Here is a 284,657-nt window from a genome sequence, read left to right as displayed (position 1 = left end):
TTTACTTTAAAGAATAGAAAATAGTCTACAGAAGTATAGATACACTTCACTTTAGGAAATAGAAAAGAGCTTCCTAGTGCACAGTGACACTTCACTTTAGGGAATAGAAAATAGTCTGCAGGTGTACAGTGTCACTTCTATTTGAAATAAATAGTTTAGCAACAGTTGCATTGTGGAGGAAAAAGTAGTTCATTGCTCTTTCTATTCGGTCATTAAATTCTTAATGACATGTATTGGCTGAATGAAATTAAACAAATAATTGCATTCAAATTTCTTTCCATAAACCTGCAATATTTTAATGGAAGAAAATTGAGATGTGCTAGTAATCATTGCATTTGTTCCTTAGGTTTATGTAAAAAATTTAGCCGTGAAATTCTGTAGATGCACTTTGTATATGTAGATATGAAAAATAAATGAGAAAAGTTGAAATTGAAAATGCTAGGTAATAGATATGGTATTATATACGAATGAACTTATGTACTTGTATAGACTTTAAACAAAGCAGTTGATGTGGAATGGAAATGAAACCAGATAAGTTGGAATAAAGCAGAAAATTTTCATAAAATTGGCCAGAGATGTAGTTTGCAAGAATCAAGACATCTTTAACCATTTTTATGTCAAGTCATTGCATTCATTCAGTTGTTATGGCTGTTTAGCATTTATATTTCTATGGTAGCTTTATAATTTGTAGGTATATTAAATTTTAATGCTCATTTTTAATTTTTGCTTTGAAAGCATTGTTAGGATAAACTACATCACCAATAATTACCTGCAACTGATAAGCATAATTTCAATCATGAATTCATATCCAGAAATTAAGATAGTTGAGTTCTCAATGTTGTTATCGGTCAAAGCTGGAATTTCGATATTTTTGTATGAGAAGTTATATTTATCTGAGATTTGTTTGATTTCTAAAAAGGATCTTTCCTTATTCAATCTGTAATGATCATTATAACATTAATTATATAGAGAATTTCATTTTGGATCAGCTTCTGTTGCTCAGTCCCATCTTTACAGCATAATGGGGTCCTGGCCAAACCAGTGCACTGTGGCTGCTATGACAACCACTCACAGAAATGCAGTGTAAATGAAATATAAACAGATAAGCATGGGGCCCCTAAGTGAGTATCCAGCAGGCCCATGTATTAAGACGGCCCTGATCTTGCTGTGCTTGTGCTTTTTTTTTTAACAATACAATGAATGACAAAATTCATTTAACGAAACTTCATACTATCAGGTACCTTTTTACATGTAATATATAGTTTAATTAATTTTTCTAGTCTGTAATGATTTAAATAGCATGGTTTTTAAAGTAAGATATTTCTGACTGAATTTTTGCATCCTTTATAGCAGGGTTTCTCAATCGGTGGTGCGCAAGAGAAAAATAGGTGGCACACAAAGAAGCAAAGTATTTTTAACTATTAAATTCAAAAATTAAAAAGGAGTGGTGGTTGTAGTAGTATTTTATAGGGTTCCCAGACAAAAGCCCACTGGACGAAAGTGCATGTGACAAAACCCCACAAAAGAAAGCCCACTATGATAATTGCCAACACGACAAATACCCATGGCGGTGAAAGCGCACATTGATGAAAGCCCACACTGATAAAAGCCCACGTTGATAAAAGCTCACATAGATATAAGCCTACTCTGAGAAAAGCCCACACTGATAAAAGCGCACATAATCGAAAGGGACTTATGCTTTTTTAATTATTTTTATGTATTTATAATTTTAATTATAATAAATGGGTATTCAGATGTGAATTTTAATGTATTAAATATGTCTGTTTGTATATTCTATTACTACTTTATTTGTTTAATTTATTAGGTTGAAAGCAAACTTTCTACTCTCTGATTAAGTGATTAGCTGTAACTTTTCGATGATAAATCTGAAATTGCATTTTATTATTTATTTACTTATTTAACTTTGGTATGTGTATGTGAAAATGAAAAATATCATTGTGGAGTTTTTCACATGCTATTTTTAAGGTAATGTGGCTGAGATTAAATATAATTATGCTTCATTATTAAAACTATTAACTTTTTAATTAAAAACACTTGAATTTTATTTTAATTTTAAAGTTTTTCCTTTAGTTCCTTTTTAGTTTAGGAATATTAAAACAGTTAAGCACAATGAAAACTTGGCTAAGAGATATTTTATTCTTTACTTTAGACTGAGCTTATTATCAAAGTTTAAACATATTTCTCATTGAAAGCTGTTTTGAATGTAACAATTATTTAGTTCACGGTTTTAAAGGATTTTGGTTGTAGATATGGTGGTCTTAGAAATGTGATATTCGCTGGCAATTTTCGTTTATGTTCACAAAAAATGCAGGTCTCTTTCAAAAGGCGACCTCTTAGAAATGTCGTCAATAGATATAATTCTCTATAATTATTTTCTAATGGATAATGGAATTAATGTAATCTAATGTCAATTAGAAAACGGCTATTTACAATAGGGAGATTTAAAAGCACTATAACTGTAATTAAAAGCACTGTAATTTTTCTTTCACAATCAGCTGTTATATAAGATTAGCTGCTTTCTGTGTATTTTCCATGTTATATAACTGATATCCATGCGTCTTGAACAAATATAGTTTACTTACAATTTTGCCAGACAAAATTACAAATGCCAGACAAATTATTAAAAAATTTCAATTTGAAACATTAATTTATATAATATGTATACTTAGAATCTAAAAACTATGAACTTTGGATCTGATGACTATAAATATATATTTATGCAGTTACAAAATTTTATTAGATGTTATTATATGCATTGTTCTCTACCATCTTCACAATCTCTAATAAAATGCTACATATTTATTACTATAGTTTGAGGTGATTGTACTTAAATTTGTAGATATGTTGACTTCTAAGAGTTGTTCCATCCCCCCCCCCAAAAAAAATAAAATGAAAATTAAAAACACTATTCCAAATTGTTGTATTTGAAAGATTAAAAGGTCACATTTGGAATTCATTTTCTGACAGGGTGTCAGCTGCCAGTTTTAATTTATTCAGAAATCTAAAAGAAAATATCTCTAGAAAATCGCCAAATTATAATTGTTACATTCAAAACAGCTTTCAATGAGAAATATGTTTAAACTTTGATAATAAGCTCAGTGTAACGTAAAGAATAAAACATCTCTTAGCCAAGTTTTTGTTGTGCTTAACTGTTTTAATATTCCTAAACTAAAAAGGAACTAAAGGAAAAACTAAAAAGAATTAAAATAAAATTCAAGTGTTTTTAATTAAAAAGTTAATAGTTTTAATAATGAAGCATAATTATATTTAATCTCAGCCACATTACCTTAAAAATAGCATGTGAGAAACTCCACAATGATATTTTTCATTTTCACATACACATGCCAAAGTTAAATAAGTAAATAAATAATAAAATGCAATTTCAGATTTATCATCGAAACGTTAAAGTTTGCTTTCAACCTAATAAATTAAACAAACAAAGTAGTGATAAAATATACAAACAGACATATTTGAGACATTAGAATTCAGATCTGAATACTCCATTTATTATAATTAAAATTATAAATATATAAAAATAATTAAAAAAGCATAAGTCCCTTTTGATTATGTGCGCTTTTATCAGCATGGGCTTATATCTGTGTGGGTTTTTATGAACGTGGGCTTTTATCAGTGTGGGCTTTCATCAATGTGTGCTTTCATTGGTGTGAGTATTAGTTGCGTGGGCTTTTTTCTGGTCACCATTTTGTAGTGGTGGTACTAAATGTTTTCAATTTTTGTTTGGATGGTACGCATTAGTCAAAAGGTGGAGAATCGCTGCTTTACAGTATTCAAGTATATGACTGCTTTATAGTATTCGAGTATATGACTCGTATGTCATTTATATTGTTACGAAATGTCCAGCTATTGTAAGATAGCTTCCCCGCAAGGCGGGTTTAGAGTTGCTATATTTTGCGCGAAATCATCCATTTGGCGATATGCCGTAGGCGTATGGAAAACATTCTAGAACGAATTCTTACCTGTTTGGCCGAGAACATTCTCGAAGGCAGGCCAAAAGGTATACGAAGTCTGTCTGTACACGGAGTAACAGTCGACAGTCCAGTGTCGAGTTGATCATCTACTGTATTGCGAAAGAGTGTTTCGTCAGTGTATCGAGAGTGTGCATCGCAAGTTGTAGCGTGGAGAGTCCGAGGACGACCGAACCGAGTCGGGAGCTGTACTCTAGTGCTTTGCCGTGAAGCTATATTCACCGTTATAACTGAAACCTGTATAGCTGATTGGTTCAGCGTGTTTGTCGTAGTTCTTCGACGACTGTAAACATATTTTTGGAGCTGTCCTGAGTAATATTGGCTAATAAATTGTGTTTTCATTCTTCATCAAGTGCTGTCGTCAATTACTCCAAATCAACGAACCCGTAAGAACGCAACAACTAGTCGCAGAAGTGGGATCTGAGAGTGAATGCCAGTGACCCGCCTGCAAGAGAAAGCCAAGGCAGAGGAAATGGAGGCTTTGATAGACTTTTTTAGCCCGAGATAATAGCAGGACAAGAAAAGATGAAAGTGAGACAGGAAGAGATCAAAGTGGGACAAGACAGGTTAGCGAAATAAAATCGGTTCAAGAAGAAATAAAAGCTGGACAAGAAGAGCTGCAAGAGAAATTTGAACAAATGTAAGTGGAACAAAATAAGATTAAAAGCGATATAGTGGAGCTTATAGAGGAAACTGGAGCAAAAATAGCAGCTGTGGAAGAAAAATTGAGAAAGTTCCGGAAGAAGTATATGTTTTAAAAGAAAACCGGACTGAGCCCAAGAGCTAACCTGATGATTTCAAGGTTCCCCCCAGTTTCTTCTCATAAGGTAATCAAACCAAGCACATACGATAGAAAATCATCATGGAGTGTATATAAGACCCAGTTTTCGATCGTGGCGGAAACTAACAAGTGGGATTCTCACCTGAAGGCTTCGCAGTTAGCTGCATGACTCCAAGGAGATGCTGCAGACATCGTAGGAATCCTCTCCGAAAACCAGATTTCAAATTTCAACGATCTCTCGAATGCGCTGGAACTGAGATTTGGGGAAAAGTGCGCAAAGGAGTGTAGCAGTTGAAAACTCGCCAGCAGAAAATCACGGAAAGCCTTCAAGAACTGTCGACTGACATCGAGAGATTGGCGCGTCAAGCATATCCGGACTGTCCACCTGATGTCAGTGAAAATGCTAAATAGAATTTGTTACTTTTACTCGTGAGTGTGAAAATTTTTCATAGCAAACTACTAAACAATGATCCTTTATGCTACTGACTTTTCCATTAATGTTCGTATCCAGAAGTGGCTGAGTGGGTATATCTATAAACTTATTCTGCTACAGTATTAAGGTGAATGGGTTGGCTGTGTACAGTCAGACTTCTCCCGTCTGTAACTTGAATACGAGACAATTCTATTAGAATATCCTTCACTAAAGCAGATAGCCTCGCCTGCTTTACTATAAATACAGCGGTTTCTCGTGCACTTCCCAGGGGCTTCTCGGATTTCAGAGAAATAAAACCTGAGTAAAATTAGACTACGAAACGGAAAATAAAATCAAAATCGGAAATTTACAAATAACATTCTGAACGCAGATATTTGCAAAGTGAATTTTGTGTCTTCTTTAGCAGACGATGCTTGTTCATTCCTTGGAACTGCACACTTGATAATCTCGCCCATTCTCGATCCTTCGAAAATTCCGGGAGGCAGCTTGAAGCTTCTCGAAACTTAACCTAATGTAAATCACTAATCAATTTGGAGTTATTTCACAGTGAAAGTTATAGCCATAATATCATTGTTTTTTGGAAAAACTTTCTCGACTTTTCTGTGTGAGGTTTAATTTTGTAACAGAGGTTCGATTGCAGCTTCATCAATGTGATAATAGTCCTTCCTGTTGCTCATTGAAGTAAGACGGTTGTCTCGAGGAAGCATGTTGCCATATTTGATGAAATTGCATTTTTAATTCACCATAACCCTTTATTGGTGACTGTTTAAAATGGTGATGGCGGGGTGTATTAAATGGCGTATTGGCTGAGATTTTCAGAATCCTAACAGCAGTAGAGGCAGAAGCGGTCTCTCACGCAAAATGGCGCAAGTTCTCTATTTATAGAAGCGGTTACGTAATAGGCTCGAATGTTCTCGAAAGACATATATATATATATATGTGTGTGTGTCATAAAGTAGATTTTTAATTCGATGAAAAGAGGGGGAAAAAAAGATTTCTTTCTCAGAAAGATGATCGAAATGAATCTATCAGTGCTGGCAAAAAATACCATAGGTTTCGGTGCAAACACCAAATGCCTCCTTTTAAAAGGAAACTCAATGTATTGACTGAAAAAAATCCAACTTTAAAAAAAAAATCGAAATTCAATTAAAAAAGTACAAGAAAAATATTCAGCTGCATCTCGAAAGGTTCATTTGAATTTAGAATTTGATGGGCTTATGAATAAGTTACGTGTAAATAAAGAAGTTGTTATCCAGTTTAAACTCCTCGGAATACAAGATCTGACGCAGCGAACTCGTAAAAATCGAGTTTCAAAACCAGTTTTCTGGAGTTTGGGATGCATACTAAATGAATTCAAAAGTTTGAAAAAAAAGAGAAAGCAAAGTTAAGTGCTGCTGTCTTTCTCAACTACACATCTCACTAAAGCAAGAATCTCCGCTTATACAGGCACCAAAGAAAATAGAGATGCGTCAAGCCTACAACAAACTGATGTATTTTATAGAAAACATTAATATATATGTATATTTTATTTATTTCGTGTCTTTGTGAATTAGGTTTTAAATTTTTTCTTACTTATGTGTGTGTGTGTGTGTGTGTAAAACTATTTTGGCAGTCGGACACATGAATGAAGCTTGGCATGAAATGACAGAGAAGAATTTAAATTTATAGATCCATATCTTTACTCAAATCAAAAGGCATATTATCATTCTTTACTAAATAAGATTAAATTCACTGCGTCATAGTATTCTAACAAAGGGAGGCAGATGAGAGCGGCAGCATAGATCCTAACAGCAGTAGAGGCAGAAGCGGTCGCTCACGCAAAATGGCGCAAGTTCTCTATTTATAGAAGCGGTTACGTAATAGGCTCGAAAGATATATATATATATGTGTGTGTGTGTGTGTGTGTGTCATAAAGTAGATTTTTAATTCGCTGAAAAGAGGGGGGGGAAAGATTTCTTTCTCAGTATTTTGCAAAAGTTAAAAATTAAAACTAAGAAGTGCCGGAGCTCATGTTAGGTGAGTTTCACCTATTAGTATTCTTTGCCCGGCATTTCTTGCAAAATTAAGGTAGAGCAACTTTTAAATTAAGCTGCTCGTTGTAGTAAATACTGATTCTAGCCGGAAGTTTAGCAACAGCTATGAGAATGGCAAAAACAAGATGGCAAGTTATCGTAGTTGTTCTTTTTGTATTCAGAATATATATACGTATACTGTTATATTCACTTCTTTGTGGAATGGGCTGGAAATCAAAACTTTACACAATAAATATCATAAATATTTTACTCTTGCTCCAACGTACAAACTGGAAACACAACTCACTTATATCTTTAGAACACAATTTCCATAAAAATAATCTCGTGTTGCCACATCTCTGAAACACAATCACAGAAAACTTCATTCATTTAAAAGTAGAAATTAATTATTTTTAGCTTTATACGAATAGCAGAAGCGCGCTCTTTCGGCGAGCAATGGATTGCGTAACACACTAGGCCCCCATGACCCCGTCATCAGCTTAACTCGAAATATAAACTGAAATATAATGCAACACATAAAAATTAAACTGTAAATGTAATTATAAAACATGAAATAAATAAATAAATCAGTCATTTATAGGAAGTCTGACCAGTTTATGTATTGGTCTTTTCATTTCATCCGACACAGTTTTTAAGTTGACTGACCTTACTCTTTGGTCACTTCCCTTGTAAGTGCAAATTACGTTTGCCATCTTCCACTTAAGTGGCGGCAAGTTCTCATCCTTGATTAGCATTAAGTCATTCACTCGTAAATCGGCACTGGGAAGTTTCCACTTTTTGCGCACTTGCAACTGAGTCAAGTAGTCTTTTGACCACGATTTCCAAAACGATTGGGAAATTTGTGTCACTAATTTCCACCGTTCGCGGATGGGAATTTTCTCATTTGTAACATCAGGCTCAGGAACACCTTTTTAACTCGGAACCAATAATAAAGTGACGCGGTGTAATGACAGAAAAATCATTTGGGTCCTCAGAAGCAGCCACTAAAGGACGGGAGTTAAGTATGGCTTCAATCTCCACTAGGCGCGTTGAAAATTCTTCTTGTGAGAAGATCTGCAATCCTATTACACGTCTCATGTGAAACTTCGTGGATATAACGGCAGCCTCCCATAGGCCTCCAAAATGAGGGGCTGATGGAATATTCATTGTCCGTTTAACGCCTTCGTTGGTCAAGTAAGTACCAAGCGCCTCCATCGTACACGCTTTTAAGTAATTCTTTGCACCGATAAAGTTCGTTCCACAATCACTGAATATTTCAGCTGGCTTTCCTCGTCGTCCGATGAATCGTTTCAGATCTGCAATACATGCCTGAGCACTAAGGTCACTAACATGTTATAAATGGACAGCTTTCGTTGCAAAGCATACAAACACACACACGTACATTTTCAATACCACGTCTAGGGCTGATCAAGAATGGTCCTGAAAAGTCAGTTCCGCATTTAAGAAATGGTCTTCTGGCATTCAGTCTCGCAGAATGTAAATCAGCCATCATTTGTTTCGAAAACTCAGAGCAAAATCTGGCACAGATAACGCACTTTCTTATTTCTCTGCGTATTGCAGTTTTTGCTCCTATAATCCAATACTTTTGTTTCATCGCAGAGTTAACTAATTGTACTCCTCCGTGCATATAATTAAGGTTATAAAATGTCACTAACAATTTTGTAACAAGATGATTCTTAGGTAATATTATTTGATGTTTCACAGAGTCTGGTAAGCTCGCATTCTTTAAACGTCCTCCTACACGTAGTATGCCACTGTCGTCTAAGAACGGATTTAGAGAAATTAAAGAACTTTTCTTTAACACTCTCGCTTTCTCTAAAGTACCTATTTCCTTTGTATACTCAGTTCTTTGGACTAGTTTGATTATAATATCATGCACTTCTTTTAGTTCACTTGTTTCTATGAAAGAAGTCAAAATCCTATTTCCCCCCACATTTCTTATAAACCTTAAACTCCAAGCAGCAACTCTCTGCAACTTACTCCAAACTGAAAATTTGTTCCAAAGCTGCTCAACTAATTTCAACTGAACTACAAAACATTTGACAGAATTTTTTCTTTGCTCTCTTAGTATTTCCGCACTGTGTTACATTTGGTAATTCTCTAACCCACTGTTTAGGCCAACTCTCAAAACTTTTTCGAAGCCATATTGGACCTGACCACCGTTTTTCATTAAGTACCAACTTCTCAGCCGAGACTCCTCTAGTAAGTAAATCTGCGGGATTATCGTCAGACGAACAATAATACCAATCACTTGGACTCGATCTTTCCTGAATTTCCACAACCTGGTTGGCAATGAACTGTTTCCATCTCTTCGCACTTTCCTTCACCCAATGCAACGCAATACAAGAATCACTCCAAAACACTATTCTCCCAATTTTATCCTTGAAAACACTCTTCAAATAATTTCCCACTCTAGCACCTATTACCATGGCCATTAGCTCCAACTGTGGCAGCGTTAGTTTCTTTAACGGTGACACTCTACTCTTCGACATTATAAAAGATACTCTGTAATTCCCATTATTCTCATAATATCTAAAATAAACAACAGTTCCATAAGCACTTGGTGAATCATCGCAAATCACATGTACTTCCGATTGCTCATTCTCACAATCCAGAAAACAATATCTCGGAATAGTAACGTCTATTAATTTTTTAATTTCGTTACACCACGTTATCCACTTTTGCTGCAAATCCTTCGGCAACTCTTCGTCCCAATCACACGCTCTCTCCCAAATTTCCTGTAGCAATAACTTTATACGTATCACAAACGGCGCAATCAAACCAACAGGATCAAAGATTCTTGCAGCTGTCTGTAAAACACATCTTTTAGTGCGTCGCAACGTTTTCCACGAATCCACCAAACCTTTCACCTCCAACGACAACTCATCTCTATCAGGATTCCACTTCAACCCTAGGACTTTCAACTATTGAACTCCCAATATCTCACTGCCACTAAGTCCATTTTCTATCCACAATTTTTCTAATTCTCTACTGTTCGACCTCAGCTTCCTCAAATTAAATCCACCACTCTTTAATATTGATACAGCATCCGACGACAACTCAAATGATTCTCTCACACTGTCTCTACCATAATATAAATCGTCTACGTCAAGTGATGAATTTAACATTTCAAGTGACTTCGGTTTACTTTTCTCATATTTTTTTATATGATCCTTTATCGTAGCGCTCAAAATGAAAGGTGAACTTTTACATCCAAAGGGTAGTCTTTTCATTCTCATAATTTTATATTCTTCACTAGGGTTATCTGAATACCAAAGAAATTTTAGGAATTTTCTATCTCTTTCAGAAATTTTTGATCATTAAGAAAGCCTACTCTATATCACCATTAAACGCTATTTTGTAATTACGAAATTTTAGAATCGCATCAAAAATATTTGGATTTAAATTTGAGCCAATTTCCAAACAATCACTTAAAGAAATATTACCTTTAGATTTTGAACTACAGTTAAAGACTATACGAACTTTGGTTGTTTCTTTATCTTCCCTAACAACTGCTGTATGAGGCATAAAATACTCATGCTCATCTCTCTTACATTTTCTTTTGTCCATTTTGTTTTTGGTCATTTATTCTATCCCTATACTCATTAGCAACCCAATCATTTTTAGAAGTATTCTTTCCTAATTCATCAAACCTCTTTATAGCTAAAAAATAATTATTTCCTAATTAATCGTAACTACCATAATAAATCAGTTTCATATCTCTCATTCACGAATTTAAAATTTTTCTCATATTCATCTATCAGCGCATTATCAACTACATTTAACTCTTCTTTTTCTTTAATTCCTAAAGCATCAAGCTCCCACAATATCTGAACATCTGAAGCGGCTACACAAAAATTCGCTGAAACTGCAGTCTTAACATTTGGCTTGTAAACATCTTGACTTCCTTGTAAAGTAAAACCCGAAAATCGTTGGCACGTAAGTAATTTCTCGGTTTATTTTTTCGAAAGCTGAGGCTTCAATAATCTGCCAAAACACATCTGCCCCAATTAATATCTCAATGTTTATATCACTATCACAGCAGTCGGCTAAGACTAATCCCCGGGACTGCATAATAGTTTGTACTTCTTCATTTGGAATAGAAACAGATGCCGCTGTAATAGTATCGGCCACTGGCACTTCAATTTGAATACACTGATTAGGATTGTATCTGCTAGATAATTTTAATTCTACTACTTTGTATAATTTTTCACTAGGCTTTGCTCAGACAAAGGAAAAAACTGACAACCTTTCCTTTCTAATTGATTTTAATTTTAAGCAATTGGCAAGGGACTTCGTACACCAACTTCTTTCAGAGCCATTATCGCAAAATATGCGTGTTATTTTATTGAATTTTGTTTTATCAATAGAGCTAATATATACACTGCAAGTGAGTAATAGCACAGATGATTTTTGTATTGACCTTGACACTGAAGCATTGCATTGAGTTTGTTCGGCGCCATCGTTCTCTACTTTGGAAAGAGGTTTATTTTGTTTATAGAAATGAATCATAGAATGATGAGCTTTCCCACAGAAACAATTTTTGGCTCTACACTTTTTCGCATTACACTCCGAAGAAAAACATTTAAAACAAAGGCTATTTTGCTTAATAATTCCAACACGCTCATTTACTGAAAGCCTTTTAAAAATAGGACAATTTTGTAACGGTAGGTTTGGATTAGTTTTACACAAAATACACGATTGATCTTTTGCTCCAGATACATATACATCAGAAATATTTTTGTAATTATAATTACGAAGTTTACTAACATTATTTACGTCGCCTCTTTTATCATCGTCACCTGTAAATGATTTTGCAAAAAAGGGATTCTGGTTTTTGTTTACCTTTTGATGACAAATAAATATCACATTCACGACCTAAAGTTTGGGGTTCCAACCATGTCTCTCCCTGTTTAACTGCTATATGGGTCTTTAATTCACGATCAAGTTCACTGAATATTTTATCCGAAACCATAAGATCACATAAAGATTTGAAATCTTTTACATTTCTCAACTGACAATAATATTCAAAATTTGCACTTAACCTTGATGCAAATTGTACAAAATTCTCAGATGACAATTTTTGCGTAGAACGAAAATGATTTAAGCATTCTTGAGGGGTTGGTTGAAATTCCTTTAAAATCACGTTTATCTTAATAATTAATATTAATATCTTCTTCCTTCACATATACCATTAAATTAGTGACCTTCTCTCCCAAAATATTTAATAGGATTTCTGCTTTTAAATCTTCAGGTACTTGTTTGGTCCTAAATTCTCTTTCGATTGATTGGAAAAAGAGATTAAAGGATTCTGCTTTAGTAGGTACAGAAATTGTTTAATGTTTTTACACTTTTAATTAAAATTTTCCATATTTCGATTTGAGGTGTCAATCTCAACATTTGGATTTTTTTTTTTTTTTTTTTTTTTTTTTTTTTTTTTTTTTTCTTGAACAAATCTTTTCTTGTGTTAGCTAAAGCTACTTCCGCCTCTAACTGAGAAAGTTTTATTTTCTCTAACTCTAATCTAATTTCGTTTTCCGATTTTTGTTTTTCAATTTGTATTTTCTCTAACTCTAATCTAATTTCGTTTTCCGATTTTTGTTTCTCAATTTGCATTTTCTTTTCCTCTAGAATATTATTAATAACATTTTGTACAAATTCAGCATCATTTGCATAAACTTCTGAACTTTCTATTAAAGTTTTCAAAGTAACAATTTTCGCCCCGCTCGGAATTACTAATCCCAACTTCTCCGTCACGAGCGTCAACTCGCCTTTTTTAATGACTTAAGCGATAATTATAAGCGATATTTTTAATGACTTAAGCGATTAATTTTTTTAATGACTCAGACTCATCTTAATTCAAAGAAAAATACAACAACTCTGAATTGACAACTAGAACACAATGAGCACAAAAACGTACACAATCAAACTCAACACAGACACTATCAACTCAAACTACCAAGTAAAGAACACTTCAATGCACAACACTAATAAACAGAATTTAACACTAAACATTATTACAACAAATGAAATAACTACTCACCAAAATCAAGGGAACCATCATCTTAATTGTTGATTTCCCCGCAACACATATCCCCATATCAACACACTATTTTTTCTCTCAAAATTTGATGATGCACATTATTACTACTACATTTTCACTTAATCCCAATTCTGACACCAAAAATGTTATGTTCACCTCTTTGTGGAATGGGCTGGAAATCAAAACTTTACACAATAAATATCATAAATATTTTACTCTTGCTCCAACGTACAAACTGGAAACACAACTCACTTTTATCTTTACAACACAATTTGCATAAAAATAATCGTGTGTTGCCACATCTGTGAAACGTAGTCACAGAAAACTTCATTCATTTAAAAGTAGAAATAAATTATTTTTAACTTTATACGAATAGCAGGAGCGCGCTTTCTTTCGGCGAGCAATGGAGGGCGTAACATATACTTTTGTATCAAATATGGACGTGAGTGATACCATGAGCATTTTTAAAGACTCATTTGCTTGTTACATCGTTAAAATTGCGAAAGCACAGAAAAGATATACAATACTGCTAATTTAATACTAAATAAATAATAAGAAAAATAATGAAATAAATAATAAGAAAGCTTAAACTGTCTTCAACATTTAAGTAATTTTGTTACACAAAATTATGTATATATTAAGAAATAAAAGGATTTCGGAGAAAATTCTCTTTAGAAAAAAATTCAGATAATTTTGATATGTATTTATTTTTTTAATTTGCTATTCCACATGCATATCTGCTTCAAATTTTAATGTACACTGACTACCAATAAGTATTTGGACACCTATGCAAATGACGATATCTGCGGTCCTAAGGTACGTCACGGATTCCGCCGGTATATATCGTGTAGGAAACAGCATCGGCTTTAGTCGCATGCAAGATGCCTCGCAGTCTGGAGCTCTCTGATTTCGAGAAAGGTATAATTATCGGGTATCACAAATGTGGCCGATCCTTAAGGGACATATCTAGCGATCTGAAGTACCCAAAATCGACAGTGGCCAATGTGATTAAGAAGTGGAAGGTGAGCGGTGACTGTCGGAATGTGCCCCGAGTCGGCAGACCAACGAAACTGGGAGATAGAGACCGACGACTGCTGTCCAGAGAAATTCGGAAGAACCGCACCCAACCGATGGCCTTCATCCGCGAGGAGTTTCAACAGGCATCCGGGTGTATTGTTTCAATGAATACAATCCGTAAGGAAGCACATCTGCTTGGTTTTCATGGTCGTGGTGCTGCCCATAAGCCTTTGATCACAAAGTCCAACCGCGCTGCTCGGTTAATGTGGTGCAAAGCACATCGAAATTGGACCGTAGATCAGTGGAAACGGGTTCTTTGGAGTGACGTATCAAGGCTCACCCTTTACCGTTCGGATGGCAGGGTCTGGGTCTGGCTTCTACCTGGAGAACGTCTCCTACCAGAATGCATTGTGCCAACAGTCAAGCTCGGCGGAGGTGGAATTATGGTCTGGGGGTGTTTCTCCTGGTATGGGCTGGGACCCTTGGTCCCCATTCATGGTAAGCTCAACTCCGATGCCTACTGCACTATTTTGGATGACAATGTGCTTCCTACGTTGTGGCAGTTTTACGGGTTGGACCCCTGTTACTTTCAGGACGACAATGCCAGTTGTCATGTTTCGACGTTAACCAGGGCTTGGTATGGTTCCAATGGAGTTCATCGAATGGACTGGCCTGCCCAGAGTCCAGACCTGAACCCTATCGAGAACCTCTGGGACGAGTTGCATCGCTGAATTCAGGGGTGCACTACCCATGCAAAATCGGAGAAGGAACTTCTATGTCTTCTCCAAGCCGAGTGGAAGAAAATACCACTAGCTGTCATACAAAGACTTGTGGAAAGTATGCCCTGGAGGGTCCACGCTGTAATTACTTCTAGTGGTGGCTCTACCAACTATTGATTTTGAATAAAGTTAGTTTTTCTTTTCTATCACAGGTGTCCAAATACTTATTGGTAGTCAGTGTATTCAACTGATGTCTAAAATTATCTGTATGTGAATGAAATCTTGGATTTTTCAGATACTGTGAATTTATAATTTTATGGTTTTGTGTGGAATGATACATAGACATCATAACATATAAATACAAATGATATAAAACTGTTTCATGAAACAATAAAAATGTAAATATAATGTTACAAAGAGACTTGGGAGAAAAGGAATAACTCAGGAAACAAAATTAAGGCCTATGAATTTTATATAGAATGTGATTTCCTCTGACTGTACACATATCACAACGTGTCTTCTTGCTGGCGAAACGTTGTTAACCGCAGTTTAGGGAACTAAGTTACTTCCTCCAGCAATGCAGTCAAGCAACTGTTTTTCAAAGTAGTCCCATAAGTTTTCTATAGGGTTAAGATCAGGAGATTTTGCTGATCACGGTATTCGCTTGATGTCTTTACTTTCAAGGAATTCGCCAATGAATTCGCTAGATGCGGACGAGCGTTATCGTCCATAAATAAAATGTCAGATCCATGTGCTCCTGTGAAAACCTTTACATAAGGTTCTCATCTCAATTTCTCTGGGCGGTGACAGATCCGCTGTAGAAAACGTGTAGGCTTCTACGTCCATCGATCATTATTCCTCTCCTCACCATCATATCTGCATTGTCGAAATAGTCTCTTTCCTTTAATGTTCGAAGGAAGATTTCGCGTTCCTGACTCACTCCTGAAGTATACGCGTTTCAAATCAGATGTTAAGCTAATTCTCGATTCATGAGAAAAAGAACATGAAACCATATTTGTTCACTCCATCTCTGATGTTCTTTGCATCAATTAAAGCGATCCATCTTTTATTGTAAAGATAATGAAACACATACTCTTGGCTTTCTGGCATAAAGGCCTTTTTCCTTTCTGTATACAGAGATCCACCAGCGGCAGAACGGTAAAGTCGCTGAACGCTCCGAGGTTCGAATCATGCGACGGGTTGGCTGCATATGTGTTTTCTTGGTTTTCCCCATGTGTAACGTGTGTACTAGACAGTTTCCCTTAGCAAGTCCTCTAAGACATCTCTCCCTTTAGGCAGATAGCCCTCGAGTACTTCGCCATAACCAAATAAGCCCAACCAAACCAAAACCTTCTATGTAAAGTTTGCCGTGACAGAACAGTTCTAGTGGTGGCTGTGAGCTCTGAACCTAATTGCCAAGCAGTCGACTTCCTGTTACGATGAGCAGTTATTGCCATATATCAGTCTTCAAAAGCAGTTTATATTCGTTTTCGACCTTATCCAGCTTTTTTACAGCACTTTCAGAATTCTGAGATTACTTTCATAGCCTAGGGACTGCCTGTCTTGAAATACTCACACATTCTCACTGCTTCCATTGATTATCTGCCCTTCTTCTAAACGACCTCCTTATAGATTTTTCCAAATATTTCGAAGCTACAAGAAACCGTTTTGAGTCCTTACACACTGAAATCAAACGCTGTATTGCAGAAATTCATTAAGATATTCACTTTGTACAAACGTTTGATTCACTATTAGATGACGTAACACCTTGATTTGCATGTTAGAAACCATCTGATCACTTTTGATAAGTTTTTGTTAATTAGGCTCATGTTTTACACATCCTCTACAAAAATGGATTATATCGATTGGATATTTTATAGATCATTATTTTTGGGTATGTAAAGACGTTAAGTGTATTTGTACTCTTTAATATTAGAGGCGGAATGGAAGAAAATTGGGTAAAATATCACTAATAAAACCTCTGTTCACGTTAATTATTTATGAAAAGTAATTATGTTACCTTTTTTTAAACCGATCGGTGCAACCGTAAGTACCGCAAAATTTTCTCATGGGAGAAAGTATTGAAATTTTAAAATAACACCAAATTTCACCGTTTAATAGGCAAAATAATTAAATATAACAATGCTTGAATATAAATTATAAATCAAACACCTAGTTCTTATTGTCACTCTCACGGCTGATGCCAAATTTTTTTTTTTTTTTTTTTTTGTTTTTTTTTTGTTTTTCTGAATAAAAATTTATACTTAAGAAATTAAACTTGCCCCATCTATTAGTAATACTACATTTACAAAGTTAACGAAATTCTATCTGAATTTAAACGTTGGATACTGAAACTATCGAAATTATCTCAATTGGGGGTCTCAATATATCCGAGTAGAAGCTATGATTTCTTGTATTGTGGTTAAGACTTGCTTCATTATCAAGTTTCTTTTCAATTTTTTTTTCATCATAGATCGGTATCTGATACCTTCCAACTTATAAGGTGTATTAAACCCAAGATATTCTTTGATACAAATAGGTTGTGAATCAAGCATATTTGGAAATTGTCTCTGTTGTGCTGCCATCTGTTGTTAACACTAACAATTAAACCCTATTTGAATGGTGGTGCCATCTATTGCTTATTAGATAAAATAAAACAGTCTCTGTTTTCTCAAAAATATTTTTTAAAGTATTTCTTGACTATTTTATCCCATATGCTTTCATATGTTTATAAAATTAAATTAATAGCTTTTGTTACTAATTATAAATTCAATTTTTATGTGTATAAACTTTCAAGACTAATAACCAGCTATTGCCATAATAATTTATATGTTGTAAATGCTTTTGCTTCATTTTCAAAATAATTTTTTTACCTAAAATAAATTCTCCAGTAAAATATTATAAATATATACAGAAAAATCAGACTCTGTATACGGCAAATTTGGAAATTCATAAACATAAGCCAATGGAAGTAAGAGATATGAACTTTCATTTTCCAGTTAGCTTTGTATTGAAATTTATAGCTTACGAATTGAGCGATCTTAAAAAGCAATTTTCTTGGAAATTTTTTTAAAAATTATTTTAAGCATGAATTGGAACACTGAAGTTTTAAAGTGCTTAGTATTCAAGTTAATTACAATTATCATAAATAAAAATTTTGGGAGAATTGGTTCTTCTTTCACTTTACACAAAGCAAACACGTTAACGGTTTTCTGAGTGGTTGATAGATGGAAGATGGAAATTAAAACCTAAAATATTCCATTTGAAGCTTTTAAAGCAGAACTCCTGATATGATAGAGTGCTTTAATATCCACGTCAACATCAGTGTTGCCAGAAATTTTCAGCTAAAGTAGCAAGAGAAAATCGAAGAGTAGCAAGTGAGTCAGTAGTAATGAAGTTAGAGATCACATCACAGGTTCGTAAGCTCACATGGCCTCCGACGTCATCACAAAAACAATCTCCGAGTGTTCTGTACGTTACGGATTTGTAATTCGATTCTTAGTCCATTTTGACGAAAATCTTTAAACCAGATTACTAATTTACTAATTTTCCATTGTTTAAATCTGCATATTTTATTTTATTTTTTATTTATTTATTTATTTTTTGTTTGTTTGTTTGTTAATTGATTCATATCCATTGCAAGGTGCTTTCTCGTGTTTGGATTACTAACATTCGTGTACTAATTATTTTGACCGCTAATAAAATCTATCTTTTTTTACTGTTAAATTTGTTTGTGTTGTTATTTAAAAATATGGTGTTGCTTTGATTTTTTAAGTCATTTCAATTGCTCTCAATTCACATTTGCTTAATTTACAATAAGCTTTTGTATCGTTTTCTTTTATTCTTTCTCGTTAATTCTCAGACATGTGTTTATTAATCCAAGCCTTTTGAAAGATGGCGTTAATTTTTTTATGTCACTCATAATTCACATTTTAGTCAACACAGCTTATGATGTGACTTAAACTTTGGAATCTTACGTGTAGATTACCAAAATATTAAACAAAGTAATCAATAAAACATGCGAAAATACGAGATATTAAAGCTGGTATTACGTGCACATATGCTTATTCCCAACTTTAATTTAAGCCTTATTACTTATAAATTAATTTCAATAGGTACATTACATTAACATGTACGAATTTTATGATATATTAAAGCATTTTTGAGCGTAAAAATAATACGAGAAAATGATAGAGTAACAGAAGCAAAATCCGCATAGACATAAATTTTAGTAGCTCATTTTTATTAAAAATAGCAAATGAGAAAAATCGCACGATTTAGAAACACTGACCAAAAACATATCATCGTAATTTTCACATGAAATCCCTGTGATCATGCTCGACGTAAAACTTGACTTCGAAAAACTGAATAATGTAACCAGCAAGGCTCATAAAGCACATCTTGTTTATCTAAATTCAGCCAGAATATATCTGAAGCATTAACATGAAAAGAATTTCATATCTTCTTACAATCAACTTGATATTTATCCTATGAGCATCTAGACTCTGAGGCGAAATGCACGAAGAATTAGTAGTTCCAGCGCATGACTTTTAAAACACTATGGTTTTCCTATAAATACCTTTTATATAACACTTATATATCAACTATTTAGAAAAAGATATTTTTTCTTTAACTTTTCCAAGTTCTGTAAAAACTACAAGAATGATCACTGGGATTTAACCAAGAGCTTCGTCACTGCGATCCACTGATAAAACAAATGTTTAAATGCGACCATTTTTCACTGTTAACATGTGTGTTGGCCCACTAGTGGTGAGCTGAGATAGAATATTTCTTTCTAGAAGATGGCTAATAAACCAAATCTTACTTAATGCTTGTGCTGAAAAATTAATTCTTCAACTATTTTAGGAACGCTTGAAAAAAGCAGAAATATTCCGTTTGATGAGTGTTACTGAAATAAAAAGCTTTGTTCCCATTTTCTAATATTTTTTATGAGTGGCGCAACTTTCCGGTTCTCCTTCAGCGAATGATTTAGAACGCATAGCGATTTCTTACAGCTATGCATTCCTGTACTATCTAAACCAGAATTTCTTAAACTTTTTCCAGTCGCGACCCCTTTTTATCACTGAGATTTTTTTCGCGACCTCCAGGACCCCATAATACTTACAAAAATTTTGTGGGACCTCATTGCGCAAATCTGACACTCGCGTGAGTGAAACTGTCAATTTTTTCACGTGCACTGTAATATACTATTACAGTTTTAGGTCATTAACTTTAATTTCTAATTTTAAGACATAGAAAATGTTAAATAAGTAACAGACGAAATGACAGCGTCACGTGCAAAGCAAGGAAAATGAACGTTTATATTACAAAAAGATTGGGTCGAAACGTTTTCGTTTTTTTCTTTGCCTGTATTGTCTTATCTTTATCTATTTTCAGATACATTGTTTAAAAGTATTTGGTAATTGTAAAATTATTATAAGTTAAAGAAATTTCAAAACTGCTAAAATTTTTGGCGAGCCCCTGCTGCAGGTTCCGCGACCCACAGTTTAAGAAACCCTGGTCCAGACGAAACAGATAAAGGACTCTTCAGTGTTTCGCGATAGAAAGCGATGATGTCATCAAGAAAGGTGCTAAATACAGTAAACTCCTGTAAATGGACCTAATCGGCTTGAAAACGTAGTCTCCCGCAACCAAAGCAAGCATAAAGCAAAAGCGTCTATTGCAACTGGAATTTGGTAAAAGGACATAATCTACGGTCTTAAGATTGCTGATTTTTTTTGACGGGGAGCATTTTTTTATATGATAGCAATGTATGCAATCACAGAAAAATACAAGCAGTCTACCAGTTAAATAACGTACCGGTCAACCCGTAAAATTGTACTTCTTGTGATGCGTCAAGGTGCGACAATCTGTTTCGGTTGCCAAATAAATTTAAATATGTTTCTCTAACATAATCCTTTTATAGATATTACATTGCCGATAAAACATATGTGTCTTGCTACCAAATAGACTACACATAATAAGTAAAAAAAAAAAGGGGGTGCCCTTTTTGTTACTGAACCTGTTGAATAGTAAGCAGTAAAATGGGAAAAGTTTTATTTCATTTTCATACATTTACGACGGAAAAACTCAGGTTTGCATAACTTTAAACTTTAAACTGTATTTTTAAAAGCTCTTCGTATTACTATGAATTCTCATTTCAGACTAAGTAATTTCATATAGTATTAAACTGATCACGATATATAATAATGATTGCAAATTTCTGTTTTATTGATGCAATGTTGTGAAAGTACAAGTACACGGTGGTAGATCGTGTATGTATACTTCTAATTATAATATTACATACTTACTGTTCCGTTCCAAATGTACTAAATCATAACGAAACAGAAGTTTCTCCTGATGACTCTTTATTTCCTTCAATCACTCTCTCTCTCTCTCTTTCTCTTTGCCTGTGATGAAATTTACAATGGAAAGAATAATACGATTAATATGATTAGGAAATTATAATGAGTTGATAAGAAATAAATCTTTGTCAGATTATGAACTCAGAAAGCATTAGAACTTTCGGATTTCATCATTTTGTGAAACAACCAGCGAATCAGAAAGCATTAGAACTTTCGGATTACATCATTTTGTGAAATAACCAGCGAATCACATGTGCTGAGATTCCGATGTTAATCAGCGTATTCAAATTATTATTTTGGAGGAAACATTTTGTGGTAATGATTCATTGAGCATGTTGTTTGGATTTCTTACCTGAATAATGTATTACATTAATAATAGTTTAGGAGAAACTTCTGATATAAAATGAATGCAATTTTCTGTAACTCAGGAGGCCGCGGACAGCCTACGTGGCTCACATTTTGTTACAGAACGGAGATTTTTTTCGTCCGTGACTTTGATTTAATGTGGTTTAGAAAAATATGCAATCGTCATTTCATATTTTGATCTAATACAATTAAGAATTTTTTTTTTTCGAGTAAAGAAATTTTTTCAAGTACCAAAATTTGATTTAAAAAAATATATATGTTTTCAACTGTGAAAATTTCAAATTAAAAATTGTGTCACAGAATTTTTTTATACCATCCCCACCCAAAAAAATTCATTCCTTTATAAAGATCTTACTTTATAATCTGCTTACGAGCCCATTTATGAAGATAAATTGTAGTTGATGGGAAAATATAATAAAAAAGTTTAGGTGAGGTTGTAATTATTAAAGAGGAATAAAATACGATAGCTACTTTAAATTGAGCAATTGAGAAGGTTTATATTCATAGTCGATCGGGTAATATCGGTAATTCCAACTGTGAACGCGAAGACGTAAAATTTTTGTTATGAGAGCCTCTCTTTCCGCCACAAAGTCAAGAGGAGGGATAACTGCCAATTCTAGAAGAACTTGGGTTGATGTTGTTCTGTATCCTTTTCAAATTTGTAGAAGAAATGTCCTTTGCATGGTCAGCAAGAGACTTCGCTCATGATGTGTTAAAAAGTTGGCCCAAACACCAGAACAGCATAGTATAATTTTTTCTATAACTTAAGTACCAGGTTCTTAGAATTTTAGTCGATATCCCCTATGATTTTGCTGTCGTTCTTCTTATGTGCTGATTAAGAATGTCTACTTTAAATTTAATATGTCTTGAATGTGGAATCCATGAGAGCCTGTTATTTAAGATAACACCAAGATACTTTAAATTGGTAAAAAATTGAATTGAATTCCCTTGAATTTGTAGAGAAGGATTTCTTCGCAGAGTACCCCGCGCTGCAATTAGAAGCGCCTTTGATTTGGAAGCTGAAATTGTTATTTTATGTCTTCTTGCCCAGTCCACTACAATGTTTAAATTTAACTGTGCAGTTGAACCAATCTTAGATTTACCTTTGATCAGTGGCAAAAAATCATCAGCATATGCTATGGTTTTGCGATTTAATGAATTCTTTAGCTCTTTCAGCAAAGAGTCAGCTACAATAGTCCAAAGTTCCGGACAAAGTCTTGAGCCTTGCCGATAACCCTTATGTAATAGATGAGCTACGATCTTTAATTTAGGACAAAGTCCTTTCCGTCGAATCGGATTCCACAACCGCACTTTGTCTCCTCCGTTGAATCGATGCCCTCTAGCTCTCGTGTCGTATCGGGTCTTCATCTTCTCCTTCGCTAAGTTGACTCGCTCTCGTGCAAAACTGTGCATCATTTCAAACCGGGTCTGGAGATCTTGGATATATTCCTCCGCGATCAAGGCGCATCCGAAGGGCGACCAAACAAGAGATCACAAGGCAGGCGAAAGTCACGACCGAAGAACATCTGAGATGGGGAATTGCCGGTAATCTCGTGAACAGCACTGAGGTAAGCCAGTAAAAACAGTGGTAACTTCTCCCAGTGCTGTTGGTTTCTATAAACCACCAATGAGAGGTTATTAAGGATAGTTCGATTAAACCTCTCTACCAAGCCGTCTGACTGGGAATGTAAAGGCGTCGCTTGGGCTTTGTAAATGGCGAGTAGCTTGCAGAGTTCTTTAATTACAGCCAATGCAGAATTTCTTCCTTGATCGAAATGTAACTGAAGATGTACTCCGAACTTGAAAATCCAGTGCTGTATCATTACCTCTGCTACAGTGACAGCCTCTTGATCAGGAATATGATGCACTTCAGACTACTTGGTGAAGTAATCTATGAGAACCAGGGTGTATTTGTTGCCATCAGCAGTTCGTGGCAGAGGTTCCAGGATGTCAAAGGTGATTCGTTTAAAAGGCGCTCCTACATTGTAACGTTGCATCTTACTTCGGCTGCTCTTCATCGGTTCTTTCCTACCCGTACTCGCATGCAAGATCGGCACCACTTTTGGATGTCATTACTCCACTAGAAACTCTCTCGAACTCTCTGCAAAGTTTGCATTATTCCGAAGTGGCCACATGTAGTTTTTTAAGGACGTCCGGGATCCGTGATCTTGGAAGTATCAGCTGCCATCGGAAAGCCTTTCCATCATCCGATTCGAATTTCCGGTACAAGACGCCGTTTCGAGTATGTCCCAGAGTTCCCAATATTGTTTTGTAGTGTCCTGCCAAATAGGTTTTCTGTTTGAAGACTCCATTAAGTTAATTACGGGTTTAATGTCGCAGTCCTCCAGTTGGTATTTCTTGACTTCTTTGTCACTCCATAAGTCTCGATCAGCCGATGTTAATGTTGTAATTTGTCCGACACAGCAGCTCGTGTTTCTCTCGACCCTAGTATGATATTGACAGCTTTCGGAGCAGGATCTTCCACAGAAGGCATCGGCGTTTCCAGGTGAGGATACCTTCTGATGATGGATAGTTATGTCCTCAGAGGTTGAATGCTGTTAGTTAAAGTCCAAGGAAAAATTATATTTCCTTAGAAAGTCTAATCTGTGTATAAAAAGTTCTGTAATATCTGCCACATATGTCTGTGATAGTAAACGGCACTTTCAAACGTGATGTTTACGTTTAACTTCCCTTCTATGTCGATTTTATTACCAGACACAGTCTGGAGGGTAACACAGAATGGCGCCCAAATGAGTTCATCGTTAAACTGTTAATCTATTCAAAAGATGGTAACATTTGCTCCTGTATCGATCACCATATTGCAAGGAACTCCATTGATATGGCCCTTGATGAAAAGTTTGTTACTGCTGCCTCTCACTGCAAAAATTTGAAGCGCTTTAAAATGGGGCTTCTCATTATCCTTCAAATTCCTCTCCGCGATATCGTCAATAATTTGCTTTCAGTGTCATTGCTGGGGGAGGGTCTTATTTGCCGTGCCTTGGGGTGTTTTGAAGTTACAGCCTCCATACGTGGCCTTCAGGTTCGAATCCCGATGAAAGTATGAACACTTAGTACAGCACTTTATACAGTATTTTCATGGCTTGAGAGCAATTAAAATCTGTACCAAAAGCTAATTGTAATAGGTTGTTGTAAAAGGGAAAAGGTTAGAACATCCTTGGATTCAACACATTCGGGTATGCTTTTTCAAAAGTGGGATGCAGTTTGGAAAAGTCATTCTGGCACCACAAATCTTCAGTTCTTTTAAGAAAGTCAGGCGCGTTTTCATGCCAGTTATTATTATTCATTAAGCCAGTTCGGATCTACCCATTTTGTTGCAGAGATAACTAATCATAGCGCAGACAAGCTGAAGACCCGATTAAGCCAGTCTGAAATCCTAGGCACAGCCCTTCCGAGTCCTCAATAGCCAATACCATCGATTTAATAATCACTTAAAAACAGGATTATGGGAAGTCTAAAGTGATTTGGGAGGCCCATAAAACCTGTCTGGCCTTGTAGATCTGGATGGCAAACAAGCTCTGTATAAGCCATACTTTTTGTATAAATTTTGCAACATTTATAAGTTTATAATATTGAAAGGATTATATTTATTTATCTAACAGCTAAATTTTGAGTTAAACTTCCTTTCCTATCGCTTCTTAATTTCAACTTACCACTTCCGGCCAGAACGTAGTTTTCGAATCACGTTTGAATTCAATTTGAGGAAGAGCGGTATTTAACCGCGAAGTTCTACTGTCTTAGTCACAGAGAAACAGAGAGTCTGGTTAGCACGCGTCCGCCTTTTTAGTCTACTCTCTCTTAAGGTATTATCACGCTCGGCCGTACTTTAGGCTCTTAATAGCTTCGCAATCAATTAGCGTTAAAGGGCCAACTCCGTTAGAATCTTGATAGCTTCTGCTATATCTTTTTAGTTAAGATTAGTTAAGTTATAAGGTATTTCTCCCACTTTCCTGGTGTGCCTTCGTGGTGTAGTGGTTCTGCACGCTGGGCCGGTATTCCAGAGGTCCGTGGTTCGATTTCCGGCGAAGGCGGTTGCTATTTTTTCATCTCTCTTGCTTTAAAAATATCCTAATGTCTTTACAGTGGCGCCCGAACTAAAAGGGTGTTGGATGAGGTTTCTCCATAACCCAGGATTTGGCGATTGGGTCCCCTAAAAACCCCAGTCGCCATTTAAAAAAGGGAGTATATAAGGTATTTCTCCCACTCTCCTAGTGTGCCTTCGTGGTGTAGTGGTTCTGCACGCTGGGCGGGTATTCCAGAGGTGCGTGGTTCGATTCCCGGCGAAGGCAGTTGCTAATTCTTCAACTCTTCGGCTTCCAAAAAAATATCTAATGGCTATACAAAGTTTTAATTCTTAGTTTCTTAAGTTCAAGCCCGAGTGTCGGCTTTATTGTAAAACTCCAAGACGGAGTTCTGTTAAATCTTATTTGAATAATAAAGTGTCTTTTAACCCAAGTGTTAATTACCGTCTCACGCACTCAAGCGATTATTCGCTTACTAATTCTTAAGATTCTTCACATTCATCTGTAACTTAAAGTACACAGTAGAGAACCTTACAGTATGAAAAATTTATTCTAATGATTAAAACGTAAATGAAAATTCAATTTATAATATTGATAAGATTTGTTCAAAACAATTATAGTACTAAGTGTCTTAACCAATTTTCTGTATATTTTCATAAGTCGTACACATTTTATATGCATTTTTGCACAGCACTTCAGGAAACTACTTACATTATAAAAATAAAACTAAGTGCACTCTTTTTCATGACCTCTTATCGCTCTTTCGCTTTAAAACATGCAATAAAAACTGACAATAAATTATATTATAATATCTATTTTTGTAATTTTTTTATTTTAAATACTATGCAAGCTCGAGAATATCTCAGTTCCTGCGGAAGCAACGCGGGAAAGAATAGAAAAAATGTTTTAGCATTCACAAAGTAATGAAGAACGAATAGCATGTTAAGTTTCAAAAGAAATAATATAAACTTGTTTAAGGTTTGAACTGAACTAAAAAAGAAAAAAGAAAGAAAAAGAAACAATGGAAAGGAAAAGAATTATCATCTTCGCTACACTATTAGTCAGAACTAAAATATGCCCCTACCATTTTTTGCCTAATGTTTTGTCTAGAGTAAACCATTTTCAATAAAAATAGTGCATTTATTTAAAGAGTGTGAAACTTTATAAAGAATATGAGGTAATTATTTTTATTGTAATTTTTAATCTCTATCATTAAATAATGAAAAATCTGTATGTATGTATGTTCCTCGCCTTGTGGAAAAAACAGCGTCACCTAGAGCCACCAAATTTTGAACACATGTAGCCCTCCATCTGAAGCTCGAATTTTGAATTTCGAATTTTTAAAATGTATTTTATTTTGTGCGAATTTAATGAATTTTTTATCAGCAGACCAGAAATTAAAAAAAAATATATTGTCATTAGGCAAAGCATAAGATATTTATCTTCCAAATTTAATCAACAAACTCAAAGATTTGAAAAAAATGTGTTGCCATTGTCCGAAATAAAATTCTTTTTAACTTCTTTCACTCGAGAGTGTGCTGCCATTCGAGAAAGTGTAAGGTATTTCATTTTTATTTCAAATTTAATCTGTCTGTTATTGACTAATATACGAGTACTAAATGATTTAAAAGCAATAAATGCAATTCTTCATCTCTGTTATTATTAATTACTAGTTGGACCTATGAAATTATACTAAATGCGCTCATTAAAATCGTTATATATATATATATATGTTCCTTTTTTTTTTTTTTTTTTTTTCCTCTCTCTCTCTCTCTCTCTCTCTCTTTTAGTCCAAAGGGGCGATTTGCGCAGAAGGACTATTAATTTCGTTTTGGCATTCACTATAAACGGCGAATCACTTTTTAAATTGTTCCCGCCAAATATTACAGCCCTGTATTATATTTAAGGAAATTAAATAATGAAGGATCTGCGTAAATGTATGTACGTTTCTCGCATTGTGATAAAACAACGGTATCTAGAGCCATCCAATTTTGAATAACGTAATCCTCCAACGAATGTGGAAGCCCTAATTTGGAATTTGTTTTATTAGCGATTTCATATTTTGTAACGCTTTAACGAATTTTTGATTAACAAATTTAATGATTTCAGAGCGTGCAATGGCAACACTGTACCGGGGGAGGGATTATTTCCAGCGCGCGAGACTGTGTATCGGAAAATCTAAAGATACGCTCATTTTAAAATTATTTTGCGATATTGCTGTTAAAGTTAATTGTATGTGGTTTAAGTGCGAAGAACGTGATATTTAATAAATACAAGTAGCACACAACGTTTAAAAAAACGCTCCTTTGGAGGTAAAATAAAATCTTAAAACCTTCAGTAAAATAAAATCTTAAAGCCTTCAGAATTTTTTTTTTTTTTTTTTTTTTAAATAATCACTGTAAATAGCGAGGATAAAAAGTACATGCATAGTCTTGTGTCATACATGGACGAAAAAACATATAAAGGTCCTAAGCACTTAAAGATTTTTGTGCCCCGTACACATTTACGCCAATTTTTTTCCCATTTCTTCTCATTCGATTTTCGTTTAGGTGTCCATGCGTTCCATGATGAATCTGGCTACGAGAAATTTTTGTGGTGCCCCCTTTTCTAAGTCTCTAAGTACCTTTTAGTGGTGCTCCCTTTCCTTGATGCCGTAAGCACGTGCTTATTTTGCTTAATGGTTAATCCATGCGTTGTGTTATAATCACCCTTTTTCATAGTTTTTTTTTTTTTTTTTTTTTTTTTCCATTTCTGTTCAGTTTGTCCTTCAGTCTCTTATACGCATTTTAGCAACACCTAAACTACGCGCTACTTTATTGTTTCACCTTTCTTCAGTCTTTCAATGATATCTATTAAAGATAAAAGACAGAATGAAAATGTTGTTTTGAGCAGTACACATTATGAAAGAAATCTAGTTTAACAAAGTCAAGTCATTAAGGAAATAAATGATGAAATAGATAAATATATCAGACTTTGGGAAAATAAAATACAGTTTACTTTTTTCCTCTTCTATTTACCTGTATATTTTTTCTCAAATAATCTCAGAAACCATTAGGACATTTTAATTAATTTCGTGTTTACAGAGCAGAAAAGTGATCAGTGTATTTGCTAGGGAAATTATCTTTTGGCATAAAATTGATTAAATTCTCTAAGGTATGTCCGAGGCAAGGAAACATTATTCATTAGTTAAACTTATTATTCATTAGCCTTCAAGCTGATTTTTTAGATCCTACTCTATACTTAAAAGGAGTTTAAATACAAACTGCTTATCTTTAAATCTAAGACATTTTCCAGCCACAATAATTAGAAATAAAATAAAATAAACGACGGCACCAGGAATGAAAGCATCATTGCCAACCACACGACATTTTAAATATACTATGACACTAAATAGCAAGCATGGCCAAACCGCCTCTCATGAACTGCATGAAGCTTTTTGATCTCTTCAATACGGCGTAATAAACAATAATAGTTCGTTTTTAAAATTTAATTTTAATTTGAAAGGGAAATCGTGATTTTTAGCAACCAAGAATTTAAATTTTCAAATTGCATTATACGAGTAATGATTCTGAACAATTGCCTACAAGTTAGGTGATGTTCATTAGAAAATGAGCGTCGTGCACTCAACGTCTAATGAACAAAGGGAAATATTCCGTTTCTGCGACTTCTCCACGGTGGCGATGCTTGCTTAAAAATGGAGCATCTAAACATTCATTGGAAAAGCAAGATGTATATGGTATCCAGTTCTCATTAAACGAACTGCTCAGCTCAATTATATAAATTTGATAAATTTGATTGATTCTCACTTGCGAGGAAATTTGAACTAATGTATTCATACAAAACCCTGCTATAAGTTGCGCATAAATAAAGTTCAGCATAAATAAAAGAAATTATTTTTAAGTTTGTAAGGTATATCCTAATTTTATAACAGTTATTTTAAGTTTATATGACTTTCCTATCTCTTCTAGCTTCGGCTTACAATTCCTTACCATAATGAGTTTTTAGAATCGCGTGAAATGCAAATGAGAAGGAGTAGTACTTAAATCGAAGTTCCACTGACGTTCGACAGAGAGAATTAAGGATTCCTGAATAGCGCGCGTTGGTCTTTTGGCTACGTCTCTCTAAGCTGTTACTACACTCGGCCGTACTACGTGCCTTTGATAGCTTCGCTAGCCAATTTAATATTACGGGCCAACTAGTTTAGAAATTGTGTTAGCTTTGGCTAAATCTGTTTAGTTAGTCATTAGTTAAGTTCTTATTTCTTACATTTTTGAGTTTAAACCCAAATGGAGGATTTGTTGTACGTCCTGAGAAAGAAACCGTCTGTCAGCTTTGTTTTGAGCAATAAAGGGTAATTAACCCTTCTTAAATTTACTTTTCTATTTTAGGACTTAAGCCATTATTCGCTTAGTAGTTCACTAGGTTCCTCAACACGTAATTAATAGATAAAAGGGAGGATCCTTACAAGTTAAAGCGAGGCCCACCAGCGGCCGAACGGTAAAATCGCTGAACACTGGTAGTTCGGTCCGAGGTTCGAAGCCCGCGAACGGGCTGGCTGCATGGGTGTTTTCGTGGTTTTCCCCATCCGCAGTTTTTCTTCATCATGCTCTATTCTGTCTTTGTTCTTCTCAAAGGAGTGCATAAGAGTTAAAAATAATGAAAAATACTAGTTCTGTCTTTAAAGTTACTGCAGTATTCTTTACTCAATGAAAAGCTCTTCACTTCAGTGTAAAAATCATTACGTATTCTTTCGTTTTCAGCTTACTCCTACTAATATAAATTAGCAACTATAATGAGGAAAAAAAAAATCTGAAAAATACAATGACTAAAAAGGGTATGCTCAATATAGAATGTCAAAGTTTAAAGTTTTTTAGCATAGAAAGGTTTACAAATGTTCATAAAGTACATATAAAGTAAAATATAAGTACATTTTCCTGAATACATTTATATAAAGCTTACTTTCTTGAAAACAGTTTATTGAATTAGTGATTTATGTGATAAATCATTACGAAATGCAAAATCCTTGTTAATTTACTTCAGACATTTCTTACCATTCAAAAACTATTTTGTTACTATCAAAAAAATATAAATCTATAGTTGCGGCTCTTTATTATTCCTTAGATCTGTCATGATGTTTTCTAGTATCATGAAGTTTTGCCACCTCCACTGTATGTTTGTAAATGCCTCCGCGGCATGGGGGCACTCTAAAATATGAGCCGAAAGTTCCCTCGAGAGGATGCTGGTAGAGGAAAAGGGGTCGGAGACACTCGGACCCGTTCCCCCAGTGCTCTGTCTCAAAATTGGGGGCAGATCAAAAATGTTAAACATAATAGAACAACAGAGATAACCAGCATGCGTTTTCATAATATTTGATATATCTCGGAGGCAAAACAATAATAATAAATAAATAAATAAAATACATGCATTTGAATATTTGTTGTTATTATTGATACCAATTTCAGTTGTCTGACAACGGTCAGCACAAGCCCGCGACATTCATCGTGGCAATGAGTCAAATGCGCCTGTCGTTGGCAAGAGCCTTGAGCACCATATAGGTGACAGGCCAACTTTAGCTCAGTTCTGACCCCCCCTCCCAATTTTGAGACAGAGCACTGGGGCGGACGGGTCCGAGGGTTTCTCACCCCTTTTCCTCTACCACCATTCTCTCGAGAGAACGTTCGGCTCATATTTAGAGTGCCCCCATGCTGCGGAGGCATTTACAAACATCTATGCTTTTCCGGGATTCGAATCTGTTAGTACGGCAGTCAGAGTCGCTAACCGCTATCCTGATTGGGAGGATTCACTTGAATAATGACTTCTTAATTTCTTCCACATAACAGTTTCATTGTTAATATTTATTTATATTAGCAAAGTAATTATTTATAATGTTCAAATGCATTCGCATAAACAGTATAAATAAAACAAAAGGCGCCCTTAGTGTATTACATTACTATATTTCTAATTCATCAGAATGTGAGAAATAAAAATTTTAAAATCTAAAGTGTTTTAATTAATTTTCTGCTTCGGAACTGAGAATGATGAATTTTATTATTACGACGAATACATTTTTCATTTCCATTAAGGCTCATTGTCAAAGAGACTGAATTTGCCGTCATCGATCAAGGAACTGGCATTAGATAATAACTACTTGGCTAGGGTAGGACGAATGACGAAGAAGAAGAAAAGCAGATGATTTGTAATTTGATCCTTTAGACCTCATTTTAACAGACAAAAAAAATTTCGAGCTACAGTAAACCTTTGTCAAACGTGGGAGTTAAGTCATTAATAGATTGTACATACGTACGACAAAATCGCTCTCCGCAAAGTTAACTTTATACGGAAAAAATGTATTAGGTATATAATTCAGATTAAGAAAATATGCGTAATTTAAAACAAACCTAAATATTGTTGTAATTGAAAGAAAAAAAGCGGAACAAATGATAATTGAATTTTACTATCCCTTATTAAGTATGTTATAAATTATTATTTTTTTTTTTTTTTTTTTAAAGCTGGTGGGTTTTTTTTTTTTTTTTTCCTCCCCTTGGAACAATGACTGATGCAACTCTTTAAAAGTTTCACGGTAAGAAAAAGCGCAGATTTTTTTCAGTCTCTCATGACCTCTTCTTTCTTCAACTGGGTCAGCCATCGTTGCTAAATAAGACAGTTCCTGGACCTTCTTTAATGACTCGTTTAACTTCTTGTAAGTTAAAAGTGCTTTATTTTCTTCACTAGTATGAATGGTTTTACTGTTGGCTGGTGTTATAAGGTTATCCAAGTCTTCATTCGTCATTTTTTGATTAATTCTTTGACTTCTCTGTATCTGAAAATCCTTCCCTGCCAATTGCTTTTGCAATTTGTACGGCTTCTTTGGCTTCCTTTTTAGTCTATGAAACTATTGATAACTTACAGTCAAAGATGACACCAGCAAACATTCAGTGTGGATGAATGAATATTGAACCATGTATGAATAAAATTTTCAAAGTTCCATTATGTTAATCTAACCAGTTATTATAATTTAGATCTTTACTGTCACTTCTCCCTTCCGTTTCCCTACCAGAATGCAAATTTAATTTCAGCGTATTTAAGCTGAGGTTTTTGGATTGTAAGAGTGTGTTTGTGGCGTCTCGATGCCATGTTACAAGGTTTGGCTAGCTGTGATAAGAATATAGTTCTTCGGCTTGGCATTGTAATTGTCAACATTTAAATTGTTATGCCGTTGAGAAGTTTTTGTACCAACTTCACGTTAAGTAAATTGTGTAGTCTTTGACTACAAGACTCATTTTAATTTTGAAATTTACTGTTATTTTAAGTTACATCGCCACAAGTGGTTGGCCGCCACGAGCGATGGCGCAAGCACGAGACGCATTTACGTAGTTCTTTTCAGACATAATGATAATTCGCTCTACGTCTAGACGGAGTTCGGAATTAGTTTGTGCTACCAAAGAGCACTAAACTCAGCGTCAGTTTAATTACATCGTTGGACAAATTAAACTGAAACAATTAAGATAACGAATATGTGCGAAATTGCATTTCGCAAATTCTTGCTTGTTATAACAGCTAAGCCCAGATGACAACTAAGCTCAATTTTAAAGAGTTTGTTATGATAAAATTGTGAACGAAAAACGTGCTTTTTATTAACCATAAACCATTTTGAAACCTGTAAATACTAGCATAATTCGGTTATTACGTAGCCGAAAGAAACATCCTTATTCTGAAAACGCGAAAATATTTTTATCAGTTTCAAGTTATTTTATGTTTTATTCACTGATCTTCGTTCAGCTCTTAAAATGTTTACAAGTACAACACTGCACTGAGTAATTTGTTATCCGATGCCCTTCTTTAGTCACACCTCCTTGATTAAAATATATATTTTATCTTGAAATATTTTATTTATATTTTATCTTGGTTATCTTTAAATTATTAAGCTCTCCTTCACATCCTTTCATTCTATCATATTTTCAATGGGATTCATTTAAAATTCCATAACTGACTGAATTGCAATTCAGTTTTTCAAAAATGAAACGGAGTGATAGAAATGCAAATTCTATAAGAAATCACTCTCCTTGTCAATGGAGGGAGTTTCGTAAAATGTTTATAGAAGAAAATTTAATGATTGAATCCTGGATATTTCCAGAAGTGGAGAATAACACTAAAATCAAGGACTGTTCCGATCAAACCAGGACTTCCATGCAGCGTACTCGTTGCTGAAATATGCGCCTGCATATTAAACTTTTTTATTTTTTAAATAATAAAACTCAATTTGCACGATTTCTAAAAGATTTAAAATGCAGTATTATTCCTCGTTAAATACGCATCTCTTTACAACATCCGTGTTCATTCTTAATGGATTATTTTATGTACCGTTATTTTATATATTGCTTGTTTTGCACTGCTTCAATGACTTTGAACCATTTGTTCAAACCAATCCTTTTGTTTAATGTTTGAAGTTCTTGTACACTAAAGATGTCAGACTGATCGCAATCAAACTCGCAGTACTATGAAAGACAACGCAATCAAAGCCGTACTAATGACACGCATAAATTATAGACTTAAATGATTTAGAACCGCAGCTCTATTCGACTAGCTTGAATGGTCGGTAATAATTGTTGCTACTTGACTCAGTACAGAAGGAAAAAGACGTTACAGGTGCATTGGGGTATTTAAGTATATAGGATCTGATGTATTATCGAAGATCAGTCGTTGTAACCGCGGCTGGTTTATAGTGCGCTAGGCGTTTTGAGATCATGGATCAAACGTGTTCAACACCCATAAATGAGCGGACCAAGGGAAAATGGAACATAGTGGTGATCAAGAGTCTGTTGCTTATGTCGTGAAATACTTAATCGGGCCTTATCCTGATGATGATTGACTCCATGCAAGCTCTAAAGATAAGGAACAATAACAGACTTTAGCATCTCCAAATATTAAAGTTTGTTTCTTCAATGTGTCAAGAATTCTTATCCTGTGAGAGCTAGATTGGATTCGAATAGATCAATACCCCTAGCTCCAAGTGCCGGACTGATATGCTGCTGCACAACGGAATACTTAGTTCACCATCACTATGCCTGCAAATACGGATGAGACAGTTATGGGGCTGCAGGTGGAATCGGGAATTGTTTGAGAAGACGTTGTCATGTCATTAGCTCTTCCATTTGCTACAATTCAGCTACAATCGCTTCCGAACCACTGTCAAGGGAGTGGGGCAATGGCCATCTTGCAGAATTTCCGGGTACCACAGATTACGTCAAATTATACTTGTAGAAACTATATAATTCAACATTACTCTGTGTCATACCCTAATTATTATGCAGTCACCAGATCATTACGTATTTGAATGTCTTTTAACGGCTTCACACCATCTCCCGCTGCCTACAAATAATAAGGACGTCTATCACCGGTTCCTTATAACGCATAAAGGAGAGGTTAATTCAATCTCTAGAGTCAATCAGTTATCATTAATACCATCGCGGCATTGGGCTCAGACTATTGCCAACCGTGCTAAAATGACGCGGTCAGCAGATTTCGGCCTCTATGCTTTGGTGTATTGATGATAAGATCCATTAGTCCAATGGATTTTACAATATCTGCTTATTACAACAACTTTGTGTGTTTAAGCTCGCATGCCAACCAATTTAAAGTGTGCAATACCAACACCCTTTTAAACACAAGCCTCCCTATTGAAGGCTCGTAGTTTAGTGACGTCACAAACTGTTGACTATCTCGATGGGGTATTTATTTAAAAGAATGGATACGTTAATATTAAGGAATTTCATTTTTCAATATACCATATATATACATATATGCATAATATTGTGTAAAGTAGTCACGTATCATTTAGTATAATTATGTATCGAATTGTATGCTAAATAGTCATTTAATTTTTTAAATCTCCCATTTTTTAGTTTTTTTATTAATTTTATAACTTAGAACCTTTAAGTTCATACGTTTATAGCAGAAAATGAAAGTATTTAATTTAACATTTAATATTTTTTTGTACTATAAGTTTTTGTAAAGAGAATGTGAAGGCAATAAATATGCTTATTTTTTTTTTAATTGTAATATAAAGTGCATAGTTTTGCACAAAAAAAAAGAAATAAATTAAATTCCTAATGCAATAAAATTGAAATATTATTAAACCTTATGACACTAAGAATCCTTTTCTACACCCCCCCCCCTCCCGAGTGGGAAATAAAGACACATATGCTTGATATTACCTGTTTCGTAAAAAAATAAATTGCATTGCAAGAAATTTTTTTTATAAAAATTAATTTAATTAGATCTGTTTGTACATTTGCCGGATTTAGGCCTGTGAATTAAATTTCCATGAGAAAGAATTTCAGAACGTTTCTGAGAAATACGATGAAAAAATGGGAAAATAGAAGTTCCATTAAAACAAGTAACATTTAAAAGGAAATGCTGTTCCCTCAATTTTCAGTGCTTGCCCCAAATATTTGTCTTCAACAAAATTATTTCGTAAAGAGCCGCTGAAGAGAAAAGGGAATATGAGCAACTATTTTTATTTAATGTTAATTTGATATATAAAAAATCTACAATTTGAATGTAATAAAAATAAGCTTATTTTGAGAATGTTATTAAAATACTTGGTAAAATGACAGCAGAAGGGGGGGAATTGTGAATTTCTCATTACAGGAGGAGGGAAGGATGGAGTGTTAATGCAAGGGACGTCCGGTATCCTGTTATGTCATAGCACTTTTCCTGACTTAATTAGGCTCTACCACGTACACTCTGGTAACGAGGATTGGAAACCTCGGTTAACACCTTGCCATTTACTAAAAATAAGAAAGAACTGTAATACAATTTGTGTATATATGTTTATATAGAGTTAGTTTCTTTAATGGAAACTTTTGTGCTTATAAATCTGCCCTTCTAAAATTTAAAAGCTTCTAATATCCTTAAAAATATTTCTATACATCCTTCCAATATATTTTTTATGCAGTTAAGTGACTTGAATATTATTAGTATGGAGGGAAATTCTAACTTTTCATTATTGTTACTTATTAAAAGCCAACCATTACTTTAAAGTAGGGGTCTTCAACCCGTGGCCCGCTGAAGGCATTTTAGTGGCCCCACATTTGAATTTGAAGAAAAATTGAAGAATTTTAAGAAATTTTGATTTCAAGAAAACTTGCCTTGTCAGCTTTTTCTTGTAAAAAAAAACTTTTTTCTCCTATTATTGATATTTAAAACATTTTATTGACATGCCTGATAATATTTGAGACAAAATTTTCTGAAAATGACGAATTTTGGGCAGTTTGCCTTTTCTGCAACAACAGTGTAGCTGTGATGGAGAAATAAAACATTAAGAGATATTATGATACTAAGCTTAGTGAGAAATATTCTGCATTGGAAGGTCATTTTCGAAGTGATAAGGTGAGTGAATTAAAATCAAAACTAAATTTTCAGCAGTCTTTCATCACCACAGCGAATAAAGAATCTGAAAATAGTGTTCGTGTTAGTTACGTGATTGCAGAAAAAATTGCTAAACGTGGAAAACCATTTACTTATGGAGAATTTGCAAAAGAATGTTTTCAGACTGCAGTTGATGTGCTTTGCCTATCACAGGCTCAAGTCATATCGAATATTAGCTTGTCTGGTGTGACAGTAGCGAGGCGCATAGAGGATCTCGCAACAGATATATTCAGTAAATTAAAATCCAAATGCAAAAAATTTGAGTTTTATTCTGTAGCGATGGATGAATCAACAGATGCAACAGATACTGCAAAAGTAGCCATTTTTATTCGTGGCGTTGATAGAGACTTCACAATAGTAGAGGAATTAACCAGTGTCGTTGCACTTAAAGGTACAATACGAGAGACTGATTTGCATTCGAGTCTGACACAAACTTTGGATAAATGTAATGTTGACTTCAGTAATATATCTGCTATAACCACGGATGGCGTTAAATCTATGACTGGAGAGAAAATAAGAGTAAGAACATTACTTATATCTGATGTGAAGGCAAGTGGAAATAATACTATGATGACTTTCCACTGCATCATCCACAGAGAAAATTTGTGCAAGAAGTCATTCTCAAACTTTGAACATGTGATGAATGTTGTAAAACTGGCTAATTTCTTTCAGTCCCGTTAGCTGAGTCTCTAATCTGTGGTCATTGTAGTCACTGGTGTCCCAGTTACACGTCGGATTATTGATAAGGATTCAGCGAGGACTATCAGCTCCGATCGGACGATCACTCTATCCTCGCTTTAGGTCGCTTCTTAATAATTTGTACAGCACAGTTCATCCAATTCCTCCCAATATCGTCAAATGGCAGTATCGCTTCGACCCAAATGTCTAGCGATCCTGCAGTTTGACAACCCTATTTCATTTTGTCACGTTCTTTCTCAAACTGTGGTATCTGCTCATATAGTTCACGAATTCGTCTGTGAGGCAATGGTACAGAACCGCTAAAATAACCTTTTTATTTAAACAAACCCAGAAAAATAAACGGAGTCTTTTGTGGAACAATATCAGCCACAGCTCATAGCGACGCAACTAAACAGAACAGTCAAATTTAAATCAAACGTGGAACAGTAGTCAGAGACTACACAATTAAATATTACTCTAAGGTGCCTCAGTGACCGCACCGGAGCGTCAAAACCAAAGTGTAGGCAGCGATAGAACGCAAAGCTGAATAATTGAAACTACCAGAGCTGGCAGGAAGCTAACACGCAGCGTGCATGTGAAACCAGAAACACGCTCCATCTTTAAATCCAGAAATCTAAGTTTAAATACTGGCTACTTATTTGCATTTTGGTGAGGAATAGGAAAAGAAGAACTTAAAGTACAAACCGAAATCATCAAAGCTAGTTAGTTTAAATAATAACCTAACGCTCTTATGTTATTCATGATTATATTTGTGTTTCAAAACTAAATATATGATTAAAGTGGCTCTCCTTTCCATAGTACACGAATATCTCCATAATACTGAAAGTCACAGCTTTTAAACTAATTTTAAGGGAACTGGAATTCGGAGGTAACAACAGGGGTTGTTTTGGAAGCCAAATTCTTAGCACTGGTATTGAAATTTTAATGGCTCGCTGTGTGGATTTTTAAAGGAAATAAACTCTTAGTGTTAAAAATTGAAAGTTTTCTAGAAGAGATGAAGATAAATCAGTTGCTATCTCCAGTAGTGGTTGGGAATGAAATTCCTAACTTAATTTATATTTCATGTTTATTAAAAACTAATTCACAAGTTTATGTTATAGTTTGTTCACTAACTCTTTTCGATCCCACGATCTTTAAATTCGTGATCATCTTAATGTTCTAACAATTTATTATTTTTTCATCCGTAGAGAAAGAGTATTAGGAGTTCTCATCGCGTAGAGTACTTTTGATCAAACAAATCAATAATCAAATTTTGATCGATTATCAGCAGAAGTTAGAATTAAAGAATTAAATTCTTTTAATTCTAATTATGCCGATATATCCAGATTCTCTTACGTTTATCTGTTCAATGAATACAATGAATAATAATTAGGTTAGAATTATGATGCTCTGTTTTTAATCGTTGTAAAACCATGTTTAATTGAACTCAACTAAAATTTCGCTTAAACCAAGATAGGAATAAAAAGAGTAAAATTGAATCTGTGACTTATCTTTTCAATTTTTTTAATCAGCATTTTTTCAACCGTTTTATTGCTTTAGAAGCATGTATATGTTTTGCAACGAGAGCAAGAGATCTTGGTATATTGTTTGAAAAAAATAAAGAACTATGAAATAAATCTCTCATCAGCAGATGACTTCGAAGTATTTACATTGTTTGATAAGTTATAGAGATAAAAAGTTAGGCTTTACGGAAATATTTACTCAGAATTTCTGAGCTTTCAAAAAATGGGAACATCAGATTCCAATAAATTACGAACGAATTTTGCAGAACAAAGCAAATATATATTTTCTCTTTTGTACCGAAACTCATTAGTGGCCGATCATTGATGCCGACAATGTTCTAGAAAAGTATTTCTAAAACGCACGAAGCATGTTCAGATATTTTATGCTAAGTGAAAAATAATGTTGCTATAGATGGAAGAGTGAAAGTAATGACATTATTATTTCAGGTTGTTTTTGCCTTATATCTCACTGAAGGGAAAAAATAATGTAAAACACACACACACACAAAAAAAAAAAAAAAAAAAAATGTATGCAAGCTTTCATATTTTGTATTACGCCGAAAGGGGCGTTTTTTTCATTTAGACACACATACACGCTTCGAGAGCATTAGGCATATCTTTGGAATTTTCGGTAGAAAGTTTTCCGCGCTACGGATAAAAATTTTTTATTTCGTACAAAGTGCTTTGAAATCGTTGAGTTTTACAAAATATAAAACAAATTCGAAGTTAAAAATTCGGACTTGCCCATATTAGGGTGGATGACTACGTTATTCAAAATTTAATGGCTCTGGGTACTGTTGTTTTTTCACATTGCAAGAAATATACCTACATTCATGCAGATTCTTCGTTATTTAATTTCTTGAAATGTAATACAGGGCGATATTTGGTACCAAAAATTGGAAAAGTGATTCAACGCTTTTAGTGATTCGACGCATTTCGGTACTAATAGCCCTTACGGACTCATGCCCCTTAAGCTAAAATAAATAAATAAATAAATAAAATAAAATAAATAAATAAATTTTAAAAATGCGTTTCAAATAACAAATGCAAGATAAAATAAAATAGATGAAATTCTAATACAAAAATGCAAACAGAAATTAAATACACTACATAAAATCTGAAAAAAAAAAAAAAAATCTGAAAGTTTTCACATTTTAAATTACGTTCAAAGGGGCGTTTTTTTAACCTTTTGTGTGTTACGCTTATTTATTAAATATCATGTTCTTTGCACTTAAATTCAGTTCAATAACAATGTCGCAAAATAATTTGAAAATGAGCCTGTGTTTAGAATTTCCAATACACAGTTCCGCGCGCTGGAGATAAAATTTTTTTTTTTTCCCTCTTAGAGTGTTGCCATTGCTCGCTTTCAAATCGTTGAGTTTGTACCTCAGAAATTCGTTAAAGTTTTACAAAATATGAAATCGAGAATAAAACAAATTTCTTCCACACGCCCATATTAGTAGGAGAATTACGTCATTCAAAATTCGATGGCTCTATGTACCGCTGTTTTATCACAATGCGAGAAATATACATACATTTATGCAGATTTTTCATTACTTCTTCAAATATAATGCAGGAATCTAACATTTGGTGACAACAGTTTGAAAAGTGAAACGGACATTTATAGTAATTCAACGCAAAATCGCAATACGAAAACAATAGTCCTTCAGCGACAAAGCGCCTTTGGACTAATAAATAAAAGTTTAAAAGGTTTCAGATTTTAAACTACGTCTAAAGAAGCGTTTCTTTAACGTTTTTTGTGTTACCTTTATTTATTAATATCCTGTTCTTTGCACTTAAACCATAAAATTCAGTTCAACAGCAATGTCGCAAAATAATTTTAAAATGAGCTTATCTTTAGAATTTTCGATACACAGTTCCGCGCGCTGGAAATAAAAAGGTCCCCTCCCTTCCGTAGAGTGTTGCCATTGCTCGCTTTTAAATCGTTGAGTTTGTTAATGAAAATTTCATTAAAGTTTCACAAAATATGAAACCGATAAAAAAACAAATTCCAAATTTCAAATTTGATCTTCCACATGCCCATATTCGTAGAAGAATTACGTCATTCAAAATTCGATAACTATAGTCCTTCAGGGACAAAGCTCCTTTGGACTTAAAAAAAATAATAATAAATTCCACTTATTATTTGTCAAGTGATATAGCTAATGGAATGATGGAATGGTCGCTATAACGATCATCGAATGTATATGCACTTATCATTGTTTAATACTTATTTCTACCCTTAATTTGAAAAAAATATCACTGTGGGTTAGTTATTCAGGGTAGTAGCTTTGGTATAGTTAATTCCAAAAAACGCTGTTCTATTCTTTGTTAAAAATATTCAGCTATCTCTCATTAGTCATCCCATACCTTAGTTAACAACAACAATGGATTTGTTATCGTAATCTAGAATTAGACGTGTGTGTGTGTGTGTGTGTGTGATCATGGCAAAGTCTCGAGGGCTATCTGCCTAAGGGGAGGGATGCCTTCGTGGAGGACTTTCTAAGGGAAACTGGCTCGTATACACGTTACACATGGGGAAAACCACGAAAACGTCCATGCAGCCACCCCGTTCGTGGGATTCGAACAATCTAGAATTAGAAGAAAATTATATGTAAAAATATTGTCCTCATCTTTTGCGTATCTCATGTCAGCAGCTAGTATATCGTAAAACAACAAAAGGATGCGATTTATTCAAATTCGTAACTGATCCCCAGAGAGTATACCCCACAGTATACGCCACATAGTCTAGTAAACTCGATTCCTGATTACTCGACAATCAACTTTTATTTAAATGATTTCTGTTGATCAAACAGAATATTATCTTTGAAATAATGTGGTAATCTATAATAACTAGATTGTAGCAATTTCTAATATCTCTTATACCGTGACAATAGGCACATTTTAATTATAATATTATTGCAATTACAGTATATATTTACGTGTAGGAATGCCCACATATTTTTCTGATCTGTTCAAGGATTTTTTACATTATTCTATTTTTGCAACTTTTGCTTTTGTGAGACTGTTTATTGGAGCTGTCTAAAACGAAATTGCGACGAAGAACTATTGGCTGACTTGGACAATATTAATACATTCGAAGAAACTTTCCATAAACTAACTGAAAAGGAGAGTCTGTATGGAAATCAAATTTATAGCTATGATGAGTCTAGATTGAATTTTCGGTTATTGCCTTTGAAAACGCTCGCATCGAAAGAAGAAAAATTGGCCCCAGGCTATTAAAAAGTAAACAGGAAGAGTTGCAATCTTCGCATGCAGTAATGCAATAGGCAACTATAAGCTCAAACTAGAGCTCATAAGCTAATTAAAAAATTCGCAGGCTTTTAAAAACATAAAAGAATGCTCTAATGAGACTGACCACTTCTTTAAAACGCCTGCTTTGTACAGGAATCAATCAAGTGTATGAATGAATGGAGCCGAATCTCTGTAAGAGAGTTTAACATCACGGCAGTTTTTTCTACGCAAAGCTAGTACTTATTTTTTAGTTTTGCATGAAAGCAAGCGTTTTTCTAAATTTTAACAATTATTTAGGTATATTGTACATCTTGTGTTTTGTCTAGCATTAGAACTTTCGTTCGAATGGTAAGCAGAAAAATATTATGAGTTGTGATGTACAGACATTAGGTATTTTTTGGAAGCAGAAAAGATGAAAAATGAGCAATGCCTTCCCCGAGAATCGAAAACGGACCTCTGGAATACGCGCCCAGTATACAGAGCACTACACCACGAAGGCACGCTAAGAAGGCGGGAGAAATACCTTATAGTGAGTTAATCCAATCCTTATTCCTTAAAACTCGACAGTTTCAAGAAACTCGTCACCTCCCGGTGAACATTAGGTCGAGATTGCGACTTAATTGGTATCACCACTAAAGTTTCCGAGTCGAAAACCTATCGGTTAGTAATAAAATGAGAAAACTCTTAAGAAATAGTAAGAATTATAAATTTGTATAACTTTTATTGTTGATTGACTCTTCCATTCTAAAAAAAATGCATTTATTATCAGCTCTTGTAGCAAGGTCGGCTATTAACCTTTCGATGACGTATAGCCAAAGAGCCTTTCTTAGAAGGGGGGATAAAACATAGGTAGGTATTTAACAAATAAAACAATCAGCAACGCGTTCATCAGCATTATAAAAACATTTGCAGTACGTGCTAGCGAATTATTCTTTTCCACGTTGCACCATGAACTCTCATGAACTGTAGAGATTAAGTTCTTTGTCAGATCCAGAATGAGGTCAGTCTTCAGGTCTACGAAAGAATATAAACCAAAATAAACTCCGAGTAGTCAAGTTTTTTTATTTATTTATTTATTTTATGAAAGTATGAGAATAATTAAAAATTTCGTCCTGAATATTGTACAGAATGCATATAAAATCCACACAAAAATCCTCGTATGTGCCATAAAACAGCAATTTTTATATGCGCCTCATATGTGCCATAAAACAGCAGCGTTGAAAAAATTTGATGCTGAAGTGATTGAGGAAGAGAAACGTGTAACCATTAAAAAACAGGGAGGGGCTAAGAAGGATTTTCCAGAAAGTTCATTATATTTATTTTGCTGTTATTTCATGGTTTTACTTTAATTTCAGTGTGATGTAAATGATTCGTATTAAAATATAACTACAAATTTTGTCCTTAAAATTTTGTAGATTTTAATTGTACAACAAACCATAATATTTCGGTCACAAGTGAGTAGTACATTAAACTCAATGTATAATGTACCATCGTGTATTCTCTATTTTTCTATTGCATTAAATTCGCTAAGGCTCTAAACGAGGTTTAGAAATGATCCATATGAATTAGCGAGATTTAAAGCGAAAAAAAGAATATTCTTAACAGTTCTTCAGCTTTTCGGTTTACTTGAATTTTAGGTTATCTCAAAAAGCATTGATCCACAGTATATCAGGTAATTATGAGGAGACGGAGTTGACGATATAATTTTTATTTATTTATTTACCTTTTTTTTTTTAAGTACACGAAATCCACATGTTAACTTTTCGATTTCAGAAATTCTCGTCTAAAGTAGTATCAACGTCAGTAATTTTCTACCGGCAAATTTCCACGCAGAATGGGAAAAATCAAAATATTCTGCAAAATTCTTTTTCATAATTCTTGGAATCTTACGCGTTTCCGTTGCTGGTAGTTTAAAAACTCCCAAACAACTCTTGAGAGCCTGTCTCTTTGACAAGTTTGTTTTACAGTTAGCTAATTTTGCATACAAAGTCTACGTTCACCTGCTTTCACAGCAAAGAATGTATTATCTCTAAAATAGGAACAAGGAGTAGAAATAATTTAAAACTCTGGAATTAATCGGTTTTCATACTCCTTGATTCAATGTAACTTTTTCCCACCATTTCAGTTAAGCGAAGTTTAGTCGAACGGCAATTTATTTACACTAATTTATTTATTCTTATTTCTTGAAATTTAGTTTTAAATGTATTAATACTAAATGTTGAATGTTCAATGTTGAGTATGAACAATAAACCTATATTTCGCTTTCAGCAAGTCGTGATATATATTATTATGTGCAATTTTTTGGATAAGCTGTGACCTAATAGCGACTAGGAATTTTTAGCCCAAAGGAGCGTTAGTTCAGAAGGGATATATTAGTCTCGAAACGGAATTTTGCGTTGAATCCCCTGTAAAAGGCTGAATCACTTTTCAAATTGTTGCCACCAAATCCTTGTATTATTTTTAAAGAAATTAAGTAAAGGAGCATGTGCATGAATGAAGTTATGGTTCCCGCGTTGTGAAACTACGACGGTAACTAAAGCCGTCAAATTTTGAATAACGTAATCCTCTACCCGAACATGGGCGCCTAGAAGCTCGAATTTTAAATTTCGAATATGTTTCATTATCCATTTCATATTTTGTAACGAGTTTTGGATTAACAAACTGAACGACTTCGAAACAAGCAATCGCAATACTGTACTTAAAAGAAAAAACATTTTATTAAAGATATACCGTTTTTAAATATTTTGTGATATTGCTGTTCAATTGAATTTTATGCGGTTTAACTGCGAAGAACATAATATTTAATAAATAAAAGTAACACACAAAACGTTAAGAAAAAAAGGCCTTTTGGGCGTAATATAATATCTGAAAGCTTTCAAATTTATTTTAATTTGTTCATTTATTTATTTTTGTATCCTGTTCCACTTTTTTTCCTTTTTTTGTAGATTTGATTAAAATGAAAAAAAATACAGTTCTTAGATATGCATTCGTGCGTATGTTGCATTTGACAAGAAAAATCCTTTTCTTGAAATGATAGTTCTTGTTTAGCTATAATTTTTCTTAAGCCGTAACCCTAATCCTAACGAATTATTTTGAAAACTACTAACAATGTCAGACTAGTTGTTACTTCTTAAACAAGTATGCCTATCGTAAGTATTCGGTTTAAAACTATTTCAAGTGCCAGTCAAAAATATGAATAGGACGATCAGATTACAGATCTTACATAATACTTTGCGTTTTTCTAAATTTTCAAAATATTAAATAGATTTTTTAATATTTTACGGTAAACTCTTCCTTAGATTTGAGTCTGTAGATCGAGGTTTTCAGACTGCAATTGGAAAATAAAAGGGAGTGATTTTGATCCCATTTTTTAAAGTTAGTAAACTTAAGTTTGCTGGCTTTTGTTAGCTTAAGTACTGTGATGGAATCATGGAATCAGAAAAATTGTCCAAAAGCACCGCAGTTTCCATCCGTCAGACTTTTGCATGTTTACAGTCAATTCAGTTTTTAGATGCAAATCAAATACTCATGCAATATTTGTGCACAAAACATTCAAGAGTTCACAAATTAAAAAGCGTAGAAGAGAAATTTCACATTCCATTTTGAAAAACAATTTTTAGAATTTGTTTTTCTTTAGAAACATTCAAGCATATTTTAATACCTATTTTACATCACGCAAGGTATAATAGGTATAATGGCAATGGTATAATAATAGAAATAATAACAGAAAGGATTATTTTTGACATTAGATAAGTCTATAGTTTAGTCTTTACATTTTTTCTGTTACGTTATATTACATCACGAGATGACCTGTCCTACTTTGAACTGACTTAGCTTTTGATTTCTATAATTCATTAAATATTTCCTTTAACAAACTCTCCTGAGCAGAATAATGAATTTTAGGCATGTTCAAAAAGTGTACATCTGAATTTAGTTATGTTTTTGTTAAATAAATTTAAAAAATGGAACTATTTTTTAATTTCACGTACTTGTAAAGTAACGGAGCTACGGGTCAACTGCTTTGATAGAAAATAAAAATGTATCAAATATATAATTAAAATTAATATACTTGCTTTATTAAGAGAACAGTGAGCCCTCTTTAAACGCAAGCATCCAAGGTTTTAGATGATTTTACAGCTCTGTATAAGTGGTGATCTTAGGTGATGTTCATTATTAATGTTTTTTCATGTCCTCAAAAACACAAGTTTCTTTTAGAAGTCGATCTCTTAGAGATAACACCAATAAAGGAGTCACTGTAATTATTTTATAATAAATAACGGAATTAATTTAATCTAATGTTAATTTTAAAAACGGCTATTTATATAAAGAAAGACTTAAAAGCAATAAAACTGTAATTTTTCTTTCACAGTAAGATGTTATATAAGCTTAATTGTTTTCTGTATCTTATTCATTACCTTAATTAATATATGCCCCTGTATATTCAACAACTTTACAACAAATGCAAAATAAATTATTAAAAAATTAAAATTTGAAACATTAATAATAATTTTTCATTATTATACATAATAGTAGTAATGAATGACGAATTTGTATAACATTACATATGCGTAATCTGAAAACACGATTTTGAATTTTGCGGCTCATGTAATATATATTCATATAGTTAAAAAATTTTATTAGAAGTCTATTGTATAGTTATTTGCAATCTTTAAAATCCCACGATCCCACCGCAATCCCACGATTCATATATATGTATATATATATATATATATATATATATATATGTTGTATGATCTTAAATTCACTTAGTGCGAAATCGAGCTATTCTACTACTTGCGCAATTGCTGCAAAGTAAGTTAATAATAATTTATTTACTAAAGAATATTGATTATATTATCTCCCAAGATTAATTTTAGTAGAATTATCTTAAAAGAGTGAATCGAAAAATGTTAAAAATGTTTAACGGGGACTTGAATTAAATCATGAATAACAAAATTTCAATTGTAAAAAGAAATAAATTAAAAGCAAGTAATTAAATGAAATTAAATTGAATGCAAGTAATCATTGCCATTGATCGGAAATTAGTTGACTTTTCAAGGGGAACAAACCAATTCTCGTTCAATGAACAATAATTAAGAAATAAATACGAAGGTGTTTCGTTCTTAACTCGAGCAATAAGGCGATGCCAAACCGGCAATTCAAGCTAGGCCAAATATTTACGTGAATAGAAGGGATATACTACAAGTACACTTACAGATATATTGATGACCTTATTACAATTAATAATTTTATTAAAATTGAACACTCCGAGATTTATTCAAATTGTCTTACACTTAATAAAACTAATAATTCACAAAATAGACCATCTAGATCTTCAAATCATTAACTACAAAAAAAATTTTACTTTTTGACAAAAGAAACTTCAATTTCAATACTAACAAATTAATAAATTGGAATTCCAACATATCCAAAAAAGTAATTAACAATACAATAATAAATCAAATACAACGAATTAAAAATATCTGCACAGATACGATAGATCTACATCGGGAATTTTGCTCCTTATTAAAATTCTCAAAAATAATCTAATACCCAATCAATTTATTAACCATTGCCTTAAAAGAGCAGGCGTTAAATACTCACTCTAAATCATTTAACTGATAGGGATATGATAATTTGTTCCTAAACCTGAGAAGGCGAAGTTCGATGACTGTCAGTTGAAGGATTTGTACATAGTGTAATTACTAAGCTGTATCTAATGTAAAAAGCTAATTATCTTCAGACTTATACTGTTACTATGCTGTTACTAAAAAAAAAAAAAAAAAAATGGGCCTATTTCATAATCTTTAATCTGTCAAATAGCTCTTTATATTCCATCATGAGACTAAAAATGTATGTTTTACATTCTTACAAAAGTTAAACATACATTACAAACAAATATCATAAATTGATAAATGTTTTAATATTTCTTACTGCACATATTTAAGTTTCCCAAAGACAAGAATGCAGTTTAAGCAGATTCCGTCGCGTTAAAAGAAGTTGGCGTTTGTGCTTGGGATTACGGCAAAGCCTCGAAGACTATCTGCCTAAGAGGAGGGATGCTTTCGTGGAGGACTTTCTAAGGGAAACTGGCTATTAAGAGAGGATCATAGAAGGAGTTTCCTTTTACTGAACAGCTTTGTTTGACTTGGTCTAATAACTTAACCATCACATTAAAGTTACAATAGACGTGTTGTGACCTGTTTTTCTGCTAACATTTAGATGGACATAAATGGTTCTACGTTTTAATTAAAATGGAATGATTTTTTTTTTTTTTTTTTTTTTTTTTTTTTTTTGAGGAAATTCATGTAACCACCACTTTCGAACTGTTGTATTGAAAATGTAATAAAATGGCATCCCTTACGCAGATAGCCTTCGCTGCTTATGCCAGCTTATAATCTAATGCAAGAGGAAGACTGTACACTAGCAAAATTTTTTATTATTAGAAAATGTTCGCAACTGATAATCTCAGTGATTATTTGCGATACACTAAGTTCGTCCACAATGTCCTATATAGTAGTTCGTGTATCATACTTTCATTGCCATTCTTGTTAGATATATTCCTATCGATATTAGGGCAAGTATCAATATATGGGAAAGTATTTTTTTAATTATATTTTAAGGAATAAATTAAACTTGTTTTTGTCAGGGATTATATTTATGCTGTATGTATTTCCACGGGGCAAGGCGATTTCTCTAGAATTTTAGCTAGGTAAATGCTTATCAATATTTAAAAGAAAATATCCCATTTCCTCTCGCCTTTTCATTGATTAAATTTTTGGTGTATTTTAATAGGAGCCTGAAATCTCATCATAGAGACGTTAACATTTGCATGTTATATTATTACTTTTCGCTTACTTCATTCTTTCAAATCCTGTTAAAGGAAAAGTTTTTTTTTTTTTTTTTTTCCTTTTTTTGCTCCTAACTTGCTAATGACAGCTTAAGTAGATCATTTGCATCCAGGTTTTTGCTCCACAGAGTGGAAAGCATGGATCACTCCTTTCAAATGAAGTGAAGCATTCAGGCTAATATTTACACAGTTTTGACAGAGGAAAAAGAAAAGATTCATATGAAAAATGCCAGAAATTGATTGTTCATGTTTCAGGATTAATAATAAAAATGATGTTTCGTTATCAAAAACTATGTAAGAAGTAAGTGCATGACCTGTTTGGGACTGATGCTATGACAAAAAGCGCGCATCAAATAATAGAATTGAATATCTGGAAATTTCAAACGAAATCTCATTACCCTGTTTTTCCTAGCAAGCGTCATAGTTTTCTACCTTTTCGTGAAATGTATATCACCATTCACATCAGCTACACCTGCTCTTTCATTGCATTATTCTAACTAATGTTCCATTAAGTTTTCTCATAGGCACTCTTTTATTGAGTTATTTGTATGAATGAAAAACAATCTTCCAACCTCAACCTTTGCAGTAAAATTAGGTTTGCAATAAAAGTTTTAATGCAGCCTTTAATTTTGCAACCATTTGCCACAGACTAATACTTCTAATTACAAAAATACTTTAAATAATGAAAGTATTCAGGGTATAGCATTTTAAAGTTTAAAATCCCTAAAATTATATTTAGTAAACATTTATATTTATTGTAAAAATTAAAATACTGAATAGTTCATTTTAATTTGATTAAATTGTTTACAAAAGGTACTATGCAAGGGAAATTACAGGCTCCGTAATAAATGATTTAAGAGCATATGCTTTCTTTCAGAAGACGAAGTATTACATTCATATTCACTTTCCGTCATTTTGTTTTCCTTTTCAGTTTTATCCCAAATTATTCATTATTGCTCTTTTTAGTTATTTATTTATTGTATCTTAACTTTGAAAAACTGCTGGCATTCTGTACACTGCAAAGTAATATTTAATTTGCTCGCTAAGTATTACCAGCAGGAAATGAAATATCGTATTTGCCGGCGTATAAGCCGCATTTTTTTTTCTTTGAAAATAGGTCTGAAAAACGGGGTGCGTCTTATACGTCGATACTGCGTCTTATACGTCGATATTTCATTTGTAGAAATTTCCTCTATTCGGGGGGCCCACCAGCGGCCGAGCGGTAAAATCGCTGAACACTGGTAGTTCGGTCCGAGGTTCGAATCCCGCGAACGGGCTGGCTGCATGGGTGTTTTCGTGGTTTTCCCCATGTGTAACGTGTATACGAGCCAGTTTCCCTTAGAAAGTCCTCCACGAAGGCATCCCTCATCTTAGGCAGATAGACCTCGAGGCTTTGCCATAATCACACACACACACACCTCTATTCGGAGTTATGCGATTTCTTTTCTTTTTTTTTTTTTTTTTCCTTGTTTTCTTGCAGAGTGTAGAACTTATGTACAGTTACGTAGAGTTCAGTGAATGCGCATGCGCTGTCATCGACGATCGCAACTGGGTTCGTTTAAACTTTCCAATTTTTGTGAACGACTTTTAAGTGTGTGAAATTTCTACTGTTCAATTTTCTTAAATTTCCTGGCAAGTTATGGCCAGGAAATTTAAGAAAATTCAACGGACCACTGGTGGTCCGTGATAACTTCTTGATAATACACAGGAAAACTGGGACATTATTTATATTTTTATGAAGATTCAGTTTGAAAAATGATGAATAACAAAACCTATTATGGAATATGGATTATACTTTTTTTAAATTTTAGCTACTATTTTTAGCGAAGTTCCTTACGAATGTAGCGACTTTTTAGCTAATTTGCAAGTATATCTAGCGACATTTGAAAGTGAGAGTTAGCATCCATGGATATGCTGCTATAATCAATAGTAGCGCGAACTGGAATTCTCTTTCCTTTTGAATTACAAATATATACTATTGTAGTCGCTAATAATACAGTTTTTCTCCGAGTTAATAGGCAACTGGACTTTTATGAGAACCATTTGCATTCTTGTTTATAATTTCATCACTGGAAGTTTCCATTTTTGTTTTGTCTAATTGTTAATCGATGGCGCCATTGCTGCGTAAGCGATAATTATTATGTTTACAATAATTAAACATTGGCGGCATAACACTATCAGTTTAATGATATTGCTTTGCTTTTGCCTATTTGTCTTTGCTTTTCGTTTAATGATATTGCTTTGCTTTTGCCTATTTGTCTTTGCTTTTCGTTTAATGATATTGCTTTGCTTTTGCCTATTTGTCTTTGCTTTTCGTTTAATGATATTGCTTTGCTTTTGCCTATTTGTCTTTGCTTTTCGTTTAATGATATTGCTTTGCTTTTTCCTATTTGTCTTTGCTTTTCGTTTAATGATATTGCTTTGCTTTTGCCTATTTGTCTTTGCTTTTCGTGAAGTTCTTTTTCATTGATATGGAAATGTGAAGCTTTCTGTACAAGAAGGTAAGATTTTAATACTTTTCATGTAATTTTTCAATGTGAAAGAAATATGTGTAGTTTGCTGATTATTATTTTATAAATGTATTTATCTTTTTTTTAAATTAATATAAGTGGTCCACCAAATATAAAATTATATATGTAGTGGTCAATGAAATTCTAAAGGTTGACGACCGCTGGCACAGAGGATAATTTGTTGTACGAGGACTCAGATGCTGATTTAGAAGAGGTTTAAAGTGACTCTTCATTTAACTCTAGAGATGAGTGTCTGGGTTTTGACGAAGAAGATTGAAAAGATGTTCTTTTCCAGATATATTGGGTATTTGCAGAAAGTATTACTTTGTATTTGTATTATTTTATATTTAAAATACTGTAAATTCATTATAATGATCAGTTATAAAGTTTTATCCTTCAAAAATGTGTATAAAAAAGGGGATGCGTCTTATAGGCCGGCAAATACGGTAGTTGTTTTGCTTTCTTTGTATTTATTTGCGTCTTTCCCTTTAATTTTTCTTATTATGTATCTTTTATTTATCTCCATAATTCGATCATTAGGATATTGTTGCTCTAAATGTACAAAAGTTTCTAATTTTAAATACCTATCATTAAATTACTACTATGTCAGTATAGCGATTAGCGCTGATTGATGGGTTTCTTATCGTTGGACTCCGACTCGAATTCCGGAGAATCATTGGACGCTTGTAAGTGCATGGTGTCTGCCGCTAGGGAGTACAATATACTGCTGAGAGCCGAAAGGTCCTTCGCAAATGGCTTTGGTAAGGGAAGAAGGATGGGAGATCCTTGGACCGTCCCCTGGTGTGTTCGCCTTCATAATTAGGTTGTAACTTTCCCGTTCTCGAGATGAAGAATCCGGCGGTCCATGTGGAGCACTTTGAGTAACGTTATCGGTGATGTGATGAGACGGGTAAATGACCGATGAGTTTCAGCCTTTCTTCCCGGACGAATGCATTCACTTGCAAGTACCCATCCCTTTGAAACAACAACAATATTATTTTAGAAATCAGACAACAAAAATCAGCGTTATAATTGCAAATTTCTCAGTTTTTGTTGTTTGACTTCTAAAATAATCGTTGTTCGGCGTGTTATTTTAACCTAAAAAGCAATATTATCAAATTCTTTTACATATAGCATGTTTAGTGCTTTTCAGTTATTGAAAGGTATTATAAAAGTACATATTCATAGCTTATGGAGTAGGATTCAGGCGTTATTTCACCATGTTTTTAAATAATTAAAAAACTCTAATATCTAAAATTCTGAAATCTTAGTTCTGTTGCAAAAATGTCTACGCAGCTTGCAATGCATTTACTTATTTTACTTTCTTTTTTATGCGGAAGAAGGGAGGGGGAGAAAAACATGGTAGAATAGATGTAAGCGAAACGCAGCTGACTGGAATTCCGAAATTTCTTCGATCCAATGGCGTTGAAAGTGACGTCACAGAAAAGAATTTGGCTACAGCTACCAGAAAACGTAGCTTTGTCGTTTTGTAGGTCAGGGGCAGGCATTTTTTTCTCCACCCCAAATGCAAGTTTTTCTTTGCTGTGCTTTCTTTTTTTTTTTTTTCTTCGTCGGAGAACAATCGCCTTTTCCAAGATTGCATGAGAAATGGCTGTGCAGTATTTTATTATTCATCCCCCATTGCTTCCCACCCTTCCACCACTTGCTCGGAAGCGGTAGAAAAATAGGGCAGTATTACTAAGAGTGGGTTATTTTTTAATCTGTTCAAGGTCATTTTACGATCGCAGTCTTGGTTCAGCTGAGCTGGCTTGGATGATTATATATATTTTAGCAAGCTAAGTCTAAAAATATAGTTAAAGGTATATAATATATCATCATACGAGAATCCATTCATTTATTTATTTTCTGCGTACAAATATGAAAGTCATTTCGTTTAATGTTGCTTTTATTAGCCTTTTGGATACTTGCAAAAATATTGTTTAAAATTCCCTCGCAATTTCTTTCCTTTAGTTCGACAGGGAAAATTAATTCTATGGCGACGTTAGAATCAATATTAAAGTAATGATATATTTGTCATAAAGGGTGGGATTATAATATTATCATCAGGCTGGAATTGTTTTAACCCGATGAAAAAAATACTGGAAGGATTCACATTTTAACATCTTACCAGAGGGTTTGTCAAGGCTTTTTTTATACTGTTACTGAGCTCGCAGTTTACCAGTTTGCTCTTGAACTCACTACTATTAACACAACTTTTTTTTAATCCTTTATTATTAAACATCGTTTTCTTCGTACGTGCTCCACATAAAATTTAATAATTAAATCACAAAATGTAAGCAACATATCTTTAGAATCCCCGATGCAATGTTAAATACTGCCATACACTTTTTTTTCAGTCTTTTATCAGTTAATCACATTAATATTCAGCTTTCTTAACAAAATAACCTATGCAACTTCTTCCGTCTCCTTTTATTTTTTATTAAACATCACTTTCTTCGCACTTTTCTTCGCCATACAAAATTCAACGGCAAAAATCACAAAATTTTTAAAAGCAGTGTTAGAACCCAGCCTCAGTTGTTATTTTTTTTTTTTTTTTTTTTTGGCATAGTTTGTCACTGTAAGAATGGCAACCATCTAATCTTTGTTGTAGTTTGTTGTAGTTCGACGGATTTTGAAAATAAATATGACGCTGTAGAATTTTATATGTAAAGTTATTTTATTTTAAGTTTATTGGGAGAAAGAAGAACGGGTAGTTCTTGCAAATCTCGAACAATTTTGGTGACGACGGAAGTGATCGGTAAAACAAGTCAAGGTAATTTTATTGGTTTTATCGAATTTAATTCTATTTGACTTTAGTGAATTTATTTTTATTGAAATGGAATCACTAATTGAGAAACGAAAACCTGTCAGAGCGTCTTTTACGAGAACAATGAATGCAATTTTGCAGGAATTAGAAAAGGAAATTCCTGATGAAGAATTTATGAAAACGAAACTTGTTACTTTAGAACGTTTATCTGTTGAACTTAATGCATTTGATACTCAAATATTAAATTCAGAATTTTCTTCAAATGATCAGTTTGAAAATGAATGGGCGAAAATTGAAGAATACAAAGAAAAATTAGATTTAATACGAGTAAAAACGGAATTATTCTTCAATCGCCAAATGATACAATCTACTAGCAGTATTCCGCCGAATTCGAACAAACGGAAACTGAAATTACCTAAAATAGAGTTAAAACAATTCGGTGGCGAAATTAAAGATTGGTTACCGTTTGGGGGACAATTTCGGCGAATACATGAAGATAAAGAAATTCAAAACGAGGATAAGATGCATTATCTCGTTCAAGCGACCGTACCCGGTACGAGACCACGGAATATTGTAAACAGCTTCCCTGCAACTGCCGAAAATTATGAAAAAGTTATAGAAAGCTTAAAAAATAGGTTCGGCAGGGAAGAATTGTTGGTAGAATTCTATATTCGGGAATTATTAGGTTTGATTATTAAAAATGTCACTGATCAAAAGAGAAAATGCAGTATATCAGAATTGTATGACAAGTTAGAGTCGTATTTACGTTCGTTGGAGTCAATAGCAATGACAAGCGATAAATACGCTGCAATGCTGTTTCCGCTCGTGGAATCTTGCATTCCCGAAGAAATTTTACGAGTTTGGATTAGAAATTATGCATCAATAATTACAGCAGAAAATTCTCACTCTGAGAAATTGAAACAATTATTATTGTTTTTAAAGAATGAAGTGGAAGGAGAGCAGAGAATTTCTTTGGCAAAAGCTGGATTTAAATTAGTTGATTCGGGTGCCAAGAAAGAAAGTAGAAAAGATAAAAAGTACCAGAGTGAACATTTCGTGCCTACAGCAAATGATTTATTCTCAGGCCAAAATAAAGCAACCAACTATAGTGAGAAGAATTCTTGCATATTTTGTGAAAAATTTCATGAAAGTCGAGATTGCTTTGTTGCTCAGAAGATGCCTCTGAGTCAAAAGAATGATGAAATTAAGAAAAGGAAGGGTTGCTTCTTCTGCCTCAAAATTGGACACAGGGCCAAACAATGCAAGACAAATGTACGATGTTTGATATGCTCGAAAAGACACTGGGGTGTCATGTGTCCGGATTTGCCCACCAATCAAAAGAGCAGTGATGTTGAAAAGAATAAAGAAGAGGAAACACAAAACGTATCACTTGCAAGTGTTTCTTCAAACACTATTAATTAATATAGACGCAAACAAAAAGCAGAAGACAGTAAGGGCACTTATCGATACAGGATCGCAACGTTCATACATATTAAAGGAGACTGCTGTAGACATAGGGTGCCACGCAATTGGATCTGAATCTTTAATCCATGCACTTTTTGGAGGAGTAACAACAAAGAGAGAAATTCACAAACGCTATGAAGTGAACGTTAGAAGCCTAAGAGGTGATTTTTCTAGACGACTAATCTTGTTGGAGCAGTCGAAGATTTGTGGACCAGTAGTCAGTTTACAGCCTGGACCATGGATAGAAGAACTAAGACAGAAGAATATTCATGCATCTGATGTAGGAAAAAAGGATTTGAAAATAGAAGTTCTTATTGGAGCTGACGTCGCAGGTGTTCTGTTAACCGGAAGAATTCAGAAATTAGAAAATGGGCTAACTGCTGTGGAATCACTACTTGTATGGACAATCATCGGAAAGATAAAAGATAACGTTTCAGAAAGAAACTCCTTGTCCATGTCTTCAACCATAACGTCGATGTTGACTCACAGCAGTGACATAGAAAACTTGTGGAAGCTAGAAGCACTGGGAATTACAGATGCCAAAGAAAGTAAAACTGACTCAGAGTTAGAAGAAGCAGTGTGGGATCACTTTCACAAGACTCTGAAGAGGGTGGATGACCGCTATGAAGTCAGTTTACCTTGGATCAACGATAAAGAAGCTTTGCCAAGTAACAGAGAAGTTGCTGAAAAGCGATTGATTTCCACGACAAAGAAGCTCATGTTGAAAGATAAATTTGAAACATACAATGCAGTGTTCGAAGAATGGCTCGAATCTGGAGTAATAGAAGAAGAAACAGAAGAAGAGGAACGAGTTAACAATCATTATCTTCCCCACAGACCGGTCTTCAAAGATAACTGTACAACAGCAGTAAGGCCTGTATTTGCCGCTTCGTGCAAGCAAAAGGATTTCCTGTCACTTAATGACTGTTTAGCAAAAGGTCAAAATTTACTTGAATCAATACCTAGACTGCTTCTTGAATTTAGGCAAGGAAAAATAGGGATTATCTCAGATATTAAAAGAGCTTTTCTTCAAATATCTGTTCAAACATCTGATCGTGATTTCCTAAGATTCCTATGGTGGAAAAACTCGGAACAAAAGGAAATAGGAAAATTTCGCCATTGCAGAGTAGTCTTCGGACTAAAATGCAGTCCGTTTCTTTTAGGAGCAGTGATCAACTCTCATTTAGACCAATGTGAACCTTCTTTGAAGGAAGTGGCTACAAAATTGAAAAATTCCTTCTATGTTGACAACTGTGTCACTTCAGTGAATTCGAATGAAGAAGCAAAATACTTTACTGCAAAATCAACTCAGTTAATGGCAAGTGCTAACTTTGACTTAAGAGGGTGGGAGCAAACAGAACTGAACAGTGGAAAATCTACAATGAGAGAACCATTGAAAGTACTTGGCCTTCTGTGGGATAAATATGAAGATTCTTTTTTTTTTTTTGTATCATCCCTAATATCAACTTGATTGATCTCTCAGTGACAAGACGAAACGTACTATCAATTGTACAGAGAGTTTTTGACCCAATAGGTTTCACATGCCCTTTTACACTCCTTCCAAAGTTATATTTGCAAAAGAGCTGGGAAACTAAATTGAGCTGGGATGCAGAGCTACCTGAAGATATTAAAAGAAAATTCTTGAAGTGGGTCAAAGAATTGCCCTTGTTATCCTCTGTGAAGATTCCCAGACTACTTTCATTGATAGAAGGACAATCTTTTAGTTTGCATACGTTTGCCGATGCTTCACAGGGATCTTATGCAAGTGCAGTATATTTGAGAAATCAAAATAAAGAAGTCAAAGTGACCCTAGTGCAAGCCAAAGCACGAGTGGCTCCCTTGAAAAAAAAAAAAATAAGTATACCACGACTTGAATTGCTTGCTTGTCTTATTGGGGTGCGATTAGCATCATTTGTCAAGAAGAACCTTAAGGTCGAAATTTCAAAGGAATATTACTGGACCGATTCGTCAACAGCATTGTTCTGGATAAAGAACGTAGAAGCTTGGAGCACTTTTGTGAATAACAGAGTTTCATAAATTAGAATCCTATCGGATCGTGAAAATTAGCATCATGTACCAGGTGTGGAAAACCCAGCCGATATGCCATTAAGAGGATGTTCTGTGAAGAAACTCATTGAATCAAGATGATGGGAGGGCCCACCTTGGTTGGCACTGCCGGAAGAAGAATGGCCTCGTTCTATCCCAATCGATAATAAAGAAGAGGTTAATACTGAAATACGTAAAGCAGTTATAGTTTCGTTAAGCAATGTTAGCGATATGTCTTCACAATTCTTTGGCTATTTTTCAAAGTATAAGAAAATACTTAGAATGATTAGGTGGATACACAGATTCATAGGAAATACCCGAAAGAGGAAAGAAGAAAGAGAATCAGGAGAGTTAAAACTTTATGAATTGATAAGGGCTGAGAAATCTATCGTGAAGATTATTCAACATCGTGATGATTATTTTTCATCTGATGACATTAAGAAGCTGAAGCTGAAGTCAATAAGTGTGTTCAAAGATGACGAAGGCATTTTACGTGTCAGGTCTAGGTTGACTGAAAGGAAAGACTATGAAAATTTTATTTATCTGATGTTACTTCCGAAGAATCATAAGATTGTGGAGAAATTGATAATTGATAAACATCTCTCTATGTTTCATGCAGGAATTCACATACTGATGTCAACACTTAGAGAGACGTTTTGGATCCTGAAAAGTAGAGCTACGTTTCGAAAAGCTTTATATGCATGTGTCAGGTGCAGGAGACATGGAGGTAAACGACTACAGACTGTGCCTGCTACTCTACCAGAAAACAGAGTTAGAGAGGCTCGTGTTTTCGAGAGTGTCGGCGTTGATTTAGCTGGCCCATTAATTTTGAAGGATAAAAGAAAAGCTTGGATTTTACTTTTCACATGTGCTGTTTTCAGGGCCGTCCATTCGGAACTGATTTTGTCCCTTTCAACTCAAGGATTTTTACTTGGTCTTAGAAGATTTATTGCTCGTAGAGGGAGGCCATCGATAATTTATAGCGATAAGGGAAGCAATTTTGTCGGATCCAATAATCTCTTGAGATAGATTAATTGGAATACCATTGAGATAGAAGCCGCCACAAACAAGATCGACTGGAAGTTCAGTCCACCCGCAGCACCATGGTGGGGTGGCTTTTGGGAACGACTTGTTCAAATGATTAAGAAGCTTTTGCGTCGAGTCCTAGGCCAGTCATGTCTGAATTATGAAGAATTGATGAGTGTACTGTGCGACTGCGAAGCAACTGTGAATGCCAGACCACACACTTATGTATCAGAGGACTCAGATGATCTCATCCCTTTGACACCATCCTTGTTTTTAGGTGAAATTCCAGTCTTTGGAGCTCCTGACTTGGATCATCTTCATAAAGTTGATTTCAACAAGAGACTGAGATATTTTCAGAATTTACGAGAGCTCTTGAGAAAGAGATTTAGAAATGAATATCTCGCCCTGCTAGTGCAACGTCCATCTACAGTGCCGATTTCTCAACAGATAAAAATCGGTGATATAGTTCTTATCGAATGTGATGACAAACGCAAGGTGTTGTGGCCTCTAGCAAAAGTAATCTAACTATATCCCGGAAAAGACGGCAACATTCGAGTAGTTCGTGTCAAAACCATGCCTGGAGAATTAGTTCGACCAATCCAGAGAATATTCCCTCTCGAAATACCTTCATCTTTGGAGTCAGATGAGACAAATGTAACTGAGACGCAGGGTGAAGACAGTTTAGTCTCTAAATTACCAAATAATAATTCAGCTGCAGATTTATCAAAGGACGTTAAGACTGTCGTGACTGTGGACGACAAATTAAAATTCCATCTAGATTTCTAACCTGAACACTACTTGAGTTATTTTAGAGTAGAAATTCAAGAACTTAATTTTTTCTTTTGTTTACTATTTAGCCTTAATATTTGTGTGGACAGTATTTTTTATTATATTTTGTTTTGATTGATTAAGTATATGTCATCAATCAAAAGGTGGGAGTATTGTTAGAACCCAGCCTCAGTTGTTATTTTTCTTTTCATAGTTTGTCACTGTAAGAATGGCAACCATCTGTTAAGTTTATTAGGAGAAAAGAGAACGGGTAGTTCTTGCAAATCTCGAACAAGCAGCATAAGTTTAAAATTGACGATACGGCGTTATGCCATACATTTATTTTTTATATTCACTATATTATTTCTTTACAAATTATACATGGCGTTAGAATTTGGTGGCAACACCTTTTATATAAAAAATGTTATGTACGCAAATGTGATATGGCCAGTAAAAATGATTTGAAAAAAACTTCAGATTACAGCATAAGATCTCAAGGAAAAAGCTAGGTTTAAAGCTACTGTTAAGCTAAGTTAAAGTTAAGTTTAACCCTACCGCTAAAGTTTAAAAAAAAAAATCTGAATATGTTCAGATTTTTACCGTTTGCCTAAAAGGTTTTGTTAACGTTTTTTACGCTCTCGCTGAGCCAGCACTCTACCAATCTGCTGTTACATTCACTCCCACTAAGCCTTTTTTTTTAAGTTAATTTAATTTAATTTTTTCTTTGGAGCTTTATTATTAAGCATCATTTTCTTCGCGCTTACGTTATATACAGTTCAACAGTAAAATTTAAAAAAAATTTAAAAGCATATATTTAGAATTTCCGATGCAGCGTTAAGCGTTGGCATATATTTTCTGTTTTTTCAGTCTTTTTATCATATTAATGTTTAGTTTTTTTTTTACTAAAATGGCTTTACAAAACCTTTTTTGTCTTTTTATTATTAACGTTTTGTAAGTTTATTTATTAAATATATAAAAAAAATGTGACGTTTAAGCGACATAAAACTTGATTCAACAGCAAAATCAAAAAATGCGTGTTTTTAGAATTTCCAATAGACAGTCTCGCGCCCTGGAGATAAAAATGTTTTATTAAAGTTAGGCAATGCAGAGAAAGAAAGTATAAATTGTTTCGTCTAAAATATAGTACTTTAAAAATTTAAATATGATCGCATGAAGGTATTTTCAACTAAATAAAGTGAAAGTTAAAAAAAAAAAAATTGTTCAAAGTACTTAATATGCTGTTTTATTATACTGTTTAATGCTGGTCTGTACATCTTTATATTTCCAGACATGAAAACTCTATCTAAACATCTCTGTGTTATAGGAATAAATTTAGAAGTACTGATTACAGATGTAGGAATACTGAGACGCAGAAACACTGTTAGCGCAGCACGTAGATAGCATAGAACGTAGGTCCTGCAATGTCTGAACACTCGTTTTTAGTGAAAGGAAAGAACAGTTGTCTTTTAAATATTTATTTTAAAACTCTAAGAATTTCTTGATTCTAATAAATAAAATAATCAACTATTTCAGCTATAATACAAACGATGGCCGCTAGATGCAGCCACGACGCTGGATTGCGTCTTCTTCCGAGTCTTTCATTACATAAAAAATCTGATGTGTACACCACATGACTTCCTTGTACGGAATATTAAATTATACGCATTTTTTTCTTGAATTTCATTTAAATTGATTGGATTGAATTAAATCTACTTCGTCGACAGCGCATAAACCACGATAGAATAAATGCTCTCCTTAAAATTCACTGTATTTGTTTACTATAACAACACTCTGAATGCACAAAATTTATATCATTTGAAGAATTATCGTTGCCACATGTTCTATTCAAATACTATAATAAAGCTAAAACGATGTTTGGAAGAAATTAAGAAAACAAAACAGAAAAGAAACAGTTTTTCACAGACGATTTAGTATTTCTCATTCAATTAATTTAGCTCTCACTTCGCTAGAAGGCAAAAATACATAAAAACTCAAAATATCTGCATTAAAAATTACGAAAGGAATTCCAGAAAAAAATTCCAGAAAGGATTAAGCATGATTTAATTCGCAATAAGAAATGAAGGCGTTATTTTTGTGTTGCGAAGCTTAGTCTCTCTAGATTGGCAACAAATCTACAATTCTGCTGTTTCAAATGTAAACAAATATGTCCGTCATGTTATTTAAAACTTAACCGCACTTAAACAGCTTTTAAATTGTTGATAATTGTACAAATATTGCTTTCAGAATTACGAAAGGCATAAAAACCTTAACAGGAATATAAAAACAACATAATTCAATCATTTTTAAAGCAAAAAATGTACAATTTACAAACTTATAAGAGTAAAGATACTGAGATCACTGAGCCGGGTAACAGAGTGGATATATATATAAATATATTTATATACGTTTGGTGTGGCCGATTGCAACCAAAATACGAGGTGCACACCTACATGTTATAACAGTCCTATATACAAAATTTCAACGTTCTGAGGTTACTCGTTTTTGAGTTATGCGAGATACGTACGTACGCACGTACGTACATACGTTCGTACAGACGCCACGAAAAATTCTCTTCAGAATGAATTTTAAAGCAGTTTTATAATTTTTTTGGAGGAAAAGTGTCTTTTATTCTGTCCTTACGCACAGATATCACGCAGAAACATCATTAAATTGCATTCGATAGCGGTCAAAATGGATATTTTCGTTGAAATATGTTGCCTGAAACTTTTCGCGATTACAATACTTCTTTTTTACTTCGTACAAGGAAGTAAAAAGCTCACACAAAAAGCCCTCTCTTTCGTTTTGTTAAAAGTCTTATCGGAAATACCTGCAATGGAGTAATTATTAAATGCTTTATGTCCGGAAACAGCACCAGAGGATTTCCGCGACACATTTCCTCAAGTTCTAACTGAGTTGGTCTCTGAACAAAGCAGGAAGTGCTCATTAAGCACTTGTATGTCAGAGGTGTGCATATGCTACACTCCATATTGAACAAGAAGAATTCTGATAGCGTAGAAAGCTAAAATGTTGAATCCGTAATGTCTAGGAAACTTAACAGCCGAGTAAGACTAAACATTCATTTTTATTTCAATTGACATTTGTGGCCAGAATTCACTTGGCACTCTAATTGTGCCCATTCGAGAACATTTACATCTTTGATACTATTGCGATAGGAAACGAGCAGAGTAAAATCTCGTCGAAGCAGCAACAGAGGAAGAAGCAAAAGCGAGCAATTATCCAATATGGAATCTCACCAAGACAAGGTTTTGGTTTGAGTTAGAAAGGTTTCAGTTCTCAAAATTTCAAGTTCAAGTTCTGAATTAGCTACATCATCAGCGTTATGCAAGCCATGTGACATAGACTGATCTGGAAATGACGCAGTCCAGGAAAGTTATTGAAAGTTTTAGAATACAGAGAGGAAATACCCCAATTAAAAATGAGGAATTAAAAGACTATTGCTAATTTATTTATAAAGCTGACTAAATATTTTTTATCTTACATATCCCGCATTGAAAGAGAAAAAGTCTTCGCGACAGAAAAGCGCCTTTAGAAGAAAGCATTAAAGCATTAGCGAAGCAAGAGAAATACAAATTTTAAAGAAAAATCCTAAAATTGTTATCTAAATAATTTTTAAAAATATTTACAGTGCAATGGAACCTAAAAAACCTCCGTCCGTTAATAAAGGCAACTGGCTTCTAGTATTGTATAATTATCAAAGTTTATATTTATATCTTATGGTTATAAAAGTCTCCAATTTAGTTAGAAAAAAGAATAAATAAATAAATCTGAAAGGTTTCAGATTTTAAATTACGCCCAAAGGGACTTTTTTTAACATTTTGAGTGTTACCTTTACTTATTAAATATTATGTTCTTTGCACTTAAACCATAAAATCCAATTCAACAGCAGTAATTTTAAAATAAGCATATCTTTAGAATTTCCGATACACAGTCTCGAGCGATGGAGATAAAAAATTTTCCTCCCCCCCCCCCGTACAGTGTTGCCATTGCTCGCTTTGAAATTGTTGAGCTTCTTAATCAAAAACTTATAAATGATTTACAAAATAAGAAATAGATAAAAGAAAATTCCAAATTCCAAATTTGGGCTTCCAGATGCCTATATTCAGAACAGGATTACCTTTAGACTTAAAATAAAAAATAAATATAAATTTGAAATTTTCGTTTAGTGTTATTATAATTATTGTTAATGTACGCTTTGATATATATTCAATAAGTGAAATTTTAAATTTAGTTTAATTTTTGTGTTTGCTTTGTTGAAGGTGTTTTTAAATTTTGTTAAAAAAAATTATCTGAACCGGTAACTGCTTTCAGATCCAACATTCAACCCGCATGCAATTTGACTGTGAGACCAGCGCTGTAGATAAAACTTCAGGCTGAGAGACAACTTCTCTCCCAATTCAGTTCAGTTCAGCGCTAGTATCTGTGAGACCATTACGATTTTCGGGGAGATGAACGTAATATCAGCTGGGATTCAAATCTCGGATCTTCTACTTGCTAATTGGAATATTAACCACTTAACGCATGACAATAATCATGGAAAGTTAGGAAATTCTTTAAATTCTCGCATACTAAAAAAATCCCTAAAAGGATTTATGTTCTGTATCTTAAGCCCGACATAACTTAAAACTGTTTGAGGTCATAAACTGGGTTCTGAATTCATAGATTAGGAGGTTGTTATATATTTTTTTTAATTTTTGAAATTTTTAATGATGAATTTTTTTTTTTTTTTTTTTTTTTTTTTTTTTTTTGAGGTGTTAGACTACAAATCTAAGTTTCAGGTTTCTGATTTTCATTATTATTTTACATTACTTCATCAAACGCAGATTTTCGAGAAATTTCTAAGCGAAATGGAGAAAATGCAATATATATTTAAATAAAGTACTGGCCTTGTGTTCGTTTCAAAACGTATAATACATTATAAAATCTATAGAAATCGCGTGAAACAATGCTTGATACTGAGTAATTTACACAAAAGCAGTATTCGGGTAGCAGATTTAAATGCTCGAAAGTTTAATTGATAAATTAAGCAATTGTAGACGCAGCGAACATTGAGTAAATTAAAGTTTATTACATACTTAATTGTATACGTTTATAAAGCAGTACTTAACTATCTCTGAATTTTATACACAAAATAATTTACAGTTGTACAAATAAAAGTAAAGGATTCTGTTATTTTATTCTAATCCTCAACAGGAGAATGGGCAGTGAAAAAAATATTGTACTTCTCTTTCATGAAAAATTGTAAAAAAAGACTGAGCGCTGAAATTCATGTTTTTTCCGGATCATGACTGCTGTAGGAAAACAAGTTGTATTATTGTATGTACAAACTGTTCGACTCACCAATAAATAGTTTATTTTTTTCAGTTTTCGAGGAGAAAATTGTAGATCTGAGCTGCAGATTTAAGGATATAACTGTAACTGAATATCTAAAATGCACAATTAGTAATCGTTACTATTCAAAAATAAAACAGTTTAAGTTTAAAACTTATTCATATTCAGTTTTGTAGTACGTTTTGCTTCAAATATCATTTGGTATAAAAAACTGTATTTCCTTCGATGTACTCTTAACAAAGTACAAAATTATATGCACTATTTTTCTCAATGATTCTATTTTAATAACAAAAATTTATTACTAAAATTACTATTAATATTCTTTTCATGTGCCTCTCTTCCCATTATCAGTACTAAATACAGGTTGCTTGACAACGACTGTGGTCTCACACAAGTAGTCAAGCTTGAACTGAAATCAAGCTTCTTGCAAAAACATACATGCGAAAAAAAAACATCCATATTTTTTGTTAGACGTTATAACAAGAGAAAACACTTTGCATCCGAAATGAAAGTGAGTTGAAGCAGAACCGATGTATTTGAGTGAATCCGTTGAAAAATGTCAACTGTTTCAAGGTCTTTTTATCAAATATCAGGGCGGATTTATGCTTGGAGGGTAAACCACGTTCAGATAGACTCTTACCATCAATAATTTTTTTGTTAATACAGTTTGAAAGGGGCATTTTCTGTAATTGTATAACAGGAAAGAGGTTGCATGTGTACGCCAAAAAGCGAATAAATCAGGGAAATATAAACCCCTGATTTACTAATACTTCATCTTTTAAGCATTTTAAGCACACATTTTCAGATTGTGTATAACGTTGCGCGCCTCCAACTTGCACGCAACCAAGAGGTGACTGTGAAAGCTGTATAAAACACAGAGTCTTGTAAAGGGTTTAAGTCCCTTTTTATTCAACGTAATAAATTACAATTGCGTCCTCTTGACGCTTACAGATGGTGCCAACTCGGCAGTCAAATAAAAAGAATAACCTGAAAAGAAACTAAAGACAAGATTCTAACTACGAGGCTCTCTAAAATAACTAACTCACCGCGTTTTACAATACCGCTGCTAATTCAGCAGACTTGAAGCTCACTGGAACGATTAACACTACTTCCCGCCAAGCACATAGGCCGAAACGCGGGGTTATTCAATTTCTCGCTAACTACCTCCGCGCTCGTGAAGTAAGAATATCACACACCGAACTTGTTTCCTTCTATTTAAATCATAATACTTCCGCTGATAATTTGAATGCTTGCGCGTTCTACTCAAATTTACATATTCTGGCATTGGCAGTTCCAGGGGAAAGTAAGGCTTGACAGGAAAGATAGTTTAAACTTAAAATAAATGTTAGTTAAAATAAATATAAACCCTACATTTGCCGCTGCCAGAATTTGGAAAACTTGGAAGCAGGTCCTACAAACGACCTGTTGTAAGTTTCTCTAATTCTGAACTAATTGGCGAGAACCTCGTTTACACAAAAAAAAAAATATCTTATGTAACCATTTGTATACTAAAATTCTGTTGATCGTTACAAAGCTCTCTTCTTACAGCAACTTTTCCTGGACTTCATCAATCAATCTTGGTCTTTCCTTCCAGCATCTGGAAGGAATAAGTATCAGTATCTTTCTACATACATTATAATTTACACTTTCTTGACACAATAAATTTTTGTTTTTAAACGATTCGTTTTTCTTAGTTATTGCTTACTTCACATTCATTCAATTTTTCAAGCATTAATTTAACTTTACCCTGGCTCTCCACCGTGTGTGGTGTCAAACGGGAATATTCGTGTTTTAGTCTTACAACACTTCCCCTAACCACCATGATTTGTTAGAATTCAACGACCAAATGGACACACCTTACTCGACATTCTACAACTCAATGAGCTACTTTAATAGTCTTAAAAATTCAAATGTAGGTGGAGAACCCTACAAAACACATTCATTCTAACTTCCCCCTCATTCATCTTTAAACATGCAGGCTTTCGCTCTAAAGCATGACTTTATCTACAATTTACTACTTAAATTTTGACTTCATTGCTTTTAAGCATTCACTTTTAGCATCTACAATTTTATGCTTCTAGACTAAATTCTACTTTTACATAACATTCAAGTATTTACATACATTTACAAAATTTTAATACATACGCTTTTTACAATTTACCATAAAATGAATAAGAGAAAATAAATTTTTACTTTACTCATTCTTCGCCAAGCTGGCGGCACTGAAAGTAAAATTCTTATTAATACAAGAATACGAAGTTATTTTTATCTTCGGCCAAATTTTGGCTTTAACATAACAGAATTAGTCTTTCGACCAACAGAAAATGATTGTTTTTAGCTTTTACACTTAAAGAAAATAATGCTTTTGCCTTAGCTAAATAAAGTAAAACAAAACTTAAGTCTCAACCGAGACATATTGACTTTCGTCAAAACATAGAACTTCGTACTTATGCATAACATTTCGGAACAAAAGAGAAAAAAAGAAAAAATTATAGAAGGTTTTAACTTATCTTTGAGTTTTCGATGCTTGAAACCCCGTCATTCGTTTTTGGCAGAATTGGTCCCAAGTTAGAGGTTTCATTGATGTTAATCTTCTCCTTACTGCCCTCCGAGTGTCGTCCACCTGACTTTTTCTTTTGCGTCCTCTACATGCTGGCCTCTTGACGGAGTAATCGTCTGGTTGTTGGCCTTTCCGTTTCTCCCTGGGACGGCTGGTCTTGACGTCCTCCGGTCTGGAGTCCTTCTTGAATTTCTTCTGTTCCTCGTATTTTTGTGCCTCCTGTTGGCGTTTCAGTTTCCGGAACGGCGGCCTTGCTGGCACCTGACTCTGTGGCCGTGTGCGCGTTCTCCTTGATGTGTAATTTCTCCTGCTATCCTTTGTAGGTGGTGGTTTTCTCTTTACCACGGTTTCTTTACCCGGTGCATCTGTATTTTTGTTTTTCTTAAACGCTGGAGTTTGAAAATTATTTTTTCTTTTTGATACCGACGTCCGGGTTGTAGAAGTGCTAGGTCTCTCTTCAGTTCTCTGTTTCTTGGGTGGTGGAATAGTTGTCTCTGGCCCTTCTATTTCGTTTAGACTTGAGTCCTGCAAGAAACTTTTAAGGATTTCAAAATCATTTGGATTATAGTATTTTTTCACCTGGTCGGGACTTGCTTTACAGATTTCCCCTCTCTCGTTCTTAAGATATAAGACTACTCCTTTGATTTCCTGAATTACATAGGGGCCTTCAAACTTTGGAGCTAGCTTTGCCATAAAATTGTCTGGGGCACTTGATAAAGAAAATTTCCGCTTCAATACTTTATCCCCAACTTTAAAATCTGCTTCACGGCGTTTTCTATCGTAATATAGTTTCTGCCTATTTCTTGCCGTATCCGAGGTTTTAAGCGCCTGATCAATCAACTTTTGCACATCTTTTTGTTTAAACTCCTGCTCTCTTTGTTGCACAAAGAATAATTTATCTAAAGGCGTAATTAACTTTCTGCCTAAAAATAATTCTGCTGGAGTTTTTCCCGTAGTATCATGATGTGCCGTTCTTAAAGCATAAGCTAATTCATTTATGTAGCCATCCCAGCGCTTGTGATGTGTGCTCACGTAACTGCGAATTATTTTTACTATATTTTTATTAACTCTTTCTGCTATGTTAGCCTGTGGTCTATACGGAACCATTTTGATATGGCGTATGCCAAGTCCATTGCATATGTTTTCAAATATTTGACTAATGAATTGTTTTCCGTTATCGCTAATGACTTTTATCGGTGCACCGTATTTTAAAATGTATCTGTGTAAGAATGCATCTGCGACTGTTTTGGCTGACGCGCGTTTAAGTGGAAAAATTTCTATCCATTTTGAAAAATGATCTACTATTACTAAAAGAAAACGATTTTTATTTAATTCGCTCTGGGGGAAGGGACCAAGAAGATCTATGCCTAAAATTTCATTCGGAAATGTAGCGCGAATGCTATTTAAGTACCCGGCCGGGCTGTAATTAATATCATTTATTAACTGACATTGATTGCAGGACCTGACATACGCCGTTACTATTTTGTATAATTGCCGAAATATACCGCCTCGCGTACCCTTTCTATAGTCTTTCTGACCCCGAGGTGGCCCGCTGTTTTTTCTTCGTGCAACTCCTTCAAAATGTTTAATCGAAGCGAGGCTGGGATGACTGGCTTATACTCAAGATTTTCGTTTGTTGTTTTCGTATAGAATAATAAATTATCTATTATTTCATAGTTTTTTGCTCTATTTCTTATCGCATCGATATCTGTGTGCTCGAAGCTTTCGGGGTCTTTCAAATAAGCATAGATATTTCCAAATTCAGGATCAGCTTTCAGTTCAGTAATAACCGTATCTCTAGAATCTAAAATTTTTGAAGTCAACACAGCGCATTTAAGTTCATTTCCTTCATCGTCCAGTTTTATACGAGAAAGTGCGTCAGCTACATTGTTTTCCTTACCCGGTTTATATTTTATTGTGATATTATATTCTTGGAGTTTTAAAGCCCATCTTATTAACCTGGGCGTTAGGTTTTTTCCCGAGTAAAGTCTACCAACAGCCGCATGATCCGAAAAGACAGTTACTGGCGATTTGCCGAAATAAACTCGAAATTTGTGTACAGCCATTAATACGGCTAATGTTTCTCTTTCTGTAGCTGTATAATTCCTTTGTGTCTGATTCAATGTTTTACTAAAAAATGCCAGCGGATGGTTATTTTGCATAAGAACCGCACCCACCGCATAGTCTGACGCATCTGCTGCAATTTCCAGGTTTTCGTCCCCCTCAGGGAATTTTAAAACAGAGGCATTAATAAGCGCTTCTTTTAATCTTTCAAAAGCTGTGTTAGCTTCCGCTGTCCACGTAAATTTAGCCTTTTTTCTTTTGATTACTAAGAGTGGTTCAACAATATTAGCGAAATCTTTTATGAAAGATCGATAGTAAGAACATAATCCAAGGAAAGAAGAAAGTTTCTTGGCGGTGTTGGGCGGTGGGAAATTCTTAATAGCTTTTATTTTTGAATCTTGCGTTTCTATACCCTTTTGTGAAATTTTATAACCGAGATATTTAAGTTCTTTAGTTGCGAACTTGCATTTTGAGGCGTTAATTGTAAGACCGGCCTCTTTTAATAATTTAAAAACTTCTTCTAGATCATTAATATGTTGTTCCAACGTACTACTCGTTATAATTATATCATCTAGATAAATTAAAGTTGATTTTCCTAGGACAGGCTTTAGAACAATGTCCATAGCTCTCTGGAATGTTGATGGGGCCCCACACAACCCAAAGGGCATGCGTAAAAATGCATAAGTGCCCGATTTTGTTATAAACGCGGTTTTATGTATATCTTCGGGTCTCATAGCTATTTGATAGTAGCCGGACGTTAAGTCCAAAGTAGACATATATCTTGTCGATTTGATCTGTCTAATGATCTCGTCTATAACCGGCAAAGGGTAAACTGGAAATTTGGTAATACTATTTAGTTTTCTGTAATCAATAGCAAACCTCCAAGCCCTTTTATCCGAAGGAGGAAACTCGTTCTTTTTCCTACATAGTACGACTGGACTCGCGTACTCACTATTTATGGGCGTTATTAATTTATTCTTTAACATCTCCTGAATATGTTCTTCGATGATTAGGTCTTTTTGTTTGTCATAACGGTATGGCTTAGTCCTACAAGGTTTTTCGGCATTTAATTGAATCTTGTGCGTCACGATTTGGCAGTTTCCTGGTTTTTCTGAAAACAAATGAGAAAAATTACTCACCACTTGCTGTATTGCTTTACTTTCATGGTCATTCAGATGGCTAAGGTCCACTTCAGGTGTCTCCACAGGTTCCACTACCCTCTGGTCCATCTCCAACACCACGGAACTATCTTGAAAATTTAATTTGGCCCTCGCGGCCCTTAAAAAGTCCATACCTAAAATAAGAGAGTGTTGCACGTCTTTCACCACAAAAATTAATACTTTGAGATTTTCCTCTTTTACCTGTAAGTTTAATGATAACTTCCCGATGCAGTGACATGTTTTTCCTTGCGCCGCTATAATTTCCGTATTTCTGGTTTTAAATAATCGTATCCTATAAAAATTCTTTTTGAAGAAATTTTCACTCATAAAATTTCCTTCTGCTCCTGTATCGATGAAGGCTTCTACTGGTACATCGCCAACCAGGACTTGTATAATTGGTAGCTGTGAGTTTTTTACGATGACCGTGTTTAAATGTCTATTTGAGGGTTTTTTTAAAACTTCCGGGGTCTGGACCCTCCCTTTCACAGGCCCCTCTACTCGTTTAAAGCTTTCCTTTCAATCTGTGTCTTCTGGGTACGCGGATGTTTATTTTCAAATTTTCTTTTTGGGCCTTGACCTTCGAGTTTCGATGCGTTAGCTTGATAGTTCTTTCCCCCATAAGAGCGATTTCCATTTCTGGTTTCCTCCTTCCTTCGGGTACTTTGAGAATATGTTTCCCCTCTCGCTTTTTCCGCTATTCTGCGATTTTGAAACTTCACCGCCAATTCGAAAAGTTCCTGCAAAGTGCTTGGGTTTCTAATTTCAAAGTAGTCTTGGACAGCGGGTAACAATCTTGGTAATATTATTTCAATAATCTCCGCATCGGGTTTCTTTCCATACAGCATATCCGTTAGCTTGATTTTTCGTAGAATAAAGTCCGTCAATTCTGCTGTATCCCGTTGGTAGAAACTATATAGTTCGGCTTCCAGCCGTGAGCGATCTTTCACTATGGGGAAGGCCTTTACTAACGATTTTTTGAAATTTTCAAATGTATACGTCGGGCTTCCAAATTCACCTAGTAAAAATTTGCCTATGTTTTTCCACCATAGCGCGGCCTGTCCTCTTAGTGCTGCTGTGCCGATGGCAACTTTTTGTCTTTCAGGCACAGGGTAGAGCTGAAAGTGGTTTTCTAGACCTTCTAGAAATACCGCCACTGAATTTTTTCCGTCGAAATAGACGTTTGGCTTGATTGACGCTCTCAACGTCTGGACCAGGTATCCAAATCCTTCTAACTGGGTTGTCATTTCTTGGTGTTGTCCAGCGGCTTCCATCCAATTTTCGGCCATTTCAGTTCGATAATTGTTCGGGCGCCAATATAACGTTGCGCGCCTCCAACTTGCACGCAACCAAGAGGTGACTGTGAAAGCTGTATAAAACACAGAGTCTTGTAAAGGGTTTGAATCCCTTTTTATTCAACGTAATAAATTACAATTGCGTCCTCTTGACGCTTACAGACGGTGCCAACTCGGCAGTCAAATAAAAATAATAACCTGAAAAGAAACTAAAGACAAGATTCTAACTACGAGGCTCTCTAAAATAACTAACTCACCGCGTTTTACAATACCGCTGCTAATTCAGCAGACTTGAAGCTCACTGGAACGATTAACACTACTTCCCGCCAAGCACATAGGCCGAAACGCGGGGTCCTTCCAATTCTCGCTAACTACCTCCGCGCTCGCTATGTAAGAATATCACACACCGAACTTGTTTCCTTCTATTTAAATCATAATACTTCCGCTGATAATTTGAATGCTTGCGCGTTCTACTCAAATTTACATATTCTGGCATTGGCAGTTCCAGGGGAAAGTAAGGCTTGACAGGAAAGATAGTTTAAACTTAAAATAAATGTTAGTTAAAATAAATATAAACCCTACATGTGGATGTTTAACATTTGATGAGGTATAAAATTAGCTCATTTCAAATTTTTCTTAAACCTTGACAAATTATAAATGTAAATTACTTAATACTGCTTTTGAAAATTTATATTTTTCAATCTAAGTTGCAGTGCTTTTGTTTACATTTCTTTTTCTCTTTAATACTTTTTATGGTTTGGATTTTTTTCATTCGGTTTATTTATGTCACCGTAAAGTATTTTCCCCTTTCCTGAATTGAAAGCACGTTCGGCCAGTAGTCGAGAGATCCAAAGTTCGAAACATGCGAGACAACTGTTGATTTTTCTTGGTTTCTGCTCCGATAAATATCAAATCGCTCTGCACAATGGTTTAGATTTGTTTGCTGTTTGGATATTTTTGTTAACTTTACGTCACTGCATGTATTATACCAAGGTCAGTAAACAAACAAGGTTAGGTTTTTTCCAACGCTGACGTCACTTATTTACAGATGTGGTAGAAATGAAAACACAAAAAGAATAGGTAATAAGTGCTTTTGAGTAGACTAAGAATCACTGTCATCATACAAGAGTAAACTTAGTAGTGCAGTAACTTCGTAAGGTATTTCCTCCCTCCTTACCGCATGCCTTCATGGTACCCCTCAGGGGCTCACTCTTGTGAGTTGTGAGTACGGGTGTGGCAATCCCGAGGTACCCTAGCCCTTCAGGGGATCATCTTCTTGGTGTCACGATCCTGGAGGCCCAGTGATCTATCCTTTTTTCTGTCCCCTCTCCTCTGACCTGATACCTTCTTTCCTTCCATTCTCCCTTGTGGTTTTCCTCTTCGGAGGGTGGGGCTCGTCACGAGAAACTGGAACAGCCCTTGTCTCTAAATTTCGAGTGGCGAGAAAACTGTCCACGTGTTTGCCGTGCGTAGTGACCCGTGTCGCTGGAAAGGAGGGTCCTGGTAGGTGAGGGGCGAGGTACTGTCCCCAACATACTGCTTTGGCCTTTGCTTCGGATAAACGGGAGGCACCTTAGTCGTCCTCACGGGTGTTAATCGGCTGGTCACTAGTCCTTGTGTCAATGGCTGCTTGGGGGTAAGCTCTCGGGAGTACCTGCTTTCGGGAAAGCCGACTGTGGGACTTCAGTTTGCGTATAGACCCAGTTAACCCTGGCGCAGGATTCTGCGTCCCCTCGTTGGACTCCGTGGTGGGTGGGGTTGCCGGGTCCAATTTTTTTCCCTTTGATATAGATAAATCAGACAATACCCCTCTAAAAAAAGCAAGAACCAATGCAAACCTTAATATGATACAAGTTTCGAGTATCCTTATAAAAGACAAATTATCTACCCTCCTCTATAGTAAGGAAGGAATACGTCAGTAATGATCGAGCCTCTGGACGTCTAGCTATTTTATTCTCACTTAATTACCCATCTAACATAATCCTACTGACAACACCTCTCCAAGCTACTGCAATACAAATAAATATACGAACACTAATAACGATATGTTCTCTTTACTTGCCACCCAATGAACACATAGATCATTGTAGTAATGAGCAACTCTTCTGGTGAGTTGAAAAAAAAAAGTCTTCATTTCTAATACATAAATATATAACAGCTAGTGTTGGTGAGCCAAAAAATATGAAACGTTTACGATCTGGAGATATACGTATCGAAACCATATCATCTATACAATTTGGCCTCTCTTCTTGTGCTTACTAAAATAGGACAAATAGATATATCTGTGTCTGCCCACAAGACTTTGAATAATTGTGGCGGCGTTATCTCCGAATTCGATCTTTCATCTGTTTCAGAAGAGGAATTCGTGCAGGAACTTGCGTCACAAAATGTGTGTGGAGCTAGGCGGATCAAGATGCGTAAGGAGGGTCAGTTGATTAACACCAGACACGTTATCCTGACCTTCAACACGTCTATGATGTAATATAGTATGTATACGCTAAATTTGCCTACTAGCATTAAAGCTGGTTATTTAAATTGTCTTGTGAGACCTTATGTCCCTAACCCCATGCGATGCTTTCAATACCAGCGGTTTGTTCACACTAAAATGTCCTGTCGTAGTAAACCTACGTGTGCCCGATGCTCTGGGGAAAGCCATGACAGCGATAATTGTACAGCTGAGCCATTGTGCATTAACTGCAAGGGGGCACACCCAACATTCTCACGCATTTGCCCTAAGTGGAAAGACAAAAAAGAAGTTCAGACTGTCAAAGTTATGAAAAACATTTCATATGCAAAAGCCAGAAGAATAGTACAGAGTTCTCAGCTGCGATCAAATACTTCTTACGCTAGCATAACTAAATCAACAAGAACAATAGCTTGTCAAACAATATACAGTCTCCCAAAAAGTTCACAAGCAAAACAACAGGAACCTAGACAAGAAATTTCTGATAAAAGCGAACCTGCCCTGTCTCCACACCAAATAACATCTAAAAATAAAGAAACAAAATCCCAAAATAAAAAATCGGAAAAATTAAGGAGCCCTAGCAATAGCTTTCTGCAAAGTCTGAGCTTCGACTCACAAGACTCAGACGGGATGGAAGTGGAAGAGGGACTCAGTGTCCCAAAGCATCTGCTTCCCCGCAAGTCTAAGAAAGAGCACCGGAAAAATAAGCATTCTTGATGGTCACTTTCATTTCCTGGAACTGTCGTGGCTTCTACAACGGTCTTGATAACATAAAAGAGCTGATCAATATCCACCATCCAGCATGCCTGACAATACAGGAAACGCTCCTAAAACCTGAAAGTTCTGTAAAAGTCCGAGGATACTCTATAGTAAGGAAGGAATACGTCAGTAATGATCGAGCCTCTAGAGGTGTAGATATTTTATTCTCACTTAATTATCCATCTAACATAATCCCACTGACAACACCCTTCCAAGCTACTGCAATACAAATAAATATACGAACACTAATGACGATATATTCTCTTTACTTGCCACGAAATGAACACGTAGATCAGCAACAGATAGATGACCTCATAGAGCAGCTGCCTGCCCCTTTTCTAATTTTGGGAGATTTTAACGGTCATAGTCCTATGTGGGGAAGTAGTGACACCAACTCACGGGGACGACAGATAGAGCAAATGATAGATGATCATTCTCTTTGCCTCGTGAATAATGATGAGAAAACCTACTTCCACCAGCCAAAGAGAACATTCCATACGCTTGATCTTGCCATTTGTTCACCAGCCCTCTTGCCTCTTCTTACAATTAGTGTGGGAGATCATCCCTTTAATAGCGATCATTTCCCCATCTTCTTGTCTTTACCAAGAGAAACTAACTCTCCTATTGAACGACCAGAAAAATGTATATTTGATCGTGCAAACTGGGATACCACAGTAACGCAAGATTTGGTGAACAATGTGCTAATAGATGAAGCAATGCAGGCTGTTACTAACAGAATTCTTCAAGCAGCTGAAATCTCTATCCCAAAGTCATCAAATAAGCTGCCAAAATATTCAAAACCGTGGTGGAATAATGAATGCCGAGAAACACTAAAAGAACAGAGAAAGGCTTGGGGAATTTTCCGTAGATATCCCACCTTGTCAAACCTAATAGCCTTTAGGAAAGCCAAAGCAAATGCAAGAAATACTTCCAGCCAGAGAGCCAGAGAGCTTGGTTGATAGCCATGTGTCTGGAATAACATCTTCTACACCAAGAATGGTAAAGGGTTAAGAAAGCACGTGGATTATATAAAGACCGCACACTTTCCATCCTGGAAAAAGATGGGCGAGTGATTAGCAACACAGAAGAAATTGCGAATACTATTGGTGAGATTTTTGCTGCCACTTCCAGAATTCCAAAAATGATTCACAAAAATTTCTTTCTGTCAAGCGTCGCTCAGAAAAAACTCCCATTACGTTCACCTCTTCCAACTTGGAACCATATAATGCTGATTTTACTATGATCGAGCTAAAGTGAGCATTGTCAGACACACACAGACCTAGCCCGGACCCGGATGGTGTTAGTTAAGAAATGTTGAAACGTCTTTCTTGCAAGTCGTTGTCGAACCTTCTCGCTCTACACAATCGAGTATGGAAAGAGCATGCATTCCCAAACTCATGGAAGAAAGCTGTCATCATTCCTATAGCTAAGCCAGGAAAAGACCCCAAAAATCCGTCGAACTTTCGACCAATTACTTTAACAAGCTGTATCTGCAAACTGTTTGAAAAAATGGTAAATCACCGCTTGGTCTATTTTCTGGGAAAAAGCAATGTTACCTTATGTTATCAAAGTGATTTCCGTAAAGGAAGAACAACAGTGGATAATTTACTTCTTTTGGAAACCTCCATCCGTAAAGCCTTTGTCAAAAGGAACCACTTAGTTTCAGTATTTTTTGACATCCAGGCATGATAAGGCATGGAGGTATGGCATATTGTGTGACCTGTATGCCAGTGGCATCCGTGGCAATCTGGCAGTTTTTATACAGAACCTTTTGAAATCTGGGGCATTTCAAGTAAGAATTGGCCATGTACTTTCAGATACTTTCTATCAAGAAGAGGGAGTGCCTGAAATCTCTGTGCTTAGTGTCACCCTTTTTATCTTAAGAATTAATTCAAGTCGCTGTTAACAAAATTGAGAAATGGTCAAATAAGCAGGGCTTTGTATTTTCGAAACACAATACTGTTTGCATGCACTTTTGTAGAAAGGCAGAAAGAGACATCTTCATCCTGAGCCTGAGCTTCATCTTGAAGGATCATTAATTCCAGTTGTACGGGAAGTGAAGTTTCTGGGAGTGATGTTTGACTCAAAATTAACCTTCATGCCACATGTACCTGAGGAAGAAGTGTTTCAAAGTGCTTAATCTTTAAAAGTCCTGGGAAACACCTCCTGTGGGGGGGGCAGAGCGTAACTCCCTACTTTACATCTACAGAGCGTTGGTCCGCTCAAGGATAGAGTATGGCTCAGTGGTTTACGGATCACAGGTTCAAGGTCACGCTGAGCAACTGAATTAAAAAGAAAATATTTTCTACTTTATATTTATGTGTTTGATCATCCGGAAAGAGTACAGTCTTTGATGCTTTGGCTCAGGTGATAATGATCTCCCCCTTTACTCTACTTCTGCTACTTCGCTCGGAGGGAATTTTATTTCATGTAACTTATGTCATGAGCTCAATGACATCATTTCAGTTTAGCTTATGAAGGCCGAAATTCTCGTCCATATAAGCTTGATTATATGATTATCGGATTATCAGAAAGAAAGAAACAAACAAAAACAAAAACAAAAAAACTCCTAAGAAATTTCATTCTTCTAGAACTCGAGCAATGAAAAATCTGCTCACACCGCCACCGCTATTGATCCTTTCCATTTCCATCTCCCCACATATTACAGTCCATGTTGCAATATGCCTTTCGGAATATCGGTCTCCTGTCATAGTCTTATACCACCACACAAAACTAACGAAATTTATTTTGACAACAGCTGCCCCAAATAAGTTTACATTCTCTCGAAATGCGATTATTTACCCGAGCCGAGCCAAATGCCGCTGCTAAGACAGAGTAGAAATTTCTATTTGGAGATTTCATTCCTCAAGTAGCTAATTTCTTACTGTTAATTTAATCAGGTAATTTTTCCTATAGAATTTACTTTCCTATATGATTTAATAATAAAAACTTTACTCTTTGCAAACTGCAAACAACGACACTGGCTTTGAGAATCCCTTTAATCGGATCTTTGCGATAATTTAGAGTCTTATTACCTAAAATTTCATGAAATTGAATTTCTTGGAAATTTCAATTTCTTTGTTGCCCAAAGGCATATAAAGTCGTAAATCGGTTTTTAGTTTAAAATTAGAAAAAACTAGCTAGTAATGTGAAAGTAGTATAAAAATACGGGTTCACCTGCACGCGGTGTGCGGTGTGGGCGTGGTCAATGACGTCACAGAGGGCGGGGCCAAAGGCAACGTCATCACACTAGGAGGCGTGGTTTCGAGTGGAGTTGAGGTGTTGGTAGATAGCTGATTGAGTTGTAGACCTCCTGCTTTTCATTTAAAGTTAGTTTTTTTTTTTAAATTGGCAACGGGAAATATTTTCTGCATCTTAATTTTGATGATATAGCGATGCTGCCCTCTATTAATGAAAAAGTGAATTATATGTTTTAGAAATATATTTTTTAAGTCTGGTGTTAAAATTATTCAATGTGCGACTCTGAAAACAATGTAAAAGAAACAAATATAAAGAAAAGACTTTCCTTTAATGAAACTACAAGATAATTTTTTTTTATTACTCAATTTTATTCTGATACTTTTATTCTTTCTAGTTTTCCATGAAACTTTAACTTATTTCTCAGGTTTTCTGTTCATAATAACATATTTATTTACTGTCATATTTTTTTAATACTTAACGTTTCTAATTTGTAATATTTTATTTAATTTCCACATACTATTTTTTTTTCATACCTTTCATACTATTTCAGCATACCCTGATTTTTAACTTATATATTATATTTCACAAACGTTCCCGCACATGCTGTTTATTTGTTACACTACTTAATTTTAGATGCAATTTCACACTTTTTTTAACGTTATAATGTTCAATATATTCTGAATTTTAACTTCATTTACTTTTTTTAAACCATTCTAGTATTCTATACACACTTTAACTTAGTGGTTTGAAATTCTATTTAAAAAGAAACGTTTATTTTTCGTGATCTTAGTTCTTTTACTAAATTTTCTACAGAATTTCTAATTTCTTTTACATGTTTAACAATATCTTCCTTACATTACCGAATATTTTTTTAAAAAACTTAAGTCTATAACTGTTAATTGCGTTTCTTACGTTCATGATTTCCCTTCTGTGTTTATATTTCTTAATTCTAGTTTAACTTATTTATTATAATGTTTTTATTTCTGTCTCATCATTCGTAATTCCAACATTTTATCCCTTTTTATTCATTTTAACGATATGGATTGTTTTCATTTACTCCATATTCAAATATTTCTTTACAATTTTTAAAATACTTGTTTTATTCTCCGATCATAATAGATCATCTACAGGTTTTACTCAGAATACCATTTATATCTAAATGCATTTCTTTCGCATATAGTTTTACGATCTTCAAAGTTTCTAACATCATGTTTAGTTTTAAATCCCTATTACCTTTATGTGTGTTGATAATTTTCATTTCTAATTTTACAACCACGTTCAGTGTTTCATCCACACATACCAAAATATTTCTTACATCTTCTGGTATTTAGTCTATGTCATATTTCAGTACTTCAAATGAATTTACACTGCTCACACTATTATTTTTTCATGTTTTAGAGACACTGACTATATTAATTTTACTATTTTTCATACACTAATTGCATCTATGTCAGCACTCATGATAAAGTAGCAGTTGTTTTGCATCACATGCATAAAGAAATTCTTAAAACCAACTTTTTCAATATCGTATTCAAATTACTGTTTTCCAGATGGGAATTACCAGTATTCTTTGGTTTTACTCTGTTACATCTTTTTAAATTTTAACATCTTACTTTTAATTCTAACATACATCTTTCGAACAGTTTTTTCTTTTAATAATAGCCTTACCTTATTTGTTCAAATTAATTCTTTAATTCACCTTCTTTACTACCTTTCAATACCTTCATAATTCACTATGCAAACGCAATGTCTTTCACTGACATTCTGTTTAATAATACTACAAGTTTCCTTAATTGACAAAAAGCGAATCATTTCTCAGTTCAAAATAGAACTACTATATTTCGCACAAACATTACCTTCATCCATTCAAGACACCCCTTAACCTGTAACTGACGTAGCGATAGGAAAGGAGACTCTTATCATATGCTCTTTCGACATTTGAAGTTTCTAGAACTTCTTTGACAAGTATATCAATACCATCAGAAAATATACTTAACATTTTTACCCAGTTTAAAGGCAACATACTGTTATAAGAATGGTTTTAGTTAAATTTATAAGACAAATAAACACATTTTGTGCTAAATAGGCATAAACATTTAGATTCAGAATATTTCTTTTTAATCCGATGTAAAACTTGAATTTCATTCATGATACGGATTGTCTCTTGATTTTTTTGTTTACCTTACACTAATAGAAAATTTTTATTTTACAAGTTCAGCTTTTAACGAAATAGAAATAAAAACTACGATACACCTGGTGTTTTTAAGAAAAGGAACTTATTAATTCTGGAATGTAAATAATTATGGAAATGTAAATGCTTTTAGAGTTTTTTTCTTTCAATAACGTTGATTTTCATTACTTTACTAACTTCAATAATTCTCTTATTAGCTAATATGAATGAAAGAAGATTGTCAAAAATATGACACAGTATAATTCTTACGAACATACGTACCTTTACCAGCATACAGATATTACCGATTGAAATGAAGAAAGATACAGATATTTTACTCCAATCTACATTAAATTAAAAAAATATTTAAACTTTCATACATTCCAAAGAATAAACGAAAACTCAATAGATATTGTCATGTTTGTATATATGAGATAAAAGTTTTATGAATGGTATTTAAAGTAATGCTTAGAACTTCATAAAAGCGAACATTCACTGTTAATACACATATCATCAGTTATTTACATAATTCAATGTAATATTAATCATTACATGTACTATATGCATATATATTTAAAGTTTAATTGTCTTACAATTGAATAATTAACTATTGAGAGAAAGAGCTTCATATCTTACACTATTTAATTCACATGGAACAAATTTTTCCATCAACCACATTGAACCGCGTTTATTAAATTCGCCAAAGCTCTTTTATTTCTGCATTTTCACACTCACGACACATTTTAAATGTAACTATTGATTACCATTTCAAACACCGATATCATAACTCAGTGTAAAACTACATCATAACTCATTTTTTCCCTACTAACTACAATTTTATATATTCAAGAAGTACATCTAAGACATGATCATTTTCTATGTTCTAGCAAATCGATTCAATTGCGAACATACTATTAAGACTTGCGATTTTAGAAGACTTGCATGTATTAACGATGTCAACGTTTCTTCGTTTTTGTAAGATTCGTATCAAACTATGTCGCATTCGAATGTGGTGTAAGAGATCACTTTTTCTTTTAAACACTTGTAAACAATGGATGCAATTTATAAGAAGAGAAGTATCATGCTGTTTCAAAACATCATCATCAGCATATTTCTGTTTCTTTTGACACCAGCAAAATTTAAAAAAAAAAAAAAAAAAAAAAGGTTCGTGAGATTTTTTTTTCAAATTCTGTTTTACTTGAAAAAAATGTCCGAACATTCAATACGGTGTAAAGATTCATATTGTTTTAAATTCTTATGCTCACTAAATATTTTTTATCTCGATTTACTCTTAAAAGTAACTTTATAAGTTTTCATATCCTTTTTACATGAAAAGAACTTGTGATATTTTCAACACGAGTGAATCACTTGAAGCATATACTGCACTGTAAGCATACAATACTTAAAAAAATTGTTATAAAAAATAAAAATACATTCATTTCACCAAGAAGCTTTTCTATTTAAATACATTTATTTATTTCCAAAGAACAAGTTTCTGTATTATACATAAAATATACTTAGAATTTTCTTTCATTAGTTAATATCAAATTAACAACAATATCCATTTACTGATATTTGATATACATGTTTGCTTTAAAATTAAAACTAAAATTTCAATATATTTCTATTAAAAAAAACATAAGGAAAAAAAAAAATACTCATAACATCAACCAAAGACAGAAATTTAAATAGAATAGCTGTACTTATATTAGTGCATTTTTATAATCTTCATAACATTTCGATTCAAAAAACCTATTACAAAATAAATGAAACATTTTTTTCTGCCTTAAAGAATCTCTTATATTTTTAAAATTAATACATAAAAATATATCTTCCCCAATATATTTAATTCTATCCTCAACACTTATTATAATGCAATCATGTCTTGTTTGTGAAGGATGATTTACAATACAACCTTCGCATTTATATAGCTTTTTTATCACTGAATTTAATTCAGTTTTGATAGAGTTTATGAGTTCTTTAAAAAGTTCATCATCATCACTTACCATATCCGAACAATTGTTTTTACATTTGATTTGCAACGGTAAAATAATTTCAAAAATACTTTTATATAAAGTATTAGATACATCAGGAATAATTTCTTTCAATTTTTTAAAAATATCACAGTTTACTTTTAGGTATGTAGGTTTTAGTTTAAAAGAATTTTCATCTTGTTTAAAAACTTGTTGAAAAATACACTCACCTTCTTTGTTGAAAACTACCAACTCATTATTGCAAATGATGCTGGCAGTCGTATAGACCAGATTAAATTCATATATTTTTGAGGAAAATTCTTGCCATGTTGCAGGAGTTATAACAACACCGCGTGTAGTAGGGTATAATATTTTATTTTGTTCCACACATTCACGTAGATGAATGTTCATTCTGTTTTCAAACTGATTTATGGACACAAAATATCCCCAACCAAGAGTCCACTGTGCAATCAACTTCGAACTTTCTTTTTTCTGTTCTCGATTATTCGGCATGAAGATATTTTCAGGAACAGACTTCATATAGTGGGCAAACCAGTCATCCTCTGGAAGTTCATCCTCATTATCTTCCAAGCGTCGTTTTTTGATTTTCGAAATTTTTATGTTTCGGAATGTGATACTAATTCTAGGATCTTTAACGTCAGGTTGAGAGCGTATTCCATGCATCCAAAATTGGTTCGTTGGGGGTTTCATTACAAGGAGAGTTCCATGAGTTAAGTCCACGCTTCGAGATGTGAAATTTCGCCTGGTAAATACCATTTGACGTTTTGCACCTAAACTGATGATAGGTATATCACTTTCAGGTTCGAGACAAGTTTCATTGTCTTTATGCGTTGAAATTTTCGCCACTCCGTCAGGATAATAGTTCAATAAAGCAAAATTATATTTTTTGCCAGTTATCGTTTCAACATAATCTTTTACATTTAGAAGAGTTTGAGTCCATGGTTCTGCACAAATGCTCGTTCCAGAGAATTCGTAACTAAGTCCTTCATCACCAAAACCGAGTACTTTTCTTCGTGGAACATACTGAGTCCCATTAATTTCAAAACTAATATTTTTAAAATCATAATTTGATAGTTCATCTAGCAAAATATCAGCTTCATTTCGTGAATAAAATTCTTCGTATAATTCCACATTTAACTCTGTATCACATATATTCCTCATATTCGCTTCTGAATCTAACGACAATTCTGAATGATATAGAAATACGTAGCATTCTTAAATAGCAAAAATTATCTAAAACATACATTAACGAAATGATTTCATCAACACTTATCGTAATACATTCTTGTCATGTCTTGTTTGTGAAGCCAGTCTTTCCGGCGTCATATGTGTAAAAATAATCATGATAGGATAGTGGGAAAGAGTTATACTGTCCTAATGTTGTTATTCTGAACCTCGATATTACATATATGCATAAGGAGAATCTTAAAAGCATCATCCACTTATCATGATAGAGTAATGGAAAATTTCTAAAACTCTGATAATCATACGCGAAAGAATGTATTATCTTAAGGTTGTTGTTGCTATTCCAAGTTTGGCAATACATACAGAAGTGAAGGAAGATCCTTGATAAGCGCTGTAGACTTCACGTTATCATGATAACGTGCAGCACTTATCAAGGGTCTTCCTTCACTTCTGTATGTATTGCCAAACTTGGAATAGCAACAACAACCTTAAGATAATACATTCTTTCGCGTATGATTATCAGAGTTTTAGAAATTTTCCATTACTCTATCATGATAAGTGGATGATGCTTTTAAGATTCTCCTTATGCATATATGTAATATCGAGGTTCAGAATAACAACATTAGGACAGTATAACTCTTTCCCACTATCCTATCATGATTATTTTTACACATATGACGCCGGAAAGACTGGCTTCACAAACAAGACATGACAAGAATGTATTACGATAAGTGTTGATGAAATCATTTCGTTAATGTATGTTTTAGATAATTTTTGCTATTTAAGAATGCTACGTATTTCTATATCATTCAGAATTGTCGTTAGATTCAGAAGCGAATATGAGGAATATATGTGATACAGAGTTAAATGTGGAATTATACGAAGAATTTTATTCACGAAATGAAGCTGATATTTTGCTAGATGAACTATCAAATTATGATTTTAAAAATATTAGTTTTGAAATTAATGGGACTCAGTATGTTCCACGAAGAAAAGTACTCGGTTTTGGTGATGAAGGACTTAGTTACGAATTCTCTGGAACGAGCATTTGTGCAGAACCATGGACTCAAACTCTTCTAAATGTAAAAGATTATGTTGAAACGATAACTGGCAAAAAATATAATTTTGCTTTATTGAACTATTATCCTGACGGAGTGGCGAAAATTTCAACGCATAAAGACAATGAAACTTGTCTCGAACCTGAAAGTGATATACCTATCATCAGTTTAGGTGCAAAACGTCAAATGGTATTTACCAGGCGAAATTTCACATCTCGAAGCGTGGACTTAACTCATGGAACTCTCCTTGTAATGAAACCCCCAACGAACCAATTTTGGATGCATGGAATACGCTCTCAACCTGACGTTAAAGATCCTAGAATTAGTATCACATTCCGAAACATAAAAATTTCGAAAATCAAAAAACGACGCTTGGAAGATAATGAGGATGAACTTCCAGAGGATGACTGGTTTGCCCACTATATGAAGTCTGTTCCTGAAAATATCTTCATGCCGAATAATCGAGAACAGAAAAAAGAAAGTTCGAAGTTGATTGCACAGTGGACTCTTGGTTGGGGATATTTTGTGTCCATAAATCAGTTTGAAAACAGAATGAACATTCATCTACGTGAATGTGTGGAACAAAATAAAATATTATACCCTACTACACGCGGTGTTGTTATAACTCCTGCAACATGGCAAGAATTTTCCTCAAAAATATATGAATTTAATCTGGTCTATACGACTGCCAGCATCATTTGCAATAATGAGTTGGTAGTTTTCAACAAAGAAGGTGAGTGTATTTTTCAACAAGTTTTTAAACAAGATGAAAATTCTTTTAAACTAAAACCTACATACCTAAAAGTAAACTGTGATATTTTTAAAAAATTGAAAGAAATTATTCCTGATGTATCTAATACTTTATATAAAAGTATTTTTGAAATTATTTTACCGTTGCAAATCAAATGTAAAAACAATTGTTCGGATATGGTAAGTGATGATGATGAACTTTTTAAAGAACTCATAAACTCTATCAAAACTGAATTAAATTCAGTGATAAAAAAGCTATATAAATGCGAAGGTTGTATTGTAAATCATCCTTCACAAACAAGACATGATTGCATTATAATAAGTGTTGAGGATAGAATTAAATATATTGGGGAAGATATATTTTTATGTATTAATTTTAAAAATATAAGAGATTCTTTAAGGCAGAAAAAAATGTTTCATTTATTTTGTAATAGGTTTTTTGAATCGAAATGTTATGAAGATTATAAAAATGCACTAATATAAGTACAGCTATTCTATTTAAATTTCTGTCTTTGGTTGATGTTATGAGTATTTTTTTTTTTTCCTTATGTTTTTTTTAATAGAAATATATTGAAATTTTAGTTTTAATTTTAAAGCAAACATGTATATCAAATATCAGTAAATGGATATTGTTGTTAATTTGATATTAACTAATGAAAGAAAATTCTAAGTATATTTTATGTATAATACAGAAACTTGTTCTTTGGAAATAAATAAATGTATTTAAATAGAAAAGCTTCTTGGTGAAATGAATGTATTTTTATTTTTTATAACAATTTTTTTAAGTATTGTATGCTTACAGTGCAGTATATGCTTCAAGTGATTCACTCGTGTTGAAAATATCACAAGTTCTTTTCATGTAAAAAGGATATGAAAACTTATAAAGTTACTTTTAAGAGTAAATCGTGATAAAAAATATTTAGTGAGCATAAGAATTTAAAACAATATGAATCTTTACACCGTATTGAATGTTCGGACATTTTTTTCAAGTAAAACAGAATTTGAAAAAAAAATCTCACGAACCTTTTTTTTTTTTTTTTTTTAAATTTTGCTGGTGTCAAAAGAAACAGAAATATGCTGATGATGATGTTTTGAAACAGCATGATACTTCTCTTCTTATAAATTGCATCCATTGTTTACAAGTGTTTAAAAGAAAAAGTGATCTCTTACACCACATTCGAATGCGACATGGTTTGATACGAATCTTACAAAAACGAAGAAACGTTGACATCGTTAATACATGCAAGTCTTCTAAAATCGCAAGTCTTAATAGTATGTTCGCAATTGAATCGATTTGCTAGAACATAGAAAATGATCATGTCTTAGATGTACTTCTTGAATATATAAAATTGTAGTTAGTAGGGAAAAAATGAGTTATGATGTAGTTTTACACTGAGTTATGATATCGGTGTTTGAAATGGTAATCAATAGTTACATTTAAAATGTGTCGTGAGTGTGAAAATGCAGAAATAAAAGAGCTTTGGCGAATTTAATAAACGCGGTTCAATGTGGTTGATGGAAAAATTTGTTCCATGTGAATTAAATAGTGTAAGATATGAAGCTCTTTCTCTCAATAGTTAATTATTCAATTGTAAGACAATTAAACTTTAAATATATATGCATATAGTACATGTAATGATTAATATTACATTGAATTATGTAAATAACTGATGATATGTGTATTAACAGTGAATGTTCGCTTTTATGAAGTTCTAAGCATTACTTTAAATACCATTCATAAAACTTTTATCTCATATATACAAACATGACAATATCTATTGAGTTTTCGTTTATTCTTTGGAATGTATGAAAGTTTAAATATTTTTTTAATTTAATGTAGATTGGAGTAAAATATCTGTATCTTTCTTCATTTCAATCGGTAATATCTGTATGCTGGTAAAGGTACGTATGTTCGTAAGAATTATACTGTGTCATATTTTTGACAATCTTCTTTTATTCATATTAGCTAATAAGAGAATTATTGAAGTTAGTAAAGTAATGAAAATCAACGTTATTGAAAGAAAAAAACTCTAAAAGCATTTACATTTCCAGAATTATATCAAAGTTCCTTTTCTTAAAAACACCAGGTGTATCGTAGTTTTTATTTCTATTTCGTTAAAAGCTGAACTTGTAAAATAAAAATTTTCTATTAGTGTAAGGTAAACAAAAAAATCAAGAGACAATCCGTATCATGAATGAAATTCAAGTTTTACATCGGATTAAAAAGAAATATTCTGAATCTAAATGTTTATGCCTATTTAGCACAAAATGTGTTTATTTGTCTTATAAATTTAACTAAAACCATTCTTATAACAGTATGTTGCCTTTAAACTGGGTAAAAATGTTAAGTATATTTTCTGATGGTATTGATATACTTGTCAAAGAAGTTCTAGAAACTTCAAATGTCGAAAGAGCATATGATAAGAGTCTCCTTTCCTATCGCTACGTCAGTTACAGGTTAAGGGGTGTCTTGAATGGATGAAGGTAATGTTTGTGCGAAATATAGTAGTTCTATTTTGAACTGAGAAATGATTCGCTTTTTGTCAATTAAGGAAACTTGTAGTATTATTAAACAGAATGTCAGTGAAAGACATTGCGTTTGCATAGTGAATTATGAAGGTATTGAAAGGTAGTAAAGAAGGTGAATTAAAGAATTAATTTGAACAAATAAGGTAAGGCTATTATTAAAAGAAAAAACTGTTCGAAAGATGTATGTTAGAATTAAAAGTAAGATGTTAAAATTTAAAAAGATGTAACAGAGTAAAACCAAAGAATACTGGTAATTCCCATCTGGAAAACAGTAATTTGAATACGATATTGAAAAAGTTGGTTTTAAGAATTTCTTTATGCATGTGATGCAAAACAATTGCTACTTTATCATGAGTGCTGACATAGATGCAATTAGTGTATGAAAAATAGTAAAATTAATATAGTCAGTGTCTCTAAAACATGAAAAAATAATAGTGTGAGCAGTGTAAATTCATTTGAAGTACTGAAATATGACATAGACTAAATACCAGAAGATGTAAGAAATATTTTGGTATGTGTGGATGAAACACTGAACGTGGTTGTAAAATTAGAAATGAAAATTATCAACACACATAAAGGTAATAGGGATTTAAAACTAAACATGATGTTAGAAACTTTGAAGATCGTAAAACTATATGAGAAAGAAATGCATTTAGATATAAATGGTATTCTGAGTAAAACCTGTAGATGATCTATTATGATCGGAGAATAAAACAAGTATTTTAAAAATTGTAAAGAAATATTTGAATATGGAGTAAATGAAAACAATCCATATCGTTAAAATGAATAAAAAGGGATAAAATGTTGGAATTACGAATGATGAGACAGAAATAAAAACATTATAATAAATAAGTTAAACTAGAATTAAGAAATATAAACACAGAAGGGAAATCATGAACGTAAGAAACGCAATTAACAGTTATAGACTTAAGTTTTTAAAAAAAATATTCGGTAATGTAAGGAAGATATTGTTAAACATGTAAAAGAAATTAGAAATTCTGTAGAAAATTTAGTAAAAGAACTAAGATCACGAAAAATAAACGTTTCTTTTTAAATAGAATTTCAAACCACTAAGTTAAAGTGTGTATAGAATACTAGAATGGTTTAAAAAAAGTAAATGAAGTTAAAATTCAGAATATATTGAACATTATAACGTTAAAAAAAGTGTGAAATTGCATCTAAAATTAAGTAGTGTAACAAATAAACAGCATGTGCGGGAACGTTTGTGAAATATAATATATAAGTTAAAAATCAGGGTATGCTGAAATAGTATGAAAGGTATGAAAAAAAAATAGTATGTGGAAATTAAATAAAATATTACAAATTAGAAACGTTAAGTATTAAAAAAATATGACAGTAAATAAATATGTTATTATGAACAGAAAACCTGAGAAATAAGTTAAAGTTTCATGGAAAACTAGAAAGAATAAAAGTATCAGAATAAAATTGAGTAATAAAAAAAAATTATCTTGTAGTTTCATTAAAGGAAAGTCTTTTCTTTATATTTGTTTCTTTTACATTGTTTTCAGAGTCGCACATTGAATAATTTTAACACCAGACTTAAAAAATATATTTCTAAAACATATAATTCACTTTTTCATTAATAGAGGGCAGCATCGCTATATCATCAAAATTAAGATGCAGAAAATATTTCCCGTTGCCAATTTAAAAAAAAAAACTAACTTTAAATGAAAAGCAGGAGGTCTACAACTCAATCAGCTATCTACCAACACCTCAACTCCACTCGAAACCACGCCTCCTAGTGTGATGACGTTGCCTTTGGCCCCGCCCTCTGTGACGTCATTGACCACGCCCACACCGCACACCGCGTGCAGGTGAACCCGTATTTTTATACTACTTGTGAACAACTGCTGTTAGGAGAATGATCTAGTCTCATTTTAGTATGAAATCGGATATCACACTCCTTCTTCTGGAGCAATGCATTAAATTTCAGACAGAAAACAGGTGAGTTGATTTTATTTCAAAAAATTTATATATATATATATATAAAGCTGGATTCTATGCCTCTCAGCACAATGCTTGCTGCTCCTAAATTCTGTCATCCGTGCATTTTTAAAACCTAAAAACATTACCATCCCTAAATTACACTTTCCAGTGCAGAAGCATTGGCTCTGGTGCCGTCCCTGTTGTAAAACACATTATGTAACATTAATAACATATTAAAACTATTAAAGCTATTAAAATTTACGCCAATAACTATTAAAACTTACGCCAACAACACTTTGGTTCCATTTAAACATGCATATCGGTCTGTTGTAAAAGTAAGTGTTTCGTTCGTGCAACGTAGTTCAACTGCGAATGTTTACACAAAAAAAAATCTGAAATAGTTGCTTTATTTGCTATGTTTGGTAAAATACCGCATTCATGATGGACGACCATATGTATGTTAGAATCCAGTCAATCTCTTGAGAAATTAAACACTTCTTCATGGTTCATCATGCTCTGATTTTACATAGGCTTTCTTGGTTAAATAAAATAAGTAATAATATTACAGTATTATTACAGAAGGGGAAAGACAACAGCTTTCCGGATGCTAGACGCACGGCATTTCTCAGTCATAAAGTAATATTTTCTTTTCTTTTACCAGATTAGTAACGGATATACTGCCAAGCGGGGTGTCCTTAACAAGTCTTCCTTAATCATTTTCACCAGCCCACAGCGGATTCTGGGACTCGTTACCTAGAGAACAGGAAGTTCTCTAATGTCGCATGCTATATTGTTGCACCATTTCATAATTTCAAATGACCCACTTGAGTTTCAAAAATAGAGTATAATATATAAAAATACATTATAAAATATATAAGTATGAAACGAATATTTGAAGAACTCATTAAAAATAAAGTGAAAATAAATAATAACAATAACATTTCTTGTTTGATTTTATAGCTGCAGTAACGAACATGCATTTTTATTTTATTTATTTATTTATTTATTTTTGGTAATATAATTTCGAGGAGAAATCGGTAAGTTTGGCAACGCCGATCCATAATTCCTCTACAGACATCTGGCAACAGTGATGTCGTTCTACAAGTTCTCTTAGTTTACTGTCAGTTGTAGCACTTGTTCAATAGCGCAGGAATAAATTCAGTAGCGAAAAAGTTGGCTTTACCGTTTTGTCGGAATTCGGTTCAACTCATAGATGTGAAAACATATCTTTACAGATGAAATTTATTTTAAGTAAGGACAGGAGCAACTTAACTATCGAAATTTCATATACTTGTATTTATTTTCAGACAACTAATTATCAGCTATACTAACTTGAAGTTACAACTTAAGCAGGAGGAAAGCCATTGATATGGAAGAGAAAAATAAGACTCATTCAGTTAAATGTTTGTTTTTATAATAATTAGAATTATAATTTTAATCTTTATGTTTAAAGCGTATTGCAATTAATTTCTCAATAAAATTTATCTTATTATTCACCAAAAAGTCTGTTTTAAATTGAAAATGCCACTGGCCCGAATCTCCTTAATACACACATTTTGGTTGAATTTTGACCCGCAGCCAAAAACGGTTGCCGACGCCTGCGCTAGATGAATCTCATTCATCAATTTTATCTTAAAAGGAAGTCGGTTGGAGTATGATTGTCATAACAGAAAAAGTGTGTGGGGGGTTGCTGTAGGTATTGATGGTACAAGTTCAATTTATAATATATAGAGCATACAAATACAGATTTTATGACTGAAAGCTTTTAAAAAGAACTTTTCTATAATAAAAATAAATCACTGATTATTATTATAAATGAACATAATAATGAAATAAAGGAATAAATTTCTTCTGTTGCTCAATATTGTTTTTCGTCATTGTGTAAAATGTCGCTTTGCGTGAAAAACGAGTGTATGAAAAATATAATACTACACTACGTGTGGTAGAGCTTTAAATTCTCTGAAACGTGTGGCAGAGCTTTAAATTCTCTGAAACATTATACATAAAAAGATTTTAAAAAATAAGACATTTCGTGACAGGTGCCATTTTGCGGCAGTTGCAGGTATTTTGATGTTTCTTGAAAAAAGAAAAAGAAGTATATGAAAGAGCATTTCCACCTGCTCGCAGTGAATAGCGGAGGGTAATTTTCTCAGACAGTTAGAAGCCGTATTTCGACAAAGTTTACTATTGAAGCACGTACGACGGCGAATTTAGGAAATGACGTCATTCTGAAGTCTTCCTCAATTGGCGCATTATCGCCATTTGGTGCATATTTGGGTAAGAAATGGCGTTTGTGAATTTGGAGCATGTTTTCCAATATTTTTCGGATTGTTTACGTTACGTTAGGCTACCACGGACATATCGGCACGTTTTGTCAAATATTGCCACTGAACGAAATATAAGGTACTTAATATACTCTCCACGCACCCAAGCGTAATCATTTTTGATGCTGCTGCCACTTTCCAAAACGTAAAATTTTTGTTTCCGAATTTAATTAAGCTGTAAATGCTTAATAAATTCAGCAAATAAAAGTAGAAGCATTTCTTAACATTTTTTTTTTTAAATCTGGCATCTGGTGGAAAATACTATTTAAAAAATTTATTTGCTGAAGTGTAATACTGATGCGTGGCTATTTGATTAACTCTCCAAAAGGTTAACTATAGCATCTATTATTTTCTGTGTAAAATAATTGGAACTTGGTTGAACATAAACATTTAACATAAACATTTAGAAACATTTAGAAAGTATAAAGCTTTGTTCTTTTCGTCTGATGTTTGTAAGCATTAAGAAATAGTTATGCAGATTATTATATTTTGAAATAAAATAGATTTTTAAAAATGAATTAATTTACTTTAATTAAAACTTACAATTAAATAATTCTGAGGAATTTTAACTGAAATTTTCTCTACACTAAATTGTATACGTAATACATATGTGTGATAATTTCTTGTCATTTTGGAATACTAAATCAAAATTCTGGTTCTTTTTTTTTTATAATGCAGCCAATAGTCATGTAGCTTCATATTAGAGGAAAGGAGAAAACTGGCAATATTGAGGTTTTTAGCCCAAAAGGAGCTATTAGTCCCGAAATGGGATTTTACGTTGGTTCACTATAAACGGCATATCACTTTTTACACTGTTGCTACCAGCACTGTATTTTTTTAAAAGAAATTAAATAATGAAGAATCCTGGAAGCCTGAATATTGAATTACAAGCTTAGGAATTTTGAATTTGTACGTATGTACTTCGAAGTGTAAAAACGATGCTACCTACAACTATCAAATTTTAACTAACATAGTTTTTCACTCGAACATGTGCACTTGGAAGCCTGAATTTCGAATTTGTTTTATTATTTACTTCATATTTTGTAAAACTTTAATGAATTAACAAATTGATCGATTTGAAAGAGAGCCGTGGCAACATTGTTCGAAATAAATCATTCTTTCTATAGCCCGTGAGACTGTTGCCATTCGAAAAAACATGAGATATTTTTCTTTCAGTTTTAACTAACAAACTCGGCTCTACGAAAGGAATGTGTTGGCGCGGCCGAAAATAAAATACTTTTATCTTCCACCTTCCACCGTGTTGTCATTCAGTGAAGCCTAAGATACTTTCAGATTTAATTTGGAAGGTTATTAAGTAAACTAAACAATTTAAAAAGCACAGTTCTTAAGAATATTTCTGTTACTTTTTAATGTGATTGATTTAAATAAATAGTATTAAATTCATCAGATGTCTAATTATTAATGTTCAATATTTTTATGAAGTTACACCAGTTAGATTCATTAAAATCACTATCTATACTTTTTCTTTTTTATTATAACTATTTTAGGCGGCAGGCCGCGCAAGCGGATAGTTTTTTAAGGAATAATATGGCGAATATAAGAATACGTACGGCAACCTCTAACACTCTGAAGGGAATTCTAATGGTATGCTGTTTTTAAATATTTTGTGATATTGTTATTGAATTGAACTTTATGGGACATAAGTGAGAAGAATGTTATATTTAATAAGCAAAGTTAAAAACCTAGAAAGTTAGTAATAAAAAGAAGAAAAAAAAAATATATTTGTTAGCCATCTTACTAAGAAAACTAAAAGTACACTTCTGTTATCGGGACCGGATTAAAAAATGTATGTATGCACGTGTGTATGTTTGTATGTGCATATATGTGAGTGTACGTACACACACACATACTTACGTAGGTACATGTATATATGCATTCAACGATTGTAAACCTACCATTATATTGTAAACCTACCATATATGCATTCAACGATTGTCTACCTACCATTATATTGTAAACCTACCATTGTAAACCTACCATATATGCATTCAACGATTGTCTACCTCGGGAATTTTGCTCCTTATTAAAATTCTCAAAAATAATCTAATACCCAATCAATTTATTAACCATTGCCTTAAAAGAGCAGGCTTTAAATACTCACTCTAAATCATTTAACTGATAGGGATATGATAATTTGTTCCTAAACCTGAGAAGGCGAAGTTCGATGACTATCAGTTGAAGGATTTGTACATAGTGTAATTACTAAGCTGTATATAATGTAAAAAGCTATTTGTCTTCAGACTTATACTGTTACTATGCTGTTACTAAAAAAAAAATGGGCCTATTTCATAATCTTTAGTCTGTCAAATAGCTCTTTGACAGTGAAAATTTCTTTTTTCCTTTTCTTAATTTCTTAATCGTTACGACACGACAATTAGCCAGAAATTAATTAATTTCCATTCACTAGTATTTTCAAAAAAATTCTAACACACGGTTTCACTCAAATAAGAGCTCCACAACATGCGTTCCTCAAGAATTCCTAGTCCCCCCACTACCATAAATTACTACTTCACACAAGTCTTACCGACTGATATAATTCAAAGCCCCGCTGCCGATAAAGAATTTTTGAAACACAACCCTTCTGAGTCGGACGCGAAGAAAACACTTTGCCCACTCCCCACTAGAAAGAACGTAAGTTAATTAATGCTTTTTCTGGCCTTTATATCTTCATGTACATTCCCTTTTCTTATTATATATTTTTTTTAAAAAATTTTATTTTTTATTTTTTGATTTGTTTTGCAAATATTGCATTATTTTTCTAATATTTTGTAATTTTCAATTACTTTGAATTACTTTATTTCAATTACTTTGAATTCTATTTCATAATGACATTTCCAATGTTTAATTTTTACAAATAGTTTTGAACTAAAATGCATAAACACGAGGTTGTCGGGAGACAATTACTCGAGCAATATCAATTTTACTGCAGAAATTGCTTTTCACTTAAAATTGAATTAGCTAAAATCCTTAATCGGAAGGAATTCTTTGGTTCTCTGCATTAGTTCTTAATTCCTTCTATTCACAGAAATGTTTGGCCTAGCTTGAATTGCCGGTTTGGCCTTATTGCTCGAGTAAAGGACGAAACGCCTTCGTATTTATTTCTTAATTATTGTTCATCGAACGGGAGTTGGTTTGTTCCCCTTGAAAAGTCAACTAATTTCCGATCAATGGCAATGATTACTTGCATTTAATTTAATTACTGGCTTTTTATTTATTTCTTTTTACAATTGAAATTTTGTTATTCATGATTTAATTCAAGTCCCCTTTAAACATTTTTAACAATTTGCATTCAAGTTACTTTAAAACATTTTTCGAAATTGAACTTACTAAGTATGGATTCACACTTTTAAGATGATTCTACTAAAATTAATCTTAGGAGATAATATAATCAATATTCTTTAGTAAATAAATTATTATTAACTTACTTTGCAGCAATTGCGCAAGTAGTAGAATCATTCGATTCAGCACTAAGTGAATTTAAGATCATACAACATTATATAACTATATGCATATATTTCTTTCATTTCATTTAATTTCATTTTTTAGGGTTTCGTTCAGTTAGAATCTCATTTATAGCTGTTACCTTTCATTTTTGCTTAAATTTACTTTCTGTGATCTTTTAAATCCATGATACTTATTCCTCAGTTTAGATGAGGCCCACCAGTGGCCGAGCGGTTAAGTCGCTGAACACTGGTTGTTCGGTCCGAGGTTCGAATTCCGCGAATGGGCTGGCTGCATGGGTGTTTTCGTGGTTTTCCCCATGTGTAACGTGTATACGATCCAGTTTCCCTTAGAAAGTCCTCCACGAAAACATCCCTCCCCTTAGGCAGATAGCCCTAGTGTGCTTTGCCGTAATTAAATACACACATTTGTTCCTCAGTTTAGATGCTTATGACATAATAAAATTAATGAATATATTATATTATGTATGTCATGAGTTATATATTTATATTAGTAACAGTAAAATTATTAGCGGCTTTATTTTTGAATTGTTTGTACGTGCATGCATTCCTTACTAGAGTTTAAAAAAATTATTTCAAGCTCTGTTTGTTGTAGAAAGGAAATACTAACTTTCATTTCTACAGCTTAAGAGTGCTACGTAATTTTATCATACATTTTCTGCCAATTTCTGTTATTAATGAAGTTCAAACTTCTGTTTCTTACAGAAATGCGATTCTTAAGCTAATCAATGTAATTAATAAATGATAGAAATGTAAATTATTTCAAAGTGTCAAAGATGTGAAATTTACAACAATATGAGCTAAGGAATTATTCGAAAATCCATCATAACATGTCTATAGTTATCCAACATATGTACTCTTTTCCAAAATAAAATATAAAATATTCTTTTCCAAAAGTGTTATTATTCATTGTGTCCGAGAAAGAATTGCATAAATAATTTGTACTTGACAAATAATCAACAGAATTTATGAATGATTCAAAATGTCATTTCGTTATAACTGGAGGTTACAAAAAATTCGAAATCGATTATGGAAATAAGTTTCTATGCAACAAATATATTATGAATCATTATTGCAGAATGTAGATAGTATATTATTCAGTAACACCAGATTTTAGATTTAAAATTTCTTAATGGGATGTTTATTTCTTTGTGCGAACCTATGGCAGTACGAAACTAAGAGTACATTAATGACAAGAGAACTACAAATATCCGAATTATCTAAAGCTCCAGCTATGCAAATACCGTATATTCTGGCGTATAAAGCGCACTTTCAATGCAAAAACTAAGATCGAAATTTACTTGTGGGCGTTATACGTCGGATATAAAAATGATAGATTTAAAAATTAGGAATGAGCATTAAAAAAATTAGATTTCTATATGTATTTAAATGTTGTTTATTTAAAGGAAATGAGTTTAAAAATTTAATGGCTTAAAATTTTCATTCTGGGATAACATGAAAAGTTTGTCATCTTCGTCTTCCGTTATATCACCAGGCACAACATCGAATTTTCTTTCGTCTTCACAATCATTGTTACTCTGATCCACAAATAAATAAGCATCATCATCCGTTCTATCATTCACCAACGCCAAACAATCTTGCTGCAACACGATCTCCATTTTCTTTCGCAAAATGAATGGCTTTCGATTTGAATTCAGCACTGTATTTGTTTCTTTTCGCGGGAGCCATATTTACTGCTAAAAAGGAACACTAGATCAACTGTATTTCAACTAAAGCAAATGCGATTTACTAAAGTCTTCGATTTTCACTTCAAAATCACGGTTTCAAATGACTACAGAAAGAGAAAACATCAAACTCCACGAATTCCTTCAGGTTGGAAGTGCATTCTTACTCCAAATTCTATCCTCCTCTTCTCGAAACCCTGCAATAGCATTCTTTAGGACGTCTGTAATGAATACAATTCACCCTCTTTTGCAGGAATATTTACTCCCTCAAGCATTTAACCCACACATTGTTATTCTTCTCGCTTGTCAATTTGGTATACCATTATTCGAAAGGCTAGGACAAATCTTCGAATAAGTGACCTCAAAAGATAAGAGCATTTACACAGGTATCTTTGAGGTTTCTTTGTGAAGAATTGGGTGCGCATTATATGGCGAATATATCTAAAAATTTAAAAAAAATGTATTTTGAAATTATAAATGTGCGTTATACACCGGTGCGCGTTATACTCCGGAAAATACGATAACTACACTCATGTCCATAAATTAAGGATAATGCAAAAGCAGGCAAAGGAAGAGTCAGAAGCAAAACAAATTTGACTTATTTGTAAAGCTTATTTATTAAACAAAAGGTAAAGAGCAAAAAAGATGCTATATGTTTGATATTATTAAACAAATTAGCGATTTTTTTCTCCCTGGAGCAAATTACAAAAAAACCAATATTACATGGTTGGTATGATTGTTAATACATTGTATGTCTCCCAGACGATGCAATGCAGTCCATACAACGCCTAGGCATGCTGAGTATCAAATTATCGATCTGAATTACATCACTCAAAAAGCAATGCTCTCCGAAGTTCCGGTAGACATGTAGGAGGAGGTTGACGGGCTGCAACTCGTCGGCCAAGTATGTCCCACACGTGCTCTACTGGATTCAAGTCCGGTGAGAATGCTGGCCAGTCCATACGGGTGATATCTTTCGATTCAAGGCATTCGCTTACGATGTTTGCACGGTGAGGACGGGCGTTGTCATCCATAAACACAAATTGTGCGCCCACGGCGCCCCGAAACAAACGAACATGTTGTTCCAGAATGACGTCCCAGTAGGTATAATAGGCCGGTTTGGGAGCACAGGGAGCGGGGAGCCGATGGGCGGAACCTCCTGAGGCGCAGAGGGGGGAGGGAATTGAGCACGCGAGGTTGCTACGTCATCAACCACGTGGCTCAAGCACGGACACACTGCTTCTTGTTCGTGACGTCATCACGCATTATCACCTCGGATTATCTTGCTACGTCAGTTGCATGATTCGTCCTGTTTATGTTTTCATGTCCGCGCTTATCTGTTGACGCAAATCCGCAACGTGATTGCAACATGTTAGAATTTCTAGAACATTCTATTTAGTTCAGCAACGACCGCTAGAGGGCAGTAGTCTTACCCATAGCGCTTTCTGATTGGTTTTCGTGGATCCTGACCAAAGCCGATATAAAGACGTGCTGGACCCTTTCATATCATTTCTGTTCGTGCTGTATGCTTCGCTCATGCTTTCGCTCTTCCTGTTTGAACCAAGACGTGTTATTCGAGGTACGTATTTTATCATATATCTTTTTCGTGTTCGTATATTCGATTCGATATTTAATTTGAGTACGAAAATCTGCATTTGTTGCATTGCCTTTATAGTTTGAATTTATATTTTTCAGATGAATTTGGAACAACAGTTCGAGAACGTGGATGCACTGAAGATTTCAGATTCTGAACAATACCATGAAAAGCCCAAAGAAACACCCATCTAGCAGAACGCTAATGGCAAACGAAAAATAGACGAAGATAATACATCTAAGAAGAAAGTAAGTATTACGAAAAGAGTTTATTCTTGCGATAACGTACACTTATTATTCTTTTACCAAAGGACTCATCATTATTTTTTCTCTTTTAGCGCAATGGACGGTTTACTGAAGACACAATCCCAGAGGAGCTGACACACATTGACAACAATGTCTTTGTGGGGCCTACTCTTTTCAACGGAAAGATCACCGTGCACATCAGGCAATACAGCAAGTACGGGAGTGCATACTATCCAACTCGTAACGGTGTGAATTTAGAGCCTTCGTGTTTGGACACCTTCTCTCAACACAGCCCACAAAAGGTGTTCACAATGAATCTGCAACTACCCAAGAATTTTAGTGCGGAATATGATGGTTACCACATCACGTTAAAGCAACTAACAGTAAATGGAGTGGAGAAAAGCAATATTAGACTTACAATCGCCCAGTGGGAAGAATTATCAACAAATTACAGTCGTATCAGTACCATCGTTACTAACCTCGTATATCAATGTATGGACTTTTGTGAAGCCTACGAAAGTGTATCCGAGGAACCTATTAACGAGGAAAAGCTTCCAGAATCCTTCGACATTTCTTTGGGAACAACATGCCTTCAAACTATTCTGAAGACATCACTAGAACAGCTGATCCAAGAACATGGAGATATCCTAAACTCATAGACTGTGAAGAGCTCTCTATTCATAAAACAGAAACTATCAACTCCTTGGCTCTGAAATTAAACTCTGTTGACATAGCCAGACAATTTTATGGAAATGTATGAACTGAAGAGCCTTATTTACTTCTGCTTAAACCAGCACATTATATCACAAAAGACTTTTTAAAATCTGTTTGTCTCAAAGATGTACTTCTTGAAGTGAAAGAATCATTTTGTCCTACCAATTTGGAAAATTATGGTGCTTATGGTATTGAATATTATGAATGTTTAGAAAGTAAATAAAATTATTTGTTTATAATGGTCTCTTTACTGTCTCATAATTAAGTTAAAAATAAATATATATAAAATTAAGGGAACACTATAAATACTCATACACATTTGCTTTTCGTTCATAAGAAGGATTGTTGTAGAAATAAGAGGTTGCATATTTTAAAGAGAACTATAAATTATAAATAAACTATAAATTTAGAGAAAACTATAAATGAGCGTTCACATTTCTATTAGTAAAAATCACTGCTGTACATACCATGAATCTTACTCAGATGTATCGCGATCCAGCCCTTCCCGCCAGTTTTGGTGTAGTGAGTGCTTTGCATCGTGCTTTAAAAGGCAAAGAAAGTCACAAAACGATCAAGAAATGGCTTACCAGCAAAGAGTCATATACTTTGCACAAGCCTACCCAGCGACATTTTCGTCGCAATCGCGTCCTCGTCAGAGGCATCGACGTTCAGTTTCAATCTGATTTGGCAGATATGCAGTCTCTTGCCAAACACAACGACGGATATAAGCATTTGCTAACATGTATTGATGTGTTTTCCAAATATGCTTGGGCTATTCCACTCAAAGATAAAACAGGTCAGAGTGTCAAATCAGCTCTTGAACATATTTTTAGCGAAAGAAAACCACATGTGCTACAAACCGATAAAGGTAAAGAATATAAGAATAAAATCGTTCAAAATTTTCTTAAAAAAGAAAAAGTTCGCTTTTTCACAATTGAGAACAGTACAGTGAAGGCAAGCATCATTGAACGATTGCATAAGACCCTCAAAAGCAAAATGTCGAAGTACTTCAGTGAAATGAACACATATCGTTACGTTTATGTAATAGATAAATTAATTCACAGTTATAATCACACCTGGCATCGCTCTATTCAAATGGAACCAGTGAATGTCAATAAACACAATGAGAGACAAGTCTGGAATCAATTATATAAAGACCTACCTGAACCTCAACCTAAGTTCAAAATGGGAGATACAGTGCGGGTTAGCAAATTAAAAATGATTTTTGAAAAAGGCTATGAAAGTAACTGGACGAGAGAAATATTTACGATCCATAAAATCCTAGAAATCCACCTGTTTATCGACTTAAAGACCTCGCTGGAGAAGTTATTGAAGGAACATTTTACGAAAAGGAACTGCAAAAAATTTCAGATTCGGGATATTATCCTGTTGAAAAAGTGTTGCGAGAAAGAAAGAGAAATGGTGTGACGGAATACTATTTGAAATTCTTAGGTTATCCACCAAAATTTAATGCATGGGTGAGCGCTGTGAAAAGAATATAGAAACTCCACATCGTGTAAAGAATCGCCATTTGCCAAGATGTCTTTCTATATGACGTTACCTAGTGATAGCTCTCAACATTATTTTCCAGAAAATACTATCTCTCATTTCATTACTCAGTTGCCTGTACCCATATCTTTGAACGGAGAATGGGAAGTTGGTCTTTCTGAGATCATTTACCCGCACACCTGGTACAATATTAACAAAGATAACAATCTCTTTGGCTTTGATTTGGGTGACTCTTCAGGTGTAAGGGAAGTTGCCAATAGAAAAATACTTCCAGGATGTTACGAAAGTGTCCCAGATCTCTTAAAAGCCATGACTTTAGCATCATTTAAAGATAAAATCTATTTACAGTATGATCGTTCAACAAAAAGAGTGAAAATTGTGACGCAAAATGGAGCTCGGTTAATCTTTTATGATTCAGGATTGGCAAGTTTATTAGGCTTCGAACCGCAGATTGTCGAAGGTACATGGAATAGTACATATGTAGGTGATTTACATTCTGCTTATACATTACTTTATGTGTATAGTGATATCGTTTCGCCTCAGATTGTTGGTAATGTGCAAGCTCCCCTCTTAAGAGTCGTGACAGTTACCGGAAAAGATGGTGATACCGTAAATGTACAATACGACAGGCCGCATTATGTACCAGTAGCAAGAAATTCATTTAATACAATCGAAGTGGAAATCCGACTCAATTCGGGTACATTCGTTCCTTTTGAGAGAGGTAAGTTAATTCTTGTGCTTCATTTCCGAAGACGACAAATCCTATAAATATGACAACAGAAGAGGAAAAGTTTTATTTGTAAAAAAGACATCAAGATGCTCGTACCATACGAATGTTGTACTCAAAATTATGATTATCAAACCGGCTCGGGACTTTCTTATTATCAAGGCCAACCCTATCAAAAGGGCTATGGTCTCGGGGGATTTTTTCGCAGTCTATTTCGCACTGCTATGCCTTTGTTTGTCGTATCCCCGGAGATTATGAAGGACCACAGGGATATAGTTGCCATGCTTAAAATTCAGATTGCAACTGTTATGAGCAGCTCCTCGATACTGACCTGTAAGATGATTATGATCACGGACCTAAAACAGAAGAAAGAAAGTATCAGAAAGAAAGTAAGAATCACATCGTAGTTTATGTTATAGTTATTGATAACAAAAATAATCCAAAAAATTTACCTTATCACCTTTCAGAGATTGTCCACAAATATGACAATGAGTGGCTGTTTCATACATAGCTTGGTCTTCTTTGGTGAAGATCATTGGTTCATTTGTTTTCAGTAGTTCTGTTAGATTCTCTTCCTCACGAATAAGAGCAGCTAAGAGGTGATCGACTGCATCTCTTCCTCGGTAGATAACTGGAGCTTTATAAAATTCACCATTCGGTCCAATAATAGTATAACAATATCCGGATGCTATATGGTTGGCAACAGGAGTAGTTGAAGACCTTGATGGATCCGGCAAACAGGTGGCTAGCTTCACTAAAATGCATTCAAAGTCGGCGTAAATAACGTAAGGTACTGGAAGCTGAAACTGCGACTTGTCAAATTTCAACCACTTGTCTTTAGGCATTTTAATTTTTGGGGGACCATGTACTTGACAGTCTTTTACACGAGCATCTAGGGTCTCCTTTTTGAACCTGTGTAAGCAATAGTCACAATAAAATGTAGCATGTTCGACTTTCGTGAGGCCCGCAAGAAGACGAGACATAATGAGATAATAATGAGACAATAATGTCTCTTTTCCTCATCGGAAATGAGCAGCAGATTGATATGGCGGTCACCTGCAAAAGAGAAAAATATCTGTTAAAAAGGTTATAAAATAAGGATAAATTACCGTTTCTACTCTTCGTGATTCGAAGAGGCAAAATTTCATTGTTTTCCCAACCAAACACGTTGATCGACAGGTTGTTCATTTTCTCGAACTTGACTAGCTGGTGAATGGGGGTAGGAAAAGACAAGCCATCCACGTTTATTTCATTTTCATAGGTTTTGTAATGGCCTACTCTGTACGCATGTTCTCCATGACCTTCAACGGGATGAAGGGCCGCCAGGACGCTCCAGACGAGACATTTGTGGTCTTCGTTTTGGATATTGAGAACCGCCATTTTACTGCCTAAGGCTTTTGGCAGAGGTATGTAAGAAGAGGCTGCCAGGGGCTTGTAGACAGCGGTCTTGAGCTCGAGGTATTGCACGGAGTCTAAAACCCATCCTGAACCTTTTCTTATAAACTTTTCTAGAGACTCCAGCACCTATAAAAATAAAATGTTTCATGAGTGACACTAATTCTTATGTTGTACACTGTATATATAATTCATATAAAATAAATTTCCTTACCTTCTCAATAGCTGTTTGCATGTCGGGCATTTCTCCCGTGAGCGTAGTGCTGCATCTGGACCGAAAGTAAGGGGTGCATGTCTCCTCCTCGGTCTCTGAGACTTTTCTGACCATCTTTACACAAGCATTCAAGTACCATTTGATACCTTGGTGCTGTGCGGCAGCTTGTTCAATCTTACCTGCGACTTTGGTTCTTGAAAATTCTAAAAATACTTGTAAGTCATTCTTGGTGTCATCACTGGGATAAATGATTTCCGTAGCAAACGTACCAAGACAGGGTGGGCGTTCTTGTCGTGGTCGTTTAGAAGCAGGCGTGGTGGGGGAGGAGCTGATCGTTTCACTGCGTGAGATGGTCCAGGTTTCGGTGATTTAGCATGAAACTTCATATGATTATCTAGTTTATCGGATCGTCGGAAGATCTTTTTGCATATGGAGCAAATGTATTTACCTGCCGAATGTTGCACGTTAATATTCCTTATTAAATTCCTCCGTTGTGTAAAGGTTTTATTACACTCCGAGCAAGTTAAATTTGGATTATCCACAAAAGGCAAATCCAACTGGGATGATGTAAGATCACCAAAATCCATAATAGCAATGGTTTGATCGTCCAAAGGCATGTCTTCATGTTCGAAAACATATTCAGGATCCATCTAAAAATATAAGAGGACAAAAATAAGTATTATAACTCAAAAATTTTCAAACATACAAGTTTTGAAAAAGAAAAATACTTACGTTGGCTTGTGTCTGAGAAGCCTCGTGATTTAAAAGCATAGCCTCAGATGTATGTTCCATCTGAAAAAATAAAGAAAAAAATCAATTGTTCATGAAAAAATATTAAACAAGTCCAGGAAAGTTAAAATATTAAAATAAACCTACTTACAATAGTAATATGGAAACAAACTCATTTAAAAATATATTGCAGCGTTAAACAGAAAGAGTGCAAAGGGCAAATCATCAGTCTAATAAATGCGATAATATTTACATGGAAACACGAAATAGCGTTAATTTAATTAAAAGAATTACAATAGGAAAGAGAAAGCATACTAAAGATAATTAAGACACAATAACACGCCGAATAAATACTAATTCATAAGTCAAACAACAAAAATCAGCGTTATTTTTACAAAATTTTCACAGAAATTTTGTAAAAATAGCGCTGATTTTTGTTGTTTGACTTCTGAATTAATACTAAAGATAATTTAAAGAATGCGATTAATATTTACATCAAAATACGAAGTATCGTTAATTTAACGAAGAAAATTTACATTAGGTATCATATTTCAATAAATGTAATCTATAAATAATAGCGAAAAAATATAGAATAAAATTAATATAAAAGAGGTTTCGAAAATGAATGATTTACATTAAAACGCAACGTCAACAAATAGTCCTTAGGAAAATTTTCAAACAAAAATAAAGAAGAAATTATAAAACCATGCATGAAATAAACAATATTTTATAGACAAGTAAGTATTAATTATCTAAAAAAAATAAATACTAACAGATATTGAAAATAAATAAATATTAACATCTAATAAGCTATTGAAAATAAATAAATATTAACATCTAATAAAAACAAACTAAATATTAACATAGAATCTATAAATACAAACACGATCTATGATAAAATACATACCTCGAATAACACGACTGGATTCAAACATGCAGGGCGAAAGCAGGAGCGAAGCATACAGGAAATGATGAAAAAGGGTCCAGCGTCTCTTTATATCAGCCTTGGTCAGGATCCACGAGAACCAGTGAGAAAGCGCTATGGGTAAGACTACTGCCCTCTAGCGGTCGTTGCTGAACTAAATAGAATGTTCTAGAAATTCTAACATGTTGCAATCACGTTGCGGATTTGCGTCAACAGATAAGCGCGGACATGAAAACATAAACAGGACGAAACATGCAACTGACGTAGCAAGATAATCCGAGGTGATAATGCGTGATGACGTCACGAACAAGAAGCAGTGTGTCCGTGCTTGAGCCACGTGGTTGATGACGTAGCAACCTCGCGTGCTCAATTCCCCCCCTCTGCGCCTCAGGAGGTTCCGCCCATCGGCTCCCCGCTCCCTGTGGCCCCAAACCGGCCTATTATACCTACTCGTCCCGATAGATTTGGCTTGTCATGGTTCCAATTTGAACATGCAGGTCAGTTCTGGAACCCAGAATAGTTCCACCCCAAACGAGCACTCCTACACCACCGTAACGTTATCGTTCAATGATGTTTTCTTGGAGGTAACGGGTACTTGGAGCTCTCCATATGAAAGTCCAGCGAGAATCAGACTGCAAGCTAAACCTGGACTCGTTGGAAAACGTCACACAAGCCCACTGTTGCGGTGTCCACAATGCATGCTCTCTACTCCAGGCTAACCGCAGGCAACAGTGAGTTGCAGTAAGTGGAACGCATCTGACAGGTCTACGACCATATAGACCAATCTGCCCTAAGCGTCTGAAAATGGTCTGCCTTGAAATTCTCGTACCAGTGGCTGAAGAGAGCTGACGAGACAGATCTGAGGCTGTGCTCCGCCTGTTTCTTTTATCAGTAACTGCTAAATACCGGTCCTCATTCGGCGTTGTAACTCTGGGGCGACCTGTGCTGTAACGTCTACTCACATTACCATCATCTTGGAATCGTTGCCAAAGCCTGGAGATGACACACTCTGGGCAATTCCAAGTTCGTCTGATACTTCCAGTTGGGTACGCCCACATTCCAGACGGCCGATAATTCTACCTCGTAAAAAATCATCCAAATGCGTCCTTTGTGTCATAACTATTCGGTTATTGCACTGAAATGCTTATAAAGCGCCTGCGAGCAATTTTACTTCTTTGCCTGTATTCCTTATACATCACTCTCTTACACTCTCGTCATTGTGACGTACCATCGGTGTCATCTGGTTACTTCCAGAAATTTGCATATGATTCTTGAAGATGTGTGTAGTGATTTTACAGGTGATATATTTATTTTAGAGTTCGATTTCCGCGTGACTCCGAATTATCCTTAATTTATGGACATGAGTGTAATTTTCCTCCTTCCCTTTCTAACCTCTGCAGGATCTAATGTGAGACAAGATAATTTAATTTTTTCTCTTCCGATGTACCTGTTTTATATTAAAATTTTAGCAATTAATTGGATTGAGTTATTTGGACTACGGCAAAGGACACGAGGACTAACTATAGGAAATAATATCTTCGAGGAGGATTTCCTTGAGGAAATTCGCCTTTCTAGGAGGAATTATTCACTTTACACATGGGGTAAACTACGTATTAAAGAGTTGAAAAGAATAAAAATATTTCATTACTGCAAACCGCCCTTTTCTTGAGACAATTAAACTATGAAATTATCTTTCATTTTTAACCCAAGACCCATTTCTGTTTCAGTTTAAAGAAAACACTGAAATTAATTCCGCTTCTAGAATATCAGCGCTGCATTTATTTTATTTATAGGCTACATAGTATGTATACCAGTACACACGTTGTAAGCATTCATCAACATTAATTAAATAGCTTCTTAAATACAAATACACACTATTATTATATCATTTAAAAAAGTGAAACAACAAACTTGTTTTACTCAGTTTGGAAAGAAAAACAAGCGAATAGCATAATTCAGCTTCTGATGGATACCTTGAGTTCAGCTACTTCAATTAAAGCATTAATTTAAAATATTTTCAGAATTCTTTTGCAAAGCAGTTTAACATGAAAAAAAGTATTAAAAAATATTTGAAATTAGGTAAAGTCCTTAAATAAGATGTTGGTTTTATAGAAAAATTCAACATTTTGAAGCAAACTGATACGAAGTCTCTCTTCTTGAAGAACACAAATTTTTGCCAAAATTTTAGCTCTCGGCTGCATTTTATAGCAGATTAAGTTATTATTTGTTTATTTATTGGTTAACCCTTTACTTCCTTCTACGAAATAACGGAAGTATTGTAACCGTGAAAATTTTCAGTATCATATTTCAAAAGAAATATCCATTTCGACCACATAAGGTATTTCCCCCCTCCTTTTTGGTGGCATGCCTTCCTGGTGTAACTAGAAGCAGGCTCGACGTCTAACTGGTAGGCCGAGATTCGAATTCCAGCGACAGCACTGCGAATTTCTTCGATTTCCAGCTTCGAAAAAATTCTGCAAGGCTCTACAGTGGCACCAGAATTGAAAAAATGGTGGACAACAATTCGTCACCAGCAAGTTTTGGCGATTGGGTTCATAATCTCCAGTCGCTCTTTAAAAAAGATATTTTCTCGCTCTTCTCCTCTCTTCTGCGAGGAAGCTGCGGATTTCATCGATTTCTTGCTTCGAAAAAATAACTATGCAACCATTTCCGAATCCATTTGGACGATTTTGTTGCATGACGACTGTGCGTACTATAACATACAGAACATTTTTTCCAAAAACAGATTATAAAGTGGATTTAAAATGGATTCGAAAGATATTTTTTCGTGATATCTGTTGCCTTCATATGTATCTCGCATAACCGTAGACTATTAAAATTGTGTATATGGGACTAATACACACAATTTATCAGAAAAAATCATTCAGGAATAATTTGTCTAAGCACAGGATATCTTCTTTTCCTAATAAGTAATAATTTGAGAATTCACAACGGTAAAACGACTTTTTGTTTGTTTAGGATTATTTTTAATAAAGAATTATTTGCTAAGAGTTAAATCAAAGGATGTAGTTTAAAAGAATAAATTATTTTACTACTAATCCGCAAGAGGGTTCTTTAACTTACTGCTATCGGGTGTCTTGAACTCAATTCATGGATATTTACGACTATCCCCTTAAAACAATTTTTATTTACTGAGTTTTCTTTTATGCAATGATTCGGAGAGGCTTACGTTGACCGACATCAATAATTCATTGTCTTTTATAGCTTTTCGGAAATGAACTTAGACAACCGCTTTTGAAATTCTGGGATAGGCACTTTATGCTTCAAGGTCAACAACGTACTGAAAAATTTCATTATTGTCTGTGCTTACCTGTTCAGAAGGACCTTAAAGTGCATTTATTTTTTAAAAAGTCTGGTGTTGGGAGAATATGCAAACGGTCATCTGTGACAGTGAAAAGTACTTAATCTTCTCAGGTAACCAAGTTTTTATAATGGAAGAGCTTTCGAAAGGTACCACGTTCTTAATGGCTTCCTTTGATATTGAAAGATTTAGGAATAGAAATAAAATAAAACTGTCTGGTAGACTTTTATTTTCAAGCCTTTTTATTGCTTTTTCAACAATGAATCTTTAATCCTTGTCTGGAATGTGAGTGGTATAAAGGTGAGTAAAATTATTAGCTTTGCACAGCTAAAAGCTTAATGAGAAGAATTTGCCAAAACTTCAGTTAAACTTCCAGTCATTAGAATTGCATTCGCATAATTAAATGAAATTTTTAAGTGTAAAATGAAATCTAATATGTTTCAATTTATAAAAGGGAAAAAAAATAAAGAAAATCTGAAAGCTATCAGATTTTATACTCTGCTCAAAATGGTGTTTTTTAACGTTATATGGTGTTACCTTTATTTATTAAACGTCATGCCCTTCGCACCTAAAACACATTAAATTCATTTCAACGGTATTCGAAGTTATATACCATCACACTAAGAAATTCATAACATTCCTGTGATTGTATATATGATAATTTTAACATTCTGGTTATTTGTTATTTTGTTTTCTGAAACATAAACTTATGTGTATGCGTTTTAGTTTTAAATAATCTGTACGATTTTCGATATTATTTATTAAATTGGAGCAGAAAGGTCGAAAATCACGACCGCTTTTTCTGCAGATGGCATCACAAAGTATAATCAAGTAAGTTAATTTTCAATTTCGGATTAGCGCCCTTCTTTCTCAATTTTTACTTCCTTGTACGAATTAAAAAGGAAGTATTGTAATCGCGAAAAGTTTCAGGCAGCATATTTCAACAAAAATATCCATTTTGACCGCTATCGAATGGAATGTAACGATGTTTTTGAGTGATATCTGTACGTAAGGACAGAATAAAAGAGTCTTTTCCTCCAAAAAAAAATTATAAAACTGCTTTAAAATGAATTCTGAAGAGAAATTTTCGTGGCGTCTGTACGAACGTATGTACGTACGTACGTACGTATCTTGCATAACTCAAAAACGAGTAGCCTCAGAACGTTGAAATTTTGTATATAGGACTGCTAATACATGTAGATGTGCACCTCGTATTTTGGTTGCAATCGGCCGCACCAAACGTATATAAATATATTTATATATATATCTACTCTGTTAACCGGCTCAGTGATCTCAGTTTCTTTACTCTTATATGTTTGTAAATTGTACATTTTTTGCTTTAAAAATGCTTGAATTATGTTTTTATCTTCCGGTTAAGGTTTTTATGCCTTATTTAGTAAATCTGTATGCAATATTTTTAGAATAATCAACAATTTTAAAGTTGTTTAAGTGCCGCTAAGCCTAATGATGTTTTTCATGGCGGCCATTGCTTGTTTACATTTGAAACAGCAGGATAGTGGATTTGTTGCCAATCTAGAGAAACTTAGCTTCACAACAACAAAGATAACGCCTTCATTTATTATTGCGAATTAAATCATGCTTAATCCATTCTGAAATTTTTTCGAGGAAATAAGTATTTAAGATTTACTTCGTAATTTTCAATACAGATATTTTGACTTTATGTACGTAATTTTTAATACAGATATTTTGATTATGTATTTTTGTCTTGTCGCGAAGTGAGAACTGAATTAATTGAATGAGAAGTACTTCGTCGTCTGGGAAAACTGTTTCTTTTTTGTTTTGTTTGCTTAATTTCTTTTATACATCGTTCTAGCTTTATTATAGAATTTGAATAGAACATGTGGCAACGATGAGATAATTCTTTAAATGATATAAATTTTCTGCATTCTGAGTTATAATATGAACGAAACATAATGCTGTTAAGTGAACCTAGCGCCAGAGTATCGCTATGGTAAACAAATAGAGTGAATTTTAAAGAATGCATTTATTCTATTGTGGTTTATGCGCTGTCGGCGAAGTAGATTTAATTCAATCCAATAAGTTTAAATGAAATGGAAGAAAAAATGTGTATAATTTTATATTCCGTACGAGGAAGTCATATGGTGTACACATCAGATTTTTAGTATAGTTCTACAGATTCAATATTTTTCTCACTTCTTGTATCTATGAAACTAATATCAGATATGTAAGTAAAATAGTTACTTTGGTTTTAGATCTAAAGAAACATGTACTTCCGCCAATGTTAATAAGTTCGAAATTTCTTTCATTGAGGAGTTACAGAAATAAAAGTTCTTGATTCTGGCAATTGCTTAGAACTGTTGGTCATATCCGGGTTTAAAAGCTATCATATATGCCAAACTGCTGAGGTCAGTTTTTGCGGTGAAACAACACCAAACAGCTTCAGGGCACAAATTACCCTGATGCTAAGATGTCACAAACTGGTTGGTATGACACAACTCAGACCAGCGTGCGGTTTTGTACATACGGAACTCTCTTTTATAGGGGGGGGGGATCAGCTTTACTTGCGTTCGTAAAATAAGAGAATGATTGAAAAGCTTTAGTAAAAGACTTTTTGTTTCTTTATTTGTAATTTATAATAGTAACGAGCGGTCACGATTCGTCACAGAATGCATCAGTGACAGGGCTATTCATAAATCACTTAATTATCCGAGTAAATGAGGAAACGTTGAGATCATTATTTCTTGTTTTTTACTCATATTTCATTTCTACCATTCTTCGCTAGCCAGGGAACAAAAAAACAATTCCTGACAAAGCCTTTTTGCTTGTTAGTTCTCTTTTAATTTTGTGGCTGTAGCGCAAAATAAAGAAATGTAGCTTAATAGCAGTCAGACTGTCTTTTATAAGGCGCATAAAAAGCTTTTGCAGCTAGCAATTCATTCATTTTTTCCCCTTTCGTAAAGGGTCTTTCATTAACTATGTTAACTTTCGAATTGAATGACTATATAAATTTTCTTTTGTATTTAAACTTTAATTCAAAATGAACTAGAATACTACGTTTGAGGAATATAAATACAGATATATTTAGGAAAATGAAGAAGAAAAAAAAAAAAAAAAAACTTTTTTCAGACTATAATTCATTAATTTAGGGCTTTTATAGTTTAGAGCTTCTGATATATATATGTAATACTGGCAGTCAGGCACAAGAATGACGAAGCTTAGAATCAGGATCCGAGGCAGTTCCTTAAAAAAATTTTCGGAATTAAATTTCATGCTTTTATGTTACCTCATTTTGATACATTCTACTAAATTTATATTAGGAGATCATATAATCAATATTTCTTTAATAAATAAATTATACAGGGTGTCTTTTTGCCGAGTGGGACCAAAAGTAAACTTTATTTTTGTGCACCAAAAAATCTGCCTTCATGCCCGCTGGCCGAGTTGCTTGTTTTTGCGTAGAAACTGTAATTTTTATTGTAAATTTTTTTCTTTTTTTTTTTAAACTGTTTTAACTGTATTTTGTGCATTATGTTTTGCTATATTTTTCAGATTTTAATGAAAGTTTTGAGTTCTTATGTATTTTCCCTTACCGCGAAGTGAGAACTGAATTAAATGAATGAGAAAAGTATCTTAAATGAAATTTGAAGAAATAAGTTTAAATGAAACGCTACAAAAAATGTGTATAATTTAATAGGCCGTACAAGGAAATCATGTAGTTTTCACATCAGATCTTTTATATAATGCAAAATGCTTAAAATTTAATACGCAAAAACTTCCATAATTTGGAAACTAATGCTCATTCATAAATTTCTATGAAATCGGCAATAAGTTACATATATGTTATGTTATCTCCAGAGTTTAACAGTCTAAAATAGTATTTTGTTTAACGCATTTTAATAAATATTAGATTCGGAACAATTAGTTATTAACAAAACATATTCTAATACTTGAAGGTTCTCAAATTTTGAGAGAGAGTCGCGTATTGTCTTAAAAATATTTCCCCTCTCAATTTGCATCCTTAGAGAAAGAAGAAAGAAGCATTTGTAAGGAGTTATAAAAATAAATCTTAAATGATAAAGTACGCAAAAATTATTCAATTATTCTCCTACTTTGTAATTAAGCCTGGCTAATGAGAAAGAAAGGACAAAGCGGTCTCTTCTCGTGTTAATTAACTGTAATCGAATCTTTTCCAGGCTGTAATTACTGAGTAATTAATACCATTCACAAAGCTAAGTGTCGTAATTAATTTTCTATTATAGTACTAACTTTGAGTGCTAGTTACATATGCAACGCCACTTACTTATTTTAAACACTGCAATCATATAGGTCTTGAGTTAATTATTTTTGTTCAAACACATTTTATCACATTTTCATAATTCGAAAATTTGCAGTAATTAAAACTTATGAATAAATAATGAATGTTAGGGGTTGCTTAGAACTTTACATAATGAAGTGAAGAAAAAAAAGTATTATGAATGATAAAAGATTGCAAAGAAAAAATACAAGGAGAATGAGAGTTTTATTGATGTTAATCCTAAAATTTAATTGCATTAAAATAAGAAGAAGATAAAAAGGAAAAAACACGCAATCCGATCAGAAAAGAAAGCTCTCAAAGAATATCTGAAATTACTTTGGTTAATTCCTAGCTGATGATAATTATTACAACAATTTTAACTTCGAGAACTCGTCTTTTTAGAGTTGATTTCCGTTTGCAGTAAATTTAAATAAAGAAGAATTCGCCGAGTTTTCGTTATTATTTACTTTAAACAGTTTTACATAATAGATTTTTCACATAGTAAATATTATTAATGGATATTTCACTCGGAATTCTTTTAAGAGTAATAATTCTTTTAAGTAAAGTTTGTCATCAACTTTTTACACACAACGCTTCAAAGGACCTTGTTCAAATTACGTGCAAAATTCATGTATTATATTTCGAAGTAATTTTTAAAATTACAGAAAGAGGGGAACATTACACTGTACCCGTTAACAACCTCTATCAAATGTCTTCATTTATTGTGGCCTGTAGCCTAGTGCCATAAACTAGGTAATGAAATATTCCGTTAACATTTTATAGTTTACGCAACAATAAAAGTGTAGATTAAGAACCAAAATATCTCTATTTTCTGTATGAAATATTTAGCTTAAAATCATGATGTGAAGTTTCCCGGTCGTGGAAGACAATAAGCAAATAAAATAGCGACACCAAGAATTGATTAATTATTTCCAAACTTGTTGCATCTTTAACGTATCTTTTATATACAGAAGTTGCAAAACTTAAGCAACATTTCGGACTGTGGTCTTAATTCCGCAAACAAATTGAGAGGCATGAATTTACACTACAGAGGTACAATGTCGTACTTAAAGGATGAGGAAAATGTAGCGGTAAAAAAATGAATAGAGCGCACAGGGACGAATAGAAGAAGACTTTGTTGACAGAATGGTGTTGGTACAAAAAATATCTCTGGCCAAGGGAGGGAACAATAAAGCCTTAGTAAGGGATATGATTTTCTCTAACTGCAATAATTGCTTTGCACCGTCTGTCGATACTCATCACCAGATTATCTAATAGTACTTGAGATAAGAGTTCCAATTCTTCAAGAAGCATATTTCAGTAGTCTGATGTTCTCCGGAGAGTAAGGTCGGGCCTCCAGACGTCTCCCTAAAATATCCCGTACATGTTTAATGCGATTTAAATAGGGAAGCAGGTTGTCCAATCCATTCTGTGGATATCTTCACTTTTCAGGAGCTCCGCGTCAGCATGAATCCTATGTGGCCATGCATTGTCATCCGCGAAAGAAAAGTCGGGACCAATGGCACCCCGAAAAAGACGCACGTCACGAAGGAGGACAAATTCACCACAGCAACGATCTCCGGGAAGTGAACCGTCGAGCTCCATCCGTCTGTTCATCATAATGCCTCCCCATACAAAGCCCTCCAGGACCATTCCAGCGGTCTCTTTCCCCGATGTTAGTGCGATGAAAACGTGTCCCTATCTCTCTGCATAACAACTGACCCCGAGAATCGTTTGTCAAACTGAAAAAACGACTCTCATCGGAAGACATTGTTGAGTTGTGTTTTCTGCACTGCAATAAATGGTGCCGCCGATGGTCAATGATATGCAGCGTCCAAGACGGCGGGCAAATAGGCCAGCTTTATGAGATCGTCTGGCCACAGCAGAGACACTCGTCATCCGGTTACATTCGCAGCTGCTAAGCAATATCGTTCGCTGTCTGGTTGGCGGCCTTTAAAAGATTCGTGCTGAAACAACCACGACTTGCGGACAAAATCAAAAAAATCATGGATCACTTAGAAGTACTGGGGCAGGAGCTCTGCAACCCTGCATAGGTGCCCCACATGCCAGTTTTCGTAACATACGTGTCAAAGTGAGTACCTTGCTAGCATGTATGCTCAGCGTGCCACAAACGCACTTACAACGTACCTTAGCACGCACTGTACCCATCGTGCACGCACCAAGAAAATAATGCATAGACAAGCGCAAAGTGCAGTGCAAAATTCTCTTACAACTTATGTCCGCCTGGTTTCTTAGGTACATCTCTATCAGGCAAAAGCGTAAATTTCTAATATCATGTTGTCAAGTTTTAAGACTTGAGCACATACAGGCTTAACCCCTGTAGTAGTCATGTGTTAAATACTCATATTAATGTGCCTTTCATAATATGTCGAATCCACGTAGTATTTAGTATTTTAATATACGTATGTGGCTGCATATTTCAGTGTGTTGTATTCACGTGTATGTAACAGTAGTATAATTGAATAATTGTTTAATCTTATTTACATGTATTGTATTCACGTATTATCAGTATATTGTATCCACGTGTATGTTACATTAGTATAATTAAATGGTTGTATAATCTTATCCACGTGTATTTTTGTGTACATGGTACTTACGTATTAATTTCCATGTATATCAGTGTAAAGTATATTAGTGTGTCGCATTAATGTGCATTGGTGTATTGTGTCTATATTTTAGGGTATCGTGTATGAGTGTATAGTATATTAGTGTGTCGCATTTATGCGCATTGGTATATTGTGTCTCTCTTTTAGTGTGCAGTATATTAGCGTGAAGCATTTATGTATATTGACGCATCGTGTCATTGGTGTCTGTAAATATTCTAGCATCATGTTGTCATGTTTCAAGATCTAAGTACATACAGAGTAACACCTGTAGTAGTATTGTGTATTATTAATATTCACACAAAAGTGCATTTTAAAATATATCGAATTTACGCAGTATCTGTGTGTATCAATACTTAAGTTTTTTATATATCGTAATTTAGCGTAAGTTTCTACCTATCTCAGTGTATTGTATCCACGTGTAATTGTATTATCTTTGTGTATTTTTGTGTATATGGTACTTACGTATTAGTGTCAATGTATATTAGTGTAGAGCATATTAGTGTGTCGCATTTATGCGTATTGGAGTATTGTGTCTATTTTTTAGTGTATAATATATTAGTGAATTATTGTATAGCATACTGATGTATAGTATATTAGTGTATAGAATACTGGTGTATAGTATATTAGTATGTCGTATTTATGTGCATTGGTGTATTGTGTCTATCTTTTAGTGTACAGTATCTTAGTGTATGGCATTATGTACATTGACGTATCGTGTCGTTGGTGTATTGTGTCTATAAATGTACTCTAACATCATGTTGTCATGTTTCAAGATCTAAGTACATACAGATTTACACTGTAGTAGTATACTGTATTATTAATATTGACATAAAAGTGCATTTTAAAATATATCGAAATTATCTATGTGTACCAATACTTAATTATATATATATCGTAATATAGTGTGTCTACGTATCTTAGTGTAAGTGTCTACATATATCAGTGTTTCGGGGCCCCTTCTTTTGAGCTATGGGAACGCTTGTGTCCAGGTGAAGGGAGCCTCCAATTCTTACAAATTCTTACATATATCAGTGTATCGTATCCATGTTTAAGTTATTATAAAATAATAGAATAATTTTATTAATGAGTTTTTATGTGCATATCGTACCCACGTATTAGTGTCAACGTATATTAGTCTATAGTAGGATTGGCCAAACTTCATGCCAGTAAGAACCGCACGTTTGAATTCAGGAATGTTCGAGAGCCACATCTAGATTTTCTAAAAGCCACAAGTTCATATTTACATCATTACAGAAGTAGTGGAGGAGGTTTTAAATAGAAAGAAATCCCCGATAACTTTGTAAAATGAGTCTAAACTAATTAATTACTTCCTTTTGGACACTGAATAGTTTTAGTTTACCATATTTCATACATATATTTTATATGCATGAGCCGCACAAATTGTCAGTGAGAGCCGTATCAGGCTCGCGCGCCGCACTTTGGCCACCCCTGATATATAGTATATTAGTGTGCCGCATTTTGTAGTATATTGTAGTATTAGTGTGTCGCATTATAAATAGTTCCAGGGTCCAGACAGCACCCGAGTAGTCATTGTAAGCCGGCCGGGTGTCCGGCCCTGCTGTCACCTATCACCTGTCTGGTTCGCGACTCTTAATAAACTTGTAGGGTTTATATTTATTTTAACTAACATTTATTTTAAGTTTAAACTATCTTTCCTGTCAAGCCTTACTTTCCCCTGGAACTGCCAATGCCAGAGTATGTAAATTTTAGTAGAACGCGCAAGGATTCAAATTATCAGCGGAAGTATTCTGATTTAAATAGAAAGGAAACGAGTTCGAGGTGTGATATTCTTACTTCACGAGCGCGGAGGTAGTTGGCCAGAAATTGAAGAACCCCGCGTTTCGGCCTGTGTGCTTGCCTGGAAGTAGTGTTAATCGTTCAAGTGATCTTCAAGTTTGCTGAATTTGCAGAGGTATTGTAAAACGCGGTGAGTTAGTTACTTTTAGAGAGCCTCGTAGTTAGAGTCTTGTCTTTAGTTTCTTTTCAGGTTATTATTTTTATTTGACCGCCGAGTTGGCGCAGTTTGTGAGCGTCAAGAGCACGCACTTGTAATTTATTACGTTGAATAAAAAGGGACTTAAACCCTTAACAAGACTCTGTCTTTTATCCAGTTTTCACAGTCACCTCTTGGTTGCGTGCAAGTTGGAGGCGCGCAACGCTACAAACTCTTAGGTGACAGACATCAAACTACGTCCTTCCTCAAGCTTGTAAAACATTCTACCACATGTAATGGCGTCCTGATGTCTTACTGTAGCCCTACTGCACCTACAATCTCACTTTCATCAACATTTGTCGTATGATTATTACTTAGAGTATTGCTCAGACTATTACTAGGACTATTGCATAAAGTATTCCTAAGACCGTTACTAAGACTGTGACTATTATTACTAAGACAATTACTTAGATTATCGCTAAGAGTATTACTAACTATTACTTAGATTATTACTAAGACTATTATTTAGACTATTACTAAGACTATTACTCCAGACTATTACTAAAACATCTGATTATTACTACTAGAGTAAAAGAAGAACCAAATCTTCTTTAGCGTGTACTTAATAAATTAATCTTCAATATTTCATTATTCATATCATTTCATTTCAGTTATTTATTAAACTAAATCATAAACTGGAATACCTTAAATTTATTATGCAAATGCATAAATCATTGCTATGTATATTGTAAGTAGGAAAAAGATCAGTAACATTAAAACGTGAAATCTTTTAAAAGTTAATAAACTTCTGCAGATTCTATATTATTGCAAGGTGCGCAGCAAAATATTGAAGCATTTTTATTAATCTCTAAAATTTTGGTCGATTAGGAAGCATTTTAATTAAAGAAATTTATGAACTATAGTGTCTTTTAATTGAAACATGCAGTTTCAAAACTTCATACGTTGACTTATCATCGTAAATCCAAGGATAAAAAACTTTGTTGTTGCCTGGTATTAGTTGCAACATTTTTCGAAGGCAATTTTTTGAATTTCTGTTATTGTTGTTGTGACTTATCTCAATTGCTGAAAGTAACATCAGAACAAGACCACGAAATTCATCGTGGCAAGGAGTGCAAGACTGCGCCTGTCGTGGGCAAGCTAGAGTCTTCAGCGCCATACAGGTGACAGTTTGACTTTGCTCAGTTCGCCCTCACCCCAATTTTGATGGGAGCACCCGAGGGACGGGTCCGAAGGTCTTCCCGCTTCTTCCCCTACCCCCAACCTCTCGAGAGGTCTTTCGGTTAGCCGCGTATTTTAGAGTACCCTCATGCTCACGGACACCGTGCTTTTGGATACGGTAGTCAGCGTCGCTAACCACTTTCCCAGTTGGGCAGCATTTGAATATCTGTATACATTAAACACAATAAACTTATTTACGACTCAAATAACTTTTAGGAGGAATAAATTATTATTATTTTAGTTATAATATATGATGTTATAGATAGTGTTTTGTAACGTTACACATGCAATGCTATAGTTATTTTATGCTACGGACATAAAAATCACACATTGTTATTATAATTTTCATCAATGGAATTTCATCCATTCATTTTTATCTGTAATAAATTTGAAATTACATTGCAGTGTCAGCTTTCGTCAATTTAAAACTTTTTTTATCAGCTAGATAAACAATAAACATACTGAAATGGTTGTAGCTTCCTAAACTTTGACTTTTAAGCTTATCTTATCTGAAGGAAAATTACGAAACTATTATAGTTGAATTATTGTCCTTATTACTTATTTCTTCAAATATAAGAGGAATCATACGCTCGTAAAATTAACGAATCAGAAACTTCACATTTATACCCTTTTAGCATTTCGCTCTTACATAGGCATGCGTTATGAATTCTTATTTTTTAATGAAATATTCAAAAATAGGATAGAGAAAACGTTTGACATTCAATGTAGAAAATCATTATAATCACTAATATTACGAAAGAAAATTAATACAAAGTTTTAGGCTAAATACAAGCTTCTCTTGAGAACATAAATGTAACGGAAATTTCATAATTCTAACTTTATACAGGAAATTTTAATTCCCATTTTTACTACATATGAACCATAGTCAGATTTTTTTTTAAATAATGATTAACATTAGTTTAAAAAGTTTTTTTTCTCATATATCAGAAATTCCTTCGGTAAAAACGCAAATTTTCTACTTTTTTCTTAAGTAAAGTTTACAATTAAACCTTTCGTGAACGGATAGCTTAAACTAAAGAAGTAATATCATTAATTTATACAACAGAAATATTTCGACTTCCCAATTTCAGAAAGGTGCATTTCTAACGTTACCAGATTGTACCAAAAACACATGAAACCTAAAATGGCACTAAGATGTAATGCGATTAAATGCAGAACTTAGATGTAGTAGAGATAATGCATATAACAGTTGTGGTTTCTTCTTAAATCTGGGAAATAGGCTTTGAACCGGATGGCTTCGAGCTGATGATAATAATATAATATGTTAAAAGGCTGAGTTGTCGAACACTGAAAATGGAAGGTGCAGGTGATTGGATTGCAGAAGGAAAAAAGTTCACTTGTTAGAGTCACTTCTAAGGTGTTTGAAATCTAAAGCGTTCGAACTTACCACAGCAGGCAAGTAACGAAATTCTATAGCTTGGAAAAAAAGGTCACTTGTTAGCGTCACTTCTAAGGCGTTTGAAATCCAAAGCGTCTGAACTTACCGTAGCAGGTAAGTAACGAAGTTCTGTAGCTTCTTCTGCTAACTTCGATATCGAAAATCTTCTCTGATATGGAAAATTCAAAATAACGACATAAATTTTCAAAATAAATCACACATTGTTGCGGTCATGGAATAAAACGAATTCCAAATGCATTTTTGTTATCTTTGGATTTTATTTGGTTAACGGTGTAAGGATAATTTTAATTTTCTAATAGTCATTTTAAATTTTGAAACTAGTTCCTTTAAAGTCTTGTTTTCCATCTACAACTCCCTAGCAGAATGACCTTTCAGTATTATGTCTTATGTACTTGAAGTAGAACCAGTATTTAATAAGAAGTTCAGTCACTTCTATAGAAGAACTCAGAACTTCTCAGTAGAGCGTGTTCTGCCTTCGGGCTACGTCCTTGCTTTTAAGCATATCCTACTACGTACGGCCGTAGTCTTATGCGCCTCTTAGTATTCGCCAGTGAGGTTTAATTGCAGGCGAAATCGGTTAGTTACTTTTGCACAGCTTTTGTACAGTTCAACTACTTAGCAGTTAAGTTTCTTATTTTCTGGCCCAAGTGGAGGCTTTTATGTAAGCCTGAAAAGGGCCGTCTGTTAGCATTTCTTTGAGTGAATAAAAAGTATTTTAACCCTTCTTTGGACTTATATTTTATAGTTGTAAGAAACTAACGAATAGCTGCTAGACATTTTTTTAAGGTTCTAGTAGCCAAGGACACGTAAATTATAATAGAACATTATATTGGAAATAGTGGACATTGTGGATGTTTCATAAAAGGAAAAAAGCGTAAAACGAATTTTCGTAAATCTCTGTGCGAAAGTTCAGCACGAATGTACTCATAATTAGATGTTTTATTGAACAATTAATTTCTTATAGAAAATGTGCATTAACAGATACCTCATTAGGATGAGAAGCCTCATTTGGGAGTGGACATTTATTCCCATCTACAACAATGAAATTAAATACAAGTTTTTTTTTTTTTTTTTTTTCTTTTCTTTTCTTTTTCACCAGGTTGAACAAAGCTGTCATGCTTATCAAGTTTAATTGCAGCCAATGATTTATTCCTTTAAGAACTAATTTTAGATGCAGCCCCCTTCATGCTTTCTGCCTGTTGAATGTTTAAAAAACTAATACGCATCTTCACCCTTTCCAACTAACACAAAAACGCATTACGAATAAAGAGAATTCGGAACTCTTCCAACTGCGATGGTTGTTTTTTAATCTTCCTTTTATTTTATTTGCTTCAGCTCTTTTGTTTGCGTCATTAAGAAAAATGGGCCAGGATTATCGACAGCAACTTCTTAACTTCTTGTGGCTTCTGGTTCTTGAAAGAACGGATATTGATTTTAACGCAGCTCACATTAATTCTGAATTGTCCCCATTTCCCGAATCAATTTATTTCAAAATTCATTTTACCCGACGTAATTACAAGACAGTCAGTAACTGCAGAGTTTAAGGTAACATGCAGTGCACGCTACAACCATTATTTAATGCGATAATAATTATTGGCGGATGCAGTAAATATTTTTAAGGAAGGAAAATATAGAAGAATATGTTTCTATGTTATGTTTTCTTATAAAAGAAAAATAATGATAAAGTGGCAATAGCTATATATATGTGTGTGTGTGTGTGTGTATAATAATAGCTGTAATTATCTTGATATCTGGGCGATAATTGTAACAGATTTGGGCAGTTGTTTCACTGCGTAGTTTGAATGATGCATAACGAAGGAGAGTCTTGTGGACAAACGTGGCCGAATTGAACATAATTTTTATTGCTGAACAACGAACTAGTTATTGAAACATATTCTTCTTCATATATCATCATGCACGCAATATGCACCCCACAATTTTATATGGAGTATCACATTTTAGATAACGTCATAGTTAGCAGCAAGACTAAAAGGGCGGCCAGGAAAGAATCGAAATAAAAGAGAGCGAGACTGGGCAGCAAAGACCTTTTACATTAGATGCCATTTTGGATCACGTAACAGGTATCCGAATATTAATCTGCTATGTACCGGAAATGTAATTCGCTTAATGTAAACTCTCTTGCAATGTGATCCGAAATGTAATCTGTATAAAAAATCTTACTTTTTTCGACTCGCAATTTTTGGTCAATCTTTTCTCCTTGTTTCGCCTTGCCACGCAGAATTTACTTTCCACTTCGGCTTATTGTCTAAGAAAATGTAAGCTGCACAAAATTTTGTGGTACATGCCGCCCCCTATAAATTATGCCTGTGAATCTATCTATGCGTATAAAGATTTGCACTATTACGAAAATAAAATCATGCGTTCAAATCAGCGGCCACGTCTGAAAGCTTTTCTTTCCCGTTTTTCTCATCTTAAGTAGCTATGCAACTGTTTTTCGAATCCTCAAGCCATTAATCTAAATCATTATGTTATATATATATATATATATATAGCCCAGACAGTGCAGTCTAGGCAGCTTATAAAATACAGTATTTTTTCAGAAAGTCAGTTAGGGGAGCAGAAAGTTAGTTAGTTAGGGTGTGACTTTAAATAGAGGAAGAAAGTTAGAAGAAGTAGAACGTTAAAAGTTAGAAAGTTAGTTAGTTTAGTTAGGGAAGTCTACTGCAATATCAAAAGGGCCCGGGTTCAAATACCGAAGAAGGCATGGATGTAAATTGTCTGTCCGTTCAAAGGAGGTAACAGTGGCCTCCATAAAAAAAAATGACCACTGCTTCCGGCCTTTGTAGTGAAGAAGCCCATATTTTTCGACTGATGACACAAATAAATGAACATTCGTGATCTTGTGATGGAGTGATTTGGATTCTAAATGATTATCATCATCATTATTATTACTTATATATGAATTTCCAGATTTCCCATAATTTATTCACAATCGAAAGACCCACAAAATGTGGTCTTTCGATTGACAGATCAATTCGCAACTTATCTTAAATATGCATTAGCAATATATAAACTACCTCTAGAAGTTATAAGATTGAATTTTACTGACCAGCCAGAGTCAAGCTGCTGCACATTAAGTACGGTAATTATTACAAGCACGTCTCAGTTGCTCTGAAATAGAATCTGGTCACAGAAAGAAGTTTGAGTAAAATTTCTTTGTTTAATTCTACTGAGGTGACGTTAGTTTCTGTGGTCTCAAAGATTAAAAAACGAGTCGGAATGAACTTTTGCTTGGCTAGTAGGCTATAATCTTGACTTTTTTAAAGAAATTTAATATGCCTCTACTGAAAACCACAAAGTGACCAGTACTGAGAAACGACAACCACAGATATCCAAGCCTTTACCATGAGATCTGAAAGACACGATATTCGAGTAGCAGCGACTTGAATAAACGAAATCAGTGATTGAGTGATGTAAGAATATTTCTGGAATATTTAACTTTGCTTATTGTTTTGTATTGCTTACTTTAAACTGTGACTCTTTTAAAGCCTTCGGGTGCAGTCACCATCGATACTCACATTTCTCAATTTTTTATAGGATTTTTACTCTTTTTTTTTTTTTTTAACTTATCTGAAATTAAATACTACTCTCAGTATTGATCTGAAATTAAATACTCTGTTATTATAAATTCAATTATGAGAGTATGATACCATTTCTTTTTCCAAAAAGCCGAGAAGCTATTTAATTTTTATTATTTTAATTATGCTTGAATACGACCTTTTTAGTTTGTATTCTAAATTACTTAGTTTAAACTGTTAATTTTATTTCTAAATTAGTTCTTTTAGTTTATATACATCAGGATAAAAACTACAAAGCAAACTATTCAGAGAATGTTCTAGAAAAAATTATGCATTTTTTCTAGAACTGTATAATAAAATATTGCGACTTAAACAGCAGTTATTGCATAGTGATATGGTATTATATGAAATATGCTGACTACATTTCAAAGCCTGAATGTTGCATCGTAAACAAAAGAAACAGCAATGGTAAAAACTTTTTATATGATGAATGAACCTTTCGTGATACAGGGACTGTACCGATCAAATTGATTCATAAAGACTTCCGAAAGCTTAATCATGATATATAGGAAATCACGTTCTTTTGCCTTGCTCGAAAATTAGAAACATTTAATTTTAAAACAAGATATCTTTCATCCGTTCAAGGAAGACAAGGAACTTCATGAAATCTTATTTTTGAAGTAACGTTAGCTGAATCAGACCGAATACTACGTATTTTACATCGAAAGATAGTATTGGTTTCAAAAGCCACATATTGTATTATCAGGTTCAGTGTTTCTCCTTACTTGCTTTGGGAACATTCAAGAACCTGACTCGGAACAGGGAGCTTACTAAAGCTATGTTCAATAAATGTGGGAAGTAGACAAGATACACAGGAAGGGTATACGAAACCCTTTATTTTTCACTCTTTACAATGGTTTCCGGACTTCGGAATACAGACACCAACCACTTGTGGTCTGAACGTAAGAATATAAAAATATTAACTAAACTCTAACTTAATTTTGGAATAATAAACAAGGGCCTACGTGGAAGATTGGCCGTATATTAACAGGAAGCCGTATGTAGTACAGAGAACTGTTAACACTGTTTAAAATTATCAAGAGGATTAAACCTCTGGCCTGGAAGGCAACCAGCAACCGATTAAAACTGCTAAGGCAAGCGGCCTGCTTCTACTAACTCCTTCCTCTCTCTTGCTTGGCAAAAAGCCACAACTTAAGTACTTGGCGTTCGCCAGACAAATTTGCATAAATAAGTTAAAGCTTTTAATTCTGGCCGGAAGTAGAAAATAAGAAGTGATAGTAAAGATTTAAAATAAAATAAACGTTAGTAAAACTTAAGATCCTTACAGTATTCAAAAGTATTTTTATAAGCGGGTGCTAGTTCATTAGAATATTTAATATTACTTTTTGCTTGGTTGAAGAATTTTTGAAAAATAATGCTATGAAATTCTTTGTTAATAATACTTTCATTAAAATTTTACGACAGGGAATTTTAATAGCCTCTTTGCCAGTTGGGTAATGAAACTGATTTCTTATTTGCACAATAAAAAGGCTTCTAAACTGAAAGCGTACTGTTTTAATACCGTAATAAAGGCGATTTTTTTTAAATTTTGAATTTTTCATCATGCGTCATAAAATTTTGAAATTTCTAATGTGTATGTGCAATGTTTTCTTAACTTATGCACGTAAAAATACTTTGAGCTCCGTGCGCTGTGAAATAAAATGTAGATTTCTCATTCCCACTTTTTTCTGCTTTAAAGAATATTTTATAAATAATTTATAACTATATGAAAATATTTCAAGTACCCTCACCCCCCCCAAAAAGTTGTCAGATTTTATATCACCCACAAAGGGGCGGTTTTTTTTTTTTTTTTTTTTTTTTTTTTTTTTTTACACACACATATACGTTTCGAGAGCATCTGGGCTATAACCCGTTTGGGTTAAAAATACTAAAACACAGCATAGCTTTAGAATTTCCGATAGACAGTCTCGTGCGCTGAAGTTTTATTCCGTACAATGTTATCACTGCTCGCTTTGAAGTCGTTGAGTTTTTTTAATCGATGAAATAGATAATAATATAATGAAATAGGTAACTTTAAAATATGAAATAGATAATAAAAGAAATTCGAAATTCAAAATTCGGGCTTTAAGTGTCCATATTTGGGTGGAGTACTACGTTATTCGAAATTTGATGGCTCTAGGCATCGTTGTTTGTTCAAGAACACTGCCTAGAGCAAGAATGCAAGAAGCATGCATGCATTCATGCAGGTTTTACATTTTTTAATTTCTTTAAATATAATACAGGGTGATAATATTTGGTGACAGCAACTTGAAAAGTGATGCAACGCTTTTAGTAATTCGACGCAAAATGTCTTTTCGGGATTAATAGCCCTTCTGGGTTAAAAATAAATTATAGGAACATATAAATTAACTGACTTAATATTTTAATATTCTTTTCATTACTTCATAAGTTTGAAGTTTCTTTACAAAAATCTGATGAATTTTTGTAAAGAAACTTCAAAGATTGCAATATGATAGTTTTTTAACAGCAAACAAGCATTCTTTAAAGTTTAGACCAAAAAAGCGGGACCCTAAACCCCAAATTTGAGTCCAAAAATCAGCCCATAAATATTCCATATTTCTTTTTAAGGTAATAAATTATATTTGAATCAGAAGATGTGAAAAGAGGTTACTTGACAAAAGTTAATTTTTACAGGAGCAACAAAATACTATCCCATTTCTCATAAGAATGTCAACAGCCATATGAAAAACGCTGAATTACATGGATTATAGTTACATCGATTTCATAAATTTTTGTTGTTGACTTCTAACATTCTTGTGACGAATGGATAGTTTTTTTTTGGGGGGGGGGGCGTTGCTCCTGTAAAAGACTTTTTTTCACATAACCCCTTTTTACGTCTTCTGATTCATTCATAGAATGAAAAATATTTCTTAACTAGGTTAACAAGAAGTATGCTTACATTGCATGAAATCAATTATCGAAAATATTAAGTCCTGGCACTGTAAAGGCAGCCAGGTGACTTATCGCCTTGCCCTAATCCTTCAATAAGTTAACAATACCAAGCCAAGAGAATGCTTAAAACAAACGTTTACAGTAAGTCTTCAGTCTAGCAATTTTCGCAGCTTATGTAACAACAAAAAGCTCCACTGTTTGCGAATTCAACAGAACACAAAAGTCAAGGTTAATATCACGCATATTAAAATGTGAACTTTCACAAGACAAATTTGCACTTTCAAGTTTCGATTCACACGAGCAAACACGGAGAGCAAAGTCTAAAATCGATTCAAGTCAATTTAGTATCTGGACAAAAGTAGGAGGGGGGGGAGGATTAGCGGTTGCTGACAGAAGCTCTCTATTAACTTCAAGAACTCTGTTTTTATTTACATTACTAATCTGCATCCTAGTGGGAACCTACGAAAATACAAGTCCCAGAAAAGATAAAAATAATAAGATGGGTTAATAAACTTAAAACACTACAGCGTTTGATCAGTTAAGTAATAGATGGCTATCATAATAAATGCAATGTTAAACGTAACATTATTAACTTAGCATTGTTGCATTAGCGTCTATTCTAATATAGACGCTAATGTGTTTGCTATAAACTAATAATTTAAGAAATAGCAAAATTACATATATATATATGTGATTATATAACTTAGTTCCTTGCAGGAATTTGATATGAGATAAATGTTTAACTAGGGAAGACATTATTTTCCAGTCGCGAGTGAATTGAGGTTAAAAAGATCACCGAAAATATCAATTACATAGTAGAAGATGCGGAGAACGTTTAAAGAATCACAAAATCACTTGAAAATCCAAATGTCTCTTTATTGCTTGTTGATTTTCCTATGGCATAGCACATCACAATGGGGTCAATGATGACGGATTACATTTTTAACAAAAGCAGCCAAGCAAGAGATGTCCTATAGCTGGCAAGCGTAGGAGAGAAAGAGAAAGGGTATTTATATTGCAACGGTATTTATAGTACACTTCTGTTTCACTAAAACTTGTAGGCAGTGCAGAAGTTTCAGATGAATATAATGCTGAATTAGTTTTCAGATATGACGCAGTTTCGAGAAAGTTATTGCTAGAGAGGAAGTGGCTAAATTAGAAGTGAACAATTAAAAGGCTTTTATAATTTAATATCTATATATGTGATATTTTAAGGAGTAATCGTGATGGCTGAGTGGAAAAGGCAGGAATAAGAGGTTGACAAAACTAATTTCGGCGAATCATCGTCTTTATGTTTAGGCACATAAAAATAATTTCTTTGTAGACAATATACTTGTTTGATCATAAGCAATTACAATAATTTCTATGTATACAGAGAAAAAGATACGACGTCATTTCAGAGAAGCAAACATAGCACCATGGAGATTTTGGCAGGGTAGAAGTTAGGAAAAGTGGTGACTTAGTTGCTTGCGAAGCAGTATTTATACTACATAGCTGCATGAGTATAGCTAAGATGCTATTGGTTAATTTTATGTTGTTATGTAACGTGGAAAGGTCTCGAATTCGGGAGAACAAATGAATTTAGGGGGAGAACATAAAATCTAAATAGTTAATTTTGAGATCACCAATCGTTTCTTAGCGCAACCGTCGTATTTTGTTATATCTTACATATATATATATATATATATGGATTGACATCGAATTTTTTAAATATTTAGTAGTTCTATAGTTTTATCCTATTGGAGCTGCATCTAAAAATTTAAATCATATATATTTCTCATACCTTGCAATATATAAGATTCATTTTTCATGATATTTGTTAAAAGTAGGAAATAAATGAAAAAAATTAATTACTTTTGTGTTAGATTTCAAACTGGGAGATTTTGCTTTCAAACTTGTTAGTTCGCCTAAATACCACATTTGCTGGGCGTTCTATACGGAAATCAGGTATACATGGAACATCTATTGAATAAGAAGGAAAGAATTACTCTTGTGTCATACTAATAATGCTATGTCGGCCTTAAAAATACGAAACTAGAAAAAAGAAAGAACAATTTGCATTATAGCGTAATGAATAAACAGCATCGAGGCTCGAAAATTGGGAAATCCGGAAAAATAAGAGAAAAATATGTATGCTAGAGCAATAATTACGAGCTGCGTATAAACAGCAAAAAGAATTGTTTCCTCCTCTTTATTTTTTTATCTTGTGAGCTTTTCCTAGAGTCAAATATATATATATATATAAATATTTGCTAGAAAGCAATTCATATTAATGAGGCTCTTTATTATTTGTTAAAAAAAGGATAAAAATGTCATAAAACGGAATATAATATTAACATAAAACATATACAAAACTATTTTCCTTATTTCTAAGCAAATGAGGAAACTTTTTACATTCTCTAGCTACTTACTCTATTGATCCAATAAAATGTTTGAAGCAAGAGGATGATAGCGTCGAATTGATAATACAGAATGGGATGTTGAGCGGAAGACAAGAAAGAATAATACGTTGTTTTTGCTAAGAAAAACAATACAGCATGAAGTTTTTAAGTAAAACTGAAAAAATTTCAAGTAGCTAGTATTAAAAAAAAAGACTTTCTTATATAAATTAAAAACAAATTACGATGAGCAAAAATTTAAAAATATTATATAAGTATTTTGTTTTTCATCTTAAATAAAAATAATAGCTACTGTTTCCAATTCAAGAAAACTAAATCTTTTCTTTCGAATAACACTGAAATTCAACTTAAAAAGGATTTTGATTTTAGAATTGTGCTAGAATGTCTTTTTTTTTTTTTTTTTCCTGTAAAGTCACATAAAACAAAACTATCAAAATATTTGAAAAGAAAAAAAAAAAAAAAAAAAAAAAAAAAAAAAAAAAAAATGAAAACTGAAAAATGAAAAATGAAATAAATAAATACATCCACATATATGTATAAACGTATCAAAATTACATGAAACTATGCGTGGTCGTCTTAGAAAACGTTTACTGCACGTAGTATACCTTACCACAAAACTTTGTTATAACGATTATAGTATTTTATTTTTAATGCAAGAATGCTATATTTTATGCTAGAATTAGAGCTCCAAATTTTACTGTCAGATTGTTATAGCTAGAAACCTATTTTAAAAGAGGGATTTCCAACTTTTTCTTTCATGAACTATTTTTTAAAGAATAATTTTCCTCATTGACCCTCTTCATTTTCTTTATAATAAATAGCATACAACATAATTATGATACAAAAAATTGCGCATATATAACTTAAAGATAACAATTATACTAATCATATGATTGGATTCAGGTCTGGGGATTGAGCTGGCCATTCCACCCGCTCCATAAGCGATAAGCGATAAGCAACGGAGGACGTGGGCACTGTCCCTTTAGCAAAAGGTTAATCGGTATAGCACCACGTCTACCTATATCTAGAGCCTAAAGAGGAATCACAAGACGCCACGCGCCGGGCGCCCAAACCCAGAGCCAAATTCAACCCGGGGGCAGTCCAACAGACTAAATGCCCACCATACCATGACCCTCAATATATTCTTCACTAACCCGAGCTCGATGCAGTCGCGCATTGCTGTTCATCATAATAAATCCAGGATCAATCGCAGCGGCGGATATATTGATCAAGGATGTCATTTTGATATCTCCCACCGGTCAAAGTTCTCACACAGGGAGGTTTTAAAGTTTCTTAGTTCTATATATTTAGCTTGTATTTCGAGACGAGGCCAGGCCGCTGGAGGTCCTTGTTTGTGGTATTGAACCGGCCACAGCTCATATACGGTCATAGGACAAATTTATATTTACAAGGAGGTCTGAGCTGCGCCCTAAGTCTACCGGTCAAAGTTCTCAAATTTCCTTCATGGAAAGCATGCAGGTCAGTGTGACCACCGAGAGAGATCCCAGCTCAAACCATTTTCCCACCACCTCTGTAACTGTGTCATTTCACAATGTGGGATTGGTTGTATCCCTCCAAATCAGCTGGCGACCTGAATCACTCTCCCATGTGAACCTAGATTCTTCTGTGAAGGGTTGCAGCCGAAAACATCGCGAAGAAAACAACACAAGGCGAGAACGTCGGGATACAAAACATTGTGGAAAAAAACATCGCAGTTCTAAAACATCGTGGTACAAAATATCGTGGTCGAAAATAAAGCGGTTCAAAAACTTCGCAGTTTAAAAACATCGTTGTCGAAAATATCGCAGTAAAAAATAAAGAATCGACAAGTCATTGCATGACGATAACATCGCCGACATGCTTTTTTCAGGATTTAATAATTGTAAATGGATATTTCCATAATGATTTGTAAGCGCAAGATGGAAAGAAGGATAATTTTTACTTTTATATTTTTATTAACTAATAATGTTTTGCTGAAAAAGTAAGAAGGAAACTTAAGCATAGAAAATTAAGCACTAAATAGCTTATAGCACCTAAATAGTATTTTAAACTGACATAGTTAACTAACAAAGGTCATTAATAAATCATTTTATTAAGTTTTTACAGGTAATTTTTCACTAAAAGTATAATCTAAAAAAGATTAGAAAAAGGAAGATAAGTAACTGCATGACCTTATCTATAAAAAAATTGCTAAGTTAATTATGAGATTATTTTTTTCACTTTTGTTAATCTAATACTGTTATAATGAAAATTATTTCTTGTTCTGCTTCAGAGTATTAAGTTTTCGTCTTTCTTTTTCAGCAAAAATTTATTAGTTAATAAAAAATATGAAAGTAAAAATTTTTCTTTCCATTTTGAGCTCACAAATCATTATGGGAATATCCATTTGCAATTCTTAAAGACTGAAAAAAGCATGTCTGCGATGTTATCGTCCTGCGATGATTTGTCGATACTTTATTTTTTACCGCGATATTTTCAACAACGATGTTTTTAAATTGCGAAGTTTTTGAACCGCTTTATTTTCGACGACGATATTTTGTACCACGATGTTTTAGAACTGCGATGTTTTGCAGCACGATGTTTCAGCCTTGCGTTATTTTCTCCGCGAAGTTTTCGTCCTTGATGTTTTTGCCGCGAAGTTATCGGCGGGCACCCTGTGAAGAGAAAAGAAGCCCATTATTGAGTGGTCTAGGAGACGTTTCGCCTGCCCAACATAAACGGGCAGCTCTGTGTCCTCGGGCAAGGGACACATACAACTGGTCGTCTAACATACAGGCTTGTATTGTGCAAGCTTCTGCGCACTGTAGTAGGTGAGATTCTTGTTCTTGTGACCCCTAATGATGTGCCAGGAGCTCAGGCACAGTGATGTCGCTCCTTCTTCGGGCCGAAGGAGCTAAGTAACGGTCTTCTGCAGGTGTTGTAAATCTTGGTCTGTCTGGAACATGTCTTCTAGACACAGAATCTCGGATTCAAACTGATTCCATAGTCGCTGGACTTCCATAGTCGCTACGAGAGACATCTGGGAGCATCAGCTTGTGGCATCCCCATTTCCAGTCATCCGATCGCCCGCTATCTCAAAAAATCGGGCAAATGACTTCTCCGGGACATTGATCCCCTGGATATTGTCAACGAAATTGCTAATAACAATTAAACAAAACTTATAATTTTTGCACTTTTTCTCCAACTCTTACATAAGTATTCATTTCTATAAAATAAAAATGCTAGTATTGTTTTTGCACGTATTTTCTTAAACTTTGTTACTATCATGCATATAAATTGTGAATTTAAATTTTACTAACATTTTTGTAATGATGAGCTTTGAAAAACTTGCTGTCCCTTAACTTTTGGAGGACAGTGTATATTCATAATGAAATTATAGACAGTTTTAAGATGAATCTTATGCTTCCGAACACTCTTATACTTACAGTGGTGGCCAAAATTGTGGACACTTTTGAAAATTTTTATGTTTTTGAACTTTGTATGCTTATAGAAAATGTTACGTTTCGCAAAATGCAAACTTGTATATAACATTTTAAAGAGAATTTATTACTGAATTCAATACAAAACACAAAATTCAATTATTTGCAATACAAAAAAAGTTATATGTACTTTAATATAAATAAAAAACACAGTTATGAAGTGGTTTGTAATGTCTAGCTTTCCTGGCCAATCACTGTTCTTGTTCTGAGAACCAATCAAATGTTAGTAACTGTCAGTAGAAGCTGACATCATGTTTACACTTGAAACAATTCATTATTTTGCTTTGTTCTGTAGAAGGAGGACCTGTTTCTTATACACTGCATTTACAAGTAGTAATTTTTGTAAAATTTTTTAATATTTAGCCAAGAAGCAATGACATCAAATAAAAGAGTAGACTGGACACCTAGAAAGAGATGTTACGAGAAAGTGGTCTTTCCTACGCTGAAATTGCAAGACAGGTGGGTGGTTCAGTGACTACATCTGGAGTCCGAAAGTTTTGTTTACGATATCAGGAGACAAATTCAATAAAAAAACAAAGAAGGAAAAGGCCAAAAAAGGTGCACCACATCTATTGATGATAGAAGAATAAAAAGACTATGTCTCCAAGATAGAAAAATGTCATTAGCGGCTATCAGACGTGATCTGAATGATGCTGTTGTTTCTGTCAGTTCAAGAACAATCAGGAGAAGATTAACAGATGTTGGACTGAGAGGTAGAATTCCACGAAAAAAGCCTTATCTTAATTTTCAGCAACGAAAAAAAAAGACTACAGTGGGCAAAGGAACACATTAATTGGACAGATGATCAGTGGTCACAAGTTATATGGCGTGATGAAACTAAGATATCGTTATTCGGTAGTGATGGGCGAAAATATGTAAGACGTAGAATAGGAGAAGAGCTACATCCTGACTGCATTCAAGCAACTGTGCAGAACCCAGTTAGTGTTATGATTTGGTCATGCATGTCAACAGATGGTATTGGTCACCATCATGTCATCGATGGGACACTGAATGCCAGAAAATACATTGACACTATTCTAGAACCAAAACTTCTATCTTCCATCAGACATCTCTTTCCCAACAATGCTTCGTTTATTTTTCAGCAGGATTCTGCTCCTTGCCACACGGCCAAAATATCGAAAGAGTGGTTTCGTACAAAGAGCATTAAATTGTTGTCATGGCCAGGAAACAGTCCTGACCTCAATCCTATCGAAAATTTGTGGCACCGTTTGAAAACTCTTGTCCGAATGAGGCGCCCATCAAATAAAAGGGAACTAATTGAGGCTATAATTGTTTCCTGGCATCATGTAATAACGAAAGAAGAGCTTAAAACTCTTGTCAGCTCAATGAAACACCGATGTGAAGCTGTAATAAAAAATAAAGGGTACCCTGCTAAGTACTGATAACTCACTACAATCATCACTATCTAATGTATATCGATAACTATTATCGTTTAACTTTTTTTGTATTGCAAATAATTGAATTTTGTGTTTTGTATTGAATTTAGTAATAAATTCTCTTTGATACATACAAGTTTGCATTTTGTGAAACGTAACGTTTTCTATAAGCATACAAAGTTCAAAAACATAAAAATTTCCAAAAGTGTCCACAATTTTGGCCACCACTGTACATTGTAGTAGACGTTCTTCTTTCCTTTTCAATGCCACAAAGAATTCGATGTGTCCAGTTTCTGTTAAATTGCACCCAGCATGAATAAACGACATGAATAATCCATCGACAATGAATAAATACTCATTTATCTTCAGTACTATAAAAGTGATTCGTTGAATATCTGAATTTCTTAATAATATTTGACAGCAACTCTTCTTTTAAACCAAGGGTTCCAAGCGGGGTCGATGAAATTTTACAAGGGGGCTATGATATTCAAAGGGTCCATTGGGGGTCGATAGCCAAATATGGGCCAGAAACTAATCCGCGTAATCAAGATTACATTGATTATAAAAATACATAAATGAAGTTAATAATTAAACCCAAAAGAGCATCTTTGGGATTACATTGGGAAACAGGTTGCTGCTTTAAATCCTCCTCCAAGCTGTTAGATGAGCTTGAACAAGGATTACTTCGTGTTTGGTCGTTGCTTACCATTTCACTAACCGACAACTTAATTGACAGCATGGAACGTCGCTGCCGCCAATGTATTGCACCTAGGATGAACGCATTCCTTATAAGAACCCATTTTTTGTAATGTTACCATCACATTTTTCCTCGGAAAACTGTGATAAACTGCTTTTCTAAGACTGGATTTCTCTGCCAAGAGTAATTTTTTATTGTAATTCATGCTTGTATTGATCTTAAGAAGCATTCTATGTCACATTCATAAAAGAACTGTTTATGTTACAACATGTCCGCTACATTTTTTATGTCTATGTGACTTCATTCTCAAATTAGACACCAAAAACATATTGTTCCTTAACTTTTGGAGGGCAGTGTATATAGATTTTTAATTTAAAGGGAGTAAACAGGGACGTTCATACTGTGTTTCACGGTACACTCTGCGCTTTGAAAATTGCCACTTAATTGAGCGTATGAAAAACTTGAGTTACTTCCACTGAAATAATACTCAAGTATTTTACCTAAAAGGCTAAATGATTTTCTAGATTAAACAATTCACTTCCTCAATGTTATATTATTCACAAATGAAGAGAATCGTTCCAATAAAAGAGTGAAATTTGAACTCTGTCTGAACAGCAAAGTTTGTAAAACACTTATATTACTCTGATTTAGACCATTTATCAAGTCAAAAATTTGCATGTCTCTTCTTCGTGCATTTTTTATCTAACTGACTTCGCAAAGTTGAGAAAGATGATAATATTACCTTTATAAATCTTTATGAAATTGCTTTACGCTATACATTCAGACGCTGAACGTCGCATTTTTGCAAAATGGTAAATAAAAGTTATCTTGATTGATGATTTTATACACATTTCCGTCATGAAAGTTGAGGAATAAAATTTATCTGCCATATGTATAAAAATCTTGATTAATGATAGAGTGAAAATGTTTTTAAATATTATAATTCTAGAATAAATTTGACCCTTCAAATAGAAAGCAAAAGCATTGTAAGGTTTCTTTATATTAATTTACCAATTATTTTATGTTTTAAATATTTACTGTCTCTTCTCCTTTTCGTTTTCCCGCCAGAATGCAACTTAGTTCGTGAGTATTTACAGTGAGGCTTTAAGATTATCAGACAGAGCGCGTTCTGTCTCTTGAGGCCACTTTACTAGGTTAAGTGTAAGTACTAGGTTAAGTTTTACTAGATCAAGATAAGATTTGTAGTCTTCGGCTTTGCATAATAATTGCCATTACTGAATCTGTATGCCGATTAATTTGAGCCAACTTCGCGTTAAATTGATTTGCGTAGCCTTCGGCTACTAGCTTACTCGAATTTAATTAATATTTCACTTTATTTTAAATTATCTCTCCAAAGTGCTGGCTGAGTTTGCAAGCACCGGGAGTGCTATCTATTTTTCTTAGTTTTTTTAAAAAGGTCTTTTGCACCCTTTTCAAAGCTCAGTTGTTATTTTAGACTTAGCCATAATTCGCTTAAAGTCTGCCGAGAATTTGGACAATATTAGATGACTGCAAAACATGCCAGACTTTATAGCATAAAATCAGGTAAGCATTTAAATGCAAATTCATGTAAAAGTATTGAAAAATAATGTAAAATCGCTTATTTATAGACATATGCAATTTTATTACGATTTAATGAGAACGGATATAAAGGTTTTCTGATTTCATCGATTTCGACACAGTGGGCGTTTAGAGAAACTGTGATATGTATCCGAAGATTTTACACCTCTTAAAAAAGTTACAAACTCTATAAAAATAAGCTTTTGCTCTTTTTTTTTTTTTTTTTTTTTTTTTTTTTTAGCCCAAATGGGAGCTAGCCTAGAAGGGCTATTTTAGACTCAAAAAGCATTTTGTGTCGAATCACTTTAAATGTCCGAATGTTATCGTCCTGTATTATATTAAGAACATGGGCACTTGGAAGCCCGAATTTTGAATTTGTTTTATTGGCTATTTCATATTTCGTAAAACTTTTAGCAAATTTTTTGATTAAAAAAATCAAAAAATTCCAAAGCCAGCAGTGGCAACATTGTAGCGAATAAAGCATTTTTATCTCCAGCGCGCGAGATTGTCTATCGGAAATTCTAAAGATATGCTGTTTTTAAATATTTTTAGCCCAAAGTGGCGTTAGGCCAAATGCTCTCGGAATGTGTATGCGTCTGTTAATGAAATAAACGCCCGTTTCGACGTAATATAAAATCTGAAAGCTTTATTTTTTTTCTGGCAGTAATATGTCGCAGAATGGTATTTCGAAAGTGCGAAATTTTCATGCACTTTATTTTTTACACTGGTATTTTACAATGCGAGGTTTTAAAACTTTGTTGTTTAGTTTTGTTGTTGAAAGTCTGCCGAGTTGAAAAAGTTTTGTTGTTTAGTGATGCTTAAGCAAAGATTCATAAGCGATGATAATGATTGTTATCCATAAACGCGTTGACAGATTTTAACACCTGAAGTAAATTCTGATAATACGCTTTAAAAATATTGTTTATTATTTTCAAATTAATTATAATTTGTTATACTCTAATTTTGCTCCCTACTTTTCATGTTTTTACTCGAACTGAGCAAGAAGGTCTCACTTCAAAAGTGTCTCACTCAAGTGCCTCATTCATCTTTCTCTTTCTCTATACCCTGCTGGGCACTATAAGTTACATTAATCTGTATTACATTCGCTTAAGATAGGTATTATCATTCCAGTTTACGAAAAGGCTGATTAACTTATTTTCTTAGTGGTGCAATGCCTGAACTGTTCTATACGAGCTAGATTTCAAATTTCATTCCTGTTTCTAAAAGATCTTAATGATGAAATGATATTTCTAAGTTTTATTGGTTGTTACTTTAAGTGCATACTTCGGGAAAAATGTGCAACGCCTCACCGGGACTCGAACCTGGACCTCACGATTACTCGCGGAGTGTGCTACCGTTACACCGAGAAGGTATGCAGAAAGGGAGAAAATACTTTATATACACCCCCTTTTAAAGGGCGATTGGGGATTAGGGAACCCAATCGGCAAATCCTGGTGGTGAAGAATCACCATCCTCCACCTTTTAGTTTGGGCACTACTGTACATTTATTATGTTATTTGTAAAGCAGGAGACACGGAAAATGTGCAATGGTCTCGCCGGGATTCAAACCCTGGACCTCTGGAAGTGCCAACCGTTACACCACAAGGGCGAGTATGCCAACCGTTACACCACAAGGGCATTCTGTAAGAGGGAAAAAATACCTTATTATGAAATTCCTTTCATTCATAATTATTCTATTATCAAAATTTTATTATTTTTGCACACTTTTAAAAAATTTCATGTAAACATTCTCATGTATAAGGTAATTTCTGCATTATTTAATGTGCAGTTTACGAAATAGCTGATAAAAATTAACACATTTAAAAAACATTCTAAAACTTAATTAATGATGAATATTAACTTAGTTATGTCTATTATACTGGTCTCCGTTTGAAATGCTTCAAAAACCGAAGGTTATATTACCAATGATGACTATTATTAATTTGTGAATCTGACCATGAAAACAGTCGTTTGACTTTGCCATTTTACCTCGATCTTTATGTTATTTTGCATGTTCATGATCAAGTTTAAAATCACAGAAAAACTTATAATGAACCATTAGATTTATTATAAGTTTTTCTGCGATACAACATCGATACAACCTTGTTGTATCGCAAATATCTTCGTTGTTTGCATCGATACAACCTAATGCCAAGTTTTTCTGTGATTATAAGCTGTTCATGATCAAGTTTCATGCCAAGATTTTCTGCGATTATAAGTAAAGGGACATATTTAATTTTGTTTCCGCTTTGTTATACGAAGTGCTATTTCGAGGATACACATTTTATCGATATCGATGGATATATTATATAGATAACTTGGGGGAAAAAAAAAAAAAAAAAAAAAAAAAGAGCATGAAATGCTTTCCCAAACAGAATGGCAATAAATCATTTTCTTGGAAATCATAAAGCTGATTATTGCATAAAATTGGTGGACAATTTAATATGTTTTAAAGAAAATTGCAACATATGATTAAAAAGTCAATTTGTTACATTCGGACATTGACTTTTTCTCCGACAATAGAGTATCTGTCAGTGATGTTCTGCATGGAATGTACGCTGCCAAGGAAAGTAAAGCTTTTCAATGGTCGCTGTCTATTCCTGAAATTCCAGGTGTGAAATAACTATAGATTTGTGCAAGAAAATAGTAAAGAAACTTTGTACGTACATGAGAGGCCAAAATTACATTATGCTTGTCTCATTTCTATTGTATTTTTACTGCGTACTTTTCATGATTTTGAAAGTATTTTCACATTGCCTACAGTTAATGTTTGCGAAAGTATTTTCACAATGCCTACTGTTACTAACATGAAAATATTTTATAAACCTGAGCTAATCTAATGATTCTACGTTTCTAAAAAACGGGTAACTTTCTTTCTGAAAGAAGCAAAAAGTTTTAATTTGCTGATCAGTATTATTTGGAAACAGCTTTCTTATTCTTCTTTCGTGGACTTCACCTTAAATTAAAATTTTAATTTAAATAAGATTAAATTAAAAATCCTAATTTTTTTTAATTTTATTTGGTGTGTAACTTAATCTTTAATTTTTTTAAAATTTTATTTGGCGTGTAACTCAAATAAGTACCATATATTAATATTTCGTTTTTGAATATCATAGTAAGCTTGTTAGCTAGTTTATGACTACTGTTTTCAGAGAAAAGTTTATCCTTGATTAAAAAGTTATACAATTTTTAACTATCATATTATTACTCTATTCTGATTGATTTTATCACTTGAAAATTTTTAATTAATATTTCTTTTGAAAAATATAACTAAAAGTACAAAGAAATATTTGAATTATTTATTGACAAAACAATTACAAAGAGAGATTTGAATTATTTATTGGTAATTGGTTGCTTTACAAAACAGAGAATAAGGTAGGCATACTTATCAGATATCCATACTTCGTCAAAAAGGTATTACACTTCCTTTCAGAGAAAAGGCAAGGGGCCTTGAATCGAGTATAACGGACAGAGGGACATGACATTCCCTGCGGTAAATAATCCCTTGATGGGTGATGGATTTTCCAAACCAATGAGCTGCAATGAGTTGAAGGACCTACCTCCTCTGCAAACGGGCTTAGGATAACAAATAGAAATGCGGAGGGGATACTAAAAAATGGAAATATATCTCCAGGACATGTCACGCGTCTTCAACATGACGCATTTTTGTCCCTTGCTTAAATCCGTTTTAGGTTTGCAAATCCATTCCAGGTTATGCATTAGAAGTACTTTTAGGGAAAGTATTCGCCGAAAAGTAGCAGAATTGCATTCAGTTCAGAAGGGGGCAGTTGAATTATGTTTCGACTTCACTGATGTCTATAATAACAAGATTCTTCTTAGCTCATTTTTCTCACTATATCCTTCCTTGATTAGATGAGTTAATGATAAATATCTATGTGAAGACAACGGCTGTGTTAATATTTTGCAACTAAATGTATAATCGAGAATTCCTAGCATTTTCTTCCAGAAGCTACGAATGAAAATTGTGATTTTCTATTCTAAAAATTTGTAAAGCTATGGAATACTCTTGCAGAATTTAGCTCAATATCCGGACTAACTGCGCCTTTGCCCAGCTGCATTTTGAAAAATTTCGAGTAATTATTTTATTTCCGCAAGCCATACATGTGCCAGTGTGTGTTTCGTGTGAGAAAAGCGATTTCATTCTTTTGTTTATCATATTTTATTTCATTAAGAAAGAGATTTCATTTTTTTCAATTTTATTTCATTTTAAGATTATGGAATTAAAAAATGTATTTTATTTCCTGAAAGTAAATATAAAACAGACATTGTCGACAAATTGAAAATGAAATTAATTTTTATTTTCTTGTATGCACAATTATAATTCCATTTAAATTAAAATTAAGCGAAGAGAATAATTTTTAATATAATGTACGTAAACCTTAAAACTAAATACATTATCTAGTTTTGATTTTGCTTTAATAAAAATAAACAAAGAAATTATTATTTTTTATTTGTATAAAAAAGAGGTCTACAACTGTTTCTATTTAACAAATTAAACTAAATCACTATTTTTATTTGACATAACACAGCAGAACTGCCGAAGGAATAAACAAAGAAGAGTATCACAGTAGGTTATAAGGTATTTCCTCCTTCTTTACTGCGTGCCTTTGTGGTGTGACCGGAAGCAGCACGCTCGACGCGTATTCGGGAGATCCAGAGTTCGAATCCCGACGAGGCCAGTGTATATTTTTCACGTTCTTGCATCGATATAATCTAATGACTCTGTAAAGTAGGCTCACCAGCTACCGAGGAGTAAAATCGTTGAACACTGGTAGCTCTGACCTGCGTTCCATTTAGGTAAACAGCTGACTGCGTGGGCGTTTTCATGGTTTTCCTCACGGGTAACGTGTATATGAGTCATTTCCCTCAGAAAGTTCCTCCTCGAAGATATCCTTCCCCTTATGCAGATAGGCCTAGTATGCTTTGCCATAATCAACTAAACAAAATTAGCCCTAAATTAGCCCATTTTTTGAAAGAAGAAGAGATGAAAAATGAGCAACGTCTTCGCCGGGAATCGAACCACGGACCTCTGGAATACGCGTCCAGCGTGCAGACCACTGCACTACGAAGGCACGATAAGAAAACGGGAGAAATACTCTTATAAGGTTACATAATTGGTAAAACTTTTAGTCTTATTTACATGTCATAACATTCATTTAATTAATTCAGTAGCTTTTTGAAAGTACGCATATCTTTTTACGTAATGCATTTTATATTTATAAGGAATTATCGCATTCCCTTGTGCTTGGTCTCAGTACGTTTAGTAACGAACTGGAAGATTTATGGATCGAATCTCGGGAAAATAGAATTGATTTTGCATGTTTCTTGTCCCAAAATAACCCACTATCTCTAGATATAACCGCCTAGCCTTTTTATATAATTGACGCAAATGAAAAGATTTTAAAACAAGTAAATGATTTAACAACAAACTGAATTTTACCTGGATAAAAAAGACGAAAAATGCCACCCGGAGAGCTGGAATTTGGATAATGGAAATTCTACGAATCACAGAATGGCTAGAAAATTTTCTTTCCACCTTTCGGCTTTTAATAAATATATTTAGTCTACTACGTGAAAGTATTCATCTTTATTACAGATAAATCCCGAATAACACGGTATTCGAAAGATGTCTGCAATGTAGTTCCACTTTAAGACTCTAAATAGAGCTGCCAGATTAAAATTTTAATTTAAAATACTAAAATTCCTGATAAATTTAAATACTTCAGTTTAATCTAACTTCTCATAACCGAAATTCTGCGTAATTGAATCGTTGGAAAAGACTGCTGTTGAGCGATGGGCAAAAGTGGTCTTTTGGCCTAAACCAATCACTCCCCGTGCGGTTTCGATATGTGTCCCTATGCGAAGGCGGAGCTCACCGCTGCTTCATTTTACCTAGGATGAGGATGGAAACGGGGTAACTACTCAAAGGGGATGAAGAGAATGATTCACAAGTACCTAATGGCATATTTTTCATCGCTTTTTGCCCAGCAAAGGGATTGGTTGAATGCAATACAGATCATAAAACTTATTCGCAAAATTATTGGATAAATAAAGAAATAGAAATGTGGTATGGATTTCGATGAAGCATAGGTTTATGCAAATAAGGGTAATTAGACAAACTTGCTTTACTATCAGACGAGAAAGTGGTTAGTGACTCTGAATACCATACCGAAAGGTCCGGGATCGAATGCCGGAAAAAGCATGCATGTAAATTGTTATGTGGTGGTCCACCTATTAAGTACTTCCACAATTAAACTGACCACCGCTTCCGGTCTCAGTAGTAGCCAACGCCTATAACGGCTAGTGCCCGCCTTTAGAAATAAATAAATAAAGCAGGTTTGCTGTCACAAAATCTGGGAAAATTTCTTCTATTATTGTTTCGAGAATTCAAAAGAAATGTTGGTAAAGAATTATGGTCTATTATTATTTCGGTTTATGATTGTTTTAGTTTTTCATACAATGGAAAACTAAAGGCTGAAAGACGAATTGTTAAAATAAACTCTTGGTAGCTTCAAAGTAATCTTTTAAACACTTATTTAAAGAAATCGCATATATTTAACCCAAGAAATTCCATGAAGATGAAATTACTAATCGTACATCAAAGACAGAATACTAAATCAACATCTTTCTCTCATATCCTTCAAAGTTGGCTGTTACTTTTTACAACGAGCTGTTGTTCTTTTGAAGTGTTAAACAGAAGAGCGCATTTTAAAGGTCTGAGTGGATAACGGAAAGCAGTGGTGCGGACTAACTTCTTACAATTCTATTTTTTAACTGAGTATAATCCCGTTGCTGTCATCTGATAAAAATCTGTAAATTTACACCAGAAAAAAATTTTAAAACCACATAAAATTCAGTTCAACAGCAATATCACAAAATATTTAAAAACAGCATATGTTTAGAATTTCCGATAGACAGTCTCGTGCACTGAAAATACAAATGTTTTTTTCCGTACAATGTTGCCATTGCTTGCTTTGAAATCGTTGAGCTTGTTAGTAAAAAATTCGTTAAAGTTTCACAAAATATGAAATCGTTAATAAAACAAATTTCAAATTTGGGCTTCCAGATGCCCATATTCGCAGGAGGATTACGTTATTCAAAATTTGACGGCTCTACGTACCGTTGTTTTATCACAATGCGAGAAACATACGTATTTTCATGCAGATTCTTCAGTATTTAATTTCTTTATACATAATACACCGCGATAATATTTGTGACAACATTTTGAAAAGTGATTTAGACTTTTAGAATGATTCAATTCAAAACGCCGTTTCGAGACTAATATATTCTGAGCTAACGCTCCTTTGGACATAATGATAAGCATTCTAAAATTATTTTCTGTCTTGATGCAACTCAATGTATATTAAATTAATATATCGACAATATTATGTTAATAACAAAGGAAATTTTTACATTTTTCTCAAACTAACATAAATCTCACAACTGATAAAGTGAAACTTTATCAGTTGTGAGATTTATGAATTTGTCTGTGTATTTTTTACTCAATCATGTGAACAGAGATATATCGGCTCTAAGCCTGGAGTGTAATTAGTCAGTGATTTGAAATAGGAGTTAGGCCATCAACGTTTTCATTTTCAATTCTATTCCGGAGGCAGTCAAAATAATTTTACAGGAAAAAAAGGTCCTTTATTTTATTTTATTTTATTATCGCTTTTTTTTTTTTTTTTTTTAATTTCCGTGTATTGATCTGTTGAAAAAAAAATTAAGTTCAAAATATAGTTAGGGCTTGGATTGAATTAGGACGTAGGCCATTTTTATATCTTAATTTGAATGTTTTTTCGGCGGTAGCCACACTTTGTTAAGAATTGGTAACATCCTCCGCTATGTCAAGCTCCGAGCGTCCTGTCTCTAGAGCTACTCGATAGCTGGGGTTTGGATTGGAAGAACGAAGATAAGATATTTCTCCCGCCTTTCGTAGTATAGTGGTCAGCACGCTCGGCGCGTATTCAAGAGGCCCGTGGTTCGAGTTCCGGCGAAGGCGTTGCTTATTTTTCATGTCTACTGCTTCGAAATAACTTAATGACTCTACAATGTTATGCCTAATAACATCGAAGACGGGTGCCTAATAATTATGATTGTAAAGCACTGTATTAAAATAATATAAATGAAATTTATGTATGTGTGTAAATAAAATTAAATGAAATTTATACGTGTGTTAACAAGTGGAATGATCACTATCCTCTGGATTTTGCACTCGAACAGAAATCTAACGAATGGTAATGTAGTTACCACACAATCAAACTGTACAGGCACACACTACACAAACTACTATAAATTAATTTTTATCTGTTATTGAAACATGAGATTCCGATTTATTTAAAGGGAAGAAGAAAGAATATTAATTCAAAATTTTACGACCAGGGGAATGCTAGCTTTGAAAACTGATTTCCCCCTCCTGATGATTTAAAATAGCAAGTGAATCAATTAAAATCGAATTTAATTTTATTACAGGATCATCTAGATTTTGCTAGAGAGTGCAGTTAATTTTTATTTTGACACAATTTATAGACATGGATCATCAAACTCTCTCTCTACACACGTTTTAAATCCCCTTCTTATATTTAAAACAGTTGAGCGTAACAGCCATGAAATGTGTTAACTTTGAAGCGTATTTGTTTTCAAAAGTTCTAAAACGAAAACAGGAGCTTCATACGCCAGGCATTTTAAACAACTCAATATGCAGAAGCACAAGGGTGAATGGTGTGGCCATGTCATGGGAAATGTAGGATTAATTAATTTGATTCCTGTGATCATTGTAGTAGTACTTGCTGCATCGGCAATTCAGAATGAGATGCGCTTCCTGGTGCATAAAACTGGAACGAAATTTTCTACGCAGCTGAGTGCGACATATCCACTTGTTTGTTCATTTCTTATCATTACTGGAACCTTATATGCATTCATCGTACATTGTTTTAAGAAGACTGCTACATTTTCTTCAACATATTGAGAAAAAATTTACCATCCTCTTTCAGCTTATTGAAGATCAGTGTGCCTTCGCTTTCTAGTCATAGAGTTAGCGCTGGAATAGTGAAGTAATTTTTTGTTAAGGCACTGGCACTGGCCTTACACATCATTCAACTTATTGGCACTGGCCTTGTACATAATTGAACTCGTTTAATTTCCGAACTGCGACAGTAGCGTTGTCATATAAGACATTAAAAATTTGATGAACAGAACTTTAATCTTATAAGAATAAAGCCAATGCTTTCCAGTTTCCTTCTCTGCTCCCCCCGGGCGGGGATTCTGATTGTTTTAAGATTTTAATGGTAGCTTAAAAGTGTTTGTTAAGTTTTCTTACTCTCGCGCTGAGCTTGCAGTCTACCAGTCTGCTACTGCACTCTCTCCTGTTAACCCCTCTTCTTTTGCTCTTTTTTCTTTTTTGTGCCTTTTAGTTTTAGCATTAAAAAACGTTTTCTTCGCATTTACGACTTTATAATTCAACTGGAAAATCACAAAAATTTTCAGAACTGCCTTGTAGCACATGTTTAGACTTCTCGATGCAGTGTTAATCGTTGGCATACATTTTTCTACTTTTTTCAGACTTTTCTCAGTTCATCATATCAATGTTCAGTTTTTTTAGTCAGGCTTTCATTATTAAAGTTTTGTGTGTTAATGTTATTTATTAAATATCACGTTCTTGACACTTACGACATTTAAAATTCAATTCAACAGCAAAATCACAAAATATTTAATAGCAATATATCTTTAGAATATCCACTAGACAGTCTTGCTCGCTGAAGATAAAATGTTTTATTCTATACAGTGTTGCGACTGCTCGCTTTCAAATCGTTGAATTTGTTAATCAAAAATTCATTAAAATTTTACAGAGTATAAAATAAATAAAAAGAAAAAGAAAAATCTTAAAGTTTTTAGATTTCAAATTACGTCCAAAGAGGCGTTTTTTTTAAACATTTTGCATGTTACCTTTATTTATTAAATATTTTCTTCGCACTTAAACCATAAAATTCAGTTCAAGAGCAATATCGCAAAATAAGTTTAAAATGAGCATATCTTTGCAATTTCCGATACACAGTCTTGCGCGCTGGAGATAAAAATGTTTTTTCTGTATAAAGTTGCCATTGCTCGCTTTGAAATCCTCGAGTTCGTTAATCAAAAATTCGTTAAAATTTTACAAAATATGATATAGATAATAAAGCAAATTCCAAATTTCAAATTTGGACTTCCAGATGCCCATATTCGCAGGAGGATTACGTTATTCAAAATAGGATAGCTCTAGGTACCGCTGTTTTATCACAGTGCGAGAAACATACATACATTTATGCAGGTTCTTCATTATATAATTTCTTCAAATATAATACAGGGCGATTATATTTGGTGGCAACAATTTGAAGAGTGAAACAGCGTTTGTAGTGAATCGACGCAAAATTAATAGTTCAATTATTAATAGTTCAATTATTAATAGTTAACGCAAAATTAATAGTTCAATTAATAGTTAAAACAAAATTAATAGTTCTTCTGGGCAAGTTGCCCCATTGGACTAATAAAAAATATATATTTAAAGAAATATATAATATAATAGAAATATTCGATATGTTTAAATATTATATTTAAAGAAATTAAATAATGAAGAATATGCATAAATGTGTGTATGTTTCTCGCATTGTGATAAAACAACGGTACCTAGAGCCATCAAATTTTGAATATAAGGTCATTCGATGATAATACTGAATATTTTTAACTAGACGGATCATGAATTAAGTGCATTTTTAATATTTAAATCAATCCGATTCAAAAGTAAGAAACGAATATTCCTAAGAACAACATCTGAGTTTCGAACTAATATTTCCCTTAATGAATTGAGGGAATACGCTTCAAATAATTCATAGATCAACTTTTGGCTGCATAAAACACACCAGTGAAGTGAAAAATATTGTCGGTTTAGCCAATAGAAGATAATAAAATGAATGACAGATTCATGAAACCATATAGCAATCTTTTTCAAAATACATACAGCTCTCTTATAACTCAGCAATTTCTAAACGCATTTCTTTTCAAGAACTTGCAGTGTGAGCAGTTTTAAATCTCAGAGTAAATCTAATACATCAATTTACCATTGATTTCTTTTAATTAAATTTATTTAAAGCACATTAAATATAAAAAAATTACACAAAGACTCTTTTATCCGGAGGCTTTATCCGGCATAAATAAAAAGAATACTTACTGTTTCCAACTCATGAACTTAAATATCTACTGCTGACAAATATTTGAACTCAACTCAAAAAGCAATTTGAATATTAAACTACTACAGTGATTTTTCCCCCCAAGTTCCTCTTAAATTATAAATTGGTGTAAATAGGAGGATGCCGAATTATTATACAGGTTTTATACCGTTTAAAATAAATAAAAAGAGAAACAAAAATATCAGAAACATTAAAACTTATTTTACTTCTTAAATTAATTTTTTTTAAAGCAACACATATAGGAGCTTCCAAATTATGTGTTAGGACACAGTTTTCTCATAGCCTTAAAATTTTATTTTCAATACAGAAAGCAACGAATAAAAATTAGAAATTTTGAATTTTTTTTTAATTGCTAGAATTTTTTTTATTTATGAAATCGTAACATCTGATAACAAATAACACTTGCTATCAGATGTTTTTAAGCTACTTTTAAATAGTTTACTTTATTTCGATGATGAGCAATACATGTTCTTATAACACAAAAGATAAATAGCAAGAATTGGTTATTAACAGCGTCTGTTTATAACAGACTGAACTTTATTGATAACTGAAAACGATAGCATCATTTCGAAGTGTTGAAAACACTCTGCTCCTGTGACGATATTGATCTAACAACTTCAGAAAAAAATATTTTTGATACTGTAAAGCAGAATAAAGACAGAATGGGACTCAAGGACATATCTGTTTATTGCCGAAAATTCAGTTTATTTTATTCAACCATTTTTATCAGTAAAAATACTAGAACAGTAAATTTCATAGAGTTTTTCAAGCGAAGAAGATTCTATTTCATACATGTAAAACAATTTTTAAAAAAAGAACGTACACTTCATAAAATAAGCGCTCAACATTGAAAAAATAATATTGAATTTAACCAGCAGTTTCTGTTTTGAAACAGTGGAACCTCTTAAGACGACCGCTTCTGAAAGCGGAAGTCAAAGAAGATAGTTTATCGAGTACAAATAAACATTCAGACTGAACATCACTTGCCCAAGGCAGAGTTTCTCAAACGTTTTTTCAAGAGGAGATCACTTTTACAAATTAGAAAATTCTGTGGACCACCTAATTCTTATCCATTTCGAAAGCTATTTTTATTTTCTTGTACAAAGTAAAAGAAGTATCGGTATTACGAAAAATTTCGGGTTTCATATTTCAATGGAAATATTCATTCTAACCACTTCTCGAATCCATTGGAGACCTTTATGAGTGATTGCTTGTACATACGGGTCGTTACATATTACGTTGGTCGTAGTTATATGCTTACAATTACAATTGTCAAATTATTTAAAAATATTAATTTTGGACAAGTAACGAAATCTAACTTTTAATGCGGTTTCCCATTCCTATGCGTATATTTTGGAAAGTTTTATATTTGTTATGAAAAAATAAACTAAAATTATAAGAAGTTTGATACCAGTACAACAAAAACTGACCGGGATATTTAATTTCAAAATTTGCAGTGTTTGATGTCGTTTTCAACTTGCCTTGAGAAATCGGTTAATTAAGTTAGAATAATTCGAGGACATAATTTTAAGCAAAGGGCAGCAAAAAATGTGTATAATTTAAAAGACCGTCCAAGAAAACCATGTGGTGTTTGTTCACATAAGATTTTTTTTTTTTTTTTTGCATGTGATGCTGCCAGTATATTTATATTTTTAAAATGCAAATTAATAAAACTCCTTAAATTTTACATTAATATTAATCTGAAAGAAGAAATTTATGTTTATCTTTTATACTTAGAGGCTGTTAAGAGTTTGCGTTATCTTTATTTAAGAAAAATATAAATAAATGACGTTATCCGCATTTATGAGATCAATGAGACTGCCGATTCTTTTATAGTTGTTTTATATTTGGATTAATGGTGGCAAGAAGCATCGTAGTCATGGTGCTCTAAATCCATAGTCGCAGTCATTTTAGCGGTCTTTACCAAAGATGATGTTTCTCAAGACAATGAAGGACATACTAAAAGAAGAGCCCTATACAACAGTCGTAACAGGATCAGCCTGAACTATGATTACAGCTTTCCTGCGGCAAAACAAATTCATAATGTAGCAAAAAAATTAGTCAACAAAAAGGCCCCGGCGCCGGAGGGCATAGACAATACCTTAGTCAAAGTTATTCACGCGGCATTTGTGGAACTACTTACAGAGCTTTGCCGTGCTTTGCTGGAAGATGGGACATGCACCAACAGACATGAAACTATCAGAAATACTAGCTTTATTTCATAAACTAGGCACAGGCCCTCTAGACCCACTGTCTTATCGTCCAGTAAGTCTTCTCCCGGCCTTCAGTAAGATTTTGGAAAAAGCGACACTAGTAAAACTCAATTACTTCCTGGATACTAAACAGGTTTTACTTTGCAGTCAATACGGTTTCAGCAAAAGCAAATCTATAAACCATGCTGCGAAAAATACGGTCTCGGTCAGATTCTCGGTCGTAGTTAATGGGTTTATTTTATTTTACTGTTTGTGCATAAACTTTGGAACGAATTTCAGACATAATATACTGCAGATATATTACTTAAAAAATCTTATTATACTCATTGCCTGTATTTAAATTATTATTATTATTGCTGTTTTTATTTTTATTTCCTCTTTTTTAATATCATCATTATTACTATTTTAATATATTGGTGTCTTGATTAACATACCTTGCAAAGTAAATGCAATGTAAGGCATTTAAATTCTTGCCCTCTGGCAGTTCCCAAACTTGTGTTTTCTCAAATTTATATACGATCTGTAACTATGTCAGAATTAGGCCTTGTTTGCCCATGAAGATCCAATAAATTGTCTACTGAGGTGATAAAGAAAACATTGAAAGACTTTCCTTAAGAAGGTCAGGACAGTGATCACTTCTGATGATGTTTAGTGCTGTAAATCTCTTTTTTGTACCTAAGCCTAGAGCGTAGGTAGAATAACCGATACTAAATTTCATAAAATGGAGGATTCATAAAATTCATTCTTAGGAGAAAAAGTGATAGACGACTGCCATATGTAATTTTATTTTCTGAAACTTTCAGCTATAGTGGCGCATGCTTAATTAATTTAAATTCTATTTTTGTTCTTTGAAGTTATAAATATTATGGTACACGACTACATAAGTTCAAACTTTGTTGGCTCTTGGTGCCACCTTTCCACAACGCGAGGAACTCACCTCATAAATTCTTCATTTTTTAATATTGTAGATTAATATATATCACTGAAATAAGGTGTGGGAGAAAAGATAAATAGATAGATTAATTAACAAACAACCTGCACTTTCTCTTGGGTAAATTCGAATTCTTATGTTGCGACTCATTCTTCAAGAAAGAAAGCTGTCTAAAACAACCTTCCTTCTTGTGTTTCCTCATCTAAAGATTTTAACTTTTTCTTTTTTAAATTGTTTAACAGTTTTTTTTTTTTTAAGTGAAAAATAGTTTTTGATAATTTCTAAAGACTAAGTAGTTTATTTCGAGATTAAAATATGTGAAACGTGAAACAGAAAGTTCAGTTATCCGTACCAAAACTGAGGAAATATAAAATCATGCCCGATATCTGAATAGATATTTCTAGGCAAGTCATAATTTTCTTTTAAGACCAGCGGAAACTGAAATAAGTACTTTTTAATCATCCTATTAAAAATATTTCCTTAAGTTCCCTAAAGAAGAAAATTTAACTTCGCTTTTGTCACAGAATCTTTCAAATATCAAACTTTATTTTCGGTTATTTCAAATCCAACTATCAGGTTTTCCTACTGGGCTTTGTATCTGAATAATTGCATTATTAAAAAGATCGTCATTTTACAGGCAATAATTTATAACAATTCTTCAGTTCGAATCCTGGCAAACGGGTAGGTTTATATGTCTTTTTACCCAATTTTCTTTCCTCTTTGTCACCAGGAAGGAGTGTCTTTTCCCCAGTTCTCCCACTGTCCTCTTAATCTCAACTCCATATGCGAGATAGGGGTAATAAACACATAACCTAATTTTCATTCCGTTATCATTAAAAATAATTTAATGGAGTTGAGAAAATTTTCACTTTTTTTTAGCCCAAAGGATGGAAAAACGAATTAGGATGTTAATTCGTTTTTTCCATCTGCCTATTTAGAGCAATAATATCTTAAAAATCCTTGCTCTAGAAAAAATGAACGCATATTCTTCCAAAGTAACGTTTTAACAAAAGGGCATCCGCTACTCGAAATTTTCCATATGTATTGTTGTTTTATCACAATGCGAGAAATAGACATACATTCATACAGATTTTTCATTACTTAATTTCTTCAAATATAATGAATATATCAAATAATAACATTTAGTGGCAGCACTTTGAAAAGTGAAACGGACATTTACAGTGATTCAACGCAAAATTCTCAAAGCGAAAACAATAGTCCTTCGGGGACAAAGCTCCTTTGGACTAATAAATAAATATACACATATAATAAATAAAACTAAATTATAAATTAATTCGCAATATTAATTTCTAACTCTATTAATACTGCTTCATAATACAAGAAAGAAAAATAGCACTTCTAAACATTTTGCGTTTCACATAAAATTGTTTCCCGCCCTGCATTTCGGAAAGACCAGTTTTATAGTAAAGAACAATCGAAGATTATCTCCTTAGGTCCATCCGAGTTTTTATTAAAGCACCTCTGGCAATATTGTTAAACTAATTGCAGTTCCAAAAGTAATTAGTATAATTGCTTTTGGAGCTGTAATTAACTATAATAAAAATAGGCAAAACGCTAAGTGTTTTCTTCCACAGGAGATGTATTTTTGGCAGAACAATTTTAAGACTTACTTACTGAACACTTATTTTATAAAAACTTTATGAAGCGCCTTTTTATAGAGGTAAGACAATACTACCACCTTCATGTGTTTTTTAGTAGAAATTCAAACTCAGCTAAACTAAGTACAATAGTTTTATTCCAAGGAGATTAGTGTTAGATTTCTGCAACCTGTTATAAAAATAGTAACTCTCTGTTATAGAGTAAAATAATATATACGGGATAGAGCTATTCTTTAACTATACTCAACTAGTAATATTTATCTTAATGCTCATACCTCGGGACAGCCAATGACTCGGTGGGGGGGGGTAAGCGCCTAAGCGGTAATGTCGCTAAACACTGGTAGTTTGGTCCGAGGATTCGAATCTCGGCGAACTGGCTAGCTGCATGGGCGTTCTCGTGGCTTTACCAGTGTCAATTGTTATATAAACCGCTTTTTAACTGGACATGGGCCATTTCTCACATACTTCTTCAGATTCAACATCTCAAACTCTGAGCAATGTGTATGTGGAAATAAAGGTGATCCAATCCATTATATTACTCAATGTCCCTTAACAAAGTCAACTCATATTAAATTGCCTAATTCAAATATCAATGCCTTCCTTCGTTTTGCAATTACCAACAAACATTTAAAAAATAAAATAGAAAATACAATGAAATATCTATCTTCAATAGGCAAAAATTTATGTGAGCACTAAAGTAATTAATGTCAATACTCATTTTTGAAGCTGCAATTCATCTAAAACATTTCTTATCAAATTATCTTAAAAACAAACCCTTGCAATAATACTGATATAGTAAAAAAAAAGGAAAAAGAAGAGGAAGAAGATACAGATTCATAAAATAAACTTTATCTCAAGGAACTATTATGAACTGTTATAAATTATGACTGTTAGCCTACTATTATTATACCTATTATAACTTCTATAATTATAGATATGATATCAATCAAAATAGCGATATACTATTTATACTGTTATATTATACTATGTATTTTTTTAAATATTAACTTTAAAAATAAACCGAAGTGTAGTGGGACTATACCTACATTATTTATAGTAAACATTGGGTGTCCCACTACATTTCCACCTGAACCTGAACCTGGCTTTCCCAGTGTGTAATGTGTATATGAGCCAGTTTCACTTACTGGAGTTGACGAAAGTAGAAGTGAATACGCAGTCAAAATAGTGAGATAATTGGGTAAATTAACATGAAACTTATAAATTTTGCAGGTTCTTGCCGTACACAGTCGTCTAAATTAATACCTTCTTACAAATTGTATAATGTCTTGTATAATAATTTTTCATCATTTAATTGAATGAAAAAAAAATTAAATCATTCGAAGAAGTATCAACAGGTCTTATTATTGCTTTGGGTAAAGGAACAAAAGATTCGGTAACTGGAGATCTATTGTAAATTAACAAAATTTAATAAACATAAAGAAAGGAAGGGGGAAAATCGATATTTGCTTTTATATGATGTGCATTTGCCGGACTCTGAACCTTCACTTGTGTAATACTTTAATTACACCTTTTTCTTATGAAATGAAGTAACAAGTGAAGTCATAATTTCAAAAGTCACTTGCGAGCTCCCATCATTTAATTTATGAAAGAAGCCCACGGACCGGGATTCAAACGTCGCTGCGTTAAATGACTTTTCTATCATAATTTTATCACTTAACTTATCATAAGTTAAACTCTTTTCCGTGGCAAGCGAACATAACAAAAAAACTTGATCTCGTAAGAAAATATAAAAATTTTCACACGCACATACAAAAATTATTTTCAATAAAACTTCATTCCTTGCGTATTCCTCGTAAGAAAATATAAAAATTTTCACACGCACATACAAAAATTATTTTCAATAAAACTTCATTCCTTGCGTAAGAATGGAAATAACCATCAAATAAGTTGTACGAACTTGCTCTTACTATAAGCAGTTTTCAGATCGCTAAATGACTAGACATTCAGAACTTATAATAATTATTTTATAATCTTTTTCCTGCAAATTTATTCTGTGTTGTGATTAACACTGAATGAGTCTATCACACTTAATATCTGTGTTCCTTGTTTCTTTTTTTCCTCTTTCAACTAATGTGTTATTTAGATAATTACATGACATTTGAAATCTGCAATAAATAAATAAGTAAATGATGTTTTGGAACAAAATGCCCCTTGCAATTTCATGTGACATTCACACACGTACGCCTTCACCATACTTCCGGTTTTTGTGGGGCTCTGGATGTGAAACAGAATTCTACGCAGTAACTTCTCTCGCGGAGTGGGTAAACTTCCCGAGCCCCACTTGTCTCTTTGTAGGAGTAGTTGTCACAGCTGGTTAGAATGGCCAGGGTTGCCAATTGTAGACAAATATATTGTTTGTCGCCAAGAATGTCGCCAAGTAAAAGTCACGTATGACAAGGCGAAATTTGTGTGATTTATATTAAGAAATATTTCTTATATTTTTTCGTTGCGGTTAAATTCTCTTCAGTCAAGAATAGAGATGCATATTTTTAGTTTCTTGAATATTCTTTCAATACGAATTTTTTGATGCAATATCATTTCCTATAATTTCATTTCACAGTTAAATGGTTCCTATAAATTTTTTATTTTAGAAATTAATCAATGAACTCATTTTAACAAAATTTGTTAATTTGAATTTATTTGTGCTTAAATTTTGTTATTAATACAGAAAATTTCATTCTGTACGCAATAAGCAAGCTTTTTAACACATGTGTCTGTGTAACGCAAACATATTCGTATATTATATTGATGTAATTTATACATATTCCTTATATATATATCTATATATAAGGAATATATGTAAATCATAACAACATAATATACGAATAACAATTTATCTACAAATAATACAATTTAAAATAATATAAAATTATATAAAAATAATATAAAAAGAATATAAAAAGAATAACAATAAGTAAAACACTTAAGAATGACTTAAATATTGTGTGAATTTTTAATATCTGATTACACTACAACAAATGTGGAAATACAACAAAAACTCGTTATAACGGTTCGCAAGTTATCATACCCCCAAGGACCTGCGTATTTATATTACTCTTAAATGCAGTTCAACTAGTTAATCTGATACCCTAAAATGACCAAACATCCCATATTGTGAAGAACAACTAGAAATTTTAAAGCAGTTTTTCTCGTCAAGATCTTCTACTGGAAACACCACAGATTTTATAAGTAGTCGAAATGAAATTTTCCCTGTACTCATGGAAATGTTTTTGTGAGAAATGAGCTGATATACTTCGAATAATCGCGATATGCATTTTAGAGAAAAAGCTCAGTTTACAGAATAAAATTAAAATCATTAAATTGAATAAAATCAATTCATATTTTCTACGTGCATTCAAAATCATTTACAAAATTTTAAATGAATAGCTTTCAAAAGTGTCGTAAAACGGAAAAGTGTAGAAGATGTTTGATTGTTTTAGAAATCTGTAACAATGAATCGGGTGACTCGTTTGTGAAATCTGAAATTCTTTCGAACGATATCTCTCGAAAGACAGATAGTAGAAGAAAAGACTACTCGAAAGTGTAGTTAGAAGGAAAAGAGTTAGTTAGAGAAGTCCTCAGAAAGAACTCGAAGAAAAATGGCAGGAAGAATGGTATAATGGAGCTACAGGCAGGAAAGACTATAACCTGTTAATAGAAGTTTCGGAATCTCAATTATTGTCAAGTTTTATTTCAGTCAGGCTATTTATAAGTCATGAAAAGTTTCCACAATGTGTAAATTGTTTCTTCAAAGTTAATGCACGACGCAAATGTGAAAAACGAAATGAAAAGGCAGCTGTAAATCATTCTACGAAATGGCATGAAATGAATGAAATGAAAAGGCAGCTAAAATCTAAATGAAAAGGCAGCTATTAATCATCATGTCTGGGAATGTCCAATCACACTAGAATTTATAGAGATATTCAATATAATCTCTTCTAATAACAATAAACTTAATTACAGCTTCAAAATGTCATGCTGATACATAGATTAATGAAATTACTAAAGTAAGGATTGCTTATATTATATGTGTGTGCAAAATAATGAGAGGGATTAACTCCCAGCCCCGTTCTGCTATAAAGTGTTTCAAAAAAACGTTTGTCATTTGTTTTCTTGTTTACGTTATACAACTTTCGAATTGTAAATTTTATTCTCTCTTTCTTCTTTTTTTTTTTTTTTTTTTTTTTTTTTTTTTTAAATGTGTGTGTATGCGCTGATGCTATGTAGTTTTTAGTCCAAAAGGGATTATTAATATAGGAATGGGATTTTGCTTCGAATCGCTATAAATGCGTCGTTTCATTTTCATTCGAGTCTGTTGTCATATGGCAAAATGTAAACTATCGATCTTTCAGATTAAGTCTGTCTGTTGTGGATTAACAGACTAAGCTATCTGAAAGCAATAGATGCAGTTCTTAAGAATATTCGTTTTTTACTTTTGAATTGGACTGATTTAAATAAATAAATGAAAAAAAAAAAAAAAGAAAAGAAAATCTGAAAGGTTTTACATTTTAAATTACGTCCAAAGGGGCGTTCTTTTTTAAGTTTTGTGTGTTACCTTTGTTTATTAAATATCACGTACTTCGCACTTAAACGATAAAATTCAGTTAAACAACAATATCGCAAAATAATTTTAAAATGAGCGTATCTTTGGAATTTCCGATACGCAGTTCCGCGCGCTGGAGATAAAAAGGTTTTTTTTTTTTTTTTTTTTCGTAGAGTGTTGCCATTGCTCGCTTTTAAATCGTTGAGTTTGTTATTCAAAAATTCGTTAAAGTTTTACAAAATATGAAATACTACATAATAAAACAACTTTCAAATTCAAATTAGGGTTTCCACATGCCCATGTTCTATAGAAGATCACTTTATTCAAGTTTTGTTGGCTCTAGGTACCGTTGATTTATCACAATGCGAGAAACATACATTTATGCAGATTCTTCATTATTTAATTTTTTCAAAAATAATACAGGGCGATAATATTTGGCGGCAACAATTTGAAAAGTGGTTCGCCGTTTATAGTTTTCAACGCAAAATGCCAAAAGGAAATTAATAGTTCTTCAGGGCAAATTGCCCCTTTGGCCAAAAAAAAGGCGGGTTAGCAGGAGTGAGTGCAGCAGCAGACTGGTAGACCTTGCAAGCTCAGCGAGAGCGTAAACAACCTCAACGAACCCTTTTGGACGACTGTTAAAATCTGAAATCTTTCACATTTATTACTATTATTAATAATTCTCATTTTCTTTTCTCTGTCGCTTTCTCTCTCTCTTTTTTTTTTTTTTTTTTTTTTTTTTTTTTACGTCAAAGGGGTGATTTGGCCAGAAGAACTTAAGTCCGTTTAGGCATTTTGCGTCAGTTCACTATAAATGTCAGTTCACTTTTCAAATTGTTGCCACCAAATATTAGAGCCTTGGATTAAACTTAAAGAAATTAAATAACGAAGAATCTGCATGAATGTATGTTTATTTATTTTCCGCACTGTGAAAAAACCACGGTATCTAGAAACATGAAGTTTTGAATAACGTAGTCCTCCATTCGAATATGGACATCTGGAAGCCCAAATTTGGAATTTGTTTCATTATCTATTTCACATTTTGTGAAACATTAAAGAATTTTTGATTAACACGCTCAACAATTTCAAAGCGAGCATTGGTAATACTTTACGGGGGGGGGGAGATATCTCTAGCACGTGAGACTGTGTATCGGAAGTTCTAAAGATATACCCTTTTAAATTTTTTGTGATATTACTGTTGAATTGAATTTTATGGTTCAAATGCGAAGAGCATGATATTTAATAAGGTCACACAGAAAACGTTAAAAAACGCCCCTTTGGGCGTAATATAGAATCTGAAAGCTTTCTTTTTTCTTTTCTTTTCTTTTCTTTTTTTTTTTTTTAACGTAGTGGTAAGATTTATTGTAAATGATGTTATCCTCTATATTCTAAGCTTATTGAAGAGGACGTGGATAAAACCATTGAACTGTTATTTCATTCATCATTCGGTTGTCAGTAAACGGAGTGACTCTGTTAGTATTTTCATAGTTACACTATGTGTAGCGTGATTACGAGTCAGTTTCTCTACAAGAAATCATTCCGGAAGCAAACAGCTGTGGACAGCCGTGCCGTGTTTTGTTGTAATAAGCAACCAATCAACTAAACATTGGTCGGGGGACAAAATTGAGATGAAATTAATAGAATTTTTTTCTCATTATCAGAGTAAACATACGTTTTTCAAATTTGTGACATTGATAACTGAACTGTACCGACTGGGAGCAAATACGATAACACATGTATTTCCATAATAGGACACTGTGATGAAGACTGGGAAAATAAACGTTGACATTCTGAAATCTACAATAAATAAATGTAATTCTCAAAATAAATAAATGTAATATATTGAACTACGGGAAGAGTTCATCGGATCTATAAAGGAGGAATTCTTTTTGAAATGGATAAATACTAAATAAAATCTTTTAGAAGTACTTCCTTTTGAGTACTATAATCCAGTTACCTTTAGAAAGCATATTCTCAAATACTTTTAATTAATGGGTGAAAACCATTTTCGAAAGCGAAGAATCATATGACAGAATTCTCTCAGCAAGTATGAGCAATATTAGCGAGTACATATTGGTCCAATAGCTCTGAAAATACTTTTTTGAAACTGCTGAAGAAAGAAAAATAGCTTTCTGAATTTAATTTTTGAATTACTTTATCTTATCAGTTTCGACATTCTTATTTCTCGTCTTCATTTCATTCTTTTTGCATGCAACTAGTACGCATGAATAGTCATGCATGAACTGTTTCAAAGCATTCATGCCCAATGCCATCTGACGCATAGCTAGTAGTTTACTTTGTATTCTATGAGTAATATAAAAAATTTTCATACTTTTTACTATCATTATTATTTTATTATTTTACCCGAGGCCTATGTTCTAAAGTACGACTATACATTACGGGTTATATTAGCTGTAATACCTTTGAATGCTTTTGCAACCACCTTTCTTCTTGTTCTTAGTTTTATGCCGTAAACGAAGAATAACGTGATTGTTTCGTTAGCCTGGTATCACGAAAAGAGAGATAACGAGGCTTTCGAACAGTCTTCCCAGGGGTGCTTTAGATCAAAACTGGGATGGTGTGTCAGACAGAAACATACTGTCACGAGGAGTATCCAAAGTTCTATGACTAACACAAGACGCGTCCTAGATGATTCTTCCTGGGCTCGTCCAGAAATGTTCATGGGATGGCAGAAAGGAAGAAATACATTCTCTTCTTCGACTGTTATTTTGATTAGTTTTGCAGATCTCTGAAGCCTTCGTATATATAGTTTAAATCCTGAAGAACAAAACATGTGTGTAAAAATTCAATGACTTTCGGATTTAAATTGTTGCTACAAACAACCCTTAACATTAAACTTGATGCAGATGTCTAAATCAGCTTTTCTTAATTGTCGTCCGGGTCTTTCTGGATGTCCACAAGTGATTTTTAAAACTAAAATCTGAATTTTTAAAAATTTCTTTACGAAAAATGAGATTAAAATGCTGTACAAATTAATGGTTAGATCTCCTGCAAAATGCATATGAGATGGACTCTTGAATTCATTAAAAATTTGCTGGTTTACATGATTTGATTCGATAATACTTCATCACATTTCGGCAGAATTAACCTTTTTTTATCGAATATTATCATTTCCGAAACACATCTCCCTTCAATTTTATTCGTACACTTTATGAGTTTAATTTTTAAAATTTACCATTTTTTTCAAACAGAAGTTGGCAGAATACTATCATGATTGGAATAGTACTGGATCCACTTGCAATGAATTCGCGTAAAATTTATTGGGGATTTCAGAAACATTTCAGAATTTTATTTTGTTTGAGTAATTAAATAACAAGAGTTTTGATATATTCAGATAATATTATGCGATTTTTATAACATTAATATGCTGAGAAATGCCTAAAATATATTTTTTACTTTTTCATTAAAATAATTTTTATTATGCATATGTAATTTATTTTAAAAGAGTTTTTTTTTTTTTTAAATCTTTATTTTAAAACAACCTCCGTAACTCGGATTCTAAATTGAAGCTGGGACAAGAATGAGGCGAATGAAGCATTTGTCTGAGGTAAAAACCTGAGAGAGCATCCGAATTATCTGCTAAAACTAAAAAATTAATTTTGAAAGAAAATAAAAAATAAATTGCAATAAATTAAAATATTCAGATATGAGTAAATTAAGTTATATTATTATTTGCCCTTAAATGTACATTATGTAGCTGCAATCGGCTTTCTCTAGTAATTAATTACGCATGAATTAAAAAAGGGGGGAATTAACAGAAATATAGTATTACAAATAACTATTCATCACATGGGATTAATAATGTCAATTCCTTCAAGAAAATATGGCAGTTTAGTCTTACAATACTGTTTGCAAACAAGCTTCCCTATTATTTCTTTATGCATTATTTTGATTTTTCATTGAAACTTCAAATAATAATACCTTTGGTTTTTAATTTGGATTTTGGACCTTTGGTTTGGAAATAATCACCTTTGGTTTTTGCTCCAAAAATCTCACTTACTCACTCATTGAAACTTCCCGTAGTTGCAGAAAAAAGGTCAACTAACAGAAAAGCAATTCAGCAAGCCTGTACAGAAATTAATATCACCCATCGATGAAACTATGAAAATTCCTTAGAAAACTTAAAAAGGATAAAAAATCGAAATCTCCACTTGACCAAAAAATGAGCAGTTTTTATTATTGCATCTATTGAACCCAAATTAAATAATCAAATCTATTTTGAAAACTTTGTTATTTGATCGGGGGAAAAAAAAAACTTAAAGGGTGCCTAAAAACAAGTGATATGCTTTTTATGTTAATTATTTAATTACATTTTGATATCATGACTGAATTATCAATAACAAAATTGTTTTCTATTTTTTACGTATTAATCACATTCCAACAAAAGAACTAAATTAAAAATTGCTAGAAGTGTTTCAGTAAACGAAAATTGTTATGATATATATTAAATGAAAAAATAGACACATTTGTCTTCAGATATAAATAGTAGAATAAGTTTTAATTAGCCCAGAAGGGCTATTAATTTCAAAACGACATTTTGCGTCGATTCACTTTTCAAACTGTTGCCACCAATTATTATCACCATGCATTATATTTAAAGAAACTAACTAATGAAGAATATGCATGAATGTTTCTGGCATTGTGAAGAAATAACGACACCTAGAGCCATCAAATTTTGAATAACGTAGTCTTCCAACCGAACATGGGCACTTGGAAGCCCGAATTTTAATTTTCGAATTTGTTTTATCTATTTAAAATTTTGAAAAACTTTAATGAATTTTCGATTAACAAACTCAACGATTTCAAAGCCAGCAATGGCAACAATGCACGAAAAAAAAAATTATCTCTAGAGCGCGAGACTATGCATCAGAAACTCTAAAGATAGGCTCTTTTAAAATTATTTTGGGATATTGCTGTTGAAATGAATTTTACGGTTTAAGTGCGAAGAACATGATATTTAATAAATAGAACTAACACAGAAAAAGTTAAAAAAATAAAATAAAATAAAAAAAATGAAAGGTTTGAGATTTTAAATTACGCCGAAGGGCGTTTTTTTAACATTTTGTGTGTTAATTTTATTTATTAAATATCACATTCTTCGCACTTAAACCATAAAATTCAGTTCAACAACAATATAACAGCCATTCGACCTCCTCCTTCAACGTCCAGTAGAGACTTCAGCAAATTGCCATTATCACCACGACATCGTTAGCAGAGTGATGAAATACAAAGACTTGAATCTACGCATTATGCACAGGTATTTATTTCTCGCATGTGGACTTTTTTGCACGTTATGTCAAGAAAGCTAAGTTAATTCTTACGCAGTTCTACACAGGATGTGGTTTTTACCCGGGCGCCTGATATAACACGTGCACAGCAACTGAGTCTTCAACAGCAACACCGCAAAATAGTTTTAAAATAAGCATAGCTTTAGAATTTCGGATACAGAGACTCTCGCGCTGAAGATAATTTTTTTTTTTTTTTTTTTTTTTTTTTTTTTGTACAACTTTGCCACTGCTCGCTTTGAAATCCTTGAGTTTGTGATTCAAAAATTCGTTAAAGTTTTACAAAATATGAAATAGATAATAAAACAAATTCCAGATTTAAATTTGTGCTTCGACATGCCCATATTCGCAGTAGGATTACGTCACTCAAAATTCGATGGCTCTATGTACCGTTGTTTTATCACAGTGAGAGAAATATACATACATTTATGCAGATTTTTCATTATTTAATTTCTTCAAATATAATGCAGGACTCTAACATTTGGTGGCAACAGTTTGAAAAGTGAAATGGACATTTATAGTGAACCAACGCAAAATCGCAAAACGAAAACAATAGTCTTCAGGTCCTTTGGGCATATTATAAAATCTGAAAACTTTCAGAGTTTTTGCATATCATGTAAAGATATACTATCTAGTAGCGGCTTTGCTATAATTATTTCTCAGTTTTCGAAAATTATATGTTTATTCAAAAAAGAGGGGTACGAAAAGAGTAAAAGTTCATGAAAAATTCCTTCGATCAAAATGTGTGATGAATGAAAATGGTTTGAAACGCTCGTCCAGATAATAATATCTTTTAAGTATCAGGAGCATAATGAGTGCTAATGACATAGGGTCCTATTTAGTTTTACTAATAGTTATTTGAATTTTTGAGCCTTTTCTGAATTCTTTTACCTCTCCTCGCATTTCCTCACCAGAATGTAAATGAAGTTGGTGCAAACTGTTGGAACGAAAAGGTTACACAGAGCGTGATTTCGCTGTTGAAGCGCACGTTTGCTATTTTGTTCTGGAGCTGTTAATCTTACTAGCGGTTACTCATTCTAGCCGTCTAGTTAATATCTCACCGAGGTAGGTTTCTGAATCAGCCTGTTAGATTAAATTGAATTGTATAGTTTAGCACTATATATTTAAATTTATTGTTAAAGCGTTCTCACCACAAGTCGTCGGTATTTTGTATAAGCATGTAAGTCCGTGCCTTCTATTAAACAGTTTGTGATAAATAAAAGGGTCTTTTACACCCTTTCCCTGTTGTATTTATCTTCTCGCCTGTGCGAGAATTCGCAAAATACTAAATTTAAGTAGATCTAATTACCATTTCATGTTTGCAAAACGCGTTAGATCTCACAATGACATCAGGGGAAATTTTCATAATTTTTGTTCTACAAGATTTCTTTATACATCTCATGTAATTTGTATTGTAGCTTTGCCATTAAATTTGTTTTCTGACCTTCGAGAGAGAAACTCTTAGAAACACAGAAATTTTAGAAAAATATTAGATAACGTTATGTGAATTTTTAAAATGGGCTTTTAATACGAAATGTCTGTGTGGAGAGGACCATGAAAGTGAATTATTTAATTGATTACTATGCGGATTAAATAATCAGCATTAGCGCATAATACACATGATGTGAAAAAGATATCGATTATGTATGGGAATGCCTTAAGTTTTAATGAAAGAGTAGAGTCTTTTATGAATTTTCGTTAGATAAATTTACAATCTGTTAATAGAAATAAATAGCATTGTAACTCGGTCAAATATCTTTGTTTTATTATTTTATAATTTGCGTAAAAAGAACAACAATAGAAATATGAAGATATTTATTCTGTGGTTAATTTATTAGCTTTTTAAAATTCTTTTAGAAGTCTATTTATGAAACGTCACAAACAGTTAGTTCCTTTGCTTAAAATCATTCTCATTTTTAATTTTTAAAATGAAAAATAATTAATGAAGTTTCTATTAAACATTTACTCCACAGGAAAGGAGAAATATAAAGAACAAAAGAGACTTAAAAATAACATTTGATATTGCCCGCATGTGTTTTTGCCATATGTTTAGCATTCAGTCAAAAAATCATTACGTGAATCATCACATTAAGTGGTTGATAATAGCATAAAATGTCCTTTAAGTTAAACGTAAAAAATTTAAGATAGCTACCATACTCTTAATAATTTTACTGATTCATCCATTTTACTTTCGTAATAAATATTTCAAGTATGAGGTAGGAAAAAAGTGTTTAAGTTGGTAAATAATCAATGTAAAACTGAATTGGAAATAAATCAAGAGTCGCTTAAATTTATTCGAAAGGCAATATAGAATATCAGATTTATATAACTTACATTCAAATGTAATGAAACATGGTACTGTAATTCAGTTACTACTAATCTATTATAAGTACTAGAAGTTTGTAAAATTAGATGAAATAGCAACTCAAGATTGCATAAAAAACTTAATAGTTTTTTGAGAATAACAGACATTGTCTTTCATTTACAGGCACAAAACGGTTTTTTTGATATTGAAAATAAAAGATTATTTGCCTTCGAAATCGACAGAAATTTTGTATAAAACTTATACCAATCTAAGACTATTTTTAGCCTCAGTTTTAATGTTATATTGGCATATTTATCTATCACGTAGTTAAAAAAATTATTAAGTTCTTTAAAAATTCTAATATTTTTCAATTATAAAATTAACATTTTTCTACCATTGAATGAAAATTTTTTGGCTGTGAGGAATAAGTTACGTTTACAAAAGATTTTGTGCCTTATTCACAGAGGTTATTTGTCTCACTTTCGAGTTATTATCCAAGCTTTCAACCATAGCCAAGAGAAACTATAGTAAAACTGGATGCGTTGGTTCCAAATGTACAGAATATATACTTCTTTCAAAATGCGCAATTTAAATATTCTTCTTGTAGGTTTTTTATCTGAAAGAAGAAAAGATGATAAAAATGATATGTAAATAAATGCACATAACAAATCCTTGAAGCTTAAATAACACCGAAGTGAAAATTTTCTTCTTTGCCTATGTGTAGAAACAGTTTACTTTTTTACATTTTTATATTCGCTGTTACTTCATTCCCCCCTTAAATAATATCAACACAGGCAACTTCTTTCGTCTATATCTTGCGCTTCATGAATGAAGCATTGCGCAACTGAAGATGTAAATTTCAAGGATTTCATACGTATACTGACTTCAGACAGCTCAGACAGATAAAAACAAGTTCAAATTTATTGCGAAATTTATTATGCTGTAAAACGTTTCTAAATTTACATTTGCCCTTGCCTTTTCCATGCAACTTATTTCTCAAATATTCGTTGAGCGGCGACTTTTGGTGCTAGAACGTTAGTACCGGAAATGTCCTGTGAATCCAAATTGGCTTGCAGTCAACTGAAATCAAATATGAAAGATATTTGATATGTACGTAATTATGCATTAAAATGTGAATTTATGATGTTAAAACTATGCTAAAAAACTTATACGTTACAATTAAATGCACTAAAACAGTGGTCTCAGATTTAAATTGCATGCGGGCCAAATGCACGATTTAAAAACAGCTGCCCGGCTCAAATTTTGATTTTCATATTTTTTTTAATAAAATAAAAAATTTTATTAACAAAACGTATTCCAACAAATTTTAAATTTCTCTTACTAATTAGTCATCAAAGCACACATAAAACTATAATAATAATACAAAGAAAAAAACTCAAACTGATGTTTATTTATTTATTTTTTTTTTCTGAAATCTAATATATTGATAGCTAACTATTAAATTCTTAGTCTGGTATTTCTTTCAAATAGTTATAACAAATTTAAGTAATCAGTAAATGCCTTACATTAAAACTTTAAAAAAAATTAACAAATTATACAAATTGTGTAAGATTTCCGGGAAAATTTACAGGCAGGACAAAGCTTGAGAATCACTAATAATAAGTCTCTTTCTATTAATTATTAAATGTTTCTTTGACGCATAAAACTGCACATGTTTGTAGGTAAATAAACTTCTTCATTTCTTATTACAACTTAACTCTTTAACCCTTTGCGGCACAGTGTGCCCGGTCTGGACACTCCTAAAAATTTCCTTCTGTACGCACAGAAAAATTGAATGAAAAAGGATTTAGGTTACTATAGATTACTCTGAACCTTCTTTATTTATAATAGATGGCAGCTCAACATAAACCAGTCAATATATTTTAGCCATGTTTAGTTTTTAAGACCCTCATTTTTCTTCCTGGAAAGTCTGGAAGAAATCTTCCAGAATTTTTTTAGGGTATAAAAGGAATTGTTTGAAAAAAAAATTCTATGTTATTTTTTGGCTGTATGCTAATCTCCTTATTATATATTAGTTTTAAGTTTTTACCTTGAAATTTTGCCTAAAATCCAACGGCGAACCTAGGACAACTGAGAGTCTGTATTCTTTGTTTCTCCGCATCTCATCGGTCAGTTCATTGACAACAATGCTCGTTTCAGCATTCTTTTCGAAGCTCTATTCCAGTCAGTGTGCCCACTTTGCGCACACCCACAGAATTAAACGGTAAGTGCTATCTTCATAAGCTTATGTACTCCTCTAGGCCTAATTAGACTGCCAAACTTTTTTTTTTTTTTTTTTAATCAAAACTCCAACTTTAAAAGGTTGCGTGCAGGAAAGGGTTAAGGGGCAGGAAAAGGCAATTAACTTTTTCAGTAAAACTCTTGTTTTATTTACTATATCAGATGTTACAATTAAATTATTTGCGATAATTACACACATTTTGTTCAAGACGCGGGAAAAAAATGACCACTTCTGGTGGTTAGTGTCAGTGACCACCGCCCACGGAACACAATCCTACAAATCAGTCTCTATGGTACTTATGAAAACGGTTTTTCTTTTTCAAGCAGAGTGCCACTTTGCTGCATCCCCACACTGTTCTTTCAGGCCTTTTTCTTGGTGCCGCAGAGTGCATATCGTCGTGATGTTGTCTTCAATGGCTGATGCCTATTTTCTTGAAGACGAATTGCTGCATCAGCTACTGGCATGTTTCTTGATTGGCTTTATGTTTCTTGATTGCCATCTAGTGAGCTCCAAGGGAACCTCCGAAACGGTCAGTCTTGAAAACCACTCACACGATTAGACGTTCAGTAGAAAAGGTGGTTACTGTAGGTAACCACCACCCTTCAAAGAGTTAAAAAATGATGGCGTTTCTTTTCTGATATAGTTTGTAGCCTTGGAGAGAAATGATTAAATATAATATTTATCACAGATTTCAAATGTACATCGGTCTTCGGTGTCATCGGAGTTCTTTTCTTATTAATTTCCAACTAAAAAAATTGACAAGCGCGTATAAAAGTTATTAAAATCCATGTCTTCAAAATTGAAAAATATTATTATTACACTTTAAATTAATTAGCTCAATTTATAATTTTTCTGAGTTATTCATGTTCGCTTTTAAAGAAAATGAAAATAACATAAAATCGGACTTCAAATAACTAAAATTTTGAAATCTTTGCCAGACTGAATTTGCAACAGATACATTTTGGATATGTTTCGCGGACCACATAAAATTGCTTAGAGGACCACATGTGACCTGAAGACCGCCCATTTGCAACCAATGCATTAAAAAATGAAAAAAAAAAAAAAAAAAAAAAAAAAAAAGAGTATTTTTTAAATCTGTTATAACATTAAACGTGACTGACGTTAAACGTGACTGAAAATAAAATCTTCAAGGCAGGAGCTCATAAAAGAAATCTATTGGAATTAAAAGAGTTTCAAGAAACAAAGAAAATGATAATGTAGAAATAATGTACATGAGGATGATGTCAATTAATTTACGTCCCTCTTTTACAGTTTTGATATAAAATTTACTGTTGTTAGCAGCTGCAGATTTTTTTATTTTTAGTCACTATGACCAGGAATGTGATTTTAACTAAATTTACTAAAAAGGGGAAAATGGAGATTTTTAGTGCATTTAAATTAAAACCACACAATTCAAAAGTTTTTTTTTAGTTCACTTAATTATAACCATGTAACTTAGATACTTACGCACACCTGTATATAATTCATAAGAATTAATAAAAAACACTAAGAAGAAGAAAGAAAGAAAGAAAATAATTGTTTTTAAATGGACGAAAATTATCTTTTCTAAAAATATATTCAGCCAAATGACACTTTTGTTTCCCGTTAGGTGAATGCTAAATGAATTTTTTTAATTCCACCTTTTTAGTGCATTTAATTCAAACCGCGCAATTCAAAAGTTTTTTAAAATATACTTTTTCTGCATCTTAATGCATTTAACTAAAACTATGTAACTTAGAAACTTATGTATACCTATATAATTTTCTATTTTTTATTGCAAAAGAAAGATAATAATTAATAAAAAAAAAAGAAAAAGAAAGAAAAAATCATTATTTTTAAAGGTACGAAAATTATCCTTTCTAAAGAAGGATTCACTTAAATCAAAAGGTGACTTCATATTTCAAGGTCTTCCGATTTATCCGTCGGCGTATGATTGCATTAAATTCGTTTAAATTTCTATCTGATTTAAAATCCCGGTCTTATCATGACTTAAACTCGTAATGCTGCATTTACTGATGGACTAAATTTGAAACTTTATCTTTGCTGGTAACGACGTAATGGCTTAAAAAAAAGAGAGAGACGTCTATTTTTGAAAATCTGGCAGGGTTCCGTAAACTGTACTGGAACTTCCGAAAAAACTAAAAGGTAAACACCTGTATTAATAATAAACATGTTATCTAATGAAAATTTGCAAAATAAGATTAACAATTATTAAGAGTTTTTCACTTACATTCATATATGTATCTATGTCATGGAAAACTGATAGTTGTGAATCCGATGTTGATTCGAGGTAAATATTTGCCAGATTAATTATATAGATGAGATTTTAAAATAATGAAATAAATTTGCGTGGCAGCTCGACGCTTGACCCAGTTGTACAAATACTAGCTTTTGAATAATTAATGACAGGCTTATCTGAGAAATTTCCTGGACTGTAGATTGGACGTGACTAAATACTTCTAAGTATTCAGATGCATATCTCATATGCATGTACCTCTAATGCCATTTCCAAGACTATGAGAATACATGTCTCTATATGTCAATTATACATCTTTATAATTTAATGTACACTGCTTTCCGAAGGTTAAGCACGTAGTGCAAATTCTAAACTTCGAAACTCTTGCTTTAGTTTCATCAAATGAAACTTGCTATAGTTGAAGAAGCGAATACCCAAATTTTATATGGTATGAACAATAAGAATTTTTTCTCCACAAATATGCAAATTAGACAATGGTCAAAGACGCTCTGATATTGCTGATAGAAAACTTTTGAAAATTATTTTGATTAATTTTAATATATATATTATTAAGATCATTTATATCTCGAAGAAGACGACTTAGTGGCCTTCAGCTTCTGGCATGCTAATCACTCGGCTTGATGCAAAACAGTCTGTTAAACATGCAGAATTGTTCCTGATCATCGGAGGGTTACCACAGCTGGTGATGACAAGCTATAGCTTTATTAGTTAACCGCAGTGACGCAATGAGCGAGCATGATAGCTTTAAAAACAATGGCTACTACAGCAACTGGGAAACTTAATATGTCTGACTACCGAAGACTAGGAACTTTATACTTGGACACTACAAGTTTTTTATACTTTTAGCGTCAAAGCGAAAGAAATATGATTGCTTGGAATCGCTAGCATGCGAACTGGAAAGTAGCAGAATGATATAATTTATTGTTCACCAAGGTAAGTCAAGTTTCACGCTAAAATATCCTGTAATAAGCGTGTGAGAAGAAAGTGTGTAAGAAGTTTCGTTTGTTTCCATAACGTACAATGCTCCTGATCCTGAATGTACAAAGTATAGTGTACATATATAAGAGGTTACAAATGTGCATAAACTTATTTTGTTTGCTACAATTTTTGGTCATGAATATGATCAAATTGTCTGCTTTCAAGTGAAATTTTGAAAAAATCATAATAGATCTTTTCCATGTATATCACTAGAACATGCCATGCTTTTTGTTCTAGTTGACTGTTGGGTGTATAACGACACTTAGGTCTCATAATACTCAGAGCTGCGAGAAAATTTTGATGGTTGTGTTGGAGAGATACGTACTTAATGTGGAATAGATCTAGGCCAGTATCCGGGTAATTTCTAGTTTAACGTATCCATCATTCAAAAAAATCATTCTTGTACCAATTACATTAAATGAAATAATTAAATTCTGTTTCATCCGTTTGAAACATCATGTTTAGGGACAACATAGGGGGATAATATTTACTTGGACTCATTGTAGAAGGCGATTACTCAACCGGTTAGACGGTGATTATTTCGTAACATGATTGTTACATTTATACAAAGTAGAAGAAATTAGTTTGTTCACCTTATAAGGCATTTCTCCGGCCTTCTTAGTATGCCTTCGTAGTGTAGTGGTCAGCACAGCACACTCGGCGCGTATTCGAGAGACCCATGCTTCGAGTCCTGGCGAAGGCGTTGCTCATTTTTCATCTCTCCTGCTTTAAAAAAATACCTAATACAGTGGCACCCGAACTAAAAGGGTGGTGGATGATGATTTTCCACACCCTAGGATTTGGCGATTGGATCCCCCAGTGCCCAGTCGCCCTTTAAAAGGGGAAGTATATAAGGTACCACGTCATGATATATACTCACCACCCGCCTTCTTAGCATGTCTTCCTGGTGTAGTGGTCAGCTCGCTCGGCGCGTATTCGAGAGGCCTGTGGTTCAAGTCCCGGGAAAGAAGTTGCTCACTTTTCATCTCTCCTGCTTTCAAAAAATACCTAATGTCTCTACAACCTGAATGTTGAAGAATGCCTGTTTTGAAGTGGATCTTCTGAAACAGGCATCTTTACCTAAAACAACCAGGTAATTTTTATCGTACAATTAAATTAAAACATTTATTAGCCAATCAGTCGGTACTTCATTAATGCTAAAACAAGATTTTGTGCTGAGAATGTATTACGCATAGAATCTGAAGTTTCTAGGAAAGAGCTAAACAAATTTCACAGACACGTATTTAATTTTGTTCAGATTGTGAAAGCTGAAAATGTCGAAAATTGATTGCAAAAGATATCTGGAAATCACTGAAAAAATTTGGAGAGACCTGGAAAAAAGTTACGGGAAAAAAAAAAAAAAAAAAAAAAAACTACGAAAACAAAACTTCAACTTCGAGTGTTTCCCCGAAATAATAGAAATTCAGCGCTTTCATTTGGAAATCAGAAAAAAAAAAAAATAAAATTTTTTCTAGTATTTCCTTTCTTCATACTCGGAAATTAAAAAAAGAAAAGGAAATATTGGCCAAAGATAGGATAGAACTGAGAAGAAAATACTATTTTCTTTATTCTTTAGTTAGTGATGGAATATAGAACACTAGACGAATAAAAGAAAACAGGGAATCTGTAGTCCCTTTGGATATTCTCAGAGCCATCTTACTGGATTACGTTAGTTTTCCAAAGCCTATTCCACCTGAATTCTCTTTATAAATTTAGTTAATCTCCATGCAGTGGAAGAAGAGATGAGTATACATAATGACTATTTTTCTTACTCTATTTTAAATAAATAATAAATTATGGAGAAAGAAATTGTGTTATCTCAAGGTACAATTTATTTGTGTCAGTTATCTGTAGATCAAAAATAATAAATATTTTGTGGATGAGTAAGTTTAAAAAGGAATGTCAAATACTTAGCTTAATATAAGTTTGTTTAATGAATTCTTAATAAAGTGCGTAAGTAATAAATTATAACTACTTTTTATGAATAAATACATGTTAATTGTTCTAGATTGTTTTACATATTTATTAAGAAATACTAAGTCCTCTTCTTTGACGAAGCTAATGCTCTCTCAGATTTTTTTTCCACTGACTCTAAAATGAATGCCATCATGAAAAGAAGACACTGTTGTTAACATTAGGATTTGGAAAATTTCAGTATTTTAAGAATACGAGGTTCGAATGGAATCAGATCTGAAATACCAAGTTCAAAATTAAAACCAGGCCTCAAATTCGGCGAGTAGGTGTAGGGAATGTTCGTCTTCCCAACAGTGTGCTCCCGTGGTAATTTCCGACTAGCAATCGGAAGATCTAGAGTAATAAATCTGATAAATATGTTTATTATTAAGTATCTTTTTGTCTATTTAAATTTTATATTTAGTGTAGAAATAAAGCATAGAAAGTTTAGTATATTGTAAAAATTTAGTACAGAAAATCAAACTGAGGTTTTAATTAGGCATAAATGTTTAATATGGTTTGCGAATGATTATGGTGTCTCACTAAGTCTCCGCGTGAGGCGGTCAGCACACAAGGACAGCTGAAAGTTGATACTGAATCAGTAAATGCGTATTTTCATTAAAAAATTTTAATTTCCATTACCTGTTTCAAAGCACTTTAAAGCAACAATCTTAATTACAGACGGTATAAACTGCGTTTCGATTTTATTTCAAAAGTAATATTTAAAGGGCATTTTTTAATACATCTGATAATCTTAACCGAGCGAAAAATTTCATAGCAACAGATAATGTTCATTCGACAGTTTTTCGCATATCGTACTAACTCAGATTCCGCCCAGACGGTATAGTGGTTAAGGGAGGTAAACCGCTGAGTTGGCTTCCGACCCAGGTATAGATATATTCATGCAGAATTGGTTACCAACTCCGCGGGAGTCAACCACTAGCTACCAGGCTGCAGCCCTGGGCAGCTCCGGCTGAGCAGACGACATTTATAAAATGCAAAAAAGAGATATACATGTGCCAGTGCGGTACCGAAGCGCCCGGGTTCGAATCCCGGAGAAGGCATCGATGTTTGTAAATGTATAGTGTCTTCGCGGCATGGGGGCACTCTAACTATAAGAGTCAAAAGTCCTGTCGTGAGGGTGGCTGGTAGGGGAGAGGGGTGGGAGACCCTCGAAAATTCCACTCGTGCTCTCCCTCAAAACAAGGTGAAATAGAAGTCTAACGTCCTTAAGGCTCTCTGGCAACCATTCTTCCATGAAACTCATTTACAAGACAACAACAACTAACTCAGATCTGAGATGTCATCATCTGTATGACTTGTCCATTAATTTCCATTCTTTCATCAATAACAATAGCAAATATGTAATCATAAAAAAAGAAAATGAAACTTTAAAATATTTCTACCACATATTTCTTTCAATAATCCTCTTGAGTTTTAAATTCATAATTTGGAAGAAATTATATTTTTCGGTATAATTAGTAACTAATAGAAATAGGCATAATGATCAAGGTATGAACTACAAAAATAGGGGTGTTAAAAAAAATTCAGAGTTTAGCGTTATTAGAAGTTATAATTATATTATCTAAAACATATTTAAACAATCTAACATTATTTTGCCATCAGCAGAATCTTAAGTGACTTAAAAAACTCAGAAACTGTGTCTAGAAGGTCTAGTGTTTAGAAAACTAAGTATTTAAATCAAAATCTCTTTTTACTCAGGTTTCTCGAAGGTCACATACGATGTGGAATGTAGTATTTTGATGAGAGCCCCGAAGATTATTCTTACAACCGAGTGACTTGTTTCACGAAAACCTTATCGCACGTAACCTAAAAAGAATGCAGAAATAAAAAAGCAATTATTTAAAGCAAGATTTATTATCTCGTAGCTTAGTCCTTACGCCTGGTGCACCTTTGCATGTAAAGATGATGGTGGATAGAAAACGAGGCTCTGCACTGACTGTATAGTAAGTTAAATCTGATTAGAGAGCATGTATCTAGATCAGTTAAGAAATGCAATTTATTTTCCTGCATTAGATTTAACGTTAAATTAAAAACATGCGAAAGTTTATACGAAGGTCGTTAAAAGTTTACCTTCATAACAACTTTTGGGATTTTAGAATAACTAAGACGCATTTTTGGATGGGAAAATAACTTGATGTCTGCGCTGAAAGTAGAGCTGATTTTGAACATATATGTATGTGTTCACAAAGCAATCCAACATTAATTTATCCTTATTACTTCCATCAAAACTGGAGAAAGTCTTGCAAGACAATTTTTTCTTTTATAATATGTACATTTAAATTATATATTTTATAATATGTACATTAAATTGTAAATTCATATTATGACAAAATTCAGTAGCTTCAAATATTTATCATAAATTCATCTCATGCAATATGATATAGTAGTAATATGATATAGCTGTATCATAAATTCATAAATTTCACATGTGCTCAACCGAACAAATTGCTTAAAAATTAGTGCAGTATAGAATTTAGAGGATGATAGTTAAAAAGTTTATGAATATTTGAAGTGCAATTTGATTTCAGAACTTTATTTTATTGTATGAAGATGTCTCATAAGCAGCATTACAGCTAGCTGTTTTGAAACAAGATCATCATCAAACGTGGGATGCCTTCGTGGAGGAATTTCCAAGGAAAACTGGCTCGTATACACGTTAAACATGCGGAAAATCACAAAAACCTCATGCAGCCAGCTTATTCGCGGGATTCGAACTTCGAACCGAACTACCGATGTTCAGCGATTTTACCGCTCGTCAGCCTTCTGTTAAGGTAGTTAGACGTAATGCAAAAAGGAAATTGTACTTTCCGTTCCCACGTTACTCTAAATGTATATTCGTCTAGTATCCTATAAAAAGTTTCGGTACTACCGCTGTGCCATCTCTATAACCATATTAAATCTTAAAACAGCCTTTTTAGGCGACTGTTAAAAATCTAAGTTCTTTCAGATTTTATTTATTTATTTATTAGCCCAAAGGGGCATTAGTCTCGAAATAGCACTTTGCGTCGAATCACTAAAATCATTGAATCACTTTTCAAATTCTTGCCACAATATTATTTAAAGAAACTAAATAATGAAGAATTTGCATGAATATATGCATGTTTCTGCATTGTGAAAAAACAACGACACATAGAGTCATCAAATTTTGAATAACGTAGTCCTCCATACGAATATGGGCACCTGGAAGCCTGAATTTTGAATTCCGAAATTTGTTTTATTATCTATTTCATATTTTGTAAAACTTAAACGAATTTTTGATTAAAAAAACTCAACTATTTCAAAGAGAACAGTGGCAATACTGCACGGATTTCACCATCCGAAATTCTCAAGATGTGCTGTTTTTAAATAATTTTATCCCAAAGGTGCGTTAGCCCAAATGCTTTCGAAACATGTATGTGTGTGTAAATGAAAAAATACCCCATTTGGCGTAATATTAAATCTGGAAACTTTCAGATTTATGTATTTATTTTTGTTTCCTGGGCGAGTAGAATAGGAATCAGATAAAGATAAAATTTTTAAAAGAGTTTCTTTTGTTAAAGTTCTAAAAATACGGAAGGTCTACTGGCAATGTCAATAACCAGCAACAAAAGTTTTACAACAAAATATTAAATATATAAAGAGGCCTGTAATATTTTCACATAACAAAAGTACTTATTCGTATTTATTTATTCTGCGGGTAAAAACTGATTTGCTTTTAATAATAAAAATTCCTTTAAAAATTTTCGAACAGTTTCATCAAAAGATTAAAAAAAAAAAAAAAAAAAATAAAAAAAATAAAAAATACAAATTCAATACAAAGATACAAATTCTTTATATGTATTAGATAAAGATGACTCATTAAATAGGTAAAGATTATGAAGTGGTTAATTTTATTATTTAATTCTGATTAAAAATTGACTGAATCTGAAAAATGTTTTCTAGAATAATTTCATTATAAATATATTTAAAAATTTAATTCTGGGCTACTTTAAAAGTAAACAACAGATTTTTAATATTTTAAAAGTAAAATAAAGTTTCTTACGTCATATTTTAAGCCCTTGCTAAATTTAGGATATATTTGCAAAAATTATTAAAAATATTGAATTTCAAATTTAAAAAAAAATTAAGAGTTTCATAAATTTAAAAATTTGTGACCGTCCCATAATAGCCGTAGGAGGAGGGCTTGAGAGTATCCATGGGAGATAAGTAGGTCTTAGGTCATCACAATATATTTGCGCACATACAGTGGGATCCAGGGAAGATTTTTGGGGATATATTGGAATGGGAGATTAAGTACTCTGGAGGGTGTGTTTAAGATTGTTAAAGGGATATTTCGGAATGTCCTGAGGATGATCAAATCCTGATATCATCCCCTACAGTGCCGATAGGACGTATATAGGATGTCCTGAGGATATACTGAAATGTGAGATTAAACACTCGGATGTGTTTCGGAGGGTGAAGGGATATTCCAGGATGTGGCCAGAATATAGTAAATAGCATATCAAATGTTGGTATCAACCCGTATAGTGTAGATGGATGTTCTGAATATATGCTGGGATGGGCAATCGAGAGGATGTAGTTTGGAATTTAGAGGGATATTTCGAGATATCCTGAGGATGTCAGCTTAGCCCGTGAGGAGCATCCTCAGGATGTTTTTGTGCTCTGTGGGAATGAACTGGGGATGCTTTTGGTAAATATAATTGATATCCACTTGGTAATAGTTGTATTTTTCGTGCTGATCAAGTTGCTTAGTGAGTCCGGATAAAATATGTTGAATATTTAGCTGGTCGATTATTTAGAAAGTCTTTTGAATTATCCACGGGTTTCCTTTATGATTTCTTTAAATTATATGTTTATACACGTGTGATGTCTTATTCCCGTCTTATACATGATGTATAGAAATGGATCAGCATTCTTGGTATTCATATGTTCTCCCGAAATATAATACCTAAATTTTTAAATTGCAGAATCCGGTTCATTACCATTTTTACTGGAAAATAAGACTCACTTTTGTATAGGATCAGCTTATACTTTAGGGCACATTTTAGGAAATAAAAATTTTAGGTGAATATTTTATGAGAATATAATTCTGATTAGAATAATTTGTTTAATAATTTGCTTAGAATGAAAGACAAGCTACCTAATCAAACACAATATTTTACTGTGATACAGAAATAAAAATTTAAAAAAAATTAATGATGCATTACTTCCTGTTTGTGTGCAGATATATTAGTAATCAGCAGAGGCGATAAAAGCCTAAACTGAAATCACTCAGTAGACATGACTATTATAACAATGTTCTATAAATGTTTATTTATTTTTTTTTTCTCCTGTTGCAGAGATTAAATAAGCTTTTTCTTGCTCAATTTCACACCCTTAGCTTGAATATCCACTTTATTTTCGAAGTTTGGCTCTTGTTTAGAGTAAAATTCTCAAAAATAACTCATAAGCAATGCTTTACTCGTATTTTGAAGTTAGACATTCCATGAGAAACAGAATTTTCAGCTTCACTGATAAAAATACATTCCCCATGTATTTTTGCTTTTAACTCTAATTAAAATCAGAAGCATAAATGGGGAGTGCGTTATCCCGCGAAGGGTAAGACTGGAAGGCTATTTATACCCTCTGATTAAAATTACCTTTGTTAATCTTAATAGTGTTCCTCACTTTGTAATTCTAAGTTACTGTTGGAAGTGAAGAATCTTAAGAACTGATAAGCGAATAATCGCTTGAGTTCGTGTGACAGGAAACAAGACAAAAGGGTAAAATAACCCTTTATTATTCCAACTAAAGTTTAACAAAACTCCGTCTCGGAGTCCCATATATAGTCAAACTACGATAGCTAAAAAACACCCTCTTGTATTTTGTTACACTGAAGCGAGAGCAAGTTGAACTTTTCCAACTTAATTTTTGTGATTAGCACCCCAAATGAGCAAATATATGGCACTTATGTAACAAAAGGTGTAATGTAAAAGGGTGTAATTAAAGGTTAAAATAATTACCTGGTGTGTCTATTTCAGCAATGTAATTATTCTATATAATATGATAACGAAATCCCTCCTTTTAGTTCTACAGTTTCATTTGTTAAAATACCTAACTATATGTTCTCACCACATTTTAGAACAAAAATATAACAAAAAATAGAGTATTTTACACTCGAGTAAATACCGTGAATTTAAAGAAAAGCAAGAAAATCAAAATAAATTGATCTTTATAAAGTGAAATTCAAAAAAGTAACGTATGTAGACTTAAAAAATGCGCTCATTAAATTTTCGTTCCTTTTCAAATAACGATTAAATTATTAGGTTTAATATATAAACAATATGGTAAACATGGAATTAAAAAAATGCTTACTTTAATTTCATCCAATATAACCGAAAAGATTATAATTAATTAATATTAAGTTTAATTCTTTCCCTGTATTATGAGAGAAATATCAATAATATTTAATATCCATTTTAAATTTTGAGCTCTAGGACTGTGTAATTTTGCGTTCCCATTTATTAACATGCATCAAAACCTTTCAGTTGATTACAGCCAAAAATTAAAGCCTAACGTCCAATTGTGAACTTTAGTCTTATATAACTTTAGCCTCAAAATACTCAAATATTTCTTTTGGTAGAAATTTCTTTTTCTTATACTCTAAACACGCAGCATTTATTTAAAAAGTTTTGCTTTTATACAGTTGGTGATCGGTTGCATATAAATTGGTTTAAAAAAATGGATTTTAGTAAGCATTGAATTCTCCTCTCCATCCCCAAATTTAAGTTTTTTTATAGTGAAAAACAAAGAGTAAAAAAAAAAAAAAAAAATTAAGAATGTGGTGGGGAGAATTACCATAAAAAATTAAATATTGCTGAAGTCACTGCGAGTTTCAGATGCAGATGATGACTCAATAAATCAAAAGTTAATTTTGATAGTGACAGTGTTAATTTAAAACATACATTTATAATTTTGAATATATTATAAAATGTAATATTTCTCATTTAAAAATAGTTACTTAAATTATGGATGCCATTTGTAAATGATTTTGAAACCTCTCACTACTATCATCTCTCTAAGACGACCATCCTTGAAAATACATAGGAATATATTTAATAATACTGTTAAGCATCACAAATAATGATATTTTTAACCCGACTCGACGGAAATTAAAATCGTTTTGGAATGGTGAGTATTCGTCTAAGGGAGGTTTCACTGCACAATCTTACGGATGATATTGTAAAGGAGTTTCACTTTAGGGAGGTATGTAATAAAATATAAATAATTTTTTTTTTAGTCCAAAGGGGCTTTGTCCCGGAAGGACTATTGTTTGCGTTTTGCGATTTTGCGTCGAATCACTCTGAACTTCCGTTTTACTTTTCAAATTGTTGTCACCAAATAGTATCGCCCTGTGTTATATTTGAAGAAATTAAGTAATGAAGAACCTGCATAAATGTATATATGTTTCTCGCATTGTGATAAAACAACAGTACCTAGAGCCATCAAATTTTGAATGACGTAATCCTACTGCGAATATGGGCATGTGGAAGCCCAAATTTGAAATTTGGAATTTGTTTTATTATCGATTTCCTATTTTGTAAAGCTTTTTTTTGGATTAACAAACTCAAGGATTTCAAATCGAGCAATGGCAGCGTTGCACAGAAAGAACATTTTTATCTCCAGCGCGTGAGACTGTGTATCGGAAATTGTAAAGATATGCTCAATTTAAAATTATTTTGCGATATTGTTCTTGAACTGAATTTTATGGTTTAAATGCGAAAAACATGATGTTAATAATAGTAATGTTAAAAATAGATAAATAAATGTAGCACACAAAATGTTAAAAAAACGCCCCCTTGGACGTAATTTAAAATCTGAAATTTTTCAGATTTTCTTTTTATTATTTATTAATTTTTTGTATTTTATATTTTAAGTTTTTAAATATTTCAAACACTTTTTGAAATTTTAGTGGTAATTTTTTGAGGTGTTAGACTATAACATGAAGTTTTAGTTTTTCAAAAATATTTTAAATACTTTTTGAAAATTTTAACAGTAAATTTTATGAGGTGTTAGACTAGAATATGAAGTATTCATTTTTCAAATTTGTTTATTAATATTTTAAACATTTTCTCAGTTTTTACATTTTTTTGCGTCATAGCCCTAATAGAGCGGCATATGGCCGCTGCTTTAATCAAACACTCAGCTCAGCGAACTTTGACTTTAAAGATAGTTGGCATTCCAAGCGGCTCAGCAAATTGTCGACTCTGCGAATAGTTGCCATTCCGCGTATCATGAGATTTGAAATTTATTTTATAAATTGTAACTTTGCCCTTCCTAACCTTCGTACAAAAATCTGAGTGAATTCGTGTACTTCATTTAAATGAAGTATTTTACACAGAGTGCATAAATATCTATTTTATGACCACTGAATTCGTCTATCAGTGAATTCATCACTATTTTTACTAAATAAAACTGAAGCTACGTTGAGGTCTTTTCTAATGAAATATATCCACTAAATTCTATAGAGCTATTATCGTGGATCAGAGGAGTTTTCCTTCGTAGTTCTAATACATCACATTCTGGTAACATTTCTTGAGTGAAACATAAAATAGGAATTCGATCTTGCTTGTATAATCCTCAACTGAATCTAATCTTCTCAGCCTTTGTCAGAATTTAAATACCCTAACATAATGAATAAATTCTTGAGGCAGAACGGAAAGAAATTTTTTTAAACATATTCAATATTTCTATGGAGCGGTTTACGGAAATTGCTTGTTTTCCTTCGCTCAAAATTCCCGGATGCGCGAGAGGGTAAAATGTATTTGCCTCTCACCCCGGTCTATTTGCTATGAATAATAATAATTAATAATAAGAATAATAATAATGTTGATGCTGCTGATGATAATAATAAATAATGATGATGATAATAATAATGATAATAATATTAATAATAATAATAATCCCTAGTGCTGGTCATGAATGAAAAAGTTTTTAAAACAATTCTAAAGTTTGGTAATTTTCTTAGCTATCATGCACTGGAACCAAACTCTAGATAGAATGACACTGAATTATTGCTAAATCTGAAAGTTAACTACAGAGCCTTGAGAAGATTTTAACAAACATTTATATTAAATTAGAATTTGAACATAAAATGCACTTCTCATGCTTACAACCCAGTCAGCTATATGTGGCAAGATGTCTTAAAATCACAATCAAATGTAAAATTTTAATTTAAATAAGCTAGAAGCCAAAGACTACACAGATCAATTAACGCGAAGTTGGCTCACAAATCTGGCCGGCATAGATGTTCAGACATCGGCAATTATTATGCAAGGCGGAAGACTATAAATCTTATTTGAGCTATCTAGTAACGTGGCCTCGAGAGGCAGAAAGTGCTCTGTCTTACGATCTAAAATCCTCAGTTTAAATACAAGCTATCTAATGTTCATTCTGGTGAGAAAACGGAAGTGAGAAGTGACAAAAAAGATGCAAAACAAAAAACAACTTGTTATATAACAATAATAAAATGTTATACAGTATTTGAAAGTATCAGCTCTTTTATTTTTCAGGCTTTGAGGGGCATCCATAGAATTTCATAACATCACGATTTAATACAACGCACGATTTGTTAAAAATATGCGATGTCTGTAAATGCAATGCACACTGTTAAAAAGGGAGCAGGTTACACTTTTTATTTGGTAGTCTTCCTTAGTGAAATGCGAGGTGTAAATCGAATGCTTGTTTGCTTAAGGTTTCGTTATGAAAAAGTAGTAATTCATTTAAATATAACCAGGAACATGACTACAAAACGTGTTACAATCTCCACTTAAAATTTTCGCAGGGCTACGTTTTCAGGAGATTTTACTTAAAAAACGTTTAATCTTAGAATTAATTAAATTTCAGTTGTTTACAAAATACATGTGTATCCATTTGCCAGCGCTTCTCCTTTCGACTCTCCTCTTCGTACTTTATCCCTCTCTAACGCCCCTTTTCCACAGTGCGACGAAGAGGAGTAATTCCTGCATCTTGAAGACCACCTCTTCTGTGCTTGCATCGTAACGGATTGGATTCAATTTACTTAATTACAGGAAAGCATACGAAGGCTATCTTAGGACCGGATTGAGACCTTTGAAGGCCCTAAGCAATTAAAAGATTTTGGTGCCTCCTCATAATACATTTACAGTATAAGACCTGTTTTTCCCCAATATCTCAGTCTTGCTTTAGCTGCAGTTCCACTGTAAAACCAGCCAGTTCCACTGGAAAAGCAGCAATAAGGATATTTTGTGTTGCCCCCTTTCCATGAGTTCCAAGGACATTTTTGTAGTGCCTCTATCCTTGATGACCTAAGCACGTGACTGTTTTGTTTAATGGTTAATCCAACTCTGAGCTATCTGCTAAAGGGGAGGGATCCTCTGCGAAGGGTTTTCTAAGGGAAAATGTCTTTATTCACATTTCTAGGGTTTAAAGCCACGAAACTCTCCTATGCAAGCAGATTTAAAGCCGGGCCTAACTACCAGTATTTGATGATCTTATCTATTCAACCCTTGGTGGACTCTTAGTTAAATCGAAATTAGAGAAGAATGAAGCATCGCGAGAAAAAGGATTCTTTAGCCGACAGCAGTGGCTGCCAGCTTGCTTTAAATGTCACAATATTTATTTTGTGAGAAATATTAGTCAAGTCGATTAAAAATTAAAAGGGTAAAGTAGGGGACTTTAAAATTCCTATCTGTAGCGCAGCTGAGAGAATGTAAGTCTATAAATAGTGAAATTTCGGATTCTGTACCTGTATAAGCGGGACTGTCATGGTGCATAACTACTAAATTAAGCTCTCAGACTGTCTGCCTGAGAGTCTGCCTTAAAAAGGAAAGACTAACTGTCTTTCCTTTTAGCATAGATTAAGAGTTATGTTTCCTTTAGCAGTTTTGCATGATAACACAGTTTTGCCTAAATAATAATGAGGTGAAAGCATTTTTACATTATTTAAGCTCCCTTTTTGTTTTAGTACTAGATAAGGTAATGGCCATACGACAGGTAAATATATAATTTAATGCGATTCGGAATTAAGTTCCTGATATGTCTGGCAAAACATTAAACAACACATCTAAAAGGAAGAGATATAATGTAGTTAATCTCTAGATTTTCAGAAATTTATCCAAACCATTTGATAAAAATGTGCTTAATTTTTAAGAAAAAAGAGAAAAAGCTTACTACAAGAATAAATGCGGTTTTGAATTTATTTCAAAAAGGAGAATGAATGCTCTCTTCTGGTTAAGACATCATACTTCCCAGTTTCAGTCTTAGTGGTTCAGCTCAGTTTCTATCTACAGCAGTGTCACCCCAAATAAGTAATATCGTTCCCTTGGGGTGTATGACTTATGCAAGGAAGTCGCTAGACATAAGATAGCGGAAAGCGTTACAGTGAGGAATGGGACTTAGATTTCAGATAAGAGCAATACTAGCAAGAATTCTATTATAAGACATCATTTATCCAACAATCTGAACATATTGCACGGAAAAAAAAAAACCTTCTCGTTTTGCAGTTCTTTCTCATTCCATTATTAACATATCATTCTTAACATCATGTTTAGAGGAATGAGTTTTATTGCATTTTTTGGCCTAGTTTGCACTTTTTGACAAAGCAAAACAATTACCTAAAAATTATTAAATGTTGCCGTTTGCTATCTCTTTTGATAAATATTAATCGTAATAGAAATGAGATATGGGTCTACCCTTGAGGAACTCTCGGGGCAACGTTCTCAATGATGAGATGGATGAATGACCAATAGATTCGGTCTTTCCCGAACCATGCTTACTAAGCGAGTTTTCGACGATTGAGGTGAGGTGAGAAGGTAAGTCAGCGTATTCGTACCCATTCTTAAAAGATATCAATCTAATGAGAAGAAACATAAGATTGGGGTGGGGTGTTGCAGTTGTCTGTGAACGGTCAGTCAAACATAAGCTGACTTAATTGTAATCGTGAGAAAAAAAAGTCATTTGAAGAGATTTTCTAGCTCCTTCCGCCCGATAGGGAGACCGCGAGCCCTCACCCCCAGCAGCCTCTTATATCCCACCCTTTTTTCTACATCTTCACCGTTATTACTCTTGGCATGTCCATGTTCATGTCCTAGTCCTAATAATTAGTATTCGGCCCTATTAAGGGCCTTTACTAATATATAATATCATTCCCTGAAAAGGGAGCCTATTTACGTTCGTCATCCGCATGTGAAAGAAGTTTGAAAGAAAAAAAAAAAAACACAGCAGCATTAATATGAATTATGCATGAAGAATAGAGTAATTTGAAAGAGATGATATCACTATCCTATGCATTTTACATTAATAATTTAAAATGCTACTAATACTTATTATGTTATTTCTAAAATAACACATAAAGTCCGTTATTTTTTACAACATTGCTTCGTTTGCTTAAAATACAGATCCCCTCTGCTTTTTTATCTGTCTTCACATATTTTAAAAGTTATTTTGCACATTTATTTACACTTTTTTTCTTTATGTTGCATAACGATTGGGAGTGCCAAAATCAAAGGAAAGTAGTTGCATCCACTGTGAAATGTGGTCTCTGACTAACATAGACTGAACTTTTTTAAAAAGGCCAAGCATTTAATCCAGTCGGGAATCATAACAGAGTTTGAATATATATGCATTTTGAGTACTGAAGACAAATACTTTTTCCCTACAGTTTAAATATTTGAAGTATTTTCTTCCTTAGTGAAAGAACATCACGCTGAATCCTTTAACTCTACCAATATTTAGGCACCAGTTTTTTAATGTATTAGGCAATAGTTTTTTAATGTATCCCACTTCCATTTTCCCCTAGCTATTCCCATTTTTACTTCCTTGTTTGAAATAAAGGAAGTATTACAATTGCGAAAATTTCGGGCTTCAGATTTCAACAGAAATATCCATTTTGATTATTTTTTGTGTGAAGATTGTTCGTACGGACAGATTAAAGAATTCTTAATTCCAAAACTGGATTGTAAAATGGGTTCAAAATGGATTTTTTTTCGTGACGTCTGTACGTACGTACGTATAACTCCAAAACAATTAGCCATATTACATTGAAATTTTGTATATGGGACTGCTATAACATCTAGTTGTACAGCTATCCTTTTTATTAGAATCGGCAGTACCGAACGTCTCCTTATATATAACAACCCACGATACCCGTCTTGCCCTTATTTTGGCAACTGCAGGTCGTAAACATATACTTCCAATTACAGATTTGTTTCAAATAGCGAATATTCTCCTTTTTTTTAACTGATACGTGGAGAAATTTTATACTCATTATGAAAAAATAAAATTTTAATATGTTTGAAAAATGGACCGGGATATTTAATTTCAAAATTTCCAGTTTCGATGCCAGTTTCAACTTACCTTGAGGGAAAGCGTAATTAAGTTAAAATAATTCGAGGTAAAACGTTTAAATAATGTGGAGCAAAAAATTGCATGTAATTGAATAGGTCATACAAAGAAGTCATGTGGTGGTTCACATCAGATTTTTTTCTTCCCTAAAATAGTAGCGTTTAGATGACAGTGCTCTTATGACAATGCAATGTGAAGTATCTTCACTAGTCTAATTCGATTTAAATCTAAGCAAATGCTTTGCTGCATAGGTGGTGCTTTTCGTAATTCCCACACACAAGAAAGTTTTCCTTAAAATGTCTTGCCGGAAGGCATGGTTTTTCTAAGGCAGATAGTCTCATGTGCTTTGCCATGTCCATGCCATTTGCTATCACATCAGTATTTTCTTTCTTCCGTCTTAATTCGTGTACTCTTTCGAAAGTCCTCTGCGGTGTTTTTCTTTTCCAACTTCTTAGTGTTATTTCTTCCAATTCTGAAAATTTTCGCATCATCTTCGTAATCACTGCAGCGATCAAATTCTCTAGTTCTTCGTATTGATGAAATCCTGTTTTTGATGATACGTGCCTTCTTTAGTCAAAAGCAAATTCCGTTTGGGGAAACATCTCGTCCTGTATTATGTACGGCACGTTGCAACCACGCAGGAAGACATACTACATAAACGATACGTTACAACCCAGAATTTAATAGGAAAACGAAATAAAGCTACATATAATTATTTACATTACTAAAAAGCAAATATACTTGGCTCTGACTGAAATTAACTTCAGTTCACCACACTAGACTGCATGTTCTTAACTTTTCTTCTGAAAGACCTTCACGGTTCAGAAAATAAAAAGTGGATGGAACAGCATCATTTTAGCACAAAGAACAGTTAGTCCAGAAGGGCTATTAGTTTCAAAACGGCATTTTACGTTGGATCACTAAAAGCATCATTTAACTTTTCAAATTGTTGCCACCAAATATTAGCCCCCTGTGTTGTATTTAAAGAAATTAAATAATGAAGGATCTACAAGAATGTATGTATGTTTCTGACATTGTGAAAAAACAACGGTATCTACAGCCGTTAAATTTTGAATAACGTAATCCTCCACTCGACCATGAGCACCTGGAAGCCCGAATTTTGAATTTGTTTTATTACCTATTTCATATTTTGTAAGACTTTAACGAATTTTTGAATAACAAACTCAACGATTTCAAAGCGAGCAATGGCAACATTGTACGAAAAAAAAGCACTTCTATCTCCAGCGCGTGAGACTGTGTACCGGAAATTCTAAAGATATGCTGTTTTTAATTATTTTGTGATGTTGCTGATAAATTGAATTTTATGGAATTTAAGTACGAAGAACATGATATTTAATAAATAAAGGAAACAGATAAAACGTTAAAATAAAAAAAATAAAAAATAAAAAAATAAATAAAAGGGGGGCCCCTTTGGGAGTAATATAAAATTTGAAAGCTTTGATTTTTTTTTTTGGGGGGGGGGAGGGACATTTTGTATTTAGTTCTCCTTCTTTAACCTTTTGATAGTTATCAACAAGCTCAGTTCACATTTCAGTTACGCATCGTAGTGAGAGTAAACGAACACAGATTGTATTACATATTTACAATTGACAGATATCGCGTTTATTTGGGAAGAAAGAATTGCTGAATCTCGCAACCACTGAACAACAGATGCATCCTCTGAAAGTGTTTTAAAGATAGCTTCGAATAGATTTTAGGCTTAAAATGTCTTCTTCGTACAGCGTGAATCCAAAACGAATGTACGGCTTGTCAGGAAATCTAGGGTAAATAGCAAATGCAATTTTTGACATATTTTTCGTTATTAAATATTTTTGTTTTTGATCAGTTATACTAGAAAGTTACAGTTCACCATTAATTTTTTAAAAAAATATAGCCGAAAAAAAATTGTAAATTTTCAAAAATTCCAAAAATTTTTAAAAACAACTTTCTAAAAATTAAGATACAATGACACGCCGAACAAATATTAATTTAGAAGTCAAACAACAAAAATCAGCGTTATATTTTTCAAATTTTCACAGGACTAGTTTCGATGGTTTTACCGAACCATCATCCTCAGCTGCAAAAGCGCAAATGAACGAGCTAAGATATAATGATTAGATAAGATAAGAAAGCCTGGACAGGAGATAAGCTACTGGCGCCATGTGTTGATGAAACCAGAACTAAAACATAATTTCTTACAGGCTGAAGGCAAAGATGGATTGGAATTAGGGCGTTAACTAGAACGGAAAGTTTTTTTTTTTTGATAGCAAGAGGGATTGAAAAATTAGCAACGCCTTCGCCGGGAATCGAACCATGGACCTCTGGAATACGCGCCCAGCGTGCTGACTATTACACCTCGCAGACATGGCAGCCATATGTCTTCATGTAGACTCATAGCCATATGGCAGGTTTTGCCTGTAGGTGGGCTGGGGGCTAGTGCTCAGAACTAACTAACTAATCTCGAAGGCATGCTAAGAAAGCGGGAGATACCTTATAAACTCCTTCTTTTAAAGGGCGACTGGGCATTAGGGTACCCAATCGCCAAAGCCTTGTGGTAAAGAATCATCATCCAATACCTTTTTTAGTTCGGGCATCTTCTGTAGAGACATAACTTTTTTTTTTAAAAAAAAAAAGCGGGAGGACATGAAAAATGATCAATGGCCTCACCGGGACTCGAACCTGGACCTCTCGAATAAGCGCAGAACGTGCTAACCATTACACCACGAAGGCATGCTAAGAAGGCGGAAGAAATATCTTATAGCATCAACTGTTTTGCAGTTCATTCGTAGCATAGCCAAGGGCAGATTACCTTACAGTAATTAAGTTTAATTTGCTGTTTAATTTTTCTTAATCTTGTATTTTCCTTATAAAAACAACAAAAGCATAAATTTGAACTAGGTAACTGAATGTTCTTCTTACAGGTAGAAAAACAAACATTTGCTTGTGATTTCCGTTATTCCCCTTCCATTTATGATTAGTGTCTGATTTTAGTAGAAGTTAACTAAAATCCGAAGAATAGTCATTGGTCTTCATTAATACAATGTAACACGTTTTTCATTTTAGTGAAGAATAAATCACGAATTTAAATAAAAAAAAAAAAGATCAAGTAATGTTTTTGTCTTTATCTTTAACTCATATGCATGCACTCTTTTAGAAAGAATAAAATAAGTGATGCAGGACAGCATGTACGGCAGAGAAGCTATTATTGGAGAAATAAAATCTATTTCAAAATCAGCTGTTAACAAGTTTAGGCTTTTATAAATTTCTTTTCTCATGAATAGTTAATAAATGCTCGAACTAGGGTTAAGAGACTGAACTGTAAGAAAAGGGAAATGTCATTTTTCTAATTAGGAAGCATATAAAAGAAATAACGAATTGAAAATAAATATATAAATTAATAATTTTAGAATTTTCAAAATCTTCTCTTATTTACAAAAACAATATTATATTATAAGCTCAGACTTCCAAACTACAAATTAAAATTGTACAGCTTAATTAAAATTCTAGAGAAATCTTTAAGGAAGATTCAAATTTTCAAAAAAAAAAAAAAAAAAAAAAAGAGTCTTCAAAATGTATGCAAATTTTTTTTTAAAAATGAGGATACGTGTAAAATGACGACACAATGATTTAAAAAATGACGAGAACAAATTATATAAAAAGAATTAAATGATAAAAATTAAAGGACAAAATTATATAAAAATTTAAAAAATGGATGAATTAAAAAAAATGTAAATAAATTCTTAAACAAAAAATTTAAATACTTAAAACAGTGAAAATATTTTCCATATATTTTTCTTGCACTTGAACTTTCGTTCGAATGGTATGCAGTAAAATATTATGAGTTGTGATGTAGAGACATTAGGTATTTTTTGGAAGCAGGAAAGATAAAAAATAAACAAACGCTTTCGCCGGGAATCGAACCGCGGACCCCTGGAATACGCGCCCAGCGTGCAGACCACCATATAAGAAGGCAGGAGAAATAACTTAGTGGACGAGGTGTGGTGTCCCCACACTTTGGTAAGGAGTAGTTGGGGTAATTTGCTATACTCTAACATTGAAATCTATGGCGTTTACAGCACTTAACTGTTTTAGTTATTTAAATCAGGTAGTATGCCAGTCGTTAGATTATGAAATTCACAGCTTTTGTAAATAAGTACAGGCCTCGGCCACCTATGACTCGCGGGTCACTGAGAGATCTATTTCATAATTTCCAGTGACCCACTTGGGTTCCAAAAATAAAACATAATGTATAAAAATAAATTATAAAACATTAATATTAAATGAGTACTTGTAGAATATATAAAAAAATTCAACCAAAAATAAATAATAACAATAACATTTCTGTTTGATTGCAAAGTTACAGTAACGAATATGTATTTTTAAGAACTGTAAGAAAATTTTAAGAAGGAATCGATAAATTTGGCAACGACGAACCGTAATTAAAAAAAAAAAAAAAAAAAAAAAAAAAAAAAAAAAGGCTTTCCCATTCTGCCAGCGTTAGGCTCAACTTATAAATGCGAGCAAATATTTTCATACATAAAATTTATTTTAAAAAAGAACAGGAGCAACTTAACTTGGTTTATTAGATTACGGCAAAGCACTCGAGGGCTATCTGCCTTAAGGGAGGGATGCCTTCGTGGAAGACTTTTTAAGGGAAGCTGGCTCGTATACACGTGGGGAAAACCACAAAAACACCCATGCAGCCAGCCCGTTCGCTGGATTCGAACCTCGGACCGAACTGCCAGTGTTCAGCGACGTTACCGCTCGTCCGCTGGTGGGCCAGGAGCAATTTAACTACAGATAATTCTGGTGTTTGTATTTGTCTTAAGACAATTAACTATAAGCTAAACTTGACTAAATTGACATCACACGTCATCAGGGAAGACAATGAATCGAAGAGGAAAATAAAGTTCATTTTGAGTTATGTTTGTTTTTATAATAATTTTAATTAAAATTTTTCTGTTTAAAGTGCATTTTAATTATTTTCTCAATAAAATGTACCTTATTATTCATCAAGAAAAACTGTTTTAAAATGAAAATACCACTGACCTGAAACGTCTTCTTAATACTCACATTTTAGCTGATTTTGACTTGCAGCGAAAAAAGGTAACAAACGTCTAATTTAACGTGTCTCATAAAATCAGATTTTATTGTATTTTATGCATTTATTCATTCATATTCTTGTTTTTGTATAAACATCTTTACTTTGGTAATCCAGTAAAATTACATTTTCCTAAAAATATTAATATAAATAGCGAAATTAAATTTAAAAAAAAAATGAGCGTTTGTTTGGCATTGATTTCAAATGAAAATCCTTCGTGAATTTCAAGTGCTAACGAAATGATACTTTTTATGTAGAAATAAATAATACACTGCATATACTTTAGCCCATAATTACAGGCACTGTAATTTGCTCTCGTAAAAGGGAGTTTCTATCGAAATTCAATGAATCAAGAATTATTCTAAAGTTTAACTCCGAGAAAAGTTTTTTTTTTTTAATTCGACTAATCATTTGAAATTGATTAAACATGTCATTTCAATTCCCGTTTCTTCGACTGTTCTGCGTAAAAAAACGTAGTCGAGAACTGTTTTAGAGATTTATTTTTGCTTTTAATAAATACGTTTACAAGTACATGCATAATTTTTATAAACTATTTTTGTACATTTGCGTACGGTTTTTTTACGAATAAATTCTGATACAGTTTTAAAAATTAGAATAAATCTTATCAATATTCACTAAAGCAATTTTATTGAAAAATATTCTATTAATAAATCATATATTTCAAATACGTTTATCATTATGTGGAATCTTCACCTTTCAACCATTAACTTTATGTACAAAAAGTATTCAAAAAATTATTAACCAAGTTGTATTATACAAAGGTTGAGTTTCAAGGAACCAGTAAATAAAGGGACCAATCCCTTTATTCGAGGTTCAGTCTTGGTGTGTGAAGGTGCAGTTGCCCATCTCTCCCTATTTTTTGACTTCTTTGATTTGTTTGCGTTTTAGTTTATATGTTTGATCAGATAGCCTGGCTCAGTAAAAGTAGGCGGCCAGTGTAAAACTGATTCAAAATCCGGTTACGACAAGTGTGTGCTGATAACGACCACGTGCTTCTGAGACTCCTTTGCCAATGATTTATTTTTCTTCTTTTTCCCCTTTCTAGTAATTTCGTTCTCCTGATGAGGAGGAACCTTTAGTTGCCCTCGAAATCGATTGAGTGTTTTAACTTATGTACGCTTAATACAAGGTTGTTATTGCGATTTTAATTGTCACATCGGCGTGTTTCTCTTCTATTGTAATTATAAAGCTGTTGCATGCTTTCAGGCCTGGCTATTTTTTTAGCTTTTCCTATGCTGTAAGGAAATTTGTAACTACTTCTTTTAGAAAATAATATTTTAAATCTGAACTAATAGACAATTTTAAACACAGAATTTTCTTTTATAATTTTTATTGGTGTAAATAAGTAAAATATACTAAAATACCTAAAAACGAATTTTTGAAAGTTTTTGCTTAAAATTCTAAGTTGTGCTGGTTTTTTAAGATTATAGGTGAATATTATAGCATATTTTTTATAAAAGAGTTTTATTTCAATTATATTTCACAATACATCGTAGTGATAAACACTTTTAACACCTTAATAATTTTTATACATTTATTGTAATGTGAAAATTGTAAACTGTAATAATTGATTGTGCTAACAATTTATAGTGATTATTTTTTTTTCATTTAATTCTAGTTCTGTGTAAGATTTTTTTATTTACTGTGAATTTAATTTATTAGCCCAAAGGGGCGGTAGCCCAGAAAGGCTATTAGTTTCGAAACGGCATTTTGCACTGTTTCATTTTAAACGTCCGTTTCACTCAGTAAATTGTTGCCGCCAAATATTATCGCCTTGTATTATATTTAAAGAAATTTAATAATGAATAATCTGCATGAATATATGTATGTTTCTCGCACTGTGAGAAAATGACGGTATCTAGAGCCATCAAATTTTGAATAACGTAATCCTCTATCCGAACAGCCGAATTTCGAATTTGTTTTAAGCCACTTCATATTATGTAAAACTTTACCAAATTTTTGATTAAGAAACTCAACGAGTTCAAAGCGAGCAATGGCAACACTGTACGGAAAATAACATTTTTATCTCCAGCTGGGAAATTCTAAAGATATGCTGTTTTCAAATATTTTGTCATACTGCTGTTGAATTGAATTTTGTGTGGATTACGTGCGAAGAACATGATATTCAATAAATAGAGGTAACACACAAAGCGTTAAAAAACGTCCCTTTGAGCGTAACATTAAATCTGAGTGCTTCCAGATTTTATTTATTTATTTATTTTCATTACACTATTCATTACAAGTTTATGCTCCGAATTTTATGAATTATTAAAATAAACAATCATCTTATGATGTTAATAATTAATGATTACATGATCAAATAAATGATCGTCTTGTAATGTTATAATAATTTTAAAAACCGCTGCCTGAAAATTCTCGTAATTTTTTTTTTAATATATCAGATCTTGTTTCATTTTGCTTTATTTGTTTCACAGCTTCATGTACTATCATTCTTATTTAATTTTACTTTATTTGTACTTAAAAGTAAGTTAATAAATTTTGTGTTTAGAGTTTTTACTGTTTTAACAAATTAAAGATGTTTATACAAGAATTACGCGTGAAAAGAATGCGCAAAATGCAGTAAAAAGTGCTTTAAAGAGATATATCAAATCTTATTTGAAAAAACGGTGACTTTCATAACCTCATCACTTATACAACGTATCACTTTTAATAATTAAAAACAATCATGTGATACAAACGCCATAGGTTTCAATGTTAAAGTAAACCAGATCGTCCCTACCCTTTCTTGCAGACATGTGGGTGACGCACGCCCCGCCCACTGGATTAGTCTATCTCTTACGAGGTTCAAGGTTTCTTTTAAGGTCCATGCCAGGAATGCGTCAGACGGTTTTCTCCCTCCTCTGCGAAATGGACTAACCCAAATGGAACGAATTCTTACCGGTTTCTCCCTACTCTGACGCATGCGGCTGTCCTCATGACCACATTTGGAGGAGTAGGGACAATTTGTTGAAGCTTTAGCGATGGTTGGCTATTGCATCGCGTATAATTGTCAAGAAAAAGCTGGTGGTAGTGCCTCATTTCACAAGTAAGAATTTTTAAATACTTTTATTTTTGAAATTGAGATTCATGTTTAAATACTTAGCATGTTTATCAAGCATAGTTAACGCTTCAAATAATTATAAAGCTGTTGCATGCTTTCACGCTGCCATAATTTTTTAGCTTTTCCTATGTTGTAAACGAATTTGTAACTTCTTTTAGAAAATAATATTTTAAATCTGAACTAACAGAAAAATTCAAATTTTTCTGTTAGTTCAGATTCATATTATTACAGATTTTTTTCTGATTTTCTATTACAATATTTACGTTTTTTATTAGCGTTAACAAGAATACTAAAATACCTAAAAATAAATTTTTGGGTAAAAGTTTACAATTGGGTGCCCCTTGTTTTCTGGCGATTCTTTTTTGACGCCAAGATCGGCGCCAGGAAAACACAATTTCAAGATGGCCGCTACACAAAACCTAAATAAGAAGTCAAAGAATTGCACAAACTCTGTGTCCATGTACACATTGATCTGTTTTCACTTAAAAAAACATCCCAGAATTGCACAAACTAGGCGTTGCGCACTGCTTTAAATCTGACCATGTACACATCAATCTACTTTTATTAAAAAAAAAAAAAAAAAAAAAATCAGGAGACTAAAGCAAAGTCAAACTATCATGGTAACCAGAAATGAGATTTCATCGCCAAAATTTTTCAAAAAATTGTGGCTAATCGAAGGGGCACCGAATTCTACACTAGAGCCAATTTTTGAAACTTTTACTTTAAAATTTATAATTGTTCTGCTGCTTGATATACAATATTTCACAAAGCGTTTGTCATAAAGTTTTGCTCGTTTATGTTTATGTTACACAACTTTCGAGCTGTAAATTATATTCGTTCTCTCTCTCCTTTTACTTCCTTGTACGAAGTAAAGGGACTATTGTAATCACGAAAAATTTTAGGTACCGTATTTTAAGGAAAATATCTATTTTGACTGCTATCAAATCAATTTAATGATGCTTTTGCGTGACATCTGTATGTACGGACAGAATAAAGGACTCTTATTCCCTCCAAAAATTTTAAAACCGATTTAAAATGGATTCAGAAGAGATTTTTTTCGTGGCGGCGTCTGTACGTACATAGTATGTATGTATGTAGCTCACTTAACTCAATAACGAGTAGCTCAGAGCTTTGAAATTTTGTATAGAGGATAGCTATAGGATGTAGTTGTGCACCTTCATTCGTACATACGTATGTATGTATGTATCTCGCATAACTCAATAACGAGTAGCTCAGAGCTTTGAAATTTGGTGTAGAGGACAGCTATAGGATGTAGTAGTTGTGCACCTCCGTTTCGGGGACCATCGGCTTCACCAAAATTAAATAAATATAAATAAACCCACTCTGCTACTCGGCTCCGTGAGCTCAGTTTTTTTATTCTTATATGTTGGTTAATTGTGCATTTTTTGCTTTACAAATGATTGAATTATATTGTTCTTAACTTCCGGTTAAGAATTTTATGCCTTGTGTTGGTTGTGCATTAGCACTGAAGGCGTAATGAGTACGTTTCCTCAAGCACAGAATTAAAGAATCATAAGTCAAAATTTTAACTACGAAATCTTTATTTAATAAAATAGGATAATTTTGCTTAACTTAAGCATAACAAAAAAGTAATAATCTTCACAGACATTAAAAACTGAAGTATCGAAAAGGAGATAACTTACATAGGATCATCATCAGTCCTAAATATCAGGCTTACCTATTTTAGGCAATAAGAAAAAAGAAAACAGGAACATACTTGGACATAGTACCTGAAAAGAGAAAGTACATTATTGCATTAGACCTTTGGCCGGGTACAAGTAGCTAGGGTGAAAATCAAAAATACTGCATTGCACACGAACTTTACTTTCTCTCGCCAATCTTGGCGCACGTTCGTTTCGTATGGCTTTCGAGTTTCATTATGCAAAATACCTAAATTTATGCTAACAATGCCCCTGTTTTGCTAATGAAACTCATATCAATTGCAATTCATTCCTGCAAAACTGAAATTTAGCTTTAGAAATTGGTTTAGTCATAATATCAGCAACCATTTGCTCTGTTGAAAGATAAGCAAGTTTTACTATTCCTTTGTTATTCAAGTCACGTATATGATGAACTTTTGTATCAATATGTTTTGTGCGCGAACTGAATTTTTCAGATTCTACAAGTCTTATAGTAGACTGATTATCTTCAAATACCTTTATCGGTAGAGTTTGGGGTAGATTGAAATCTTCTGTTAGTTTTAATAGCCATAATAGTTCTTGCGTAGCTTGCGATAGTGCAACATATTCAGCTTCTGCTGAGGATAAAGAAACACAAGTTTGTTTTCTTGAAAACCACGAAATACAGTTTTTTTCCTAATAAAATAACACTTCCTGATGTAGATTTTCTATCTTCAATATCTTGTCCCCAATCAGCATCTGAATAAACTGTAATATTAGGTTCTTCACTGAACGAAATTTGTAAGCATAGATTCTTTGTCGTGTTTAAGTATCTAATGATTCTTTTAACAGCATTCCAGTCCTTTTGACGTGGATTATTACACCTTCTGCTGAATATGTGAGTTGAAGCTGTAATATCTGGTCTTGTGATAGACGATATATACGAAAGACTTCCAATAGCATGGCGAAATTTATCATTTGAAGTTAGGAGATTTTCTTCCTTGTTTAGGTTATAATAGTTTGTTTCCATTGGTGTGCTAGCAGGTTTCGCTTCTTCAAGTTGAAATTCCTTGACAAGTTGATTTATTTTATTTTTCTGTGATAAGAGATAACTTCCATCTTCCTTGCGATTTATTTCCATGCCTAAGAAATATTTAGCTTCACCAAGATGCGTTATTTGGTAACGTTTCTTTAAATCATTTATTGTTTGAAGAATTAGTCCTTCTTCTATAGAACTTATTAGGATGTCATCAACATACACTATTAAATTAATTCTTTTATCACGAACCACTTTTTTGAAAAGACACGGATCTGCTTTGTTTTGACTGAACCCAAGATTCTTCAATGTATTTTCAATTTCTGCATTCCAGCACCTAGCTGCTTGTTTGAGACCATAAATCGACTTCTGTAATTTACAAACTTTATGTCTTTCTTTAGGAACCACGAATTCTTCTGGTTGTTCCATATATATTTCTTCATTTAAGTTGCCGTACAAAAAGGCTGTTTTAACATCTAGTTGATGTACCTTGGCATTATTATACGCTGCCCATGCTAAGAAAACTCTTATCGCTACTGTGTATATATCGCTATTATAGTGTTTCACTACTGGTGAAAATGTTTCATCATAATCACTGCCGTATTTTTGAGTAAATCCTTTGCCTACTAAGCGTGCTTTGTATTTTATATTTTTACCAGTTTCATCATATTTTGTCTTAAACACCCATTTGTTGCGTACTGCATGTTTTCCTGGTGGTAATTCTGTAAGTGTATAGTTTTCATTTTCTTTTAGAGAATGTGTTTCTTCTTGTATAGCCTTGATCCAAACTTCTTGTTCACGTTTTGGTAAGTTTAGAATTTCTTGAAAGCTTTCTGAATCTTTATTTTTAGATAAGATTGATTCTTCGTCTTCTGCTTTATAAGAGAATCTTTCCGGTGGGACCCCTTTGGTTGATCTGCTAGAAACCCTTCTTTCTACATTTTCTTCACATTTAATTAACTCTTCAGAACTTTTTGAATCTTCTGTAAAATCATCGCCAATAGATGTTTCTTCATTATTTTCTTCATCTTCTAGCGAGTTATTGAAGTGAATTAATTCTAAATCATTTATCATCTAAGCATTATTTTCTGCATGCTTGTCAGATAAAGACGAGGTTTCGGAAAATTTAACAGTTCTACTTACTAATATTTTCCTTCCACCTACATAAATCCTGTATCCCTTACTTCGTAAATCGTATCCTACGAATATTCCTTCTTCGGCTTTGTTGTCGAATTTACGCCTTTTTTGTTTGTTCACGTAATAAAATGCTTTACAAAGCCAAGTAAATAAATGCCAAATACTCGTAAGTGACTTAAGTTTGTTTTCTACCATTCCACAATTCATATGGTGTTTTATCTGTGGCTTTAGTTGGTAACCTATTTTGAAGATATGCAGCAGTAGCTGCTGCTTCAGCCCAGAATCCTTTCGGTAATTTAGAGTTTATTAGCATAGCTTTTGTCATTTCTATTAAAGAGCGATTTTTCCTTTCTGCGACGCCGTTCTGTGCCGGACAATAAGGAACCGTAGTTTGATGAAAAATGCCGAGTTTCTTTAAATAATTTTTAGTAGTTACGTTACAGTATTCTGTACCGTTGTCGGATCTGAGAACCTTTATTTTCTTTCTAAATTTATTTGTTGTCGATGTAACATACTGTTTAAGTTTGGCGAATACTTCATCTTTTGAAGTAATAAAATAAATTTGAGTATAACGCGAACAGTCATCAATGAAAGTTACGAAATATCTTTTCCCTCCTAAGCTGTTGATTTCAATTGGCCCACACACATCTGTGTGCACTAAATCCAGTGGATTTTTAGATCTAAAACTAGTTTCGCTTTTACGCAAGTAGAACATTCCACACTATGAGTGCATTTGGCCAAGTTTAATGCCGTCTGCCAAATCATTTTTCTCAAGTGTTTATATGGCATCTATATTTCTGTGGCCTAATCTTTGATGCCATTTTAGTACACAGTTCGTATTAGAACATGAAGCATCATTAGCTAAGTATGCTTTCTCGTCAATTGAGTTTACGGTGAATTTATATAAACCTTGCTGAGCGTTGCCGTCGGGCTACGAGTATATTGTTACGCTTTATGTAACACTTATTACTATCAAATGTAACAATGCAACCTTTATTCGTAACAGATTGAACAGAAAGTAAATTACTATCTAAACCTGGTACATACAATACATTTTTAAATTTTATTTGTGTAACCTGACCTTTAAGTTTTGAACTTTAAAATATCCTTCACCAATACCATAAAAATTTAATTTAGCACCATTGGCTACAGTTACTATTTGTTTATTAGAGCCATTTAACTGAGACAAAAAATTCTTATCACTCGTCATATGAGTTGAGGCTCCTGAGTCGATAACCCATTCTTGCGTTTGCGTGTTTTCATGTTTATTTTCCACTATTAGAACTTGATTAAACTGAATCTGCGAATTTTCAGTTTCAATACTTTTAAGATACTTATTTTCTTTTAAGTTTTGTTATGTTTTCTACTTTTTGCGTATTTGCTATTTGGCATGCATTACTTTTATAATTTTGAGAATAATTTCTTACTTTACTGTTATTTACATCTGTTTTCGGGGAAGTTCTAGCGTTGCGTTTAAAATGAAAACAGCCATTTATCGTATGGTTATTTCTCTTACAATAATTACAATATCGTGTAACATATTTTGATTAATTTTCGCTTTTACTTTTTAAAGCAACTGAGTCGTATTTTTGAACTTTCTTAGTTTCCACACGGCTACTATACTCATCTATTAGTTTATTTTTAACATATTCTAGCGACAATTCAGCTTCCGATTTACTTTCTATTGCAGTTATTAAGGAGTTGTATGAATTTGGTGAAGAACATAGTAATATTGCTATTAAATTACTTTCTTTAATTTCTTCACCTATACTACGCAGCTTTTCAGCCAATTCTAGTACTCCTTTGATATGTTCCTGCAACTTTCATTATATCTAATGGAATATAGTTTTCTAAGAAGAAATAACTTGTTTGTTAAATTTACACGTTCGTGGACACATTTTAACTTCTGCCAAACTTCTTTTGAAGATTTACTATGCAAAACATGGATAATTTGCGAATCCGAAATGTTTAAGCATATTAAAGCTTTAGCTTTACGATCATTCTTTAACCAAATATCAGTAACAGTTTCCGGTTTTTCTTCGAATACATCATCATCTAAACCTTCTTTTATTAGAAGTTGTTCTATTTTAAATTTCCACACTGAATAATTTTCATCTGTTAATTTTTCTATACAAATTGATTCTTTTAGAAGAGACATTATTATTTGTTACAATTATTCTTATAAACTTTGTAACTAGTATTTTCAACAAAGAGTTTTTAATACTTTATGCCCCTGGAATCTTACAACATTACAAAATTTCAATTTTAGATAGAAGCATTTTCACAAAACAGTTACTCTAATCAGTCTCATAATCTTTTGTTGGTTGTGCATTAGCACTGAAGGCGTAATGAGTACGTTTCCTCAAGCGCAGAATTAAAGAATCATAAGTCAAAATTTTAACTACGAAATCTTTATTTAATAAAATAGGATAATTTTGCTTAACTTAAGCATAACAAAAAAGTAATAATCTTCACAGACATTAAAAATTGAAGTATCGAAAAGGAGATAACTTACATAGGATCATCATCAGTCCTAAATATCAGGCTTACCTATTTTAGGCAATAAGAAAAAAGAAAACAGGAACATACTTGGACATAGTACCTGAAAAGAGAAAGTACACTAATGCATTAGACCTTTGGCCGGGGACAAGTAGCTAGGGTGAAAATCAAATATACTGCATTGCACACGAACTTTACTTTCTTTCGCCAATATATATCTTGGTGCACGTTCGTTTCGTATGGCTTTCGAGTTTCATTATGCAAAATACCTAAATTTATGCTAACACCTTGTAAGGATTATATTAATTTATCTAACAGTTAAATTTTGAGTTAAACTTCCTTTCCAATCATTTTTTAATTTCAACTTACAACTTCTGGCCAGAACGTAGTTTTAAAATCACGTTTGAATGCAAATGGAGGAAGAGCGGTATTTAACCATGAAGTTCTAGTCTTAGTCAGAGAGGATCAGAGATTCTGGCTATCACGCGGCCGCTTTTTTAGGCTACTTTGATGCAGTTCATTCTTTTGGTAAAGCATCTTTCGTTGTACTTATGCAGGTAATCCTCAATGTAGTCAGTTTTTAAGTATTTGTACAGCAGCTTAGACGTAGAAGTGAGCTACTTTGATAGTCTGCAGTATCTTATTTTGAACTACTTTATGAAGGTTGATTTGGTGACCGAAACATAAAATAGCAACTAACGCATGCAGGCGATCCATAACACATAAAGCAGGCGATTTATAACACAGTGATCGGCCTTGTAACTATAAGTTAGGATTGCCTCTTTCGGTGAAGGTAGAGGACTGAGTTTTTGCCTAATAAAACTTAAAGGCCGCCTACCGAAACGCTAGCTTTGCCGGGTGCATTCTTGATATTGTTACGAAATGTACAGGTGCGGTAACATGGCTTCTCCGCAAAGCAGTTTTAGGGTTGTCATAAAATGGCAGTTGCCACATTTGGCGAAATTTGCCACATTTGGAGAAGGGCAAAGTTGCCACATTTGGCGTAAAATCGCCCATTTGGCGACAAAATTGGTGATATGCCATGGACGGATGGAGAACCTTCTGGAACGAATTCTTACCGGTTTAGCCCAGAATGTTTTCGAACACAAGCCGAAAGCTATATAAACCCTGCTAGTCCGTAGTCAGAGTGTGTGTGTGTTTCTTCGAGAGGTCGAGTGAGAGTGCCTCGTAAAGTGCGAGATAGTCAGTATCGAGTTGGTGTCTTGTCTAACGAGTCCCTACGGAGTCGATCGAGTTGACAGCCAGGCAGCGATTGCCGAGTGGGTCGTCGAGCTCATCGAAGGAGTCTCTTAGTGTATCGCAGTTAGTGCATCGTTGAGAGAGCGTGTTAAGCTCCGGGAAGCGTAATGGCAGATCGCACATTGAGTTGAACACTGTTAGGCGAATTTCGCTTACTGCGCATGCTTGATGATGTACCTTTGGCGAGGGGCGAAATATTGGCGACTAAGCAACCCTACGCTAGCTTATTCGTGATTTCCATGGCTGTCGAGTGATGTGTACAACTGCAATGTTGTTGAACTTTGTTTATTAGTTATTTTAACTTCCATAACGATTGCACTTGCCTATTTTTCTTTATTTTAGTTTGTCAATAACAGTGCATTTAATATTTGCTAACATACGTTGTGCGTAATAGTTCGTTATTTAGATGTAATTTGTTTACATGTTATAATTCAGTAATTGTAAACTGGATTTTCTCGCTAAGTTTGTTAACGTATATTCCGCTTTCGTTTTCTTATTTCAAAGAATTAAATAAACAGCATTAAGGAATTATAAAATTTCTTCAATGTTATGTACAAACACTTGCTATATTCCTCCGTGTTTCTTTACGTATGTACGAATGGAACGTATGGTAAATCCTGTATTTAAGCTGACTTCCTTTACCCATTTTTTGCACTCTTTAATCGAATTTATACTTTATCGTATCATTCAACTTTCCAGTTGTTGGAGCAGTTCAGGAAAAAAATCTTAGGTACTTTTCCGTTTCGCCGGCGCAAATCTCGCCAAGCAGACTTTGTTGGCGACAGCATACAGTATACACATAAAAAATGTTAATTCTAAGAATTTTTTTTATTTTGAAGGCATAAACATTTTAATATGGTTTAAAATTTTGTAAAAAGCCAATAAATAAAGACAATAAATTTGTAAAAAGACATTAATTTAAGAATTTACTATGATTTCATGGTTCAAAATCCTGATTCGCCGGTTCGTATCACGTGACCCCAAGTGATCTCATCTCACGTAAACTACGCTACTAAAATCTAATTCGCTCAGTAATTATCTACATTAATTTCAAGTTAAATCTTAATTTGGAATACAAGTTTAAATGCAAGAATTATTTCAATTCATACGAATAGCTTACTCAGAAATTATGTAAAACCGCAGTGCTTTACTTCGCTAGTGCATTCTCATTAGAATTGATGAATTTAACACTTGATTTCGCCTTCGGATTAGCGGTGTAATTGCGTTCTAATTGACTTAGAACTAATTGACTTATTACCATGAATTGTCTTAGGGGATAAAATTTAAATATCGTGTAAAAATTCTATATGCCAGTATTGAAAGAAACAATCTGATAAGAATTGGCTTCAACTTGTTTTGAAACTGAGGCGTAAAAGGTTACCAGCGAAGATATTTCGTCTGGCATCAGTTAAACCATTATTGGCGACTTTATCGTTTGCGCCGGCGAAACGGAAAAGTACCAAATCTTATTTTAACACAGTAATTACTTTACACTGCACATATACTCTACGAAGATATAAACGCCAAATTTGTTTACAATCAGATGGCGGTACATCTACCATATACCGTATTTATCTTCTTTTCAAATCGCGCCAACATAATAATTACGCCAAATTTTTTTCTGGGCATACGCAGTATGTGACATTCGTTTAACACTGTTCAACTCAATGTGCGGTCTGCCATTACGCCTCCGGGAACGACTGAACCTAATAGTCGGGAGCCGTGCTCTGTGTGTCGTCGAGTGCATCGCGAGTTGTAGCTTGGAGAGTGTCCAGAGTACGTGGAGTTCCGAGAATGACCAAGCAGCGTCGGGAGCTGAACTCTGGTGCTTTGCAGTGAAGCTGTCTCTACCGTGATAGCTTGATAACCTTAAAGCTGTGCTGATTGTGTAAGCGTGTTTATAGTAGATCCTCGACGACTGCAAAAATGTGTTTTGGAGCTGTCCTGACAATACTGGCCAATAAAGTGTGTTTCGATACTTCATCAAGTGTCGTCGTTATTCACTCCAAATCCACACGAACCCCGCAAGAACGTGAAGGAAGATAATAACGTAACAATTGGTGTCAGAAGAAAGAAAAACGTAACGACTGTTGTCAGAGGTGAGATTTGCGAGTAGATGCCAATGATCTGCCTGCAGAGGAAAGACATGGCGGACGAAACGAAGACTTTGATGGACCTTTTAGCCGAGATAAAAGCCGGATATGAAGAGATGAGGGCTGAGATCAAAGCTGGACTGAAGGAGATCAAAGCCACACTGGAAGAGAAGAACGCCGGACGGGAAGAAATAAATGTCGGCCGAGAAAAGGTGCGAAAGCAACTCCCACAGATAAAAGTGGAGCTTATAGAAGAAACTGGAGCCATAAAAGAAGATGTGGATATGAGAGAAGTGGCTTCTGAAGAATCAAAAGATGAAGAAATGAATGAAGTAGCTAATGAAGTTTAAGATCCAGAAATGATGGATGAAATATCTAACGGGATTAAAGAAAAAGAACGAAATCATGAAGAAATAAAAGACAGGAAAGAAGATTTTTGATTCTCACGTGCCTGAAGTAGAGATAGAAGAAAATGAAAATGCGACTATCAAGTTCCTAGAAACTGATAATGAAGTTATGAAAACGCAGTCAGCAAGTGTTGAACCATATGAAAGTGCATGTGATGCAGAAATGGGAGACGCTGATGTACAACTTAAATAGTGTGCTCCAATATTGCAAGAAAATTCACTCACCTCGCAAATTATGTGTTCGTCTCCATAGTGGTTATTGTGCAGACAAGGACTTGATTCTAAAACAGGATGCTTCTGTTTGTAAAGAATCGGGTTCCGTTCATGAGTCTGATGCAGAATTTGAAGCTGGTTCGCAGGAAATGGGGGGAAACGAGTATGTACCAGCTGCAAAAAGTACCGAGGTGAACTGTATGCATGCTGCGAATGAACTACAGAGTAGTGAACAAACTGTTTCACATCTTCCTGTGGATGATAAATCTGAAAGGACTATATCTTCAGATTGTGATATGCAAATAAGAAATGCATCTGAGAACTGCAGTGGAAAAATATTTGACCCGGGTATAACATAATGAATAGACTGAGACTGAAATTCATTCAGAATTTTAATTTGTATAATTTAAAATTATGTGTTTAATTTGTGTATATAACTTGTACATAGTGTAAATTATTGTTTCTTTAGTTATGTTATTTGTTTGTTTTCTTACGTTTTGTTTGTATCGAATTATGCTTCTGACCAAGGGTTGTACTGCCCGGGACGTGCAGTCTTTGGGAGGGGGCTGTGTTACGAAATGTCCAGGCGCGGTGAGATAGCTTCCCCGCAAAGCAGTTTTAGGGTTGCCATAAAATGGCAAGGGGAAAGCAGGGTTGCCACATTTGGCGAGAAATCGTCCATTTGGCAACAAAATTGGCGATATACCATGGGCGGATATAGAACCTTCTGGAATGAATTCTTACCGGTTTAGCCCAGAATGTTCTCGAACACAAGCCGAAAGCTATATAAACCCTGCTTGTCCGCAGTCAGTCAGTGTGTGTGTGCCTCGTCTAGAGTGCAAGTTAGTTAGTATCGAGAGTGTGCCTCGTCTAGCGAGCTGTGCGGAGTCGATCGAGTTGACAGCCGGTCAGCGAGTGCCGATTGGGTCGTCGAGTGCACCGAAGGAGTCTCTTAGTGTATCGCGGTTAGTGCATCATCGAGAGAGTGTGTTGAGCTCCGGGAACGACTGAACCGAAGAGTTGGAGCTGTGCTCGTTGTACTGCCCGGGACGTGCAGTCTTTGGGAGGGGGCTGTGTTACGAAATGTCCAGGCGCGGTGAGATAGCTTCCCCGCAAAGCAGTTTTAGGGTTGCCATAAAATGGCAAGGGGAAAGCAGGGTTGCCACATTTGGCGAGAAATCGTCCATTTGGCAACAAAATTGGCGATATACCATGGGCGGATATAGAACCTTCTGGAATGAATTCTTACCGGTTTAGCCCAGAATGTTCTCGAACACAAGCCGAAAGCTATATAAACCCTGCTTGTCCGCAGTCAGTCAGTGTGTGTGTGCCTCGTCTAGAGTGCAAGTTAGTTAGTATCGAGAGTGTGCCTCGTCTAGCGAGCTGTGCGGAGTCGATCGAGTTGACAGCCGGTCAGCGAGTGCCGATTGGGTCGTCGAGTGCACCGAAGGAGTCTCTTAGTGTATCGCGGTTAGTGCATCATCGAGAGAGTGTGTTGAGCTCCGGGAACGACTGAACCGAAGAGTTGGAGCTGTGCTCGTGTGTCGTCGAGTGCATCGCGAGTTGTAGCGTGGAGAGTCTCGAGAGTATGTGGAGTTCCGAGAAAGACCAAGCAGAGTCAGGAGCTGTACTCTGGTGCTTTGCAGGAAGCTGCACCGGTATTGCCTGACATCGTGAAGGCTGTGTCGCTGATTGTTCCAGCGTGTTTATAGTAGTTCGTCGACGACTGTAAAACGTATTTTGGAGCTGTCCTGACAATACTGACTAATAAAGTGTGTTTCGATACTTATCAAGTGTCGTCGTTATTCACTCCAAATCTACGATCCCCGTACCAACGTGAAGGAAGGATATAACGTAACAACTGGTGCCAGAAAAAAATTACGTAACAGTATGTTAGGTATTGTGTATAAGAGTTGAAGTAGAAAAATTTATTAATTATAAAATTGATTTGTACTCCGAACAATCGGGACGATTGTCAGTTCAGAATGACCGAATGTTATCAGCCGATAGATGGCATTGTAGAGAAGCCGTCGATAGGGGGCGCACGATGAGCAATCAAGAATCGGGAAGCGAGGGAATGTGATTAAGGTTAAGAATGTTTCATAATGATATGTATATATTTACTGTAATAATAAAGCATTTATATAATGCAAGAGTTATACCGATTGAATGAAAAGTGAAAGCCCAACTTACCCTAGCCGTCCCGAGATTAATAACGGAGATTAAAGCTAACACGTACAAGGAAGTCATGTGGTGTACACATCAGATTTTTTAAAATTATAGATGAATTTAATTTTAAGCATTATAATTGATCAAAAATAAGAATATTTAAGAACGAAATATGTATATATATAATCAATTATCTTTTTTTTTTTTTTTTTTTTTGTTGTTGTTGTTGTTGTCCCTAGATTTCCCGATAACCCACAACTGCGCTCTTTATGGATTAAGGCTGTACGAAGAAAAAATTTTACGCCTACAAAGTATTCGAAGCTATGTTCAAAACATTTTTCAGAAGATGCATTTGAAAAAGCAGGACCAAGATACAGAATTTTAAAAAAAAGTGCTGTTCCATCCATTTTTGATTTTCCAAGCCACATTGTTCAGACAACAAAAAAAAGCAAAAAAGAACCTGCAAACAGAGAAATCACGACGAATACTTTAACTGACAGGTAATATGCTGTTCTTAAAAGAATTACTGTTATATTGATTAATATTTTTCGCCTATTTAAATTAATCGTAATGATTTTAAGTATTACGAAAATTAATTAACCTAATTTTTTATAATACAACTTTTTTCACATATGTTTATTGCATATAAATTTTTTTTTAAAGTTGTTCCCCAATGTGTACGATAGACCTGATTTCCCAACAAGGTACCAGTGAATGTGCGAGTACCAGCGAATGTGCGAGTACCATTAAATGTGAGAGTACCAGCGAATGTGCGAGTACCAGCGAATGTGCGAGTACCATTAAATGTGAGAGTACCAGCGAATGTGCGAGTACCAGCGAATGTAAAAAAGCAGGACCAAGATACAGAATTTTAAAAAAAAGTGCTGTTACACCCATTTTTGATTTTCCAAGACACGTTGTTCAGACAACAATCAAAAGCAGAAAAGAACCTGCAAACAGAGAAATCACGACGAATACTTTAACTGACAGGTAATATGCTGTTCTCAAAAGAATTACTGTTATATTGATTAATATTTTTCGCCTATTTAAATTAATCGTAATGATTTTAAGTATTACGAAAATTAATTAACCTAATTTTTTATAATACAACTTTTTTCACTTATGTTTATTGCATATAAATTTTTTTTTAAAGTTTTCCCCCAATGTGTACGATAGACCTGATTTCCCAACAAGGTACCAGTGAATGTGCGAGTACCAGTAAATGTGCGAGTACCAGCGAATGTGCGAGTACCATTAAATGTGCGAGTACCATTAAATGTGAGAGTACCAGCGAATGTGCGAGTACCAGCGAATGTAAAAAAGCAGGACCAAGATACAGAATTTTAAAAAAAAGTGCTGTTACACCCATTTTTGATTTTCCAAGACACGTTGTTCAGACAACAATCAAAAGCAGAAAAGAACCTGCAAACAGAGAAATCACGACGAATACTTTAACTGACAGGTAATATGCTGTTCTCAAAAGAATTACTGTTATATTGATTAATATTTTTCGCCTATTTAAATTAATCGTAATGATTTTAAGTATTACGAAAATTAAGTAACCTAATTTTTTATAATACAACTTTTTTCACTTATGTTTATTGAATATAATTTTTTTTTAAAAGTTTTCCCCCAATGTGTACGATAGACCTGATTTCCCAACAAGGTACCAGTGACTGTGAGAGTAACAGCGAATGTGCGAGTACGAGCGATTCTCCTGATGCGTCAAAAAAATCTCTCGATCGAAAAACATATATTGGTGATTTTTCTTCGGATGATATGAATTCCCCTACAAAAATGAAGAAGTTTTTCACTCTTGCTACTGCAAAAATCAAAGAGAAGCAGAAGAAGATAAGATGTCTCCAAAGAAGAAATACGCGTTTAATCCAAAAAGTTCATAACTTGCAGTCGTTAGTTGAATTACTAACAGAGAAAAATTTCAGTGATGATGCATCATCGACTGTAAAGGTATGAAATCTTTAATTTTTGTGCATTTTTCTATATATATATATATATATGTATGTGATAAAAGCACAATTTTGGAAGCACTGAAGTAAGACCACTGAGATGTAGAAGCGTAGCAATGTTGTTTAGAGTAGATACTTGATGCTTAGAGCGTCCATCCATTTTGAAGAAGAAGCAGTGTACGTATCCAAATGATCAGAAGGTTGTTGATGCGTGTTCCTTGATCTATTGCACCAAGATATTTTACTGTACATTTATTTACAATTTATTTACAAGTCGTATGCCACCTGGCATATTTACAAGCGTTATGCCTCCTGGCATGTACATGATAGACATATTCTGCCACCTGGCATGTGAATTGATACATCATACTAGTTTTCTGCCACCTGACAGATACGATGCAATTACCTCGATTAGCGGTAATACGCCCGACATTTTGGCGTGTCCGCTTCCCTTACGTTCTGTAACGCAACTAACCTTTTGTGCGGTGCGCCCTCTGGGCACAAATCACCGCAATCACCAAGGAGGCCAAAACATCCCCCCCCCCGATGAATTACATTCATCTTAATACAATCTTCAATATATGCAAACAAGTAAATGAAAAATATAGAAAATGAAAACTTACAAGAACCTTCAAAAAGTATAAAATTACATATTACACTTACCAATCTTCTAGCAAAACATCTTATATCTTACTATATTGAAACGTTAACTATGAGAGTTAAACTAGAACAAACAAATAAAATTATTAGTACAATAAGAAATGAAAATAATAATAAAACATATTCAATATAAACCAAACACTTAAGTTAATGTTCTTCAACTGGTAAAAGACACAGTTTGGTAATAGGACGTTTAATGTCCCCGTGCACAGTTTTTAGTCTAACCACTCGGACATTATTGTCTCTTCCAGGAAACACTTCTATTACTCGCCCGAGTTTCCAACGTAATGAAGGCATATTATCTTCTTTAATGAGAACCAAGTCATTTAGGCGAATATTTCTGCTAGGCTGTCTCCGTTTGCTACGCTGCTGTAGTTGGCACAGGTACTCTTTAGACCACCGCTTCCAAAACCCTTGGAACATCTGCTGTGTTAGTTGCCATCTTTGCAATGGAGACACTCGTACTTCGGTTAAATCTTGTTCCGGAACAGCTGTTAAAGAAGTCCCTATAATAAAGTGTCCAGGAGTCAAAGCTGTCAAATCATTGGGATCACTGGAGACCGGTGTTATTGGCCTCGAATTTAAGCATGCTTCAATTTGTGCAATTAGAGTTAGAAACTCTTCATAAGTCAAAATTTGAGTTCCAACACATTTCTTTAGATGCAGCTTCATAGATCTAACAGCTGCCTCCCATATACCGCCATGATGTGGAGCAGCTGGCGGGTTGAATATCCACCTTATGTTTTCATTTGCTAACCACCTTTGAAATTCTGAAGCCTTCCGTAACTCATAGGCGGTAAGCATTCCAGATTGCTTTTCACGAGCGGATTTACAGTTGTTCACGAAGCGCAGAACATAAGCCATTATTCCCAGTACTTTGGTTAAATTTCCGTACAGTTTAAGATTTAGCAACGGTTCTGTAGACTCCACAAGTGTTTTCAAAGTAACACATTTTCGTTCTTCACTAACGTTTTGCAAGTCAGCTTCGGTATTCATTTCGTTTATGTGATGTCGAATATCTACTTCTGAAAGCCAGGGTAGCCCAGAAAACTAATCACTATCATTAATTAGAGCTTCAGCATCCATGCCCCTCGTAAGTTTATCAGCAGGGTTTGTCTTCCCACTGCAAAAGTACCAGTTGTTTAAAATTGTTTTCTCCTTGATTTCTACCACACGATTTCTAACAAATTGTTTCCACTCGTTGGCAGATCCCTTGATCCAGTGAATGCAAATTTGGGAATCAGTCCAGTAAAATATATTTCCCTTATCCAACTGCGGAAATATCGATTGCAAATACGAACCTAATCTTGCAGAAATTAATGTTCCCAAAAGTTCAAGCCTAGGGAGTGTTACCCTTTTTAATGGAGCCAAACGGGATTTCGACACTATGAAACTTGTTTTACATTTATTTTTCTTCTTAAATCTAAAATATGCTACGGCACCATAACACTTGGGACTGGCATCAGAAAATATGTGAACTTCTATTAACTTCCAACACATATCACTGAAATACTGCCTGGGAATTTCGAAAAACTTTATTTTTTCAACTTCTTTTAACCATTCCTGAAATATGAATTCTGTATCAAGGGGAACACTTTCGTCCCATTGAATACCCTTTTCCCACATAGTTTGCATTAAGAGTTTAATTCGAACAGTAAATGGATTCATAATTCCTAAGGGATCAAAGAGCATACCACATGCTGCTAAAATGATGCGTTTAGTTACTTTGAGATTTTGTAACTTCTCAAACTGAGATACATCTATTTTCAAATTATCATTGACATTGTCCCAGATAAGACCTAAAACTTTCAACGGTACCAAAGAGTCTTCAGATGTTTCACGAGAGTCAATTCCATTAAGTTTCCATAGTTCATTCAGCTCAGGTGAGTTTGAAACCCATCTACGTAAATTCATACTGGCCTCGCTAAGAATGAAAATCATGTCTTTGCTTAAATGTAAGGCCTTTGCTACATTAGCTGTCCCAGAAATTAAATCATCTACGTAAAGCTCTTTTAACATACTGCATGCCTCTTCGTAGGCATCTTCATACTTTTTTAAATGCAGTCTTACTGTAGCTGTTAATAAATAAGGTGAGCACTTGACCCCGAAAGGAACTCGATTGTGTTGAAGAACTTGTAAGTTGGAATTACTGTGATCGAGATTTGACCCTTCTTCATTTATCCACAAAAACTTTAAAAAATCCCTATCTTCTTTAGCTAAGCCTACCTCTAAAAATGCACGCTGAATGTCGGCACAAAACGCAATTGAATGTACCCTGAGTTTAATGATAATCTTTAGCAAATCAGGATTTAAATTAGGTCCGCTTTCCAAACAATCATTAAGTGATAAATTTCCCTTACTTTTAGAAGAAGCGTCAAAAACTATTAGAACCTTTGTAGAATCCTTCTGCTCGCGCACTACCGCGTGATGAGGCATGTAATACCCCGTTTTCAAACTACTATTTAAATACGTATCTACCCGTTCCACTATACCATCTCTCAAGTGTTCATTAATTATCTCATTATATTTTAAATATAGCTCGCTATTTTTCTGAAACTTATTATTTAAAAATTGTAAACGCTGTTTCGCGATTTCATAATTGTTATTTAAACCTTCAACACCCTCTTTCCACAATAATCGAGTTTCATACCTTTCATTCTTGTAAGTTGTATTTCGTTCAAATGACTCTAAAATTTCTTTATCTGATAGAGATATTTCTTTATCCGAACTTATCCCAATTGCTTCTAATTCCCATAATTTTTTAACTCTTTCATAATCTAAGTCCTCATTTACAACGGTTATATGATTAACTCTTGCGTCCTTACACTTTGATCCTTCGTCCTTGCCTTGAATCACAAAACCGAAAGTGCTTTCTGTTGCGACTAATTTTTTACAAATCTTCACGTTTCGTTCTCCTAAAATTTCCCAAATATAATCCGAACCTATTAATACTTGAATTTCGTCACTCGTACCAGCATTTGCTAATTCTATTCTCTTCTCAAACGCCATCTTTCGTATCCACCGAGAAGGAACTTTTACTTGCCCTAGTGTTATAGAACCAATGACTATTGCGTTAATTTTTATCTTTTTACTGGGATGGCTTACATTTTGCAATACGATTTCTACGATATCATACAAGCGCTCTTTTGCATCTTTGCATCCAAATGTGAAAATGATAAGCGCTTCTTTATTAATAATTTTCAACCCCAGTGAATCAACCACTTCTCGTAAGATGAATGACTTTGTTGACCCTGAATCTAGCATACAACGTAATACCTTTTCGTTCCCCCCTTTACACCTAACTGCTGCCGAAAACGTCTGTAAAAGAACGGAAGTCGGTAGTTTAATTTTGTTATTATTTTCATTACGTAAGAGCGAAAGAGAAGCTTCAGGGATTGGCGTTTGTTTTGTCTAATTGGAAGTATCCGTCTCTAAATCTTTCGATGCGGCGTCACATATTAACGAATTATGTAAACCTTGGACATTGCACAGTCTGCATTTTTCATCTTTATGAGCACAGAAACGCCTTGGATGCCCTTTCGAAAAGCAAATAAAACATAAACCTCGATCCATTAATGCCTTTCGGCGAGCCTTTAAATCAAGTGCGCAATCATGATTCATATGACAAGCAGATAAACAAAATATGCAGACATTTTGATTCTCTTTCTTAGGCGGGGTAGAGAACTTTCGATTTGGATTAAAATGTGATTTTTGAAAGTGTTTAGAGGGAGTTTCGCTTCGACTAGTTAATACCGAAGCACCTTGCTTATTCGTACTGTAATCATTTCTTTTAGAATGCATGTAAGATTTATTTTGATAACCTTGATGGGAACTTTTGTTTCGTATTGATGTTCCATTTACATCAAAATTCTTAGAACGCGTTAACATCATTGATGTTTCCCTACATTCCACTTCAGTTTTCAAGAACGTTAGTAGTTCATTAACATCGAAATTTTGTTTATCACTTCTTTTCCTAGTGAATTCTAGAGTTAAATTCTCGGGTATTAACTTTAACAAAATAGGGGATAATAAATGTCCATAAGAACCACTAGTAACATTTAAAGAATTTAAATTCCTTATTTGTATTTCTATATCGTCATAAAGCTTCCTCAAAGAAGCCGTATTTCCGGAATATTTTACAGGTTCTAAACTCAACAATTTATTCATATGCGCATTAATTAGCAGGTCATCTCTGCCGGAACGGTTTTTTAGTATATCAACAGCCACCCTATAGTTTTCACTAGTAAATGTTAATCCACTAATAGCATTTAAAGCTAAACCTCCCAAAAGCGATTTTAAATAACAAAACTTGTCAACCGAACTGAGACTTTCTTTTTGGTGAATGGAATTACTAAACTGATTCCAGAATTCAAGCCAAGAACAAGGATCACCGTAATATTTTGTAATCGTTAATTTTGGCAATTTTAAAGTATTAACTTCACAAGTTTTCAACTTCGTGGATATAGTTTCCTCACTAGAATTTCTAGATTCAACTTTACACGCGTTTTTTCTTAATTTTTCCTGAATTTTACATTTAAAACTTATAATTCTTTCCTGATATTCCTGCGCGGAAATTACTTCTGTTTCTAACTCCTGTTCCGTAATTATAAGTTTTTCAATCTCAGAATCGTATTGTTTCAACAACTGCGATTTTTCAAGTAACATTTCGAGTAATTCTTTTAATTTCTCATCCGCGGTTTCACCCTCTTCTAACAATGCAGAATCTATTTTACTCATCAACTTGGTAGTTAAGTTACACGTCACCGTACGCAACTTCTTTGCCTTATTCATAGGCTCCATTTTACCATTAGATTCTATCAACTATAATAATCACCAAGATTTTTATTCAACAATTCTATTCAAAACTGGAAAAATGAAAAAGGGCCTACCTCGAATTTCTTCGCGTTAAATCCTGGCTTTTCAGTCATGAACTCACTAATTTTCTTCGTCCATTCTTCATCTCCACAAATCACGTCCGGTGTCACCAGAAAAAAAATGTACGTATTCAAATGATCAGAAGGTTGTTGATGCGTGTTCCTTGATCTATTGCACCAAGATATTTTACTGTACATTTATTTACAATTTATTTACAAGTCGTATGCCACCTGGCATATTTACAAGCGTTATGCCTCCTGGCATGTACATGATAGACATATTCTGCCACCTGGCATGTGAATTGATACATCATACTAGTTTTCTGCCACCTGACAGATACGATGCAATTACCTCGATTAGCGGTAATACGCCCGACATTTTGGCGTGTCCGCTTCCCTTACGTTCTGTAACGCAACTAACCTTTTGTGCGGTGCGCCCTCTGGGCACAAATCGTCGCAATCACCGAGGAGGCCAAAACAAGCAGTCTAGCCGGATTAAATTCCATATTTATTTTTAATCAATTCACATTTGTGGCCAAAATTCACTTGACACACCAATCGAATTTGTATTTCCAGAACAATTTTGATACTATAGCGATAGAAGCGAACACAGACGATTGCAGCAGCGTCTTAACAAGATGAAAGCCTAGGCGAGAAGAGAAGAGTGTCGCAATAGTAATGCAGAGGAAGAAGGGAGGGAGTCAAAACGTTTTGGTTTACAATTATTTTGATTGGTCAAGAGATATCAGCATTAACCGTTACGTAAGATGGCATGGTTAATTTGAATGACGCAGTTTAGACTTATGTCGCTATTTTTAAGACACAGAGAGATAAGTCCACAAATTAAATGAAAAATAAAAGAGGTTATAGCCAATTAAATTTAGAAGTTTGCTGTCATATTTTTTATCTTACATATGTCTATAGCAGCGTTTCTTAAAATGTGGGTTGCGACCCCCACAGCAAGGGGTTGCCAAAAATTTAGCAGTTTTGATATTTCTTTAACTTATAATAATTTTACAATTGCCAAACATTTTTACACCGTGTATTTGAAAATAGGAACAGACAAGAAAAAAGGAAAACATTTCAATGCATTCTTTTTATAATAGAAGCCTTCATTTTACTTTCTTTGCACTGTCATTTGGTCTGTTACTTATTTAAAATTTTCACATTGTTCTATGTCTTAAAATTAGAAATTAAAGTTAATGAGTATGTTACAATACAAGTGAAAAAAATTGACAGTTTCACATACGTGTGTGTCGGATTTGCGCAATGCTTATGGGGGTCCCACAAAATTTTAGTAAATATGGCCTCCTGGGGGTCGCGACAGAATCTTAGTGATAAAAAAGGTTAGTGACTGAAAACAGTTTAGGGAACCCTGGTCTATAGTATCACAAAAATTTTTATTCAGAAACAAATTATCTCAATACCATTTTCGCTCAAATACTGCTGAAATTAATCAATAATAGACCAACAACAACAAAAGAAATTTATAGAACCAAATCCACAAAGACATGAAAGAAATGAAATTTCTTGAGGAATATTAGTTGAATTTTGCATATTTATGCGGAAATTTGAATTTTATTGCGTTTTAATTTCGTTCCTCTCATGACTTTATGGATTTGGTTCTAGCAAAATAATAAAATAATAATTTGTTTTCCAGTAGATTGTTGAATATATTACCTCCTTCGAAGAAGAGTAGGTGAGAGTTCTGTTAAAATGAATTTACTGATTAGCATATTTAAAATGGAATAATTAAAAGCGAAAGCGCAAGCAACAGACTAAGTAATTATCATCACTAACCGAAAATTAGTTGACTTTTCAAGGGAACATACTAATTTCTGATCAATTAACAATGATTAATAGATGCGAAAACATTTCGTCTTTATCTCCAACAAGAATCGGGGCTAAAAAAGCTGTTTATTGAGATTGAGTTAAAATAATTCAAAGAGCTAATTAAAAATCACTAAGAAAAAATTGGTGGTTCTAAACTAAAAATTGGTGGAAACTTTAAATGCAATCTTCAGATCGGAATATATTAATTCTTATAAGAGTGAGTTTTATTTTCTTACTGGAGAAAATTCCTCGCCGACACGTTCGCGTTTGATCATATTAAAATAATGCAAACTTTGTTAAAACAATTAAAAGGAACAGTTGAGGGGAAAACAAGTGTACAAAAATATATTCTTATAAGACTTATAAGAAATAATTCTTATACGAAACTTATATTCTTATAAGAAACGAAACATTAAGAAGTATGAAAAAGGAAAATTTAACATAATATACATTAAAGTCCAGAAAATGAATTTAACTAATTGTTTGCTAGCTAATACACAGATAGATAGAAATAAAAAAGAAAATAATATAATTAGACTGTTATCTAAGCCTGGACATATTCCGTAATCTGCTATTACGTTTTATGCATATTTTGAAAAATGTAACTCAGAACAAATGTAAATAAATGACTGAAAGTGAACTCGATTGTATAATTGTATGCCTTTTTATCTTTTCAGGCTACTGTTCTTGAGGCACTGCATGATTTATTAAAAAGTCCATGAATGAACAATCAAGTAATCTCTTACAAGATCCATGGCTTCTGAACCACAACCTTCTTGAAGATCGCGTTTCTGCCCCAATGAGGATCGCTTCTGCGAAGGGTTGAACCAAAGGAATGAACTATACCTGGATTATCTGCAAACAGCTGCTCTTTCTTTTCGTTAGAGTTAGTTGTCTTAACTTCGAAAACAGGGATTAAAATAATTAAATATTTCAATAAATACGTCACTGACTTAAATTCCTTAATAGTTAATAAGTAATAGCACTGTAATCAAAATTCCTGTGAATTATACTTTGTACGGGGCAAATGTAAGTATTTTTTATAAAGTCGATAAATTTTAATTAAATTATACATTAATCAAGTATTTTGTTACATAATATATTTATTAGTAGCTACAATAATAATAATGATAAAATATCAGTCAGTTTTGTAATTGCTTTGATAGAAACTGTATGCATTGATTTTTACAAATTTTCAATACTTAAATTTTGAATATTCGTACAAGATAAGACGGGGCATTTGCAATTTACTAGCATAAATAAAAACGTAATTTTTGTGCAATACTCGGGGAATTAATTGACAGTCATTTACAGATATATTTAACTCATTCCAAAATTTGAGTATATTTCCGATTTGCTGCCTAATAACCACTTTAATGCAAGCTGCTGTCAGATCACTCTCTGCTTGGTAAGATTCGATAACCTCAATCCATCTGAGTGGACGCCTACCTATCATTTCGACCAAACGCTCGTCAGAAACTTCTCATGCAAATTACACACGCCAAATTTCCATGATAAGCAGGGGAGGAAATGGGGCCCATTTCCTGTCGATTTGTCTCGTTCTTTACCGGATAAATTTTCATTTTGTAATGCGGGTTAAAAACAGAAAGTAAAAAAAAAAAAAAAAAAAAAAAAAAAAGAAGTCCTTTATTTCTTTTATATACATATATTTTATTTTTTGCTTAATACTTTCGAACTTTATAGCTTAAAAAAATGAAAATTTCATTTGATAGTTTTGTTCAGAATTGGTTCTTTGAATCATAGGTATGTGCGAAAATATTTTTTCAGGAAATAAGACGATATTTTATAGTTTTTAAGCGCCGAGGAAGTGTAACAGCAACTCTTGTTTAGGTTTAGTTTTCAACTAAAAGCTCTTTCTATCAAAGTTGAATAATTAAAGGAAGTATTAAATCCTCTTAAGCGAAGGTTTTTTTTTGCTTTAGTTGATTATGGCAAGGCGCACTAGGGCTATCTGCCTAAGGGACGATATGTCTTCGTGGAGAACTATCTAAGGAAAGCTGGCTCGTATACACGTTACAACACATGGAGAAAATCACGAAAACGTCCATGCAGTCAGCCCATTTCCCTGGTTCAATATATATACTTATAAGGCATTTCTCCCGCCTTCTTAGCACGCTTTCGTAGTGTCTAGTCTGCACGCTGGGCGCGTATTCCAGAGGTCCATGGTTCGATTCCCGGCGAGGGCGTTGCTCATTTTTCATCACTCCTGCTTTGGCTCTACAATGGCGCCCGAACTAAAAGGGTAGTGGATGATGATTCTTCACTCCCAGGATTTGGCGATTGGTTCCCCTAAAAACTCCAGTCGCCCTTTAAAAGGGGGAGTATATAAGGTATTTCTCCCGCCTTCTTAGCATGCTTTCGTAGTGTAGTGGTCTGCACGCTGGGCGTGTATTCCAGAGGTCCGTGGTTCGAGTCCCGACGAGAGCATTGCTCATTTTTCATCACTCCTGCTTTAAAAAATAACCTAATGACTCTACATACTTTTTCCAATTGTTTCAATATATACTGTTTCCAATTAGTTTGTTCATTCAGGAAAAATTCGCAAGTCGAGGCTTACATGCTTAAGTCCGCGGCTTTTATAATGAAAGTCATTATTGCTTGAAATTTCGTTACAAGTGAGAAGATTAGAAAAAATAAAGAATTTTGAAAGAGAAAAAATAAGTTACAGCTTCGTAAGTAAAATATTTCTTAACAACATAAGTAAATAAGTTAGTGAAATAAGATTAACGCTGGAAGCAAATAAGCTGAGCACACAAATTGCATTAAGTCAATAACCATTTCCTTTATGATTTTGCTGAATTTGATTCATTGTGATTATGTTGAGCTGCTTAAGAAGTACAACTGTGAAGCACTTAGATTACTGGAAATCCACGACAGTAACGCAATTATTCATGTCATCATCATTAACATGTTATATAGGATAATCCAAACTTAACCTGGCGCATCTAAAAGTCGTTCTTTCGTTACGCCGAGTCTGGCGTAAATGAATTTCATAAACTACAGTTTATTTGTTCCACTTTTTGAGAAATTGGCGCTTAAGGTTATTAAAGAATTAGGTAATACCCTTATTTAAAGATATATAAGAGAACCTAATTGGAAGAGAAATACTCTAGTCTAAAATTTAAGGCATAAATAAAGTTTTATTCTTTTTTTAGAAATAAATTAAATTTTAAAGGTTTATATTTTTTCATAATTTTAAATACTTAGAGAACTTTTTAAATTACAGAATTTTTATTAAATACACTTAGGAAAGTAAATTTTAGCTATCAAAATATTTTTTGTCATATGTAATTTAAAATGAAATCTGGAGCTGCTAATGATAGCGGATTCTAAATTAGAATAAACAAAACAAAATTTAAATGAATATGATTAGTATTTATCTCATTTCTATTTCTCCTTCAAATCCAGTTAACATCCAACAAACTTTTGTATGAACGACCGCACGACTTTATTATATTAATCACATAGGATGACTAAAGTTTTTATAGCTAAGAAAAATGTACTATTTTTTACTGCCTTGTACGAAGTAAAAAAGGAAGTGTTGTATTCGCGAAATACTTCAGGCATCCTGTTTTAACGAAAATATCCATTTTGACCGCCATCGAATGCAATTTAACGATGCTTTTGCGTGACATCCGTACGTAAGGACAGAATAAAAAACTCTTTTCCCCCAAAAAAATTATAAAACTGATTTCTGAAGAGAAAATTTCGTGGCGTCTGTGCGTACGTATGTATGTATGTACGTACGTATGTACGTATCTCGCATAACTCAAAAACGAGTAGCCTCAGAACATTGAAATTTTGTATATAGGTTTGCTATAGCATGTAGATGTGCACCTCGTATTTTGGTTGCAATCGGCCGCACCAAAAGTATATATATATATAATTTATTTCCTAAACAATATAATTGATTATATTATCTCCTAAGTTTAATTAAAGTAGAATTATTTTAAAAGAGAATTTTAAATTTAAGATCAGTAATTTAAGATCATACAACATTTATACACACACACATATATATATATATATATATATCCACTCTGTTACTCGGCTCAGTAATCTCAGTTTCTTTAATCTTATATGTTTGTAAATTAGGCACTTTTTGCTTTAAAAATGATTGAATTATGTTGTTTTTATCATCCGGTTAAGGTTTTTATGCCTTTAGTAAATCTGTATGCAATATTTTTAGAATTATCAACAATTTTAAAGTTGTTTAAGTGCCGCTAACCCTTTTTTTAATGGCGGCCACTGATGTTTACATTTGAAACAGGAGACTAGTGGATTTGTTGCCAATCTAGAGAAACTTAGCTTCGCAACAACAAAGATAACGCATTCATTTATTATTGCCAATTAAATCATGCTTAATTCTTTCTGGAATTTTTTCGAGGAAATAAGTGTTTAAGATTTACTTCGTAATTTTTAATCTAGATATTTTGAGTTTTTATGTATTTTTGCCTTCTCGCGAAGTGAGAACTGAATTAATTGAATGAGAAATACTCAATCGTCTGTGAAAAAGTGTTTCTTTTTTGTTTTGTTTGCTAAATTTCTTTTATACATCATTCTAGCTTTATTATAGTATTTGAATAGAACAGGTGCCAACGATTGGATAATTCTATTCTTTAAATGATATAAACTTTGTGCATTATGAGTTATAATATGAACGAAATATAATACTGTGGGATGGCATCGTTCATTATAATCAGATGACGCGACAAGCTGTGAAAATAAATCTTTTATATTTCCGATGATGGAAGGCAGACGATTCCGCCATTAAGACGATGACGCGACTGAAAGATGTTTACATGAAAAAGACAGTCGATTCTCTTCATCTGTATATATCATCTATGTAAATTCATCTATTTCCTTCTACGTATGTAATTACTTTGTAGTTTGTTGCAACTATTCATGTTTCATTAAATATTCAAGTTTTACATAAATCGGACTAGTTTATTAGCCCCTAGACAGCCACATCAGAAGTAAGTTTACAAACATCATATTCCTAGACAGTAAGTACAGATTCTACAGATTTGGGCGCTCAGGCCGGTATGAGCCTAGGAAGAAGCATTATGAATATTACAAAATAAGAGAAGTAAGTTTTGTTTCGATTATTTCCACATTGTTACTTCTAAGAATAGTGTTCTATGATATTGTGAATTAAGATGACTACCTTAAATTCTATTCCTAGAATTTCAAATTCTTTAAAGACTGGGCCTACTAAGTCAATTAAACGTTTACATCAAATTGTGTTTGGAACTTTGGGTGATCGAAAAAATAGAGCTAGATTGCGTAACTTTTGCGGTTTTCCATCTGATTTTAATATTGAAGAAACAAAACAAAAATTACTTAAAACTTTTACTGCAAACGATTTTATTTCTGTGTGTAATTTGTTAATCTTAATTATGACTCAAATCCTGATAAAAACTGTGATTTAATATTGAATAGTCTTTGTGATTTTAAGCTTTTAAAATCCGAAAGTGATGACGATGATGAGTTATCTGAAAACGAAAGTGTTTATGATTCTGATAAAAATGATGATATGAATTCTGTTCGGTCAGAATCACCTCCCATAAATAACTCAGTGAATGAAAGCATTATAATGCCTAGCAATATTTCCTTACATTTTCGTGATATTTTAGAAACTGTTTCTGAATTTAATGGCACTGATACATATCCAGTTGGATCCTTCATTGGTGATTTAGAAGAATCTTTTAAATTATTTAAGTTATCGGAATTACAGAAAATTGTGTTTGCTAAAACATTGCTTAATGGTTCTGCTAAAGTATTTATTAGGTCTTTGAAAGGTATAATATCATGGAAAAAATTAAAAGAAAATCTTTTATCTGAATTTGGTTCTAAAATAAACAGTGGACAACTTCATAATTTGTTACAGAAACGACACTTAAAACCTGGCGAATCACTTTCCGAATATTTAATTGCCATGCGTGAAATAGCCAGTCACGGTTCTGTTGATGATTCATCAATTCTTGATTATGTAATCAATGGGATACCAGATCAGAGTAGTAACAAAATTGTTTTGTATGGGTGTAAAACTATTTCTGAATTCAAAGAGAAATTAAAAATTTATGAGAAAATTCGCGTTCCAGATACGAAAAATAAGGGTTATTCAAGTACTATCACACAAAATAAAACACGCGCTGTACCTAGTAAGATTAAAGAGCCAGGGTGTTATAATTGTGGAAGTTTTGGCCATAAGTCGAATTTTTGTAACAATAAGAGTAAAGGATTTAAGTGTTTTAAATGCGATTTGTTTGGACACAAAGACGTAGATTGTTCGAAGACATCATCTAAAAATATCCAAGATGCCAAAGCTGTTACTCCAATAACTCAGACTTGTCAGAAAGAAATGCATAAAATTGTTAATTTCGGTAATTTGCAGATTGATGCTTTAATATATACTGGTAGTCAGGTAACGTTAATCCGAGAAGATATGCATAAGAAGATAGGTTCTCCTGAACTTAAGTCGGCAGAACTACAGTTAACGGAATTTGGCAACAAACCTATAGAGAGATTTGAAGGTGAATTCCAAATTGATGGTTCTTTATTTAAATCAAATATTTGCGTTATCGCAGAAAATAAGAAATCTGATAGTGATTCCATGATTTTGAATTCTGATGATGTCCGGAGTGATGCAGATTCTGCTGTAAATAAAAATGATGCTATTAAAGATGAATTAGTGCAAAAAGGAAACTCAAGCACAATACAATCAGCTCTGAAGGCAATGAGAAGAAACGCTACTGCAGAAGGAGATTCTGAAGAGAAGCATTTTCCCGAACAAGAGTCATTTGCTAAAGATGATGAATCAAAAGTGAATTCTACTAGAACAATTTCAGTAAAATACCTTGCAATAGAGAAGCAAAAGAAGCCACTGGAGACGAAGAAACTACAGAGACCACCGAAGAAGAAGAGAAGATTGAAAAGCAGAAGTCAGTCAGAAAACCTGATCACAACGACGCTGATACGGAAAGCAAAGACGAAACAAAAGAAATTAAAAAAGGTGAGAAAAAAGAAGCGAAAAGCAGATTCAGAAGATCCAGGAAGAAAATTGAAAATCTTTGATAATGAAATGCCGATTTTGATGATTCCTGATTTAGACGTTTTTCCCGACTAGACAAATTTCTCCCGATTTGACTAATGGACTATTATTTTAAAGACGTGAACTAATTTAGGAAGACTGAAGATGATGTCTAAGGATGAAATGTATGAAGAAATACGGCTTAAAGAAGATGATTTTAAACAGACGCATTCGAATGACGGATCTTGAAGATATCTAAGACGCATTCAGAAGACGTATCCAGACGGTATCTAAGAAGACGCATTCAGACGATATTAAGATGTATGTAAAGACGAATCCAGGCGAATTGTTCCAGACAACATCAAAGGAAGACGTATTTGTGAAATGTATGTATTCAGATAGACTGTTAAAGATGAACGAGCACTGAAAGAGCATTTAAGAAGAGCTAACGCCGTTATTTCTGTAGATGTTAAGATGATGAGAAAAGATGGCTGAAATAAACCTTTTAAGACGACTTTTCCCTCAATAGTAACTAAAATTTTTTTTTTTTTTTTTTTTTTTTTTTTTTTTTAAATTTTATTTTTCAGATCCCTAGATATAGATGGTGGTGCTACGAGAATGCGAGGCCGCATTCCATCAGGATGGACGAGCAGTTGTGGGATGGCATCGTTCATTATAATCAGATGACGCGACAAGCTGTGAAAATAAATCTTTTACTTTTCCGATGATGGAAGGCAGACGATTCCACCATTAAGACGATGACGCGACTGAAAGATGTTTACATGAAAAAGACAGTCGATTCTCTTCATCTGTATATATCATCTATGTAAATTCATCTATTTCCTTCTACGTATGTAATTACTTTGTAGTTTGTTGCAACTATTCATGTTTCATTAAATATTCAAGTTTTACATAAATCGGACTAGTTTATTAGCCCCTAGACAGCCACATCAGAAGTAAGATTACAAACATCATATTCCTAGACAGTAAGTACAGATTCTACAATACTGTTAAGTGAACCTAGCGCCAGAGTGTCGCTATGGTAAACAAATACTGGTGTGAATTTTAAAGAATGCATTTATTCTACTGTGGTTTATGCGCTGTCGGCGAAGTAGATTTAATGCAATCCAATAAGTTTAAATGAAATGGAAGTCATATGGTGTACACATCAGATTTTTTTTATTGCATTTAACTAAAACTGTGTAACTTAGTTTTTTAAATTTCATTCTATACTTTTAGTCTGTGGGGATTTATTTAATTTACTTAAGAATTATTTTATCTTGGAGTAGCTTTTCTATCGCTCTGGTTTTCAAGCCACACCTTTTTGTTAGAATGCCAAGCGATCTGGCGCTCGTGCGTTCATATGAGGTAGAATGAAGTTAGTATTTAAGTAAAGGTTTTGGAAGTAGAATTCAGAATTACTGAAATCATCGGTGAAGCCTTTAATAATAAATAAATAAATAAATAAATAAATAAAAAAAGGTTGCTGGCATCTTCATTGATATAGAAAAAGCGTTTGATAAGATTTGGCATCCAGGCCTCCTTAACAAACTTTTCGGAAACAAATTTCCACCTGGATTAATCCTCCTAATTTCAAGTTTTTTAGAAAACAGATCTTTTCAAGTTCGTATTAAGAACGAGCTATCTAATATCAGTGTAATGAAAGCAGGTGTTCCTCGGGGCTCGAATTTTTCACCCTTTCTTTTTAACATCTACATATATGATCTTTCCAGCCACAAAAATGCCATTATCGCTTGCTATGCAGACGATACTGCAATTCTCAGCAAATCCATCAATCCACAAAGAGCCATCCAAAATGCAATAGACTGTATCTTCCCATCGTTTAACGTTTGGAAAATTAAAATCAATGAAAGCAAATCCACAACAATATATTTCCGAAAGAACCCTTCGAGAAGACATCTCAACAATATCACAATTAATAATATCTCCATCCCAAATAAAAAATGTGTAAAATATTTAGGCGTTTACCTCGATCAAAAACTAACCTTCAAAAACCGTATCGAGAATATCTGTAAAAAAGCCAACCAAGCAATAAGCAGTATCTATGCACTCATAGGGAGAAATTCTAAACTTAGTCTCGCTACTAAAAGAGTTATTTATCTACAAGCTTTCCGCCCGATTTTACTGTATTCTTCTCCAGCGTGGGCTGCAACTGCAAGAACTCATCGCGAAAAAATACAAAGAATTCAAAACAAGGCCGTCCGAATAATTACAAATGTGGCTTGGTTCGTACGAAACAACACTCTTCACAATGACTTAAAAATTAAACCCACGGATTCTGAAATTCTAAAAGCTTCTCATAACTTTTTTATGAAATGTGACAGTCATCCTAAGAATATCATCAAAAAACTAGGAAATTATGGTTTCACAATTAAACAAACCCGCAAGAGGCCCCACACTATTCACCATAATAATGGGTGGTAATGCATATATTTTGGTTTTCTTCTTATTTAGCCAAGATTTTACTTCATTTTCTTTAGTTATAGTTTTACTTATCAAATTACAAAGCGCTGTGGACTTTGTTCCTGCCAAAGCAGGTAGACTTTGTGTGTAAATAGTTTTTACTCTTGTGAAACGTTTCAATGTACTGCAAATTGTGTTTTTCATCATTTTACTTACCAATTATTGCTTATCAGAAGAATAATTTTTATGAAATTTTAAAAATGCCTTACAATACATTCTGCAAGAGATGGCGCCACCAGAGCTTCAGTCAAATAAAATGCTTTTCATCCCTACTAATAGATGGCGCCACACGAGCGCCTCATTTGTTCAAAGTTTACTTATTCTACGGACGGCGGCACAGGAGCCTCCGTCGCTAGTAATCTCTGAGTTCTAGCACAGCATGTGCACAAGTACTTCCATATTATTGGATACAACTTACTCGTTTCTTCACGCATTTAAAAGTCAAGTATAATATATTGGTAAAGGCCGTTAATGGTCGATTGCCTCTTACTAAGTGATAAGACATAGACATAGAATTCAGAGCATATTCTACCTGCTCGAAGGCCACATTACTTTCTTTGATTTCCTAGCGATTAGATTTTTGTGGCGTTGAACGCTTCTTGCCTTTACGCTTGTTTACATCGACTTTCGAGTCAGAGCCAGCCTACGCGGTAATTAATCTGTGAAGCCGTTAGGCTAACTTAACTTCATTTAATTTTAAGCTATTCCTTACTTTTTTAGTAAGCCAGAAGTGTTGGCTTTTTGTAAGTATGAGTTGGTGCCATTTGTTAACTTTATCTGACTTAATAAAGGGTATTTAGAAAGGGTCTTTTACATTCTTCTCTCGACTTTCGTCCTACCTTAGGTATAATTTCCTAAACAGTTTTTGAACGTCTAGCTTAGTTTATGATAGCAAGACATACGAGATGTTATAAGTCCATAGTAAAAGGAAATAAGAGGGAAAAATCACTGCTTCTGAACGCTGAAAAATTGCTTCTGATTAGCTAAGCAACGATTTCGGTGATATCTTTCCTTTCAGGATCTTCCATTCTATAAGATGGTTAAGACTGTATTCAATTCATTTAAATTATTCTATAATTTAAAACTTCTTAGTATCACGTAAAATAATGGAGGCTGTTATCAATAACAGATTAAACTTTTAATTTAAAATTCATAATTGTTGCAGCCGCAGAATAACAGAGAAAACAATAAAGATAAGTTTTTTTGAAAAACCTAATTGGCTGATAAATTATGCTAGCAATTCCTAAGGTTCGAATTCCGGAGAAGGCATGGATGTTTGTAAATATATAGTGTCCGTGCGGCATGGGGACACTCTAAATATGCGGCGAGCCGAAAGCCATCTCGAGAGATTCGGGATTGGGGAAGAGGGTTGGGAGACCTTCCAACCTGTCCCTTGAAGTGCCGTCCATCAAATTTGGGGCAGAACTGAACTAAATCGTACTGTCACACGTAAGGTGCTTCAGTTTGTTGCCAAAGGCAGGCGTAAACTTGCGTTCCTTCCCAGAGGAATTTCGTGGGCTTGGGCTGACAAGTGAGCATTAGGAGCAGCAACAAGAAAGTCTGTAGCCAGGTTTTCCGAATAATAAATTATTTATATTTAGGTGACTGATATCTCACATTATGAGATAATAATTTTGACATTCCTGTTTTTGATTGTACTCTGATCCAGAATTTATGATATATGCGAGGCCAGATGTAGGGGGCATAAAAAGTTAGACGATATCATTCATCGTATCAAAGCGCCGAGCGTTCATGTTAAGAAAAAGCTTCTGAATTTTTAGGATGTAGTAATGTTTTGTCTGACTTAAAAGAGCAAATAATAATGTGCGTTGGCATCGTTCATTTATAATCAGATGACGCGACAAGCTGTGAGAGAAAATCTTTTACTTTTTCGATGACGAAGTCAGACGATTCCGCCATTAAGACGATGACGCGATTCAAAGATGTTTGCTTATAAAATACGATTCCTTCTCTTCGTTTGTAAATAATCTCATCTATTTCCTTCTACGTATGTAATTACTTTATAGTTTGTAGCAACTATTCATGCTTCATTAAATATTCAAGTTTTACATAAATCGGACTAGTTTATTAGCCCCTAGACAGCCACATCGGAAGTAAGTTTACGAACATCATATTCCTAGACAGTAAGTACCGATTCTACAATAATGTTCTGACTGACTTAAAAGAGCAAATAATAGTACAGCTAGTGTAAATACAGGTAAGACAATCGGGTTGAACTTATATCTTTAACAAATGTTTAACGTTTGGGCCATGTTTGGCAGTCTGTTTGTCTTGTACTATGCAGCAAAATATTTCCGGCTGTACTGGAGATATTATAAAAATGTCGTTAGACAAAATACTACTGATTTGCTTGTCCCTCAACAGTGAAAATGACTAACCTTCAACATGAAGTTTTTCTGTTGTTTCTAAACTGCCTGTGAATGATGCTTCAAGGCCATGTTAGTAAATAATGGTCTTAAGGAAGGCGAAAGAACATAATTTATTCGAGTTTTTTTTAGTACTTCAGATTCTTACGTTTCGCATGAAAATGCCTTTTCGGGAGATTGAACTATCATGGCAAAGTCTCATTACGATTTGCATAAAAATGCATGTTCCAATTCGCATCATGCGTAAGGAAATGCTAAAAATAATAATTCACGATCACACTTTTCTTTTCTTTATCAAAATAGCTTCATGATCACACTTTTTACTTCCTTGTACGAAGTAAAAAGGAAGTATTGTAATCGCGAAAAGCTTCAGGCAGCATATTTCAACGAAAATATCCACTTTGACCGTTTTCGAATGCAATTTAACGATGTTTTTGCGTGATATCTATACGTAAGGACAGAATACGTAAGGACTCTTTTCCTCCAAAAAAACTAAAAAACTGCTTTAAAATGAATTCTGAAGAGAATTTTTCGTGTCGTCCGTACGAACGCATGTACTACGTGCGTGCGTACGTACGTATCTCGCATAACTAAAAAACGAGTAGCCTCAGAACGTTGAAATTTTGTATATAAGACTACTATAACATGTAGATGTGCAACTCGTATTTTGGTTTCAATCGGCCGCGCCAAACGTATATAAATTATTTATAAATATATCCACTTTGTTACCCGGCTCAGTGATCTCAGTTTCTTTACTCTTATATGTTTGTAAATTGTACATTTTTTGCTTTAAAAATAATTGAATTATGTTGTTTTTATCTTCCGGTTAAAGTTTTTATGCCTTTCGTAATTCTGGAAGCAATATTTGTACAATTATCAACAATTTAAAAGCTGTTTAAGTGCGGTTAAGTTTTAAATAACATGGCGGACATATTTGTTTAAATTTGAAACGGCAGAATTGTAGATTTGTTGCCAATCTAGAGAGACTAAGCTTCGCAATATAAAAATAACGCCTTCATTTATTATTGCGAATTAAATCATGCTTAATCCTTTCTGGAATTTTTTCGAGGAAATAAGTATTTAAGATTTACTTCGTAATTTTTAATACAGATATTTTGAGTTTTTATGTATTTTTGCCTTGTCGCGAAGTGAAAACTGAATTAATTGAATGAGAAATACTCAATCGTCTGTGGAAAAACTGTTTCTTTTTCGTTTTGTTTGCTTAATTTCTTTTATACATCGTTCTAGCTTTGTTATAATATTTGAATAGAACATGTGCCAACGATTAGATAATTCTTTAAATGATATAAATTTTGTGCATTCTGAGTTATAATATGAACGAAATATAATACTGTTAAGTGAACCTAGCGCCAGAGTTATGATACACAAAGTGAATTTTAAAGAATGCATTTATTGTATTGTGGTTTATGCGCTGTCGGCGAAGTAGGTTTAATTCAATCTAATAAGTTAAATGAAATGCAAGAAAAAATGCGTATAATTTAATATTCCGTACAAGGAAGTCATGTGGTGAACACACATCAGATTTTTTTATCTTGGATTTCAGCTGGATTTGAAACCAGCATTTTCTTATTCTCGGAAAAGTGAACATCCATTGAGCTATCTAGAATTAGACTTCAATCGAATTGGATTATTCGGATTATGGCAAAGCATGCGAAAACTATTTGTTGAAAGGATAGATTCACGAATGACCTTTTTAAAAGAATCTAGTCCGTATTAACCTTTCGCCTGAAAAAAAAAAAAAAAAAAAAAAAGAAACATGAACACTCCTATGGAGCCAGCCACTTTGCCGACATTTAATGACTATTTCAGTTTGACAAAGCACCCGAGGCTATCTACCTAGTAGAAAGGATGTCTTTCGTAGAGAACTTTCTGAGGGAAACTGGCTTGTGTTCACGTTACAGCACGAAATCACGAAAACCAGCCATCCAGCTAGCCTTTTCGTCTGGGTTCGAATTAGGGACGAACAACCAGTATCCTCTAGTGTTTAACCCCTCTACCACTCGTAGGATTCGCTTCCCGAATCTTTAGAACCAGACATCTGCACCAGGTATATTTTATTAACTCTTTAAAACCCAAAAGCCTTCGCTAACCTGTATGTTAATGTACCAAACCGCTCGAAATGGTTTTCGAGAATCACAGTAATTCCCCCCCCCCCTCTCCATCATTAACGCACAAACAAGAGTGAAGGATTCAAATGGCATTCTTTCTACTTCTAACAAATAAAGATAATAAGTCTCACATAAATCCTTTTAGGCCTGTCTGAAATAAACTGATACAATGCATTTGGGGAAACGGCACCTTGCTACTGCATACCTTAGGGAAGGGAAGAAAACAACATAGGAATGTCGTTTGAATGAATGGTCGTCTGGGCCGATATGGTCTTCAAAGAATTAAAGACTGAGATTCCCGTGGTTTATCTTCACTTAGAGATTTAATTATTTAATTTGACTAAAATATGATAAACTTATTTTGAGTTACGAAACTTCAAATAAGAAACATACGATTCTAAGAGGTTCTCTGAGGTAACTTATGATACAAAATTAACACTCATTATCTTCTAGAAGCATTAATATTTTCTGTCGCCCAACTCTCAGTAACAAAGCCTGGCAGCAAGTGACTTACAGGACCATGAATTCGGCCTGGAGATTTATGCCGAGATTGGGCAGCAGACAGAGCCTTTCAGGGCTTTTACCTTTTGAAATATTGTTTCTAGACTGAACATACTAGACTAGGAAATTAATAATGAAGATGTGGAGAAGTTGTGATATCACCATAATAATGAACCTAACGAGAAAGAACTGCAATAGTTTTATCAGCGAAAGGCGACTGTGAAAGAAATTTCGTGTTCAGAAGAATGAGAAAAGCAATATATAACCTAATTCTCTGATCGTCGAAATTTGTACAAAGTTAGGGTAAGATGAAAAGTTTTCATGTAACGAAATCACTCTGATAAAGCAATAACAAACTTCAACATAAGATTTTTGAATCATAATGCACGTCTCACTTTAAAAACATTTGAAGACATAAGAAATAACAAATTATATCCAAATACTAGTTTGAGTGAAACAGAGGTTAGTGAGTTTCAAGCAAATTCGAATGGTGTCTAAAGATGAAAAGATGATAAATGAAGATGCCGTTCTAAAGATCTGATGTGTCTACGGCAAGGACCTTCGCATTCAAACAATAATATCTTCATCATTTTCCATTTATGTCGTCCGCTCTGCTCCTTGTAGAGGTACAGTAAAATTAATTTAACTTTTCGTATATTTTATCTATTTAATATTGTATTTTTAGTCTAAAGAGGCTTTATCCCTGAGGGACTGTTGTTTTCGTTTTCGATTTTGCTTCGAATCACTCTGAATGTCACTTTTCAAATTGTAGCCACCAAATATTATCGCCCTGTATTTTATTTGAAGAAATAAAATAATGAAGAATCTGCATAAATGTATGTATGTTTCTCGCATTGTGATAAAACAACGGTACATAGAGCCATCCAATTTTGAATGATGCAATTCTACTGCGAATATGGGTATGTGGAAGCCCATATTTGAAATTTGGAATTTGTTTTATAATCGATTTCATATTTTGTAAATCTTTAACGAATTTTCCATTAACAAACTCAAGGATTTCAAAGCGAGCAATGGCAACGTCGCACAGAAAAAACATTTTTATCTCCAACGCGTGAGACTGCGTATCGGAAATTCTAAAGATACGCTCAATTTAAAACTATTTTGCGATATTGCTCTTGAACTGAATTTCATGGTTTAAATCTGAAGAACGTGATATTTAATAAATAAAAGTAACATACAAAAATGTTAAAAAAACGCCTGTTTGGACGTAATTTAAAATCTGGAACTTTTGAGATTTTCTTTTGTGAAAGTATAAAAAACGACTTTTTTTTTTTAACTCTTATATTTAACGATTTCCATTGATTGTATGTTACTATGTTACTACAAAGGCGAAGCCCCCAGCTTGCCCGGCCGATGTGATTGTATGATATTGTAACAATAACATAAAAACGTATTGGTTAAGTAAGTAATCATCATCTAGGAAAATTATTTAGGTTTAAGAATATTTCGGTTGACGAATGGCTTTCAGGAACGAATTAAATCCGCGAACCAGACTTCACTGTATTTTCACTAATATTGTACAAATATTACAACTATTAATAGCAGCATAGCTGCGTCAAGTAAAGGGAAAAAATTCCAGTTTTTTATTTTAAAGCTAAAGCTAAACCTATAAATTTGTGAGAGAAAGACAGACCATAAACTAACTGTGCTGCTTTAAGCAGTTTGCTCACTTATTTACACAAAGTAAAAGTTCTTGAAAAGCAGTTAAAAGCGTTGTTCAAACGAATAAATAAATAATAAGAAATTGAAAATCTTATTGCTTTAAATATCAAAGTATTGCAAAAGTAAACATATATGTACTGGAAAACTAAACTTTCGTGGGACTTATTTTAACTGCTTTTTTGTAGTATACTGCAACCGGTGTAAGTCAGGTACTTTTAATATTAAAGAAGAGAATACAGTAAACACTTTAAGTCTTTACTCAGCTTTACATCGTCCCATTAAGTAATACATAAGAGTGTTACAAAAGTATGGTGGAGAAAGTGCCCACTCTCCCAAAACAATGCCTTTTTCTCGTACAAAAAAAGTGCGGTTTACACTTCCGAAGAGGTTTTGGCAGCTGTCTGCGTAAAATGAAGTATGGCAGGGAGACAAGCAGAGCATCACCGTTATGTCCCTTATTCTGTCAGTTAGTTGAAAGAGAAAAAAGAGAAACAGCTTTTAAGACAAAAGAGGTCAAGGACATTATCCATTATTTTCTCTGGATATCACTGGGGGAAAAAGGCATTTATGAATTGTGTCTCATTATTTGAGTAAATGTAAATAATAGTATGCATAGACAGCTTCTTTATGTAAAAAAATAATAATTTGCCTAAAACACCACATGCAATTGGGGGGTTTTTAAACCTTATTTAGCATCGTATAAGGTTGTTATTAGCAGAATGTAACAAATTCTAGCTTATAAGTTATAGGGTCCTTACACTGCGATTACTTCCAGGCAAACTTATTCTTAGTTGAATATATCGGCTAATAATACACTGAACAATTCATAAGTTTAATAGTCTAGATCAGGGATTCTCAACCGGTGGTACGCAAGATAAAAATAGGTGGTAACCAAAGAAGCAAAGTATTTTTAACTATTAAATCCAAAAATTAAACCCCCAACATCCTGACTGAGTTTTTTTCTCTAATACTCGTAAATTTATGCTATCTGAGCTTTGTTCAAGAATGGTGGTGGCAGTAGTGCTTTGTAGTGGTGGTACTAAAGGTTTTCAATTTTTGTTTAGATGGTACGCGTTAGTCAAAAGTTTGAGAATCGCTGGTGCAGATAATTTATAGCGTATCTTGTGTTTGGTGTCATAAACTAAGCTCGGCTTTCAAAGACTGTTTAGAGAATAATCCTTAAGTCTTGAAATACGACAAAATCAGGGAAAGGTTGTAAATAAACCCTTTATTTACTCAAATATAGTTCACAGATGGCACCAACTCATGCTTAGAAAAGCCAACACTTTTGGCTTAACTCAAAAGGTAATGATGAATAAATTAAAATTAAATGAATTTAAGTTAGCCTGAATTCTTCACAGGATTAAATATCTCGCAAGCTAGCTCTGACTCGAAAAGTCGGCGTAAACAAGCCTAATGGCAAGAAAGCTCAATGCCACCGAAATCTAATCGCTAGAAAATCAAAATAGCAACGTGACCTTCAGGCAAGCAGAACGCACTCTGATTTCACCTTTCAAAACCGTCCTTTAAATATTAACTTCTTAATACTTCATGTCAAGATGTAATAAATTCCTGCCGGATTTGCTCCAGCCTGTACTTTATTACTGCCTCTATAGCAGCAACGATGTTCTTATTGAGATCATATAAGGTACTGAGAAGTAGCTCAAGCATATTATCTTTAACTTCCGCCCAAAGGAAATAATCGCATGGTAACTGTCAATGAATGATCTAGTGACTTAAAAAGCTAAGAGTTTCACATTAAAACATGGTCTTGCTGTTGCAAATTCAACGATAAAGGTGATTTCCCGAAACGTCCTTTACCTTTCAATCATCTTTTCATAAAATAGTTATTGAGACAGAGCACATTAAGAGATAAATGTATGATGCTCGCTTAACAATCTGAATAATACGTCGATTGATATGAAATAGTTTTAGAACCACACGCAAGCGTAAAATGCACTTCTATTTTCAGTCACAAGTCATTATTTAAAATTCGGCTCTTGATAATTTCCGTGCATGTCTGTTTATGGTTTACGCGATTATGAGTGCATGGAACCTAAATGTATTGAAAACCAGAAAAAAAAAAGTATTAGAAAGTAGATCCTATATATTAAAAAGAAATTTGTGTAATAAATAACACTGTAAAAAGAGATTTGTAAAACAAATTATTGGAAGATTAAGGATTATTCAATTATGGCAAAGCACGCGAGGGCTATCTGCCTAAAGGGAGGGATGCCTTCGTGGAGGACTTCCTAAAGGAAACTGGCTCGTATACACGTTACACATGGGGAAAACCACGAAAACACCCATGCAGCCAGCCCGTACGCAGAATTCAAACCTCGGACCGAACTACCAGTGTTCAGCGTCTTTACCGCTCGGCCGGTGAGCCCCAAATTATTGGAAGAAAATAGCTAATAAATATTAGCAATCTAAAAATAAGCCAAAATGAACCTCGCATAAACCTGTTAATTGATGAATATGAATGTCCGCTCTAGAGATTATGTAAACAGAATTATTGATTCAATTGTTTTAAATTTTTATTGGTACAGTAATATTAAAATATAGATTTTTGGGAAAAAATATCCTGTCAATGAAAAATTATGCTATAGACTCATTGCCACCATATGCGTTAGAAAAATCTCTTATTAACTACATTAATAATGTGTATATATCTATAAAAACTGTTTTTTTACATTGTAAGATATATTTTAATTTTGAAGATCTTTCCTATCAATTCTTGTTTCCACTTACAACTCCCTACCAAAATGAGTTTTTAGAATCGCGTCGAATACAAATTTAGAAGAAGTATATTTAAGGGAGGCTTAATTTACTTCGTGAGGAGGTGCAAGGAATCCTTAGTAGCGCGTGTTTGCCTTCGGGCTAAGTCCCTCTTGACGCTATTACGCTCAGCCGTATTATTACGTGCCTTTGATATTCGCCGGCTAGTCTTAAACTACGTTAGATATCTGTGTTTAGCTTCGGCAAAGTCTCCTTTAGTTGGTTATAAGTTAGTGTCTTATTTCTTATTCTGAGTCAAACCCAAGTAGAGGATTCTGTAAGCCCGAGAAGAGGCTGACTATTATCCTTATTTTTGAGTGAAATAGGGTATTTTAACCCTCCTCGGTTCAACATTTTACTTGCTTGAACTCAGCGATAAGTCCCTAAACACTGGGTTCCTCGACGTTCGACAAAAAGAGTGAGGATCCTACAACATTACATCCAAAAGCAGATTGTCAGAAAGAAATAAACATTATATAATTATAACACACAGCGTTATATATACATTAAACATTATACATACATTATATATATACATTATACATAACATTATACATATACATTGTACATAAAATTATACATACATAATACGTACATGTAATAATAACACAACATATCTGAATACTCGCTGATATCTAATTTTCAGAGTGATGAATTTGCAGATACTATTTTACAGAAATTCAATTGAGGCATAAATTTGTCATTGAAGTTAGTAGTACGTAATCCAATCCTGTCGGGCTAAAATATGTAATAAAAGCACAATTTTGGAAGCACTGATGTAAGAACAGTGAGATATAGACGCGTAGAAATGCTGATTTCGAAGATACTTAAAACGTAGAATTCGTAAAGACTAGGCAGTCGAGGCGGTTTGAATTCCATTTTTTATTTAAATTCTCATTCGTGGCCACAATTCACTTGGCACTCTACTCGTGCCTATTAAAGAACATTCACATTTTTGCTAATTGTTGCGATAAGCGAGCACAGCGAAATTACGTCCAAGCAGTGCACAGAGAGAAGCTGAAACGAAAAGTGACGCGTTGATTCAGAGGAAGAAGGGAGGATGCCAAATGTTTCAATTCGAGTTAAAAGAGTTTGGATTTACGATTTGGTGACTGGGAAAGCGGTATCTGCATTAAGCGTTATATAAAATCGCATGATTAATTTGAATGAAGCAGTTTAAACTTATTGTGCTATATTTAAGACAGAGAAAGGAAGTCCCCGAATTAAATAACAAATAAAAGAGGTTATAGCCAATTAAAATTAGAAGTTTGCTTTTACATTTTTTACCTTATATATATATAAACATTATATAATTATAACATAACAACATTATATGAAATGAAATATAAATAATTTAAAGACAAGTTTTGCTTTATTAAAAAAATCTGCATAATTTTTAAAACCTTTCAGTTTCATATACGGCAGTGCATTTTTAAACTTGAAATGTGGCTTTAAAAGAATCTGCTTTAAGATAGGCAGCAGCTTTCATAATTATCAATTTACCACAAAATTAATTCTTCAAGTTGCTTGAAGAATTAATTTTGTGGTGGTACTGTCATATAGCATTATGTGATGCAAAAATGAAAAGTCTTAAACTATAGGTATTTTTAACATTAAAAATGCGCATTTTTAGGTTTAAGCGGTGGCAGTGAGAACCATTTGCTTAAGAACATATTTCATGTTTTAATCTGTATCGTTAAATTTTCTCTCAAATGGAATTAAAAACTACTACTCCCAAAAACTGCAAAATAATGCTCTGAATCTGAGTTATTAAGGCAGCCTTTCTTTTTCTTTTATTCATATTTACAATCTTCTGCTAAGTCGGGAGATATTAAAAATTTACTTCAACAAATGGTTGAGAAAATTCAGCTTAATTCTTTATTGGAATCATTTAATCTTAAATCGAGAAAATACGTTTACTCATAATTAAAAATTATTTTTAACATTAGTTTAGTAAAAATAACTCAGTTTCAGTTTTCTAAAACCGAAGAAATTTTTCTCGAATATTACAAAGGAGAAGTTCAGTGCAACATTTTATTGCCTCTAGCAATTAATACATTTGAATAAGTTTACCATCTGATTTAAAATTAAAATTGAGTTCCGAAGGTTTAAGTCTTCTTATCGAATGTATTTAGTCACTTTTCATTCCTGACAAGCGGAATCATGTATTTTCCAAGAGAAGTGATTAATATTCATGAAACATGGATAATAATTTTCTTGCTATTTTCATCGCCACTTCAGCGAAATTGCAACAAAACCGCAGATTTTCATGAATGCCATCTGAATTTCTTATGCGCATGCAAATTAAGAAAGCTTTTTTCCTTGACAATAAATATTTTCATTTTGTTTTTATTACTTTCTTTCATACTGCATACCTAATTATTTAATATCAAGACGGTTAATAATCTCGGGGCCGGATTAACATTTTAATGTAAAATCAAGCTATTGGAGGAAACTACCAGAAGAAAGCTAAGCGAATTTGCATGTGCATAGTAGAGTCTCGATTATCTGATAAAAAGAGACTGCATGGTAGTAGGATAACAGGCAATATCAAATAACATGTGGTATTGAATGAACAAACTGAACAAACAAACAAACTCCCCCCCCCAAAAAAAAATCATATTTTATTTCAAACTTCGAACAACAAAAGATATGACTTTTTCAAAACGAAATTAGTAAATTTTATTGGGTTTTCATACCCGCAATTCTAAATTATTTTGTTATGCAGTAAAGATTTCTTTCTTTTTTTTTATGGTAAAAAAAAAGATATGGATTTTGATGGATATTAAATAATATGATGAAAGAAACATACGGTGCTGTAACAACAATAATTATGATGATAATTAATCTCCCAGACGGTATAATGGTTAGGGTAGCCTACTGCGCTACCGAAGGGGCCTGGTTCGAATCCCGGTGAAGTCATAGATGTTTGTAAATGTATAATGTCCGTGCGGCGTGCGGCCACTCTAAATATGTGGCGAGCCGAAAGTCCTTTCCAGAGGTAGGTGGTAGGGGAAGAGGGATGAGAGACACTCCGACCTGTCTTCCTGGGGTGCTCTCCATCAAAATTGGGGCGGGACTGAGCGAAGTCATCCTGGCACCTGTACGGTGTCCAAACAACGGAACTTAACTCCTGTTTATTCTAGTGAGTGCTGGCTCAAGGCACTTGCCAACGACAGGCGCAATCTTGCTCTCTTTGCCACGATGAATTCCGTGGGCTTGTGCTGATGTTACTGTCAGACTAGTGAGATAAGTCGCAACTCACGCATGATGATAATAAAATAAATTTTCAGTGGCACACTGCATAAAACTGAATATTAGATAATCGAAGATCGGATTGTGATTCCACTGTATACCATACTATTTTAACATTAAAAACAGATTTGAGTCATCAATCGTGTGACTACTGAAAAGAATTCAATCTATGGCAATACTTTTCGCACGTGCATAGGACATTCTTCGTACGCATCTGCGCGTCAATGAAAAGTGGTTTAATTCATGGAAAACTCTGTTAGCTGTTGTAAAGATGCATTGATTTCTGTGTTTACAAGTGAAAGACTTGGTAGTTTCTTTTTCCACTGAAACATGAATCGAACATTTCTGCTATGCTGCCACTGTGGATTCTGTTATCATAAGCACACAGTAATTCTCATCAAGCGTAACACTTTTGTCATTGTTAAGGGTAGATGAAAGTTTTTGCAAGTTTGTTCGACAACGCAGGCAAGAATTCTGCACGGACGTTTTCCAATAACATAAAAAAAGTTCGAGAGAATTTTTTTCCTCAATTTTATTTTAACTGAGAATACAGGACAGAATATTCTCAGGACAATGATATAATTAATTATGAAGGCAATGATGATGAAATCCATGTATTGTGGTGGATTTTTGTGATTATGAATTACAAACAAATATTGCGGCAGTCAGGAAAAAGAAAAAGGTTACTGAAGACGAGGCATCTTTTTTTAAAGTGCTATTAAATTATAAGGGCTAAATTTGAAGGGCAAAATATTTTATTGATCCGAATGTAGACGAGATATTTTCTCCTTAAAATACTGTTCTGAACTGCATTTAATGCGCAGAAAGTAGAAATAATTTAACACTAATCACTTAATTTTTTCTTTGAAAGAAAACATATTACTTTAAATTTAATCTGTTGTATATGGCATTCATATCGCAAAGTTATTAAGTTTTTTGGAGCAGGAAAATGGAAACTGTGCATTACCGTCACCGAAATTCGAATTCTTATTATCGTTCTAAGTTTCTTTTTAATAAATAATATTGTGATAACTACTTTTTATTTGTTACGCTCTTCCTGGGTCTTTCGCTGCGTCTTTCGAAAATTAAATCAAGTGATTTTAATGATGTTAATTTGCGTGGGTGAGGGTAAGAAAAGTAAGGAAATGTTTTTATAATTTTAACATACCACAGAATTTAAGATGAATAAGGGAAGCACCGAAAGAACGTCAACTTAGTGACAAAATACTTTATATCATTTATACACATGCAAAATAATAAGCCTTTCTTCTTTAAATGGCGGACCGTCACTAAAACGATGATCCACAGTTCCAAGTGGTTTTGGTCAGTCTTCTGTGGAGGAGATGCTAAATACTGTCGTTAACTTATTTTCTTAGAAATATTGGTCATTTTCAAAGATAGTCCTGTTAGGAAAGTGATTGCCACAAGAGAGGTCATTGAATTTATACATGTAATGTATGTAATTGAAAAAATAAAAACTGTAAATCGCACAATTCTGAATTGCTAGTTCCAACATGAATTAACATTCCGAATTTAAAAACGCACTACAGCAATCATAACATTAAAATGTTGAATTTAGTTTCGTTTATTACAACTAATTTTTTTAATTTGAAATGTTTATTTTCCGGAGAATCTTTCGTTACCTGATGTAACTGATGCTAACACTAACGACTAGCCATGCTTTGGCGATTTAGCAAAATTCGTGTAGGTCCGTTATCAAATTCATACGTGAGAGGAAAAGGGCACCAAAGCCGACTAGATGAAACCGCTGAAACCTGTTATTTTCCCTAAAACTATCTTCTAAGTAAACTATCTTCAGTTCCCAAAGAAAGAGCTAGCTGTGCAGGCGTTTTCTGCCTCAGTATGTGCATCATGAACAAATTCAGTCTCTTTAGAAAGTCCTCCATGAAGTCTTAGTTTTATCAAAATCGATTAAAACAAATATACATAACATACGGACTGTTTTATAGCCAAGCCTATTTTTTTTTCCTTTTCTGAAAAACAATTTAAAAAAAGCAACATCTTCTACACAAGAGATTTTCAAATATTCCGTATATTGTACTTCTTTGGTCTAAAGTCTAAAGGATGTGTTACAGATGAGGAAATGGCCCAGGGTCTCAAAATTTTCAAAGGACTTTCCCTGAGCTATTTCCTCAGGTAACTACTTAAAAATAATCTGGGGTAGTTTCTAACTTACTGTAAGAGCACAAAATTGTGCCAAACATCAATTAAATTATCACAAAATTGTTTCATAATGCTGTTTTTATTTATTGAGTATCGTTAAGGTCAGTAAATTAAATAAAATGAGAAATATAAATTTTTATTCTAAAATTGTTGTTGGCACGTGTTACATATCTTTTTTAGTAATTCCTTCAAAAATGAAAAACCCAAAATAAACCCCAACGCAAATTTTTCTAATCAAAATTTTTATCATAAGTCGAGAGAATGGGAATCCTCGAAGTTTTATTTACTTGTTACTTTGAGATAGCTTTCATGTAGCTATCCCGTTGTCTAACTGAAAATTTCGAGTAGAGGTCCATTTCAAATATATATTATTATGGTTCTAAATTTTTAGCTACATCTTATACGATCTATTGATAATGGCTAGTAGTCTGAGAATAAAATCACTTAACATGACGTCACTTTTAAGTTTACTTTAAAATTTTAAAGAAATTAAATTTTTTTTCTTAAGATCTACTCGCGTATCTCCTGAAAATTATTCGGTTACTTCCGAGGATAAGCGTGCTACAGTTTGAGAACCATTGGTTTAGGCCAGGGCTTCTTAAACTTTTTTCATTCGCTCATTCGCAACCGATTTTTATCACTGAGATTTTTTTCGCGACCCCAGGACACCCATAATATTTACGAAAATTTTGTGGGACCCGATAAATATAATCCGACACACGCGGGAGTAAAACCGCCAATTTTTTCACTTGTACTGTAATATGCTTTTGCAGTTTTAGGTCATTAACTTTAATTTCTTATTTGAAGATATAGAACAATGTGAAAATTTTAAATAAGTAACAGATAAAATGACAGCGTCACGAGCAAAGCAAGGAAAAGGAGAGTTTAAATTATAAAAAGGAGGCATCGAAACATTTTCGTTTTTTTGGGGGGGGGTCTGTATTGTCTTACCTTTACCTATTTTCAGATACATTGTGTAAAAATATCTGGTAATTGTAAAATTATTAAAATAAGGTGAAGAAAATATCAAAACTGCTAAAAGTTTTGGTGACCTCCCATGGAGGTCGCGACCACAGTTTAAGAAACTCTGGTTTAGGCCATCTTACGAAGAAAGAACCATGGTTTTTCGTTCATAAGATAAATGACAGATGTTTAAAAATAAATATCTTTTCAATGGACAATGAAGAAAATTTGCTGTGGTTTTCATATAAATGACTTAAGTACAATAAAAAAGAGATTAATTCTGTAAAGTCAATCAGAAGGAGAAAAGAATTGTCATTTTTTAAAATTGGCTGAGTTACTGGCAACCCATTCCTGCCAATGAGAGAGTTCCCAGTTTAGAGAGGCCGTGATTCATTCATTGTGGCTCTTCTTTCTTGAAATAAACGAAGTATGAAAGCTTGGAACTGAGTCGAGAACTACTTCCTGTTGAGTCTGATAAGTAACCACTTCCGCCTGGGTAATGGTTCCTTACGTAAATCTTTCGAAATATGAATCAGATGCAGCGTCAGGGTTATTTTGAATTATTTCTCTTCATTCGTTTATCCGCGTGTAATAAACATTTTCACCGTTTCCTGGAAAGAAATTCAATATCACGTTGAAGATGAATAAATGTTTCCCAAATCCAGAAATCAGAGATTTGGAACATTTGAAAACTACAGAATTATATAATGTGAAGACAGGAAGCGAAATGGGAAATAATTTATTTTAACTCGAGAAACAAGGAAGATAAATTATGTTCGAACAACTTTTAAAATAAAATGCGTTTTAAAATTGCTGCCTATAAAAGGCACTGATGTACATAAAACTAGCATTACTGACAAAAGTACGAAAGGCATAGAGAACTTTTAATTCCTTCATTTTTTCGCTCAATTTTAAAGTACAATTTGGCACGTTTTGAGCATTAATACATGAAAGTATACTTTTGCATACAATATTTCAAATTTAAAATTATATATACAGTCTATATATACATTAATTGAATAAAAGTCTGCCAAATTAATTAGATATGTATGAGAATAAAGATTGGTGATTCATCGAAATCCAAGTCCCTATCTTCTATGGCTTATCCACAGCCATGACGGATACTGAAAGCTATTAAGAGTTCCAGTATTCGATTGCATATTCCAAATCATGGCATATATATGTGATGTACCAGCTTTTGTCTAGAATAAATACATTGGTGAAGAATCATAGATGTAGTCGTAGCTTAAATTATCAGACGATAAGTTTAAAAAACAGGATCCATTTATTATTGGTCAGGAGAAATAGCAGTTACAAAATCAGATATCCGGAGTAAATAAAAAAGAATTACTAATAACTTTTTGTATGAAGTTTACTGCATCGTGACATTTAAGAAAAAGCCCCCGATATTCCTTTGCGAGTCCTTTTATAGCCTCTGGAAAGGCGGAGCTTCAAAGAAATGACGTCAGCCTCGTCAGCCAATCAAGTTCCCTTTAAATATTTCCAGAACATCCTATAACTGTACGTGTAGAAAAGGCGGGAAAAACAACTTGATTACGGGTCTGTAGATTTAATTCCACGTACTTTCAAATAAGAGACCGTCGCCATTAAAAATGAAAAGAACAGTTAAAATTTTAAGTGTATTCTTGATTCTTTTATTATTATATATATATATAAAAGATTTAAGTAAACAAGGTAATTATTAGTAATAAATTGCCTAATACGTGCGCTAAAGCTCCAAAGTAATAAAATAATAATTTAACTGCTAGTACGTTATAGACTACATTATCTCCTTTGAAAATAGACAAATAAAAGTAAAAAGATTTTACGTCGATTATAAAAATATACGATTTAAGGGTTTTTTTTAACAAGTTTTTTTGTACAACAATTAAAATTTAAAGTCGATTAAATGGCTAAAGAGAATTCGAGTTTCTTGGATTCAGATATTAAAAAACAGCCTGCGTTTCATTTTCTCAATCAAACAAACAAAAAGAACTGATTTTGAAACTACATGACTTCCTTGTACCGCCTATTAAATTATATACATTTTTTGCTACTCTTTATTGAAACTTATTTCCTCGAATTTATAACTTAATTAAGCAATGTCCCTCAAGGAAAATGTCATTAAAAATTGCAAATTTTGAAATTAAAGATAGTTGTCAACTTTTATCGCACAGGAATTAAACTTCTTGTATTTTTATGTTTTCATAACGGGTGTAATACTTTCGAAAATATTAAATATAGGAACAGGAAGACAGCATTAAAAGATTTCGTTATTTGTCCAAAATCAAACTTTCCTTTCTAAAATTTGACACTGCTAAAACATGAATTTTCGTCATTTAAAACAGTTCTGTGATTGGAAGCATATGACTAAGGCCAACGATTGCGAAAACAGAGGCCAGGTAAGGACATTTAAGCCGGGTAACGGGTGGTAACACGTTTGGTATCGTCGACTGCAATAAAAAAGGGAGGTGCACAACTGGACATTATGGCGGTTTCATATACCTAATTTCAATGTTTTATGACTAATCGTTTTTGAGATGCAAACGTACGTACAGACGTCACGAAAATTCTATTTTGAATACATTTTTCAATCTTTTAGTCTGTTCATACGGACAGATGTCAAGCAAAAAAATAGTTAATATGGATTCGGGATCGGTCGAAATGGATATTTCCGTTGAAATCTGATAATAGAAATTTTTTGCGGTTACAATTATTTCTCTGCTTCGTACAAGGAAGTACAAAAGAGCCTGCGTTTCTGAAACGAGGGGGGAGGGAAAGACAATAAATAGAGACTTTTATGAGGTTTTTTTTAAGATTTAAATTGGAGTTCTAGAGTTGTGTTTTTATATTTTAATTTAAATGAAAGAAAATAAAAGTAGAAAGACTTTATATGGATTATAAAAAATATATGGACCAAGGTTTTCTTTCTTTTATACAACAATTAAAGTTTAATATCAATTAAATGACATTTAAACTTTCGCAAAAAGAATTCAAGTTTTTTAGATTCAGATATTAAAAAACAGCTTGCATTTCATTTTCTCGAATAAAAAAATAATAATAAAAAAAGAGAGAGCGTGCTTAAATTCTTTTGTATCCGTTTATTTTTCAAAAATGGTGGTTACATTTTAAACAGAAGTGGATTTGCGAATAATTAACTTCGTGGCCAATGTTTAGAAGAATTGAATGACTGAATAATAAAAAAATTTTGTACCTTCCCTTTTCCGCTAAAAAAAGAAAAAAAAAAAAGAAAGAAACGTTTTTGCTTTAAGTATGATAAATAATAAATGTTTGCATCTAGTTCAAGATTTTGATTCTTTTTTTAAACTTTACTGCATTCAGCTTTATTTAGGATTTTTTATTTCGTTGTTTTTTTGCGTTTTAATTTGCTTTCACTCTGATTTCGCGTCTTTATAACTTTGTTTGATTATGGCATTTTTTTTAAGAGATGTAAATACAAGGCAATACACTCGAAAATATCACCGCGACTTATTATGAAACTTCACGAATAAGAACAGAATCAGTGAATCATGAAGAAGCCTGCATCAATGAATTGTGAGTCCGATCAATATCAACGAGTCATAAAAATAAGATCACTATTCTAGGTATCTATTGTGCCACAGAAAAAAAAAATAATAATAATATTTTGAAATTGTCCTCCGAAACAAATCTTCTGAATTTTCTACATTTTTTTGAAAAAGATAAGGGTAGTAATAAAAATATTTTTAAAAATGAAATAACATTTCAGAAGCAGATATTTGTGAAATTATTTTTTATTAGTTTCTGTCGAAGCTAAAAATATAAAAATAATTTATTGGAAAGGTATTTCATTACTCAAAGAAAAAAAAATCTCCGTTTTCCGAAAAGTAAAACATTCTTCTGAAATCATTCTTAAGCCAAATTGGCGTTTAACAAGGTAGTAGTTACAAGGAGGGGGGGGGAATACTGAGCTTTCTGGAGGCTCAAAATACAATTGACTAGGTCGTACTAAACAGCATAAAACCTGAAAAATCTAATTTTTTGATAAAAGCAGAAATGATATGATCAGACATAGATATGAAAGCAGAAATAGTATATTTACAGTATAGCTTCCTCTTCCAAAATTCCTAAGACCAAAAGCGCATACTGAAGGCTGACTTCAGGTTTAAAAATCATAGGTTTTGTAAGTGGGATGTACAAGAGACTAGGATGCACTTGTTTAGAGTATCGGGAACTAAGTACAACTGAAAGTTTGCTCGGAGCTGGTTTAGTTGTAGACGAATCGTGTCGTAAGAGGGCTTTTTAAAAGTGGAACTGAGACGTAATTCTTTCTACCTTCACAAACTGAAAAGATTATGAGTACACACTGAGGTCGAGAGACAGTCGTAAGAGGTTTCGTTTAAGCGATGCAAAAGGCAGGTTATGTGAGGTAAAGTTAATTGAATATGGCAAAGCTCACGAGGACAATCTGCCTTGCAAAATGTAGGAATGTAGTCCTACCTTTAAGAATTGAGATAATGACGTCTCAGTGGAAGCTCAGTCGTGGTTTATATTATGTCTTATCCTCCTGCAGATTCTCCATGACTCAGACCTTTGCTAGGTTTAGTCGTCGAAGGTTTAGGTGTTGGGGTACTGCCACCACCATTGAAATGAGTTCTATATCTATTCCGATGGTATAATAGTACAGCTGATTGGGCTGTCTTTGTATCTTCAGAAATTGGGAAGAGAGTGAACGAACAATAGATGTTCAAGGATGGCCTAGTAAAGACAAGATATATTTCATCTATAAGAACTGGGAAGATACAAGAGGCTTTGACGAGGTTTAGATATCGGATATCTTGCTTGTGAAAGGTATAGCAGGCTTAGTTCTGCCCTCAACAATTAGAAAACAACGAGCATCCTCCAACGGATGAGAAGTGGTTTAATGGTAGCAGATCTGAGGATAGGAGGTTAAAGGAGATTTAGTCATAGTTTCATATTTAAAAATAGAGACAACAAGCTCACATGCATGCTTTATTTTTCGTATATGTAATTTTACGTAACTCATCCTAAATCTCAATGATTTACGTATTACCTTTCATAGAGTCTATAGTAATCGTGTTTTTTGTATTTGTTCTTTCCTGCGGATTTTTTTATGATACCTCAGTCTAAATTTAGTCCTTCTGTCGCATAGTGGAGATTTCTCAAATTGTTTTTCGCTTGCAACCACTTCCGATCAGATGAAAACTTTCACTTTGTTTTCAAGTCCTTTCATTTGAATAAGATATAATTTTTTAAAAATTGATACGTACTTGTAATAAGATTTGCAGATGTGGAAGATAAGTTCTAGAGGCCATTAGGCATTTTGTTTAGGAGCAGAAACCATGAAAAATGTGTTATGCCCTCTTTGCTACTCGAACTCTTGAACCTTCGGTTACTGAACGGACATGCTCTCCAATTACACCACGAAAGTATTTCGTGAAAAAGGAGAGAAAATATTTTACCTTCTCCTTACACTTTAAGAGCGACTAGGAAGGAGGAAACCAAATTGCCAAATCCTGGTGATGACCAATCAAGAGGTAACCAAACATCTTATTTATTTTTTCTATGTATCTCTAAAAAGTTGAAACTCGAACTTTTTCCTATCACACCTTATGTCACATTTCCCATATTCTTATTAAATTTATAGAATCTGAATTCTTAAAAAAGCTGCAAAATCATTATATTAAAATATGGATTTTTATAGTTGTAGTTGTTCTTTTAATTTTTTAATTAATGTACAAGTGATATTATAATGCAATATAATAACAATCAGTGTCTTGCGGAAACCTCATAATTGTGTGCTTTTAAATATAAAACCAAGTATATTTATGAATCAATATCAGTTAAAAACTTATTTTTTTCTTTTAGGAAAGCTTTATCACATGGGGATTTCATGGTTTCAGCCAGGAATGCGGTCAGCCTTTTATTTAACTGTTAGGTATTTAGTTTTAATTTATAAATATAAAAAACTGCTATTACTCAAGTTTTAGTATTTTAGAGAGTTTGACTTGCTTTGGTAGGATAAACTATTTTCAGACTTCTAACAGACTTGCAGCGAATTATTGCTTGGTCTGAAAATGATCTGCAGAGACTTGAGCAAGTTAGTAAAATAACTTCTTTATTTAGCATAAGTTGAACATAAACGCACCTCTCGTGTACGACAAAAAGACCCATTATTTGTGGTAATAAAACTAAAGTAACAGTAAAATTTAAATTAAAATGTAGGCTAGTAGTTAACGACTACACAAGTAAATTTAAATCGAAGTTCGTTCAAAACTTCAACCGGCGTAACAATTTAAATTGCAACCTTATCAGAGTTTGCGAAACCCAGTAATTTGACCTCGAAAGGCAACACGCTCAGTCTTACTATCCAAAAATTTCAGCTTCAATACCCTCTAACTGATTTACGTTTTCGGCGAGGAAATGGAAAATGAGAAGTTATAGTAACGGCTGATATTATAAATAACTGGTTAATGCGAAATAATTGTAACCGTACAATTTATCAACATTTCCTGCACTTTTTCTTGTTTAATTTATAAAACACATTAAAAATAATCTAAATTAAAAAAAAATGTATACGTTTTTTTCGAGTTTGGGAAAGAAGGGAGAAATGATCGTCTAGTATTTGTGAAAAGAGTGCATAGAGCAAAAACTGTTGAGAATCACTGTTCTAGACGGCTTTCAGATTGATATGCTGTGAAATAGGAGCGCCAGCGATAGTGATACTGGAAGTGCAAGCAACTACTCTAGTGGTACAGACAAGTGACAGTGAATCAGAGGTGAAATATATAGAAAAATGTTCCTTTTTGATGGACAATAAAATTTTTTTCTCAGTATATAGTAAGTATTCTTTTCATGATTCAATACGCTGTGAAAGTTTCAGGAAAGATTCTTGACTGCCGGGGACCATTGAATATATACTTGTAATTTTTGTTTAATTTGTAATTTTATTTAAAAGAATCGAACACGGAAGTTTATATAAGTAAGCAGCATTCGTACTGTTTCCTGCTTTTAGCAAATTTCATTTTTCCCTCCCCCTTTTACGTTTCTTTCTTTCTTTCTTTTTTTTTTTTTTTTTTTTTTTTTTTGGCTGTTTATTTCTTCAAATGCTTTCCCCCCTCTTCTTTTCTATAGTAAAAAATAATAGTTTTTTCTATTTTTAACATGTTGTAGAGTCATTAGTATTTTTCTGAAGCAGCAGACATGAAATATGAGCAATGCCCTCGCCGGGACCCGAACCTGGAATTTCGAATACGCGTCGAGTGTGCTATCGTTAGATCACGAAATCATGCAGAAAGGAGGGAGAAAATACCTTAGAATGTTATGAATTAATTAAAATTTGCTAAAGAATATATAGTGTATTAAGTGTAGCATTGAGTTGTAAATGTGCCTTAAGTACAGTGCAATGATCAACGCAATGCATATTATGAACTGTATAGTGTAGCGAGTATGTGTAGCAATGTGTCAACATGCGATGTAGCCAGGAAAATGCTTAATTCCGCATGCAGAAAAATCTATATTTTGCCCTTGTATGGCCATGTACGTTGCTCTTGTATTGTTTTGAAAGAAAGGGAGTGTAGCTTCAGATAGTTGCGGAATCCGGACGATACCAGATTAATCTATGTAAGCCGTTCGGGTGCCCGGACCTGCTCTCACCTGTCACCTGTTGACACTGCATAAATACAAAAGCGTACTTTAGTGTTCATTATAAGACCACAGGTATATTAATTATAAAAACCCAATTACCCAATTTTACAAATTATAAAAAATGCCCAATTTTGTTGTCAAAACGGGGATAAGGGAAATCAGTCTTTATTTTCTGATTCCAAGTTCATTTAGTTAATCATCAAACGAAACGGATAAATGAAAACCGGGAAGTTTATTTAAAAGATCAGCAATGTTCATCAGTAAAAGGTTTAATAATTTCAATTTTTCTCGACTGCCAAAAATATGCTTCTTCCCTTCCCAAAGAAAGATTCATGACATTTCCTTGGACCCTTTTGCATTTATCAAAATCTTCATACCTGAATAAATAATTTTAGTTCTCATTCCTACTTTACAAGAGTATTTATACATCTTTTTAAATTTCTTTTTTTAATCCAAAGGGATTTGTGTCCCGAAGGACTATTACTTTTCGTTTTGGCATTTTGCTTCCGACTCCTATAAATGTCGGTTCACTTTTCAAACTGTTGCCACAAAATGTCATCCTGCATTATATTTGAAGAAATTAAATAATGAAAAATCTGAAAAAATGTATGTATATTTCTCGCACTGTGATAAAAAGAACGGTATCTAGAGCCATCCAATTTTGAATGACGTAATCCTACTGCGAATATGGGCATCTAAATTCCCAAATTTGAAATTTGGAATTTGTTTTATATCGATTTCATATTTTGTAAAACTTTAACGAATTTTTGAGTAACAAACTCAACGATTTAAAAACGAGCAATGGTAACACTCTACGGGGGGGGGGAACCTTTTTATCTCCAGCGCGTCGAACTGTGTATCGGAAATTCTAAAGATATGTTCATTTTAAAATTATTTTACGACATTGCTATTAAACTAAATTTTATGGTTTAAGTGCAAAGAACATGATATTTAATGAATAAAGGTAACACACAAAAAACGTTTTTTTTTTTCATTTTTTTTTCAAGATATGGCTATGTATTTTTTTATGCTCAAAGCGGTTGTAGCAGAATGCACGAGAGGAAATAATTTCTGAAGCAGGAAGACTAGAATTGTGATTTCAAGATGAATTTGTCTGGTAAAATAACTGAAATGTAGTTTTGGTCGCTTGAATTGGACTGCAATAATAACATTATTTGATCATTAAGATAATAACTACCTGAGTGATTAATTAGCTTTCAAGGAGGTTTTTTTTTTTTTTTTTTTTTAAAGTAAGTAGAAGAAAATTTTCTTTACAAAGTGGTAGTCCACTGTTGTCTTCTGCCCTTCTCACCTGAGCCTGCAGGGAAAAATTGGCCTTAGACGAGACGTCTTTCTTCCTCTAGCTTGAAATATAACATCTTTCTAATATTGAAAATTATAGTAAGTTAAATTTCTTAAGCTGTACTTCAAGTTATATTCACGCTATATGTTAGGCAAGATTTTACGAGTAACTGAAAAAAAAAAGGGTTTAATTTCTTTTTATTACCATGACTTTAGATGATTTACGAACTAAATCCAATGAGAGAACTTGAAATGGAAATGAGTAATTACAAACTTTGCATGGAAGTGAAATAATTTTCCTTTATATTATAATACAAATATGACTTGCATCTTTCATCTCTATTTTAACTACTTTGGCTCTAACAATCTGAAAATTTATCGAAAGGACGAAATGAAGGAACTCGATATCCTCTCTTTGGTTACACTTCCCCTCTTCATACTGTAATCCAAACCTAATCAAAGGCTTTATACGGAAGATGAAGAGTTATGAAGCATCATTCGTTTCACTCAAGAGCAAGCATTCAATTACTTCTCCGATAAATTACTTTTCCTGCTGTTTGATTGCTGTAGTTTCTTGAGTCATCGTGGGTGGAATGTTCCAAAAGCGCCACGTAGCAAATAGCGCGGAATTACAGCATCCTTGGACTTCCTCTCTTCGTCTCAGAATTCTTGTTGACGCAAGAAATAGAGGGATTTATTCGAGAATTTATCGTTCCGGCAGCTTCCCTTGTTAGGCCCCTTTGACTCTTGCCCTTGGTGTAATCAGCAGCGAGCAGCCTGCTCCTATGAGCTATTTCCTGATCTAATAACATTGACCTCAGCAGACTAGTGCGTGAACGCGATATCTGTCAAATGCCATTTCATATGGCCCCAGGAAAAGTTCAAAAGTCGATTGTGATCGATACTACGACTAAGCGAAATAGTTTTGGAATTGTGACTTTAAGCCCGTTTCCTGTATCTACAGATACAGAAACATTGGCATTGTATGGTACTTTGTGAAAGTGAGATTTAATTTAAAAATAATTAGGAAATTCATTAGGAAGTTAAATTAAAATGCTGAACTGCATGCTGTAATTCATCAATGTACAATAAAATAATGGAAAATAAATTCAAAAATATATTAAGAAAACATTTTGAAGGATATACAGAGCGCAGCAGCATGGAAACTGAATCTAAAGGTACATTTGGATCCTTAAACAAAGCGATTCGCTTCCGGAATATTTTTTTATTAATAAATACCTTTGAAATTTGTTTTGGAGGTATGTGATAGTTTCAACGACACATATACAGGATGGTTCAAAATTATTGAGCACATTTCATATTTGAATTGTTTGCCGTAAATAAACCTCATTTGAAAGTTATTTAATTTTAAAATTTTGTTGTGTAAAACTATTTTAAATTGTCTTTCCAAGAAAAAAATAAACATGTACGCACACCTCATTTTGTTCTTTTTTTTTTTTTTTTTTTTTCCAAATATGAAAAGCGCTCAGTAATTTTGGACCACCCTTTATTATAAATGTTAAAAAATTGAGGGTTAAGTGCTATCATGGACTTAAAAACACATAGCTATTAACCTAGTTTACCTTTTATTCTTATAAAATTATACACAAATCTATCCCGAAAGCTCTCTTTTATGTCAGCTGTATGGGATTTGTTAATTTATTCCATTTTGTTTCATACGAGGTAATAATAGTGTGATTATAGACTGAGAGACGATTAATATTTTAAATAGAACTTGTAAACCTATTAAGGTTGTAATAAATACTCTAATTACAGTACTGTAAATTATTTAATCTTCACTGTGATTTTTTTCAGTAGCGTTTTGTATATCCTGGATTTACGATACAGATTAAATATTGCATGAATATAGTATATCGTTGAGTTCTACGGGTTTGTGGATTTAGAGTGACTGACGACAATGCTTGATAAAGAATCGAAACACAATTTATTCGTCGGTATTACAGAGCAGAATTCCAAAGTCTACATGCATCGAAAAACTACAATAAACATGTTGAAACAATCGGCACAGCATTCAGGCTACAACGGTGAAGACAGCTTCACGGCAAAGCGCTAAAGTACAGCTCCCGACTCGGTTCGACGTCTCTCAAGCTAACCTCTGAACTCTAACTGCTACCCGAACTCAAATTACTCCCCTATTCCGTGTACAGGCACAGTATATACAGCTTTTGGCCTACCTTCGAGAAATTTTCGGAAAAACCGATAAGAATTCGTTCTAGAATATTCTCGCTCCGTCTATGGCATTTCGCTAATTTTGTCGTCAAACGGGCGATTTGGCACCAAATCTGGCAACCCCACATTGTGGGGAAGCTGTCTTACCGCAGCTGGGGATTTCGTAACAATATTATATGCATAATGTACAAAATGCGAGAATATTGACATTTCATGCTGTAGGTAATTCATCGGAGGATAGTAGGCTACTTATAATCAACAGAGGTTTTGGAAAGTCGTAAGTTAAAAAGCCGATTGAAGGTTCGATGCCCCTAATACGTGAGTTGATTAAGAATCAATTGATACAGTAAATTGCGAATATATTGAGAACAACTTTTACAGGGCTCGTAAAATATAACCAAATGTGAAAAGAACGGACATGTCTTTAAGCAAGAATCATAACAGCAAATAGAGTGGTAGAAATTAAAATTGTTTTTAAAATTTGTAGAGACATTAGGTTATTTCGAAGCAGGAGAAGGGAAAAATGAGCAACGTCGCCGGGAATCGAACCACGGAACTCTGGAATACGCGCCCAGCGTGCAGACCACCACACCACGAAGGCACGCTAAGAAGGCGGGAGAAATACCTTATGTACTCCTCTTTTTAAAGGGCGACTGTGGTTTTTAGGGGACCCAGTCGTCAAATCCTGGGTGGGGAGAATCATCATCCACCCCCTTTTAGTTCGGGCGCCAACTGTAGAGACATTGGATATTTTTTTTTTTTTTTGAAAGCAGGTAAGATGAAAAATGAGCGACGCCTTAGCCGAGAATCGAACCACAGATATCTCTGTGCCGAACCACCTCTGTAATGAAACCAATCACATCGGTAGAACCTGTAGTTCTTTTCTTTTAAATTGCCTTCGAGATGGCGAAAGTTTACCATATAAGACAGATATCCAGTTCGTTTCTTATAATGAAGTCAATAATATTATTCAACTTATCCTTGAAGCTGTTAGCGTTCCAAAGTAGCAATTTCAAGGGAACACAGGTATTGATGAAATTAGTCAAGGTTGGGCTGAGAGGGAAAGGGCAGAGCTGACGCTGAACACTTTGCCGCCTGGTGCAGTTTCAACGAGTATGAAATTCCGCTGCCCAGTGTCTCCGTAAATTTTAAAAATTCTGGCGCCTAGTACTACCCTTAAATTCTAAAAATTGTGCCATCCCTAAATTTTGCTGCTCCGTGATACCCTGAATTCTGAAAACAGGCTTTGGCGCCAGCCCAGACTGAGATTGTGCTATTTGTGTTTATGAGACTGTGCTTGAGGTGTAGCTTGCATAGTCCAGAGGACTTGATTGCTTTAACTAGTGTCTTGAGATCTTCATAAACTTTTCTGGCATTGGGAATGTCTTCTATTATTGCAGCAGCACAAGGCTTGTTCCTGACGATTCTTTGAATGGAGAATTCTGTGCGTTTGGTTTCGGAGATTTCGAGTATCCGCTGTAGTTGCTTTACGTGCCAAACCACAGTTTGCGCACTTCAGCTTTTCTTTTCGGGGCTTTCAAGAAATGTCCCACGCCACATTTCTTACAAGACGGGTCATGCACGCACCATGGCTGAGCATGGTGCATGCATGGCAGTGGAAACACCGTACCGGGCTTTTGCCACCCCGAAATGATACTACTTGAACGAGAGCAGGTGTGTAAGGATGAAATTCTCTCTCTCATTCCATCGTTGCAGGGTTTCAAGGGACACTAGCAAGTTAAATATATCTCCATTCATCAGCGAAAGAGTTGATTCATTTTTATAACAAGATAGCTGCAAGCTGTGGATTCATTCGGAATATCCTGTATAAGAGTGTCATTTAGCAGGCTGCAAATCATAGCCTTAATAGTTTTATTTTCGGGGAAAGTGAATGAATGAGATTTTATACCTTTTGCATACAAAAGTGCAGTCAGTTCCTTATGGGTCTCAATATCTTTGACGTTTAGTTAGCATCGATCTTAAACTCCCATCTTACCTGATTTCAAGCAAGTGTTGGCTTCTTTGAACATCTGGAGTAGCTTAGTCCAATTAAACTAATCGTCTTTTATTATAATAGGCCATAACTTCACGCCCAATGCTAGGAGATTTTTAACGATATGCACTCTGTCTATCATCAAAGCCTGTCGCGTTCAGGATGCTGACCAACCAATGATTTTGCAACTCCTCTGAATTAGAGTACGTAAAATACAACCCGAAAATTAAAAGAGCGTGACTAATTCAGTCTGCAAAATGTTCCGGACAGAGCAAGTACTAAGAACGCTCTAAGACTCTCGGCTAGAGAGACTCCTGCCGCTAGCAAGATCCTCATGTAATAAGGATAATAGCTTACTTTCTAAATAACTGCTTCTATGCATTCGGTATTAATTGTCAATTGTCATTATTTTATTATTAAATAAAGCTTCTTCTAGATTTATAATAAATGTGCCTTTATAATATTTTTTTCGTGTGCAGGTTCATATGCAACCTAACTAAATGCAAACCAGTGACTAGAGTGGAGTAACCTTACTAGCGCAGTAGCGGCCCAATCTGGGTTTTTACTCACACGAATTTTGTCACCTTACACTCAAAAAATGAACATGAAAATCAAGAGTTTAAATTAGATCTGTGAAATATATTTTCTTAATAAATGTAATTCTGCTGAAGAGCTGCAATTTTTCATTATACTTCATTTCTTTCTTTTATATTACATCTCTCAATGACATGAAAAGGATTTTCTTTTTGTGCTTTTACTGTTACATTCTTGTAATTAGGATTCAGTTTATTAATCATACGTGTTCTTCTACCATGGCCAACTTCGGTATGAGCGTCGTGTATGACGTTGAAGACTTCATCAAGTGTAGCGTAATACAGGATTTCTGATTTTTCAGCAGATAGTGGCGCTACCTAGCTTTTAACAAGCGACTTTGGTAAAACCTTTAAAGCCTAGGATTTACCAGACTTAGGGTTTTTATAATAACATATATGTAATAATTTTGATGCGTAGTCGTGCTAGTAGAGTGGTAAGAAGAGACGAAGATGACAAAACTAGATTCCGACAAATCAGCAATCTTTATTTTCACACATATCCAATTAATCTGGCAGACACTTATTCAATCATAATGTTACGAATTTGCTATTTAAAAAGCTAATGTTAGTTCAATTATAAATTAAATGGTTTTATTTCTCGCGCAGTGCAGCGCGTGACGAATATTAAAAGAAAGCTAAGCCGGAAAATTGAAAATACAAGAGCGCGTGCATTAAATAAATAAATATCTCTTTTTGATTTCGGGAAAGTACTGGAAAATTCTAGCGCGTGATTTTAAAATCTTGTAAAAGGAGGAAAACATCTCAGTTCGTAGTAGTTGCTGCTTAGTTTGTTGTTGTTTAGAAAACTGCTCTTGTTGATTGTAGCGAATTCGCGGATTAGCGTTCTTTAGCTGTTTTGAATTACGTTCTATTGTACATTTAAGTAGTTAAAAGATAACTACTGTGAGATATTGTGATACTGCATGATAATTTGAGAAAATTTAAGTATTTCTGTTGTGATAATAATAAATTTTTGTTCATTTTTCATCGGACTTGTGCATTCATTTCATAACGAACCCGTACGCACGCAACAATAATTAAATATAATAAATTTTTATGTACATTCTTTTGAAAGAAATAACGTAGGCAGTTGAGAAGCAAAACGGCGCGAGGGTCTCAAAGCAGCTCTTAGGGAAAGGAATAGAATGACACAGTTTATTTTGCGAGCGGTATTTATACTAAGTACATGCAAAAAGTACTCTAAGCTATGACTGGTTAATTTTAGGTTGTTATATAATGAAGGAAGGATCTCGAATTTGGGAGAACATGAATTTACAGGGAGAGCACCAAATGTAGAATCGTTAAATTTGAGGTCGCCAATTATTTTCAAGGCAGCTATCGTATTTTCTTAATCTTACATATATATATATACTATATACACATATATCCATCTCCTTACCCGGCCTTTACTTTAGCAATCGTTTGTTGAAGTCAAATGCTTCGAATTACATAAATATTTTAACTGATGAAATTTTTCAAGGTTTTCTTGACAAGTAATGAAATCTAACTTTTAATGTTACATCCCGATTCCTATGTTTGTATTTGGAAAGTTTTATACTCGTTTTGAAAAAATTAAAATATAAGAAGTTTAACTCTCGTACGGTAAAAATTATCAGAGACATTTAATTTCAAAATTTGCAATTTTTGATGTCATTTTCAACCTGAATAGAGGGATTGGTTTAACTTGCCTCGAGGGATTTATTTAAGTTACAATAATTGGAGGAAATAATTTTAAATGAAGTACAGCCAAAAATGTGTATAATTTAATAGGCCGTAAAACGGAGTCATGTGGCTTGTACATCAGATTTTTATTCTTAAATGAAAGATTTGAGATTCATGATATTCCAGGAGCTTAACGATTCAGATTCGAAAAAATTTAGAATTCGTCTTCCTTCTAAGAATTATTTTCTAGAGGTTCGTGGAGCGACATAACATCATCATTGAGAAACCCCTTTTTCGTGAAAGGTGATATTAGAAAGATTTTTACAGATGATATTAGAAAAGATCTTCTTTTCCATCCATGTTATTGACCCTAAAATGGTTAAGTGGAACGCCTACATTCACTTGTGAAAGCGATGCTCTTTTTCACTTCCTGACAAGCATTCATCGCCTTTTTTCACTTCACACTTCTATATTTCCAAGCCCAATTAGATGTCTATATATTTTCAGAAATAGAAAAACAACGTTGTAGAAAAGTAGCTTCTTAGTCTTAAAAATAATAAGTGGCACTAAAGTTTTTATGTGCATTTTTTCCGCTTTCCAAGGCACGAGAGTTAAAACTGCTTATATAAAAAGTAGGCAGCTTAAACTAGAAAACTAGAACACTATACTCCTTTCATGAGATTATAAAATATTGCTTTGTGAAAAAAACAACCCTATTATATCATATCATCTGTATGTACTTTTAATCATGGTACTTGCATTTATAGATGAAACAAGCCTTTGTTTTTCAGTGCCTATCTTTTACTTTTTAGTGTACCTACTCGTCGTAATTGCACCTGCAAGTGCAGTCGAGTCTTGGGTTCAAAAGGAATTAAATGGTGTTTCTTATAATCGAAACTACGAGTAGCTCAAATTGCACGAAATGCACTATTTTATTATAGACAAGGGAGCGGGTTTCCATGGTTTTGGGTCGTGTTCAAATCCCAAGGAATGCATTTATGCTTGTAAGTGGTATACAGTGCCTTTGCGGGATAGTGGCACATGAAATATTGTTTAGCCAAAAGTCTTCTTGTAAGATGTTGATAGACAAAGAGGGTGCAGACCCTCTAATTCGTCTCCCGTGGCATTCGTTAAAACGTGAATGAAGCATCTGCTCCTCTTGCGAGTGTATTTGGGGGTGCTGAGTAATGTTCTTGGTGATTAGACAGGTAAATGATAGATTGTTCGGGCATTCAACGGTGAATACTGAACTAGCTTTTTCAGCTTTTTACTTTTTCAGCTGAACTAGGTTCGACGTTTTGAACTCTTCGCAGAGTAGTAGCATAATTTTTTACTCTTCTAAAAATTTATTAATTATTTCACCATTATGAAGCGGAGGGCATTCCTTTTTTTCTGTAGATTTCTATTTTCAACAGTATACAACTGAGACAAAATTTTGCACCTAAAATTTCAGGTGATTCTTCGACTAGTTTTTCCGCATTGACAGAAAATTTCAAAGAATACAGTTTTCAATTTTTGCATCGATTCGAACCCGTTCTTCAAATTTGACTTTACCCTTAGATTCCTTCCAGTTCAAAATTCATTTGACTGTAAAGCGCAACGATTATGGATATGATTTTATTTGCAGTAGAATCCGTCAAATGCTAAGCATCATGAATGAAGACGATAGCTATTGTTCTTTTTCTTGCATCTAGGTTGGCACTGAACATCCTTACTAACCTCATTCGTTAGGGAGTTTTAAATAGCAAATGACCGCTTTCGTCAAGAAACTGCAGTTGAAATATAACATTTCAAGGCAGGTGGCAACTGAGATACGTCTTCTCACACCTGCTTTTGTCAAGTTATGGTGCAGACAATTATCGTTCTTGCGCTATCACCAATTATATTGCTGTGAACATATGCTTTTAATTAATATAATACGCGCGCCCGCCACGCGCCAATTCAGCTGTATACTGCTTGCTTCAATAACATTCTGGAGAATTATTCCTACATAAAGATGATCAACAGGCATTCAGTGTCATCCTCTTCTTTTCTATGCCCCCACAGAATACATTTCTCTTATTACATACACATTCCGTTATTACATAGCGTGGTCACGAGAAAACTTCCCAGATATGTGAATACTTAACGACCTGTCCACTCATCTAATCTAAATAAAATTTCAGATATTGTTATCTGAAGGTATGCACTGGAGATTGTAATGATTTAAAAAAATAGGGCTTTCAGGATTACTGTTACAGTGAACAATGGGCAAATTGGTCAACACATTGAAAAACCATAAAACGGCTATGGAACCATAACGTATGACGAAAATTGACGGCGAATAATGTTTGTGGAGAGGAGCATTGTAAGTGACCAATGAAAATACAATAGAGAAGACGGAAAAGAACTTTTATTGGAATTACAAGTTTTTAAGGTATCCAACGTTTCAAGATCCATTCATCTCCAGTAATTCATCTTATTAAGAAAATTGAACATTGATGTGATGAACTAGTAACAAAAGCCTGGAAAAAATGTTTGGCAACGCTTAGCATCCTATCGGGAATTCTAAAGATATACTGCTTTTAAAAACTCTGATTTTGCTGTTGAACTTTATGTTGCGTAACTGCGAAGAAAGCGATGTTTAATAATAATGTTAAAACAACAAAAAAAGTTAGCTGTAACTGTTTTTCATATGCCTTTCCATATGTTTTTAAGGAACGGACCGTGTATAAATTTCAGTCTTTTGTATAAATTTCAGTTTCATTCTCGAACCAATGTTGCATTTTTTCAACTGTTGCAGATCTTTATTCTATTTTCAATCCACAAAATGGATTCAAAGTTTTCAATCCTATATGGAGGGAAACTTGAAACATTCCTATCCACTAATCGCAGAATCCGAAATATTTTCCGCTATATAGTGAAGCGGAACATTGCATTTAAGTCGGAATATCCTGTACACAGTCAAGAAATAGCTCATGAATATAATGTCAGAAACACGAATTTACCAAAATAACCATAATATCTGAAGATAATTTTGTAACCATACGATCCTTTTATGCTAAATATATTTCATTAAATTGACAGAAAATCTGATGTACGAAAAGTAAACTCAATTTAATTTGTGAAAATCCGTTACTAAAAAGCTGAAAGATCTGACGTGGACAACACACAACTTCCTTGTACAGCCTATTAAATTATACATATTTTTGATGCATTTCACTTAAGTTTATTTCCTCGAATTATTCTAACTTAATAATTAACCGATCCCTCAAGGCAAATTGAAGATGATATCAAAAATATAAAATTTTGAAATTAAATATCCTGTTCAATTTTTGTCTCACGGGAGTCAAACTTCTTATATATATTTTTTCGCAACGAATATAAAACTTTCCCAAGTATAAGTATAGGAACCGGGAGACTGCGTTAAAAGTTAGATTTTTGTTATTTGCCCAAAATTAACTTTTTTAAAAAAAAATTTGACATTGCCCAAACATGAATATTTTCGTTATTCAAAACACTTTTGTATTTGGAAGTATATGACTTCAACCAACGACTACGAGAATGAAGGCCGAGTAAAGACTTTTAATGCTAAAGAAATGACAACAGAGGCATCCTAACGTGTGAATGAACTCATTTGGACGTAATGGCGAAGCTTAGTAGTATCAAATCCATATTGCTTGCGGGTCGCACGCTTAGTCTAAAAGCAACTGAGTGGCCAGGGTTCTTTTTTTTTTTTTTTTTTTTTTTTTTCCACGTACAGTGATGCCATTGATCGCTTTGAGATCGGTGAGTTTGCTAATCGAAAATTTGTTAAAAGTGTTACAAAATCTGAAATCGACAATAAAACAAATTTCAAATTGAAATTAGGGTTTCCACATGCCCATATTCTATGGAAGATTACGTCATTCAAAATTGGATGGCTCTAGGTACCGTTGTTTTATCACAAGGCGAGAAACATATATACATTTGTTCAGATTCTTCATTATTTAAATTTTTTTAAATATAAGACTAAACTAAACTCACTAGCGTAACAGCCGTAATGGGCCAATGCCGGCAGTGCTTGAAATCTGCTTTCTTGACCGTGGGCCCCGGAGTGCGTAAGCACATGCCATGAACAAGTGGTCAGCTTGTCGCAGGACCACTAGTGTTTAGTCCCCAAGCGAATTTGGTACTCATTTTATCAACCCAAGTGATGGAAACCAAGGGATGAAAGGCTGAGTCGACCTTGGCCAGCCCGGGTATGGAACCCCGGACCTGTGGTGCTGCTGCGCAATGCGCTAGCCACTGCGCCACCGAGCCTCTTAAATATAAGACAGGGCCGATAATATATGGTAGCAACGATTTGAAAAGTGATACAGCCTTTTAAAATTTTTGACGCAAAAAATGCTAAAACGAAATTAATAGTCCTTCAGGGCAAATTGTCCCTTTGGACTAACAAGTAATTACAAATTCTTTATTTCTTACTACAGCTAGACGCTTGGTGGTATTAAATTCTGAGAAAGTTAGTAGCTTTGGTGAGAAATTATTGAAAATTAGCTTCATCATGGATTGTAGTTGACCATCCGGTCAGTCGAATTCTTCTTTTATCAATTTTCAACTGTAGAAAAAGCTGTTAGCATATAAATGTATACCCAAATAAAACGATTATTCTTAGCGCAAAAGTTCCTAAGTGCGTTTATTTATTTTTTGACAACAATGAATAAAAGGTAATGAAACTTTCAATAAGATTTATGTTACACTGTAATTTATCAATTGCATTTGTAGATTTTCTGCTGCGTTGTTCACATTCGTTTTTGGAAATGAAATGAAATGAAAACAATGTAAACTTGAACTTCAGATAACTAACACAGTATTTATAACAAAAACACAATGTTTCACAGGGTGCCAGTTTTTCACCAGACATTCTTGGTGAAACTCATACGAACGGAGAGACGCCTCTTAAGCGAAAGTGATCTGCATGTTTAAACGCTGAAGCCAGAAGTTAACAAATCTGATTCAGCACAAATTATCTAGTAACAGGTCGCACTGTTGTGTCACGCCGCATTGCTGATCTTTCCACTGATAAACAGAAAGAGCTCATGAACCTACTTAAATTTTGCGACGAATTTGTTTTACGAATGGACGAGTCAACAGATATCGAAGGACTGTATGTTGACTGGCATTTTTCCGCTAAGTTTATTATAACAGCACATAAGAGTATTTACTCTTTTCCGAATACCTCCAACAAAGAGTAACTGAAGAATGTATATTTAGTTGCATGAATAATTACAGTTATAAAAGCAAACTTGTTTGGGAAAAGTGTACCAGGGTTTGTAAAGCAATGGTGGGCAAGATGAAGGGGTTATGACGCGCATTTTGAAAATATTTACATTGCAATACAAAAGCACTGCTTTTCATATACACAGGCACTATTAAAAATGTGTATATTTTAGAAGTAATTTAGACAGAGCTGTAAAAATGAACAACTATATAAAATCTGGACAACTCTAGTGCAAATAATTTAAAAGTTTACGGCATAAAATAGGTAACCGACATACTGCACTTTTATTGAAGACTGTAAGTTATTTATCCCACCTTCCTATCGTGCCTTCGTGGTGTAGTGGTTCTGCATGCTGGGCAGGTATTCTAGAGGTCCGCGGTTCGATTCCCGGCGAAGGCGTTTGCTCATTTTTCATCTCTCTCTCGCCACCAAAATACCTAATGTCTCTACAACTGAAGTAAGGTGACAATTCCTACGAAAAATATTGTCAAGATTATTTGAACTATTGCTTTTCATCAAAAAATTTGACAACTTTTCATCAAACAGTATAAAACAAATTTTTTAGCAAATTTTCAATAAATCTTGCATGGTTAATGAATGTTGCTTTTTTAAAAGAAATATTAACTAAATGTAATTGGTATTGTGAATTGCTTCACTAAAAGACAATAAATTTGACTGTTTTTCTTCCTTGGAGGATATTTTAAATGAAGAAAGCTCATATATAGACAGTGAAGTTAACAATGAAGTACGTATTACAACATTTGCAAAACTTGCAATCAATCCTTGGTCGATATTTCTCATAGTGCCAGGAAGACAATTCTTGAATTTGAAATCCTATTACGATTGCCGCTAAACTGACAGACTTAGTTGGTTTGGTTTAGTTGACCATGGCAAAGCACACTAGGGTTATCTGCCTAAGGCGAAGGATGCTTTCGTGAAGGCTCTTTCTAAGGGAAATTAATTCGTATACATGTTACACATAGTTAAGCCGACAAATAATGAACACAGTTGATTTCGCAAAAGTTATTTGGTTTGACAACTGATTCTGACGTAAAATAAATATTTAAAGAACTGTCATTAAAAAGTTTTGTATAAATTTGTTTGAAGAATATCCTACTTACATTTTTCTTCCTTTTGTGAAAACGTGTTGTTGTGAAACGGATTTTTCATATTATACTGCAATAAAATTCAAATATGGAAACTTTGATGCTGCATCGAATATAAGAATTCAAGTTTCTAACGTTATGCTTGACATTAATGCAATCTGTAATTCGAAGGCTCAAACACAACGAAGTAATTGTATTTTATTTTTTTTTTATATTGTTTGCTTCATTTAATTTTTTTTTTTTTTTTTTTTTGTTTTTTGTAAAATTAACGATTGAAAAGCATTTTTTTGGATGTATAATATAAAAATTGGAAAAATTGTTTATTTTGTTTATCTAATATAACTGTGTTTAACTTTTTTTAATAACTAAAAACCTAAATTTACTCAAGTAATCCTTAAAAATTTTCGGATTGAAAAAGTGTTTCGCGATCAGAAAAGCTTCAGAAACAATTGATTTGAACTACCAGGGGAATATTATATGTCTCCAGTGTCTTTGAAAAAGGGAAAGATATATAAGTACAAAACGTATTTAAAAGTATTCTACAAAAGTATTTCTTGTTTTTAACATCATGTATTAAATGCATTTTCATTTAATTCAATGAGATTAAAAAGTAGAACAATAATGTTATTAAGAACTGCATCTATTGCTTTTAAATAGCTTAGTTTTTTCTTCAATAATAGACAGATTAAATCTGAAAGATAAATACATTATATTTTGCCGAATGGCAATAGACTCGAATGAAAAGTAAAACAACGCAAAATTGTGTTTAGAGACTGGTAGCCCTTTTGGGCAAATAACTGCATGGTATATTGCAGGGATGGGCAAACCTTTTTGGTGGCGGGCCAAAAATCGGGGAAAAAAAAATAAATAAATAATAAAATAAAAAGAATTTGGCGGGCCAAGATAAATTTTTCTAAAAATTTTAAAAGCAATATGTATTACAATTTAAATATGTTAATGAGATGAATGAAATTGCAATTTCATTTTTAAAAGCTCCTTATATTGAGGTTTGAAGTGAGATGTACTGATTCTAAGGAGCGAGGCTAAATGCTCATTTGTCAGTCTACTTCTGAAATAATTCTTTTTAAGGTTCATAGTTGAAAACATTTGTTCACATATATAAGATGAAGCAAACATAGCACTGATTTTATGGACGTGAGATATTAAATTTGGGAATCTTACTTTCGATAATGATTTGTAAAACTAACTTTGGCATATTTAGAAACAACTGCTTGAGATGAATGTTAGATTGTAATTCAATTAATTCAAGTTGCAAATCTGACCTCACTGCTTCACAATTCACGTTGAAAGGCATGGTAAAAATATTCATTTCTGTTTGAATGGCAGTGAAATCTCGAAATTTGCGTTCTAACTCAAAATGCAGTTTTTTCAAGCCAACTTCATAATTCTTAAGCTTATCTTCATTTACTGAGGCTACTGAATTTAACCTCGGGAAATGACAAGTAAGTCAGATGCTGTGTGAATAATATTGGTCAGAATGTGCGCTGCACAACCTACTTGAATAATTTTTTGGTTCAAACGGTTCGTTAAGTTTCGTGAAAATGTTATTGATGCCTCTTCTAGCTTTTCCACCAAAATGTGCTTTAGTGTTATCCTCACGATAGGCAATAATTTTATTGTTCAAATTATTCTTTTTTAAAATAGTACTTATTGAATCAAAAATTACTTATGAAGTTTCGCCCGGCAGTGAAACAAAATCTAATATTCTGATTTTAATTCCTGTTTATGGATCAAAAAGTCTCTAACAGTTTTGGGAAATAATTTTAAATCTTTGTGGTTGGAAACATCATAATATATGGATATAAATGTGCATTTATCTAATTCTTTCTGCAATTGTGAAAACGAATATGGTGAAAAAACATTACAAATAATTGCTTCGATTTTTATCCTTGCATATGGATATTTTTTGTCGTACAATGTTTGATCATTTGCGACTTAGAATCAATTGATCTGAAACTTTGATTATGGTTTATGGTGTCGAAAGCAAATAGCCCTTCAACTAATGTTAGCTGTTCCTCCGTTAACAACACATATTCCTTGACGAAACGTAACGACAATGATCAAACACCACCGAGTAAATCTAACTCGTTACATCACCTAATTTAGTTTACTCTGCATGCATTTTATGTGCTTTTTTATTTCTTTATATTCACTATAATAATTAATAAATAATAGGTAATATATTTTTACAGTACATTTAAAATAAGAAATGCAGATGTTTTCTAAAAAAGCGGGACATTTTAAAAAATTGGCGGGACGTGGGACACTCCTCCAAAAAGCGGGACTGTCCCGCCAAAATCGGGATGTGTGGTCACTTTATACTAGAAAGCAGTTGAAAGGCCCAGAATTCAAAAAAAAAAAAAAAAAAAAAAAAACTCTTAAAAAAGCACCCAGAGCATTTCTGCTGACATTTTTTAAATCGTTAATAAAGTAAGAAAATGTTTTGAGTAGTTTTAAATTCTGGATGTACTTAAAGACATTTCGGGCAGAATGGATGAGGATAGAAGTGGCTAATCGTCAACAGATAAAATGTTTGTATTATTCAATATATTTGAAGATATCTTTAATAGCTGTACCCTTTGTAGAACTAATTTGTAGAACATATTTTTCAGTTTCTCGCATTAGTTCCTGTTGCATATATTCTCTATCATTACGTGTTGTATTTTTTTTTTGTTTGTGTGTGTGTTTAATTTTGCGTTTTTAATATAGTATTTGATTGCTATGTTGCCCTAATTATTCGTACTGCCTTTCAAATGTTCAAGTGTTCGCTTTCTACTCACCAGCTGTATTTTAGTGATGAAACTATTTTTGAGACGTAATTCCCGAAAAGCCAACATTGTACTTTTTACGATTTCGCACTACTCTATTGCAACAACTTTTAGTAATTGAAAATCTCGTTGTGATATGTTCGCAATTATCCTATTTCTCGGTAAAGATAGGTCTTGATGACCAGACTCTCCGGTCATGTACCAGTACTATGAGAGACTAATACTGTCTTTCAGATAATATTTTATGGGGATAGTAATACTAAGTTAAGCATATTTATTTCCATTTAGAATCTTAAATCTTTCTCCTTAGTTTAATATCTTTTGAAATTTGTACAAATGTGAACATATGAATATTATTACAGAAAATAAGAGCTAAAAATTTAAACAGGAAATAAAATTTTGTAATTTTCATTGACACTTCATAGCGATACATCATTCATATTTTTCTGGCTAAATAGTCAGTTCTGTTATTAAAAAAAAGTGTATATAACGCTTTTCGATGTTCTTCAAACTTAAGTTAAAAAAATAGTAATACATGTTTAAAAATTTTTTGTTTATTTGCGATAATTTTCCTTATAAGTCCTAGTTGAATTCAACCTTAGAATTACGTAGATTAGAGACATTAGAATATTTCGAAGCAGAAGACATGAAAAATGAGCAATGCCCTCGCCGGAACTCGAACTTCAGACCTCTCGAGTACACGCCGAGTGTGCTGGCCATTACAACACGAAGGCGGGAAAAATACCTTATAAGATAATTATATTATTTCAATGCATATATTTCGTAACGTTTAAAAAAGGAAGACTTACGGACTTTTAATTTGTTCTTGCAGATTTCAGTTTTAATACTATATAAAGAGTCATAGAGTACATACAAATATTCGTATATATTTTAGATTACCGATGTATAAATTTTAATGAACTCAAAATTAATTATTCACTGAGTTAAAAAGTACAAAAGTTATGTTATAAAGACTTTTATTGTGTTACCAATAAAAAAATGAGTGATAAAGTATAGAATGGATGCATAGGCACAAACATTTATAAAAAAACATTCATATTACAAGCGAAAAAACGCTTTCAAGAAACAAAGGAAAAATAACTATTCAAATGAAAATTCTCACGCAGCCATTCCAATCAAGCTCTTTGAACACCCCTGGGAGCTAAAACGGACCTTACTCGGTTAGGCATGGATTCGAACTGGGCTTCAATGACAGAAGCGGGCAACTGATTCCATGTTGCTTCAAGTCTATACCACACTTCATTAACTGTATTAGCTGGAGAGGTGTGACGAGCCAGTCTCTCAGCAACCCATGACCAGATGTTTTGAATGGGTGACAGATCTGGAGACCGTGCAGGCCAGGTGACAGGTGAATGCAGAGCCAGTACACCCGGACGGCTTTATATGACAAATCGGGTGTCGTCCGGTACCTGCACCTGGGCTGCATCGGGAATATATTAATGGAGAATATGAAGTTTTGACGTGGCCAAAACAGGTGCGTATGCATATATGCTTTAGTATAAAATTAATCAAAAGTTTCGTACATAGGTACATTGGCTGGTATAGCTACATTGGATACATATGTATATTGGTCTAAGTGGTTAATGAGATAGGCAAACAATAAACACTTATACATTAAAAGAAATGATACACTGATAATGCAACTGGTGCATTAATGCAGAAGATGGCAATTAATGAATACACGTAATCGTGTGTCATCCTGTATGACTATACATAAACTACTAGAAATGATATGCATAAACACTTATACATTAATAGCAATGCTATTCTGATAACGACACATGCACAATAATACGAATGATGGAGATAAATGAAAACACATAATCATGCATTATTCTACTGGGCTATGCACACATCAATAAAAATGATACATACACACCTATACGTTGACAGAAATGATACACTAAGAATGAAAATTGTGCATCAGTGTGAACGATGACAATTAATGATTACACATAATCGTGTATCACCTTACGTGGCTATATATATATATATTAGAACAAATGATACACTTAAACACTTATACATTAATGCAAATGAAATACTGAAAATGGCACTTGTACATTATACAATAGATGAAGAATAATGGTAACACGTAATCGTGTATCATCCTAAGTGGCTATACATACAGTAGTAGGAATGATACACTTATACATTAATATACATTTATACATGGTAAATGATGCATTTATACATTAATAGAAATGGAACACTGACAATGAAATTTGCACATTAATACGAAAGATGACGATTAATGATAACACATAATCATGTATTATCCTACTGCGCGCTATGCGTACATGAATAGAAATGAGACATTTTAAACACCTGTACGTTCACAGAAATGTTGCACTGAGTGTGATACTTGTGCATCATTGCGAGAGCTGTATCATGTAGCGTCCTACGTGGCTATACATACATTAGTAGAAGTGGTACACTTAAACATTAATGCTAGAACAATACACTGAAGATGATACTTTTAGATAAATATGAAAGATGACGATTAATAAAAATACATGAACATAAATTATCCTACATGGCTATGTATACATTATTAGAAATGAAAGCTTTAACACCTATACATTAATAAAAATGATACACTGACTTGTGCATTAATGCGAAACTGCCCAAACCATCACACCAGATGCAGAGCCTCTATGCCGATATCGTATGGAAGCAGGCGACGTGCGGTTTCCTCAGACCCTCCAGACACGTATACGGCCGTCAGAATATTGCACGCAGAACCGAAAGTAGTCTGAAAATACGACATTGTGCCACTCCTGTATCCAGCTTTGAAGTTCGACGTACCAGAGTCGTCGTCTCTCTCTATGATGCATTGTCAAGGAAGCCGAAGTAATGGTCGCCGTGCTGATAGTCCACGCTGCTGCAAACGTCAAAGCACCCTATGAGCAGATACTGGGCCTGCTGCGAGACTAATAGCCCATGATGTGATTGTACAATTTTGCAGGGCAATATGTCTTTATTGTTTCTCTCCTCTCGAGCGTTAGTCATGGGAGAGCGTTGAGATCCTGCATGCCGTTCAATATGACTTTAAGCAAAACATTGGTTCCAATTCGTATGACAGTGGTTGAATGTATAGGACGATATCATGGAATGATAATCCACACTCTCGATAGGCTACGATCCTGTCTGTATCGAATTGTGACATTTGATGGTAAACATTTCTTCATTTTATTCGAGTCATAACACGATATTCTTAGCAAACTCCAACCTTACAAAGCAATATGAATGAGATTCAGAATGAGAAAACACTATACAAGTTTTCTCTTAGGTAGTGCTTCAGACGTTTTTTCCTCCTGCGTCGTCTTAATGAACTGAAATACTAATCATTTACATATCCTAACATCTTCTTCCTTTCATGTGATTTTGACGTTCGTCGGATCATTTCTTCCTGGTTTTGCAATTTTAATGGCCAACAGTGTATATTAAAGCACTTTTTATTTCAGATGAACTCTATTATCAGATAGAAAAGTGTATAAGGAAATAAAAGAACACTGCATTTTTGAAAATTAGGTAAAATTCAGCTTTACAATGTTTTTGGAGAGAAATTACCATATCACTAACCTTTTCGTGGGACAACAAAAAATAGTTTTTTAGGCTCAATGAAGGAGAAATACTCATCCATCTCCTTCTTAGGATTTAGAGTTTTTCTTTGCAAACAGTATCAATCTAAGCTCAAATTTTGTCAAATTTTTAATTTCAAACTTTCGTACACTTTTCCTGTTACTTGCTAGAGCATTATTTATTTTATGCATGATAAAATTAATGTATTTCCTTCTTTTCAGCCATACGAAGTGGAAAATTTTGATTTAATAAAAAACTAATACGATTGTTTTTTTTTGTCATTCCTATAAAAATATTAATTTTAAAGCTGCCAACTAAAAATTAATTTTTTACTACTTCATACGAAGAACTGCATTTTAATCAAAAGTATTGTAATTTCGAAAAATTTCGGGTATCATATTTCAATAGAAATATCCATTTTGACAGTTCCCGACCTATTTTGACTACTTTCCTAAAAAATATTTATTTATTTATTTATTTGCTTCACGTCTGCACCTACGGAAATAATAAAGGAAGACTGGTTTCTGCAAAACGGATTGCAAAACAAATTTAAAATAGATTCAAAATGAATTTCTACATGATGTCTGTACGTACGTACGAACGTATGTATCTGGCATAACTCACGAACAATTAGCCGTAGAACATTGAAATTATTTGTATTTGGAACTGCTATAACATCAAGTTATACGCCACCATTTCTATTGCGATCGGTAATACCAGAAGTGTATATATGTGATAAAAACTTCGAGTAAGCTGCAACGGATTGACGTTGGTTCTCAGTGTTATAACTTAAAGAGACTGCTGCATTAGAAAGACAGAAAGATGACATTCGAAGCAGAGACTTGTAGACAGTCGAGTACAATCTCTATTGCTGGACACGAATTCATTATCGAAACTATATTTTTATTACACATGATCATGAACACAATACGCACACAGCAATTTTATATAGAGTATGAAATTTTAAATAACGGCGTAGTTAGCAACACGACAAAACACAGCAAAATGACAAAATGAAACAGCGCCCAAAGGGTAACAGAGCGGCAAGCTAACTGTTCATTTAAAATATCAATATATGGCGGTCTGGTTAAGAGAAAGGTTTTGGGTTAAGGTTTCAGTTCTTAGGGTTTAGGTTCCGAAATAACTACGTCATCAGCGTTACGCAAGCTTTGTGGCATAGATTAATCTAGAAATGACGAAATCCAGAGAAATTATTACGATTTTTAGAATTAAGGGGTTGCCGTTAATTTAAATTATAATTTTGATTTACATATTTTTTATCTTGATTTTTATCTTTATTTTATCTTATCTTTTGATTTACATATTTTTCACTTTGTATAAAGCTTTACCCGGCCTTTGCTTTCGCAATCGCTGATCGTAGTCATATACTTCCAATCACAGAAATGTTTCAAATGACGTAAACTTAATTACTGTATTGGCAATGTCAAATTAAAAAAAAAAAAAAAAAAATTTTCACAAACAACGAAATCTAATTTTTACTGCCATCTCCCGGTTCCTATATTTATATTAGAGAAAGTTTTATATTCGTTATTAAAAAATAAAATTAGAAGCAGTTTGACTCCCGTACGACAAAAATGGACCGTATATTTAATTTCAAAATTTGCTATATGATAATTTAATAGGCCATACGAGGAAGTATGGGGTGTCTAGATCAGAAATTTTTTTTTTTTTTTTTTTTTTTAATTTCTAGAATTAAGTCAACGATATGCGACTGCCACTTATCACAAAGTATGATAAAATCTAAATGGAATGAAAGGAAATAAGTAACGTAGTTTTCTTTCCTTAATTGCTGATTTATTAATAACTTATTGCTTTTGAATTTTAATTTAAAACAAACATAAAGAATTTAGTTTCCGAAAAGATAGATAATTGTTTTCAAATTTCAGAAATTTAAACTCGAATATGCTTCTAAATTGATTTGAAAGCAACGTCCACTTAGCTTACTAAATATTACTAGAAATATTAACATTTTTTACAGCTTGTTCCACCTTAAATGTATATCACTCACACTGAATAAGCTTCTAATTATTCGTTTCCTATGAAACTATGTTCTTTTTGTAATTCTTTAGTCACATTTCCAGTTTAAACCTATATGCTGAAATCTGAAATCTAGCTCGTTTCTTCTTTCAATAAAAATGATAATCTTATTTGTAAACTCTTCATGTATTGAAATCATGACTCAGAGGCGAAGAAGATTAATCTGTTTGGAAATAAGACTCGAGGCATTTATATGTCACGCGTTTCTAGCATTGAAGCTATCCTTCTTCGAGAGACAAAAAAGAGCATCATCCTGTCCTTATAAGAAGGTTAAAGTGAAATAGGACATCGTGTTGTTGTAAGTCTAGCCACCATGCCGCGTTAAGAGCCAGAGTATTTTTAGGTCGCCAGCTTCACTCTGCAAGGAGAAAAATAAAACTTTATGACGGGAGATCAAGTAGCCATTTAGTGTCATATGAGTGAAGATTATACTTATTCTCTGCTTAAATATACTTAAATTTGATATTTACTTTTAACCAACTAATTAAAATTATCTTTTATGATCCATAATGAATTTTAATTTATCACTCGATTATTCCAAGCTTCAGTAACAAACAGCAGAAATTCCCGACTTCATATGCAGATAAATTAATAATTTGAATCTTTTAATTTTAATTTCGTCATTTATTTTTATTCGTGTGGATTGCGAAATCAAATTTCGTTCAAAGTTCCCTAGTGCAGCACTTGAATTTTTTTTACAAAGCTCAGATATATTTTTATTAGCTCAGAAAGGATTTTGGGTCTCCAAACGGGATTTTGCTTTGAATCACTTTTGAAATTGTTGCCACCAAATATTATCGCCCTGTACTATATTTAAAGAAATTAAATAATGAAGAATTTGCATCAATGTATGTTTTTCACATTGCACGTCTTATGCATATTTTTCGCATTTTGAAAAAGCAACGGTACCTACAGCTATCAAATTTTAAATAAAAAAATCCACCCGAATGTGGACAACAGAAAGTCCGAATTTTGAATTTCGAACTTGTTTTATTGTGTACTTCACAGTTTGTAAAAATGTAACAAGTTTTTTTATTAACAAACTCAGTAATTTCAACGCCAACCATGGCAACACTGTACAGGAAATAACATTTTTATCGCCAGCACGCGAGACTGTCTACAGGAAAATCTAAAGATATTTTGTTTTTAAATACTTTTAAGCCCAAATGAACATCAGCCCAAATGCTCTCGAAACTTGTATGTGTTAAAAAAAAACCGTTTCTTAGGGCTCAATATAAAATCTGAGAGCTGTAAGATTTCGTTTTTTTTTTTTTTTTTAGCCCAAAGGGCAGTAGCCCAGAAGGGCTATTAATTTCGTTTTGGCATTTTGCGTTGAAAACTTTAAATGTCGGTTCACTTTTCAAACTGTTGCCATCAAATATTTCAGTCCTGTATTATATTTAAAGAAATTAAATAATGAAGAATCTGCACAAATATATGTATGTTTCTCGCATTGTGATGAAACGAGAGTACCTAGAGGCATCAAATTTTAAATAACGTACGTTCCCTCCGGAATATGGGCATCTGGAAATTCAAATTTGGAATTTATTTTATTATCTAGTTCATATTTTGTAAAACTTTTAACAAATTTCAAACAAACAATTTTTAACAAAATGTTCACAAATTTTAACAAACTCACCGATTTCAGAGTGAGCAATGGCAACACTGTACGGGGAAGAAAAAAAAAAATTATCTCCAGCGCGCGAGACTGTGACTGTGACTGATTTACTTTAGACGGAAATTCTAAAGATATGCTCATTTTAAAATTATTTTGCCATATCGCTGTTGACTTGAACTTTATCGCTTAAGTGCGAAGAACATGATATATAATAAATAAAGGTAACTCACAAAACGTTAAAAAACTGACTAGTGTTTAAAATGACTTCTGCCTAGTGTTTAAAATCTGAAAGCTTTCAGATTTTTTTTAAGCCCAGAGAGGCAATCTGCAAATATAAAACTGCAGTTCGTTTCATTCAAGCATTATTTCTCTGAGCAATTATTAAATCTCAAGCATGAAATTCGAAAATCACATTTTAGCATAACGAACGCAGTTTATTTTATTTTCCAAATTTGTATTTGGCAGCAAAATGATAGAATGCAAAAGAAATTATTCCAGACTAGTGTTTAAAATTTAATGATGAAAATTCAATCTATCAGATAATTTGAAAGAAAATGGTCTTCAGTTTAGTCTTCTACCCTTCCTTTTCTTACCAATAAGCATGAAAGTTCCTTCTAATGCTAAATAAATAAATTAAATGCTTTCGTACATTTATAACACAAGAATCATTACCAATAATAAGGCTGTCATATTCTGAAATTAAATGTATTCTTTGGCATAACATATACATTCAAGTAGAGAAAAGCTTTATCCTCTGACAGCGACTGAAATGCCTTATTCTTTACTGATGTTGCGTTGGCCTTTGTTAGTTTCCTTTTCTCGATATTAGCTCAACGGGATAAAAGTTGAAAGGATGTATGAAGGATAATTTCCATAAAAGTTTATGAATTATTTCATTCTACAGCGGGATATTTACTGTGATAGATAAGCTACACATAAAAGTTTTAAATTAAAATCGTGGAAGATATAAATCTTCTGAAATAAAGATAAAAATAAAAGTTTTCAAAGAATGACATAACTACCTCTAGAAAAGGAAAAACAGGCACCACTAACGACACGTATGTTTCTTGTAATTTGGTTTCTGTTATGTTAAAAAAATTCTCTTGTGGATACCTTGTGGCTTCCTTGTACTACCTATTAAATTATACATACTTTTTGCTGCATTTCATTTAAACTCATTTCCACGAATTATTCTGTTTTAATAAGCCGATCCCTCAACTGAAACTGACATAAAAAATTTCAAATTTAGAAATCCCAGCTATTTTTGTCGGACGGGTGTCAAAATACTTATGACATTATTTTTTCATAGCGAGTATGAAATTTTAAGTATACGAACCGGGAGACTGCGTTAAAAGTTAGATTTCGTTATTTGTTGGATTAAAATATTTCTATATTTGGAAGTATATGACTACGACCAACGATTTCGAAAATAAAGGGCAGGTAAGGACTTTTAATACGGCCAAGGGGGTGGATACTTACTATATATACGTTTGGTACTGCCGACTGCAATAAAGGAAGGTGCACATGTAGATGTTGTAGAAGCTCCATATACCTAATTTCAAAGTTGTATAGCTAATCGTTTTTGAGTTATGAGAGATGCACACGAACGTACGCACAGACATCAACAAAAAATTCGATTTTGAATCCATTTTACAATACATTTTGGAATAAAAAGTCTTTTTAAATGTCTATATGAACAGTCGTCATGCGAAAAATTGTCAAAATGGATTCGGAAACCGTCAAATTCATATTTTCGTTGAAATATGATACTCAAAATTTTTCTAGATTGTACTTCATGCAAAGAAGCAAAAAAAGAATTAAATTCATTTAATTTCCCTAAGATTATTTTTTATTTTCAGACAAGAAAAGTAAATATGAGGCTTTAAACCTCAGCGATAAATGTTAACTACCCACTAATATGGGAGCAATAACTCTATGTGTTTAATTAGTTTAGTTATTGAAGAGTGCATGATAATTAGGGGAAAATGTTTTAAGATGCTACGCAGCTATATTCGTTAAAGTGTGCTTATTCAAGACTGAGAAAATAAGCTTTACGATCCTAATATTAATAAGGCATACCAGTGATCGAATAGATACTCATATTCAAATCCGGGCCAACTATAATGGAGTTTTCGTAGTTTTCTCCATGTGTAATTTGAATACGAGTCAGTTTCACTCAGAAAGTCTTTCATGAAGATATCACATCCCTAAGACATATCTGTAGCATTAATATAATTAGGTATAATGAAATAATTCCAATCCAATCTAACACTCATGTTAATAGCGCTTAAAATTAAAAATGTTACTTTAGGATTTCTGCTCAACCCCAAATTGGCTGACTGGCATTTATAGATTTAGAGATAGCGTATTTCTTGTAAAATAGTTATTTTTAGTTATTAAATTAGTTTTCTAACATAAATGAAATGCGAATATGATATGCAGTATCTTTACTTGTGGAGCATTAATTAATAATTAAAGCACAATGCATTTTCGACATTATTGTTATGATTATAGTGAAACTACTTTTGTTTCTTGTGTTTACTTTCAACTTTTAAATATGGTCCCTTTTTTATATTTCAGAAAATTTTTTTCTTTTTTTTTTTAAATAGGAAATTTTAATTTGTATACATTTATTTAATTCACTATTTTTCAGCAAAATTAAAAGTGAGATTTTAAATGAATAGTGCGCGTCACACAAAGTATAAAATCTGTCTTTGGTTATAATAGTAAGAAGATGTAAATTATAGGATAATAGTAGGAAAAAAGCTTAAACATTGAAATTTCCACTAATAATTACATATGCAGGATTGATTTTTAATCGATTATGATAAACTAATCGAGGAGTATAATGAAAGAAATTTGCACTGCTCTTAAGCCAAATTCCTGATTTATTTAATTATGCAAAGCATTTAAGAGCTATCTGCGTAAGGAGGGATGCCTTCGGGGATGACTTTCTAAGGGAAATTGGCTGGTATGCACATTATACATGGGGAAAACCACGAAAACGCCCGTGCAGCCAGTCCGTTCGCCGAGATTGGAACCTTAACGCTGCTCTTAAGATGAGTTAGCTACAATGAGCAATAAAAATTTAGTTTCCTGATTCGGCAGAGAAAGACGCTTTGTTTTAATTAACAGGAAAAGCAAAATATTGTAATTTATTTTATTTTTAATTTAAAAACTGTCGTAGTACATTATTCCTTAAAATGTTAGACTGGCATTAAAAGTTTTCAGATTGCAAGTCTCCTTTCCCATTGCTGAACCCTCACTTTCAGCATAATTCTTTTTCAATCTTGGTCGTATTATCCAAATTACGACAAAGGAATGATATAAGTGAAATTTCATGTCTCAGTTTCGATAGGTATAAATTACAAGATGTTGTAGGATGAAGTAATATTAACAAATGAATAACGCTTTCTATCGATCAGAATGGGACTTTTATTAGTAGGTCAGCTATCTAGTCCATGATTTACTAAGTCAAACAGAACAAATGTACTAAATGACATATTATCAGAACAATTGCAGATAATAAGCGCAAAAAATTTTCTGTCTCATTGTGTAATGCAGGAAACAGCTCTTTAATTGCGAAGCCCTATCACTCTTGCTGTGTGCTATATCATTTTCTGTAGGTTTTGCTTAAAGTTAATTCTAAAAATAAAAGCTAATTGGTCTTGCATGATTTTGTCTTGTAGTGATTCCAGCGTTGTAACTTATTATTATGCAAAGTATCAGACTCGTTTATTTCGTAGCGGAGCAATCTGAGTTCTGTAGAAGCCATCGTTAAGAGACCTTTTTTTTTTCGTGCGTATGTAATAGTTATGTATACATCATTTTCGGTCAGAAATATTCGGTTAGGAAATATAATCGTAAATGACGCAGTACTATTTATAACTATGATGTCAATTTCTGCGTTTTCGAGAATGGGAAAAAAAAAAAAAAAAGATTAATGGATGAAAAGTGTTAACACAAAAAAACGATTACTATTGCTGTTGTGTTTTCACAGCTACTGAAAGAAAACAGCATATCTCAGTAATCTAAAGGTGAATTATTTTATTTTTGTAGTCATATAGATCATGGCGGTCGCCATGGACCACCGGTGGTCCGTGAGAATTTTTTGATGGTCCCCTCCTGCATCCTTCACCTGATTCTACATTAAAAGTACATAAGTCTTTTATGAATATTTTTCTCTAGTCAGACCTATATGAAGTGCAATAAAAATAAAACAAGCAAAACTTAATCAAGCCGCAATGGCTCATTTCTTTCACAATTAATGTTACATCATACTCTTAGTGAATATATCTGAAAAACATATGATACAAGATAAAAAGAAAATGCAGTGATAAGTTCCCTCATAAGCAGCTCTGTCACTAAAACAATGAAAGGCAGCATGGAACGAAAATGGGGCGAACGTTTGAGAAATAAAAACATAGGAATCGTGCTTATTTTTAATTCTCCTCTACTTTTAGGGTTTATTTTTAATTTTATAAATTGCTTTTCCGTGAGGCATTAGACATACTCAGGCGCAAAAATTTAACGATCGGCAATAATGGAGTTGTTTCGTAAAATGAAAAATAAATGACTCATGCATGTAATAACTCAAGGCTAAAATAAGAACAGGATTATTTCTTTCAGTAGACTGGCGGGGAGGGGGGGGCATTGAGTCATTTCTAATCTTTACAATAAGTAAAGGAACAATGTTATCTTTCATTGCGAGTTACGTTTAGAGCGAGTGCAGTATAACTAAAGATAAAAGCAATCTGGCACTGCTGCGGGAAGTTTCGCAACGAAATACTAGATGATTTTAATTAATTATTTAATTTTTAGATATGTTTACTGTATTTAAGATCAGTTCTATTTAGATGCACAATACTACGGTAGAGCTCAAATTATCTGGACTCAAGATTTCTGGATATCTTTTTTATATTTCTAATATAAATTTATTTCTAATTTATTTATTCGTTCTGATCGTGTCTGCCGATTTGAAAAGTCTAAGTCAGCGGCTTTCAACCTTTTGAGTAATGCATACCATCTAAACAAAAACTGGAAAACTTTAGTACCACAGCTACATTTTATGATGCTTATTTTTCAATTTCTCAATAGAAATATTAAAAAAAATATAGTTTGACATTTGCGCAACTTATTAGCTATATTAAATGTACACACGTAAAAAATATTAAATTAAAAATTGGTTACCATTTTAATTATCAAAATTTATAATACCTTATTCTAAAATTTAGTGTGAAATTTTGGCCTGTTTAAGAGATATCAATTTCTTTATGTCTGGTCTTACTTCACTTAACATTAACCGTAAATTAGGATCCACTTTTAATTTTGCTCTGTATTTCTTTTTCAAATAAAACGTGGAAGAAAATAATTGTTCACACAAATACGTTCTGCGAAAAGGCAATAAAAATTTAATAGCTTTATGTGAAACGTCTTTAAATTCCTTTTTTGGGGGTCAGCGAAAAGTTAACAGGTGTGTTATTTTTGAAATCTTCAGTTAGAGTTCGATGACAAGAAATTTCTATCAGCTGTTCTTTTTCTTCACAATAGTTTTGAATTTAATAGTTAAAAATACTTTGTTTCTTTTCGTATCACCTATTTTTGTCTTGTACCATCGCTGGTCTAAATGAGAATCGCTGGTCTAAATGGTTAAAACATACTTGTGCAGAATACGAGTACATTTATATTAAGAAGACATTTATCATTATTAATTATTATTATTATTATTATTATTATTATCACTGATTCATTTAATTCAGATGAATTTGAAAGACATATAGATTGAGCTATAAGCGAATATGCAACTTATAAAGATAGATTCTCCAATATTACTGCAGTCATGTAGCCTGACGTACTAGCATAAAATCACAAAGTCATAATATAATTTCCTATCTTTACGCCTTCAATAACAGGTGCTCACATAAACTCCTTTCATATTTCTATGCCTCTAAAACTATAATCACTGTATTTGCTACAATTACATAATTAAAACCTATTCGCAGTCCTCGAGTTTGAGACCATAAGTGTATGCGGTGCCCGCGAATTGAAATATGGGCCTAACTGAGATGGTCGATGTTAAATTTTGTGGGTGCAGTTTTGTTCAATGAAAAGGGCAGATTGAAGCTTAGAGTCATTAGGTTATTTTTAAAGCAGGAGTGATGAAAAATGACCAACGCCTTCGCTGGGAATCGAATCACGGACCTCTGGAATACGCGCCCAGCGTGCAGACCACCACACCACGAAGGCACGCTAAGAAGGCGAGCGAAGTACCTTATAAAGTATAGGAAGAATACGATATTTGCACTATATTTTCTTCTCATGTTCTACATCATTCTAACAAGAAGTAAATGTATAAAGGTCTTCAGAAAGTCGTCGATAAACGTCCTAGAGATTAACTTAACTACACTGAGTGACTACAAGTGCCACATTCACGGGATCAACTCAAATGGACCTGAATATAATAGCATGATGAATATACGCAAATAACTTGTTTTTACGCAGGCAGTTTACCGTCGCCAGTACGAACAATTCATCGAAATTTTCATTTCTTGTAGAAATAGCAAGTTTCGAAAGTTTTTCGCTGAGAGAAAAGTGGTCGTAAGCTAAGAGTGTTCGCATCGGGCATCACCAAGAATAATTTTCTCGAAATCATTTTAATGCATCATAGTATCAAGCACAAATTTGAATACTATTTTCTACAAGTCTGTGCTTGACATTATGAAATATATTAAGTTGTCTTGCCACTTCCGCATTCGAATGACCTTCCAAAACATTTCGTCATTCAAGTAATTGGTTCTAGATGTTGTTTACAGCATGATCATCTCCAATTTCATGCAATACTAAAATTTGTTGCTATTCATAATAAACTATCTTTTGATTGTGAGACTGCTGTTTATGCAAACTTCATCTGCGAACTTGAAATAAAGACCTCATTTTAACTGAAAATTAAATTTTTGTTTTAAATTCAAAAGTTAAAACATAACGATTTGACCGCTTGTGGTTTACATTTTGACATTGTACTTTATCAAAAATAGTTATTCACCATGTTAACAATTATTTTGATAAATTGTATTGCCACATTTTCAACAGAATAGAAGAGTTAAAAGCTTGTAATAAAATTTTCAAAAAAGAAAAGCTAAGAAGATAGATTATAGGATTGTAGGAAATACTTCAATAAAATATTTCTCCTACTAAAATTTTTATTAGCCCAAAGGAGCGTAAGCCCAGAAGGGCTATTAGTCTCAAAATGTGATTTTGCGTTGGATCACTATAAAAGTCTGAATCACTTTTCAGATTGTTGCCACCAAATATTATCGCCGTGTATTATATTTGAAGAAATTGATGTGCAAAAAAGTTAATGTATGCATGTTTTTTGCACAGTGAATAAATAACGGTACCTAGAATAATGTAGTCCTCCAACCGAATATGGACAGCCGGGCGCCCGAATTTTGAGTTTCGAATTTGTTTTATTATGTATTGGATATTTCACGTTTTCAAAAGAATAAGGACATACTGGGTGTTGACACAATGTAGTAAATCTGTTTTTAATATTTCTTCCAGTAATGAAAACGATTACCCTGGAATATTTTCAAAGCAAAATCAAGAAAACCGTTTACGCCAAATTTTGCATAAAGTACCTTCTCGTGTATTTTTTATTTAAAATGTGAAATTTTCTCTTTGAAAAAATAAAAAATCATGAATGGAGCAAAATTAATTCATGAGAAATAACTTTGAAATGCAATAATTCCATAGTAATATGCAATACAGTTTATTTATTCACAAATAATCCCCTCATATGCGTAATTTATGTACTGTCGATTGAGAAATATAGGTTAGTAAATTATTCCGATTATTTCAATATTTTTCCTTTATCAATATTTTTACGGGCTCTTCAGTAAAACGGTAAAGGTGGCTGAACACTTGTAGCTCGTTTGGGTTTGAATCCCAGCTAAATATTTGGATTCATGGTTTTTGTGTAACGTAAATGCAAGCCAGCTTCTCTTAGAAAGTCCTCCACGAAGGCATAACTCCCCTTATACAGGTAATTGTTGTGTGCTTTGATGTAATTCAGTAAGCGAACAAAATTAATCCAATCAAACCCGAAGAACGGGTTGATTACATGTGGAGTTTTCCAACAGGAACGTAAATGCGAGCAATTTTCTCTTAAAAAGGTTTACACGAAAGCATCCATCCCCTTAAGCAGATAGCGTTCGCGTGCTTTTCCGTAATCCAATCCTAATTTTCATACATTTAATAGTAAGTTGACATACACCTTATTACAGACAAAATAACAACCTTTTTAAAGATATTTTTTTATTAATTTGTCTGAATTTCCTTTATCTCTTGAGGAGCATAAGAATTTCAGCAAATAAAATTGGCCGAAATTTTATACAATGTAACTGATGTTTTGATTCAATATTGAAGTAACGTGATTAAAATCATTGAAAGCAATCACTGAATGAATGAAAATCACAAAAACTATTATGCCTACAATTGTCTCTTATTTATCTCCTGATAAATCAGACAAAATTACCTACATAATAGAAGCACTATGAAAGAGTTAACAGTTCTTAAGGGTTTTAGGCACTCCACAAAAAAATGTCAAAATAAAATCTTATTAATCATAAGTATGAAAAGGAAGTAAACGATAAAAGCGGTTTTCCCTATTTTCCAGAAGGGCATTAAATCTAAAATATTAATTTATTCTTATTTGCTATGATTAAAAAACATTAAATATAGTAAGCTTAAAGAGCGTGCAAAATCGCTGACGTTTTAATCATAGCAACTGTCAGTACTAAAAAAATTAGCATTAAAATTATGAGACAGATTGAGAGATGGCCTCTATTTGATTTTCAAATATATTGGCGTTAATCAAAATCGTAAAAAACAACCTTATATTTAGCGTAGGTATAATGAAACACTCAATCGATTTCGAGGGCAGCTAAAGGTCCCTCCTCATCAGGAGAAAGAAATACATAGAAAGAAGAAAATAGGAATCACAGAAACACGTGGTGCTTATCAGCACTGCACGTGGTTATAACTAGATTTTTAATCAGAGTTGCACTGGCCGCCTACTTTTACTGAGCCAGGCTGTCTGATCAAGTAGCCTGGCTCAGTAAAAGTAGGCGGCCAGTGCAACTCTGATTAAAAATCTAGTTATAACCACGTGCAGTGCTGATAAGCACCACGTGTTTCTGTGATTCCTATTTTCTTCTTTCTATGTATTTCTTTCTCCTGATGAGGAGGGACCTTTAGCTGCCCTCGAAATCGATTGAGTGTTTCATTATACCTACGCTAAATATAAGGTTGTTTTTTTACGATTTTGATTGTCACATTAGCGTGTTTCTCTTCTAGTCTATATTGGCGTTAGACGAAACCTGCGGTTTTTGCCAAAATGTAGCCAAACTGATAAGAAGAGGGAAATAATGCGTAGCCAGCGGCTACTCTGAGCAGCGACAATGGACCACCCAGAAATCTACAGATAGGCGATTCTCTAAAATAGGGAGGGCATAGATGGTACGACAGTTATACCAATGCCGGCGTCAGAGAAAGTCATTCTCCTGGTACTGCAGTACCATCCAGCTTCAGAAAGTTAAGAGAGCCAATCGGCTTCTACTCACGAAGCTAAGAGAGCCAATTGGCTCACGACTCGCAGCACTAAGAGTGAATATGTATTCCATTTTTATGGATTTCGTAAGTTTTTTATATAAGTTATGGTATCCTTCTCGGGCATCTCATATATATTCTCCTCTTCTTATAACTAACTTAATGGTAAAGACCTTCGAATCGTAGACCATTTATGGAGTGAAGAACCAAGATCTACTTCAGTAGAACAGATTAGAAGTTCTTAGTAGAGCGTGTTCTGCTTTCTGGCCACATCGTTGCTTTAAGCGAAATCTATAATTACGTGCCTGCTAGTATTCGCCGGTGAGCTTTAAATAAAGGCCAACTCTGTTAGTTATTTCTGAGCAGCTTCGGCTGGGTTATTAGTTTAGTTAGCATCAGATTAGTTTCTTATTTCCTGTCTCAAGTTAAAGCCCAAGTGGAGGCTTCCTGTAAGCCCGAGAGAGGCCATCTGTGAATATTTAGAGTCTTTGAATAAAAGGGTAATTTAACCTTCTTTTTTTAGACTGATTATTGAAGCATTAGAACCAGGCGATTAACCGCTAACAGTTCTTAAGCATTCTAGCTGGTAAAGACTACAAATTTTGCTAAAACATTATACATGCTTTGAAAATGTAGAATTAATGACCGATTTATCTGTGTTAACTGGAAAAAAAGTTATGCAAAGAGCATTTGATTTCCGTAATAAAAATTGTGCGGACATCTGAGAGAACCTAATTAAAAGGCCGAAACAAAAAGTTGTGAGGTTTTATGACAAATGCAGTATTACTGAATTATGAAAAGAGTTTAATCTATAAAGTGAAACGAAGAAGCTTAAAGGAAAGTTGACTGGCAGGTCTATGTTAGGTAAAGTATTTTAAAATGAAATTAATTTTTTGCCCCCAATTGTTTTATTACTTAATGTTAAGAAATACTAACAGAATTCTTAAATTTTATAATAAAAAGGCGCTTTAATTGCTAATTTTTTCCTCCACTTGTCAAAGCTGTTTTGTCTGTGAATGGTGAAGGAAAAATTCGGTTACCATATTCTTGTTGCAGCCTTTAGACCCGTTCGAAAGAGAGAATCTTAAACTGCAGCTTGTTTTGTGATATCGTTTTGACACTTATTTTATCTTAAAAGTATACAATAAGAGATACAATATTTTATCTTAGTACAATACACGCAATAAAATTAAAATAAAAATTCGTATTTTAAAATTAATCATCTTTACCTTCGTACATACAGTTAAGCGCATAACCTATTATAAAAATAAAATTATTTGCATCTATAAATAACAAGCATCGAGTGCACATGTACAATCCATTAATACTTTGCATATATATGATAATTAATATCTTTTAAAATAAATTTAATAGGTCATTTTTTTAATCTATATGTATATAAACACGTATATGTAATTTGTAATATATATATAAAAATGAGTTGCATGTATACGACTTAGATACTTGTAAAGTGGGATGAAGCATTCTTCTATTTACTTATAAATGTTTGCAGAATTGTGACTTAATATCTATTCATATTTCCTTCTTGTTTGTTTTAAACTTACTTTACTTTCCTCTCTTTTTCTCTTGTGATAGCCAACGAAATTTGAAAACAAATTGCTTATGAAGCTTCTGAGACATTAAGTATTTTGTAAACAAATGTTCAAACATATGAGAAAAACTAAAACTGGCTTCAGGCTTTTCCTTGCTTTCTTCTAATATTCGCAAAACAATTTTGAATATACCTATTTCAGCATACATTTTAGTTAAACCTGTTTCTCCTGTTAAGAGCTACCTAATACATACGTAAAGAGGTCACATGAAGTCATCGTGCACCTTGTTTACCGATGGA

General features: G+C 33.5%; 3 protein-coding genes and 1 long non-coding RNA gene across 7 annotated transcripts; 3 read left to right on the top strand and 1 right to left on the bottom strand.

Annotated features, from left to right (window-relative positions):
- The first annotated feature begins 24,214 nt into the window (after positions 1-24,214).
- Positions 24,215-37,915, top strand: LOC146997359 (general transcription factor II-I repeat domain-containing protein 2-like). Its single transcript, XM_085817851.1, has 2 exons — positions 24,215-24,270; positions 37,153-37,915. The coding sequence occupies exons 1-2, from the start codon at positions 24,215-24,217 to the stop codon at positions 37,913-37,915; spliced, it is 819 nt and encodes a 272-aa protein (XP_085673977.1).
- A 52,632-nt stretch (positions 37,916-90,547) lies between these two features.
- LOC118198962 (uncharacterized) lies at positions 90,548-217,058 on the top strand. Of its 2 annotated transcripts, none has more exons than XM_085817440.1 (6): positions 90,548-90,621; positions 206,881-207,141; positions 207,305-207,631; positions 207,795-208,103; positions 208,267-208,609; positions 216,653-217,058. In XM_085817440.1, the coding sequence occupies exons 1-6, from the start codon at positions 90,560-90,562 to the stop codon at positions 216,695-216,697; spliced, it is 1,347 nt and encodes a 448-aa protein (XP_085673566.1). In that variant the 5' UTR covers positions 90,548-90,559; the 3' UTR covers positions 216,698-217,058. The 2 variants fall into 2 exon arrangements, with proteins under 2 accessions (XP_085673566.1, XP_085673565.1); XM_085817439.1 differs by lacking the exon at positions 90,548-90,621 and adding an exon at positions 193,919-194,172.
- Positions 92,498-100,886, top strand: LOC146997358 (uncharacterized). Of its 3 annotated transcripts, XR_015041364.1 has the most exons (4): positions 92,498-92,880; positions 94,436-94,532; positions 99,790-99,936; positions 100,026-100,886. It is a non-coding gene; the product is annotated as an uncharacterized LOC146997358 (long non-coding RNA). The 3 variants fall into 3 exon arrangements; XR_015041366.1 differs by lacking the exon at positions 94,436-94,532 and having other exon boundaries at positions 92,512-92,880; XR_015041365.1 differs by lacking the exons at positions 92,498-92,880; positions 94,436-94,532 and adding an exon at positions 99,575-99,673.
- On the bottom strand, positions 101,036-104,375 carry LOC118199815 (uncharacterized). Its single transcript, XM_035371680.2, has 2 exons — positions 103,336-104,375; positions 101,036-103,239 (listed from the first exon to the last, which is right to left on the bottom strand). The coding sequence occupies exons 1-2, from the start codon at positions 103,864-103,866 to the stop codon at positions 103,093-103,095; spliced, it is 678 nt and encodes a 225-aa protein (XP_035227571.1). The 5' UTR covers positions 103,867-104,375; the 3' UTR covers positions 101,036-103,092.
- Positions 217,059-284,657: the final 67,599 nt, after the last annotated feature.

Source organism: Stegodyphus dumicola, chromosome 5 (genome assembly GCF_044657685.1).
Source record: "Stegodyphus dumicola isolate Sdum_Otavi_A_Nest chromosome 5, ASM4465768v1".
NCBI classification, from domain to species: domain Eukaryota; kingdom Metazoa; phylum Arthropoda; class Arachnida; order Araneae; family Eresidae; genus Stegodyphus; species Stegodyphus dumicola.
This window is presented reverse-complemented; position numbering and strand designations above follow the sequence as displayed.

What these genes read in the sequence shown, in the direction of transcription:
- LOC146997359 (XM_085817851.1), top strand. Translation starts at nt 24,215, where the DNA reads ATGATATTGACAGCTTTCGGAGCAGGATCTTCCACAGAAGGCATCGGC. An exon ending in GAAGGCATCGGCGTTTCCAG is followed by an intron (nt 24,271 to 37,152) that starts GTGAGGATACCT and finishes TACTAAGCTTAG; the next exon opens with TGAGAAATATTCTGCATTGG.
- LOC118199815 (XM_035371680.2), bottom strand. Translation starts at nt 103,866, where the DNA reads ATGTCTCGTCTTCTTGCGGGCCTCACGAAAGTCGAACATGCTACATTT. An exon ending in AATCTCTGAAAGGTGATAAG is followed by an intron (nt 103,240 to 103,335) that starts GTAAATTTTTTG and finishes CTTCTGTTTTAG; the next exon opens with GTCCGTGATCATAATCATCT.
- LOC118198962 (XM_085817439.1), top strand. Translation starts at nt 194,108, where the DNA reads ATGGTTGGCTATTGCATCGCGTATAATTGTCAAGAAAAAGCTGGTGGT. An exon ending in ACGAATACTTTAACTGACAG is followed by an intron (nt 207,142 to 207,304) that starts GTAATATGCTGT and finishes TTTTTTTTAAAG; the next exon opens with TTGTTCCCCAATGTGTACGA. An exon ending in ACGAATACTTTAACTGACAG is followed by an intron (nt 207,632 to 207,794) that starts GTAATATGCTGT and finishes TTTTTTTTAAAG; the next exon opens with TTTTCCCCCAATGTGTACGA.